Below are 288,358 nucleotides of genomic sequence, written 5' to 3' on the forward strand. Positions count from 1 at the left end.
TTGCAGTGTGCATTGAATTAGAAAGGGTGTAGGCTTAGAAGAAAATCTCAGAAACCACAGTGGGGTACCCTTTAAAAATGCTTGCTCATGTATTTATCTCCAACGTTCACCAAAAATCAACAGGAGTACTCTTGAGAATAGATTGATATGAAATGGAATGGAAAAATTAGGCAACATCCAGAGAACTTAGCTTAAGAAGGATGCTTAGGTGTGATTTGTTGGGAAGGAAAGTTCAAATGTAGAATTTTCTGTCATTTCTTCAGTTCCTCACACTACCATTAGAGGCTCCATTTGCAATAGCCAAAATGTCATCAAGAAAATTGAAAGACTCACAGAAGACTTCATTTTCTAACCCCAGATATTTTTTAAAATGTTATTTATTTATATTGAGAGAGAGGGTGCACACTCCCATGCATGCACAAGCAGGGGAAGGGGCAGAGGGGGAGGGAGAGAAAGAGAATCTCAAGCAGACTCTGTGCTGAGCATGTAGCCCTACTCATGGCTCAAGGCAGGGTTGATCTGATGACCCTGAGATCATGACCTGAGCTGAAACCAAGAGTCAGACACTTACCTGACTGAGCCACCAGGCACCCCTCTAACTCCAGATATTTAAAAGAAGGAAAAGGAAGTTGGGTGGCAAAACGGAGGCAAAAGTATTTTCTTTAAAGAAAACACAAATTGGCTTGGATGGTTATTAACCAAAAGCTTAGCAAGATGTTTGAAATGTGGAAAACAAGATGCAAGCCTTTTTTAAAGAAGGTTCCTAAATCTGAGATTTGCTATCTGATCTCTTGGTAATGAAAAGATCATGGAGACTGTTAACTTGAGACAATAGGACATGATTCCCCATCACCTGGGGAAAAAAGCAAGGAAAAATGCTGAAATAATAAATGGCAAAAAAAAAAAAATGTCTACAAGGATCAGCCCTGTGAAACTCTATACTAATGCATATATGGAAGCTAGAGAAACAAAGTAATACAAGAAGTTCGCCTAATTCATTATTCTTGAGCCAGACAGGTTTGCCAATGAGTCCTATGTCCCTACCCTTCAACCCTGAAAGGCCTAGCTCTTCATCGTCATGAATTCACTAAGGAAAGGCAAAGAGAGGGGGAGACTGCTTAGGCCACCAGTTTTCCGATTACCTGCAAGTTATTAGACATTAATTGAAAAACAATTTAGTTTTGAGCCATGAACAACACTTTGGAAATGACAGACCAAAAATTATTGTGCCTGTTTTTTTTTTTTTAAGATATTATTTATTTATTCATGAGAAACCCACAGAGGGAGGCAGAGACACAGGCAGGGGGAGAAGCAGGCTCCTTGCAGGGAGGAGCCCAATGTGGGACTTGATCCCAGGGACTCCAGGATCACACCCTGAGCCAAAGGCAGATGCTTAACCACTGAGCCACCCAGGCATCCCTTGTGTTTGGTTTATACAAATATCTACAAATGGTGATAATGGCTAAAGGTTCATATTTTTTAAAAAATCACAAAAAAGAAGTGTGGGAGACACGATTATATACTATATGAAAACATTTAGTCGCATATCCTTATAAATTATTTATTTATGCAAGAATCATTGACCATCAATGATTGATGCAGATATTATGCTCAGCAACAGAAGACCAAGGTGAACAATACACTGTCTCATCCTCAAGAAGCTCAGAGTCCAAAAGAGAAGATGGACACATGAGTAAATAATTATAATGAAATGCAGCAAATGAGTGCTGGTAATATGCAGGGGTGTATGAATGTGTGTTTGTGGTCAGGAGGCAGGCGACAAGAAATGGTGGAGGAAGGCCTTTTAAGTTTGCTGATGCACTGGAATGGGAGAAAAAAGCACTGGTGGTGACATTTCCTGCCCACCATCTTTTCCACAGGGGATCCCGTGCCCCATTTTTACAGAACTGTTAATCCCGCTTCTTTCACCCTGTTTGGTTCAGGGATGTTCACATGCCACGCCAGGCCAATCAGAGTCAACTGCGGGTTATTTTTCTGGTATATTCTATTTGTACTCTAAAGTCACCAACTAAGCTGTCATCAGCCCTCTTTGTCACCTGACAAGGAGAACCCGCCTAAGAATGAATCAAGCACAGACAGTGTCAAGCACAGATGAAAACCAGAAAAAGAGACAAGAGCCCTGCTGACATCACATGCACAGCTGGATTCAGACATGCCTGAGGGTACCTGTGCATGAAGTTTTTACCTGAATGAGTCAATAAATTCCTTTTTTTTTTTTTTTCTAAAAGTAGTTGGAGTTGAGCTTCTGTCACCTTTTGCTAGCAGGGCTTCCTTAAACCAACTGCTCTATCTCAAAGAATTATGAGGGTGACTTCAAAGCCCACCAAGAAGGTCTCTTTGGCTTCAACTAAACATTTGAGAATCACAGAATTCTCACAGGCCACACCTGATACCAGTATACTCCGAAGATGGAGGACACAAACCAGAGCCTGCCAACGTCGGCAATTCCTCTTCATACCACATCCCACTCAGCTGTACAGGGGCTGTTGGCTTTGACCCCCCAGGGGACAGCTCAGTGGCAAGGTGACAAATCCACACTGGGCAGGTATTGGAGCCACCCTGGCTCTAAGGCTGGTGCCCCACAGGAACAACTATCTCCTGTGACAACCCCTCAAGTATAGCTTCCAGGTCCTGCAAGGGACAGAACCAGTCAGTTACAAGAGTCACTACCCTCAGAGAAGCCCAAAGTATGGCTTCCCCTTCTGGTGTTTATAGGTCATCTGTAGTTCCTCCAAGTCCACATGCAACTTGCTTAGAAGGGGTCATTTTATCATGAGCAATGCTTATCTTGTTTGTAGTGACACAGTCAGAAAGCTTACCGAAGCTTAAGTTCTCATGTAGAAGGAAAAGAGGTTTTGTTAGCCCTTTACCCACAGAGACCATACCTGAGGGTGGTGGGGCCTAGAGTAGACGTCTGCTGATTTCGTCTCTATGTTTCTTTCTTCTGGCAACAGCAGCTTCGTTTTACTTAAGAGAACTTCCCTAATTACACACGTGTATACTCTACTGTTTATCCATTTAGTGCTGTCAACTGTCACATGCAGTGACCATGCTGGTCAGTGACTGCTTCAGGATTGGACAGATGATTCAGACAGGGCCAAACAGAATTGTTCCTGAGATTTATATATGAATGTTTGATGAGAGGAATTTGCTTTCTTATGAATCAAAATACATAAGAATATCCATAAGAGGGGTGCCTGAGTGGCTCAAGTTAGTTAAGCATCTGACCCTTAGTTTTGGCTCAGGCCATGATCTCAGGGTCTTGAGATCAAACCCGGTGTCTTAAACTTTTTTTTTTTAATTTTTTATTTATTTATGATAGGCACACAGTGAGAGAGAGAGAGGCAGAGACATAGGCAGAGGGAGAAGCAGGCTCCATGCACCGGGAGCCCGATGTGGGATTCAATCCCGGATCTCCAGGATCATGCCCTGGGCCAAAGGCAGGCGCTAAACTGCTGTGCCACCCAGGGATCCCCGGTGTCTTAAACTTAAAAGGCCTAGCTCTTCATCGTCATGAATTCACTAAGGAAGGGCAAAGAGAGGGGGAGACTGCTTAGGCCACCAGTTTTCTGATTACCTGGCAAGTTATCATTCCACAGGGAGTCTGCTTGAGATTCTTTCCCTCTTCCAATGCCCCCCACCCTGCTCACGCACAAGTGCCTGTGCTCTCTCTCAAACAACAAAACAACTCTTTTAAAAAACAAATTTCCATAAGAATATCTTGAAACTACTAGCAGCCAGCTTTCCCACCAAGTGGAGAGTATATCTATCTATACCAATTCAGAGACAAGAGAGAGAAGAAAAATAAAGCTGGATCCAACCATGCCTGAAGCCATTCAGATATACCTTGAAACTCTTTAGTTATCAATAAATAAATTAATTACCTCTATTGTGGGATGCCTGAGTGGCTCAGCAGTTGAGCATCTGCCTTTGGCTCAGGGCGTGATCCGAGTCCTGGATTGAAACCCGCATTGCATCCCCATAGGGAGCCTGCTCCTCCCTCTGCCTGTGTCTTTGCCTCTCTCTGTGTGTCTCTCATGAATAAATAAATAAAATCTTTAAAAGAAATTACCTCTATTGCTTAATCTAGGTTAAACTGGATTTTTATCACTCATAACAGAAAACAATTCTAATAAATACTAGTTAGCAGTTTGGGGACCAAGCGCCAGGGGTCTGTTCAACTTCAAAATGGCTTTACTCTTGGGGCCACTTGGATGGCTCAGTTGGTTAAGCATCTGCTTTTGGCTCAGGTCATGATCCAGGGTCCTGGGATCCAGCCCTGTATCAAGCTACCCACTGAGTGAGGAGTCTGCTTCTCCCTCTGCCCCTCCTCCTGCTCCTGTACTCGCATTCTCTCTCTCTCTCTCTAATAAAAAAATAAAATCTTTAAACAATAATATGGCCTTACTGTTACCATTGGCTGCTACAAAGACTTGCATTTCTGCATGGCTAAACCAAAGTGACAGAGGACCCACCCCCAAAGACAGCCTCGGGTGGTAAGAAATGGGAGGTTATCACAGGTGAAATATCTTTCTTCCTCAACAAGAAAACAGTATTACTTTAAACTTTGGATGGCCTTTAAAAATGTTATCATCAAGAAAAAAAAAAAAAGGTGAAAGCCAAATTACACAAAATAAGAGCATTTAAAGTAACCCATATCTTAGAAACATATCAGAAGGTAGCACAAAGATGAAGTGACAATAAAATGAGACATAAATTTTTTCTCCCATCTTGGTACATGTTATTCGGAAAAATAACAAGAATTTAAAAAATACATGGTTTCTTAAAAAAATATAGTTTCTTATCGTGTCTTTTTTTAAGAGATTTTATTTATTTATTTGAGAGAGCGATTGAGCAGAGCAAGAGAGAGAGCATGAGCAGTGGGGGGAGCAGCAGAGGGAGAGGGAGAAGCTGACTCCCCGCTGAGCAGGGAGCCCAACTCGGGGCTTGATCCCAGGACCCTACGATCATGAACCAAGCTTCAGCTTGGCACTTAATTGACTGAGCTATCCAGGTGCCCTTCTTACCATGTCTCATTTCCTTTTTTAACCACCAAACCCTTGTAAAATGCTATTCAAGTTGGCCTTTGTCCAGTGCAGTCCCCCAGGACTGATTTCCAACATGCAAGGCATAGAAGACTTCCAGGCCGGACAAGGGAACCTAGTGTCAGAGCTCCGGTTTCAGAGAAACCACGTTGCCCTCCCAGCTCAGGATCCCCATTCCCTCTCCTAATTAATGAAAGCAAGGAGGGGCCAGAACTTTTTATCCTTTTTCCTTTATTAACACATTGTCTATTTAACATGTTTTAATTCAATGCATTTCAATTGTTTGCATGTGAATAAGTCTGAAGGGTTACAACTGTTTATGAGAAATTATTTTTCATTTTTAAGTTGACTACCAGGGTTATCAAATTTGACAGGTTAACCTGTCAAATTCAGCAAGTTTCATGAACAGCTATTCAATAGCCACCCAAAGTCCAAACAGACCATCCTTTCCCACAGGGATCCCAGAGATGGTGCGAGGAGGCCAAGGAGAACCCAGCACAAAGCCCTCCAGTGCCCTGTGTACAGGTCTATCACCCAAAACATTTCCTTTTTTTTTTTTTTTTAAGATTTTTATTTATTTATTCACGAGAGACACAGAGAGAGGGAGAGACAGAGACACCAGCAGAGGGAGAAACAGGCTCCATGCAGGGAGCCCGTTGCAGGACTCGATCCTCGGCCCTGGGCTGCAGGTGGTGCTAAACCGCTGAGCTACCCGGGCTGCCCAAGACATTTCCCTTTACCTTCGGACCCTCGAAATAGAACCCCAGCATAAGGGGAAAACCAGCAGGCTCCTTAATAATTAAAAAATTGAGAGGGGAAAAGAACGTTGCCATGAATTAAAGAGTGCTGAAGGAGCAGAGTGTTAAATACGCAGGCATGGAACCAGGGTAGGCGGGGTGAGTTCTCCCCTTGCACACTGGAGCCCTTAAATACTAGCCTCAGGTCCATATAAAAAGGTACATCTTCCTAAATCCCTTCATGCTCATTATTCTCAACCCTCCAAAAAAGGAAGCTTCTTTACATTTTAATCTCTAAAGTCTTCTATAAAGATTCTTTTGAACCTGTGGAAGTTCCCATAAGTCTGCAGCTGAAACCAACCTAACGGTGCACCACCAAACTCTTATAAACATTCGACGAGTACGCACATACTCTACGGCCTTCCCTGTCTCTGCCCCAGCTCCACCCCAAACATTTTACTTTGAGTACTTATTTTTGACCATTAGATGGAAGTTTACATGTAGATTCAAATTATCTACACTATTTTACCCATAACTTCTCCGGGCTGCTCTCATCTTTCTCCTCTGGAGATGCCACAGAGCTGGAAGAAACCTCAAGGTATTTTCCAGTGTCTTCCATCTCTCTCCTCCCCACCATACTCTCCTGGGCCTAGTTAGATCTCTGCTATTAATAAAGACCGCCTCCCCACAAGGCTCTCCTTGCTAGCTTCTAGAGTTCCCTCTGAGCTAGAGAGAAGAATTTTACCGGTGGTGGTCAGGTAAGGAGGCTCTCAGTTACTTTCTCCTATTAAGAGAGTAGGCATGAGGGCCAATGGTAAAGGTGAAGGAATCTTTTCTATCAAATGCATTCAATGAGTTCCTCAACATTTTTAAGCAAACACAGAAGGAAAGATCCAATGATGAATTACTACTTCCTGAGCTCCTGATAGCCAGTTCTTACTGGGTTTTGCCAACATCCTTGGCCCCACTCACAGATCTCAGAAAAAAAGAGTAGACTTTGTCTTTTGCATTGATCTATCTAGGTTTCTTACAGAATTAATTTGGACTCAGAGATTCTTCTCTCCCTAAACAATGTAGGGGACTCATTATTTGCTCATTCTTCATATGTCTCTGAATCTCTCTCAGCAGGACATGTCTGCATGGTTTGCTGCCAGGCCTCTTCAGCCTTTTCCCCAAGGAAGAAGGAAGTGGGAGGAAGAAGAGGAGTGGGACAAGGCAACCCCAGAGCCAGCTAAAGAGAAGGTAGACAAGAAGGCCACTGGCTGGCAAAAACTCCAGAAGTGGGGAAGACTCCCCACAAACCTGCTTTGGTCTTTGAGGCCCCCAACCTACCTGATCCTCCCCACACACTGCTACCTCCTGTGAAATCAGCCAGAGCCCCCTCAAAGGGAAGACTATCATGTTTCTCCTATATAACAAGCGCTCACCAAGTATCTGCTAAATTGAACTGTTTGGAATCCATTCACAGGTTGCATCCCTACTTAGCATCAATCAAATCAGAATGATCTAACTTCCTCGCTATGTCACTAAATGCTATTTGACTATGATTATCAGTTTGAGGTTATCAGACATATTTTATCCTATAATAATTGTTATAATAACTACCATTTAGTGAGCACTGACCATGTATCACGCTCTTTGCTAAGTGCTTTCTAGTCCTCAACTCATTTAAGTATCCCAACATTGGCTGTTTCAATATTGTTGCATAAGACTGGTTTAGGGGTAGTGTCTGATTAGAAAGGGGTGGTGGGATGGCTTACAATAAATTTCAATGGCATAGGCATTTTTATATAAAGTTGAGGAAATATCAATCATCTATATGAAACCATGGAGGTACTGCTGATAAAAATAATTATATGGAAGTCAAGACACTCCTCCTCCCCAATCATCCCTTTTTACACACTAAGGCTTTCAGCAGTTGGAAAGCTTGCTTAAAGCCCATAGCTAATATATGCCCAAATCACAGCCCAAGCCTGTCTGCCTCCAAGCTATAAATGTATAGTTCCTCAGTCATACTCAGAGGAAGTAAAACAAAGTTATAGACTTCATTTGAAGAAATAGTTGTTATTTTCAAGACTGAGCTCAGAAAAGAATGTGAGCTTTCTACAAGGGGTGAAATAAGGTGAATATTACTGATTAATTTCCATAGAGACTTTTATTGAGAATAATGTTCCAGGCACAGTGAAAAGAAGGTCCCATTTGAAATCAAAACATCAATCTCACAAGGTATACTCCCCTATGAGAAAAGCCTAGAAGAAGATATTCCAGGGAAAAGATGACAGGCCCTGGCCCACTATCATCTGAGAAGGGAGACAGGACAGCAGAACAGCATAGTGACTGAGGTCAGCTAGACTTGAATTCAAATCCTGGCTCTTACTTTCCAGTTTTGGGACATTGGATGAGGTACTTAGCTTCTCTAAGCCTCAAATTCATCACCTTTAAAAATAAGCAAAATCCTTCTGTATACGATTATGGGAACTAACAATGATTTGTTAAGCATTCATATAAACCAGGCCCTAGACCTGAGGTAATGTATGTAAATAGCTTTCCTCCGTACCTAGCACACTAATAAATATCGATAGGTGGTAGCTGTTATTAGTATATATCTCCTTATGAAAAGAAAAAGAATGTAGACAAATACAGTAAAACTGCATTATATTTCACGACTCATTACTACATAGTCTTGGGTCAAAGGCATTCATTCCCAAAAGGCCAAGCATAATGTAGTAAAACGCAAGCATACATTCTGAATACAAAACAGAGTGGATACTGTCCACACTCAGCCAGGCTGAGGGAAGAGAGAGGAAAAAAGGAATCTGGATGCTTCTTCAATACTTTCCAACCTTCCCACGTGCAGATATCAGGGCCACCACCAACACCAACACTTCTCATCTGTCCTGTCATCTGCCAGAGGGATGGAGGAGCAGGCTACAGGGTCAAGTCTATCTGAGCTGGCTGCTTTGGCAGCTCCAGCAGAAGTAGGAAGAAAGAGGAATTTGGTGGGGGTATACATAGGACCTGTCCTACTATAGCAAACACACCTTATCAGGCTGATCCAGGTCCTTCAAGTGCAGATCTTGAATGAGGTACTCCACGATGCGTACATTATTGCTTTGAGCTGCAAAGTGGAGGGCATTCATTCCATCCTGAAGAGAGCCAAGGTGGGGACAAAATTACAGAATGACCTTAGGATTTCCTCCTCCTGCACTAGTGCAGTGAGAACCATGTCCAGGTATGACCCACATACCTACTTGATTCTTGGCCCTCTGGTCTGCTCCAGCTCTAATGAGCATGAGCATGATCTCGAGACTTCCAGACCAGGCTGCAAGGTGAATTACTGTCAAGCCGTGCTTCCCGAAGAAGAGAAAAGAAAAGTATCTATCACTGGAATAAGCCACAACACACTATTTCAGTCAACAAAAGCCAAGTTAATACTCAATTGTTGAAAATTAACAAATAGGGGAAAAATTCATACACTGCAAATGTGATATTTCAATTCTATGGGGAAAAAGAATACATTTAATAGATGGTTCTCCACAGTGAAAAAAATAAAATTAAATCCTTTATCATATTTCACACACAAAACACACAAAAAATATTAGAGGAAAATCTAGACTGTAAGGTAAAGCATCTTGAACCACAAGCTATAAAAGGAAAGAATAATGATAAAGTCAAGAAACAAATGATAGATTTTTAAAAATGTATTTTAATAAAGATAGTTACTTTTTCTAGCCTCTTACAAATCAACAAAAAGAAGGCAATTAAACCAATTGAAAAAGTGGACCTCCCAAAAGTGCTCTCTTAAGGGATTAGTGGAAATGAACCATTATAGTTTCAGCAACCTGGCAATATATACTGAAATTTTATTTTATTTTTTTTAAGATTTATTTATTTATTTATGATAGATGGAGAGAGAGAGAGAGAGGCAGAGACACAGGAGGAAGGAGAAGCAGGCTCCGTGCCGGGAGCCTGACGCGGGACTTGATCCCGGGACTCCAGGATCGCGCCTGGGCCAAAGGCAGGCGCCAAACCGCTGAGCCACCCAGGGATCCCCCTATACTGAAATTTTAAATTCAACCAGCAATTCCACAACTAGGAATCTATCCCTCGAAAATGAGTTTTAGGACCTAATGTTATGTAAACAAGATATTAATTTTAATCCTTAAAAATGAGAGCAAGGTAAATGCCATCAATACAAGAATGCTGAACAAATTAAGGAATAGTCCTATCACATCATGCAGTCATTAAAAATAATGAGTTAGAGCTATAACAATGGACTTGGAGAGATTTCCACGAGGTAGCTGTTAAATGTGAAAAATAAGATGCAGAAAAAATATCCCATTTTTTATAAAACAAGCAATGACCAAAACTTGTATGTGTACGTGTAGGTATCTCCATCTGTCTAAGGTGGGTGCACAGGTGGACGGATGCTCAGTGCCATATGGATAGGATTATATGAGCGTGAGCATGTTCACAGAAATAAACACACACACCCCACATCGTTAAATGTAGTTACTGGAGAAAGGGTAGATGCACGAAAAGGCAAAACAGAGAAGACTGAAGCTATAAAAAGAATCCTACTTCCACATAAATCATTTGAAATATTCTCTCTCTCAAATCATATGGGTACATGCGCGTGTGCACGCACACATGCATGAAACGGACAGACTCCACCAGGACCTACTGACCTTGAAGGATGCGGCGGTTAGACTTGCAGACTGAGTGAGCAGGAGAAAAGTGCAAAGGGGAACAGCCAGCAGACAACACTGGCTGTGTCAGGGAGGCGGACTTGGGGGGTGCTCAACTAGGAAACCTGGGACTTGCAGCCTCGCCCCAAGTTAGAGAAGTATTACAGAGCAGACACTATGAACTTGATCTGGAGAGGCGAAAGAGGCTGACCTCCTGTCTGGCTCTCTTACCTGCAAGTGCTATGTTCTGGCCTCAGGTCCCTCCCCTGCAAGTTCATGTGTCTGCTTTTGTTTCCTTTTATTTCTGTCAGAAAATCATCCATTACGCAGTTAAAGCGCCCTCCAAAATGTAAGCCTTCTCAGCACATCCTATTTGCATCTCCTAATTTGACCATGTTTGTAACCCAGTTTGCTAGATGTGTACAATATTATGACTAAATCAACAAGGAAGGGGGGGGGGTCTTCCCTTCCTTGGGGAAATACCAAAAGGTGCATAAACCTTTTGGTATTTATGTTGGCTGCTCTAGAAACTGCATTAATATATTCTCTTCTCAGGAAAGTATAGATACAGAGAAGTGAAAAGGAAGCCCCAGATTGTTGAGGTGTAACTCTAAATCAGTGGTTCTCAATGGGATTTTTTTTTTTTTTTTTTTTGCCTCCAGGGGACATTCGGAGCTGTCTAGGGATACTTTTGATTGCTGTGGCTGAGTGGAGATTTTGGCATTTAGCGGGCAGAAGCCAGAGACACTGCCAAACATCCTATAATCACAGCCCTCCACAACAAAAAAATCATCTGCCCAAAATGTCATAGGGCCACTGTTAACAAACCCTGCTTTAAATGTACATACTCTAAAATTTACGTTTCAGCTGTCACCCTACCCAGTGAGTCAGTCTTGTGACATCTATTTATATATTTACAATTCCGATATGCAGAAAATGCTCACCAGTTTCTACATTCTTTTTCCTAAGGACTAACCATGTACAATACCTAGCTAAGGTTCTTCCAGAAATGTTCCCTAAGCACAATTCCACTCCTTAATTACCCTCCTCTACAAATTTCTGTATTCAGAAATATTAAACCCAGTCTCACATATGGTCAAAAAAGAGGTCAGAAATATTTTCGATAGAAGGTAAATCTCATATGACAGGAGCCCTATTTTTTCCTAAAAGGTCATTCCTAATTTCAAAGCAGGCAACACTTAAAGATTTCAAACACTAATCATAAAATCCAAGAGTCAGAAATTCAAACTGCCAACAACAGAAACCTTTGAAGTCATATATTCCAAGTGGAGCCATCATCCCTCCGAAGCAAAGATTCACTGCTCACAGATGTTAATTCCCCCACAAAAATGTTCATAAAACTATGCCTTGTGACATGAAACTGATGTGCCTAGGGTAGTTTGTGAGCTTGTGCCATGGATTACACTCAGTTGTACAGAATGCTCTGTAGAGTGTAAAAGGCCCATGGTCAAGGACAATCTGGCTCTATCACCTGTGTGGTTATAAGTGAGAAGGTAAGTAACTTCCCCTGAGGAGCACTTGCGCTGGAGTACCTTCCCAGAGAGGAGAAGCTCTGAGAGGCAATGCCTGTCATTATCCTCTAAGTGTTATCTGCTCTCCCCCTGGGATCCTTTACTCACATCTGGAGTAAGAGCTTCCATTTACCTAGAGGGCCTGTTTCCAAGATGCAGGGATGCCACCGACTTTGAACCTGGAGCTCTCAGCACCTGGGCCATGCCTTTGATCCTTAGCTTGTAATGCCTTCAAAGATACTCCTTACGTAGATGGTCTTGGTCCTTGCTCCCTTAATAGACTGTACACCCCTCAAGGCAGGGACTGTATCTCCCGCCAGTGCTTCCCAACACAATCACTTGGGGATCTTGTTAAATCACAGATTCTGATTCAGGAGGTCGGGGGTGGGGAGAGGGGGCGGGGCTGGGATTCTGCATGTCAGGCTTCCAGGAAATGCCAGTATTTCTGGTCCCAGGACTATACTTTGAGTAACAAGAACTTAAATGTTTTAAGTCCCCAGTAGTTGGCATTGAGACTCACCCACAGCAAGCAATGAATAAATACTGATGGTGAAGGAGTTCAACTTTTGGCTCTTTGTAAATAGGTGTTAAAACTTAGAAGGCAGATCTGCCAAGTCAGGGCTCATGACCTAGATAAACAAAGTTTGACCAAACATAGCATTACTTCAATTACAAAAAGCACTTTATTAGTTATGTCCTAATGCCACTATGAATAATTAAGTTAGTTATAGAAATATTAAACTTAGTGAGACTTTCAAGGTGTAGTAATGAGATAGTTAGTGATGAGTATATGTGAATAATACTAAATTTACCACCTGATGGCACTTCAGCCTCACAAGGGCCAAATTACAAAAAGCTGATGCTATCTTCCAAACGTATGTTTGGAAAAGCCTCAAGGCGATTATGTCGGTAGAACATCTCTTCATCACTTTATGAACAACTGACTTACACTCTGATGGAAATCAGTAGGGTACTTAATACATTCGAGACAGGGTGAACCTCAAATATGCCATTTAAAAGAAAAGATGCTATCAACCTGCGCAATGGATGCGTGTTTACGGTACAATTCCTTCCACCGGTTAGTATGTTAAAGATTTGGGATTATGGTCGTGGGTAGGATGGAGTTAAGTACACCCGACCCTGTCTCTCTCACCAGACGCGACTAACATCTCCAGACAATACACGGAGCAGCTCTTCAAGGACTCTGAGAAGTGATAGTAGGTACATTAGGAAGTAAACCGAAACTTGGATTCTGAACAAAGAGGGTTTCCTGATTTGGTTTGTTTTTGTTTTTTTCCTTCCATGCCTTTCAGCTTGAATTCAAGGCAGTGCAAGTCACAGAAGTGCGTTCTGGGCGCAGACAGAAAGCTCCAAGAGAAGCCCTCTTTTTCTGGTCTAAGGAGCAGAAGGAGGAGCCTACAGGACAGAGAAAGTAGGGGAAATGCTGTTTCTTTCTTCTCTTCTGACCCTGCCCCAGGCAAGCTTCACTCCAAAGCTGGAACCCTGTGATAGAAGCGGTAGCAGCTGCATTAACTGGGCAAGCACCTAAAACTGACAGAGAAATCCTCTCTGACGAAAGGAACTGTGGTCTGAAGTGTGGGTGGGGTGGAGACCTATGTTGCTTATTTTCCTCTCTTAGTCCCAGAGACAGGCCTAGTTGTGGGAGGCACACAGCAGAGGTGAGAGACAATATCCTTGACTTTCTAGTCAGAACACCAGGAAAGGGGGAAGAGGAGGCCCTGGAGCTGGGGAATGTGGGGGTGATGATTCTGGAGAGATGGAAGATCGAGAAAGTGAACCCATAACGTTGCATGTGTGGCTTCACCTCGATCTGTATATGAACCAGGCCCTCAACAGCATGACAAAGGCCTAGGATGCTGAATTATGGGGCAGGCCACTGCCCAGGTCTCTGGCTGGGCCCTGGATGGGCATATGCGAGACAGGTCCAAAGAACACTGCAAAAGTGTTGAAGGGACACTGGTGTCAAGTGGTGAAGAAACTGGTCATCTACATGCAAGAGAAAAAGAACCTTGATCTATTTCTCATATTTTATACTTAAAGTAACTCAAAATGGACAAGAGATCTAAATGTAAAACGACAACTCTAAAAATTTTAGAAGAAAAATATGAGAAAATCTCCATGACAGGTTAGGCAAGTCATTCTTAGATATCACACCAACACCCAGATTCACAGTGAACACAAGTGTGTTACTGTCTTCTGACTTCTTCATGGCTGACTCGGTAGTCAGTGGGAACTTGATGGCGGAGTTTCTCCTAGGGGAACTCTTTTGAGGATATTTGGGCTGCCTTCAGGGCTACAGTGCCTTGGGCCATCAAAAGGTAGGTAATGTGCAGATCATTTTTGTGTGTGTGTGCCTGTGGATGCTCTTCACCACCACTTTCAAATTCTTTGCTTTGGCTTCAACTTTGTGAGAGGCAGGGGCTTCCTTCTTAGCTTTTGGTGCCATCTTCATGAAAGCAATAGCAGCTTTATTTGTAAGAGTCAAAAACTGAAAACAATTTTAATGTCTCTCAACAGGTAAATGCATAAATAAAATGTGGCACATCCATATACTTGAATACTACTCAGTAATGAAAAGGGAAGAGTCAGTGATACATACAACATGAATGAATCTCAGAAAGATTTTGCTGAATGAAGAAAGCCAGTGTGAAAGGGTTTTATATACTACATGCATCATTTATACGGCATTCTCAAAAAGGCAAAATTATGGATGTGGAGAAGAGATCAGTGGTTGCCAGAGTATTTGAGGGTTTGACTACAAAGGAGCATGAGGAAATTTTCTGGGTGATGCAACTGTTCTACATTTTTATTATGGTGGTGATTACATGAATCTATACATGCACTAAAATTCACAAAAAATGTACAACAAAAAGAAAGTTAATTTTATGGTCAATTTAAAAATTAAAATAAACAGTTACTGTATCAGGGTTTCAATGTTAAGACAAGAAAAGACTCTTGGCAATCAGATCTATTATCAAAGTATCTTTTGCAGGCTAAGTGACATTGCAAAATAATCAAATAACAATTTCCACACCCAAACAACATGTTCCTTTAAGTACCATAACCACAATATAACTTATTACCCTCACAAAACTGGGGTGCTTTCAGTGCCAATTTTTAATACAGGGGTATTTCTGCATTCTGATTCTAGTACCTATCAATTGACTTGCCCACCAATATCAGAGCAAGAAAATAGACAGAGAAGGAAGTGTCCCGCTGGTAAAACCAAGAAAAACTTCCATGGTTATTAAATCTAGGCCGTGTCTATGCCAACAAATCCAACAAGATGACCTGTTGGTTTGATCTGATTTCATTCATTCATCTTCCAAAGATTTACTAAGCATATACTAATCCTGGACCCTGGGAGAATGAAAGTTAAGGAGTGCTGAGTTTTACCCTACAATGATTCAATCCAGATAGAAAAAAGAATAGCTTTGTGAACATCTTTTGAACAGTTTAAGAACCATAGCTCATTTGATTAATGAAGAATCAAGAACCATAGCCCATGGGATTCTAAAAACCAAGGCCATCATCTTTCTCTGCAACTGCAGATGATAAACATGATGTTGGGTATATCCAGCCCAAGTGGTTCCTTGCCTCATGATAAAGTATTAAGTGACATTGGGAAAAGTAGGTAGAAAATCCTCAGGATGGATTTTGATATCTAGAAAGACAATATAGTTAAGTTGATTTGTGGCTAACAGCATGGTCTCTGGAATCAGGTAAACCAGGTTCAGATCCTGCCTTTCACCCTTCTTAGATGTAATTCTTTGGGGAAGATATTTAACCTCCCTGTCATAGGCTCTTGATATGGAACCTGTGTATTTTAGTAATGCTTTTCCCACAAGTTTGGGGCACAAAATATCAATGTTCTAAGGCCAGTGCCTAGTACATAGTATATACTTAATTAGGTTTATTTATCAGAGTTCATACAACAAAGTCAAGATTTAATGTCCTTGAGGCCAGTTAGCTTCTGTCTTCCATGTCCCAAATTACCCTCTGGGAAACCACCTTATTCTTACAAATGCATGTTACTGGCCATATGGTCAATATGGGAGAATAAGTAAAAGCCTAAGTCCTACAGGTAATGGGTAAACAATTTAGTTACCAAATACAAAGAGCACCCTAAAGAGATCTTTGCAAAGTGAAAACTGTATTTGGAAATATTTTTTGTGTGTGTGTGGAGAAAAGATAACGGAAGTGACCAGATTTTCCCCACACACTGGTCATGCTCCAATCCATTCTACCAAATGAAGATGAACTCACCTTATCAGCAACATCCACTCTGGCTTTGTGAGTATGCAAGAAATCTACTGCAGATAAGTGATTTGCCCCCACTGCATAATGCAGGGCTGTGTGGTTCACCTGCGGAAACATAATTTGTGTTTTTGTTCATGTGATTGCTATTTAGCCCCTTTATGATTCCTGTTTTTTAAATGGCCGTACATTTCTTTCATATCTTTATATTTACATTGTATAACCCATCATTGATTGTAACAGTATAATGGATTTCAACTAAAAAGTAGAATTTGTAGGGGCACCCGAGTGGCTCAGTTGATTAAGCATCTGACTTTGGCTCAGGTCATGATCTTGGGGTCTTGGCCTCAAGCTCTGCTCCAGGCTCCATGCTCAGCTGAGAGTCTGCATGTCTCTCTCCCTCTCCCTCTCCCCCTGAACATGCTTGTTTTCTCTCTCTCTCAAATAAATAATTTAAAAATAAATAAAAATAAAAAGTAAAAATTGTCTTTTCTCCCATATGCAATTATTAATAACAGTAATCTTTTCTGCTTAGAATATATTAATGCAAAACAAAAATTCTCCTAGATGTTTAACCCTAGATGGTCTTCCTTCTGTAATTTTTTGTACTGTATATTTTACTAAAACAAATGGCTTCAGAATCAAAGAGAGAATGGACAAGAAAGGGGCAGACACAGGAAAATAAAGCTTTCTCTATCTGTTGCTTTAAAGGAAAGCCAACAATATGCTTCTGGGATGCCCAGAGACAGTCCGTTGTGTTTCAGACAATAGACGTTTTGCTTGTAAGTAAAATACATGTCATATTTCTTATATTCTAGATACTGTTTTTGCTTCCAAAAAAGGTGCTGTACATAGATTTACTCCTTTGTTTCAAATAAATAATTTATTGCAAAAATGAAATATCTAACATCCTTGGTAGCTGAACTGATGATTAAACTGAAGTTTGACAAAATATGAATTATCCTGCAATTTAGAGCTGTGTTCTAGTATGTCAAGCCAAAACAGCAGCCAAGATAAATACTACTTATATATATCTTTTCATCTCTATCCTCACAAATTTTGTGGATCTCTACAAGTAACCAAGTCAACAATTTGCTGTAAATGGGACATAAAGAGTCATTAGAAAGTATAATGCAATTAATTCATCAAGAGCTGATAATAACTTGCCACAGTGACTGTAGGTTAAAGTACCCCACATTGTGCCCTAAATGATGCCTCATTTAGCATTAAATCTCTCTAAATACTTTAACATAAAAATACAGTTTAAAATATCAGCAAGTCTTCTGTGAAAAATTCTAAAATTATTATAAAAGTACATTAGAGAATCTATTTCCTGCTATTTGGAAAAATGATCATTGCTTCACTTATTCAACAGTTCATCTAGATATTACTTTCAAAGGCCTTTGCTTACGTCTTCTTTTCACTCTTCCTTCCTGACTCCTTTCCTTTTTGTGTTTGTTTTGTTTTGGTTTTTGTTTGGTTCCTAAAATTGTTACAGTGCAAAACTTAGCTATTTTTCTATTCTTTCTAGGGTATCTATGGACAATGGATACCATATACAACTGTAATAAATCAGATATACACATGCACACAATATATACATAGACACATAAATTTCCACATACACACAAGATATATCTCTCACGTATTCACATGTACAACTGGCAAACATGCTTCCACTGCATATGATGCATGACTTCAATTCTTATGACCTCACTGCCTGGGATAGACGTAGGTCTTAGGGAACCTAAAGTTTATACTCTTCAGGAAGCCCTCTTTAAAGCTGGAGTCAGGGGATCCCTGGGTGGCACAGCGGTTTAGCGCCTGCCTTTGGCTCAGGGTGCAATCCTGGAGTCCCGGGATCGAGTCCTGCGTCGGGCTCCCGGCATGGAGCCTGCTTCTCCTTCCGCCTGCTTCTCCTTCCGCCTGTGTCTCTGCCTCTCTATGTCATAATAAATAAATAAATAAATAAAGCTGGAGTCAGAAACAGATGGCAATGAAAACCTCTTACTTTTTTAGATTTTACTAAACCATATAACCATGAAAACACATTGCTAGAGCCCTCCCCAGTGCCCTGGAAGGGGTCTGCACAAGCAGGGACACTAACGCTTATCCTTCATTCAGCATTAAATCCATCTCTGGTATCCCCTCTTTGATCCACTGCACAAATTGTCCTAGGCAATTAACATAACCCTGGACCTGTTCACTTTGATAAACCTTGTCCTGAAAAGCTGTCAGGAAGTTTCTACAAAACCTATCAGTAGGAAATTCACATTTCTGGCAGTAGGCGTCTCTCCTAAACCCAGGCACTTGAAGAAGTAAGAGTCAGGTTTTAGAAAAGGCCCCAAGGCCCGACATGCAAATGAACTATGTTTTAAAAGCAAAAAAATATAAATCCATGCTCCTTCAGATTTTAAATTTGGAGGGTGGAAAAACAAAGGACATCACTGGAGAGAAAACAGTGATGAAACTATGAGCAAAAGATGTCCTGCCTTTGCAGAACATGTGAGGCCAGTGATCCACAGGCTACATTCCAAGACCGAGTCCAGGCCCATAACCTTGAAAAGTGGCTTTCCTGCCCACCCACAGACTTTGCACAGATGTACACAATGACTGTGTATTTCCTCTCTGATAAGATAAATTGAAACATCAGAATTTATTCCACTGCTTGATTCTACCTTTAGCTTACACATTCTGGAATTACTAACAAAGGAGCTCTCCCTCACCTCATCCAGCACAATCATTTGTATTTTTATTATTTCAGTACTCTAAGAGTACTCACTTGTCACATTTGTGACTTCTACTCACATCGTTCACAGCATTAATGTTAACCTTCTTTTCGAACAGCTTCTCCATAAGATCCAAATTATTGCTTTTTGCAGCATTCTGAAAGCTTTTCTCATTTTGGCAGTACTGAAAGAAAGCAAGCAAGTATGACCGAAGGAATTTAAGGAGGATGAAGAGGAAAAAAAAAAAAAGAAGCAAACCTCACGTGGCAAAGCTGGTAACTTTAAAACCTTGACACAACAGCCTTGAGACTTTCACATTCTGCCAATGTGGACATGGGAACTTTGCATCAATATTTTACAGAGCTTGAGATGCCCAGGTGGCTCAGTGGGTGAGCACCTGCCTTTGGCCCAAGGCGTGATCCTGGAGACCTGGGATCGAGTCCCGCATCGGGCTCCCTGCATGGAGCCTGCTTCTCCCTCTGCCTGTGTCTCTGCCTCCCTCTCTCTCTGTGTCTCTCATGAATAAATAAATAAAATCTTAAAAAAAACTCTTAAAAAAAAAGTAAAAACTGAAAAGGAAAATAAACCTAAATAAAGCAAACAGAAGAAAATAGCAAAAGTAAAAGCAGTAATCAGTGAAACTGTAAACAGATAACAGAGAAAATTAATGAAAACAAAAACTGGTTCTTTGAACACATCAATATAATTAGTAAACTTCTAGCAAAACTCACAAAAAAAGAGAGAAAGAAGACACAAATTATCAATATAAGGAATGACAGAGAGCACACCATAGTCCCCATAAACAGCAAAAGGATAAGGGCATATTATTAACAACTTCATGCATGTAAATTCAACAACTCAGATGAAATGAAGTAATTTCTTGAAAACTACGAACTACCCAAATTTACAGATAAACTGAATAATATTATAACTATTAATGGAATGGAATTTAAAATATTCTGAAAAGAAATCCTTGTGCCCTTAAAAAACATTCAGATGCACATTAAAAAGAGAGGGAAATCCTCATGGCCAGATAGTCTCACTAGTGAATCCTACCCAATATTTAAAGAACACCAAATCCATACCATCTCTTCCACAAAACACAAGAGGAAAACCTTTGCAGCTCATAAGATCAACATATCTTTCATTCTAAAACCAAAGACATTGTAAGAATAGAAAACTACAAACAATATCCCTCATCAACATGGATTCAAAACCCCTTGAATAAGCATTACCAAATCAAATCCAGTGATACACAAAAAGTATAATGCGCCAAGTGAGATTTATCCTGAGAATGCAAGACTAGCTCATTATTTGAAAATCACGCAGTGTAATCTACCATACAACTAAAGGACAAAAACTACAAGATCAATTGATAACATTTTAGCATTTAAAAAAAATTCAACATCCATCTATGACTAAAACCAAAACGTTTCTTTTCAGCAAACTGGGAATAGAAAGGAATTTCCTCAACCTGATAAAGAGCATGTACAAAAAACTGACAGCTAATATCATACTTAATCATAAAAGTTTCAATGCTTTCTTTGCTCAGGAACAAACAGAAATGTCCATTCTCACACTTTTAAAAACTGTGCTGGAAGTGTTAGCCAGTACAATACAGCAGTAAAGGTAAACTAAAAGGCATATGGATTGGCAAGAAATCAAAGTGTCTCTAATCCAGCTGCTGATTATCACCATATAAAATCCAAAGGAATGTATAAAGCAGCCCTAGAACTAATAGGTGAGTTGAGCAAAGTCGTAGGATATGGAGTCAACACATAAAAATCAGTCATATTCCTATATACTGGCATCATCAAATGGAAACCAAAATTTAAAAACAGTAAAATAGATTTTAAGAATTATAATAAATAAAATAGATTAAAAAACTTAAATATAAATTCAAGAAAAGTTCTGTAATTTCTCTGTACCAAAAAAATTCAAAACAACTTATGCAATTCGATCAACTGCCAAAAAGATTTTTTGCAGCTACGGACAAGGTGATTTCTAAAATCTGAATGCGCAAGCAAAGGAGCTAGAACAACCAAAACAGTTCTGAAAAATAATGTTAGAGCTGGAGGAGTCACACTACTGATTATAAATCCACGATAATCAATACAGCATGCTGTTGTCAAAGAAACACATCGATGGAATAAAGTACAGAGTCTAGAAGTAAACTCTCACAAATGCAGCCAACTGATTTTTGACAAAAATTGTAAGTCCCTGACAACGGAAAAAGGATAATCACTTCAAGAGTCACCTGAAAGTGGACATCCAAATGAAAAGATTTGAACCTTAATGTAACCTTCATACCTTACAGACATTGATTCAAAATAGATCATAGATGTAAATGTAAAACATAAAACTATAAAACTTTTAGAAGAAACCACAGGAGGAAAACTTCACAAGCCGGGCTTAGGCTATGCGGCCTCCGCATCAACTACCACTGCCTTAAATACCTTCCTCACTTCCTCCCTAACTTGTTTTATCCTCTTTCAACCCTCCATCCAAGCCAGAATGCGGACTATCTACATATTCACATCTGAAATATGTCTACTAAATACTGAGCTCTTAAAAATATTTCTAGGTGGGGCCCCTGGGGGGCTCAGTGGTAGAGCCTGTGCCTTGGGCTCAGGGCGTGACCCTGGGTCGGGGGCGGGGGTCCAGTCCCGTGTCCGGCTCCCCGCAGGGAGCCTGCTGCTTCCCTCTGCCCGTGTCTCTGCCTGCCTGTGTCTCTCATGAATAAATAAATACAATCTTAAAAAAATTTTTTTTTCTGGATGAATAAATGGACGGATGGATGAACTAACTGAACCTTATTAAGGAGATGGTGGGGCTCTGTTGACAGCCTTGAAGTCATTCTCAACTTCTGAAGACTCTTCAACGATGTGCTCAGCTCAGCTATAAACTGATTCTCAAAAACAAAAACAAAACAAAACAAAACAAAAAACCTGATTCTCAAAGAGGCACAGAAGACTCCTCCTATGCTTTGAAAACCCAAGCCCAGAAAGATCAAGTGATTGACAGTCTCACAATAAGTCCCTGCGTGAGTCAGGCTACAGGAGGTAACACCTCAAATGAAACTCTTTTCCTTATTTGCAAGAGGGCTCACTCATTTCTTTTTTTTTTATTTTTTAAAAAAATTTATTTATGATAGTCACAGAAAGAGAGACAGAGAGAGAGAGAGAGGCAGAGACACAGGCAGAGGGAGAAGCAGGCTCCATGACCCGGAGGCCGATGTGGGATTCGACCCCAGGTCTCCAGGATCGCGCCCTGGGCCAAAGGCAGGCGCCAAACCGCTGCGCCACCCAGAGGGCGGGGTCCCGGCGCCCAGCGGCCCTCCCCCTCCTATCCCGCTTCCGGAGGCCGCGCAGCTGCACCTGCCACACGAGCCCCGGAACACCCCCGCCGGCCCCGCCCCATCCAGGCCCCGCCCCATCCAGGCCCCGCCCCCTGTCGCCCTCCGGCACCGCCCGACGCGGTCTGCAGCGCGCCCCCTGGAGGTCACGCCTGTCGTGTGCCGCCGCCGCCGCCGCCGCCGCCTCCTCTCGAGGCGCCCCGCATGTGCTCCCGCACCGGGCTGAGTGCAGGCAGAGGGAGGGCTCGGCCCGGCTCCGCAGGAAGAGCGGGGCGAGCGGGGACGCCTCTCGGGACGGCCAGGACGGCTCAGGCCCCGGCCGCCCCTCGGTGTCTCCTTTTGACGCCCCATCTTGGGCACTTTTCTCTTAGCGGTTTATAAAGACTTGATTAAATACAGTATTCTGGGCAACCATGTGCCTAGCTAAAATTGTAATAATATTAAAAGTAGAATATTGAAGGGCAATCGGGATCTCTGCACTGAATCCGCAGCACCCAAGCACGGGGAGCTCAGTGTGTCACAGAATCAAGTAAAACCAGGGCACGTCTCACAACTGTGCATGGTCTCGGGGTCAGATGGACGCTTAGCACATTCTATGAGTGAAATAAAAATTAAGCCTTCAAAAAACAGAACTAGGTTCGACCCCAGAACTGACCCACCTTCTGTGCGCCACACACAGAGAGGCCTAAGAATATTGGGAGAGCATGGTCCATACAGATGCATAACCTGGTTTAAAGAGATATCCTGGGGTCCCGGGATCGAGTCCCGCCTCGGGCTCCCTGTGTCTCCAGGATCACGCCCTGGGTCAAGAGGTCCTACAAGGGTAGACAGAATTCAATAATAGACCAGGCTTTGGCATAGATCGTGCCTTTTATTTTGTTATTTTATTTTTTAAGATTTTATTTATTTATTCATGAGAGAGAGGGAGAGAGAGGCAGAGACATAGGCAGAGGGAGAAGCAGGCTCCCTGCGGGGAGGCCGGTGTGGGATTCGATCCCAAGATCCGGGATCAGACCTGAGCCAAAGGCAGACACTCAAGGGCTGAGCCAGGCGTCCCTGTATTGAGTTTGAAATTATAATAAATTTAAGATACTGGGGTTAGCAATAAAGTGTAACACTATTTGAAGTTTCTTGTGTCTCTTTAAGCAACAATTACAATATAAGACTATCATTAAAAAGAAACAAAGACTGTCATAAATTACCTCACATTTGTAAGGAGAATAGTTCAATATTAGGTTTGCTTAACAAATGGAATTATACTCAGTACTTACCATAATAACATTTGAGTCTTTTTTTTTTTGAGTTTTTCTTGAACAACTGTTAACCCAACTGTTTTGCTTTGTATTACAAAGCAGAAGTGGTTATCCCTTAATTACACAACAAAAGGACAGTCTTTTTGCTCTAGGGAAATAAACACCATTGAGCTCTGTGAAGTTCACTAAAACCCTACCAGCACCAGGTATGTTCAAATCTAGTGCTACTTTTCAAAATGGAATATTAACTTTTAAAAAGTCAGCACTAGGGGCAGAGTATTTCCAAAATGGAATATTTCCTCAAAAAGTATTTTTTAGCCTTTCATTAAATAGTACTTTTTGGAGCTTTCTTCCAAATACTTCCAAGCCACCCCAAAACGCCTTAGTAATAAAACATTTATAAAGCAAGCCATTGGGCAGCCCGGGTGGCTCAGCGGTTTAGCGCCGCCTTCAGCCCAGGGCCTGATCCTGGAGATCTGGGATCGAGTCCCACATTGGGCTTCCTGCATGGAGCCTGCTTCTCCCTCTGCCTGTGTCTCTGCCTCTTTCTCTCTCTCTGTGTCTCTCATGAATAGATAAATAAAATCTTAAAAAAAAAAAAAAAAAAAAAGCAAGCCATTATCCAAAAAAGGGAAAGAAATGTTCTGGAAGGCCCAACCCTTCAGGGCCCACCCAGTGTGAGAGCAGCCACCTACATCAGCCATCGCCCTTTCTTCCCAGAGGAAGACAGTAAGATAGCAATAGACACCACTCTTTGGTTACATACAATTTATTCATTTATAGGTCATCAGATAATAGTAACACTAAGTGCCAGGCCGTATACTTCACACTTAGAATTCAGAGATCAGTGAAATAGTCCAGGATCATCCTAAAATCTAGTGGGTCAAGACTGCAGCAAAGCCACAGCAAAGAATGTTTTGGTGTCCTCACAAAGAAATAGGAGAACAAGGGAGTGGCCAGTTTTTCTAGAGGGCAGGGACCCTCTCCTGAAGGTGGCTCCTGGGCTGAATTGAAAGATGAATAGTTGTGTTTGGTGGGAGAGCGCGCAAAGGGGCATTCAGGAAGCACATTCTGGAGACAGGGAGCAACCAAGCACCATACCAGAAGGGAGAAATAGCTTGGTCTATTCAGAAAACTATAAGCTATGCAGTGTGACTGGATTGGCCTTGAATGCCAAGCTTGTGTTTGGCATGTATCATGGACAATGATATGTGGGGGCTAGCTTGTATTGGCTTGCAAGTGCAGGTTGTTAAATTTTCAGTAATTTTGTGAACTGGCTTTTATCATGATTTGGGTCACATATGAACAAGAGTATATAAAAGGTACATGTGCAATTTAAAGAATATTTTTAAGGTAAACCTTTATGCAATCAACCATCCAAGAAAGAGAACACTGTCAGAATCCCATCAGCTCTGTGTAGCATTCCTCAATCACATTTCCCTATCTCCCCACAGAAGAAATCATTATTCTAACTTTCAGGACAATAACACACTTGCTTTTCTTAATAATCTTATTTCATATGAATAAATCCTTAAGACAACAGTTTCAAATGCTTTGAACTTTATATAAATGTATTCATGCTTTACTCCAGAGTGTTCGTGATGTTCATCTTTCTTTTCTTTTTTCTTAAAGATTTTATTTCAGAGAGGGAGGGAGAGGGAGAGAGAGCATGAGTGCATGCAAGTAGAGGGAGGGGCAGAGGGAGCAGGATAAGCAGATTCCCCCCTCCTGTACAGGGAGCCCACTGCAGGGCTCAATCCCAGGACCCTGAGATCATGGCCTGAACCTAAGTCAGACACTTAACTGACTGAACCACCCAATGATATTCCTCTACTTTCTGATTAGCTATTTCCTTCATTTTTACCACTGTACAGAATTCTATTCCTCGAATATATATGAATATATAACGGTAGAATTAAATTAATATTTATTTTCCATTTTTTGCTATTATAGTGCTGCTAGGAGCATTCTTGTACATACTTCCTAAAGAACCTATTCAGTAGTTTTCCCGAGACATTGTATCAGGGCTCTGGAAGGAAAAATTATATTTTGAGATGAGTTTTTTTATTATTTTTTAATTTTTTTAAAATTTTTATTTATGATAGTCACACAGAGAGAGAGAGAGAGAGGCAGAGACATAGGCAGAGGGAGAAGCAGGCTCCACGAACCGGGAGCCCGATGTGGGATTTGATCCCGGGTCTCCAGGATCGCGCCATGGGCCAAAGGCAGGCGCTAAACCCCTGCGCCACCCAGGGATCCGAGATGAGTTTTTTTAAAAGGCCATTTACAATGGTGTGAGAAAACCATAAGAGATACTGCAGTACCCCAAAACTAATAAGAGCAATGCTCTGTCGCTACCCCTAAGCTGAAGGGGTGAGGGAAGGAAAGGATTATCAGAACCTGAAGACAGGAGGCACCTGGCTGTGTCGTGTAGAAGAGCGTGTGACTCTTGATCTCAGGGTTGTGAGTTGGAGCCTGACATTGGATGCAAAGATTATTTAAATAAATAAAACTTAAAAAAAAAAAAAAACCCGAGGAGAGAGTAGAGAACAGGTCCCACTCAAGGGACCTAACCAGCTCTAGATGATCATATAAAAAGGTACATGTGGGAATAAAATACCCAACTTCATCTTCTTTTCTCCCTGAAATCTGTAGGTTTCCCATTGTCACAGCCCCTTACTAGCCATAAAGCTGAGTCAAGGGTCAAGAGTAAATCTGGAAAACAAATGGAAGATAACCAGCAAAGGAGTTTATTTAAGAGTGCAATTGTTGGGTTGTTAAATGTACATACCTGTCAAACATACTGAAGAAGAGCAAACTGTTTTCTAAAGTGATTGTTTTCAAAGTTGAGTTCACACTGTTCCATATCATCACCAAAATTTAATAACTTTGGATTTTTTTCATTTTTATGAATCTGGTAGGGATGTAATGATACCTCTTTGTGATTTTATTTTTCGTTTCCCCATGACTAATATAGCTGAGAATGTTTTCATGTTTCCCGGCAGTCTGGATTTCTTTTTACGTAAAGTGACACTTAAAGTCATTTGTCCAAATTTCTACTGGCTGTCTTTTTCTTACTAATATATAGGAGTCATTTATATCTTCTAGGTTATACATTCTGGATACTAGTTTTGGGCAAGTTACTTATGTCACAAATATGTTCTCCCAGGTGGTTTCCTGTATTTTCACCTTTTGAGTAGGTAAGATCATAGATGCTTGTTCTTTGTAGTTTTGCTGTACTTCCTAAAAATACCCCAAAGCAAAATCATAATACAAAGTAGATGAGTTGGGGCAAGCCTGTTGGGACCCCTCTCACTTCTGAGAGCTTTCTCTGTATCCTCACTTAATAAAACTCTATTGGGTTACTCACCAAAAATAACAGTAACAAAAACAAAAGTAGATGAGTTGGATACATTAGATAAAACAGAAAAGAATATGGAGACAATTCTGGGCAAAGAGGATCAAAGAGAAAGAATCAGAAGTAGGAAAAGAGTAGAAAAGTAAGGAAACCATTTTTACTGGTTAAAAGATCAATTAAACACATCCACTTTTATTTTAAATTATTATTAAACATTACTAAATAACATTCAATTAAATGAATCATCTAAATTAAAATAATTTCCCATTTACTCTAAAGTTGAAAATGCAATAAAAATAAACCTGAGGCAAGACAGGAACAACTAAATATGATGCTGTTAACTTTTCAATGCATTAAATCAGTACTTCACTGAACTTGATTTTGTAGACTTTAGATACACAAATCACACAAGACCCACAGCTCTACAACTCTGAATTCACCATAGCATATGATAATATTAGGCCTAAGACTGGGCATGCTAATAAATATTAAACCTAATTTTAAACAATCTAGGAATTTCAAGTCAAGTTACCACTTTGGCCAAAGGCTATATAAGATCCTAATTTAACCTATTCCTAAAATACTATGTCTTCATAAATTTAGATAATGAGCTATAAAATATGAAAAGTAGGAAAAGAAAAAACAAAAATATAAGAGACGAAAAATTCAGTTCCTTAAAGGAGTAAAACAAAACGGCTTCCATCTTCATGTTTCCATTAAATAATTGTTTTTTGAAAAAAAAATTGTATTAATAGCACAAAAGTATTTGGAGTAACTACTGAAGCTACTGTCTTCTTTCATAAATATTAATAAAAATATGATAGAAATATAAGTAAAATAAATGAGATATTCTCAAGAAATGAAATACCACCATTTTAAAGACCTACAAATAAATTTAATTGCTTTGAATCTTAGACTAAATATTTTTTAAAGTGAACCATGTGCTTACTCATAAGCTAAAGGAATTCTAAGTAAAAAAAAAAATCAAATGGATAATCCTATTTTAAACAATTCTTTTAACACAGAAAATAATACTCTGATACTATTTCCTGAAGGTAACAAGACCTTCATCCTTGTTCTGCCAAGCTAATATTCTTCATAGAACTTATGATAAATTTTAATTATGAATGCTCATGAGATATCTGAAGATACTAGGAGCTAAAATATGAATATACAAAGTCGTAGAAGTTACTAAAACAAATATACTGGTCTAGTACCAATAAAGTGGCTCAGTGCTGAAAAATTCTTTTTTTTTAAAAAAGATTTTTAAAAATTTATTTGACACAGAAAAAGAGAGAGATAGAGTGCAAGCATGAGCAGGAGGAGGGGCAGAAGGAGAGAAAGAAAATTCTCAAGCAGACTTCCCACTGAGCACAAAGCTCCATGCAGGGCTTGATCTCAGAACCCCTTATGAATCAGATGCTTAACCTTACCCCACTAAGCCACCCAGGTGGCTCAGTACTGAAAAATTCTTATGCTAAACTAGGTTTGTGTGAACCTGAGAGCTCTTATAAATATATTTTTAAAAATATGTTTTTATATTCACTATAAAACATGATAAAGAAACAAATCACTTTCTGATTCCATTCCTAATTTCTCATTTTAAAATTATCTCTAACAGGACCAATTTCTGATTGATATATAATAGAAGTGAAATTCTCATGGTTATCCCAAAGGTGTTTACAGAAGTTAATTAGTACATATTCCAAATTCATATAAAGGAAATGTCATTTGGGAAGGAATTATTGCACTTGCCTTTCACTACATGAATCCATAAACTTAATGAAGAAGAAGAGATTCATTGATTATAAAATAACAAGTTTCTATCAATAAAACGTTCAGTGAGAAAATGTTCAATGTTCATTTAAAAAATACATCAAGAGTGTGTCTGGAATTGTTTGGTTTTGTTTTCTTTGATGCTGAGTACTTTGTCATCAATCCCGGCCTGAAATAGAAAAGAACACACAGTTAAAATGCAGGAAGGTATTTTTAAAATGTTTTACAAATCACTGATTTTTAAAATTTTACTTGGTTCATAAGAACAAATTTCAACATCTATAAATTAGACCTAAAAATATAACAATTTTATAGCCAGCTTAGTTAAAACTCAAATTAGCCATACCTTTTTGGTTTTGTTGCAGTCTTCTGCACTCTGCCTGAGTTATCTTTAGAGGAAGAAAAGTCAAGAAATTCCATAATGAACAACATGAAATAATTAAAATGCTGTATAAAAAGCTAAAGCTGACTGATTAGAGATAATAAAAACTCCTTTAGTACTATATAATTCATATTGAGACACATCAAAAAATAACTTTATTGCCTAATTTCTTTGTAATTTACTTATATTATTAGTATTTCTCTTAATTTGTTTTTTTTTAATTTTAATTTTGAAGTTGGTCTTCAGTTGGACTACCAAAAAACAAGTTAGAGAGGCTTTCTGGCTGTGTGATTATAGTTATTTACCACTCCTTGGCAAAAGTTCTCTGAAGGACTTTCTTTTTTTTTTTTTAAATTGAAGTATAGTTGAGATATAATGCTGTATTAGTTTTAGGTGCACAACATAGAGATTCAACAAGTTCATACATTATGCTTATCCTCACCACAAATGGAGGAACCGTCTGTCACCATATAGTGCTATTATAATACTGTTGACTATATTCCTTATGCTGTACCATTTACCCCTGTGACTTACTTATTCTATAGGAATTTTGCCTTTGGTTAGATTACTCAGCTCCCTCAACCTCTGAGTTCATTTTGTGCTAAATCAAGCCCAGAATAGTCTTCCCCAATTTAAAATCTAATGGCTTCAGGTAATTCTAACCTATGCTAAGGTAACTAACATTTCCCTAAATGGCACTGTACACAACCTATCCCTTTAACAGTACGTGCTTTAAATTTAACAACAATCTCAATTTTATTTTAATAAAACAGTCTTAGAAAATCACTTTCTTTAAAATGACTGTGAACTGTAATTCTGAAACAAATAATATATTATAGGTTAATTAACTAAGTTTAAATAAAATTGAAAAAAAAAAAAAAAAGACTGCAAACTCACCAGTACTTTTGGTGTTTTCTCTGGGTTGGTTAGCTAGGTTAACTTTATCCTTTCTCAGTTCCTGGATAATGCCCTTATTTAAGCATACATCCACATGCACATTGAACAGGGTAAGATCTGAAGTCTTTTGTTCTAGGTTACAAACAGGACAAACTAGAGCTTGTAAATAAGGCTGGGAGGATTCTTGCCGACTTAATGACGCAATATCTTCCAATGAAACAGTAGAGGAAGAATTCTGACAACATTTTTCAATATTAAATGGTTTACTTGGAAGACTAGCACATTCCTCTTTGCTGTGCTTATCACTTAAAGCATCTACACTTTCTGCTTTAGCTGGGTTATCTTCAGTCTCTGGTAGCTCTATAAAATTGATTTCTGAATTCCTCTGATGGGTTTCATAATCCTGTTTCTCACTCTGTGAGAAAGAAGGATATACATTTTCTTTCTTGTTAACTTCTGTAGAGGAAGCATGTGAATGTGAGAACACGCTAGAGATTCCACTGATTGAAGGTCCATCAAGACATGCATCTACATGTTTATTAAAGGCTTCTAGACTGATGCTTCTTTGCTCTCTAAAGCAAATGGGACAAGTAAATATCTGAGAGTTATTTGAATTCTCTGATGTTTTGAGATTCTCGTTCATCTTCTTCTTTAAAACTTGAAATGAATGTGATGTCTGTAAACTTTGCTTATCCACAGCTTCACATTTAAATGTGTCTTGGTGGCTCCAATTCCTTTCTGATCGCTTTTTATCAAAGAAACTCTTCTTATGAGACATTTCTAAAGATTTTAGAAACTGATCTTTGTCAGTTTTCTCTAGTATACACCCAGGGGCTGACTGAGATTGGTTTCCAGCCTGTAAGAAGCCAATGATGCTCCTTTGTTGGTGTCTCTTGTCTTCTTCATTGGGAAAACTAGATAATCGTACACCTAAAAAATCAACCACAATTAATTTTGTAACAAAGCCAATTCACTCATAATCCATAAAAATATTTTGCATAATACTGTTATGACATATATACAAAAGTATGTTTAGTGAAAAATAAGCAATACTGCATATTTTCTGAATTAAAGTATGCTTTTTCAAAATAAGTACTTTGCATGAAACTTACTTTCCTTTATCAAACTGGATATCACTAAATAGTATCTGTTGGGAGGTAGCATGATTATATGTCTTTCAACTAATATCTGACATAAGATACCATTAAATACCAACTAATTGGAGTCAACTTCACACACTCTAGCTCTTTTTGCCCAGTAGGCTTTGTTTTTTATAGCAATTTTAGGTTTACAGCAAAAGTGAGCAAAGAAGTATAGAGGTCCTACATATCCTCTGCCCACACCATGCAAAGCCTCCTCCAACCAACATCCTGCACCAGAGCGGTATGTTTGTTACAAATGATGAATCTGTGTTGACAACAACATTAACACTCAAAGTCCATAGTTTACATTAGGGTTATTCATGGTGTACATCCTATGGACTTTGACATGTGCTTAATGATATGTAGCCACCATTATAGCATCATACAGAATAGTTTCACAGTTCTAAAAATTCTCTGTGCTACACCTATTCATCCCTTCTCCATCTCCTATCTTTGACATCCACTCATCTTTTCACTATCTCCACAGTTTTGTCTTTTCCAGAATGTCATAGGGTTTGAACCACACAGTATTTAACCTTTTCAAATTGGCTTCTTTCACTTAATAACATACATTTAAGGTTCCTCCATGTGTTTTCATGGCTTGATAGCTTATTTCTTTTACACACTGAAAGATATTCCATTTTCTGTCCCAATTTCCATTCACCTACTACTGAAGGACATTTTGGTTGTTTCCCAATTTTGGCAGTTATGAATGAAGCTATTATAAACATCTGCTGTTTAGCTCTTTTAATCAACATACTTTATTCAACCAATTACAAGCGTGTGCTATGTTTCATATATGAAAGTATAGCTAATGATTCAGTCTTAGCAGTAAAGTTGGCATCTGGAATGCTTATCCATGTACATCCTCTCACCCAGTTCACTTTAGGAAGTTGGTTTGTTTATTTGTTTACATTGTGGCTGTAGGTATGGTTTTGTATTGTGACAATCCCATGTCTATAATTCTGAAATTTAAAAAGCTCTGAAAATCATAAGCAATAAATATAAGATGACTGAATTGATATGAGGCTATTTAGAGTCTTTCCAACTTAGTGTGAATATTCTCTTGTTTTGCTACAAAAGCATTAGTGTGAGGGACGCCTGGGTGGCTCAGTGGTTGAGCGTCTACATTCGGCTCAGGGTGTGATCCCAGGATCTGGGATAAAGTCCCATATCGGGCTCCCTGCATGGAGCCTGCTTCTCCCTCTGCCTGTTTCTCTGCCTCTCTCTCTCTGTCTCTCTGTGTCTCTCATGAATAAATAAAAATCTTAAAAAAAAAAAAAGAAATCTGAAAAGTTTTAAATTTTGAAACATAAGTAGTCCCAAGAATTTCAGTAAGTGGCAAGGAAAAGAATAACTGCAGTTGGTTCTTATGGGAATTAAATTAATGAGCATGGTTTCACATACATCAGGTTCTAAGAATTAAGAAAAATGGAAGTATAGGTACAACCTCCTAAATAGGTTTAAGAAATAAAATGAAGGACAGAATACTTCCCAAGTTGATTTCTTTGGGAAAGTCTAGCAGATTTAAGAAAAAAAAACAAGAAAAGTCATACCCATAAGTCTTAATCTCAAGGGATGTGGAAAATCAGCATCAATTTCTGTTCTTAGCAACTCTTTAGCAATAGCAAATATTTCTTCTGTAGTAGAAACAACAGATGAAACTGTAGATGCACGAGTTTTTACCTCAAAATTTACATTCTTCAGTTTAATGGTAACAGTTCTACCCTGTAACAAACAGAATACGTAATATGCAGTTTTCTAACTTCTAGAAAATAGTTATTTTGTAGTTTAGAAAAAAATCAGAAAGATATCTTATATACATATACTATAGAAGTATAATCAATTATTTATAAAACATGGTAATGAAATCTATCCAAAAGAATTGAGATATATAAGTAATTTAAAAATTCAATTTTAGCCAATAATTATTACTCCCCTACTCAAATGAGTTTTTATAAAAGAAGTTTTTATATAAATGGCAACATGAAGTGATCATTTTTCTTTTTACTAAGTCTCTTTTAGAATTCAGTACCTAAAAAGAGAGGGAAAAAAAGCTTCTTAAAGAGGTCTCCATTGAAAGGGTCTTGCAGATAGCTCACACTTACTGTGTGCCAACTATATGCCAAATACTATGCTAACCCACTTACATGTAAGAACTCCCTTTACAGTTACTGTTTAATGGATACAGAATTTAAGTTTGGGATAATGAAAAAGCTCTGGAGATTCACAGTGGTGATGGTTGCACCATATGCACATAATTGTAACTTAAAAATTGTTAAAATAAAAAATATTTACTACCTTCTGGAAGTTCTGAGAGTGGGCTGACTTACTGACTCACTTCCAAAGAACAGAATACGGAAAGGAAAAAATAGTGACTTCACAGTTCAGAAGCCTAGGAAACACCAACTTAGGTGACAAAGGTTAGTATCACTTGTGATAACTTGTAGTTACCATACACCTTGATAGAATGTAATGAGGACACTTCACCTCTGATATTTTTTCTAAAAATCCTTAACCCTGGTCTAATCATGAGAAAAACATCAGCCAAACCTAGATGGAAAGACACCCTGCAGGATACCTGGTTAATACTCCTTAAGACATCAAGATCATGAAAAACAAGGAAATACTGACAAACTGTTAAAGATTAAAGGGGATTAGGAGACATGACAACTAAATGCAATGTGGTTCCCTGGACTGAACCCTGCAACAGAAAGAGGGCATTAATGGAAAAACAGGTAAAATCCAAATAACATCTGGAGTTTAGTCATAGCGATATGCTAAAGTCAATTTCTGAGCTTTGACAAATGTACTATGACAATATAGCTAAAATAGTATGTTAATAATGAGTGAAACTGGGTATATCAGAACTCTCTATATTATCTTTACTACATTTCTGTAAATCTTAAATGATTCTAAAATTACAGGTTTATTAAAATTTTTTTTAAATCAACTCTTTCTACGTAAGGTATAAGAGAGAAGAGTTATAAGAAATGTATGTAAAAGGGAGGTAGAAAAAAAAGAAATATATAGATGTTCCATTCTTTGTAATAACCTTTACTGGTTTTTTTATTTTTTTGTAATAACTTTTGAATACCTTTGTATCACACTTTGTAGTAACCCCACCTATGGTTTCAGAATTTGGAAAAATATTAAATATGGACTGTTTTGAGTAAAGATTATAAAACAGAAATTTAAAGCCTTTCAGGTTTTGTTCTGAATGTGTTAAACAACATGAAACTAGGGCCTTGAAACCAAGCGCCTATTCTAGAAAGTCATTGTCCACCAGAGAAAAACATTAAAGTATGGTAGGAAAGAAATTTATAATAAGCAAATAGAGTTCTAGAGACATCTTTAACTTTGTCTTATTCTCTAATATCAGTATAACTGATTTTGAACTTATTCAAATGTACTCCTGAAGTAGTAATAACTCTGGAGTTAGTCTGGAGCCAGCCCACCCTTGTACGTCGCTTCTTCACTCAATGATCTTATCACAGGCCTCAATTATGGGTCAGAATTGAATTTGTCTCTACTGAGGATGGGAATATTCCTTTCTAATGTTTCTCAGTTTGTACTCAAATGCAAAACCTAACTCTTCCTTTATGGTCGCATTTTACTATCAAAAATTAAAAAAATCTAAGAATACCACATTAAAATAAAGTACCTTTAGTCCTTCTTTCTGCAGATCTTGAGCAAGTTCACTGCAAAGTTCCTGGCACAAGTTATACTGTTCTTCTGCTTTACTTATCTCACTGAATGTCCTAGAAAGACAAGAATGATTTTGGTGCATAGAGTAAACTGTAATTTAGGAATGATATAGTTTGTTTAAACAGCCTAGCATCAAGTTATATTTTCTGTAGTACAAAATAAAATTTTCAGATGAACTAAGATATAATTAAACATCTAAAAATCTACCTAAATAATTGAAGACCATTTATAGTCTAATTAGCAAAGGTATATTTGCTTTATCTATAATATTTTTTAAGTTGATTAAAGTCTGATATATCACATCACTAAGAGGAAGGATAAAAAACATGATCATCTCATTTTAATGAGATAACAAATCAATAAGACAAAAGATAAAAATATATGATCATCTCAATAGATGCAGAAAAAGCATTTCACGAAATATAACATCCAATCACGATTCAAACTCCCCACAAAGTAGGTTTAGAGGAAACATTTCTCAATATAAGAAAGGCCTTATACGAAAAACCCACAGCTACATCATACTCAATGGGGAAAAACTGAGAGCCTTTTCCTTAAGGTCAGTAACAAGACAAGGATGTCCACTCTCACCACTTTATTCAACATAGTACTGGAAGTCTTAGTCACAGTAATTAGACAACATAAAGAAATTAAAGGCACCCATATTGGTAAGGAAGAAGTAAAACTTTCACTATATGCAAATAACACCATACCATAAAAACCCAAGATTCCACCAAAAAACTACTAGAACTGATGAATGAATTCAGTAAGATTATAGGATACAAAAATCAATGTACAGAAACCCATTGAATTTCTATACACTAATTTTCCAACAGAAAGAGAAATTAAGAAAACAATCCCATTTGTAATTAAACCAAAAATAATAAAATCCCTAGGAAAAAACCTAACCAAAGAGGTGAAAGACCTGTATTCTGAAAACTACACAGCATTTGTAAAAGAAATTAAGAAGACGCAAACAAATGGAAAGACATTCCATTCTCATGGGTAGGAAGAACAATTTTTGATAAAATGTCTATACTACCCAAAGCAATCTAAAGATTAAATGCAATCTCTATCAAAATACCAATAACACACTTAACTATAGGGAACAAACTGAGGGCTGCTGGAGAGAAGGTAGGTGGGGCCTGGGGTAACTGAATGATGGACATTAAGAAGGGCACTTGATGTAATGAGCACTGAGTATTACACGCAACTGATGAATCACTAAATAATACCCCTGAAATTAATAATACACTATATGTTAACTAACTTGAATTTACATAAAATCCAAAAAAATACTAAAAGCATTTTTCACAGAACTATTACAAACAACCCTAAAGTTTGTAATGGAACCACAAAAGGCCCCAAATAGCCAGAGCAATCTACAAAAAGCAAAGCAAAGCTGGAGGTATCCCAATTCCAGATTTCAAGTTACACTACAGAGCTATAGTAATCAAAACAGTATGGTAGTGGCACAAAAATAAATACAAGATCAATGCAAGAGAGGATAAAGTCCAGAAATAAACCCACAATTATATGGTCAATTAATCTTCAACAACAGAGGGAAGAATACACAATGGGAAAAAGTCTCTTCAACAAATGGTGTTGGGAAAACTGGACAGCTAGCTACATGCGAAAGAATGAAAATGGACCATCTTGTTATACCATACACAAAAATAAACTCAAAATGGGTTAAGGACCTAATATGAGACCTGAAGTCATAAAAATCCTAGAAAAGAGCACAGGCAGTAATTTCTCTGACATTGGTCATAACATCTTTCTAGATATGTCTCCCAAGGCAAGGGAAACAAAAGCAAAAATAAACTATTTGGGACTACATCAAAATAAAAAGCTTCTGCACAGCAAAGGAAACAACCAACATAACCAAAAGACATCCTACAGAATGGGAGAAGATATTTGCAAATAACATGTCTGAAAAAGAGTGAGTGTTCAAAATATATAAAGAATGAGACAACTCGATACCAAAATACCAAATAATCCCATTAAAAAATGGGCAGAAGACATAGACAGACCTTTCTTCGAAGAAGACATACAGATAACCAAGACACATGAAAAGATACTCAACATCACTCAGCAGGGAAATGTAAATCAAAACTAAGATGAGATATCACCTCACACCTATCACAATGGCTAAAATCAAAGACTCAGAAACAATAAGTGTTGGCAAGGATGTGGAGAAAAAGGACCCTTTTGCACTGCTGGGGAGAATGCAAACTGGTGCAGCCACTCTGGAAAACAGTATGGAGGCTCCTCAAAAAATTAAAAATAGAAATGCCCTATGATACAGTAATCACACTACTGAGTATTTACCCAAAGAACTTGAAAAGGGGTATATGCACCCTGATGTTTATTGCAATAGCCAAACTATGGAAACAGCCCAAGTGTTCATTGATTGATGAATCGATAAGGCAGATGTGGTATGTAAATACATATAACATTATTCAGCCATTAAAAAAAAAATAAAATCTTGCCATTTACAAAGACGTGAAGGGATCTAGAGAGTATAACGCTAAGCAAAATAAGTCAGAGAAAGGCAGATACTGTATGATTTCACTCATATGTGGAATTTAAGAAACAAAGGGGAAAAAAGGAGAAAAATGAAAAAAGAGACTTTTAATTACAGAGAACAAACAGATGGGTTATCAGAGGGGAGATGGGTAGGGGAATGGGTGAAATAGGTGATGCTGATTTAGAGTGTATACCTATTTGATGAATACTGAGTAATATATGGAACTGTTGTTGATCACATCTGTTGTTTCTTGTGTTGTTGATTTTAGCCATTCTGACAGGTGTGAGGTGGGATCTCACTGTGGTTTTGATTTGTATTTCCCCGATGCCGAGTGATGTTGATCATCTTTTCATGTGTCTGTTGGCGATCTGTATGTCTTCTTTGGAGAAATGTCTATTCATGTCTTCTGTCCATTTTTAATTAGATTATTCATTTTAGGGGTGTTGAGTTGTATCAGATCTTTATATATTTTGGGTACTAACTCTTTATTGGATATGTCATTTGCAAATATCTTTTCCCATTCTGTTGGCCCTTTCTTAAAAATATTAATATAGTTAATATTAATATTATTGTATGCTAAGCAATGTTCTCAATAACAAAAGATAAAATGGAAGAAAAAATTCATTAAATAGGGCAGTACTATCTCACTTTTGGAATCTTCCTCCTCCTCTTTTCCTTTTATGTAAACCACAGCCTAAAACAATGTTTTCAAAGTCATTTACTGATCATGTTGCCTTGTAAAAGTAATTCAACTTTTCTGATTAAAAATAGTGTATGTGAGGGGTTCCTGGCTGGTTCAGTTGGCTCTTGATCTCAGTGTCATGAGTTTGAGCCCCATCCTAGGTAGAGAGGTTACTAAAAATAAATAAATAAGGAGCGACTGGATGGCTCAGTAGGTTAAACATCTGCCTTCAGCTCAGGTCATGATCCCAGGGTCCTGGGATGGAGCCCCACATGGGCTCCCTGCTCAGCAGGGAGAGTGCTTCTCTCTCTCTCTCCCTCTGCTGCTCTCCCTGCTCACCCTCACTCTGTCAAATAAATAACATTTTAAAAAAATTCTTTAAATAAGTAAATAAATAAACTCGAAAAAAATAATGTATGTGAAAAAGGAACACAACCTTGTACTAGATCAGTGGTTCTTAAACATCTATCACAGTGGAACTTTGGTGTTTGGAGGAAATAATTTAGGGACTTCTCAAACAATGACATATTTCAGAAAACAACAGTCTCGTCAAGATTTCATTTATTTTCCAAACAAGATTGTAAACCATTGAACTACAACTCCTGTAAGCTCACTTTCATCAATATCTTACTACTTGACCAACATTTGAAGAGTTTTAGGAAGAATTTATGTGGTCCCTTCTTAAATTTCCCAAATAACACTCAGTAATTTTTCTTATAAACAAAGCTAGAAATTAAGATTTAGAATCCAGAGATGCTTGGTTTTCATTGAATAGGAGGAAACCAACATTAAAAAAAAATTATTACTTCAGTTAAATTTTTTTCCCACGGAGAGCATAGCAAGCAAAGATAATAAAGCATTGTACTGGAATACTTAGGTTAGTAATGTCAACTACTGAAAAATGTCATTTGGTTTGCAAATAGATTTTTCCATCTCAGTGATATTTTACTAAAATTATAAAAACTTAGTTTAAAATAACATGAATTATGAACAATTAATAATAATAAAACATTACCTCTCAATGCTCATGCTTTTCCTTTCTCCATCCCTTGAAATGAAAAAAAAAAAAGTTTTTGTTGCTTTCTCAAAGAAGACTAATTCTCTTTAGTCAAGTAAGAGGGTTTAACATCTCAATTATCACTTAAGGATCTCTTTAATGTTTTTGGTTAAAATTTATATATCAGGAAAAACAATGAGTTTTTAAAATATCAAAATAAAACTATCAACAAAAAAGAGATAGATGCTAATTAATCAAGTCTATATCTATCAAAGAGAACAAATCTGAAAATAGGTTGAGATTATAAACTACTTCTATTAAAAGTGTGAATATAAAAACCACAACTTATAAAAACCAATAAGAGTACTGTAATGGCTTGCAGTTATATGATATAATTAAATATCAATTACTTAGTTTTTGGCTTAGAATATTAACTTTGCTGTCCTACAGCTATTTACTATAGATTTATAGACCCTCAGAATTTGGATACAGTATTAGGATGGGGATTCAGAATCTGAACCATCTAGTTTGGTTGAATTCTAGCAGTTTGGATAGAAGTAGTTGAAACTAAAAAGCTGAAATGACATGTGACATGACATTCTCCACATATTCAACAGACCTACTAGGAATAAAGTACTATTCTAGGCATTGGGTATACGGTTATGACCAAAACAGACGAAGTTCCTATCCGTAAGAAACTTGTATCCTAGTGGAGGGAGATAAATAAACCAAGATAGAAGTAAATATGGAGTATGTCTGAAGGTTAGAAGTATTACAGATTAAAACATAAAGCAGAATATTGGAATAGAGAAGGTACACAGAAGGCAAGGGAGGTTTGTTCTTTTACATTATTATAAATTACCCATGAATTTCACTTCTCAGTGTCACCTGCATCTTTAAATACCAGAGGTTAATACATGCCATGTTGTATCAAGAACCATATTGTTTTCAAGCACTATGGAAATTAAAAAGAGGATAATTCTGGGATTAAAGAAGAAAGTTTTATTTTATTTTATTTTATTTTATTTATTTATTTTTTATAAATTTTTATTTATTTATTTATGATAGTCACAGAGAGAGAGAGAGAGAAGCAGAGACACAGGCAGAGGGAGAAGCAGGCTCCATGCACCGGGAGCCGACGTGGGACTCGATCCCGGGTCTCCAGGATTGCGCCCTGGGCCAAAGGCAGGCGCCAAACCGCTGCGCCACCCAGGGATCCCAAGAAGAAAGTTTTATTCCCCATTACCTCCAAATACTAGATTATTTATACTTGTGTGATTTCCTTCTTTGATCTTTCCATTATAGCCACTCAAGATCAAAGTCAGCTAACTATGAGCTTAAGAATGAGGGGCATAGAGGATGCCTGGGTGGCTCAGTGGTTGAGCATCTGCCTTCAACTCAGGGTGTGAATCTGGGGTTCTGGGATTGAGTCCCACATGGAGCTTCCCATGGGGAGCCTGCTTCTCCCTCTCCCTGTGTCTCTGCGTCTCTGTGTGTGTCATAAATAAATAAATAAATACATACATATATACATACATACATACATACATACAATCTTAAAAAAAAGAATGAGGAGCACAGACAGATGAGAAAAGCAGTACTTGCAACCTCTGTAAGATTTAGCAGGTTTATTTTATCAAACTTATTTTTATGCCTCCTCAGTAATCTTCCTATTTTCTCTTACTTATATAAGAATATAAAGGAATTATTTTGAGGGCAGGCTGACAGGATGATGATAAAATTATAAAAATAGTGCCCAGTGTTAATTCCCATTCTTTTTAAAAATTCCCTTCTTTTCACCCACTCCCAACAGTGTACTCTTCGAGCTGTAGGATCTTCTTTTTAAGACCGAGGTGAAAGAGCAGCAGGGACGAATCACAGGACCTCTCCTACATCTTTGTGTGGTGGCCCCTTCAAGTTCCTGCCCCTGGATCATGGCTGCCAACCCCACTCTTATTCCCCAAGTCATTTTCTGCTCCCTTACTCGGCCTTACTTTCTTCATTGGCTTATTCCGCCACACTATTCTGCAAACTCCATGAAGGCAAGACTTTGTCTTGTTGCCTACTCTTCTTTCCAGTGCCTAGAACAATACCTATTAAGTATTTAGTATTGAATGAATCAGCCAATCATTTACAAGTCTACAAAAGAAAAGAAATGTAGCTAACTCATGAAGGCTTTCAAAGAATCATTAAATCCCCTTGCATACAGGGTAAATTCTGGATATGAGCACCTTTCTTTCCTCAACAATCAGACCACCACTAGCCTTACATTTCGAACAAAACACAAGGCAAGTACAGAAAAGAAAGTACTCATCATTCCTCTTGTCTACCTAACCAATAGCTACAGCCAACAGCCAAACACTGATTCTTTGTTCTTCTTTTCCTTTCCTCCCACCTCCAATCTTTTGATTCTAATTCAAAAATTATATTCTAGAATGAACTAGCCTAAAATTTTTTTTAATATATGTTATTCTATAGGGGCTCCTGAGTAGCATAGTCAGTTGAGCATCTGACTCTTGGTATCAGCTCAGGTCATGATCTTGGGGTCCTGGGATCAAGCCCTGCATTAGGCTCACACACTGGAAGTCTGTTTGAGGATTCTCTCTCCCTCTCTCTCTGCCCCTCCTGCTCTTTCTCTCTCTGGAATAAATAAATAAATCTTTAAAAACGAACAAAAAACATGTTATCCCATAGCCTCCATGTCAATGGTTAAAACTGTTATTTCACCAAATGATCAAGAAAAAACAGAATGAAAAAAAAAAAAAGAAAAGAAAAAACAGAATGACTATACATATAGATACCTTGCCAGGTGTGTTGAACCTAGACCCAGGGAAATATGAAGAAAATGATGCCAAGATGTTTCAGAGAAAAGAAGAGAAAGTAATGCCCTCTGCTGGTAGAGTTCTGTACAAGTAATAATTCCAAGTGCCTTTAACATTTTCTCTGTAACTTTTCCTATTCCAGAAACCTAGAAAAGAGTCAATATTTATCATTAATACAGTTTTACATTAAGGCAAGAACAGATATATAATATCATTATACCTTTTATAACCAATAAGAGGTTATTGGGTTATAAGAGGTTATTGGAATAATGTGATCATCTTCACAAGTCATACTGGAAAACTACTTTATTTCTGGGCACATTTCCTAAACTAGTGTTGCATGGAAATTTTAAATTTTAAATTTCACATAGTTTTAAAAAGCATTAAAGAGACATCTGGGTGGCTCAGTCTGTTAGCTACCTGCTTTCAGCTCAGGTCATGATCCAGGGTCCTGGGATGCAGCCCTTGATCTGACTCCGTGCTCAGCAGCGAGTCTGCTTTTCTCTCTCCCACTGCCTGCTTGCTCTCAAATATAAAATCACTAAGGCTGGTATGTTCCAAAGTTCTTTGAACCCAGAACCTTATTTAATGGATTTACCTATTTCATATCTTGAAAAACACACTGGAAAACATTGCTTTATAGCTATATCATACATATTTTAAACTATTTAGTGATCATACATTATATTCTCTGTTATAGCTTTTCTTCTGAGCACTGAAAACTGTTTATTTAAATTCACTCCTATACATGATATGAGAAAGTCAAGTCCCAGAACATTAAATAGAGTGTAGTGCAATTATTGTTTTTAAAAAAGCGTATGTTTGCAGAAAAAATCTACAAGCTGTAAAAAATAATACAACATACCCTTTCTATAACCCCTCGTTTTACCATTTAAAGATAGTAAAGTATTTTGGGTTTTTTTTTTTGGCCAAAATCAATTAAATTTCTACATCATCTTTTTGAATTATCAAACCTATTAATCTGATAGCAATGTAGACTTTAGAACTCAGTATATTAAGTTATAGCTGAAAGGAGTCTTACAAGTATTCTTTTTTTTTTTTTTTTTTTTTAAAGATTCTATTTATTTATTCATGAGAGACACAGAGAGAGAAGGAGAGAGGCAGAGACACAGGCAGAGGGAGAAGCACGTTCCATGTAAGGAGTCTGATGCAAGACTTGATCCCGGGACTCCAAGATCACGTCCTGGGCGGAAGGCAGGTGCTAAACCACTGAGCCACCCAGGGATCCCCACAAGTATTCTTTTTATTTCTGTTCTTCTTGGCAGAGGTACACTTAAAAGTCTTTCAACTATTCCTTTCTTAAAACTTTTTGGCAGCAAGTTTCCTAAACCTCAATTTTAGGGTTTCATAGAAAGGTTTCTTCAAATCCAAATTCAATCATCCATTACACTTCTTTCTTGTTACCTATTGTTTCAAAACTTTCCAGCAAAGAATTATTACTACCATTCTAAGTAGTATCTCTTCAGTATATGTATATATGCTTATATAGTTTATGTTTAAATATAAATAAAATTATATTTTATATCAATATTATACAAAATCTCACCTTTCTAATGGGTAAGTCCTTGATGAAGTCCATCACAGCTTGTCTGTTGGGGAGAACTTGGTATTGTCCATTTGGTTTATTCTTATCACTGCATACTTTTGCTAACATTGTATTTGGGGCAATGCCTTAAAAGAAGAGAACTCTGATGACTCAAAGAAGTTGACAGGTATCATTTAAAAATATGATATTACAATACAGAAAAAGAAAAGGTGAATGAATGCAAAACGCTTGAAATGATGTGAAATAGTAATTTAAAAATAACATCTGATAACTACCTATCTTCCCAGGGCTCAATATAATTTTAGGAAAAGGAACTGTATAGTTATTGTGGTAGCAGGACTGAAGAATATTTAAATCTCCATGTTATTTTTGAAGTCTAAGAGTAATTTCTAAGTTTAAGTGATATTATTAGTTTACATACTATCTTTAGTAGCAATACAGGGCTGACTAATAGAAAATACCCAGAATATAATTTAGGATGGATGTTTACTCTTTGAAAAGGTCTTTTGTATAGATTATCACATAAAGAAAAAAATTCAAAGATTCTAGGTTCCATTATATTTAAGACAATGATAAAATAGACGTACTCTTTTTATGTTATTCACAAAGCAAATTAGCACTTTTCGGAAAGATGTTTTAAAATTTCTAGGAGACACAATGATTAAGATAATTTAATTCATTGATAATTGGTTCAGTCGGTTAAGCATCTGCCTTCGGCTCAGGTCACGATGCCAGGGTCCTGGGACAGAGCTGAGCGGAGAGCCTGCGTCTCCCTTTCCCTCTGCTTACTGCTCCGCCTGGTTGTGTTTTCTCTCTCTGTCAAATCAATATAATCTTTTTTAAAAAACCCAAATACAATCATTAAATGATTCATTTCCATTTTTATACATATCCTACTAAAATGTATTACTTATTCTCACTCTTTGGTACCGAAAAAAAGGATTAACCTAATCATAATAATTTAGGGTCCTCATGAAGAATGTCAGTTTCTATGCCAAGACACAATGATACCTTCATGGGTTACTGACATTTGTAAACTCTTTTTCCCTTCACTAACTGGTTCTAGATTGCTAGTTAGGACTTCTTCTATCTCTTACTTTGTGGTCACCCGGGGTCTCTCCTGTAATCCTGGACAGGGCTGAACACTTCAAAGGGAAAACTAATAAAGTATTATGTCCTAAATCAATTAAAATATATTTCATGCTTTAAAAAGGATAGCTACATGAGATTTATGATAGTGCTTTTCTTTGGGCTCATAGGCTTTTCTGCTTAATTCCAATTTACCTGTAGGTTCACAGTATTCTGAAGAAAGTCATCAGAAGTTTAATCAAAAAGGATAAGTAAAACTTTACTATATGCTTCATAAGGAGAAACTATTAATATTATACTTGGATTAGTCTGAAAATCTTAACTATGGCAGCCATCAAATCACTTTTAAGTACCTGCACTGGCAGTCAGTGTTGTTTTTTGCTCAATTCTGAAACGAATTTCCTTTACCACTTCCTCAGCTGATGTTCCAAAAACAATCGAATTTTGGAGTGTTTGAGGATTATCCTCTTCCTCAGAGTTCCCTTGTAAAGGATTTCCTTGGGACTGCAAATCAGGAGGACTATCATCAAAAAGTAGTGGAGAGATGGACCGTTCATGCTCCCTCAGTTTATTACTTCTTTTCTTGGTTTATCTAAATTACAAACAGGAACAGTAATTATCTTCATTTTAAGAAGTACATACTTCATAAATGAGGTTTCTCTACATGCTTTCTAAAGACAAAACAAATCTAGTTTATTTTGTTTCTTTTGTTAAAAGTTTTATTTCTAAGAGCCAAGATCAGAAATGTTATTTATATTTCTTTGTTTAACAAAGAAAATACTGATTCTAGAGTTTTCTTTAAAGGAATATTATCTATTTCCAAAGTATACATTTGAAGAGGAAACATCCTATGTAAAAATCACAAATTTGTGTCTCTTACCTAAATTAACTGAAATATAGAATCAGGCCAAGACTCACATTAACTGTTCTTTAAAAAAAAAAAAAAAAAAAAAAAAAAGCTTTTTTTCCTTTACCCATTAAATTAGAATTTAATTAAAATTATATTAGAATGAGGAAAAAGGCATTAAGCAATCAAGAGTAATTATTGCCTGACAAGTTTTGTTTTTAGAGAGAAAAAACCTTAAATTTTCTTCATTCATGGAAGAAGCTATTCAGATGTTAAAATACTCTCACTTTTCTTCTTTTAAATGCTGATTTTGATTTTGATTTGCTTATATATAAATTATCACTTTTACTGAGGGCTCATTTGAAATAAATAGTAATTCTTTCTGCTGGAAGTTATGCTTCTTTAAGTATATAAATTCTTAAGGTCCGATCAGATTAACATATTTCTTTACTATTATCAGTAGACTACAACCTAATATTACTATTAAAAAGTAAAATAAAAATACTAATCCGGTTTTTACCTCATTTTATTTGCATTTTCACAATTAGACTGTAAAATATACTTAAATCTATGCCAAGACTAAAAATGTCCTCATGAATGAATCATTAAAGATTACTTTCTGGGCTTAATGGAAGAGAAATGCAGTTTAAATGTATTTATAAAAATTAAGATTAACAACAGAGCTTTCTGATCTCATGTCATAATTTTATTACATATAAATGTTTTCCAAATTAAGATAAATGCAGAGGCAAAAATTAAATTTCTAGTTTCAAGACACACATAAATGCATATTACTTAAAAAATGAACTAGGTCTTTTAAGGAGGGTTTTCTAAAGATAATACAAATAATATGACAAACACCAGATTAGTTTCACATTTTAAAGCATGTAACATGAATTAAGTTACAGACAGATGTTTTCCAAATCTGAATTCCCAGGCCATACACAAAATAAGCCTTATTTTCAAATTTAGCATTATTTGTTATGTAAGTGCTTCATTACTTTATTTTCCATATTCTAGTTTTAAAATGCAGACCATCTTGGAAGGCGCAGCTGAAATGGTATCTATCTGACCCCCTTCTCCCCATCTGAATGGGTAAAAGTCAAGGTAAAGAGAGCTGCAGAAAACTACAAACCAAGTAAGGTATCTATCTGTCTGTCACATTCATACCCCCTTCTGCAGAGTTCCTTATCCCGTTTTGTACCTTTTGAGTCCATCACAGTCCCTTAGGTGGGTCACTGATGGAACGCTAGAGTAGAAAACAGAGCATGCTGCCGTCACATCCCTTCCTTGTTAGAGCACCTGCTGAATGGTGCAGTTACCTAATATTCAATTTGTCTACTTCTATGATAGGCCTGGCTATAAAACTAAAGCTAAAGTAGTTTCTTATTTGCTTTCTGAAAAAAAAAAAAATCTTTAAAATTCCCATAATGAGGTGATCAGAGTACAAAACTAAGGTTTCTTATCATCCAAACACTAAAATGAAAGCATCCCATAATTATATGGGATACACAGATGCTGAGTGCTAAAAGTGTATGGTATTTCAGTTTCTTACATTGCCTCCCACTCACCATTCAGATTTATTTGGCAGAATAAATATAAAATAATAATTATTATCACTTATTTGTTTGTAGACAAAGTAGCAATACTTTTCCAAAGACTGCACCTTTCAGAAAAGGGGCAAACATTAGAAAAATGTCTTGGACTTCAGAGAAAGATATATCAATCTCCTGCCATGCTCCATCTTCCAATGCCATAATGTGAAATCAGATATGCTAAAAAGTTCAGCCCACAGGGATTTATATATGAGAGAGGACAAAAAGTTAAAAGTACTTAAATGGCTTAAAAATATGAAATACAGCAAGAGTAAAATATGTAAGTAATTAAAAATTCACATCTTCAAAGTGAGTTTGCATGCAGTATAATAAATGAAAAGAACATTTGTAGAGAATAAAAGAACATTTGTAGAGAATAAAAACATTTACCTTAGTCACAATGTATTTTTTTTTTTTTTTTTTTTTTACATATTGTGAGCATAACTGTTATAGGAGGTATTCAAGGAGATGCTCTGATATAACCATTTAATGGTTCCCTCACCTTCTCTTGTGAAGAGTAAGGAAAAAAATTGAGATGTAAAGCAAAGTGACATCAGGCTTTGTGTGCTTCCTCCTCCTAAAACAAATCTTTTGCTCTAAGCCTCTGTGTCCAGGAATTATGCTTGTTTATTGTTTAATGTTTCTATTAAAGAGAGAGACCTGCTCCTGGAGTTCTAAATAAGGTAGTGAGGTTGTGATTTGATGTCCACACTAAACTTCCTCCAAAGATGTGAGCCCCAAACAATATGAGCGATAGAATATTATGCCATAGAAGATCCACCATATTTGTCTCACAGAAAGTTACAAACAGGTTTCCCCACCACTGGCTGTCCTCCTTGAAGAATCAATGAGCTGTGCACATGAAATACAGCCATGGGTTGTGAGTTGTGAGCAAACCCTCTACCATTTCATCCAGGTGAACTTTGCTCAGGGGTGCACGATAGCTAAGATATTTGAAATAATCATACCCCTGACAGAGGGTTGAAAGCCTATGTAGAATGTCTCCATGTTCCCTGACATTAATTTGGGTAAGTAACAAAGGGACCATTTGAAAAAAGCCTTGGCGTCATGAAACTTTTATTTCAGTGTATACAAAAGAATCAAAATAGGGTCTGTATTACCAGATTGTAGACCACTTTGAAAATGAGGGGGAAAAAACCCCACCCAATGTTTTGATATGTTTGAGGCTAATTTTTAAAAAATCTAATTTCTTTTTTAACAACTACACTAAAAGGCCACCTTAAATAGATAACCTCCTCAGACTCAACATGATCCAACCCGTTCTTAGTTAGGTCTTCAGAAAAGAACTGATATGAAATTATTTTGTTCAGAGGCTCTGCACATTCTGAAACTCTAGTGATTTAACAATCTCATTTGATTTAAAAGTGATTTAAGCCAATCTCTTTGGTTTAAAAGTTACAAATTTAACGTAGAAATTCCACAGTATACTTTAAGTTTCTAATCTTTCATTTTAATACTTTTTCATAACAAAGATATATCTAGTCCTACCATACCACCTATGCGGGATAATAAATTAACTGGGTTAATATAAAAGGCTTTTTATTTGTTTTATAGTTTGAGCATTCTAATAAGTTGCTTACCATTTTCTAGAGGGTTCCCTGTTTTGATGAAATACTTCCTTTTGTCCTCAGGCCAATTTTGTCTTTCCTGTAAGTGCTTTGTTATATTCAAGTAGGCTTCATCAAGACTCATGGCCAGAAAATTGGGATCATAATCAGCAAGTATTTCCTTAACCTTCAAAAGGAAAAAAATGGTTTAACTTTTGTTGCCATAGCAAAACCTGTAATATAACAGCTGATAAGAAACATTAATATTCTTATTTTGCAACGATAGTAAAAATCCTGCAATCAAAAGCTCATGGATTTAGGAAATAAATAATTGTTAGCACCAGTTTGTCCAAATTCTTTTTTGCATTAAAATAGATCATGAGGGCAGAAGACTATGAAACAGCTTCAGCTGATATAATCCCTATCCAGTCACTTTTATCTACATATAATAAAGGATTCAAATAAATCTCAGACATCGTTCTGATAAGCCCAGAAAAAATGGTTAAGTAACATAATTTTAAGTAACTGGTCAAAAGTAGAAGTGGAACAATCGGATCTTACTCCCCATCACCTTTTTTGTTTATTTTAAAAAGGGAATAATCTTTTTTTTTTTTTTTTTAAGAAGGGTCCACACCCAGCATACAGCCCAATGTGGTGCTTGAACTCATAACCCTGAGATCAAGACCTGAGTCAAAATCAAGAGTTCAGTGCTTAACCAACTAAGCCACTTAGGTACCCCTAAAAAAGGAATAATCTTACATAAAGGTACTATGTTGCTTTAGAAAGTAGTTCTATTTTAATTAATTATAATATACACATAAAACTCCACTCAAAACATACACTAATGCACACATCCATTCAGAAAACAAAGCTTAATTACCAGAATTTGGAATGGAAAAGATAACAAAATCTTCAGTGGAAGTCTGCGGATTTGTTAAATAATGGGGAAAAGTCTGGAGCTGCATCTTGACACAAACGTGAGATCAGAATTTCCATAGAATTCCAAAAATGTCATTTACCTAAGATAGTTTGATTACATGAAACTATGGATTTTTTTTACCCACTGAAGTATTAGCTGAAAGTAGAGGAAATGGTTGCCAAAATAATAAATACATACTTGGAAAAAGATATTAGTTGAATTATGTTATACTTTCATCTAGTATTTAAAATCTCTCTGCTGTATCATGAGAAAACTTTTTTTCAAAGTTTTATAAAATAAAGCTTTTTAGCTTAATTTAATTATGAACAGCTGAGTCAAAGGTAATTTTAGAAAATGGTGATATAAAACGTGGCCAAGCTTTACTCAGAGAGTACCTTAATTAGCTTTGTTCTTCTGGAAGAAACCAGTTTTATAATGTACTCAAATGGAATCTTTCTAGTGAAAATGAAACTCTGGAAAGTCTGCAGTTGGCAGCCAACTAAGATTATTCTGAATGAGAAGTACTCCCTAGAGAAATGGAGTACTCACTAACTTCCTTTTCATAGGATACTGCTTAAAGAACAAAAATAGACATGTTCCACTAAAATTCAAGCACTTAGGCTTCCAAAAGTTAAAGCTGTTCCCTTCTTTTGGATAAAATAAAAATGGCTTTTCCTTAAACTTTTAAAACAACAGTGTATATATACATTAATATACTTACAGTCAGTGAGTTTGTGCTATAGTTTGTTTACACATATAACCCATTTGCTATCTGCAGATTAACTAGATTCTGCTCCAATTTGAGAAAGATTTCTCCAATTTATGTAAGTAACTAGACTGAAGAGAACTAAAAACAATTTAGCTCTCATTATCATATTGTCAGAAGTTTTACGGAGTTCAAGTAGGACTCAAAAAAAAATTCCTTCTTACAAGGCCTTTGAAGGATTTTCAAACTTATTGAAACCCTGTAATATTTGTGGTTAGTACTATATCTCTTTCTCAGTTAGGAATACTGTAAAAGAGACAAGTAGTAACTGCATGTGAATGGGCTTCCCCTTTGTTCACCACCATTTCAGAGATAGGCAAAAAGCACTTGCTGCCACAGGCTGTTTTTGAAAGAATGAAAAAAAGAATTTTTTAAAAACTTGAGGTGGTGTATTATTCCAGTTTGGAGAGGTTTCATTTCTAGCGTATATGAGGTGGAATACAAATGAGAGGAGTGAATCTAAAGATCATTTACATGACCAAATGGTAGTAAGTGCTAGGCTATGGTTTTTTAAGAGTTTCGATGCAGACAGTAGTCTTTTTTTTTTTTTAAAGATTTATTTATTTATTCAGAGAGAGAGAGAGAGAGAGAGAGAGAGGGGGCAGAGACACAGAGGGAGAAGCAGGCTCCATGCAGGAAGCCTGACGTGGGACTCGATCCTGGGTCTCCAGGATCATGCCCTAGGCTGCAGGCGGCGCTAAACCGCTGTGCCACCGGGGCTGCTGGACAGTAGTCTTTAACACAATGCATTCTACTACCATAGTCTGAGAGTGTTTGATGTAGTATTCTAAAATTTAAATTTATGATTTAAGTCTTAGCACTAGCATGATAATCCAGTTATGAAAAATAGAGAAAATGGCAGTTTTTCATACATGACAGTTTAGGTAATTTTACTGAATAATCAAATCTTTATATTTCAAAGATTCTTTTCAAAGCAAGGTTATTCCCTTTTGGGGCACCTGGGTGGCTCAGTGGTTGAGCATCTGCCTTTGGCTCAGGTCATGATCCCAGGTCCCAGGATAGAGCCCCACATCAGGTTCCCTTGGGGGAACCTGCTTTTCCCTCTGCCTATGTCTCTGCCTGTTTCTCTGTGAATAAAATGAATAAATAAATAAAAACTTAAAAAAAAAAGGATTATTCTTATTTCTTCCTTGATTATCAGTCTCCTGGACATTAAATGCTCATAAGCATATTCACTAGACTGTTAGGCAAGGAAAGCAGTTAATTAAAATATAGGAATCTCATTACTGCTTAAAAACATTTGATAAAAACTTTAGTTACAAAAGAGGCTGAAATTAATGACAACCTAAGTTATAAATAAAAGATGATTCTAGAAAAACTTATGTATTGCACATTAAGAAAAAAACAGCTAAAGTTAATATAAATTATAATTAAGGCAATTCAAAGTTTGTCAGGGAGATTTAGAGTTTCTAAAGAGATGAAAAAATATGTGGAAGAGTAGGGATCTGGGAAATAAATACTCAGCTCAGTTTTCACCATTATGACCTGGAGAAGTGGTAGGAGGTAGGATTTAAAGGGATAAACTAAGGCTGAATTCTGAGGCGCTAAGGCCATTTGGACTTGACTTTGTAGGTGACAAGAATCAGGAAGGCTGTAAGTAAGAGTGCTTTATCAGACTTACCTCTGTACTCACAGCTCGATATTTGTCAAAGTTTGGGGGCACTATAATAAGTTGTGGGCAGAGTCTTTTAGCAATAAATCCTGGCATGGCTGCACGAACACCAAACCTTCTTGCATAGTAATTTGAGGTAGACTGAAAGAAAATGGACCACATGGGAAAAAAATACACAAACCTAAATGGACATACTGATCAATGCATTCATAAAAAACACATTACTGATGTGCATTTTCAAGTCAAGGACATTTGTTTTATAGGCCACTGTCTCAAATCAAGCTTTGAGTTTATCCTATCATGGTATTATGATACCATGACTCTCTCACTGCTCTCTCTATATTTATGTGATCCCAGGTAATAAATAAGACTAATAAAAAGGTTATCTCACATTTCCAATAGCTAAACTTCATTGGTTCTAAGGCATACCTGTAATATAGTACATATCAAAGTTTGAATGATACTGAATGATGTTACATGAAAGTAACAGTATAGAAAGTAATTGCATGGTATAATAATATAGATTTGGAATTTGCTATATTTGGGGTTTTGAAATTTTTCATTTAGAACAAAAATCAAAGGTTCTGATATATAGTCAGCCAAATAAAATGTCCAAAAATGAAGTGATGAAAGCTTAAAAGAGCTTTTAAAATTATGTTTTATTTCTTAAGACTTGAATATCCCTTTTGGTGAAAACATTTTGAGTAGGAGATGGAACTAAAAAACTTTAATTATTTTTTATTTTTTTATTTTTTTAAAACTTTAAAAGTAAAAAAGAGGCCATTACTTTTAAATCCTGTTGATGATACCACAGTACCATTTACAAAAAATTTTATCACAAATGAAATCTTTGAAATCTCAAGTGAAAATTCAAAGAAATGTAAAACAGAATCTATCAGCTGAAGGGATTACTTCAGAATAGTATCAATTTGCCATTAATGGTTTTCAAATGCCATTGAAAAAATCTTGATATTACTCAAAGCTATGTTAATCTTTGGTCAGTATTCTGAAACAGAAATGCAGATAACACTAGAAAGATAAATCATGGTTTAAATATAAATAAGTCTAATGGAATGGATATGAAAGCTATATCTGTGGTAAATCTGGAACAAAACTTATGATACAACTTCCTTTAACCTTTAGGTTTATGGAAGATTGTAAATCACAGCCACAATACTTTATAGTTCTTCTCCAAGGGTGGGTTCTAATCCCTCATGCCAAGTAATTTGCACCGTGACTTGTTTTGACCAAAAGATTCTGAGGGAATGACATTATGTGAGTCTTGAAGCCTAGGCATTATGAAGTCTATAACTTCAGCTTTTACTTTTTGGGGGATCCAGCAACTGTGTAAAGATCTTGAGTTAAATTGCTAAACGATGATGTACCGTGTGGAGAGGAGAAAGCTCAATGGCTGGAAGCCATTCCAACCATGTGGGCTGAAAGGCCAAACTGTGTTAATAAAGCCATTTTGGACCCTCCAGCCCAGCTAAGTAATTGTAGCCAATCCCAGGCAGAGTAAAGTTACCCCTTTGTACTCTGTCCAAATTATAGAATCATGAGCAAATAAATGGTTAACCACTAAGTACTTAAAGTCTGTTTGTTAGGCAGCAATAAATAATTGCTATCAGGTCTGTGTTCTATCTAGGAGTGCAAACTTAGAACATTATGAAGATCCATCAAATTAACCAAAGAAGAATTCTAACTGTAATAGATTGGGATAATCAAACATGTACCATCACTACCATTAATCTGTAAATACACTTTTATGAGTTTAATAGAACAAAAGCAATTATACCTCAAATCTCATTAGAAGTGAAATCTGTTAGTTGAGCATACAAAAGGGGTAATCTTTGTTTAAATATGGCAAATAATTATTTTGAATTTGGAAATAATTTTTAGGAGGATATAATTCATAGGAAGGAAAATATTTTGCAGATCTAGCAGTGGATTTAGCTTTAAATATATATATATATACATATATATGCACACAGATAATTTCAGATAAATATATGGTGATACATATTCTTAATAAAATTAAATACATGTTTTCAAAATATCAGCTGATGATTTGTAGGAAAGGAGAGTAGTCTCTTTCAATAAACATTGTTTTAGAACCTGGATTGTTAGTTGCCTGTATACTTAGGGAAGCAGAGATAATGAACAAATAGATGATAGTTTTATAATACAAATAGTAACTCCAGGAATTAGGTTTATAGCTATCTAAGCATTGTAAGGAGTTCAGAACAGAAGAACTCTCCTTGTTTCTCTTATATGTTTTTTAATAGCAAAATCTATGTATTCCAGGTGCTATTTTTAGCCACATATAGCAATCCTGGTCATCTTTAACTTCTATGGTTAGAGTGGTGATATGGAAGAGGCAACGTGGTATTCAGAAGTTCCAAGTCATGGAAAAACTAATTAAAGTACTATTTTAATGAAACATATTACCTTAGAACTAAGGTTGGGAAACCTTTTCTGTAAAGGTCCAGATAGTAATTACTTTAAGCTTTGTAGATCATATGGTCTCTGTTGCAGGTACTCAACTCTGCTCTTTTAATACAACAAATAAATGGGTGTGATTATGTTCCAATAAAATTTATTAACAAATTGCTTGCAAACCTGCTTTAGAGTAACATTTCCTTTTCTTTCTTCTCCAATTCTGACTGGAACAGTTACTTATGAAAAATACAATTTGCAACAGAAAGATATAATGCCATTACCATTCACTAGGTTTGTAACTTTGGGGAAGTTTTTAAACACCTCTCCAAGTTGAGTTTGCTCTTTGTAAAATGGAAATAAAAATTTGTACCTCAAGACATGTTGAACACATATAAAGCACGCAGAAAAACTCCCAGCAAAATGGTAGAATTTACTAAAAGCTTCTCCCTTCATGAACCAGTAAGGCTTACGTGAATATGTTATGAAATTTCCTTTTTGTCTTTGATTTTTACCTACTTACCAACATACTCATTGATCCTACAGCAATGGGTTTATCCTTCAATTCTGGATTGTCCCTCATTTCTACAGCCGCATAGAAAGCATCCATGTCAATGTGCACTATAGTATTGTTCAGATCCCGGCTCTGTTCTAATTCCATTGCATATCTGTCAACCTTAATTTTTAAAAAGTTAACATATTTTGAGTCAACACGCTATCGAAACATTACCAATCATAATACTAATATCTCATTTTTAGTAGGTATCTGTCTCTGTCCATCTACTCTTTCATCTACCCATCCTTCCACCCATTCATCCACCTACCTAACTATATATACTTGATTATTGTTTATTAAGGCTGGTAACTGGTTTTATTTTCATGAAGATGAGCAGTTAAATCTCAAATATCATACCCTATGAACACTTTAATCTCTCAATAACTACAATCACATGATAGGTACTTAATAGATATTTAGTGAATAGATGAACTACTCCAACTGATTGTATCAAACGATTCTTCTGCTTTATAAATCTGGAGACCAATTTACTGTAAATAAAAGCTTCAGTTTAGGTAAGATAAACAACTCTCATTTGACTCATAACATTAATGTCTTAAAATAGCAACAAAGGAAATGTACAACGAAAGATTATATACTTCTTTGGCATATTATGTTTATGCTGAATAGTACTGTACAAGTGAATGTACCAACCATAATGTAAACATACCCTCTGCAGAACTGCTTTTATAAGGCTAAAATTTGGTAACCATTAGTCAATACAAATCAAAACTGAAAATTTAAGCTATAATTTATTCTTTCATGAAACTTCAATATATATGTCAAATGTAACAGTGAAGAACCTTAATCTTTGAAGCATTTTTAAAATTTCTCTAGTGAGAAAGAATTGGGTAAGAAAGAAGAATGGGAAACGAAAGGAGGTAAAAATAACCAAAGTAGGTCAGTAAGAAAAGCGTTTATGTAACAGGCATACACATTTTCAAGTGTTACTTTTTTGTGGTCTCTACTATAGAGGCTGAAGAAGCTAAATATGTCTCCCAGCTTTCCCTGCAGCCAAGGGTGACTGGCTGTGTGATCATTTTGATCTATGATCACTTTGAATAAGCTGGAATACAGAAAGAACATGGAACAGTGACTGGCACATGGTACAAGTTTAAGGATGTAATCTATTACTAAAGGATCAATGGATAGTTGCATAGTAAAACAATCAAAAACTGAGGGGAAAATAGCCAGATATAAGCAAGTATGGTGAGCTCTGGAATACAAACAATTTCCATCATGTAGAGATCCCTATGGCAAGTATGGTGAGCTCTGGAATACAAACAATTTCCATCATGTAGAGATCCCTATAGCAGGTTTTCTCAAAAGTGGAAAGTTACAGGGGCATAAATCAGCTTTTTCTCCATGTTGGACTTCAACCTTGCTTCCATTCTGCAAAATTCTTTTTCATGGCCTTCCTTCTTAGCATTATAGGGACACTAGCTTCCCACTAGCTGCAGGTGAAGCCTGGAACTTCTCTTTTCGAAATAATCACCTTGAATCCTATTTGTTTCCAGTAGCCACAGTGAGCCTCAAGAGGGTCTGCTCCTGTCTAGGCAGCAACTCACTGAATGACCTGGGGTGCTCTGTGCTTTCTTCATTCTTTGTCTAGAATGCCCTTCCCAGTCTGTCCTAAAGCCCTGAGGAGTCAGCTCAGATATCTCTCTGTAGTTTAAATATATCTATCCTCTATGTCATGGAATTTAATGTTCCCTTAGTTATTTTCCTGCTCTTACTATGCATTTACTGTATCAGATACTAAATTAGGAGTTCCACCCGGAGAAGGACCTTATTTGACTTTAAATTCTTTCCTTATCGGACGGAAAGAGGAGAAACTCATAGCAGAAAAGGAATAAATTTTATCTAATACATATATATCTTTTTTTTTCAAGATTTATTTATTTATGATAGACATAGAGAGAGAGAGGCAGAGACACAGGAGGAGGGAGAAGCAGGCTCCATGCTGGGAGCCTGACATGGGACTTGATCCTGGGACTCCAGGATTGCGCCCTGGGCCAAAGGCAGGCGCTAAACCGCCAAGCCACCCAGGGATTCCTCATATATATGTATAGCTTATCTAGTGCGCGCACACACACACACACACACATATATCTGCTTAAAAAAGATAAAGTCGTATGTGTAGAAAACTTTTGGAGAACGCTGATCTCATGCAGTGAGACACCACACCTAATAAATGGAACTTTTCGACATTATTCTATCATCCAGATTTATTTTATTATTATTTTTTAAAGATTTTATTTCTTTATTCCTGAGAGACACACACAGAGAGGCAGAGACACAGGCAGAGGGAGAAGCAGGCTTCATGCAGGAAGCCTGATGTGGGACTTGATCCCTGGACTCCAGGATCATGCCCTGAGCAGAGGCTCAACCTCTAAGACAGAGACTCAACCGCAGAGGCTCAACTGCTAAGACACCCAGGCACCTCCCTATCCTTCAGATTTAAAACAAGTATTTCTTCCAGTACCTCAATTGTAAATTAGAGAATAGCGTCCTGCCATTGAAAAAAAAAATAGTAAACAAATCATGGAGACTAATAAAAACTAGGGTGGATTAAAAACTACCATCTGTTAATCCAACAAATACATGTAAGATAGGGTTCAACAGAGAATAAGAGAGCAGCATTTGAAGGATCCTAACCCAGAAAAACTGAAAGGAAAAAGATCATAAACAGAAAGCAAACCAAATGGGAAAAAGTTCTCCTTAGCCTCATACAATAATAATTCTATGACAGTTTCTTCTGCAGTCTATTATCTTTTCTGTGCTTAAAGCAAAAGTACAGCTGCCAAGAGGAAACCTCCCCACTGAGTGACTCACACATTCCCTTCTCTACAGTCATTAGTCAGCCTTGTCGAAACAGTTTTTTCTCTGCATCTACCAAATGTACACCACTCTGCTTTTTTCAAATTTCTTCTGCTGAAATCCTCACTCATGTTTTCCTTTTTTTCCATTTTCCTTTCCAAATGACTTTCAAGTTCTGATCTGAGCCTCTAATATGTATGTTATCCCTTCTGCCACAGTTCAGAACTAGTGTGCCACCATGGTGAAGGAGTGAGAGCTCCTTCTGGGTCTCAGCTCTGCCACTTACTGGTTACATGATAACGGGCAAGTTAACCTTCATTCTTATTTTATTTGTAAAGTGGAACTGAACCAACCCCCAAAGGCTGAAAGAATTAAGAGATACTCATGTCATGTTCCTATCCAGAGATATGAAAAGGGCTTAATGATATTACCTATAATTTTGAAAATAAAAGTGACACCGAGTATACCAAATGTGTTATGTAACATGCTAAGTACTTCTTATATGAACTCATTTGATGGTCAAAATAATTCTGAGATGATAATTATTATTCCTATTTTATAGAGGAGGAAACTAAACCTTGTTAAGATGCAGTAATCTGCCCTAATTCAAACAGCTGGAAAATGTTAGCAGTAGACCTGTAAACCAAGTTACTCCCAAGACTATGCTCTTTCCATTATTTTATGATGCTTCCCTAAAATGGATCTTAAAATGTCTTTAATATTGAAATAACTTCAAACCAAGCTATAATAGTGTGTTTTGTATCAGTATTATGTTTTATGTACTTTTAAAAACTCTCCATTTTTGATTACATTGAGGAGATTATTTCAGAAATACTGTTTTTCAGGCAGCCCAGATGGCTCAGTGGTTTAACACCGCGTTTGGGGGATCCCTGGGTGGCTCAGTGGTTGAGCGTCCCCCTTCGACCCAGGGCGTGATCCCCGAGTCCCGGGATCGAGTCCCACGTCGGGCTCCTGGCATGGAGCCTGCTTCTCTCTCTGCCTGTGTCTCTGCCTCTCTCTCTCTCTCTCTGTGTCTCCCATGAATAAATAAATAAAATCTTTAAAAAACCCAAATGTTATCTTAAAAAAAAAAGAATATTGTTTTTTATTTTCTTGACTTATAATAACCCTAAAAATTGTTCAGTAAACCTGAGTTCATAAAATCAGTTGTTAAAAATGGTCAAAATGCACTGATTTGCTTGTAGTTGTCATTTTACAACATAGATGTTTATCTATTTATTTTATGAACCTATTCTATAAGATGTTTTGGCAGCTGCAAAAATGACTGTACTTTTAAGAAGTCTACTGAGGGTAGGACAGAGAGAACACGGAGGTTCTGAATAAACACTATGGGAGTTCATGACTACAGAGGTTAGTTACCACAGTTTTACTAGCAGTAATAATTCTTACCATCATAGCACACATAATAAAATCTATTATCTGGAAATTTTATGACTCTAAAATAGAATTGCATTTCCCATGAAAATCTCTTTCTCTCAGATCTTTCAGATTCCTTAGGATTTCCTTAATCCCCTCCCATTTGTACAATTTCTTTTAAAGGAAGCTCAACAAATGAAACATTTTAACAATCAACATAAAACATATTTCCTGCCACTCCCCTTGCAAAAGATGTCAGAGAGTCTCCCAAAAAGTCAAAACTTTTATAAAATATGAAGCGTGTTATACAATATAAAGTGTTTTCTAATCCTTCAGATTATTAGCATATTTAAGGATATGAGGTTTAAAAAGAGTCAACAGCAAAAAGTTGTTTTATCGCATGACTCATACGTATTATTATATCTTTAAAATTTTATGAGATGTTTGTATAGATCAATAAAACTTACCAAAAAGAAGTTCTGAAAATAAACTGCCTAGGGGTTAATATCAATTTATAAACAATGTTATTACAGACAAAATGGAATTTTTTTCATTTGATGAAATGATGCTCAAAGTTATTTGAAAGAATGAATGAGAAAAAAATTTTAAAACATAGTCAGGGAGAATATTAAAGTATATTATTACAATTGAATAACTAAAATTACATGGTACTGATAGAGAAAAAGATTCAGTTGGATAGAAGAGAGAATCCAGAAACAAATCCAAGTACAATGAGAATTTAGTATATGGAAGTGCCTCATTCAATTCGGTGGAGAAAGGACCCATGATTAAATAAACGGTGTTTAGAAAAATGAATCACCATTTAGAAAAAAATAATACTATTTAAGGAAAACATAATACTTACTATTTAAGAAAAGCATACTTATTAAGACCTTACATTAAAACAAATTCCAGGGGCACCTGGGTGGCTCAGTTGGTTAAGCGTCTGAGTCTTGATTTCAGCTCAGGTCATGATCTTAGTGTCATGAGACTGAAACCTTGTCTCAGCCTCTATGCTGGACATGGAACCTGCTTAAAATTCTCTCTCTCTCTCTTTCTCTCTCCCCTTCTATCCCTCACCCCTCTCTGCTCTTTCTTTCCTAAAAAACAAAACAAAACAAAAAAACACCAAAACAACAAATTCCAAATGGACTAAAGATAAATACTACAAAAATACTAAAAGAACCTACAGGTTTGGTTGTAAGGAATAACTTTCTATGCACAATACCAAAGCCAAAAAAAAAAAAAATTTGTTTTTTAATACTGTTGTGTTTGATTACATAAACATTTAAAAATGTATAGGGGAAAAAATCCTGCATAATTAAAAGAAAAACATACTGAAAAAAACAAATATTTAAAACAAATGGAAGAGGTAAAGAATCCTTAATATATGATAAGATGTATTCATCAAGAGAAAAACATACAAACTCCTCTAGAAAAGTAGGCAAAAGGCATTGCTTTGGACAGCTAGTTGAACCCCCAAATCCATTCTCTCTTCCTTTCATAGTAATAGATCTTTATATGGGCATATGGCCACCCAGCTGGAAAATATTCTGTACAGCCTCTCCTACAGTTACGTGTGGTCATGAAACCTAAATTCTCATCAAAAGAATGTGAGCTGACATAATATGTACAATTCTCTTTCACTTGCTGAGTAGCAAATTACTCGCCTTTGATTTTTTTCATTCTTTTTTCCTTTCTAGGGGCTGAAATAGAGACTAAAGATAATCCCATTTGGTCAATCCAGGTAAGGATAACAGTTCGGAGATGATAGAACAACACAATGTAGAACCAGGGTCCCTAAATTACGATTGTGAGCAGAACAACCCAATCAGTTGGGACTACTTACTATTATGGGATAAAGAAACTCTTAACTGATTTGAACCGCTGTATTTTGGGGTCTCTTGTGCTAGCTACTTAGCCTATATACAAACAGAATAACAAAGGAAATTCCCACAAGAATGAAATAATAATGGCTAATATGAAAGAAGACATTCTTTCACTGTTATTATCAAATAAGGCAATTAAAATAACCATGAAACAATATTTGGACACTACCAGCAAAAACTACAAGATCGATAAAATTAATAATATAGAGTTTTAAAGTATGTGAGGAAACTAGCATTCTGGTGTTGAAAATGTAAAACTAGTCTTTGATGAAAATAACAGGACAAGAGTGTAAACATATATAGATAAAAATGATCATCACAAGGTTATATATAAAACAAAAAACTGAAACCCTGGTGGGATAATGTAAATAAATTATGGTACCTCTATAGAGTACAACACTATGAAGCATTAAAAATGAGGATTTGAAAGACAAAGGCAAGTGATCTTTTGTCATGATAGCAGAACCACTTAACACATAATATAAAAATTTAGCTTGTGCTCTAGGAAACCATATATGAAAGAAAATGACACATTATAGATTGATAAAGAAGAAATAAAATTCATCATTTCTGAACTCTATCGTGAGAAGAATTTTGTGGCATAGATTAATATAATTTTTTTTCATTATTTATAGCCTAAAGTGCTTTGTCAAATTGAATCAGATTTTGATAGGGTAAAAACTCTTTCAGAGTAATTATATATAAAAAAAAAAAAGTAAACTTCAGTTTTACTAGCAGAGCCTTAACTACTTTGAGTTCTCGATCTACTACACAAAGCCCTGCAACTTTGCTCTACTCTAACTTTCCTCCTAAATAGCTTTTAAATACCAGAGGAAACTCTTGAGTATTTATTCCCTGAGGATGGTGGAGAAGCCAAAAGCCTCCAAATTTTCAGAAGCTTGGTGTTTTATCTTAAAAATACATTGGACATTTGGCAGTCTACCCTAGTTTGAGTACAACATAATTATGCTTTAAATTTCTAATTTAATTAGTTAACATGTTACCCCAAATCATTTTTGCAAAATCGGCATTTGAAGAAAACATGCCACATTTATCCTGCGGCCTTTTTCTAGTTGCAAAATGTGTATATAATAAAAAGAACATAAACTCTGGATTAAATCCTAGTCTGAAGCTAGGCAAGTTATTTACCCTAATTCAAGCTCCATTTACTTTTCTGTATAATGGAGGTGACAATGTCTAGGTATGGGGTCTTGATATAAAAGAGTAGGGTGATATTTAACCATATATGCATCTCTGTTAAATTTTACATGGTAAAAAAAAAAAAAAATTTTTACATGGTAATGAACATGTACAGTTTACCTTGTTTTCATTACGACATGATCACGATACATTTTACTATCAATTACTATTCTACTACCTTCCACTTTATTTAACAATTAAATTAATACCTGTAATTGTGCTTTCCTTAGCTGTTGGCTGGTAATTTGAGCTTTTTGTTGCATCATATTTTCAATTCGTTGGTTGACTTGCTTTTCTTTCTTGAGCTCATTTCCATAAAATCTGGACCCCTATGTAAGAAAATAAAGCATAAGTAAAGGGGCAGAAGGAAAGCATCACTGTAGTATCACCATGGTGGCTAAGCATACAGGCTAGAATCAGAATAACTGAATTCAGAACTTAGCTCCACTACTTACAAGCTGGGAACTCTAAAGCTACTTAATCTTTCTGTGTGTCAATGTCTTTCCCTATAAAATGAATTATAGTTACCTACATCATAGGATTGCTGAAGCAGTGCTTACACAGGACAAACTCTCTGGGATGAGTACAGATATACACTCAAAAAATAACAATGTGTTCTAGTCAGGATCCACGAGGCATATCCATATCAGTCATTTAGGTCATCAGTTATCACTTTCGTTTTTACTTAAAAAGCATTTAAGGGGTGTCTGGGTAGCTTAATTGGTAAAGCATTCGACTCTTGATTTTGGCTTAGGTCATGATCTCAGGATCCTGAAATCAAGCCACAGGTCTGGTTCCAACCTGGGCATGGAGACTTCTTAAGATCCTCTCTACACTCCTTCCACCCCCCACCCCCACAACCTTCTCTAAAAAAATTTTAAAAATAAAGCACTTAAAAATTTTTAATGTTAGTCATTAAATAAAATGTAGAAAATCACTTTTAGAAAATTACTTATCATCTTATTACTAAACATAACATCTACATCTATCTACTCATTGGATTGATGGAAATTTACATTATCTTTATTTTATGGCTTTTATGAAAAATGCTGCAATGAACATTCATTTATACATTTTTACATGGACATATGTTTTTACTTTATTTACGTACCCAGGAGTGGAATCTCTGTGTCATATGGTAACTCAATGTTAAACCTTTTGAGGAACTGCCAGACTGTTTTCCAAAGTGGCTGAACCATTTTACAATCCCACTAGCAAGGCATAAGGGTTCCAACTTTTCCACATTGTTATCAGCATTTGTTATTGTCTGTCTCATAGTCATTCTAGACTGTAATAGTGTGAATGGCACCTCATTGTGGTTTTAATTTGCATTTCCCTGATAACTAATGATGTTGAACATCTTTCATGTGCTTAAGAGCCATTCTTACATCTTTAGTGAGATGACTAGTTATATCTTTTGCCCATTTTTGATTAGGTTGTCTTAATAATTTGTAAGAATTCTCTGTATAATCTGGATGTAAATCATTTATCAAATAAGTATTTTGCAAATATTTTATACTAGTATGTGGCTTATCATTTTCTTTTTAAAGATTGTATTATTTTATTTATTTATTCATGAGATACACACAGAGAGGCAGAGACACAGGCAGAGGGAGAAGCAGGCTTCCTGTGGGGAGCCCAAAGCAGGACTCGATCCCAGGACCAGATCATGACCTAAGCTGAAGGTAGATGCTCAACTGCTGAGCCACCCAGGCGTCCCATATCATTTTCTTTTTTAACTGTATCTTTTAAAAGTGCAAAAGTTTTGAAATTTGATGAGGTCTGACTTGTCAACTTTTTCTTTTATTAATTGTGTTTTTGGTGGTGTATCTAAGAAATGCTTCCTAACCAAATGTTTCAGATTTTTTCCTATCTTCTAGAAGTTTTTACTGTATCAGCTCTTACATTTCACCCGATTTTGAGTTATATTTGTGTATGGCGTGAACTGAGGGTCTCAGTTCATCTTTTTTGCGTGTAGATATTCAGCTGTCCCAGGACCATTTGCTGAACAGATCATATATTCTTCTGCCTTAGTACTTTTATCAAAAACTAATAAAGTGTCAATACAAGATTTACTTCTGGACTCTTAATTCTGCTCCATTGTTCAATACATCTAGTCTTATAGCAGCACCACACTTCTTAATAACTGTAGCTTTATAATAAGTTCTAAAACAGGAAAGTTGGGACGCCTCAGGTGGCTCAGTGGTTAAGCATCTGTCTTTGGCTCAGGTCGTGACATCAGGGTCCTGGGATCGAGTCCCACATTGGGCTCCTTGCGGGGAGCCTGCTTCTCCCTCTGCCTATGTCTCTGCTTCTCTCTCTGTATCTCTCATGAATAAATAAATAAAATCTTAAAAACAACAACAACAACAAAAAAAACCCCAGGAAAGTCAAAGAACTCCATGTTTGTCCTTTTCAAAACTGTTCTGGCTGTTTTAGATGTTTTTGCATTTCCACATAAATTTTAGTCTGTTTATCAATTTCTGCAGAAAAATTCCCCTGGAATTTGGATGGGGAAGTACATTGAATCTGCAGATAAATTTGAGGAGAAATACCCTCTTAACAATATTGAGTCTTCTCATCCTTGAACATGTAATCTTTCTTCATTTTTTATTTTTAAATTTTTTTAAAGATTTATTTACTTATTTGAGAGAGAGAGAGCGCATGCACGCACGAGCTCACACAAGCTGGGGGAGGGGCAGAGGGAGAAAGAGAAATGGACTCCCCTGAGCAGGGAGCCCAACAAGGGGCTCAATCCCAGGACCCCGGGATCATGACCTGAGTGGAAGGCAGATGTTTAACCAACTGAGTCACCCATGCACCCCTATCCATTTTTTAAATCTTTACTTTCCCCCAACACATTTTTGTGATTTTCGTGGTATAACTGTTGCATTCCTTTTGAAATTCCTGAAGAGTTTCTACATGTAACATCACGTTATTTGTGAAGAGATAGTTTTAGTTCTTCCTTCCCGATCTAAATGCCTTTTATTTCTTTTTATTGCCTGACTGAATTAGCTAGAACTTTCTGGACTATGTTGCATAGACAGGAGAATGGGCATCTTTGCCTTGTTCCTGATTTTTAGAAGAAAAATGCATTCCTGGAATAAATTCCACTTGGTCATGATACATAATCTTTATATATATAGTTACACATATAGTTTTATATATACATATAGTTGGATTCAGTTTGCTAACGTTTTGTTGAGGACTTTTATATTGACAATGATCTAAAATCTTCTGCTTGTCTGGCTATGGTGTCAAGGTGATACTGGTCTCACAGAATGAGTTTCTAAATGTCACATCCTTTTTATTTTTTGGAAGAGCTTGTGGAATATTGATATTTCTCCTTTACTTACTTATTTTTAAAAAGATTTTATTTATTTATTCATGAGAGACAGAGACAGAGAGAGAGAGAGAGAGAGAGAGGCACAGAGACACAGACAGAGGGAGAAGCAGGCTCCCTGAGCCAGAGGCAGATGCTCAACTACTGAGTCACCTAGGTGTCTCTTATTTCTCCTTTAAATGTCAGATAAAATTCACCACTGAAGCCATTGTTACCTGTTTTTTTTACAGGGTGGGGGAGATGTTAATTATTAATTTCTTTCCTTGTTAAAGGTCTATTTGGATTTTCCATATTTTCTTGAGTCAGTTTTGGAAACTGGAAACTTTTTGAAATTTGTCCAACTTATTAGGAATTGTTTGAAAATACTCCAGTCTCTACCTTTAAAATTCACTAGGCAGGGTAACATAGATGAAACAATATTTACAAACATGTTGATAACTGTTGACACTGGGTGATGATTACCCAGGAATTCACTTTAGTATTCTAATTTTGTACATGTTTAAAATTTTCTTTTATAAAAGTTTTATTTTATTTTATTTTATTTTTAATTTATTTATTTATTCATAGAGACACACACAGAGAGAGAGAGAGAGAGGCAGAGACACAGGCAGAGGGAGAAGCAGGCTCCATGCAGAGAGCCTGACGTGGGACTCGATCCAGGGTCTCCAGGATCAAGCCCTGGGCTGCAGGCGGCGCTAAACCGCTGCGCCACCAGGGCTGCCCTATAAAAGTTTTAAAGAAGTAAACTGCATTGGCTGTGAAGCAGTAACAACTAGAAAATTTCAATTTAAAAAAGATATTTATGATGAACTTCCCATTCCCCCCATACTAGAGAAATATCATACAAAATATATAAATATTTTAATATATATTAATATATAAAATACATGTAAGGTATATATTTCCTATGATTGATACATGTCAATCAGATGATATGCATATACAGTTTTATGACTGATATGTGTGTACAGTTGACCCCTGAACATCACAGGTTTGAACTGTGCAGGTCCACTTATACATGGATTTTTTTCAATAAATATAGACAATACTGTAAATAGGTATTTTTCTCTTCCTTAAGAATTTCTTAATAATATTTTCTTTTCTCTAGCTTACTTTATTGTAAGAATGCAATATATAATACACACAATATACAAATTTGTGCTAATCAACTGTTTATGTTATTGGTTAAGCTATCAGCAGTTTATTTTGGAAGAGTCAAAAGTTGTACATGGATTTTCAACTGTGTGTGTGTGTGGGGATAAGTGCTTCTAACCCTCGTGTTGTCCTATGGTTTATATGGTACAGCAAAGTTTCAAGAATATCTAAGATACTCTTCAAAAAGAATAAAGAGTAAAAAAGGAACCTGTCCTAGCTGTTATCAAGATTTATTATAAAGTACTGTAATTAAGGTCATATTGTAAAGATATAACAAAAAATAATCCAATAGAATAGAAGAAAGCACTGCAGATCACTAAGGAAAGGATCCATATTCAAATTCCCTTAAATGCTCCAAAAATATTTGTTCAAACCAAGATCCAACTAGGGTCCATATATTATGCTTGCTTTACTTCATCTAAATTCTTTTGCTTTTATTTATTTATCTATCTATCTATTTATTTATTTTTAAAGATTTTATTTATTTCATGAGAGACAGGGGTGGGGGTGGGATCGGGGGAGAGACAGGCAGAGAGAGAAGCAGGCTCCATGCAGGGAGCCCGATGTGGGACTTGATCTGAACCCCAGGATCACGCCCTGAGCCAAAGGCAGACACTCAACCGCTGAGCCATCCAAGCGTCCCAATTCTTTTACTTTTAAAATGTATTTCTGTTTTATACAGTTAAAAAATTATTTTTCCCTCAATTTTTTATTTTGGAATTTCCACATCTTCCAACAGTTCAAAGAATAATACAATAAACACTCACATGTCTTATTTAAGATACTTGCTACATTTAGTTTCTCCCACAACTCCTATGTATATGCATATACACACACTCCAGCTCCACTTGCACAGACATGTGTACACACACAAATGCATGCTCCTCTTCCTCTTTTTGGCTAAATCATTTAAAAGTAAGTTGCTGTGGATTTCAGCATGCATTTCTTAAGAAAAAAGATATTCTAATTTTACACCTTTCTACACGGATATTTCATAATATACACATGAGACCAGAGATGTTAGAAGAAAACATTTAGGACCTTGGATAAAAGCATATGTCATTGACTAATTCAAGTTCATATAAAAAAGCAAACAAAAAACTTCTGCACAGGATAAAGTACACCATAAGCAAAGTAAAAAGATGTATAATAAATGGAAAACTATACAAAGGACAAGAAGAGACAGTTTGCAAAAAAGTAAAATACAAGTGGCTTTAAAAAGAACTTTTTTTTTTTTTTTTAAGATTTTATGTATCTATTCATGAGAGACACAGATAGAGGCAGAGACACAGGCAGAGGGAGAAGCAGGCTCCCCACGGAGAGCCTGATGCAGGATTCGATCCCATGACTCGGGGATCACAACCTGAGCCAAAGGCAGATGTTCAACCACTGAGCCATCCAGGTGTCCCACAAGTGGCTTTTTAAACATATGAAAAGATGCACTATCTGATTTTTCTTTTTTTCTCCTAGATGATGTTTATTTCATAAACTCTGTGTTTCTTGACTTCATTTCAGGAAAATCATGAATATATTTTTACCATCAAGATTTTCACATCATTTGTATGTTACCAATAGCAGTGACCTAATGCTTAAATAATCAAAATATAATAATACTCAACACATACCAAATTGGAAGAAATTTTCATTAAAAATGTCAGTTAAGAGAAAATTTTAGGGGCGCCTGGGATGAAGCCCCATTTCAGGCTCTCTGTTCAGTGGGGAGCCTGCTTCTCCCTCTGCCCTTCCTCTTGCTTATGCTCTCTTGGTCCCTCTCTCTCTCTCTCAAACAAATAAATAAAATCTTTTTTCTTAAAAGAAAACTTAGAATACCACCTCACACCAGTGAGAATGAGGAAAATTAACAAGGCAGGAAACCACAAATGTTGGAGAGGATGCGGAGAAAAGGGAACCCTCTTACACTGTTGGTGGGAATGTGAACTGGTACAGCCACTCTGGAAAACTGTGTGGAGGTTCCTCAAAGAGTCAAAAATAGACCTGCGCTATGACCCAGCAACTGCACTGCTGGGGATCTACCCCAAAGATGCAGATGCAATGAAACGCCGGGACACCTGCACCCCGATGTTTATAGCAGCAATGTCCATAATTTATAGCAGCAATGTCCACAATATCTGACTTTTCATAAGAGAAATGCAAATTAATGCTACACTATATCACTGTAGATTAGCAAATCCAAAAGTTTAGTTACACACTATACTAGCACAGTTGTACCATGGTAATATACTCTCATATACTGGCAGTGATAATTTAAATTGATATATCTACTATGGAGGGAAATTGGGTAATTCATAAAAACTGCACATGCATATATCCCTTTTTGCTATCTGTATTTGGTAGAATAATTCCACTTGTAGAATCTCTCCTATAATTTTATCTGCACGTGTGTGATAAAATACTAGGTCATTCACTGTAGTATTGCTGGTAAAAAACAAAAGACTAGAAATGACTTAAATGTTTATAAATAAACATTCTGATTGGTTCAAAAAATTTTATTATATCCACACATGAAGGCATAAAAAAGAATGAAGATCTTTACTTATACAGAAAGACCTCCAAATTACATTAATGGAAACAAAAACAAAAACCACAATTACAGTATTCTTCTACTTAGAAAAAGGGTGAAAAAAGAGCATGTATGTTATTTTGCTTTAACATGCATATTATGTGTATGTGAAGCAGAAAACTGGATGGCAAGAGTAACAGAACAGAAGAGAGTTTATTCCATACCTGTTTGTCTTAACAACAGGATACTTTAAAATATTAAAAACTACAATAAAAGATATTTAAAGCTTATTGATTTTATTTTAAACAGAAAGTTAAAAAGCTACTAATTAGAGAGGCAGACAAATCATTAGACTCCTAACTATGGGAAACAAAGGGTTACAGAAGGGGAGGTGGGTGGAGGAATGGAGTAGTGGGTGATAGGCACCGAGGGCACTTGACGGGATATGAGCACTGGGTGTTATACTATACGTTGGCAAATTGAATTAATTAATTAATTAAAAATTAAAATAAAAAGCTACTAAATTAATGATAGCAAAAGAAATAAGAAACGTACTTTCGTGGCTTCCATTATAATTTTGTTAATCTTGTCTTTATCTAATCCTTCCATTCCGGCTTTATTATCATTAAGTCCCATCCTAAGCAGAAGATCATCTTTGTAACTGCCATTCTTCTCCTTGGTGCTATCCATGGTGTAAACTTAAAGCTTTTTTTATTATCTGAAAAAACAAAATAAACACTACTTTTAAAGTATTCATGGTGAGGAGGTGGATACTTCAAAGTTAAAGTGATAAAGAACCAGTCAAACAAGTAAAACATTTAAGAATTTTTAGCCATTGAGAAGTTATCATTACTTAGACTCTTAAATTACTCTTCCTAGATTATTGTACTTTCAGAGAGAAAAAAAGGAATTAACATTTCCCATAAGTTTTGTGCCAGGTACTATGCTTGGCACTTTACACTGGAACCTCACACAGTAGCCCTGCTGTGAAAGATAAATTTTATTATCCCTAATATAAAGAGAAAAGAAATCTAAGACTAAGAACATGTCTACTGACACAAAGTTGCTAATAAGTGACAAGATCCATGTTGAAATCCAGGCCTGAGTCCAAAGTTCATGTTTTTCACATATTAATACACTGTATAGGAAATAAATACAAAAAAACACTTCGCGTACTAAACATGGTAAGTTCAATAGCTTTCATTACCTACTGTATACAGAGCTCCATTTCTTAAAGCAGTGAAAAAATACACAAAATATAATAATCTATTCACTTCTACGAAATTATTACATTTTACAATGTCATGTCATTTCTAAGGTTAAGAAAAATCCTTTCAAATAATAATTCTTTAAAGTCTTTAAATAATACTTTATTATTTACTTTTACATATATTAGCTTTTTAAAGTATTTATAGTAACCATGCAAGACAGATTTGATTATTCTCATGCCAGGAAGACAGAAACTGGAGTTTCAGCAAGGTTAAGTGAATTGGCCATCTTAAGTTTGCTAATGAGCAAAAGAACTGGTGTGAATCCAAGTCTTCTCACTTCCAAGCTAATACAGCTGCCATAACATCACAGCTTTTTCCAATTTGAGTTCACTTACACTATAAAGAAATGACCAGGTGAACACTGCCATGATGCTCAACAAATTATGCCAGTGATTTCTTATTTGCATGATTTAGAGATTAATCTATTTATTCTATGCTGCCTTAAGGACCTCTTCTTTTCCTTTTTTTTTTTTTTAAATATTTATTTATTTATGATAGGCACACACAGAGAGAGAGAGAGAGAGAGGCAGAGACATAGGCAGAGGGAGAAGCAGGCTCCACGCACCGGGAGCCCGACGTGGGATTCGATCCCGGGTCTCCAGGATCGCGCCCTGGGCCAAAGGCAGGCGCTAAACCGCTGCGCCACCCAGGGATCCCCCCCCTTTTTTTTTTTAAAGTTGACATCCATCACCACACATAGTTACATAATTTCTTTTGCTGAAAACTTTTAAGTTCTAATCTCTTACCAACTTTCAAATATATGATACCATATTAACTATAGTCACCATTCTATCTATACTTTATATCCCCATGATTTATTTTATAGCTGGAAGTTTGTTACCTTTTGACCACCTTTACTCATTTCACCTATCCACCACTCACCTCTAGCAACCACTAATCTGTTCTCTGCATCTATGACATCAGGTTGTTTTTGTTGTTGTTGTTGTTTGACTCTACATATGAGATAAAAAATCAGAAGGTCTGGAGGTAGAACCAGATATCAGTATTTTTAAGACACGCCCGGGTTATTCCAATGTGCCCCCAAAGTATAGGAACCACTGGTGCTGTTGTTTCCAGTGCCCAAGAGAATACTGGCTATTTTTCTGTTTTTATTGTTTGACTTTTCAACTAACATATTCAGCCTAATATCACCCTATATTTTGTGTTATGCTTTAGTAGCCCTCTTAACGTTTTCTAATAAAACTAGTGAATGTAATTGGTTTATATTTTCCCCAAACCAAGACGCCTGAAGAGTGAAGAGGCTGAATGCAGATTCACTACATTTATGCTGCCTTATTCTTTATTTCTTTCAAAACCGTATTTATTTGAGAAAGAGAGACCATGAGCAGGAGGGGCAGAGGGAGAGGAAATCTCAAACAGACTCCATGTTCTGCACAGATCCTGTCTCGGGGCTCGATTTCACAACCCTGAGATCATGACCTGAGTTGAAACCAAGAGTCAGACACTCAACCAACTGTGACACCCACGTGCGCCAAGCTGCCTTGTCCTTTAAATGATGAAATATATGAAAGGAAAAGAAACACTTGTTGAATGCCTACTATTTCATAACAAATATATTAGCCCCAAAACTCTAAGAGTTGATTTTGGTCCCTAATTGGGTCAGAAGAACTGGGTTATTATCAGTAGTGTCGGCACCAGGCAAAGTTGTGAGATAGGTAAAGTTAGTATTCAGCTACCTTCCTGTCTTGTTGATGCCCAATTACCAGACCATTTATGTCTACTTTCATGAGGATGTTTACTATCCTCTACATGTTAATGACTTCCAAGTTTATAGCTGCGATCCAAATGCCCGTCTGGCATCCTACATTTAACATGTCCAAAACTGATCTTGTCATCTGCCTCCATCCCTCAAAGCAGTTCTATTTGCATGCAATCTTGAGCCTCATCTCATTGAGGCAACTCCATTCCCTTCCAGTTGCTCATACAAATAACCTTGTAGTCACTCTTGAGCTCCCTCTTTCTCATACTCTCCACACCAAATTGTCAGCAAATCCTGTGGACTCTATTTTCAAAATGTACCCTGAATTTAACCACTTCTCACTACTGTCATTGCTTCCACCCTAGTATGAACCACCCTTATCTCTTGCCTAGATTAATGCAACCACCTCTTAAATAGTCTCTTTCTGCCCTCCATGTAGTCATTTATCAACACAGTAGCCCAACTGATTCTTCTAAATCACAAGTGAGGTCACAATTACTCTTCTGAAAATTGTACAACGGCACCCATTCTTACTCCAGAATAAAAGCCAAAGTCCCAACAGAATCTGGATTCAAACTACCTGTTACCTGTCTACCCTTTTACCTAATATTCTCCCCCTTGCTCACTACTCTCCAGCCACACTGGTCTCTGCTGTCCCTCAAATCTGGTAAGCACATTCTAATCCTGAATCCTCTCCTTTAGGGTTCTTCAGCTGATACTCTCTTGACTAACTTCCCTTCAAGTCTTTGCTTAAACGTTACGTTCTCTTTTTAAGATTTCATTTATTCATGGGAGACACACAGAGAGGCAGAGACACAGGCAGAGGGAGAAACAGGCTCCCTGCAGGGAGCCTGATGCAGGATTTGATTCTGTAACTCCCAAGACCACAACCTGAGCCAAGGGCAGACGCTCAACCACTGAGCCACCCATGCACCCCAAAAGTTACCTTCTCAATGAGGCTTTACCCTGATCTTCCTATTTAAATTGCAACCTGATTAATACCTCCCACCCCATCTTCCCAACATCCCCATGTTTTTCATAGCCCTTATCATTTTCTAACATAATAATAAACATAGGTTTACTTATTATGCTTATTGTCTATCTCTCCTGTATATATGGAAGCTCCAAGAGGGCAAGGAACTTTCTTTTTTGTTTGTTTTAACTGATGTATATCCCAGATGACTCAAGCGTGCTTGGCAACAGAGAAGGTGCTCAATAAATAATTTGTTGAATGAAGTTGTAGTATACCTGATTATTATGAGTTCCTTCTAGTAAATCATCTATGTCCCTGTAGTGAGCCTGTCTTTTGTTTTCATTGGTTAGTATTTCTGTTATTTTCAAATTTCTGGAATCTCTCATTAGTCCTGGTTTATGCTGTTCTCCCCATTAGTTCTTACTGAATTTCTTCAGAAATCCATACATTGAAAGGGAGAGCTAGCTCCCAGCAGAGATGATCATATAAGTATCAGAAAAGATTGTTACTTTGTATTTTGTACTTTGTATTTTTCTGGTAAGTGAGATTTAATACTACTTTAAATGGCTTTGTGAGAGAAGTATATAAGAGCCTAGTATGGCTAGGATATAATAAACTCTCTGGGCTATAATAAACTCTCAATCAATATTATCATTGAAGTTAAGCCAAGGGGTGCCTGGGTGGCTCGGCTGGTTAACTGCCTGCCTTGGGCTCAGGTCATGATCTCAGGGTCCTGGGATCAAGCCCTGCAATTGGCTCCCTGCTCAGCAGGGCGTCTGCTTCTTCCTCCCCTGCTGCCTTTTCCCCTGGCTCATGCTCTCTTTCTCTCTCAAATGAATAGATAAAATCTTCTGAACAAAAAAATAGTTAAGCCAAATTTCCAGAGCTGTGAAATAGCTTCAAGATAGACTGTAGAGGGGCAGCCTGGGTGGCTCAGCGGTTTAGCGCCGCCTTCAGCCCAGGGCGTGATCCTGGAGACCCGAGATCGAGCCCTACGTCAGGCTCCCTGCATGGGGCCTGCTTCTCCCTCTGCCTGCGTCTCTGCCTCTCTCTGTCTCTGTCTCTCATGAATAAATAAATAAAATCTTTAAAAAATAAAAAAGATGGACTGTAGATTCACTGTAAGCATCCTAAAGAAAAAGCCAAAGTTCATGGATCTTACAGATGAATATTGCTTGTTTTGTTCCCAAAAAACTACTTGTCCTATGATTATGAAAAAAACAGTCAAACATTTTTATAGCTCGATACTACAAATATAGTCTGTTTCACTTCAACTTAGAAGCACAAATAGTTACATACAACGCAAAGGAAAGAACTTGGGTTCTTGTGGTTTAGTATATTGGTTTAAAAGTATATTTTCTCTGAAAATATTAAAGTTCTTCCCAGTCTGATTCTACCACTAACTATTCAGGTTACCACTTAAAAAAATATAGGGCCAACCTTTGTTTTTGGTGTTAGTAAGCATGGAAAATTAGATTTTTTCAGCATTTCTAAGGAAGAAGTTTTAGAGTGGTAAGGATTTCTCCTACCTATAAAAAGCTCACAAAACTATTAGTTTTCTCCTACCTATAAAAAGCTCACAAAACTAAACAATATCACAAGTGATTAGCATATTGACCAGTCATCTGGAATTAATCTACCAGAAAACATGCAAAAATACTAAGGATATTAAGAAAGATAAAGTGAAGGAGAGAAGATGGAGAGGAAGGGAGAGAGGAAAGAGGATAAGGATAGAAAACTAGAACTACATTAAGTTCCTAGGTGTAGCTTGCTTCCTATTTCTAATACACTATTATAAATAACCAAACCCAAAAATCTTTCCAGAAAAACCTGTGCATGTCTGAAGAACAAATATTATTTTTAATCCTCTAAATGTTCAAACATTCAACAGGTTTGTTTGAACAGATTAAATGGATTAAACTAAATTTCAGGCTGTGATTAAATTGTCTTTTTACTATCTACATTTAAATACTATGAATTTTTTTTAAAAGATTTTATTTATTCATGAGAGACAGAGAGAGAGGCACAGACACAGGCAGAGGATGAACCAGGCTCCATCCAGGGAGCCCAATGTGGGACTCGACCGCGGGACTCCAGGATCAGGCCCTGAGCCAAAGGCAGGCGCCAAACCTCTGAGCCACACAGGGATCCTCCAAATACTATGAATTAGTAATATTACCCTAGTTTAAAAAAAAATTTTTTTTAAGATTTTATTTATTTATTTATGAGAGACACAGAGAGAGAGAGGCAGAGGTAGAAGCAGGGTCCAGGCAGGAAGCCCAATGCAAGACTTGATCCTAGGTCTTCAGGATCATGCCCTGGGCGGAAGGCAGACGCCCAACCATGAGCCACCCAGGCATCCCTATTACCCTAGTTTTAAAGCAACTTCCCAATTAATGCCTGACTAAAAATTTCCTTTTCATTTTATTATAAAAATCTTTAAAAAAATTTTTTAAAGATTTTATTTATTTATTCATGAGAGGCAGAGATAGAGGCAGAGGGAGAAGCAGGCTCCATGTAGGGAGCCCGACGTGGGACTTGATCCCGGGTCTCCAGGATCACGCTCTGGGCTGAATGAAGACAGCGCTAAACCACTGCCCTTTTTTAAATTTTCAAGAAAATAAAAATCACAACCCCAAAATTTCGACAGGTTATTTTCTACGTTCCACTCCAATTATTTTACACACACATACATGAACACATGTACTCAAACTACATGCATACAACTTTAAATGATAGCAATGAGAGCACAGATGCAACTTTGTATTTGACTTCACTTCTTAATATCTTTGCATAATAGGATGTACAAAAAATTCAAAATTATTTCAGAATGAACCATTTAAAAAGATTTTAAATTTATATGTATCACTGACAGAAAAAAAAAAAACCCAGAAATAACTCTACAGATCCCAAACCATGAGAATATATGCTAAAAGAAAATGCAAGTTTTCACCAACAACATAAAATCTTTGAGAGAACTATGCATATATATTTTCTTTGACTGTCTTTTTCCTTCATGAGCTTCCTATTCATTTAACTTATGCTACTGAAGAAGAATGGGACAAAAGGCTGTTAAAAAGCCTGCACTCTATCTAATCCTACAGACATGTAACAGTTCAGGTCATGATCCCAGGATGATGGGATCCAGTCCCACATCAGGCTCCCTGCGAGGGGCCTACTTCTCCCTCTGCCCGTGTCTCTGCCTCTCTCTCTGTGTGTCTCTCATGAATAAGTAAATAAAATATTTTAAAAAGAAGTGCACTTGTATTATATAACTTTCACAGGTAAGCAAAATCCATCTCTGCCTCTGGAGGACACCATAATTTTATTTTAAAAAAGGGAAATGAATTGCATGTCTTGGTTTCGTTGTGGAATTTTTTCTTTTTTCTTTCTAATATACTAGTTATTGGAAATGTTTTTCTTTTCCCGACCAGGGCTCAAAGAGTTAGTAGTCAAAAGTAGATGCTAAAATCCATTTATTTCAGCAGAGATTAGAACCAAAAAGTTTGTTACCTCCTTCACTCAAAAGCTTGAAGCTAGAATAAGACCAACCTAGTTTTAGGATTTAAAGTCTGGCTTCTCATTGTGTGACTACAATTTTTAAAAGGTTAAAGTATTCATCATTATTAAAGTTAAGAGCTTAAATTTCTCAGATTTCAGAATTTTAAACCGTAATAGCTTAAACATACTTGCAAAAATTCCTAAATTCATATTTTTGCCAAAACCACTTGCCTAATGCCAATAAATTATTAAAGTTTATTCTGACTCTCTTATTAAATGCACATAGTATATAGTATTATGAAAACTGGTCAGATGTTGACAGTAGCTTCTAGCATAAGAATTATCCATTTCTACACTACCAAATATACTAAGAAACAAAATTTAACCTACAAATGAAATATGCAATTCTTAATACCACTAAACTAGTTATTTAAAAATACTTCATAGATGCTAGGAAAATGAAAAAAAAAGTACAACAAATGAATACAATATGTAATTACATGACTTTCTTTTCACAAATAGAATACAACAGAAGCAGGAGTGATGGGATGTCACACATAAAAGTGGGTCACAAAAGGATGTGACTTCCATCTTGGATGTTCTCAACTTAGATATTCACTCTGGGGAAGCCAGCTGCTCTGTGACACAGCCCTGTCAGAAGGTCCGTGTGAGTGAGTCTGGAAGCGGACGCTCTTCCAGTTCAGTCTTCAGATAAGACTGCAGCGCCAGGAAAGAACTTGACTGCAACCTCATGACCCAGAGACACCCAACAAGCCATGTTGGGATCCTTGTTTCATCAAAACTGTGAGACAATAATTTTATAGCTTACCTTCAAATTCTGTGATTATCTCATTATGGATCAGCACTGTACACAGACCAAAGTTTGTGTTATAGCAGTAACATGGTTATAAAACAGCTGTATCCTAAAGATTAGTAATGTTTTCATTTGAATAAAGGTGCAAATTCAAAATATGTGCTAAAAGTACATACAGATAAATAATAATTAACATTTTCAAACAATTTACCATATGCCAAGCAGGTACTTTGTATTTAAAAAGCATTCTCTCATCTGTTTCTCATGATTGCTCACTACTTTAGATATTATCTCACTAAAGTATGTAAAATACATATGGAAATTGAACCCTAGGGAATTTATGTAATTCATCCAGGATCACCAGAGGTGTCCAAGCTGAAATTCAAACCTAAGATTCTGTCCCTAGAGCCCACATTTTTAGTCAGTATGCTAAATATATAACGAAAATGCCAGGAGGTTTATTATTTTATCTTTTTATTCTTGAAAGATACTTTCATCAGATACAAAGTTGACAGGTCTTTCTTTCAGTAGTTGAGAGATGTTGCTCCACTGTTTTCTAACCTCTATTACTTGTTAAGATCATGACAGTTCATATTGTGTTCCCTGTATGTAACGTGTCATTTCTTTGTGACTGCTCTCAAGTTTTTAACTCTTAATTTTTGGTTTTCATCAGTTTGGCTACAACATGCCCAGACCCACTCCCTCCTTTGAAAGACAGAGCTAATCCAGGTTCCCATACTTTCTGTGAACACTTTCCCTTACTCCTCCTTCTTCTTCATCTGTCCCTTTAAAGATATGAAGGTTTTCTCTGTCCCTGGACATATAGCAGCAATGCTTTCCTCATCTCCCACCCCTTTATTACATATATTTACATTTTCCCCCTCAAAATCCCCAAGTGAGGAAAGGAAACAACACTCTAAAAAGGCTAAAAAATTCCTCAATACTTTTTTCTTTTTTAAGATTTTATTTATTTATTCATGAGAGACAGATAGAGAGGCAGAGACACAGGCAGAGAGAGAAGCAGAATCCATGCAGGGAACCTGACGTGGGACTCGATCCTAGGACTCCAGGATCACGCCCTGGGTCGAAGGCGGCACTAAACCGCTGAGCAACCCGGGCTGCCCAATCCTCAATACTTTTCTCAAGAATATGACCAACAAAACCTGTTTAAATGATGTACCTGTTTGACTTTTGTTTACAGTATCATATACTAATTCTTAAGATTTTATCTATTCGACAGAGAAAGAGAGATCCAGAGAGCACAAGTGGGAATGGCAGAGGGAGAGGGTGATGCAGGCTCCCCGCTGAGCTTGGGATCATGACCTGAGCCAAAGACAGTTAACTGACTGAGCCACCCAGACAACTCTCATTTACTAATCTTAATCACAAAATAGTTTGGGTTTCATTCTATTAAAAAATAATAATCACTAGAAAGCAGCAAAGGGTTTTTTTTTTTTAGAAAAGGCCTTCATCTCTGGAATTTACTAGCAGTTCTTTGTAGATTTTCACATGTCTGCCTGAAGGCAAAAATAAATATTTCTACATGTAGAACACTGATCCCCTTGACTTCACTTTGGTTCCTGATAATTCTCTCAGCTCATGATTTATAAAGTGTGGTTGACTATGAAATGCTTGCGATGGTGGGATCCCATAGGTATTACTAACTATTCTCAATGGGCAAATATAATATACTTTACAAATGATTTTGATACATCTATTTTTATACTTTATATATCTATTTTTTTAAGACTTTATTCATGAGAGAGAGAGACAGAGAGAGAAAGAGAGAGGCAAAGACACAGGCAGAGGGAGAAGCAGGCTCCATGCAGGGAGCCCGACGTGGGACTCAATCCCGGGTCTCCAGGATCAGGCCCTGGACTGAAGGTGGCGCTAAACTGCTGAGCCACCCGGGCTGCCACTATACATCTATTTTTTAATGCTAAAATTTCACTGGATTGGATAAAGATAAATGAACTAGTAGTATATTAATATGTGCTTTGATCTTTAGAAAGAATGCCTTATTTGGTCAAATTATAATTTTGGAATTATAATGGCTAACCCTTTTATTTGAGATAGAAGGAAATACAAACTAGTTTGTGTTTGGTTATAAAAGAAGATTAAGAAACAAAGTTATATTAACCTTTGACATATAAGGATATATCAGACCCGGTTTGTTTTTGAGTTTCTTCTTTGAATGAATTTATTGTAAGCACAGATCTTTCATATCTTATTTAATCTTAGAAATCTTCCAAAGAGGGACATCTGAGTGGCTCAGTGATTGAGCATCTGCCTTTAGCCCAGAGCATGATCCTGGAGTCCCGGGATCAAGTCCCACATCGTGCTCCCCGAGGGGAGCCTGCTTCTGCCTCTACCTGTGTCTCTGCCTCTCTCTGTGTCTATCATGAATAAATAATCTTAAAAATAAATAAATAAACTTCCAAAGAATAAAATATTCATTTTAGGGATCCCTGGGTGGCTCAGGGGTTTAGTGCCTGCCTTCAGCCCAGGGTGTGATCCTGGAGTTCCAGGATTGAGTCCCACGTCGGGCTCCCTGCATGGAGCCTGCTTCTCCTTCTGCCTGTGTCTCTGCCTCTTTTCTCTCTCTCTTTCTGTGTCTCTCATGGATAAATAAATAAAATCTTTAAAATATATATATATATTCATTTTAAATAGAATAAAATTCACTCTATCTTGCAATTTCTGTATAGATTTATTTGACCCTTTAATAAATTGAAGATACATTATAGTGATTATCTTAGGGATCTTATTTTCCTATATATTGCATATTTTGCTATTTCATTATCCTAGGAATTAATAATCATTTTTCATCATTTATGCTAAAAGATAAAATCATAAGAAAATGAAATAGTAGAATCACCAGAATGATGATCTGGTACTGAAATCAACCATCACTATTATATTATCTTTCAGTTTTCTAATGGTATTACCCACAGTATTTTATCTTTGAAGGAAAGTATAAAAGAAGTATAGAGACACCACTTTTGCAGGGGGTGTGTTTTGGTAGCTTTCACTGATGAAAGCTTTTAATAAAAGCTAAACATAGTTTGAAACAATGAAACTTTCAACATAGTTGAAAGTTCTGAATTTTTCATTTTCTGCCCATACTGGCAAAGAGAAGAAAACTGACTGGAGAGTTTCAAAATTATTAGACAAATCAGAAGTGAATGCAAAGAAACTAACAGCACTCTAGACTATAATGATGGTGAAATTGATCTTAGAAGCAAAATCTCAGCATATGAATTTGTAGATGACTCAAATAGGTATATTCTCAAACTTAAGAATCAATGAATAAACAATGAATTTTTAAGTATAGCAAATATGGCATTCCTATCTAGTCACTCAACAGGAAGGACTTCATCATAGAGTATTTTGCAACAAGAACTTGGAATATCCCATTTTGCTAACAGGACATATGATACTGTTCTTTCATCCTTTATATTTATGCACTAAAAATTATTTAATGTGTTTTGTATATCAACAAATGTCTAAGGCAGATGTGTATACAAAGGGGACAGAAAGGAAATAGATGATGTAGAAATGAAAACCTTATTGGACTTGTACTTCTACGTGGTGTTTTATAAATAAAAAATGAAAATATTTTACAATAGAGGAAAGAAAATGGATGTCTTCTCTTTAACAAGATTATGAGATGTCAAAGTTTTCAATGTTAATGTTTTGATGTTACAAGTGCAAGATAAAGAACCAGACATAATGATAAGCTAAAATCTATTAAACATGAGTATAATATCTGGAATCTTTATTTATAGGATGGATAGTTCAGGATCATGCATAAAAAATTGATGAGCAGCTACTTGCTTTCAAAGGACATCCATTACTCATTTCAGGAAAATATGGGATAAAAATTTGTTTACTAAGTTACAATTTTTATTACAATTTCTAATAAAGTTATTGTTCACCATCCCTTGTTACTTCTCAAGATTATTCATAAAAAATACTCAAAGATATAAAAAATAAAAAGATAGATACCAATGACTATTTTTCATGAGAAATACTCTTATACTGAGTTAAATCAATACATAATTCCTTTAACATTAAAGAATGATTGCAAAAGAGACCACTTAAATTATTTATGCATAATTAAAACATAGACTTGCTAGTAGATCCCTTTAGTTATAGAAAAACACTGTAAGCTGCCTCATAATATGCCATTGCAGCTTTAAAATGTATGTGGATGAATTTTTTTCAAAAAAAAATTTCAAACTAAAGAAAAACTATGCAACATGCCCAGAATGTAACTGGGCTCTAACAAGATTCTCAAATGTTCAATCATTTCAGGGTAATCGTTGTCTTTTTTTTGTTGTTGGTTTTGGAGTTAAAAACAATCATATATATTGATAGTAAATATTATATGTCTCTGAGTTTCAAAGTCTGGCTAGACTATTAATTAGCTATGACTTTGGGTAACTTACATAACTTCTTTGAACAATAATTTCTTTGTATGTAAAATAAGGATGTCTCCTTTGCAGAATTTTGGGGGAGTGAATACTAAATATAATAAACCTGGGCAGCCCCGGTGGCGCAGCGGTTTTGTGCCACCTGCAGCCCGGGGCGTGATCTTGGAGACCCTGGATCGAGTCCCACGTCGGGCTCTCTGCATGGAGCCTGCTTCTCCCTCTGCTTGTGTCTCTGCCTCTCTCTCTCTCTCTGTGTCTCTATGAATAAATAAATAAAATCTTAAAAATAAATAAATAAATATAATAAACCTAAAACAATGCCTAACATTGAGTAGGTTCTTAACAAATAATACTTATTCCTTACAAAAAGTTATGCTGGAATTTGGTTGTTTCTCACTAATTTTAACCTGTTTGTGATTTTTCTCCTGAGCCTTGTTAATTGCAGTTTTTACAACTTCCCTTTAATCATCAACTAACTAAACTTACTCCATTCGTCCTTAAATATTTACTGAATATGTATCTTGTGACAATTTAAATCTTTACTTGTTCTTTAATAATAATACTGACACTATTAAAACATACAATATCTTTATACACTTAATTATTGTCTGTATTCCTAGACAGTAAAATGCTAAAAAGCAATGAATCTGTGGGACATGTGGTATATATCTCTTATTTTTATAGCACCCCAGTCAGGACCATCATATAGCAAGTCTTTTTTTTTTTTTTTTTTCATATAGCAAGTCTTAATAAATACTTTAAATGCGAAGATGAAGGGCAGCCCGGGTGGCTCAGCGGTTTAGCGCCGCCTTTGGCCCAGGGCCTGATCCTGGAGACCCGGAATAGAGTCCCACATTGGGCTCCCTGCATGGAGCCTGCTTCTCCCTCTGCCTGGGTCTCTGCGTCTCTCTTTGTGTCTCTCATGAATAAATGAATAAAAACTCTTTAAAAAAAATAAATGCAAGGATGAAGATAAACTATATTCATAAACTGTATTACCATAACAATATGTATAGTTCTGTAACAGTATTTTTCAGCTTACTTGAGTAAGGAGAAGAAGATCTGAAATTACAGTAAAAGTGAAACAAATGAAAGGGCTGGGGAGAAAAACAGGAAGCAAACACATTTACAAAATAGCCATTATGAGGATCCTACCAATATTTAAAAATACCATACTTCTTATATAGTAGTACTGTAAGATACTAATGAATTTCTCAAAATAACAGTTAAAGAGCTTAAAATTTAGAGACTCAAAAGCTTGAGGGTAAAAAAACAAAGAAAATGTGTACATGCAGAGAGTAGGTATTAATAGCACTGTTCATCTATTATAGATGTGTACTGTGTACTTTTTAGACTAAAGGATTTTTTACTGTTACAGTGAAATCTATAAAATACCAACTACCCGACAAGTTTTTATCCCACAAAACCAACAGATGTAAATAAAAGATAATGGAATAAAATTTCAATTTTATCCAACAACAACAAAGAATATTTCTGCTTGGAACATGCCTGGCTTGCCTCTCTTCTATACAACAGAAAACCAGATAAAACATGCCCTTTGAAATTCTGTTTCTGAAATCACTGTCTGACTGCCAAATGTTAGAACTTTCCATCGGATGCATGGGATGCACCCTGTGGTGCTCACAGGCCGGGGTGGGGGTGGGGGTGGGGGTGGGAGAGCCCTCACTGTGGCTTGCTTTGAACATCTGGGGCCTTCCTGGTGACCAGAAAGCACCATGGTTTCCCCTACAGAGCACGACTTTGCCTCAGGCGTGGATAGAGCCAGCCTGGGGTGCTCTCCACCAAGGGTGTTGTGGCACCTCTGGACTTCTTTTTCACCTGGTTCAGAGCAAACCCAGAGCCAATTTTACCCCACCCTTATAGCACATTCACTTCTGCCCATACTGTCCCGTCAGGCGAAGGCTGATGGAGGCCGCTGGGTTGGCCTTGATCACACACACAGGGAGCCTGTGCTGGATCCAGCTCCGTCAGGGGGACTGGTTCTCATTTTCATCACTCCTTCCTAGTTCTACTGTTTATGCTTCTAAAATGAACAAGACTTGGGGGATCCCTGGGTGGCTCAGCGGTTGAGTGCCTGTCTTCGGCCCAGGGCGTGATCCTGGAGACCCCGGTTTGAGTCCCGCACCGGGCTCCCTGAATGGAGCCTGCTTCTCCCTCTGCCTGTGTCTCTGCCTCTCTCTCTCATGAATAAATAAAATCTTAAAAAAATAATAAAATAATAAACAAGACTTGATCACACACAGACAAAAGTAACTGCACGCAGTGCATTAAGGTATCAATGAATCCCTCTCCCCACCCCATCCAGTTGTCCTTGAGTTAAAAATGTTAAAAATCAATACACAAGGGAATCCAAGACATATATGCAAAGTCACCTTAGGAATCAGAGTAACAGAATAAGACCTAGTGGTATAAGCACACTATAATAAAAATTGATGTTAATAAAAATGTTTTGATACAAATGGGAGTGTGGGTGGTTAGAAAAAAGAAGAAGGAAAAAAGAAAGAAAAATAATTATTGGCAGTGCTTACTTAAATATCCATCTCTGTAAGAGGATTAACCTAACAATGTCACTCATCATTTAGAATCATAATTACTCCCCTTGGCAGAAAACAAAAATATGAGATTAAGATGTAGGAAGAAGACATCAAGCCTAGATTTGAGACCAGAAAACAAAGAGCAATCACAGGGCCTGAAAAAATGTGAAAGAATTAGAGGCTTTTGGGATACTGAGGCAGGAAACAGAGCTGAAGTAAGAATTAAGAATAGGAATAGCAGAAGCTTCCCTTCTTTGCACCTATGAGTCAATTAAAACAGGATGGGAGGTTCCATTCCAAATTATTATTCTCCCAGCTTCTCACTATTTCTCATCTACTCCTTCCTCTGCTTCTCCCATCACTGCTGTAAATGACTGCCATGGCAGACAAGGAATAGAAAAGGCAAAATATTAACAGACAATAGTAATACACAAAGTAATGCAGGAGAAGGGGAGAAATGAGAAAGAACATAGTACCAGCATATGCAAAAAGGAGAGAGAAATTTTGCAGCTGTCTGGCTGTGGGATCATTCATATGTAAAGAATGTACATAATCTCATCAGATTAACTACAAAGTTTTTATTTAACTAGATTTTATGACTGTTTTTGGTCTTTTTTTCTAAGTGCAAAAGTTTGTCCTATTATTCAAAAAATCTGGTAAGTCCTGTGAAAATGTGTTAAGGAAGCCTAATTCAAACTTGGGAAGCCATGAAGGGAGGACTATCATACACATACTACTTGTCAAAGCTTGCATAGTCCAGTTGGAAGAAAGATTTCCCCTTTGTCCAGCAATAGCAAATTGTCCTCACCAAAAATACAATTCAAAAAATTTGTTGACACTGCTCCTGGGCACTTTAAATTGCCCAAAGGACCATTTGAGGTCTCCTAAATGGTCTCTATTCAGCTCCCCATCTCATGAACACAAGTATGTCTTGGTAATATTTTCCCACTGGTTTGAAGCCTTTTTACATAGACAAGCTACTGCTTCTTCAATAGCTAAAATCCTATTGAAAAAAAAAATCCCTATCTGGAGAATCCACCCTGAGCTCCATAGTGTCTGGGGAACCCATTTTGCTGGTTAAATATTACAGCAAGTCTGTCCTGTTTGGGCAGTTCTACAGCATTTCCACTGCCATCCTCAGTGTTTAGAACTAGTCAAACCAGCAAACAGCATCATCAAAACTCAACTGGCAAATCTGTGGAAACTCTTGGCCAAAAGTATCGCTGACAGTCCTAAATCTCAGATCCACCCCTTTAGAATTCATATACTGTCACCTTTGAGATAATTTTATTTTTTTATTTTTAAAGATTTTACTTATTTATTCATGAGAGACACACACAGAGAGGCAGAGACACAGGCAGAGGGAGAAGCAGGCTCCTTGAAGGGAGCCCGATCCCAGAACTCCAGGATCACACCCTGAACCAAAGGCAGATGCTCAACGGCTGAGCTACCCAGGGATCCCCAAGATAATTTTATTTATTTTTTTTCCTTTGAGATAATTTTAAACTTTCTTTTTAAAAAGATTTTACTTATTTATTCATGAGAGAGACACACACACACAGAGGCAGAAACAGAGGCAGAGGGAGAAGCAGGCTCTATGCAGGGAGCCAGACACGGGACTCGATCTGGGGCTCCAGGATCATGCCCAGAGCCAAAGGCAGACGCTCAACCACTGAGCCACCCAGGTGTCCCTCACCTTTGAGAGAATGACTGGATGTTCTATACCTCTAGCTTCCACTTCTTTTGACCGGCACCTAATAAAGAGATATACTCCAGTATTGCAAAGGCCTAATTACATCCCTCAAAAATAATCATGCTCTAGTAGGCCAATCTTTTTTTTTTTTTTTTTTTTTAAAGATTTATTTATTTATTTATGATAGACATAGAGAGAAAGAGAGGCAGAGATACAGGAGGAGGGAGAAGCAGGCTCCATGCTGGGAGCCTGACGCGGGACTCGATCCCGGGACTCCAGGATCGCGCCCTGGGCCAAAGGTAGGTGCCAAACTGCTGAGCCACCCAGGGATCCCCTAGTAGGCCAATCTTTTCACAGCACACTCCTGGGAGATGAAGCCCTCAAACTACACACTGCAACCTAGGGATTTCATTTCTTCGAAAAGATATCTCCAAAAAGACTCTCTTCAACCACATTGGAGAGGCCCTCATCAAGTGTTATGGAACAATCCTTGGGTCACTAAAGTCCAAAAGTTGACTCCTTGGATTCATGTGTCTCATCTAAAGAAAGCTCCAAAACCCTGAATGGAACTGCCTATCAACTACTGACCTCAAATTAAAGATTTCCAGGAAATAGAGCACAGGACATTGAAGCAGACAGCTTCCCTAAGATGACAGGATCAGGCCTGTATATTTTCTTCTTTCTGCTTTTTCTTATTTTTCTCCTTGTCTATCCTCATTTGAATTTCCCAATCCTTTGACAAAACCTTATTGATTGTTGGATCGGTCTACAGGAGTTGCAACCCTTTAGTCTTCCCATAGCAAACCTTTTCATCATCTCCAATGTGACCACTAACTATACCCATATCCCTCCAGATATTTCTTACATTCAAACTTCTATAACCAGGTTTTCCTATACTTTGAGCTCTCTCCTACCATAACTCTCAATGCAACCAACCATATTTATTCTACCTATATGGTTCCCTTTTTGCTCTACTACTTTAGGTCACTGTAACAAAACAAGCCCCCTCTATACACTCTTCAAGAATAAAGTCCACAGAACAGAATAAATTCTCCCTAATTATTCCCCAAACACCACAGTCACTTGGTTCAAAGGGTCAATTGAATAATCCCAACTAATAGCACCATTAATAATCAAACCCTTGCAGGAGTCTTATGTGCACCACCTGGTTTTATCTGTGCAGCAAGTGCGCTATTCAATGGGCCAATGAGTGTTTATACAGCTGGCAGGCTGGACGCCAACACATACTATGATTTCTAATTTGGCCCGTGGATCCACAATAAATCTGAAGCCTTTCATTAGTCCTCCCATTGGTCTTCCCCATCAAATCTTTATTGCCAACTTAAATGGGAACTCCCAGGAGGTATACATTACTCTGGATTTGTCTCCATCATAAGGGCACTTATTCCATTGGTGGGTGTTCATGCCAGGGGATGATTAGGAAACACTCTCTGGAACTGGGAAAACTCGCTGATTCCAGCACCGAGGCAATAGCAGTCCAACAATGATCACTTGTCTCACTGGCTAAAGTAGTTTTGGATAGTCATACAGCCCTTAATTACCTATGTGCTGAACAAGATGTTTATGCAATAGCAAACACCACCTGTTGCATATAGATAACTGCTTCCTCTGAAGCAGTAGAAAACCCCAAATTTATAAAATTAGGGAACAATTATATTGACTACAACAAATTCCACCTGCAGATTGTCCACCTGACAATCTATGGTCTTCTGATCTCTTAGGCTGGTTATCTTTGGGCTTGGGCTCCTGGTTTAGCAGTACTACACAAACAGGGTCAATATCCTTCTCCACTTATTTCGTATACTAATTTTTAGGGTTTGTATCTGTTGCCTATCAAACCTTTGTAGAAATGGTGTACTCCAAAGGGTAATACTGGCACAATATTTCAAGATGATCTCCAACACTTGAAATCGTAAGATAAACTTTTGATGGGAAATGCCTAAAGAGTCCTCTATCCTATCCTCTCAACGGTTTCCAACCTGTGCATTTCCGTCCAACGTGGGACACGGCACCCAGAAAAGGTCCTGGCTGGCACCAAGGGACAAAAATGATTCTAATAAGGAACAGATGACCTCACTCTTGATCAGTACCGCTTTAAAGAAAGATCTTTATCAAAGCAAGTTAATGTGAAAATATATTAGGGAAACCTGAAGTAAAACTGGAGTGGGAGAGCCATGAAAGTAGGGCTCTCACAAACTTATCACTCATCTTAGCTTGCACAGTCCAGCAGGAAGAAAGAAGATGGCTTTTTGGTGCCAATAGCCAGCTGCCCTTGCTTACAACCAATGAGAAGCCACCACCACTTCAGCTGTCATTTACCTCCAATGAACTTTTGTCCAAAATAACCTCTCCCAACTTCCTCTTTTCCTCTATAAACGGAAGCTCTCTTCTGTTCTCTGGACTTGCCTATGGTTCACCATGGTTGGTTTGTCCCGAATTGCCGTTCTTGAACAAACTCGAGTTCGTTAGCTGAATTGCTAACCTTTTTCTTTCAGAAAAATGACAATCCTATAAAGTTTATTCATAGACTAGTATGCTTGGGTTGCTTATACTACATATGAATATATGTGTTAAGACCTAAGTGTAACTGAAAACCATTAATTTGGAAGATACACATGCCCGATGTTGATCTAGATAGGTAAAATACAATCTTTTTTTGTACCAACATAAAAGATTAACAGACTAAAGGGAGCAATCATCTCAATATTCCTATATTCTTTTTTTTTTAAAGGTTTTATTTATTTATTCATAGACACAGAGAGAGAGAGGCAGAGACACAGGCAGAGGGAGAAGCAGGCTTCATGGAGGGAGCCCGATGTGGGACTCGATCCCGGGTCTCCAGGATCACACCCCAGGCTGCAGGCGGCGCCAAACCGCTGCGCCACCGGGGCTGCCTAATATTCCTATATTCACTTTACACACTTAGTATATCCACTTTTGTGAATACACCTGCAAGGATATTTTATAATAATTATGTAATGTCACAAAAGATGAAAACATGCAAGTTTCTTGTAGCCTTTTACATTTCTGAAACTACTGTTTACATGTTCAGACATGGACATAGATGCACTCACCACTATACAAACGAATATCCATTTTTATATACTTATGCAAATATCCATTCACAAATATCCATTTGGCAGCACAATAGTTGGGATATATATAATAAAAAGTGACTAAACTAATAATGCTATTTATTAAATTAGTATTTATTAAACACACATCCAAATTCATAGGATTATTAAGGATGAAGCCAGCTATGATTTACACCCAGGGATTATCTGCTTGCTCACTCTGAACTCACATGAATCCCCATAGTAGCAATTCTTGAACAGGCCTCACAGGAATATTGAGAGAAGATAATATGATTGATTAGTATTCAAAACGGGGGTGGGGGGTGGGGGTGGGAGTGGAAAATGCATCCAAAGGGGGAAGCAGTACCAGTTAAATCGGAAAAGACAAAGAGACTGAAGAGTAGCTTTTACGTTTTTTTCCGAACTTCATTTTCATGACATGCTGAACGTCACAAACACAGTGATAAGTCATATAAAACGATCATTTTATATTATTTTGAATAGTTTATATGATAACTTGGTGGAAAGAGATCAGCAAACAAGGACAGTCCTCTTTTTAAAAAAATCCCCAAAGCCATTGTTTTAACTAAGAAGACCTGGGGTGGGGATCCCTGGGTGGCTCAGCGGTTTGGCGCCTGCCTTTGGCCCAGGGCGCCATCCTGGAGTCCCGCATCGGGCTCCCAGCGTGGAGCCTGCTTCTCCCTCTGCCTGTGTCTCTACCTCTCTCTCTGTGTCTATCATGAATGAATGAATAAATAAATAATCTTAAAAAAAAAAAAAAAAGACCTGGGGCAAGTGGCCTACAAAGATCCAGGATTAGATAACAGAGTAAAGAGAAAAGGCTTTGTCACTTTCAGGTGGTAGGAATAAAGGTTACCTTCTTTCAAACCCTAGTTCAGCTATTAAAGTTACATGTGTACCTTCCTTACATTGTTTTCTATTATAATCTCCTCCAAGGCAGAGCTCCCCTGCACCCCCTTTTTACTGTCTTAAAATTACCCAGTAATTGGCATAGTAACCTGCATAGAGTATATTTGTTAAATTATTAACTGAAAGACTATAGTACATGAATGATACCGAATGCTTCCTATGCACTGAGCACATAGGGACTAAAGATAGAAAAAAGCAATGGAAAAAATGGATGAAAAAAACTTAAAATTCTTGCCCCTATGGAACTCACATTGTAGTGGAACAAAATAATGCATCCATTTAAACATTTATCATGGGATTTTCATATATATTAAATGATTTCTTTCTCAGAATGCCTCCTCCCTCAACCCTAGTTAAAAACAGACCACTACAAGTAAGCAATTTCCTACAAAGTGGAAACCTCGGAGATAGAAGTGCTGGTGACTGCACCCACACACAACTTAGAAATGCAGAGAAGGTAACAGAAAGTCCGTTTTCGATATAAACATATACTATGCTCCCCGGATGCTAAATCGCATTATTAGGTGGATTTCTCAACAATTCACAATCATTTCCTTAAGGTTAATGTCCTTTAAAACCTAGAGCTCAAAGAATCAAACATTAAATTTAACCATATAAGGTAATCAAAGGGAAAATAAAACTTGTTACAGTATTGAAAATTCTAAAGACATAATTTAGTAATTCAATAAGGAAAATATCCTAAGTGGATTTTTTTCTTTTATCTCTTTTGAATGACAACCTTGGGGTTAGGTGTTAACATGCTGTCAAAGTATTTTCAAAAGCATTATTTCAAGGTTTTATTCACCTGAATGACTTTCAATTATGAATTACTACTTGATTTCACAACGGGAAAGTGATCTGTAACTTATTGACGGCGGATTCAGCATCTCTAAGCCTCGATCTAGGGGAACGAAAGGACATCAATCACAGGCACTTCTCATTCCTGTTTTTCCTGGATCCCAGTTAGGGCGGCCTCTGTCGCTAGGAGTCACACTTCTGGCCACTTTGCCTTCTCCATTCTCAAAAATTTCAGTCGTTTTCCAGCCACTGCAGGATGCGGGTACTGCTTCTCACGTTTAATAACGAATTTTGTGGTTGGCGATTATTAGGAAATCGACAATAGGTGAAAGAAGCAAACAAAAACTGAAGTCACAAAATTACAGGCCTCACAATAAAAATCGTCCCTATCGTTTACGCACCGACTACTGGGCCTTGCACCCATCGCCTCATCTCTTCTCGGGTCGCTCGGCACCTCAGGCTCGCCCCGCGGCCCGGCCGCCCTCAGAGCGACGACGTCCGGTGGAGTTGGCGACCGGGCTTCGGGGGCGTTTTGGCCCACAACGTGAAGCAAACCCCAGACTACCATTTCACATTCTCACTTTACTTTAAAAACTCTTCAAACGTCGTTTATTCTCTGATATCTTCAAAATTACTCTCCACAAAATGAACGCTCGGAATCTAACAAATGCAAAGCGCTTGCCCCGGTGAAGCGCGGCACGCACCGAGTGTGAGGCGCGAGATAGGAGACCTTCGGCGGGGGGCGGCCGGGTCACCAGCGAGGTCGCAGATCCGCCCGGCGCGGCGGAGCCCGCCCGCACCCCCGGAAGCCGCGCGGCGTTCCCGGGCCTTAGCAGGCGGCCGCGGAGGGCGAGCCCGGGTCCCCCCCCAGCCGGCGCAGCTTCGTCATAAACACGCCAGGAAGAGACAAGAAGCGCGGCCGCGGGGAAGGATCACACAACCGGTAGACGAAGCCCACCCGCCACTGGACCGGTCCCCCAGGCGACAGCCTTCGGGGCGCCAACACTCACCGGTGGCCTCAGGATCGCGACTACAACTCCCAGAAGGCCGCGCGCCCGACGCAGCAGCGCCCTTCCCAGAATGCAGCGGGGCGGGGGCCCCGTCCCTCCTCCCTTGTCCGCTCCGCCCGCCGCTCCGCCCGCCTCTCCGCCCTGCGTACCCGGGGGGGACCCGAGGTAGGGTGCGGGAGGGGACCGCCGGCCCTCGGCGTGCTCCGTCAGACGTCGGAGGGGGCGGGGGAGGGGGACGGGGACGGGGCGGGGGAGCAGGGGAGGACGGAGGGGAGGGGACAGGGGAGGGGTGGGTAAATAGTGGGCCAGGCAGGAAGATGGCGGCCGCAGCGGAGGTGTGAGTGGAGCGGGGCTCTGGCTGGGCTTTCTCTTCCCGTCTTTCCTGTTCCTTTTCTGTTGGAGGCCGGCACCGAAGGGGCTGCGTTCGGGTGGTGGCGCCGGGCGCAGCGCAGGGGCCACGGCGGCGGCCGACGGCTGGAAGGGCAGGCTTCCCTCGCCGCTCGTCCTCCTTCCCCGGTCCGCTCGGTGTCAGGCGCGGCGGCGGCGGCGCGGCGGCCGGACTTCGTGCCCCCTGCGGCCCCCCCCCGCGCCGGAGCGGGCACTCCTCCCTTCCCCGCCCCCCGGGCCCTCACCCCGGCTCCTGGGCGCTTCCTCCGGCGCGGCTCGGGGAGCGGGGGCTGGTCTCCCGCTCGGCTGTCGCGCCTCCATGTCGGATAACCAGAGCTGGAACTCGTCGGGCTCGGAGGAGGATCCGGAGACGGAGTCCGGGCCGCCCGTGGAGCGCTGCGGAGTCCTCAGCAAGGTGAGCCGCCCGTGAGGACCGGGGGCCAGCGGCTCAGCCCTCACCTGCCGCGAGGCGAGGCGAGGCGAGGCGAGGCGCGGCGCCGCGCCGAGGGCGTGGGGTGGGGTGGGGCCGGGCTGCCCCGGGGTGCGGGGGTGCGGGTGCGCGGAGGAGGGGCTCGGTGGCGGCGGCGAGCGCTAGGGAGGCTTCGGCTCAGGAGCTGGACTCGGCACGTCCGTCGGGCGCGGGAACCGGGCTGGGCGGCAGAGCTGTGGGAGCTTGCCCGCCGGCGGTGGGGAGGGGTCTCAGGGACACTTCGGTGCTGCTCTCCGCAGTCTTTCCCCCAGTTCAAAAGAGAGCTGTTGGCTTGTCACGTGACGGGTGCAAGAAACACACGGTAACAGGAACAGATCGGAGCAGAGGCTGACCTTTAGTCCAGGAAGAAGAGCGCTGTTAATAATAAAATATTCTTGCTGTCATAGGGCCAGAGTGAGGAAAACCCTTCTTACCTTTCCTGAAGGTTTAAAGAAAACACCCTTTTTCAAAATTTTAGCAAAGCACATAGTTGTAGGACTGGCTGTGAAGGCTAATTAGTTAAAATGGATGAGGCCCTTTTTTAAGAGAAGATGGGTGATTTATTTCTTTTGATAGTACATGGTTTGGGGCTTGTTTGTTCGTTTAGAGTTTTAGCTAAGAGAGGATTCCACATTCTCCTTTTTTACTTCCTTGTTCCTTTCTGTTAAAATTTTAGAAATGGCCAGTCCTTCAGCAAGCTGGTCATAAGATTCGAGATCATGTGCAGCCACTGGCTATTAAGAAACCACCCTGCTTCCAGTACATGTACTTTGGCTAAGCATTTGGATCTTTATTGTGGAGTTGTTTCATATTAGGTTTTCCTGTTATCTATTCAAGGCTGGTGAGAAAGGCGTTAGGTAAAACATAAGTGCCACAACCAAGACCTGCGAGTGTTAACGTTTATTTACACAGAAGAATCATGATGTGTGTTGATACTGGGATCATTGGAATTTCAGTGAAAGGCTTTCCGTAAAGCGAAGGTCGAAGCTCCCTCGGGTTCCTTTAGATTAAATGTGTCTTGTAGTTTTGGAGTCTGTGTTGAACACTTTGTGTCGTAGGTATACGTTTTCAGGTGGAATTTCAAGTGTGTTCTTCTTAATTCTGATAGACTGATCACTTTTCTCATTAAATGAGAAGTAAACATACAAATTAGTATTCTGGTGGTGCTGAGTATTTTACAAAATAGGCTGACCTTTTGACCTACTTGATATTACTATTTTGGAGGGTTGAGGAGTGACTAGTGGAAAGAGTCCTCAGTGCCCTGAGTATTCATGGTTTGCAGAGCAGTATAGTAGAGACAATGTTCTATGACAAAGTATGGAAAATCATCTCCTTGATATTTAAATGTCAAGAAATGTACTTTTTGATCGATTCTATGATGGTTGAATAACTTTTATGTTGCTGCATACATAGAATTAACAGGAATAGTTTTTGGTATTTTGTTAACAGCAATGAAGGAAATTCCCCTGAAATATAACAGTGCATTGTTATACATAATGATTTCTGGAAGCTTTTTAATCAAGAATATTTTATATTGAATCCATGTTTTAAAATTTAAAGTACATATATATTTTGATCTGTTTGTATTCACCTGGTAATTTATACAAGAGTTAAAACTCAGCCTCTGTTCTTTTTCTTCAATTGAGTAATGTAGATAAGTCTCAGTACTAATGTGTTTTGTTTCTGCCCGTCCAAAACGGACTGAATTTGGAATGGGGGGAGGTGATAAACTTACTAGAAATATACCGGTCCAAAAAAAGGAAAGTTGTTTTTTCCTATATGGTAATTTAAAATACATGGAAATACCTATGAAGCATATTTTCTGTGGAATCACTTCTTAAGCATGGAAGTTCCACAAATTCTGGATAGACAATAATTCTAGGTGATTGATAACAAATATCAGGATGGATATTGATGGGAAGAGAGTCATGCCTTGGTGGGACTTGAGAACAACTAAATCTGGATAAAATAAATCTCAACAAGTTTCTTGTGGATTCTCTCCATCCTTCAAGGTTTACCTTATCTTGTATTTCTCTGCACACCTGTTAGCTGAAATTCTGTCTTTAGAGTTCTTTTTTTTTTTTTTTAAGGTATTATATATTTATTTGAGAGAGCGAGAGAGACCGCATGAGCAGGGGGAGTGGCAGAGGGAGAGGGAGAAGCAAACTCCCCACTGAGCAGGGAGCCTGACATGATGTTCCATCCCAGGATCCTGGAATCATGACCTGAGCCTAAGGCAGCTGCTTAACAAACTGAGCCACCCAGGTGCCCCCATCTTTAAAGCTTGTTTAAAACACTATTCTTACTGTGAAGCCTTTTCTTATTTTGCCAATCATTCCATAGTGCCTTCCTTTAAGTTCCCATAGTATTTTATTCGTAACTTGTTCTGAATCTTACTCTAAATGTATTGTTTTCCTTTTGAAATTATGCTTGCTGGACTATTGGGAACAGAAATCTTTGATTCTGCTTCTGTGTTTAGCATATTGCTTTATCTCTGTTAGATAGAGGGAATAGAGGGAATGTTATGAGAAAGGCAAAAATCTGCCTTCTAGGAGAAGCTAACATTTACTGAATAAAGGTCTGGAAGTTTATGTAACTTATTGGGTCCTCTATAAGAAAAAAATATGGGAACGCCTGGGTGGCTCAGCAGTTGAGTGCCTGCCTCCCTTTCGGCTCAGGGAGTGATCCTGGGGTCCCGGGATCAGGTCTCGCATCGGGCTCCCTACATGGAGCCTGCTTCTCCCTCTACCTGTGTCTCTGCCTCTATCTCTCTTTCTCTCTCTCTCTGTCTCTCATGAATAAATAAAATCTTTAAAAATATATATAAAATTATAGACACAATTGTCGGTACCCATTCTATCACTTTGCAAGAGGTCTGTTCTAGTGAACTGCAACTGAAGGTTAAACTTCATTGGTTCTGCATAACTCTGTCCTCAACTGAGAAAATACTATGTGCCTGGCAGTCTTCTAAATCTATCCTTTTTTAATCTTGACAACTTTAAAAGTTGGAGTTTGACAGAGAAACAGAGAATAAGTCACTTGACCACAGTCACACAGTTACTAGTCCTCTGAGGGGCAGTAATTGGAAATGAGATAGGATTAAGATCTGGAGATCCGAGAAGTTTGTGTTACAGGCAATGAGGAATTGTCCGTGTAAATTTTGGAGCTAGAGATTCAGTGAGATTACTATGTAAGATAAGTAAGCCAATGTGCTTAATAAGTAAATAAGATTATGTAAATTATGAAAGAAAATGCAGAAGATACTAGAGGTAAGGTGGTTAAGCCTTCTCAGTAGTCTAGTAACCTGATAATTTGATTGGATTAATTGAAAATAGAGAACAGTCAAATTTAAGGGCTTAATATGAAGGAAAGATGAATAGGAGTTGATGACAGGCTATAAAGATTGAAAGGAACAGTATCTTTTATAAATATAGTAGAAGTATTCATGATTGTTTTTCAGCCATTCAAATGACAAGCAAAGAAAGTAAAGCTTGGAAAAGTTAACTTGTCAAAACTCGTTACACAACTAATGGCGTTTTCTCGTGTGAAGGATGGTTTGATGTTTTTGAGAGACTTACCTGATTTTGTATGCACTAACTACTCTGTCCATACAATACAGGAACACTCAGCCAGGTCTGAATCTGAATGACTGCAGAAATACCAGTATAGCAAAAGAAATAGGAACATAGGGAGCCAAGTACACCTTAGAGGAGGAGATGAATTCAGTTTTGTATGTAACCATCATTGTTTGAGTCAAGGTGTAAGTGGTGGTAAGTTAAGGGAGTTAGAAATAAGGAAATGGGGGCGCCTGGGTGCTCAGTCGAGCCTCTGCCTTCGGCTCCGGTCATGAACCCCGGTGTCCTGGGATGGAGCCCCGGTCCTGGGGTGGAGCCCCACATTGGCCTCCCTGCCCAGTGGGGAGCCTGTTTCTCCCTCTCCCCTACTCTTGTGCTCTCTCAGTCAATATCTCTGTATCTTTCTCTCAAATAAATAAATAAAATCTTGTGAAAGAAAGAAAGAAAGGAAGGAAGGAAGAAAAGAAAGAAGAAAATGGTGATTAGTGAGCTCTTAGAAAAGAAAGTTAAATTGCCAGCATGGATGAGCTCTCAGGGAGGGGTTATAATGATGGGTCTTTGAAGATTTAAGAGCTGAACTGTCTTAAACGTGCTGAGTAGGGAATAGAAAAGTAAAGATTTCTCAATGGGTACAGAGCATGAGCCAGTGCAGTATATTTTTGAAAATCCATTTTGAATTAGTTTTTGGCAGATAATGTTGGAATTAGATAGTTTTTGGAATTGTCTATACATACATAAAACCCCAAGAGCATAAAAATATGCGAAATCAAAAATTCCAATAGAGGTTACATTTCTGCCTTTGCAAGTTAATTGATTGTGATCTGCAACGTGTAACAAGACTTCAGCAACACAGAAACCATTTATAGGCACTGGAAACTGATAATCCAAGTATGTTTTTGAAAACCATTTTTTTTTATAGTTATGTAGTTACTGTTGGATTTAAAAAATAGATCTTAAAAGAAACTTGGAAAATGAATTAACTTTTAAATATGTAGTATTGAGTTCTTTTTTGTTTTTGTTTTTTTTGTTTGTTTGTTTTTGTAGTATTGAGTTCTGAGGAGTAAAAAGTAAAGTTGATGTAGACTTATTAAACATTAAGGGTCTAGTACTTTTGCTTGGATGTAGTTAAAAATACGTGTTCATATAGGAACAACTTAAAAGTAAAATTTTGCCATGATTAGCTTCATACTTCTTATGTTTTCAAAGCTTTATGCAATACCTGCCTTAGAGAATGAGAGGCTATATAAGCAAACTTACTTTCCTATTGAATATGTTAATTATGGCAGGGACCAAAACAATCTAAGGGTCATGAAGTTGGTGAGAAAAGAGTGAACACACACACAAAAAAAGCAGAATTTTTAACTGAAATCTGCTCCTGTTTTATTCCTCAATTGTTAAAGGGAAGAAAATGTATTATTTTGTAAAAACTGAAAATTATACAATCTAGAAAATCTCAGCTTCTCATTTTTTATAATCATTTTTACTGTTTATAATTAAGTCAGAACTTTCCACATTTTGGTTTTAAAATTAGATTGATAGCTGTTTCAGAAAGTTTGGATTTCTAAAATACTGACTTTTATATTTTGTTTTCCTTTTCCCTCCCCGCCCCCCCCCCCCCCCCTTACCTCCAGTGGACAAACTACATTCATGGGTGGCAGGACCGTTGGGTAGTTTTAAAAAATAATACTCTGAGTTACTACAAATCTGAAGACGAGACAGAGTATGGCTGCAGAGGATCCATCTGTCTTAGCAAGGCTGTCATCACAGTAAGTTCCTCTTCTTCCTTCAACAAGTATTTATTGAGCATCAGCTATGTACTAGGAACTTGGGATAGATCTGTGAATAAGAGAGATAAAGATCTTTGCCTTTGTGCAGTATAGAGTCCAGTATTTCTTTCCCTAAAGCTATTTTAGAGTGTTTATTGCTAGATATTATTTTATAAAGACAGTATTTATCTAGTTATAGTAAGTAAGCTCTTAATAGATTCAGAGAAAAAAGGTATTTGAAGACTTCATATCTGATGAGATCAGGACAGTTATTTGGCAGGTTACTGAAAAAGCAGAAAACTAAAAAAACATGTATCTTAACATTTAAAAACTTTAACTTAAAATATATAAATCTGTATTCATTGCCAACTTTTTGATGTAATGCTAACACCATCTCTTTGAACGTGCAATTGAGAGAAGTTGTTCTTGTAAACTATGTCCATGATGCATGATTTGCAGTTTCCAGTTTTGATTTCTCTAAAGTGGAATAAAAGCTAAAGATAGTTTTGAAAAACCCTAAGTATAGGTTTTTCTGACTTTTTTATGTTTTCCTTAATATTTTACAGATGTTTCACCTTTGTCTAATTCAATACCTTTTTAAAGAATGACTCACTTTTATTGAGTCATTCTACTTAGTTTGCATTCAGTTTAGTTTACATAGAAACAATCCTTTTTGCACTTGTATTCTGTAGATGTACGTAATATTAATTATGTAAAGACCGCCACGGGTAAACTGGCATAAACAGGGTTGGGAACCACCAACTGATTTGTTAAACATAACCTGTGGGATCAGAAGTGGCTAAATATACTAAAAATAGCATGCAAGTTGAGAGTACTCAGTGTGCCATGGCATATTTAATGAAAGAACAAAAAAGGTGTTGGCTAAAGCAGGTCAGTTAAATGGAGGTCAATTAAGGGTGCTCTTGTACTGAAAATCTGGAAATGGGTATGTTAAAACCTAATCATAGATTTTACTGATGCAGTCATAGAGAATTCACATTACGAAAGAAATTATATTGCTTGTAAAAGTAAAAAGTATACTTTAAATCTGTGTTGATTTCTTAATCTGAGTTACATAGGTTTATGTTACACATTTGAGGAAAATCTTACCGTATTTTCCTTTTTTTTTTTTTCGTACATTCTGCCCCTTATGTATATTCAGAGTTTGGAAAAACACATAGTTGAATATTGAGTTGGAAAAACTTGCAGAGGAATTGTTTGTAAGTGTTAAGAATGAAACTTCTACTCTCTATTTTTGAGATCAGTTTTAAATAAATATTAATTTAAAAAAATTTTAAAGAAAGTTTGAACATAAAAGCTCAGTATTTTTTTTGACTTGTATATTGTACATTATGGTGCATCTTGAATTTGTGTATAGTTTTGTATTTGGGGGTTTTATTTCCCTTGAGATAGATCATTATGCTAGAGGACAGAATAGTGAATAGGAACATGTTTTATAATCTTGAAGTGTCTGTCTTTGATTCTTCATTTCCTTCCTTTTGCATATCGTCAGATGCTTTTTAGTTACTATGTTTGACTCTTGAAAATATGTTGTTGGTTGATGTGAAAATGGGGTGAATGAAATTTTTATTGTTTACTAAATAGTATTCCTAGAGTACTGTTATGTTATTTTCATTTATTTATTTATTTATTCATTCATGAGAGAGAGAGAGAGGCAGAGGCAGAGACACAGGTAGAGGGAGAAGCAGGCTCCATGCAGGGAGCCTGATGCGGGACTCAGTCCGGGGTCCCCAGGATCACGCCCTGGGCCAAAGGCAGGCCCCAAACCGCTGAGCCACCCAGGGATCTCCAAATTTTTGTATACTCTTATTGACCTTTTCCTTTCTGGCTTCTGCATTTAGTTATGTTTAGATACTATTTCCCACTTCAAAAACTATAATAGCTATGTTTTCATCTAAAATTTACATGTGAATTCTTATTCCTGTAGGAGTTAGTCTAAGAAGTGATGTGGGAATTTAGCTTTTTATTGTTTATCAAATGACTGTATATTCTGTAGCCATTAATTAAATAATTTAGCTTTTCTCTATTGGCTTCAAATGCCATCTTCATTATATATTGCTTTCCTGCATGTATTTGAGATTGTTTTTGCCCGGTCTTCTGTTAACTTGGTTTGTGTATTCCTTTTCTTTGTAGCATGTTTAAAATTATATTACTAATATTTCATCAACGAACATTTCATGATCTTTTCATGAAGATAAAAGAAGTGGTTTCTTTGCATTTACTGAGCTAAGATGTTTTGGGAATTAGGTAGGTAGAGGTATTTGGTACAATGAAAGTAGTAATGTCTTTTGAATTGGTTTGCCAAGTGTCTGTAGTCCTAGCTCACCTTAGGTATCTGGCTTTGTGTACCTGAAACTGTAGGACTTCTTTAATTACCAAATGAATGGAATTCCTATTATTCTTGTAGGTTGGCTATTTGGAGATATATCCACCAGTTTCATGATTTAATATTTTCAGAAGGAAAACTGCAAGGTAATGAAAATGTTGTTAGATTTTTAAAAATTAAAAATTACTCTTAGGTAAGTAGGGGTTGAAGGAGAAGTTGGAAGATCCTGGCAAAATTAAAGAAGCTAATAGAGATCGTAAAAGCAAAGGAGAGAAGTGTTCAAAACTAAAGAAAACTATAAAACCAAACAAAAAATTTTTAAAGTGCCAAATAAAGACTAATCAGATCCAAAAGGTTTTTAAGGTGGAATTATAGTAAGAAATTATGGTACAGAATAATGTTCAGCAAATTGGATATCTCCCAAATGAGTAGTGTGCCATAAATAATCATTATACAAGGAACTCTAATGAGAAATTTAAGGAGTTGTCCTTTTATCAAGTACATGATTTTGCTATATTGAACTGGCAGAAAGAGGAAGGTATATGCAACAAGTAAAAAAGCATTAGATAGGTACTAGTTGATAATTCTCATTTGAGGAGCATTTGCCAATGAATTTCTGAAGAAATTAGAATCTTAGACTACTAAGATTTATGCTTTGAAAAACTAGTATCTGTTAGTTCTTTTGTAAATACTATCTTCTATCTTTAGATACCTTGAATGTAACTCGAATAATATAACTTAAATAATTCAAATATAATAAGTATTTAAAATATTTGGTAAAAGTTTCTATAAGTGGAAAAATATAAAAAAGGATACTTGTTGAAATGTAGGACCCAGAATGTTGAAATAATTTACTCAAAACTCTACAATTACAGAATATAATTAGTTTGCTAGGCTTACCATAACAAAGTACCATATACTGGGTGGCTTAAACAAAAATTTATTGTCTCAGATCTGGAGACTAAAAGTCAGATCACGGTGTAATCAGGGTTAGTTCCTTCTGTTGCTTTTGGTGGTCTGCCAGCAATCTGACATTCTGGTGCTTATAGATGGATTACTCCGATGTTTGCATTCTTGTTCACATAACGTTCTCTCCATGGGCATATTCATATCCGAATTTCCCGAATTTTTCGTAAGGACACCAGTCATATTGAATTAGGGGTCTGTTCTATTCCAGTGTGACCTCATCCTAACTAATTACGTCTCTGTTTCCCTGTTTCCAAATAAAGTCACAATCTGAGGTATGCAGGATTAAGTCTTCAGCATATATACGTTTTGAGCACATAATTCAACCCATAACACTAAATATCTGAGTTAGGACTACAACCCAAGTCTCCTGATTCTCATCTGGTGTTATCACACGTCACTGAGCATAGGAAAAAAAAAATAATACATTTTATTTTGTGTAAGACTTGCAAGAACATGCCTGTTAAATATTTATGAAGCCATTCTTTAAGATTTGTAATTTACTATTATTGCCTTCTGTTAAGTCTCCAATAAATATAGTCTGCATTTTAGCATTGAAGTTTTCATAAAGTAAGAAATATACATAATTTTCTAGATTTGCCTGCTTAAAACAGTTAGCAAGAGGCTTATTTTCTTAGTTTTCCTGAAGGTCTTTTAAGCTTCACATACACTAGTTTTTATTTAGTATTTTTATTTAGCATTATATCTTAATTTCCAAAATGCTTAACATTTCATACATGGGCTCTGAAGTCAACCCTGGGCATCTAGACTCTACCACCAGAGGTACCTTTGGCTAGATTACTAACTTTCTCTGAGTTTCACCTTCCTTAACTGGTTAACAATGGGGGATGTCTTGAAGTATGAATTACTTATGTGTGTTAAACAGAATAACTTATGGGATGCCCTGGTGGCTCAGTGGATGAGCATCTGTCTTCGGCTCAGGGCGTGATCCCAGAGTCCCGGGATCGAGTCCCCTATCGGGCTCCTTGCATGGAGCCTGCTTCTCCCTTTGCCTAATGTCTCTGCCTCTATCTCTTTGTGTCTCTCATGAATAAATAAATATAATCTATTTTTTTAAAAGTCATGTCATACCTTCTTAAAACTCAGATTTATATAGATATAATTTACGTCCAGTAAAATTCACCCCTTTTAAGTGTATAGTTATAGCTTTCATAAATGTATACAATGATGTAATTGCTACCACAATCAGGATATAGACAGTTTATATTACCCCAGAAGGTTCTCTCCTGCCTCTTTGTAGTCAATTACCTCTTCATCCTTGACCTGTGGAAACTGTTCTTGTAGTTTTGCGTTTCCCAGAATGTTATATAAATGGAGTCATACAGTGTGAAGCTTTTTGTGTTTGGCTTTTCATGCAGCATAATGTTATTTAGAGCCATCCATGTTGCATTTATCCCTAACTTGTTCCTTTGATTACTGAGTTTAATTCCCTTGTATAGATGCACACAGTTGTTTATCCTTCACCATTGAGAGGTATGTGTTTGTATCCAGATTTAGGCTACCATTAGTAAGGTTGCTGTAAATATTCATGTGCAGCTGTTTGTGTAAACTTGTGCTTTTATTTCTCCTGGGTAGATAACTAGGAATGAGATTGCTGGGTCATACAGTAAATTGTATGTTTAACTTTATAGGAAACTGCCAAATTCTTTTCCAAAGTGGCAATACCATTTTATTTTCCTACCAATAATGTATGAGAATTCCAGTTCATCATTTTTGTCAGGACTTTTTTTTTTTTTTTTACCACTCTAGTAGCTTTGTAGTGATCTTTGTTGTTTCAGCTTACATTTCCATAATGACTAATAATGTTTTGCATCTTTTTCTCTGCTTTTTATTTGTATCTCTTTGGTGATATGTCAGTTCAAATCTTTGTTTCTGTTTGTCTTCTTAATGTTGAGTTATGAAAGGTCTTTGTTTTTGGCAAATACTTTCTCCTAACAGGCTGATTTTTGTCACTATCATCAGAAAATCAATTACCATTTAAAACATATCTAAATGTATATTTTGCAGACTTTTTGCTCTGAATTCCTAGGGACCCTTGAAGGCTATTTATTTCCCAGTATAGTTTACAAGGATACCAGCACTCTTATTAAGTTTTTAAAATTATTTGTACATTATTTGTACAGAGGTAACATTTCTCACATTTTTTTAAATTCTTATTTTTTCGTTTGGCTGTACAGTGGTACCCTCTCTCTTAAGTAAAGCAACAAAGCTTTAGATTTAAAATTACCTGCTTAAAACTTATCATGTAGTGAATTCACTGGTATTGCTGTTGAGCTTCTTTGGAGTAAGTGGTGTGTATGCTGACCTTTGTTGTTTCTCCACTAAAGGAAGGAAACCATGGCTGATAAAGAATGCTATGTTCTCTTGGTCCCCCAAGAATATATATTATCCAACAGTTATTTCTTTTAAAAATGTATTTCTTTTAAAAATGTAGTGTGGATTAAAGAGGATTAAAGTGACTTAAAAAAGAGAAAGATCAAGTATAAACTGATCATAAGGAACCAAGAGGCCAAGAAGCCATTATTAGTTGAAGTTCATCCAGAAATTAAGGTGGTCTTTAAAATAATAATATATTGAGGGCAGGAGACAGGGTTGGGTGATGATTCTTGAAACTTAAAAATAAACCCATTTTCGTGAAGTGAAGTTTTCTCCTTTTGTGAAAGTTGTCAGTTAGTTTCATTTGACTTAAAACATTAGGAAATCTATCCTAGGAAAGATGCATATATACCTTTATCTCCTTGCCCATAGTCAGTGGGTTAAACTAAAAAGGGAGAACTGGGGATCCCTGGGTGGCGCAGCGGTTTGGCGCCTGCCTTTGGCCCAGGGCGTGATCCTGGAGACCCGGGATCGAGTCCCACGTCGGGCTCCCGGTGCATGGAGCCTGCTTCTCCCTCTGCCTATGTCTCTGCCTCTCTCTCTCTCTCTCTCTCTCTCTCTCTCTCTCTCTCTGACTATCATAAATAAATAAAAATAAAAAAAATAAAAAGGGAGAACTGGAGAGGAGACAATAGAAGAGAATATTTTAGAAGCTGGAAAACAGATGAACAAGTGCTAAGTGAGTTAATACATCATGGAAACCCAAATCCTAAGTTATCAGTTGGGAAACAGAACTAGATTTATATTGCAATCATATAATACTTTTGCAGTACCCGATACCTCTTGAAATAAGAATTTGGATGTGAAAGTTGTGAAAAATAAGGAGGATACACAGGGTATCAGTTTAAGAAGCAGTCACATCCCCAGATTCTTCTCTCCCAAATCTGTGCAGTTGGGTCGTTGACCAAACCCTGCACTAACCTGGTGTAGATGAGAGATTTATTATATAGAGACAATAAAATAGTGGTTTCTGACCTGGAGAGTGGGGAAGTAAGCATTAGAAACAATTGAAAGCAAGGAGTGATACGAAATACAGGTAGTTTAGGGGAAGTGTGCGAAGTGAATGGCTCCCCATACACTAGGTGACATACTTTCGTACTGAGGGCAGGAGATTGCTGGGGACTTCTAGAGAATCTGATCAGTCCAAGAAGAAAGACCTAAAGATAACATCAGAGCTTCTTCAGCAAAGTAGCCCAACTGGATTAGCCAGCAGTGAAGCTCCTCATCCTTGATAAACTGCTCATACATAACATTACAGGTTCCAGTCAGTTTTGTGGTCCCCCAGCTCTTAAAAATGGACAGTCAAGGACCAGTTTGAAGATTTGCAGTATGAAAGAGAGCAAGAAAAAAAAATCTCTTCTGCAAAAAAGAGATTTGCAGATAAAAGAGAGCAAGACAAGGCAACAAATTATTCAAATGTTCCACAAAAATAAAGAAGAAAATTTTTCTCTGTATTCTCAGAGATAAGAGCATTTGGAAACATAAAACAAAAATGGAAATGATAAGTATGGTAGCATTGATGAAAAAATCAGAAGGGTTAGAAGATAGAATTTGAAAGGGTTTGAAGATAAAAAAGATAGTGAATGAGAGAAAAGATAAAATTAATGGAATGATTCAAGAATTTTAATATTTGAGCAGTAGAAACTTCAGGAAGAGAGAACAAAGAAGAAAGGAAGCATCAATAAAAGATACAGGAGTATAAAAAATTTTGATTTCAAAAATGTAATGAGTTTACTGAAATGAATGCAAGAAAAAATTTATAGAAAACATTAAAAAATACAAGAAAAATTCATAGTAATAAAAGGACATGAGTTTTGGGTGCCTGGCTAGTGCAGTTGGTTCAGCGTCTAACTCTTGGTCTCCACTCAAGTTGTAAACTCAGGGTCCTAGAATTGTGCCCCACTTGGGGCTCAGCACTCAGCACTGAGTTCTTGGGTTTCTTTCTCTTTCTCTGACTCTCTGCTGCAATCTCTCTTTCTAAAATAAATCTTAAAATGGAAGGGAGGGATGGAGAGAGGACGAGGACAGATGGACACGTGCTTTCACATTGAAAGGATCAAGGAAGGTCAGCGTGAAAAATGAAAAAAAAAAAAAGACCCATTGTTAAAGACAAATCATCATACTGAGTAGACCACTGGGAGAAATGAAGATCCTGGATGCTTCCATTGGGGGAAAAAATCACAATGAAGGATAAGGATTCAAAAGGACTATGGACTTCTCAGAATGCTGGAGGCTAAAATGCAATGAGCTGTGCCTTTATTTTTCTGAAGAATTATTTTCAACACTGAATTCTATATCCAGCTAAACCATTAAAGCATAGGGGCAGATAAAAGCATTTAAAAATGTCTCAAAAAATTTCCTTCTTGTGGCTTTTAGAATGTCTTTTTTAGGGACACCTAGGTGGCTCAGTGGTTGAGCACCTGCCTTCAGCCCAGGGACGTGATCCTCGAGTCCTAGGATCCAGTCTCACATTGGTCTTCCTGCATGGAGCCTGCCTCTATCTGACTGTGTCTCTGCCTGTCTCTCTCTCTCTGTCTCATGAATAAATAAATTCTGAAGATAAAATAAATAAAATGTCTTATTTTATATATATATATACATATATATATATATAAAAATACTGATGAAATGATATGTTTAGAATTTGCGTCAGAATAATCCATCTGGAAGGGCTTGAATTAGTGGGAAGTAATAGATGAAATAAGAACGATCAAAAATGTTAATTGTCAGAGCTGGATAGTGGAATATGGGATTTATTATCCTATTTTTTATTTTGTATATGTTTGAAAATTCCAATAATAAGAAGTAAAAAATACTCAAATACACATTCTGCAAAGCTTTTTTTAGAAAATGTGCCCCATCGAAACAAACAAGTATTAAATAAGAAAGAGGAAGATAATAAGGCAGAGGACATAGTTCTCAAAGTGTGATGTCCAGGCCATTAGCATCAAAATCAGCTGTGAACTTGAGAGAAATACAAATTCTCAGGCCCAACCTCAGACCTAATGAGTCAGAAACTCTGGCTATGGGCTTCAGCATTCTGTCTTCAAGTGATTCTGATGCATGCTGAAGTTTGAGAGCTACTTTCCTAAAGCAAGAAAAATAGCTATGCTCAAGTAAAGAATGGAGAGCTCATTCTCTTAACTGCTTGCTCTCTGCACTTGGGTATTTGATCTGACATTTAAATGAATGGAGTCATTATACATGAAAGCGAGGAATTGCTATTAGTTGTGTTGTTGGTGCTAGCCATCTGAATGGACAATGGATGTAAAAGGTTCAGACTTTGGTAATTGTTAAGTGATTGTCTCAGAAACAGAATAGTAATGAATTGAACAGATGAACATGGGTTATATCAACCTGACTGCTGGTCTAACTGGCACTTTGACATTCTCTGCTAACATTGCTCATTGAATTTTCCATTATCTAGAATGTCTTTTCCCTCCTCCATTATCAAAACCCTCTATTTATTCTGGGTCCAAACCAAGCCACAACTTTTCAACAAACCATTCCTCATCTTTTTTTTTCCCCCTCTCTTCTAGTAAAGAATATGGGGTGTATTTTTTTAAAATTTTTATTTATTTATGATAGAGAGAGAGAGAGAGAGAGAGAGAGAGAGAGAGGCAGAGACACAGGCAGAGAGAGAAGCAGGCTCCATGCACTGGGAGCCCGACATGGGATTTGATCCCGGGTCTCCAGGATCGCGCCCTGGGCCAAAGGCAGGCGCCAAACCGCTGCGCCACCCAGGGATCCCTATTTTTTTTTTTTTTAATTTAAATTCAATTTGCCAACATAGAGTATAACACTCAGTGCTCATCCCATCAAGTACCCTCCTTAACTCCCATCACCCAGTTACTTCATCCCCCCATCTTCCTCTCCTTCAGCAACTCTTTGTTTCCCAGACTTAGGAGTCTCTCATGGTTTGTCCTTCTCTCTGATTTTTCCTCCCTCAGTTTCCCTCCTTTCCCTTATTGTCCCTTTCACTATTTCTTATATTCCCCATGTAAGTGAAACCATATGATGATTGTCCTTCTCTGATTGAGCCATTCCTCATCTTTTTGTCCTAACTGTAAGATTTTTTAAAAAAGAAACATGAACTACACAATTGTTAGGCGCTAACAAGAAGGTGTTAGGTAAGGGAATCCCTGGGTGGTTCAGCGGTTTAGCAACTGCCTTCAGCCCAGGGCATAATCTTGGAGTCTGGGGATTGAGTCCTGCATCAGGCTCCTTGTATGGAGTCTGCTTCTCCCTCTGCCTGTGTCTCTGCCCCTCTCTCTGTCTCTCTCTCTCTCTCTCTCTGTGTCGCCCATGAGTAAATGAATAAAATATATTTTTAAAAAAGGTGTTAGGTATTTTGCATGTTATCTCCTTTAGTCATCATAATTTTCTTCTTCTAGCCTATTACTCTAAATATTTAATCTTTCCATATATGTGCCTTTCTCTTGGTTTTGTGCTTTTGATTTTTATTTCAAGAAGAATAGTAATTGCCCACTTCTATTTCAATGGTGGAAGGATATCCATTGGCCCAGTGGTTCCCAAACTTCAGTGTGCATCTAGAGGCTTATTAAAACAGATTCTTGTTGTATTTGCAAGTTCTATGTAAAAGTGAAACTTTTGAAAGACATGAATATTTTCAAGTTATTAAATTGTTTTTTGCTATTTAGAAGACTTGGAAAGAATCCATTTTAAAAGGTCATCTAAATATGCCTTGATCATAAAGTAATTATAATCATTTAAGTTCTAACACAGTTTTATAACAAGTAATGTTATCATTATACAAATGTATATTCATGGCTCAGCCATCACATAATTTGAATGGAAAGTCCCTTATTGGGTTGTGATTCCCAGTGCCTAGTAAAAGCCTTTCAGTTGAACTATAGCAAATCTTTTTTTTTTTTTTTTTTTTTTTTTTAAGATTTATTTATCTTAGGAAAGGGGAGGGCAGAAGGAGAGGGAGGAAGAGTCTTAAACAAAGTCCCTGTTGAATGCAGAGCCTGACACAGGGCTTGATCCCACAACCCTGAGATCATGACCTAAGCGGAAACCAAGAATCAGATGGTTAACTGACTACACCACCCAGGCACCCCAATATACCAAAGTTTTATATTTCTCATGTGGATTTGATTTTCACAAATCACCAGAAAGTATTCAGAATTGTTGAACCAGGTAATTGAAGCTTAATAAAGTTTTGTGGGCCACAATATATTTTAGGCAGAGTATAGCATATAGAAGATTTATATTAATTTACTTACCAGAAGTCCTTTCTTTCAGTCTGAAATATTATGGTTTTATTGTACTAGAGAATGTGCTTAGATGCAGAAGTTTGCTTTTTAAGATTCTTGGGACAGGTAGGTGATCTTTTTTTTTTTTTATGGCAAACCATTACCAGTCAGATTCCATTATAACAATTCCACAAGGGATTTATAGACATCATGAGAAAAGATTACAACTTTGGGATCCCTGGGTGGTGCGGTGGGGGATCCCTGGGTGGCGCAGCCGTTTGGCGCCTGCCTTTGGCCCAGGGCGCCATCCTGGAGACCCGGGATCGAATCCCATGTCGGGCTCCTGGTGCATGGAGCCTGCTTCTCCCTCTGCCTGTATCTCTGCCTCTCTCTCTCTGTGTGACTATAAATTTAAATTAAAAAAATTAAAAAAAAAGATTACAACTTTATTTTCACTAACTTTTAACCAAAATTTTGCATTTTCTTTATTAATGTAGGGAAAAATTACAGTAATATTGTCAGTATTTGTGACTTTTTCACTCAACAAAAATTACAGATACTATCCCATGACATTATTGACATATTGTAGATCTCTCCAAATACTACTATCTGCTACTAGATACTAATTTGTTAGTATAAAGTAACACATATATTTTAGGATACCTGAACTTAAATGTTTTAATCATAAATTTTATGTAATTGGTTTCTTCTAAAATCATATGTATTTTGCTTTACATTTTTAAAAGCATTGTTCCGAGGATTCCGAAGTTTCACCAGTTTTGCACAGGAGTACATGAACCCTTGCACCACGGGGCTACACAGAGCATTTTTGTAGGATTAGAATTTTGTTTTGAGTCTATTAATTGATGCCTTCAAATAATTTAAGATGACAGAATTAATATCTAAATTTCTAAAATGAAATGAAGTATTTCAGGCCCAGTGAAAAAAAGAAAATGCATTATGCTATCCTTCTCTGCTGGGCTTCCGACTCTCTTGAATTATAAGGTTTTGTATGATCTGCCTTCTTAAACATTCAGTTCTTTTTCTTTTTCTTTTTTTAAAGATTTTTATTTATTTATTCATGAGAGACATACAGAGAGAGGCAGAGACACAGGCAGAGGGAGAAGCAGGCTCCATGCAGGGAGCCCGACATGGTCTCCAGGATCAGGCCCTAGGCTGAAGGCGGTACTAAACCACTGAGCCACCCGGGCTGCCCGCTAAACTTCATTTCTTACCAGACTCCCTCCTCTCATGATGTCCTCTCCAGTCATACTTTCCTTCCAGTGTCTTATCTAGGCTTACTCTTTCCTGCCACATCTCTTTATATGTGCTTTTCTTGCTGTCTGAACTCTTTCTTTCCTCCTTTGTTCATTCCATTTTATCCTCCTTTTCTTGGCTCAGGTATTACTTCCTTGGAAACCTTCCCTGACCCTATGATTAGATTACGTCCTTTTATTATAGGCTTTCTCATCATGTTGAGATGTATTTCTTCTTCTTCTAATTTATGGCTTGTTAAAGTTTTACATTTCTTGTGTGATGATTTGGTTAGTGTGAGCTCTGCAAAGTTGAGGACCATGCCTGTTCATCCTTACCATTGTATCCTCGGTGCCCCAAATAGTGCTTGTTAAATCATAGGTGTTCATAAATATTTCATTGGTTAGTTGGTTACATGGATAAATAAATGAGTTTTAAATCATGGCTGTCCAATAGAAATATGTGAGTCACAAATACAAGCCACATATGTAACTGAAAAAGGAGAAACAAATGAAGTTGATTTATTATGTCCAAAATATTGTCATCCTAACACACAGTCATAAGAAATTATTACTAGGGTGCCTGGATGGTTCAGTTGGTTAAGCGTCCAACTCTTGATCTTAGCTCAGGTCTTGATTTAAGGGTCATGAGTTTAAGCCTCATGTTGGGTTCCATGCCCAGTGTGGATCCTACTTAAAAATAATTTTAAAAATTTATTACTAAGATATTTTACGTTCTTTGTTTTCTACCAAGTCTTCAAAACCCAGTGTGTATTCTACACTTCTAGCTCATCTTAGTTCAAACTAGCCACATATGACTAATGACTGCTCTGTTGTACAGCACAGGTTTAGATGTCAAAGCATATTGAAAATTAAGAAATTTGGTACTGGTTGCATCATGGTTCACCCTTTACCTAAGGGTTAATATTAAAAGCAGGATTTTGTTTATTCAGAAATTCCCAAAATTGAGGTAAAAATATGAGAGAAAATACCCAGAGAGTGTATCAAGTCAATACTTTAAGTGAAAAAAAATTGCAGCAAATACTGAATACTTATAATTTGCTTTCGTATATATTTTCCTCAATATTTGCATGTTAGGTTTATAAACAGAAAAGGAAAATAGAGTCTTTGGAAAGATGTTATGCAATTGGGGACAGTGAGATTATGCAAACTAACCTTGTCTGGGAACCTTTTCTTAGGTTCTGCTCTCTTAAAGTAAATAACATTTTTATTAAGTGGTTCTTGTTATCTGAGCATCTTTTATTGCAGGATGAGTCTGGAAAGGCTTCTATGGTAAAGTATTACTGTATTTTAATGAGTCTGACCACCAAATTTAAGATGCACCATTATTTTGTATGTTACATTGCCAATTCTAGTTGATACCATTGTAAGACACATCCTTATTTCAAAAATGTAAAATTTGCATGTGTGGCAGGGGGTTTTATAATGGGTGATAATGAAGTATTTGAGTAGAAATCTCACGGAGGAAAATGAATGTGGGAAGACGTGACTTGGTAAGAAGGAGCAGCAGTTGTCAAGTTCCTCCAGGGTAGTTGAAGGAACTATAAGGAGGCCTGTCTGGCTGGAGGCCTGTATGGTTTATAGACAAAGGGAAAGTGGTAGGAAAAGTAGGCACAGAGGTGGTGCTCCTGGTTGTGTAGAGCCTTGTGGGTCATCGAAGGACGCTGACTTTTTTTTTTTTAGGACATTGACTTTTTATGTTAAGTAAGAAGAGAAGTTACTGGAAGCTTGAACAGTGGAGTGATTTAATTCTTGTACTGGGATCACTTCTCGCTGCTTTGTTAAGAATAGATTTTAGGAGGCAAGAATGAAAGCAGGGAACCAAAATTAGGCAGCCCTAGGTGACTATGCAAATATTTGAGATGGGAGATATCAATGGTTTGGATCAGAGTAGTATTGGTGGAGATTATGAGAACTGATTGGATTCCAGATTTAATTTGAAAGTACAGTTGACAAGGTTTGCAGATTTGCTGATGGAAGCCTCATACGATGTGAGAAAAATGAAGGGTCAGATGATTTCAGGTCTAAGCATTTGGTAGGTATCATTTATGGAAATGTAGAAGCCTGCAAGAGAAGTTGGGTGAAGCAATCAGTTGACCAGTTTTGAATGTTGAGATTAATCCTCTTAAACATTCAGAAGATAGGAGGCAATTAGAGGTTGAAGGGAAAAGGCCTGGTTGAAATTATAAATTGTGTATATTTGTGTGCATATATGAATGTACATGTGTCACATAGTATGTGTCCATGTATTTTTATTTTTTGATCCTTATGTCATTGACTGTTTCTTCAGAATTCCTTTTTTTTCTCTTGTGTATTTAATCTTTGGTTTTAATATTAGTGATTTTGTTAACTATTTGATGACATTGTCTCCCTTTAACAGTGGGATATAAAGAGAGATTAAGTAGCTGACTTTCAAGGTACTGTTGTAAGGAAAGAGACTACTCCTGTTTTTTTAAGGTATCGTTTTTAACTTTTCATTTTGGAATAAATTTATACAAAAAGTTGCAAGATAATGTGATAACTTCTGTGAACACTTAGATTCACCAATATTTTAACATTTCTTGTATCATTCTCTCTAGGCACATGTGTATACATGCCTTATATTTTTCCCTGGGTCATTTGAGAGTCGGTTCCCTTTACTTGTTTTCCACTTAATGCTTAAGTGTGTAATTTCTATAAGCAAAGACACTCTCTGTAGATATAACCATAATATAGCTAGCAAAGTCTGGAAATTTCATATAGTAATAATTTTTTTCTAATTGATAGTTCATATTCCAGTTTTATCCATTGTTCCAACAGTGCTCCATATAGTATATTTTCTCCCTTTAGTAAAAATTCAGTCTAGGGACGCCTGAGTGGCGCATGGAGCCTGCTTCTCCCTCTGCCTGTGTTTCTGCCCCCCCCCCCCACTGTGTCTCTCATGAATAAATAAATAAAATATTTAAAAAATAAAAAATAAAAAAAATGCCGTCTAGAACATGTATTACATTTAGGTGTCCTGTCTCTTTAGTTTCACTTAATCTAGAGCAATTATTTCCTTACCCTTACTTTGTGTAGTGTAGATATTTTTGAAAACTACAGGCCAGTTATTTTCTAGAATGTTCTTCACTTGGGGTTTGATGTTTCTTTGTGATTTGATTCAGGTTCTGCATCCTTGGCAAAATACACTAAAATGATGTGATATCCTTCCCTGGGTATCACATCAGAGGCAAGATGTCTGTACTTCTTTCCTTCAAACCTCTGTCCTATCATTTTGTGTTTTTGTTTTTGTTTTTAATGTGTAAATGTTACAGTTAAGATTTATTAGGCAGGGAGGAGAACAAAGATTCTGTGACTTAAAAAGGAAAGTTGGAAAAAACATTGCATTAATTTTGGTATGCTACTCGCCACTAAAAATCTTTCAACTAAGGCGGGGCAGGGATTGGGGAAGGGAGGAGGGAAGGGAAGGGACAGGGAACGTGAAGGGAGGGAAGGGAAGGGAAGGGAAGGCAGGGAAGGAAGGCAGGCAGGGAATGCGGAAGGGCAGGGAGTGAAGTGTGCCGTGTTCCTTTCCTTGCTGGCCGGCTTGGATTCGTTTCCTTTCCTTTCCTTTCCTTCTCTTTCTCTTTCTCTTTCTCTTTCTCTTCTCTTTCTCTCTTCTCTTCTCCTTCTCTTTCTTTCTTTCTTTCTTTCTTTCTTTCTTTCTTTCTTTCTTTCTTTCTTTCTGATTTATTTATTTATTTATTCATTCAGATTGAGAGAGAGACAGGCAGAGACACAGGCAGAGGGAGAAGCGGGCTCCATGCAGGGAGCCCAACATGGGACTCGATCCCTGGTCTTCAGGATCACGCCCTGGGCTGCAGGCAGCGCTAAACCGCTGTGCCACTGGGGCTGCCCCTTATTTTGTTTCTATGCCAGACTTTCAGATTATCATATATTTCTGAGTGGAATATTTACAGAGAATGCATTTACCAGAAAATTGAAATGTCTGCTTACCAGAGCATTTATTCCTCCCTGTAAATCACATGATATGTATACTGACACATGCCTAAATGTCTTGGGGTGCTGACAGAATCTAGTTTCTACAGCTACATAGCAATATTTTCATTATCCAGACTGTGGGGACGTTGCCAAGATCACACCATCTATGTTAGATTCTGAATATAGCCAGTTAGCCTCTCTTTAATGCCTCTGTCATCAGCCTGCACAAGTGATGTTAATCTTATGTAGTCCACTTTGAACATTTTGTTGAATATTTTTTATTTTTCAAAACTTAAAAAGAACTTTTAATTTTGAAATAAATGTACTTTCACAGAAACTTGCAAAAATAGAACACAGGGGTTTTATTTATCCTTCATCCACTTCCCTGCATGGTAAAATCTTACATAGTACAATTCAAAACCCAAAAGTTGATACTGGTACAACCCACAGACCTTATTCACATTTTACCAGTTTTACATGTACTCATTTGTGTGTGTGTGTGTGTGTGTATATGTGTGCATGCATGCATATGTATGTATGTAACTCTGTGCAATTTTATAACTGGCGTAGATTCTTGTAACCACCATTACAATAGAAATACAAAACTGTTTCATCAGCACAAAGATCCCTCATTCTTCCCTTTATAGTCACTCTTCTCTCGTCTCTCTCCAGCCTACTATCTCATGTCTAACCCCTGCAACCATTAATCTTTTCATCATTTCTATAATTTTATCATTTTAAAAATTTTATATAAATGAAATCATACAATGTTACCTTTTGAGATTTGCTTTTTTCTTCAGCATGATTTCCTCAAGATCCACTAGGCTATTGAGTATATCAATAACTTGTTCCTTTTTATTGCTGAGTAGTATATATATCTCAGTTTCTGTACCATTCACCAATTGAAGAATGTTTGGGTTGCTTTCGGTTGGGGAGCTGTTACAAATAAAGCTGTTGTGAACACTGGTGTGCATGTTTTTGTGTGGACGATAGTTGCCTGAATTTCAGTCTCCACCTTCAATAAATAAATGTTTGTTCAGTGTAAGTCACTGTGGCCTGAATTATATGGGTGTGCCAAACAGGGCCTCTGTTGTACAGTCTTTAATCACGTGGTTGTACTAAAGTGCTATTGAGGCAACAGCATGATTAGGATCACATTGTACATATGCTTTTGTAACCTCTTTTATCTTCTTCTCACATACTAAGTTGTCAAATTTCCAACCTTTGAAAATACTGTTTTTGAATGGATATCTATTACTCCATTATGAAGTGAACATTTACTATTTTTGGACTGTTTATTACATCATTCAGAGGTCCTCTCATGGAACCAGAAACCACTGTAGGTATTTCAGCAGAAAATGTTTAGAACTAAAAGAACAAAAGAAAAACACTGTGGATAGTACATAGGTATTAATTGCAGTGACCAGCTTTTATAAATCGTAGGGCCAGAGGAATGAAGGGATGAAATTGGGATTAACAGAACCTATAAGTTGGAGATAGGGCTGGGAGTTGGACCTCGGAAGAGAAAGTGTTGCCCACTGGTGCTGGTACTGGTATCATAAGAGCCTTTTGGGACTGAGGCTCAAACATCTGAGTTGAAAGGACTCCCTGATAAGTGAGTCCTTTCAACTGGACTCAAATATCAGTGGAGAGGATATTTGGCAATGAGTAGAATAAGGGTAACTTTTCTGTTGTGGTGGTACTGGGTGGCTAAAACTTTAACAGAAAAATCAACCAGTTATCTTTTTGACCAGCAGAACCTAAGAAAGGTTTTGGTACTACCAGGGCTAATGGAAAATGAGAAAATACACAAAAGAGAAACCAGAGAAGGGGAACTCAAAATTGTGTAAAAACTCTCCCCAAATCTCTGGTTGACTTCTGAGCTACGTATGTGTGAGGCAGATGGAAAGTGGTCTGAAATGTGATCAGAATTACTGCCACCATGGCAGAGATGCAGGGAGCTAAAACTCTTAAAGAACACTTGCCATTTTTTTTAGCTGTAGGTACCAGGAGAAGGAATGCAGTTAGTGAGGAGGTAATGCAGAAAAAAGGGGCTAAAGAAAGGGAACCTCAAATTCTAAATATAAAACTCTGTCCAAGTTTGTACCTGGCCCCTCATTTGTGTGTATTGCAGACGAGAATGAAAGTACTCTAAACTGAGATCCTAGCTGCTGCCCATTAACACATGATGGAATTAGTAATTTGGGTCTGAGCATGTTAATTGCCTGCTAAAAGAAAAACAGTATTTTTCAGAACAATATAACAGAATCCAGAGTTTACAGCACAACATTCACAATTTTCAAGGTCAACTCGAAACTACTCAACATGAAGAGCTAGAAAATAACAACACATTCTCAAGGCAAAAGACACAAATGCCAAATGCAAAATGAACAGGATGTTACAATTATTGGACAAGGATTTTTAAAGAAGGTTTTATAATTATGTGAAGTAAAAGAAAAATAGGCTTGTAGTGAATGAAAAGGAAGGCCATTTCAGCAAAGAAAAAGGAAACATATAAAAAGAACCAGTGGGATATCCAAAATAAAAAACATGTATTCTCTGGGATTTATAGTAGTAGATAAAGATGACAGAGAAAATAATCCGGTTTTTGAATATAGATCAAAAGAAGTCATTCTTAACCTAATTTGGTTTTTTTGTTTCTTTGTTTTAAATAAGCAGAATTAAATGGGTTTTTTGGAGTCTTGAGAGGAGAAAAGAAATTGAAAAAATATTTGAAGAAATTATAGTAAAACCTTCAAAATTTGGTGAAGAATGTAAATTTATAGATTCAAGAAGCTATACAGCAACAGGATAAATAGAAACCTAACATATCAAACTGCTGTGAAAACCAAAGATAAAAAAATCTTGAACATAGCTAAAGTGACACATAAATGGGGAGATTCAAATTACCATACACTTCTTAAGATCGTGGAAGCCAGAAGATGTCTTTTAATGGAATGAACGAAAAAAATTATCTTTCCAAAATTCTGTATTCAGTGAAGATATTCTTCAAAAATGAAGTAAAAAAGATATTTTTAGGTAAAGGAAAACTAAGAGAACTTATGGGCAGACCTGTACTACAAGAAATGTTAATGGAACTTTTTCAGGCTGGAGAGAAATACCCCCAGTGGCAAACTGAGGTCTTTAGGAATTGGTGAAGAGTATCAGAAAAAGTGAATATGGGGATCCCTGAGTGGCTCAGCAGTTTGGCGCCTGCCTTTGGCCCAGGGCTTGATCCTGGAGTCCTGGGATTGAGTCCCACGTTGGGCCCCTTGCATGGAGCCTGCTTCTCCCTCTCTGCCTGTGTCTCTGCCTCTCTCTCTCTCTCTCTCTGTCTCTCATGAATAAATGAATAAAATCTTTTTTTTAAAGTGAATATATATCATTAATTATAGGATTATTTTTTCCCTTTTAATGCTTTTAAGATACAGAAAATCTGAATAAGCCAAAGTCAAAAAAACTGATGTTGTTAATACCTCCTCCATCAAGAAAACATTTCCACCACGATTTCACTGGTATGTTCTTTAATACATCCAAGAAGTAGTCCCAATTTTATGCAGAGTCTTTCTAGTTAGGTTGCCAGCATAACTGTGAAACCTAAACCTGATAAGACATCACAAGAAAATTATAGCTGTGTGATGGACATAGATATTGTCCATATTTCTTTACAAAATATTAGCAAATCAATAGTATATAAAAAGATTTATGTATCACTTCTGAGCCTTTTGGCTAAGATAGTATATAGTATCTGTCCTTACCATTTTAATATCTGATATATTCTCTATCCAAGGACAATATAGTAACTGGGTTTTTGGATCAGGAAAATGGCTGATCCATTCCATGCATCAGCCTTGTATTATAGTACCTCTAAGAATGGTGCACCCCCTTGGGACAAAAAAAAAAAAAAAAAATTGTATGTCACGACCAAATGGACCTTATCTCAGGAATTCAAGGTTAATTCAATGTGTTAAATCAGTCATTGTAATTTGCCATTTTAGCAAACTACAGAAATTCATAACAAATTTCAGTAGATACAGACCAAAAAAAGGTTTGGACAAAATCCAACATTCATTTAAATTTAAAAAAGAAATTCTTAGGTAACTAGAAGTAGAAAGGAAAATCAGTCTAATGAAGGACATGAACAAAATTCATAGTTTAACATCGTGCTTAATGGCAAAATATTTTATGTGTTTCTCCTAAGATTAAGGTCGGGGCAAGATGTCTGCCCTTAGCACTTCAATTTTAACATTGTTTTGAACATCCTAGTCATTTCAGTGTGGCAAGAGAAAAAGATACAAAAAAGCATAAAGATCAGAAAGGCAGAAGGAAAACTGCAGGTGGCATGAATGTTTTTGTTTTGTAGGTTACTTTAGGTGTATTATTTAAACAGGTAGCAGATGTACTAAGTGAATTTTGCACAATCATGGAATATAAGGTTAATATTACAATTATGAAATGTATTATATACTGTAAGCAGTGAAATTTAAAAACAATTTTATGTATAGTAACCTAAAAAAGACATTACTTAGGAATCAGTCATTGTGCATCGTACCTGTACAGTACAGACTAAATGAGATTGTGAAGATAAAGAAGACATGAGTAATTGGAGAAATGTCCATGGATTGGAAGGGTCAATATTGTTAAGAGATCACACATTCCCATATTAATCTATAGAAAACCTATGGAATCACTGCAACCTGGTACTAAATGTATCTAGAAATACATAGGTATATGCAAACTACCGAGATTAGCCAAAGCAGTTTTTAAAAGGTGAGTAAAGTTTGAAGACAACACTACATGATTTCAAGACTGTTACGCAGCAATAATTTAGTGTTTTTGGAGTTAGACATAAAACCCCCAGATTAAGAGTTTTGCATGCTTTACTGACTGAGCCAGCCAGGCACCCCAAGAATAGACATTTAGATCAGTGGAACAGTGTAGAGTCCAAAAGTAAGCCCAAACAAGGATGTGAAATAACTGGATTTTGTTAGACTACTGGTAAGAATGTAAAATGGTACAACTATTTTTGGCAGTTCCTTAAATGTATACCTACGTTTTTGAGTTAGGCATTCCAATCCTAGGTCAGAAGTAAAAATAGGGGCGCCTGGGTGGCTCAGCAGTTGAGCATCTGCTTTGGCTCAGGTCGTGATAACAGGGTCCCGGGATTGAGTCCCACATCAGGCTCCCTGCATGGAGCCTGTTTCTTCCTCTGCCTCTGTTTCTGCCTCTCTCTGTGTCTCTCATGAATAAATAAATAAAATCTTAAAAAAAAGTAAAAATATATATCCATATAACATAGGAATTTTCACATCATTTATTCAAAATAAAAAAGTGGAAGCAATTTTTCAACAGGTGAATAAACAAAATGTTATATTCATTATAAATCAACTCAGCAATAAAAAGAATCAATTACTGTAAGACACAACAAAATGAATACAAAAATTGTTATACTGAGTAAAACCACTGAGGCATAAGAGTACATACTGATTTCATTTACATAAATTTCTTTAAAAATGCAAACTAATAAATAGATGAAAGCAAATTCTTGGTTTTTGGAAGGTGTTGGCAGAGGGAGGGATATTATATAGAGAACATGAGGAATCTTTAGAAGGGATTATGTAAATGAAAACATTTCCATCTTAATTGTGGCAGTGATTAAAATCGATAAAGTTTACTATATAGTAATGATAAAGTTCATTAAAAATTTGGTTGACTTTCTTTGAATTTCTAAGTCTTCTTACATTCTGTCCCCTGAGTTTAACCTTTTAGATAGTCTTTTCATTTCCACTTTTGCCCCTACCAGAGAAATCTCTTCTAAAGCATCCTGTCATACTGTTCTAATCTAGACTTTGGAGTCTCTTCCATAACTCTGCTTCTTGCATTTTCCTTGTCTTCCTGGGAAGTCCCTTTGCTGCTTCTTTTCCTGGATCTCAAATGCTGCTGACTTCTCTTGGTTACTCTCTCATTTTGGTGACACATACCTACCAGATTTGAAAGGTAAATGTTTCTTTATGTTCATGGTTTAGAACTATCATACTGATTAAGTGCCTGGGTGTGAAACCCTTAAATATCATTACTTTATGCCTTTTTTCTTGGACTACTTAATTTTCTCATAGAAGAATCTTCCAATGGTCAGAAGGGGATAGAAGGAACTTGTGTGGGTGCTAGCTCTCTGGAAGTCAGGTAGGGGAAAAAAATAAATATGAATATTTCCGTATCTGCTTTTTTTTTTTTCCTTTCCCCACACCCACTGCTGTGTAGGACTGTCCCTACTTCTAAAACTGATATAATCTCTCTCAGAGGTAGGGGTGGTGCCTCTAATATTGCACCGTGGTAGGTGAGTAGTAACCAATGCTTGGAATTCCTGGGGTTTAATTGCACCTTTAAATGACTCTTGATCTTATTTTTTTCCAGCTACACCCTTGCTTTTACTTTTATGGCTCCCTGTTATCTCCAGTTCCCTTGCGTTTCTGTCATTGCATACAAATTGGCTTGATTTCTTTTCTCTTCTTTTTTCTTGTAGATGCTTAATTTTCAGCTTTCTCAAGCCAAATAACTCAGTTACCACATTCTACTTTTAAATTTTGTCGAGAGGTGCCTAGGTGGCTCAGTTGGTTAAGCATCTAACTTCATCTCAGGTCCTGATCTCAGGATCCTGGGATGGACCTCCACGGCCGGCTCCCTGAGAGTCTGAGTGTCCCTCTGCCCCTCCCTCCCACTTGTGCCCCTGTGCTCGCTCACTCTATCAAACAAATAAATAAAACTTTAATTAATTTTGTAGAAAATTTTTCTTTCTTTTTCTTTGTGGATTTATACCTCTTGTTCCTATAACATTATTTTTAATAGCTAGTGAAGACTTTAGACTGAATGCATGTGTCCTCCCAAAATTCTTGTGTTGAATATTTAATTTCTCATTGTGATCACATTCAGAGGTGAGGCCATTGGGAGGTAATTGGGTTTAGATGATATGAGAGTGAAGACCACATGATGAAATTGGCACCCTTCTGAGGGGATGAAGAGACCACAGAGTTCTCTGTCATCCATCTGAGGACAGAGTTAGAAAGCAGCCATCTGTAAACCAGAGAGAGGACCCTCAAACACTACTATGCTGGCACTGTGATCTGGACTTGTAGCCTCCAGTACTGTGAGAAATTTGTGTTTAAGCTCCCTGTAACACTTACTGGTATTTTTGTTATAGAAACTGAAAGAACTGACTTAGACACACCAAGACAGTAGATATAAGTGTCATTTCACGTTTTGATAAATTTTTTTTGATCCCTTGCGATAAATTTTAACAGGGTAAAGTGTGAGGCTCACCTACGTTTTCCTTGATATTTTCCTTTTTTGTTGTTGGCTTTCTCATTGGGGACACAATTTGGTTTTGGGGAGAGTAAAGTAATCTCATTTGTGTTCATTGCAGTTGTGTTTGAATCAAGTAGTTCTCTATTTTATGTTGGAGTGTTGTATGTACGTTGACATGCGATATAAGCTCAGTTGTCTAGATTTCAATATTTTCTAAAACATGTCCTCTTAAGAAGTCTGTCATTTGCCCTGTAGGCATCGCTTCCCTCACTTTTACACATTTTGGGAAATCAAGGCTTCTATGTTCACAGACTCTATCACCTGATAATTGATATATCCCTCTTTTATGCCACCTACCTGTCAAATTGTTGATGGTGGAACTGGCTACCTTGTATACATTTTCTGTTAACTACCATCTCTGTGTATGGGTATGAAGATACTGCATTCATCACAATGGTGACATTCAGTTGAAGCTACCAAATTCTTTAATTCCAGCTTTCTAGACTACCATTTTATTTCTATTTCTATGCAGCTCTATCTAAAGCTTGACATTTTCCACATTTTTAAACTTTGAGCAGGGAGAAGAGATCATAATTTATACTTGGCAGATTTAGAAATTTGGCAAATTTTACATACTGATTTTAGATTTTATTAAGTCACTCATATCCACAGGAAGCCTGTGGTGGGTTTCTGTTTTCAGGAATATTTTAAATGTGGCATTGTACTACTCACTGGAAGATTGTGAGGAAGTTTTGAAGATGTCAACTGTAAGACATTTTCAGGAATGGTAGCTAGAAATAGACTGATTATGAAGTGAAAGTTTAAAAATCTCTGGGCCATTCAGAATAGTAGACTGATCAGTTAAATTATTTACTTGGTTCTTCAGATAGTATATATTCTTTCCCTCCTCCAAGAAACCTTTTTTGGTAACTGGATTCCATTCTTAAGGCTTGACTATCCATAGTCCAAACTGTGATGTCGAGCACATTGATTCAGAAAATGCTTAACTTACATCCTTTAGCCAGTCAGATCTATGATTTGTTGTCTTAATTTTAAAAGAGAAATCTGTTTTGTAATCTAAAGAATATTATGTATGGCAGTAGCACCTGGGTGGCTCAGTCAGTTAAGTGTCTGCTTTTGGTTCAGGTCATGATCCCCAGGTCCTAGGATCAAGCCCCTCATCAGGCTCCTCTGCCTCTACCTGCCTCTCCCCCTGCTTGTGCTCTCATGCTCTCCCTCTGTCAAATAAATAAAATCTTTTTTTTTTTTAATTGTGGAGTTACAGTATTTTTGCTAAACAGATGAGATAAAAGATTGATGCTGTTTAAAAGGAGGAAAGAATAAATGATAAATCTTGGAAATACAAAATGTAGATTCTGTTCATCAAATAAGTTTATTATTACATTGACCAGAGAGGACTTTCTCTTTTCTAAGATTATTCACAGGAGAAGAAATTGATTCACTCTCTATACTATGTCTAGTAGAAGAGGTGCTATATGTGATGGGTCCAATCATATTTGAATTAATTTACTGAACAAAAATTAAAGATATAAAATACTCATTTTACATATTCTCACAAAGAATGGAAAAGACTGAACCAAGTAATTAATATTTTCACTAAATGTTTACTTTCTGTTATAGGCAGTGTCCTCTAACGTAGGTCTTTTTTTTTTTTTTTTTTTTATCTAACGTAGGTCTAATGGTAATGTTACTTTATTTTTCTTCTCATTGGAAGCTCTCCTGGTGTTCTCAAAGACATTTAAAAAGTTAGAAGTTAATTTGAGATACTTAGAAGGAAATGTTAACATTATTTTGTGACAGAATGTATTTTGTTTATCACATTTAATGAAATACAACTATTTGCGATGAGTTGTTGTTTTTTTTTTTTTTTTTTTTTTTGAGTAATGGAGGCATGGAAAAAAGTAGTAAACATCTTCCCTAAAGCTTATTTTGGTGGGTTTGTTGTGTGTGTGCTTATGGTGATGTTCCCCCTAGTTAAGCTAATTCAAAGCATTTGATGAAAGTATTAGCTCTGTTTTTTGAAATATATTTATGTACCAACTCGTTTGTAGGAGTAGTGAATAAAACTTAGTTTTTGGTAACTGTGTCTTGTGCTTTTTATCTGAGAGATCTTCAAAAAACAGTTATTTGAGTAGAAAAATAAATAGAAAAATAACAGGAGTCACCCACCAGCCAGAATGGATATGTTCATGTTTTTGCTCTTGGGTATAACATTTCTGAGAATATAATTAGCTTTGCTTTTCATTTTCTACTTTTTTCTCCACAGCCTCATGATTTTGATGAATGTCGATTTGATATTAGCGTAAATGATAGCGTTTGGTATCTTCGTGCTCAAGATCCGGATCACAGACAACAGTGGATAGATGCCATCGAACAGCACAAGGTAGAGGCTCTAGTGTTTACCTGTCAGTGGAGGATTAGGCAAGATACTGGTAGTAGTAACTCCTTTTAAAAGTTTTACTTTTTTTCTTTAAGAAGTTTTGAGATGTAACGTGTTTTTAAAAAGTCGAACATTATTTGGATAGTAAAGATCAAAGTAGTACAGATATAAATTTTTGAAATAATTTTATTCCTAACATTTGAGTTGCTCTAAGGGAATTTGTTATGACAAATGTTTTTAATTTTTTTTTTAAGATTTAATTTGCTTTATTAAATGATCATGAGTTAGGCAGGACCCAGTGTAGCAAATTGAGGGGCACACCAACAAATGGTTTTCATTGTTAATTAAAACAAAATGTGCCCTTTTTTTTTTTTTTTAAAGTAAAACAAATCTTGATTTTTATACTTAGGATTTGTTCCATAGTAAATGCCTTTGTATGATCTGGATAAAAGGTTTTTGAAATAATATTGAATGTATAACCATAATATTTAGAAGCTTCACTGTTTTTATAGTCATCTGTAGCCTTTTGGGTAAATTCATAGTGTAAACATTTGTCATTTAATTTTTGTAAATAGGAAGCTAATAGTAAACCTTTAGAATGTATTTCTTATATAGATGTATAATCCGCATTCTTGTTATTTAATAAGGGGCACGTGGGTGGCTCAGTAAGTTAAGCGTCTGCCTTCAGCTCAGGTCATGATCTCGAGGTCCTCAAAGAATCAAGCTCTGCATGGGCTCCCTGGTCATCAGAGAGTCCGTTTCTCCCTTACCCTGTGCCTCCCTCACCACCACCTTCCCCCATCCTCTCTCTCTCAAATAAAAAATGTTTAAAAACAAAAACATGAATAAGTGGTAAGTAGACTAAAGAAATGTGTGATATTAAATCTGCATTATTAGCTAACTCAGTTTATTATGATAAAACAAGGAATAGGGAAAGGTATAAATTCATGATGCTATTCCTGAGTGTGACTTAAGAGAACTTTGTACTTATTCACATACTTGTCTGTACTTGTTTGTTTGGGTTTCATAGAGTTGTAGTTGAAACACCTGTTTTGGTCATTTGACAGGTGCAAAACATGTACCCACACAACATGCATACACACTCTAAAACAAGAAAAACCTGTCTGATTTGAGGTAGCACAGGCAAATTCTTATTGATATTGATTATGAATTTTTCTTGGCGTAAAGAAAGCTGGCTGTGATACCCATTTTCCCCCCTCTGTTTTAGCTTTAGTGTTATACTGGTTTAAAATCTTGTGAATGTTGGTGTGTCTGGCTGACTCGGTCAGGAGAGCATGCGACTCTTGATTTCAAGGTTATGAGTTCAAACCTTATGTTAGATGAAGAGATTACTTAAAATCTTAAAATTTTATATTAGTTATCTTGATTTTATTACTTCAGAAAGGAGTCTAAAAATGGAGAAAACGGGAAAAAGATTTCTAGTATTTAAAAGAGAGGAGCTAAAACAATAAAAAAAAAATAAAATAAAAAAAAATAAAACAGAGGAGCTAGAATTCCAAAATCTGAATGCTTTGAATCTAGGCCGACCTGGATTCACACTACATCTTCTGCTGTGTACCAGATATGACTGGGCGTGATAATTTACCTCTTCTTAGTGTATATAAGGAATATATGAGATAACATATGTACGGTTACTTACCAGAGTGGCTGATATATTTTCTCATTTATGACAGTGGAAAAAGAAAGGGCTTTGGAGTGACAACTAAATTTATTAAATTATACATTTTGTTTTTGGACGAAGAATTCTGCATTCAGTGAGAGTTGCTAAATGTGCCTGTAAAGAGATGGTATTGTGTATTTATTAATCAGGTCCAGGGCTCTTACTAATGATTAAAGATGTTATTAAGTAGAACTAATTTTTAACTTGTGACTTAAAGCCTTAATCAGCTAACATAGATTACAGGGCTGGTTTTTTCTGTATTTTTAATTAGGCATATTTTATTTTGCTTGTTTTTCTTAGTAAAGCCAAACCAGAATTCTCTGCAAGTTTCCATTTTGTATTTTCTCCTTGAGTGAAGAAATATGCAAAAAGCATATATTTCTTCCATATCATTGATTTCTTTGCATCTTTGAACAATGGATAAGCATAATCTTTGAGTCTCGGGGGCATCTGGGTGGCTCAGTCAGTTAAGCAGCTGACTTTTGGTTTCAGCTCAAGTCATGATCCTCCCTCAGGGTCCTGGGATCAAGCCCTGCTCAGTGGGGAGTCTGCTTGAGAATTTTCTGTCTCCCTCTTACCCCTCCCACTTGCTCGCATGCACTCTCTCAAATAATTCTTTAAAAAATAATAATAGTAATAATCTTTGTGTCTGAGAGCAGTGTGACTTCAGCTGAGACATCAGGTTTTTGGTGAATTTAAGTTCTTAGGAAAAGATTTTTAAAAAGATTCAACATCAGGATTTCATTTTTTTTTTTAACAGGATTTCAGATACATTGCACAGACTTTTCTGATTTCTAAAAGTAGTTGATTCATAGACAAGGAAGGAGAAATCATTGTTAATTTTTATTAATAGTTAATTGTAATGTAAATTATGTGATGTGCTAACATATCAGTGAAAATTTATAAATTGAATATGAATTTGAATTGAATATGAATTTCAAAAATAAATTGTTTGAGTTACTAAATTAATATTTAAGAGGGAGAACATTCAAATGCTATCACCACACATAATCAACAAAGTTTTCTTCCCCATAGGCCAGAAACAGTGAGGTAGTGAGGAAATGTTTCTTAATTTGTTCTTCAGTATCCCTAAAGGATATTGAATGTGGAACCTCAATTTAGTAATTTTACTATTTAAGTATGCATTTGTTATATTGATACTCAAAATTAATACCAAATCGTTAAAGCATGGTGATGATTATGATAGAGCTCCTATTTACTGAGGATCACTCAAGTACTAATTAGTGCATTATGTACTTCATGTGCTTTATTTTTTCCTTATTGTCCTGAGAGGTGAGGGAAGTGCTATTTTGGAGTCGATGAAACAAGGTTTAGATTAAATTTAAGAAAGTTGACTGAGACTCTACTACCTTTTAGTTTATGGATTCTTTGGATTCAATTTTATGTTGATTCTGCTTTCTTTTAGTTACTGGTAGACACTGAATATTTGGAGGGGTGATTGAGTAGCTCAGTTTGTTAAGCATCCAGCTCTTGATCTCAGGGTCATGAGTTCAAACCCTGGTTTGGACTCCATGCTGAGTGTGGAGCCTACTTAAAAAAAAAAAAAAAAAAAAGAGGTGAATATTTGAAAATAATTCCCATAAGCTTACCTCCTGCAGATTAGATTGTATCATTTGAGCTCTGCCATATATGTGCAAGACAAACAGGAACTCATCTTTCCACCCATGGACTGTCAAAAAGAACATTTTACTGTTTAGTGTTTGAATGGTGGATTTTGAAGTCTGATAAATACAGGATTGAATCCTGGCACTGCTGCTTATACTACTTACTAGCTGCATGACCTTGATACATTACTTAGAGAAGGAAAGATGACTGTATCCTGTTTGTGTGCCTTCACCCTCACACCACCCTCCCTACTCCCACAAAAACAGAACAAAAACAAAGCAAGCAAAGTAAGCCAGTCATGATAAACCCAAAGTGTTATACTTCAAAGTTGATGAGTTCCCATCCTTCCAGCTCACTCAATTCCATTTACACTTCCTCATTATACCACCTGCCCTTAAAATGACACAAAACTTGGAACAGTGGGCCTTTTTTCTTCTGATGTCATCAGATGGGCCTTCATTCCTTTTCTTGCTGTTGAGCCTTTGTTAGGGCTTCTCTGACAGGTTTTGGTAATTTATAATATCTGGGAGAAGTTGGAGGTTTCTGTTCTTTCCTTCCCAGGTGGCCTGTATTTACTCATTCTACTATCAGTCTATTTAACACACACACACACACACACACACGCACACTCAAATACACCAAAAGTTCTACCTTACAAGACAATAATAATGTGGTGGTGGTGATGGTGATAGTAATAGCTGACATTTTTGAGGATTAACATATATTAGATATGGTAATAAACATATACCTTATCTCCTTTTACTCTCACAGTCTTACAAGGTTTACATTACTATACTATTTCTATGGATGAAGAAACTGAAACAGAGGTTAAATAACTTGTCCAAGGTCAAATTGCTAATTAATAAAGGAGCCGGCTTTCAGACTCAGGTCTGTGTGACCTGAGAACCAGAGCTTTTGACTGACAAGCACTTCTCCCATGTATTCATGTGAAATATATTTTGTTTACTTAAACTGTCAGACTTCTTAAATCACAGTATTCCTATAGTTTTGTGGGTTTTTTTTAAAAGATTGTATTTATTTATTTGACAGAGCACAAGCGGGGGAGCTACAGGCAGAGGGAGAGGGAGAAGCAGCCTCTACATTGAGCAGGGAGCCCAATGTGGGGCTCGATCCTAGGACCCTGAGATCATGACCTGAGCCGAAGGCAGACACTTAACCGACTGAACCACCCAAGCACCCCTCCCATAGTTTTTATATGTTCTTCATATCACTACTGTTTATTTTAGACCATAAGCTCCTTAAAGACTCAGATGCACCACTTTTTAGGAATTAACGACACATTGGACACTAAATTTTCCCGTTGACATAATTTACAGTATTTTGTAAAACAAATTTTATGAGGGAAATTTATAATTTTTGAAATTTTTGTTTTTCCTTCAGTCTTCATGGTTGGTGTTAGATTACTGACAGAAATACAGTAGGTTCTATATTCTCTGTCTGCTGTTGTTTTTTCTCCTTGGTATTCATTGCAAAATAACTTGCTCACTAGAAATAAAGTTTTTAAAAGATAATTTTGTGATTTAAATGTTGTCATCATATTAGAAGTTTCATAATTTGGGGTGACATTAGACAGTAGTCCCTGTGAAAGAAAGAAATTCTTGAGGTCATTCTTAAATGCAAGATTCTGTTTTGACTTAAAATATACCAAGGGGCATATATATACCTGACCAGTAATTTTATTTTGAAATAGTGTGCTTGCTTTATTGTGTGGAGCGCATTTGTATCCTGATTCTCCTTAAAATTTGAGACACTACTAAATAAAAGATTTTTATTTTATTTTTAGAGAGCGTGAAAGAGCAAGAGAGTGAGTAGAGGGGAGGGACAGAGGGAGAGAGAGAGAATCTCAGGAGTCTCCAAGCCCAGAGCGAGTTCGACATGGAACTTGGATCCCATCACCCTGAGATAAACTGAGCCAAAATCGAGTCAGACCCTTAACCAACTGAATCACTCAGGTGCCCCTAAGTAAATGATTTTTAAAGACAAGTTGTTGTTGTTGTTTTAATCTTTTGGCCATCTCTCATGTTGTCTTGAGGCCAAATGAAAGATGTTTGTGAAAATTATTTGAAAACTAAAAGCTACATGAATGTCAAGATTAAGATGATGGTTTTATTTGGATTAAACATTTTTCTAGTAGATGGATCTGTATATTATCCAAGGGCCTCTGTGAGCATTTTTTTTGCATGATTAGCTTATCAAGGAAATGTGATAAGCTATCTATTGATGCTATTATTTAAAAGAATCATAGGATTATTCTAGGATCTTTAATTGCAATAAATGTGATTTTGAATAAACATAGTTTCTTCTTACCATGAAAGAAATCTACTTCCCTAACCCTCAAAAAACTAGCAGGAAGGCTCTCCTTCTGGCAGATTTAAGAATCATGTTGAAAAAATTAACTCTTTTTGGCTGTGACAGAGTTTGTTTGTGGTAATCATGACATTACATTATTTTCATAAGGGACAACCTTAGTAGATCTGAAATTTTGGTGATCATGAGCCACGCAGACTTTCCCCACATTTTGGAAATTATCCAAGACATGAGGAGTCATAGGAAGATACACAGTTAGGGAGGAAGAATCCAAATGGTAATTATTATAAATGCTTATTTTCTGTAGTGAGAATCTGAAGGCAGTTGTTTTGTAATTTAATATGAATGGATTTACCTCATATCCTTATGTGAAGGACCACTAATTCCTATCTGATGCTCCATTGAATACTTTCAGAAGAAAGTTTTATTCTCAGCTTGAGAAGTTAAGGGATTTCTGAGGGAATTAGGTGGAAAACAATTTTTGAAAAGAACTTACACATTTTGCTTGAAATGAGATGGAGTACGAAAGAAGTTTCTTACCAAAATAAGGTCATGGTTGAGCCACCTAAATGATGCCCAGGACTCACTTTAAAGACCTCTTAAGAACTGTGTTGTTCTTTGCCATAATGAAATAATTTTCCCTCCTATCTCAGAATCAACTTAATTTTGATGCTTTGTCTCAATTTTTAAGAGCAGTTTCTGCTTATTTGACATGTTAATCTCTTTTGTCTTAAATTTGACATAAGTTTGGGATGCCTGGGTGGCTTGGTTGAGAGCCTCGATTGAGCATCTGCCTTTGGCTCAGGGCGTGATCCCGCGTCCCGAGATGGAGTCCCACTTTGGGCTCCCCACAGGGAGCCTGCTTCTCCCTCTGCCTGTGTCTCTGCCTCTCTCTCTGTCTCTCTGTCTCTCTCATGAGTAAATAAATAAAATCTTTAAAAAAATAATTTGACATAAGCGTATTAGGAAACTATTTTAAAATAGCTAGATGGCAAAATATACCTCTTTTTAGCACTCTTTAAATATCAAGGTCATATGAAGTCATTATTTCTGCCATATTTAATAAACTATAATACTGGAAAATTTTCTTAACAGATAGGTACTAGACATTCATTCTACACTTCTCTGCTTTATAAATTATTATATAAATTTAGTTTTGCATTTTAAATCTGATTTACTTGGTAAAGACTTAAGGATGCAAATATAACTTTTTAACTACTATTTTTAGTTTAATTTAGTTTTTATTTATTTAGGTAATCTCTATACCCAGTGTGGGGCTCGAACTCATGACCCCAAGATCAAGAATGTACTCTTCTGACTGAGCCAGCCAGGCACCCCCAGTGCATTCTTTGTGTAAATAATTTCACAGGATTGGTGGATTACAACCAGTTCTCCATTTACCTGTTTGCATCCTACCATGGTGATAGAAGATAGAATCAAATTTTACTTTTCCTTTATATTCATGTGTTTTAATTTTTGAGAGAAGTGCAAATCTAGCAGCTTCCAGAGTAGTCAAGGATGTGTCATTTGCTCATAGAAGTTGTAAAAAAAATCCCACATAGTTGAGATCACAACTGGGCTACATTAATTAGCAAAAAAACTTTTTGTCTCTGGATATTTCAATCATTATGGTCAAGAATTTGGTCAGTTCCTACCAGTGAGAGTTAGTTATTAAATTGCTTGCAGTAGTAATCCATACATTAGTAGTAAAAAAAATTTTAACACCTTAACGTAGATACTGTCACACTGCCAGTCAGCACTTTCGAGGTTTGGAATGAAATCAAGGAAAACAAAATACCAACCTCCTTTAATATTCTTAGTATTCTGGAATAAAAATAATTTAACTCTCAAGGGCTTTTAAAATAATTTTGTAAGTTTTTGTTACCTAAAATTTTGAAAGCTGAATTTGCCAGAGGTGACATCTGCATTTTGTACTTCATATGATGTGTAAATACTCAATAAAGTATATCATATAGAAAAGAGGGAATGTCATTAGTTTATAATTTTCAGCCATCCCTTTTTTTTTTTTTAATCTGTGGAAGGTGTTTATCCTTTACCAAGATGGTAAAAGAGGAATTCAAGGATTTTACATCAGTGAAAGAAAGAAGATACTGAGGTAGCTAATCATATTAACCATGTAGCCAGTTGAGATACAGCTTGACAACATTTTGTCAAAAGGAGCAGAGAGAGCCCCACAGATGGGTAAGAAAACTTTTCACAGCTCAAATAAAAACAAAAATAGCCAAAAGACTTGAATTGGCACTTCATAAAACAGGATATTCAATACGAAAAGGTACTCTATGTCATTAGTCATCAAGAAAATGCAAATTTATACCACAGTGAGATACCATTTGCCACCAAGCAGTGTCACTTTAAAATGATAATAATAATAAAGAAAAAGAAAAAATAGACTTAAAACCACATGATGGTGAGGATGTGGAGCAACGGATGTAAATTAGGTGCAGATACTTTAAAAACCACTTTTGTGATATCTGCTAATGCTGAACATGGTTGTGCAGATCAAATGAATATTGAAAATATGAAAAGATTACATGGGTATTGATGTCATAGGTCCATTTATTTTAATTATGCTTTTTAGGTTACAGGGACTACAGGCCAACCTATATAAACCTTGATAAATGAGAATATTTCCATAAACCAAGAAAAATTAGGGTGCACTACTTGCAAAGAAAACTGGATCTGGGGGACCCCTGGGTGGCGCAGCGGTTTGGCGCCTGCCTTTGGCCCAGGGCGCGATCCTGGAGACCTGGGATCGAATCCCACATCGGGCTCCCGGTGCATGGAGCCTGCTTCTCCCTCTGCTTATGTCTCTGCCTCTCTCTCTCTCTCTCTCTCTCTGTGTGACTATCATAAATAAATAAAAATTAAAAAAATTAAAAATTAAAAAATTAAAAAAGAAAACTGGATCTGTATACTTAACTCTTGCAGTGCTCTTACTGTAGGGAAAACTCACTATCCTATCACCTGCCACCCCACCTATGGTTAATGTAACTTAGTTTCATTCTGTTCTTCTCCCTCTTTCATAGTCCCTATTGATTGATAACTTTTGTTCTCCCATCCCACTCTTAGTTCCTTTTTCTTGGTTTGTCATGACCTTTTCCTCTTTGGCTTCTTTTCAGCTTTAGCTCCTACTCCTAACTGCTCGAATCTCTTGGCATTTTCAAAGTAAATGTCTTACGAAAATCTAATTGCCTGTTCACTCCAGGTTACTATGAATTGGCCACTCTTGGTCCATTTATAATTAATTGCATATTTACTTGTGCTTAAAGGGTAGGGTGGAATTGGCTATATAAATAGTAATGTTCTGAAGATGTAATCTGTAATTTTGTATAACGTTTACCATACTTGCAGATTTGTATAATACCATATATTTGCTGATGTGGGAAACAAAAGCAAAAGAAAAAATTTCCTTACTGCCTACAGCCTTTTGACAAGTCCTTGAAAACAGGCAGAGTGACATTCCTCTAGGAACTCAGCTGCCTCAATATTAATACTTTGCTGAGGGCAAAAGGTAATCTTAGTTTAACATAATCCCAATCCCCCAGAGTCCTGTAAGTCTACTTTTGACATTTAAAAATTCCTTTGGAAACTTCCTTTATCTCTACCTCAAAGTCACATGGTAACAATTGTCCTCCAAGCATATGCTCCACTGATACACATCTGAAGGGGGGGTCTCATGACTAGGGTGTTTTTTTTTTAAGATTTTATTTATTTATTTATGAGAGACAGAGAGAGAGAGAGAGAGAGAGAGAGGCCAGAGACACAGGCAGAGAGAGGGAGAAGCAGGCTCCATTGCAGGGAGCTCCACCTGGGACTCGACCCCTGGTCTCCAGGATCACACCCTGGGCTGAAGGTGGCGCTAAACCGCAGAGCCACCTTGGCTGCCCATGACAGGGTTTTAATAGAAATAGATGACCGTTTCCTAACCTTTTCCCCCTCAACATCCTGGAAACCTTGTTTCCAAAATACCTTGGAGGTTTGTGCTGTCTGTAACTCTCTTCCAACTTGAAAATACGTAATCAGTCCCCCATCAAACCCCAGTGCAGCTCTTGCTGCCCACCAGGTCCTGTCCCCATGCTTTTTGCACTGAAAACGTCTCAAGGATTCTCTCTTAGCTATTGGCTCTGAACCCTAGCATTTTCTACATCATTTGCTACTAACAATTTAGATGAATTTTACTAGATTTTCAGCTTATTTTTCCATGCTTTATTAGTCTATAATTAGCTTATAAAATATTTCTTTAGATAAGATTTAAAAAATGATACTTAATCTAGAGTTCAATAACTGTCCTTGCTGTAGAAAGTATTAAAATCAGGCTTTATGCTTTAAAAGTTTGGTGGGGTTTTTTTTGTTTTTGTTTTTACAGTATTTGTATTTGAACTTTTAATCAGAGAATATTTCTGATACTCACCAAAACAGATGGGATTCTGTTTTTTCTAATGAACTATAAAAGTAATGGTGGATGGGAGTGGCTTACACATATTGACATCGTCAAACTGTTCTTTAATTTTACTTGCTGAGTATACTGGACATGATCTGAGAGAAATGTCTCTTAAATCAGAGAACACAAAACTGCTCTTTTTCATCAAATCTTTTTAACTAATAGCCTAAGAAATAACTTTGCTCATATGGTCTTTATTGTCCAGTAAATATTCTGGATTGGTTTGGAATTGAAGGTGAAAGCTTTGGGTTAGAAACAATAAAAATAGGTAGCAAAATAAATGAATATCCTGCAGGTTAAAATGTTATCCTAGCTGAAAACAGTTCTTACCATTTTTCATGACCTTGAGAGACAAGATATGATTGTTGATAGGAAAGCTTATATCACTGCTCATTTCCTAGTTCCTTTTTCTTTTCAGAAATAACCTTTTGGTCTGTAGAGGGATAAAGGAGTAATTAGATACTGTCATCATTTAATTCCCTTTTTCTATTTTCCCACTGCCATTCTTTAGTTCTGGTCACTAAGTGATTCATTTGGATAAATTCTCCAGTTTTCTAACTACTTTTAAGTCTTTTTGCTCTTAAAAATCCTTTCTAGCCAGAATAATCCTTTAAAAACAGATATCTGAGGGCACCTGGGTGGCTTAGTGGGTTAGGTATATGCCTTCAGCTCGGGTCATTATCCTAGGGTCCTGGGATTGAGTCCGTGTCAGGCTCCCTGCCCCGTGGTGAGCCTCCTTTTCCCTTTCCCTGTTCCTGCCACTCACTCCCCCTGCTTGTGAATGCCTGCTCTCTCTCTCTCTGTCTCTTTGTCAAATAAAGAAACAAAGAAAATCTTTTAAAAGAAAAAGAAAAGAAAAATAAATATCAGGTTATTTACTTCCAGTTTTAAATCCTGTTTGGATTCCTATTTCCTATAGGATCAAGTCCGTACTTTGCATATAAGGCACTGTTAAAGGGAGAAATATAATTACACTAAACTAGTGTCAACATCCATATTCATTTACAGTCAATTACTAGAAATGTATTACATTGATGTTGCTGTAAAGGGTGTCTTTGTTCTAGCCCATCTCTGTTGTAAGGAAATATTACCTGTTTCAAAATAGTGGAACTTGAAATAAACAAGGAAATAAGAAGTTTGCTTCAGAGTGAAGAAATCTTTAACAGTACTTTGTAGTATTTATATTATATATCATATGTGCTAGGTAAATGTTAGCTACCATATTCCTCCTTCACCCGCAAAACAGGCAGGCTATTCCTTTATATTGCTACTCTAGGAACACTTAATAGGGGAAAATAAATCTTAAAAGAGCTAGTAGCAGATTTAACAAAGGATCAGTGCTACTCTCTTAACTTTTTTTATTTTATGATTTGCCCTAGGAAAAAAGGACCAGTGCATATTTTCTTTTAGAAGTTCCAAAAGCACATCGCAAAAAAAAGGGCATCATTCTATTCTTTTCATCTAATTGCAAAACAGTTATTGTTACTTTTGAAGCTCCCTTAAATGTCCCAGTAAGAGAAAATACAGGTTTTACATTGTTTAAGGAATATTTGCAGTTTTATTGAAATGTAAGATTATAATTTGCCAAGGAAACTGAACCCTAAATTCTCCAAAGAGACCCTAAAAGAAATATATACACATAGAACAAAGGTCAGCAAATGAACATTCTTTATTATTCTGGGACTTTGGCCCCAAACTTAAAATTACCAAAAAAGATATGCATTCCTTTCTTAAGAGTAGGGGAGGAATCGAGATTTATATCAAATATGAAATAAATACCTGGAACATATTACTGAGTGGAAGAAAAAAATACAAAACAGGATAGTATCATTTATGTACAAATGTAAGGCTGTACATGCAAGGAAGTATCTAGAAGAAGCAACAGTGGTCATTTCTAAATAGCCTAAATTTTCATTCTCTTTTGTAATTTTCAGTATTGTCTATATTGTTTGAAATAGTTACAGGAAATGTATATCACTTCTACAAAAATAGAAACAAAAAGTAAAGTCATAGAGCACATTTTTAATCGATCCCACTTAAAAGGAGGTCAAAAAACTAATAATACTGGTAAAGTTGCAGTGAAACAAAGACCTGCATATTCTGCTTATGGAATGTACATGAGTGCGGTCTTTTTGGAAAGCACTTGACAAGGGATATCAAAAGTGGTCATATCCTTAAACCTAGCAATCAGTGGGATGCCTGGTTGGCTCAGTGGTTGAGCATCTATCTGCCTTCAGCTCAGGACATGATCCTGGAGTCCCGGGATAGAGTCCCACATCAGGCTCCCTGCATGGAGCCTGCTTCTCCCTCTGCCTGTGTCTCTGCCTCTCTCTCTCTCTGTCTCTCTCATGAATAAATAAAATAAAATAATAAAATAAAATAAAACCTCTAGCAATCTGCTTCTGAGAAATGGTCATAAAAATACAATTAACCTGCAGAAAAATGCTTTATGTAGGAAGTCGATAAATACTAAATGCAAAAACCAAAAATATCTTCAGGCCTACTAATATGCAAACAATACCAAAATTATGGTACAGTAAAACACTAACAAAGCTATACTGTAAGGAGAAAATTTTATTAGATAAAAAGGAAAAGAGGATATAAACTTTATCTCAGTAAGGTTTTGAGCAAGAGATGTACAGGGAATAAGAAGGAAATATACCATGGGGATCCTTGGGTGGCTCAGCAGTTTAGCGTCGGCCTTCGGCCCAGCGCAGGGTCCTGGGGTCCTGGGGTTGAGTCCCACATTGGGTTCCCTGCGTGGAGCCTGCTTCTCCCTCTGCTGTGTTTCTGCCTCTCTCTCTCTCTCTCTCTCTCTCTCATAAATAAAGTCTTAAAAAAAAAAAAAGGAAATATACCAGAGTGAATAGTAACTCTCAGTTACAAGATTGAAGATAATTTTGTATCTTTTTCCTTATAACAAGCTAATACTACTTTTAAAAACTAGAGTGGAAGTGGGGCAGTAAAATCTTATCAATAGAACTATTCTCAGGAATGGTTTTACATTGATATTTTAAAATTTAAATTCAGTTAATGAACATATAATGTATCAATTGGTTTCAAAGCTGGAGGTCAGTGATTCCTCAGTCTTATATAATATCCATAGTTCATTACATCATGTGTCCTCCTTAATGTCCATCACCCAGTTACCCCATCCCTCTTACCCTGCAGCAACCCTGTTATCTATGATTTAAAATTTCTTATGGTTTGTTTACCTCTTTCATTTCATCTTTATTTTTTCCTCTCTTTCCCTATGATCTTCTGTTTCTTAAATTCCACATATGAGTAAGATCATATGATAATTGTCTTTCTCTGATTGACTCATTTCACTTAGCATAATATCTTCTAGTTCCATCTACATCATTGCAAATGGCAAGATTTCATTTTTTGATGGCTGAGTAGTATTCCATTGTGTGTTTGTGTGTGTGTGTGTGTGTGTGTGTGTGTGTATATATACAGACACACATACATACCACATCTTTATCCATTCATCTGTTGATGGACATTTGGGCTTTTTCAGGAATTTTTAAAATATTTCATTTATTCATGAGAGAAACAGAGAGAGAGAGAGGCAGAGACATAGGCAGAGGAAGAAGCAGGCTCCATGCAGGGAGCCCGATGTGGGACTCCATCCTGGGGCTCCGGGATCATGCCCTGAGCTAAAGGCAGACGCTTAACCCTTGAACCACCCAGGCATCCCTCAGGAAGGATTTTAGAAAGAGATTTGAAACAATTAAAATCAAAGTCTCTAGATGTTGAAACAGTATAGCATTATGATTAACATCCTGGGCACTTGAATTTGTTTTTTAATACATTTTTTTAAAGATTTTATTTATTCATGCCAGACACAGAGAGGGAGGAGAGAGAGAGAGGCAGAGACACAGGCAGAGGGAGAAGCAGGCTTATGCAGGGAGCCCGACGCAGGACTCGATCCCAGGTCTCCAGGATCACACCCTGGGCTGAAGGCAGTGCTAAACCACTGGGCCACCGGGGATGCCCTGGGTACTTGAATTTGGAATTAAATCCTGGCTCCCTTACTAGTGGTGTGACTCTGAAGACATTAAATAAAATCACCTGTAAAATGGGTATCATAACAGTATCTATTTCATATAGGATATTAAAGAATTCAATGAGGGATGCCTGGGTGGCTCAGTTGGGTAAGCCTCTGCTTTTGGCTCAAGTCTGTCCTGGGATCAAGCCCCATGCTGGGCTTCCCACTCAGGGGGAAGTCAGTTTCTCCCTCTGCCTCTACCTCCTCCTGTTCATACTCTCTCTCTGTCTCTATCTCTCAAATAAATAAATATTTTTTTAAAAAAATAAAAGAATTAAATGAGATAATGGCTTTAAAGGGTTGACATCATGCCAGTACAAAGTAAATATCCCGAATTTAGCTTTTACCGTTGTTATAATTTATTCAGGGTGGTTCTCTGGAATTAATATCTAACACATCTATTTCTTTAGAAAGTTAGCCCTTATCAGCTGTCCTCTGAAAACAAAACAGAAAAGATCTCTCTAACCCTTAGTATTTGTTTTCTAAAACGAGGATGGGAAAATTGTTTAACAGACTGCCCTTATACCACTTCATTTGTTAGTTATTTGGTTATTTCTCACCTCCATTTTAATGTCACAAAAAAGACAGTTGGACCTCCAGATTCCTTTAAAGGAAGGAGGAATTTTTTTAAAAAGGTAAGTCTGAATTTCACAGTGTCAGAGTTCTTAAAATTATCTTTTGTGTCATTGGTTGTGTCAAATAGCTTTTGGTACAGAGGAAGTACTTGGTAGCTTACTAATTTCCCCGTTAGCTACAAGGATGTATTATGGAATTCAAAGCTCTAAGTTATAAGAGCAAGAAAGGAAGTTCTGAAGTCAAGAAAGTGGAGGTAGCTGTTGTTACTATCTGCTTCTACAATACCATATTGTATTTGGGCATTTTTGTAGTATTTTGGATTAAAATAGGCAGTGTCTCATTTCCTTATTTAACATTCTTTTAACATTTAACTGGGGTATTTGACAAGAACTTGCTTTTACTCTTCCAGCCTCATCTCACTATAGCACTTGGCCTGTTTAGATATTTCTGTGAAGGAAAGCTCATCTCATGTTCCAGGAGAAGAAAATGCTAATAAATGACCTTCAAATGGTCTATTTGATATTGGGTTTTAAATTATGATACAAGAATGACTAGGATCTGAGAAGAAAAAAAATCGGGGACTAATCTGAGCAAATGTTCTATTTTCTAGTATTGTTTGAGAAAAATATCTTGAGAGTAAGCAAATACTATACTCGCTGGAGTGCTGCTGGGATTTAGGCAGTTAGAATATGATAAAATCCTCTCTAATACAATTTTCTTAAATCTATTTTAAAATTTCTTTAATTCATGAGGTGCTGCAATTCCTGGAAATCACTGTAGGTTGTTGACCTTCTCCTAATCTGGTACATTGTATCAAAGAGTTCTGTTATATCTTTCCATCTGGTTCAGCAAAGGGCTGCCTTACATTTGGCCCCCATTGCATATGTACATTTTTAGCCTAAGTTTTGGTATTTAGATTTGTTCAGAGAATTACAGTCCTAGACTACACATAGCATTTTAAAGGTAAGAAAATTAACCCCATGAAGGTAGTGACTGACTTGTAAAGTTGTCTGGTGGTTAAAGTAATACTAGAACCTTCTCTTTATCTTGTGTTCTTGCTACCTTGGAGGCTACTGCTCTTGGTGGGGGGATGGTTCATAAGTATTTATAAAGCTAAATAGATAAGATTTTAATGTTTATGGGCATGAATTATTACACCAAATTTTCATATTTCAAATAATATGTTTGTGTTGACTCAGACAAAAATAAAATTGTTGCCCCTGCAATTTAGAAGGTATTTTAAATCACAGTTCTATTGATTAAATAGTATCTTGTGGTTTGCTCATGTGGTTTGCTTTGAAATAATATTGAAGGTAAGATGTATGGATGTTCACAACATAGCAAGTTTATTTGGTTTTATTATAGGTTTCAGAATTTTAATTTCTGGAAAATGCTCCATTAATTTCTATTGTTGGCCTTTAATCTTGTATAATTGTCTCTTTCCATAATTAAAATAGAAAGAGACAGTGTAGTTGAGGGTAGAGGGAACTATGCCACTAATAACTAGATGATTTAAAATAAGTCAGCCTTTTTGCTGTATTTTTTTAACTACTACCTTTGGATCGGTTGATGAACAGCTTGTATAAAATGATAATATATGAGCTTATCTCTTACTTGATTAAGCCAAAATACAGAATTTAATTGTGACTTTGAGGAAGTTTTCTTTTTAAATCAGTTCTTAGGCATTTCTGTTGTCTTACGAAATTCGTAAGTTTGAATAGTATGATTTAATTTATCATGCTTTTAATTTTCGTTAAAAGTCAAGGTACAAAAAAAAAGTCAAGGTACAGAAGGTAAAGGTACACATTAAGGAATCTAGAAGTTACTATTGTTCTTTGACCAATAGTAACCTTCGTATCAATTTTCCACGTATACTGCTACTTTCCAGTGGTACTGATCCCCTCTAGTGGCCAAAAGATTGTGCGTTTTTTTGTTGTTGTTAGAGGTTTCTTTTTTTTGGTTTTAAACAAAAGGAATATTATAATAAAGATGTGGTCTCATTGCAGTATTTAAAAGCAGTAAACTACAGCCCGGGTGGCTCAGCGGTTTAGCACTGCCTTCAGCCCAGGGCCTGATCCTGGAGTCTCGGGATTGAGTCCCACGTCGGGCTCCCTGCATGGAGCTTGCTTCTCCCTCTGCCTGTGTGTCTCTGCCTCTCTCTCTGTGTCTCTCATGAATAAAGAAACAAAATCTTAAAAAAAAAAAAAAAAAGAGCCTATTCTACATAGGACGTGTACAGTTAAATGTTTGAGCAAAAAAAGAGCATCCTATGTTTATGCAAACATGTTCAGGAATATGATTTACAAACACGCAAATTGGGAAAAGATATTTTTACAAAGCATTCTATTAGGATGTTTAAGCAGATATATTGAAATGGAAAAAATATTCCTGCAGTAACTATTTGGAATTACTAATTTTAGATGTAATTTTGTGTTTTCAAAATATTATGTTTTAGTAATTAGAGGTTTTAAGTAAGCTCAGCTTCTTTTTCTTGTGGAACAGTGAGTGGGATTAAGAAAAATCCAGCATACCTTTGAAACATTAGTCCCAAAATCATACCAATGAGATTTTGAAAGTGTGTTATAAATTTAAGATTTTATTTATTCATTCATTCATTCATTCATGAGAGAGACAGAGAGAGAGGCAGAGACACAGGCAGAGGGAGAAGCAGGCCCCACGCAGGAAGTCTGATGCAGGACTCCATCCAGGACTCCAGAACCACACCCTGGGCTGAAGGCAGGCGCCAAACCGCTGAGCAACCCAGGGATCCCACATGTTATAAGTTTTAAGAACATTTAACACAATATCATTTGTGACAATAAAGTAATTTTTTCACATTTCCATCCTGCTTCCCTCACCCCATTTTACTTTCAAAAAAGCTATCTTACAAATTCAGGATGAATATTGTTGCCTTCAAAGTAAACATCTTGTAAAGCCAAAGGAGATGTTGGGAACACTACCCTTTTCAGGATAGTTTTATAACTTTTCTTTTAGAAATATTTTTAGCATCTATGACCAGATGTTTTTAAAATATTAATATCTTTTATGATAGATTAGATTTTTTTTAGAGAAATCAGAAACTAAATCATGCCCGTGTCATGTGAACACAAAAGGAAATCAAGCTTAATTATACAGCTTGAAGATACTCCTTTAAAGTAATGAGAGTGTTCTTTTATTTTTATTCTGTGACTCCCAAAAATGATTTGATCCATTTTGTGACTGTCATAAAATTACTCTAAATGTTGTGGTAATACCATCAGGAATATTTTATGCAATGTCAGTACTACTGGCACAATAATAGACATTTCCAGAATGACTAGATTTTTAGCAGTGAGGATTCATCTGTGAATATATGTATATTTGTTACGCATTTATTTGTATTTAAAGTTATCTTAGTGCATTGACTGAAATAGAGTGAGAAATGAGTCTCCATTATTTAGATTGCATAACAGCACAATTGCGTATAGTTTATTTCTTTTTCCTTGGAATGATTTTTATACTTCATAATGGAATTTATTTAAGTGAAACTTTATTAGAGGTAGAAATACAATTACACTAAAATATCAGCCTTCACATACATTTATTATTTATTTTTTTTAAATGTACAACACTATCAATATTGCTATAGTGGAGTCTTTGTTCTCTTAGCTGTGAGGAAATGTTACTTGTTTTGAAATAGTGGAACATGAAAAAAATAGACGAGATAAGTATGTTATGGTGAAGAAACCTTTAGAAAAACTTTGTTGTATTTCTGTTCTGTTCTAAGATCTTGAAAGAAAAGATCTTTAAAAAATAAGCAGTTTTTGCTACCTCTAAGACTCATTGATTAAAAGTAACTAGATGGAGAGGGTATTTATATGCATTTAAGTTTTAAATTGTTTGGTTTTGAATATTTTGCAAATAGATATCCAAAATCTATTTTTAATACCATAAAATTTTTATTGTAAATCATAGTATGTTTTTGTATTTAAATAAAGTCAATTCAGATTAATTTCTTTTTAGAAATGAATGACCATATGTGTCAGATAAGTGACTTAAGTACCTTATGTTTTTCGCCTGTTACAGATAAATTCTTATTTTTAATTCCAGTCTTCAATATTTAATCTACTGAGAAAGTTTACCAAACCAATATGGTTAAAGTGTAGAAGCACTACACTTAGAAAGTTAGTGTTACTGTCAAGAGAGAGAAGAAACTACAGCCATTTTAGGTGAAGAATCTTAGTAGCTTAAGGACATTATTTTAAAAATCTGATTTTTTTGTGAAATATATGATTGTTGTAATTAGAATTCTCTTTTGTTGGGGTTCTGTTATATTGAAATAAGCTTATCTTTTTAAAATTTTATTGAGGTACAGCTTATATTCTTAAAATGGATCCATTTTAATTGGACAGTTGAGTTTAGACAACTGTAATCTGTACCCCCAAATTTTCTTGTACCTCTTTGTAACCACTGCCCCCAGGCCTACTTTCTTTTGTCACAGATTAGTTTTATCTTCTAAAAAAAGTCAATTTTTTGAGGTATAGTTTACATAAAGTGCGTGCTTTATTTACCCTTCCATTAATTTTTCCTGGTACAAAAATACTTTGCTTCATCACTGCTTTGCTTTGAGATGTGGATGTGGAATGGTGTAGGGTAAGGTAAGTCTTGGAGAAGAACTTTGATTCCATACAGTCTTAAGTTTATATATAATTTGTTAGTAAATTGATACTTAAAAACATCTTGCAGTGTCTTTCTTAGAGTATTTCATATAAACAAGCAGTATTGAAGTATGACAATTTCACTTTGAATGTTTGGCAACTGGTATATACTAGAAGTGTGAATTTTAAGAGACTGCTGGTTTTCATGTGAATAAATTTCTAGTCTTTTTGCCAAAGATATTTACTTCTTTTCCATAAGCTATTGTGTACTTTTTCAGTTGTGGATCCCTGTTCCCCTTTCTCATTTTTTCTTCCTCCTTTGAATAAAGTGATACTGACCTGGAAAAATGTTTTGAATTGGTATTAAGATCTTTTTACATAAAAATGGCAGCACATTTTATTTATTAATTAAACCAGTATGAAAATTTAATGTTCTTAAACCTAAAAGAACATTTTTCAATTAGAATGATGTCTTGGGCTGGTGAATGGATAAAGATGTGTGTGTGTGTGTGTGTGTGTGTGTGTGTACTCAGCCATCAAAAAGAATAAAATCTTGCCATTTGCAGTGATAGGGATGGAGCTAGAGTGTATTATGCTAAATGAAATAAGAGAAAGACATACCGTATGATTTCACTCATGTGGAATTTAAGAAACAAAACAAGTGAACATATAAGGGGGGGAGAAAAAAAAGAGAGGGAAACAAACCATCAGACTCTTAACAATAGAAAACAAACTGAGGGTTGATGGAGAGAGGTGAGTCAGGGATAGGAAGGCAGTTGTTATGATGAGCACTGGGTGTCCTATGTGAGTAATGAATCACTAAGTTCTATTCCTGAAACCAATTTTCACTATATGTTAACTAACTAGAATTTAAAAATTTGAAAAGTGAAAAAAAAAAAAAAAAAAGAATGATATCTGGGTAAACCAATAGCTGTATAGGAAATGTAATGGATTTTCAGGAGCCAAACACAGAGGATGTAAGATGTTAGCAGAGATAGTTCTTAAAATACAATGTACTTAATTTTAATGATTCCTAGTCTTAATCTTGAAAGGTAATCTAAAAAAGTTCCAATTGTTGCCACCAAGTGTGATACCAATGTCAGATATTATTTTACCTCTTATATTTAGTGACTACAACTGAATTTATTCATAGTTCTTTTTAAAAGTAATAGGAGAAAATAAGCTGAGATCGAAAATACTTGAGTGTCTCAGGTACTTGGAAGTTATTTTTTTCAAATATTCAGTTCTTTTGTCTATATCATAGTACTGCTTTTGTCTTAAGGGTGGGCTATAAAATGTCAACCCCAAGTATTATTTACAGTGTGGAGTCTAACTCTATCCCAATATCCAGGAGTTCAATTAGTTATCTTCCATACTGTGATTACTTAACAGACTGACAAAATTGAAAACTTTGTTTTTTAAAAAAAAATTTTAAGGAATTTATTTATATGAGAGAGAGCCACATGTACAAGTCAGGAGGGGCAGAGGGAGAGAGACAAGCAGATTCAGACAATTTGGGGATCAAGGATCAGGGATCAATCCTAGGACCCTGAGATCATGGCGTGAGCTGAAGTCAGACACTTAACTGATTGAGCCATGCAGGTACCCCAAAATTGGAAACTTTTTTTCTGCAATGAACTGTTGAAGTGAATACAGAAATTTTAAAAAGATATAGTCGTCTTCTAGAAGAACCATCTGAGGTCTTAATTACAGGATGTAAACTATAATAGTTGAGTGGTAAATGCCATAATCATGATATAGAATGGTTGAGAATACAAAAACAAACTGCCTGGTGTGAAAAGAAAGGCTTCACTGAGACGGTTCTATTTAAGCTGTGTTAGGATAAGTGATTAACCTATAAAGAAGTAATACTGAATGTTTTCTTATTATTTTTTTAGCCTTGTTCTGTCCATTTTTTTAACTTATGGTAAAATATACAGTTTGTCACTTTAGCCATGTTTAAGTGTACAGTTCTGTGACATGAAGTACATTCATGTTGAACATCATCATCCATCTCCAGAACTTTTTCATCTTCTGCAACAAAAATCCTGTGCCTGTTAAATTCCATCTCATTTCTCCCTCCCTCTAATCCCTGGTAACCACTCTTCTACTTTGTCCTTGTGAATTTGCCTATACTAGGTAGTTTTTTGGTTGTGAAACACTCTCAGCCCAGTAGCTTAATATGTGGTTGTTATTCAGTGAAAAAAAAAAATTTTTTTTTATTCAGTGAATTTTTGAAGTAAATGGCAATTAGGAACGGAAAGGCATTACTTATGTCAGTAGATTGCTTATATTTCTTGAATGGACTCAGACTGCTAATTATTGTTATTAATAATCCTATTGATTTGTAGGAAACCTTTTGCTTTTTTCTAGTTTTATTGATACATAATTGACATAAAATTGTATTAAAGTATATAAAATAGTGATTTGATATTGTGTATATTGTGAAATGATTGTAAGTTTAGTTAACATCTATCACCTCATATAGACAACTTTTTTTTTTATTGTGATGATTAAGTACTTTTTGCTTAATTTTTTTTTTCACCTAGTTTGCTTTCCTTTTTAGACTGAATCTGGATATGGATCTGAATCCAGCTTGCGTCGACACGGCTCTATGGTGTCACTGGTGTCTGGAGCAAGTGGCTATTCTGCAACATCCACCTCTTCATTCAAGGTTTGTGGTTGTGTATGCTTTAAGGCATAATCAAGTTTAGTAATGAGTATTGTGAAAAGAAATTATTTGATAGTTTGTGAAGAAATTTTCTATGATGTAATTTATTTGATACTATTATAGAGTAGTTTTTAAGGGGCAGAATCAAGACTCTTACAAATATAAAATGAACACATCAAATTTTATTCATTAATGAGAGAAGATGTAAAGAAAAATTGATTCAAAGGAGAATAATATAATTTAAGGAATATTGAAATGATTTTGCTAATATATGCAAAGCTGGTCAGTATTCAGAAAATAGTAACCAAGTGTGTCCACTGGACAAAGATCATTTGTACCTCTGTAAACCGAAATCATTTACATTGCTCTCAGTTTTCTCCTACTTAAAGGATATAAAGTAACTCCAATGCAGCAATATCAACATTTCCATATGATGAAACAACACCGTCTCTTAAGGGTTCTGTACTGTAGATGACAGTATTCCTTTGAAAGGGCACCCAGTAACATATTTGCCCAAAGTCTTCTACAGTTTTTCCTCACAGAGTTTAATTTGAAAGTATTAAATGTTATATTAGCAAATTATCAGACTTAATGCTTTCTTATTTCCTTCAGGCTTATCACTGTCAAGCCACTAATTAGTCGTGTTCGAGTCTCTTCCTGAGTTTTGTTTTTTTTATTCCTGAGTATTAAATTGAACCTGACAGTTGTGGCTACCCGCATGACTTCAGTAATAAGGTGATGAAATATCATAGGAGTATATAAATTCTAGTTTTATTAACTTGGACTACATCCCCTCCCCCCTTTGTGTGTTTTGCAGAAAGGCCACAGTTTACGTGAAAAATTGGCGGAAATGGAAACCTTTAGGGATATCCTATGTAGACAAGTTGATACTTTACAGAAGTACTTTGATGCCTGTGCTGATGCTGTCTCCAAGGATGAACTTCAAAGGGATAAAGGTTAATTAGGCTATTACCACTATTTTTACTTGGAGAATGAATGGATTTAAAGCCCCTTGATCTTAAAAAGGGTAATATCTTTAAGTGATAAAGGTTAATTATAGTCACTTTTGCTAAAAACTCCCAATGTAACAGATTTCAGTGTCCATATAACTCATACACTTTAATAATACATTCTAAGTAATCTGATCCCCCATCCCAGATATGACTGACAATTTTTAAATGATTTTTAAACTCTTTATTCCATTAAAGAATATATCCATCATCTTGGTAAACTTGGGGCATTTCACATGATCATGTTTAATAAATTTACCCCATGGGGCATCTGGCTCAGTCAGTAGAGCATGCAACTCTGAGTTTAAGCCCCATGTTGGACCTAGAGCTTACTTTAAAAAAAAGAAAGAAAGAAATTTACCCCATCATGTGTCTTAGAAGCATGTGTATGTTAAATCCTCCAAATCTGAAATCATTCGATCTCTTTATTCCTCTGTCTTCCTTCTCTTCTTCTCCTTTTCTTTTTCTCTTCACTTCTTTCTCTCCCCATCCCTTCCTCTGGCTTTTTTCTCACAGAAGAAGAAACCAATAATGGAGCTACTAGAGATTTAAAAATAATAGTGAATTTTTTTATTTAAGAGAGATGATCTTCATTTAACTTACTCATAATGTGAGTTTTTAAGTTATTCTCTTTGTTACTGCTAAAGATATTACTGATGTTAACATCTGTTCTTCAGTTTTTCTTTTATTTGCTATGAACACAGAAATGAACTGTTCATAGCAGTATTACTAGCTAGCACTAAATTCATTCTTAGTATAATAACTAGGTTATTTGATGTGATTTCATTTCTTGGTTTTGTTAAATGTGTTTAATCTGAGCTCAGATTCTTTTTGACTTCTTATTTTCCCTCCTGCCTTTTTTTGGATTGAAATTATTTTAAAAATAAATTTTTTATGTCCTTTGTTGGCTTTTTTAGTAATAACTGTTATTTCAGTGGTTACCTTAGGGTTTATAGTATGTTCATTTAACTTACCACAGTCTACCTTTAGGTATCATACCACTTCCAGCATAGTTTAAGAACCTTACAATTATGTATTTTAATTTCTCCCCACTACTGAGGTAAGAGTCTTCAAAGTTTTCTAACCAGTACCCTGTGAATTACAAGGTTTTCCAGTGTTGTGGAAACAGGTACTTTTCCCTGTACCATGTAGGTTTTGGATACTGTCCCTGGAGTTTTTTTCATGTGATTCTTTCCCTGACCTCTGTCATTTCCTCACTTGTATGTGGTAACAGTACTTTATTGAATTCTTAAAGAAACCTTCTACTAATCTCTGGAATTCTGTCTCTGTACAGGTTTCTCCTTTGCAGTCCTCTGCCTTGTGAACCCTGGTTACCTTTGTCTTTCTATACTGTCAGCTATTCCTCACCTTAGAGAGTTGGTCAGACTCCTTTTGGTTTCCTCCTTACTGGACCACTTCGAAACTCTCAATCATAGGACTCATGTTATTTGTTTTCTGACTCTCAGGAATCACTGTTCTTTGTTGCCTACTGTCCAGTGTTTTGAAAACCATTGTATATGGTTTTTCCAGTTTTTTAGTTTCATGCTAAAGGGTAGTCTATTTATTACACTTTGGTCAGAAACAGAAGCCCATATTCCTCTTAAGGTACTTAATTTTGTCTAAGTTAAGTAGCCTTGAAGTTCTTTATATTTGATAGACTTTAAGTTTTAGGTTCTTTAACATTTGATATTTATTTCTCCAAAAATAAAGACAGTTGAATTTCTTTCTCCCTCATTAAGAAAAATGTATGTATTCCTTTTTAATCAAACACTACAAATCATCTTTCATTTGCAGATAGCCTTTTAAACAAAAGCAGGGTATATAATGGAATTGATTTCTTCATTTTTAAACGATCATATCAATGGTATATATAACATGTCAAGGACAAAGTGATAGTGGAAGGATTAGAAGTTGGGATGCAATGATAACCAGGTTGTATAGAAGTTTTGAAAAATAATTTTAAACAATTTGCAGTTCAATAGCAACAGTAGTAGACCAAGGTATTAGTTTGCTAGGGCTGGTATCACCAAGTAGTACAGATTAGGGGGCTTAAACAACAGAAATTTATTTTCTCACAGTTCTGGAGGCTAGAAGTCTGAGATGAATTGTTACCAACGTTGGCTTCTGAGGGCCACGAGGGAAGGATCTGGTTTAGGTCTCTCTCTCCTCAGCTTATATATGGCTGTCTTTTCCCTTTGTGTTCATATCATCTTCCATCTGAAAGTGCTTGTGTTTAAATTTCCTTCTCTTCCAAGGGCACTGGTCGTATTGGATTAGGACCCACCTCATTTTAATTTGATTATTATTTTAACAGGCAGAGTCACATTCGGAGGTATGGAAGGTTAGGATTTAAACATATGAGTGTTGTAGCAACACAATTCAACCCATAACAACTGATATCCCTATAAATGCTATTTTAGGAAATATTGATGTGTTTAAGAGTACATGTTGGGTAAAAGTGAAATAAGGACATGGACCATAATTTCCTACTTTGTAGGAATTATTCCTCCGATTGTAAATCAGAGTTGAACCGAATGAGTCTAAGGATCTTTCAGTAAATTATCAATATTAAGTCTATGACAGTAGTTGATTATAGGTAGTGAATTAATCTACTTTCGTCTCTTTGGCCTTCATTCTAACTTTGTAAGTGATTAATCCACTACTTTTGCTCTATATTTACCTTTTCAGTGAGATTTATTCTTTTATATTTTTTTGTAAATAGTACTTACAGACTTCCTTAATCTACAGACGTCCCTTTAACATTGTCCTATAACGCTGATTTAGTGGTGATGAACTCCTTTAGCAAAAAAGCTTTTGCGTATGTGGAAAACTCAATCTCCTTCAGTTCTGAATAATAAATTTGGTGGGTACAGTGTTCTTGTTTTGAAGTCTTTTTCATGACTTAAGGAATTTTAAGAATCAGTGTTCTTTTTTAAGTGTGTCATTAAAATGATAGTAGCAAATTCTCATTTTATTTTAGGTGTTCAGTGTTTTTACATAAAATGCTTTATCAGAGTTGTTAGTAAGGGACTTTTCAGCCCAAACTCTTCCTCCGCAATTCCCACATATACTTCAGTAGGATTTAATTAACCCTTAAAGTCTTAGTTAGATATATTAGGTTTCCAGGAGTAGAAGACATTATATCTAACCTAAACATACTGTTTAATTTTAAAAGAAGGTATGTATCATATTAATGGAAGTTTCTATTAATCTCGTTCTTTATTACTGTTAGTTTAATAACTTGAAGTAGACTACCTAACATTTTTCTACATCTGTTTTCTCAGCTGTAAAGTGGATACTATATCCAGCACGTATGACTGTGAGAATTGAGAGTATATACATTAGCACTGTGCCTAACAGCCATACTTTAGTAAATAATAGCTGCTGTTTTTAATGTGGTTCATTTGGATTATTACAAGGATAAGGAAAACAGGAATGATTGAGTTGGGGGACTTGTATTAGGCAAATCATGTCAGACATCCCTTAAAGGTGCCTCAGGGATGGGTAAGGAGTGCTTAGGTTGGAAGGGGAAGGGGAAGGCCACTCTTAGCCAGAGCAGCTCTTGTTTTCATCAGTTTTATATATTAAGTGTTGGGCTAGCAAAAGAAAACTGAAAATCCCTGTTTGTTGGTACTGGGCTATTAGATGGTTAGAGATACAAAGCCCAAAGTAAATATGAATGGGATAAGTGAGGTACAAACCTTTCAGTAATATTTAAGAACAGTTCAGGGTAGTTACTGAGTCAAGATCAGGATCTTGTCTGATGGTGATAAATACTGATTTAAAAGTAGAGCAGTATGCTATGTTAATGAATTTCTTAGAATTGACCGTATTTGCAAATGATTGATAAGAAGATGAAGATCCATAGAATCTGGGAATCTGATGAATCCTGGGACTTAGGTGTCTGCAGAGGCTTCAGTATGAATACTGAAATCTATAGAAGTGATGAACATAGAAAAGAAAATGTTAGTCATATATAGATATTACTTAGCTGAGTAGAAATGAATAGTAGATTTAGTAGATAATAGCAGCTGATGATTTGAAAAAGTTGTTATAGATGAGTAGCCAAATGTTTAAGTGGTGAAAAAATGAAATAGCCTAGTAACAAAAAAAATGGCAACACAGAACAAAAGTATTTTCTGTGGTGATTACTACCCTTTAGGGGAGAGTTAAGGAACAGGAGTGGGTTTTACATCCATTGGAGAGAGAGAGAGCAAGCTAAAGTAGATCAAATATTTATTTGATGTAGAGATATAGGCAAGAAGTAAGATATTAATTTAGAATGAAGACTTCTTATGTAGAAAGGGAATGCCTTAAAAAAAAAGAATCCATTAAAAAGTGTGATAGTAGAGAATAGGTTGGAAGGCTGAGGTTTATAAATTTGCATTAAGAGTGGAATACATAATACAGATGATTAAAGTATGTTAGGCAGTACAAAAAGGAATAGTACATAGAACAAAAAGGTATTCAGAAGGAGATTATCGGGGATTCTGTTTTTTTCTGGAATTGCGTAAGTTTTAAAGGGATATCCAAGCACAGACACATTAGGATGAATGAAAACTGATATCACATCTGTAAGTCATTCTGTTTTCCCTACATATCCAGAAATAGTAAATTTAAGAACTCACAGAGGCAAGTTAAGGTATCTTCTCCATGTAAGTTAATCTTTTACATTTTTGCTCAGCCTTTGCAGGCCTTTGGTAGAATTATGAAATCGCCTCAAGCTAGGTAGGAAGGGGATAGGAAGACTAAAGGACAAAAAAAATTCATATCTCAGTCCTGTCCCTTACACAAATGAGAATGGGTATAGTTTTTTTTTTTTATAATAATGTATTTAAAGACATTCCACAGCATGTTTATTGAGCATACCTTGACAACCACTGAAAATACAAAGATAAGATCTTGTACTCGCAGAATCTAAAATATATTGACTCATTCGAACATAAGAATAAACTGGTTAGGGATGCCTAGGTGGCTCTCTGGTTGAGTGTCTGCTTTCTGCTCAGGTCGTGAGCCCAGGGTCCTGGGATCGAGTTCCACATCGAACTCCCCACAGGAGCCTGCTTCTCCCTCTGCCTGTGTCTCTGCCTCTCTCTCTGTGGCTCTCATGAATAAGTAAATAAAATTAGAAAACAAAAATAATTAACTGGTTAATTCCTATTTCCTTTCATCCTGATACCCTTAAATATGTTTTATTTAGTGGTAGAAGATGATGAAGACGATTTTCCTACAACACGTTCTGATGGAGACTTCTTGCATAACACTAATGGCAATAAGGAAAAGTGTAAGTAGTACATTTTGTTCCTCTCAGCTAGATAAAGTGTTCTTTCTAAAATTATATAATAACTAAGTATGTAACAAGAATAATTATCTAATTGAGTAATTTTTTAAAAGCAGTGTAATTACCGGAAAGTGAAAAGTTCCTCCTAGGAAAAGACATGTAAGTGGAATATACATTCTGACATTAAATAATAATAGCCACTCATTACCTAACAAAGACTCATTCTAAATTCTAGACATTGTCCTACTTATTTCAGCAGTATTTGTTAAAATCAGTTTCTCGTACTGCAAGTTTATTTCTTGGGGGATGCATTATAATGGAGTTTGAATGTTTGAGTATATTTCTCTCTGTTTAACATTCTTTCCTGTCTCCACTCAATAAGCTGGTGTTGAAAAGTATGTAATCAGTATTATTAAAGGAAAATTATTAAAAATATCTCTGATTTCATGGTGCAGTTGTTTACAGAGCTAGGAACAAGGTGGTCTGTTTCATATACCCATTTATTGTTACTCTCTGTATAATGGCTAACTTATTAGATGGAATTCTGAATTGTTCATTAGAAGCCTGTGATTTGTGACAACATGGATGAACCTCCAGGGTCTTACAGTAAGAGAAACCAAAGACAGATACTGCATGGTATCTCTTACACGAGGAATCTTAAACAAACAAAACCAGAAATCTGTGATTCATAGTCAGTATTCTTCTTTTGGCATATCCTAAGAAAAAACTAGGTTTGTTTAAAAAAAAAAAAAATTTTTTTTTTTGGTAAAAATTTTTTTAATTACAAAAATAAAACTTGGTGAAAAAATGAGTTAATTGTGCTTATTTTTGCTAAAGTTATGAAGAATGTGAAATATAATTTATACTTTGGCATATTTTCAAAATAACTTTCAAACTGTTGTCTGCATGGCATTAATTTTCTATTTCAGAGATCACAGTGGACTATTGCATTATTGATACTAAAATCTGTGCTTCTCTCTGCCCACTTTATCCTTCTTTCCCTCTTCCTGTTTATTTTCATCATGACTCTTTTCTTCCTTATGACCTGCCCCCTCTCAGACTTGCAAAATACTAACTTACTACAAAGTTGTCCTTACAAGTTGGGACTGAAATGTTGAATTTTATTGAGTAATCTAAATTTACCTTTGTGAAATTAGAGTATTATTTTGGGAAGATTCTTTCAAGTTACATTTTAAATTCACAATGTATAATCTGTTTTCATAGGAAAAAGATTTTGGTTGGTATTGGAAAAATTAATGAAAAAATTATAAGACTTGCACATCAAAACTTCTATTCTGGTCAGTTCCCCCACCTGCATTCCCCAGAATAGAAAGGAAACTTATTTTAAACTTATTTTTAATTTAATAAAATTAAACTTATTTTAATTTCTTATTTTCAACTAGAAATTGAACTGGAGAGTTCTAGATTCAGGAATACATGGCATAGCAAAAGATAGATGTATTGGCCTATCTGTAAAGTGATTTTGTGGAAATTTACATACTGATGGTTGAAATTTCACAGCCTCATTGTTCTGTTTATCACCAAGGATTCTGGTAGCCAGGCACTAAATGAAAGTCTGCATCGTGAACCTCCTTTTACCATGTTTCCAGAATATCCATCAACCAAACATATATTTTCTGATAGAAAATTAAAACATAACTCTGTAGATGCTGAATGACCACAGATAAAGGACCTATAAATAGAGATTTTCTACCTCTTCCCTGAAAAAGCTGCCTCACTACCAGATCAGCCTTTAAGTCCACTAATTAAAAAACCCTGCCAATGCTTACAGACCTTCTAGAAACTGAACTCTGAGATGTGAACAGATAGCCTGATTTCCAGATATTTGAGGAAAACCTCCAGTCTCTTTTTTTGAAGAGAGAAATGAAGCAACAGAAGACAGGGTTACTAAAGTCATTTAGAGAAATATCCTAGAAGATATTTGTATAATTTTTTAAATCAATTGTGTTTTAAGTATATTTGTGGGATTCACTGTTTAAAATAATTCCTTTCTTAGTGGTTGATAGAAATTATGTCTTGTTAATCACCATAGATGGAAAGTATCTTTCTGTGGTTAACCTCTAGAAATAAGTTGGAAGCTTTGTATATAAAGTGAACAGAACATGTAGTCTTTAAATCTGGTACTACTTGATCATAGCCTAGGATTAGATAAAATTCTTAAAAATAGAGAGAGAGAGAGAGAGAGAGAGAGAGAGAGAGAGAGAGAAAGACAATTAAGGTAATTGAACTTTAGACCAGAGGAGGAATTTTTGGATACGAAAACATTTTCCTTAGTTAAAGACCCTCAGGATTCATGGTGGAAGGAGTGTTTCCTAAATCTTTTGTGAACGAATTTTGTATTTACCTCTAATGTAAATTTTCATCTGTTTTATTCTATGTCATCTTTTCTTTCTTTCTTTTTTTTTTTAATTAAAGATTTTATCTGTTTATCCCTGAAAGAAACAAAGAGAGGCAGAGACACAGGCAGGGAGAAGCAGGCTCCATGCAGGGAGCTGGATGTGGGACACTCGATCCTGGGACTCCAGGATCATGCCCTGGGTCGAAAGGCAGATGCTTAACTGCTGAGCCACCCAGGCATCCCTCTATGTCATCTTTTATTAATTTACATTTCTAGGGTCAAAAGGTAGTCTTTATGATGAAAACGTCAATTCATCAAAAATATATAACAATTACACATGTAGTTGCATGTAATAACATAACCCCAAAATATATGGAACAAAAACTGACCAAATTGAAGAGGAAAAAAAGACAATTAAGTAGTAATAGTTTGAGACTTAAATATCTAGCTTTCAACAGTTGATGACAAGTAGGAAGAAGGCCAACAAAGAAATAAAATAAACAGACCTGGTAGACATATACAGAACACTCCACTTAACAATAGGAGAATATATGTTCTTCTTGATAATACATGTAGTGTTTTTCAGGAAAGACCTTGTTCTTAGCCATAAAACAAGCTTCGATTAATTTAAAAGGATTTAAATCATAGAAAATATGTCCTCTGACCACAAAGAAATAAAATTAGAAATCAGTGACAAAGATTAGGAAATTCATGAATATGTAGAAATTAACGTACTCCTACATAATCAGTGGATTAAAGATAAAAATCACAAAGGAAATCAGAAAATACTATGAGATGAATGAAAGCAAAAATATAAGATACCAAGACAGATGAGCTGAAGCTAAAGCTGTGCTTAGAGAGAAATTTTTACCTGAAACACCTTTATTATAAAAAAGAAAGAAAGAAGGATGCCTGGGTGGCTCAGCCTTCAAGTCAGGTTGTGGTCTAGCCCAGCATCAGGCTCCCTGCTCATTGGGGAGTCTGCTGCTTCCTCTGCCCCTCCCTCTGCTCATTCTCTCTCTCTCTCTCTCTCTCTAATAAAAATCTTTTTTTAAAAAAGAATAGAAACTATAAATTGGTTCTTTGAGAAGATCAAAATGGACAAATCTTTAGCTCAAAATAAGAGATTACTAAAATCAGAAATGAAAGGAAGACTATCACTGCTGACCTTATAGAAATAAAAAGAATTAAGAAGGAGGGATGCTATAAATAAATGTATGCCAACAAATTTGATAACTTAGATGAAATAGATAGAAGTCTTAAAAAGGCACAAACTATAGAATGTTACTCAAGTAGACATAGAAAATGCAAATAGACCAATAATAAAGAGATACAATTAGTCATAAACTTCCCCACAAAGAAAAGCCCTGGCTCAAATGGCTTCACTGCTGAATTCTACTAAACATTTAAAGAAGAATTAATACTATCTCTTCACATGTTCTTCCAAACTTTAGGAGGAATATTTCTTAACCTGTTGAGACAGTTTTGTGAGACAAAGAGATCTCAAAACTATAGACCAATATCTCTTATGAAACTATAGACCAATATATCTTATGAATATAGATATAAATACTTAATAGTACTGGCAAACCAAATCCAGCAACATCTAAGAAGGATTATACACTATGACCAGAAGGGAATTATCCCAGAATGCAGAGTTGACTTAACTTAGGAAAATCAGTTGATAAAATAATTATATCAGTAGAATAAGGCCAAAACCGGTAGTCATCTCAACAGATGTAAAAAAAAAAAACAAAAAAAAAAAAAAACAAAAACAAAACAAAACACAAAAAAACATCTGACAGGGCAGCCCAGGTGGCTCAGCGGTTTAGCACTGCCTTCAGTCCAGGGCATGCATGATTCTGGAGACCTGGGATCAAGTCCCACATCGAGCTCCCCACTAGGAGCCTGCTTCTCCCTCTGCCTGTGTTTCTGCCTCTCTCTGTGTGTCTCTCATGGATAAATAAATAAAATCTTAAAAAAAAAAAACAACAACAAAACAAAAAACATTTGACAAAATCTAATACTAATACTCTTTCATGATAAAAACACTAAAAAACATAGGAATAACTACTCTGATTAAAAAAAAAATCTGTGAAAAATCTACATTTAACATCTCATTTAGTGGTAAAAGACTGCTTTCCCCCTGATATCAGGAACATGTCCATTCTTGCTATTTCTGTTCAATACTGCATTAAAGATTCCAGCCAGAACAACTGGACAAGAAAGTTAAATAAAAGGCATCCCGATTCTAAAGGAAGAATTAAGACTATTTCTATTTGAAGGTGCCATTATCTTAGGAGAAAATCCTAAGACATCCACTAAAAAACTTTTTGAACTAATAAATGAGTTCAGCAAGATTGCAGGGTATAAAATCAATATGTAAAAATCAGTTTTGGGGTGCCTGGCTGGCTCATTTGGTGTAGTATGTGCCGCTGGATTTGAGGTCATGAGTTAAAGCCCACGTTGGGTATAGGGCTTACTTTAAAAAAAGTCTACCATATTTTTATTGCTAATGGTGAACAATGTGAAGATTAAAATAACAGCTTTATTTATAATAGTATCTTTATGGCAATTTATAAAATGAATTAAATAATTAGGAACAAATTTAACAAGAGAAACAAAAATCTTATACTCTGAGATTAATAAAACATTGAAAAAAATGAAGACCTAAAAGTAGAAAGATATCCCATATTCATGGATTAGAAGAGATGATGATATTAAGAATTCAGTATTCCTGAAATTGCCCCACAGAATCAATGTAATTCTTACCAAAATCCTAAGTTTTTTTGCAGAAATGGACAAACTGACCCTAAAATTTATGTCAAAAATTACGCAGAATAGATACTATAGTCTTGAAGAACAAAATAGGAAGAGTCACGCTTCCAATTTTACCACTTACAAAACCACCAGTAAAGTGTGGCACTGGAATGTGTTTTATATTTTCCAGTTGTTGCTATTCAGCAATATTTTCTGACCAATTTCCTATATTACATCTATTCTTATTTTGTAAATATTATACAAGAGCATTTTGTCATGTTATCAGCTATATAAAAGAATGAGTATAGATACTAACTGATCTGTCAAATCAAGGTATACTCTTGATGCAACTCACAAAGAAGAAATTTACTGTTAATGGAGCATGAATAATACTCTGTTCTTTCTCTCCACCCAGTCTGTGTGCATGTGCATTAATTGTCCAGACAGAGAATTTCTACCACCAGTCACTTTTCACCCTCTTTTAGCTCGGAGACTATTTTCATGTGAAAATATTTTAGATTTTGTTTTTTAGCCAACTATATCTTGGACTATAGGCCAGTAGTCCGAAACTGATCATAGACCCTGGCTTGATTGATATCAGTGTCATATCACAGTCTTCAACTGTGTTTCTTCTTTATCATAGTAGGCAGGTGAGAGATTTTTTTTTTTTTTTTTTTTTTTTTTTTTTTGGCAGGTGAGAGATTTAAACAAGTTGCCATCCTGTATGTTCAGAAGAACTTATCTGCCAATTTTTTCTGTCCCTTGTATGTGGTAACATACGCTCATACAGACACAATCTTTTTGATGTGAGAAAATGAAAAAACTCCTCACTACAAAAACTGTGGGGATTCCCCTTTAGGTTGCCTGCTATTCAAAAATAGTGTGTGTGAGTCTGTGTTTCGGGGATCCCTGGGTGGCTCAGCGGTTTGGCACCTGCCTTTGGCCCAGGGCGCGATCCTGGAGTCCCGATAGCGAGTCCCGCATCGGGCTCCCTGCATGGAGCCTACTTCTCCCTCTGCCTGTGTCTCTGGCTCTCTCTCTCTATGTCTATCATGAATAAATAAAAAAAAAAAATCTTAAAAAAAAAAAAAAAAGGATTCTCTGTCTCCCTCTCCCCTTCCCTGCTTGCTCATGCTTTCTCTCTTCCTTCCCTTCTCTAAAAAAGAAGAAAAGATTACCTTGTTTTTAGCTGAGATATTTAGATGAGTATGCTCATCAGAAATTACCCAAGTACTTCAGAGTTTTACACAACTTTTCCCATCAAGATTAATATAGTTCTACAGTATAAGGTATTAAGAGACTTGGAGCAAAAATCAAAGTAACCAGTACTTAGAGGAGCTGAGTGGATAACAGATTAAGGTGAGTTTTTTGTCATCATGACTTATGTGTGAGACACTAAAATGAAGTGTTGAAAATATCAACTATTTTTTTTAATATCAACTATTTAAAAGCTTAAAGTCTATGACATAATCCCTGTATCATTCTGAAAAGGATTTCAGGTAGCTGCTTCTGAAAGTAGTAAGTAGAGCTGAAGAGGTACATTTCTATATTTCTAGAATTTTTTCAAAAACATTTCATGTCACACTTTTCATCTAAATTAAAGTTTTTACAAAAATATATAAATTAACATTAAGCAGAGAGGACAGATTATTTTAGTTAATACACATCCTTTTATGCAGAACATAGGTGACCTTTCATTTCCTTCCATTAATGAAAGTAGTTTATAATTAAACTGTGATCTTGGTAAGAGTGTTAGAAAATAAAGAAGTTAAAATGATAGGGTTTTCAGAAAATATAAGAAAAATATATTTTTTAACAGTTTTATTGAGTTATAATTAACCTACAATAAACTGCACATATTTAAAGTGCATGATTTAGAAATGTCTGGGTGGCTCAGCGGTTGAGTGTCCATAAATTTGGCTCAGAGTGTGATCCTGGGGTCCCAGGATCTAGTCCCACATCAGGCTCCCTACCTGGAGCCTGTTTCTCCCTCTATGTTCTGCCTCTCGCTCTGTGTCTCTCATGAATAAATAAATAAAATCTTTAAAAATTAAAGTGCATGGTTTGGTAAGTTTTGATGTTATCATTATAATCAAGATTATTGTATCTATCACCCTCAAAAGTTTCCTTCATCTCTTTTGTCAACCCTCCTCTCCCTATTCCCAAACAACCATTCTGATCTCTTTTTTTTGTCAGTGTAGATTAGTTTTCATATTCTTGAGTATAATATAAATGGACTCATGCAGTATGTGGGAGTTTTTTGTCCAGGCTTCTTTTTTAGAAATTCATCATATTATTTTTTGTATTAGTATTTGATTTCTTTTCATTGCTAAGTAGGATTTCCTTGTGTTGATACGCTACAATTTGCTTATCCATTCATCTCCTTATGGACATTTGGATTATTTTAAGTTTTTGGCTGTTACAATAATACTGCTATGAGTATTCATGTGTGGTGTTTTTATAGACATATATTTTATTTGAAGTCAGTACTCAGGAATGGAATGGTTGAATCATATGGTAGGTGTATATTTAACTTAAAAAAAAACACCAATTTGGGCAGCCCTAGTGGCTCAGTGGTGTAGTGCCACCTTCAGCCTGGAGTGTGATCCTGGAGACTCAGGATTAAGTCCCACGTCGGGCTCCCTGCATGGAGCCTGCTTCTCCCTCTGCCTGTGTCTCTGCCTCTCTCTCTCTTTTTGTGTCTGTCATGAATAAATAAATAAAATCTTAAAAAAAAATAAAACACCAATTTATTTTACCAGCCATATAGGATAGTCTTGATTCCTCCAAATCCCCACTAATACTTGGCACAGTCAGTCTTGGGACACTTGGATGCTCAGTTGGTTAAGTGGCCTAACTCTTGGTTTTGCTTAAATGATGGTGTCGGGATCATGGGATCAAGCCCTACCTAAAGTACAAGCTCTGCGGGGAATCTGCTCAAGGATTCTCTCTCCCTCTCCTTTTACCCCTCCCCATCCTTTTGCTCCCCCTCCCCATGCATCCTCTCTCTGTCTCCCTCTAAAATAAATACATCTTTCAAAACACAAATTTTAGTCTTCTGATAGCTGTTTAGTGATGTCTTGTTGTGGTTATTTGTATTTCCCTAGTAATTAATGGTATTGAGCATCTTTTCATGTGCTTATTTGCTATCCATATCTCTGTGTTGAAGAGTGTTTAAATATTTTGCCCAATATTTTAGTTGGGTTACATATTTTCTTATTAAGTTTTGAGATTACAGGGGGATCCCTGGGTGGCTCAGCGGTTTGGCGCCTGCCTTTGGCCCAGGGTGCAATCCTGGAGTCCCAGGATCAAGTCCCACGTCAGGCTCCTGGCATGGAGCCTGCTTCTCCTTCCTCCTGTATCTCTGCCTCTCTCTCTCTCTCTGTCTATCATAAATAAATAAGTAAGTCTTTTAAAAAAAAGTTTTGAGATTACAGTATGTATTCTGTATTGAATGTCAGTATTCTATATTAATATATATAACGTATATATTGATAAAGGATACAAGTCCTTTATTAGATATATGCTCTGCAATGATTTTCTTGTAGCCTGTGGCTTGTCTCCTCATTATCTTTCTATAAAGTTTTTAAAATGGAAATTAAATGAATTTTAACTATATAACATGATTTGATATTCATAATGAACTGTAGTCAAGCTAATTAACATATCATTTCCTCATGTAGATAGCATTTTTGTTTGTCATGAGAGCACCTGAAACCTGTCTCAGCAAATTTCCAGTATTCAGCCCAGTATTATTAAATATAGTCACTGTGTCATACATCAGACCTGTAGACTTATTCATTCTACATAACTTTCATTCTTTTAACAATACTTTTAAGAGCAGAGATTTTAAATTTTGATGAAGTTCATTTTATCAATTTGTTTTGTGGCTTATACCTTTGCTATCATATCTACATGAGTTTTTAAAGTTGAAAGTATCATTTCACTTATAAGCATTCTATTGGAATGGTTTCTTATTAGTTAATAGTGTAAGTTATGCTCTCTTGCATAACTTGTAAGTTGTAGGATTTTTCATTTAATTCATTTAATATAAACATAAGAGCCATGTGATACGTGCATTGGTCTCAGACTTAATTTGGGGCATTTATTTAAAAGTTTTACATTACCTTATTCAATTCTATAGTTTATTGTTAGGTATTTTTTAAATTTCAGGCCTCTTAGAACGTGAAGTAGTTCTTGGTGTAATTTAGTCCCACTTTAACCTGTCAGGGTATTATTGTTAAAGTATTTTTCCTCCTACCACTTTGTTCATTGGGTGCAGTACAGCAAATAGATTTCAGGAAACAGAATCCAGAAAAAAGAGATAAGAAAGTACATATGCTGCCACAAACTTCTTTGCTTATGGAGTATGTAATGGAAATGTTTACATGTTGGCCAACAAAAGGGAAATTATAATCCAAAAGCCTGCTCTGACTTGCTGGGTTTTAAACATTTTCTAGTTTTAAGTTTTGATGAACAGTTAATTCTTCATTAGAAAGATTTTCAGTGAATAACTTTTTTTTTTCTTCAGTATTTCCACATGTAACACCAAGAGGAATTAATGGTATAGACTTTAAAGGGGAGGCAATAACTTTTAAAGCAACTACTGCTGGAATCCTTGCTACACTTTCTCATTGTATTGAACTAATGGTAAAACGTGAGGACAGCTGGCAAAAGAGACTGGATAAGGTAAGTCTAGTTTTTCTTCCATTTTATTTAAATATAATAATTTAAAAAAATAATCCCCATTTTATCTCAGTTTTATATATTGATTGAACAGTTTAACTTCTTTGGGAAAAATCTATTGGGATTGATAGAAGTACAGGGAGCACTACTCTGAAACTTTGTAGGCATCTGAAACTCATTTTCCTAGTGAGGTTCACCAGTTACATATTCAGTTACTACACAACACAAATTTGTAGTAGGATTTTATTTTATTTTATATTTTATTTCATAGATTTTACTTATTTATTTATGAGAGACAGAGAGAAAGAGGCAGAGACATAGGCACAGGGAGCCTGATGTAGGACTTAGTCCCAGGACCCTGGGATCACAACCTGAGCCAAAGGCAGGTGCCCCAGTGGTAGGATTTTAATCTAAAAATGTTTGTAGTAGTAATAGTAATGCCTTGGAATAGAAATGATGAGCCACTTAACATTACCTAGTTTTATTGTGGAATATGTGAAGCTGCATTTAAATTATATGAACTGAAATGCCAATTTATAAAGTCAAACATATATACACACATACTCTCCAGGGTCATTGTGCTATTATTTAACATATGTTGTTCATTCAACATTTGCCTCATGTTCACCTACTTCCACCTTTGTTTAAACTTTAGCACTGATAGTAAGTAACATTACAATATGAATCTTTTAGTTCCTAGTGTCAATTATGGCTCAGTGAATTTGTTTAGTAGGAAAACTTCTTATTTAGAATTCAACATCAGCAAAATAATAAAGTGTTAGAACTGAAACATATCTCAGAAAATTTAGTTCTGGTCTAATGCCATCATTTTATATAGAAGGAACTGAGGTCTCAAGACTGGTCCAGTGATGCTATGTACCAGTTGGAAGAATTTTACTCTATTTTTTATATATATGTGTGTATATATATGTGTATAATATTTATATATATAGAATAGAATATTTTATTCTATTATATATAAATATATATATATGTATATATGTATATTTTAAGATTTTTATTTATTCATGAGAGGCAGAGACACAGGCAGAGGGAGAAGCAGGCTCCATGCAGGGAGCCTGATGTGGGAATCAATCCTGGGTCTCCAGGATCAGGCCCTGGGCTGAAGGCAGCGCTAAACTGCTAAGCCACCTGAGCTGCCCTCTATTTTATATTTCAACTCTGAATACTAGGCCAAACTTTAGTCAGAATGTTGCCATAAGTAAGTGAGTCTTATTGCTTGTAATATTTCAAGATCTTAACATTTTGAGCAGGAAACTAGGTAAAGGCACTGATGTAAGGGCAGGATATATTCTTTAAAACAAGCAGCAAGAATGTGTATTCAAAGTACAGACATTTCATTATTATTATTCTAGAGTCAAACTCTTGTATCTTCAGAGATTTCAGCTCTATACCAATGTGGATCAGATTGAATTTTTAGAAGTTTCCATGTAAACACACAAAAAACTGTGTTGAGAAAACAAGACAACCCTTTAACTCCTACTTGTCCAGACTAGCTTATTTCAAACTTTTTGGCAACTTTATCTTAACAGTTCAGTCTCTTGACTTTTTATCCTTCACTAAGGGATCATCATCTTCATTCATATATTCAACCACACTACCTAAAAAATATTCATTAGAAATGAAATGTGACTTTCCCATCCTTTAAGGGATCAAGTGTCTTACTTGCAGTGCTGAAAAAGAAAGTGGCTTTTGCTTACCTTCATTGTTGTCAGTCTTATTCATTCTTTTTCTCTATTGGAGAGCAATAAAGGATCTGGGAAAAAATAATTTTGTTGATTTTCTAGGCACCATGTAAGCAAAGAAAAGCCACAAAAGACAATACTAATTGAAACTGGGAAATTACTGCATTTTATAGTCTTTACAGGTCTGATGTCAAATCTTATTCCTCTCTTCACTATAATTCTTCCTCCACGCTGAAATAGAATCCCAGTTATGTTTTACATGAAATTTAGGAGTGTGGGTATGTTTGATACTCCGTATGTGTGTGTGTGTGTGTGTATACCTATATGTATATGTGTGGTGTACACAAATGTATGTATGTATGTACGTATACACATTATAAGGAATAGGAAGTTCTTAGAAAGTGTTCACCAACAGATATGTCTTTTTTTTTTAAGATTTTATTTATTTATTCATGAGAGACAGAGAGAGAGAGAGAGGCAGAGACACAGGTAGAGGGAGAAGCAGGTTCCCTGCAGGGAGCCTGACGTGGGACTCGATTTTGGGTCTCCAGGATCACGCCCTGGGCCGAAGTCGGCGCTAAACCACTGAGCTACCCAGGCTGCCTGACAGGTATGTCTTTTAAGTAATTCATATAACTTGGAAGGAAAGTACGATGATAATTTAATATTATTTAACTGAAATTTGTTTCATTCAAAAAGTATTTGTATGTTTCTAATCTGCTAAGCTCTAAGCTAAAAATGGGGAAGCACCAATGAAAAGGAAATCATCCTTCAAGGAGCTTAATCTAATGAGAGCCATGAAATAGGTAATACGTATATAATAACAGCTGTTTGGGGGCACCTGTAAGTGGCTCAGTCAGTTAAGCATCTGCTTTCAGCTCAGGTCATGATCCCAGGGTCCTGGAATCAAGCCATGGATCAGGCTCCCTGCTTAGCAAGGAATCTGCTTCTCCCTCTCCCTCTGCTGCTCCCCTTGCTTGTGCACACTCTCTCCAATAAATAAATAAAATCTTAAAAAAAAGCTATTCGATAGCAGAATTGTTTAACTTTGATTTCTAATGTCAGTTCCATTATTTCAGCTGAATAATAGAAAATTAATATTTAGTTGTGATGATTTTTCTTGGTTACCTGTAATAATCCCTTCTATTATAGAAGTGTACTTAATTGTTAGTTGGTCATGTCTAAGAGGATCAGAAATTGTAAGATTAAACAATTTTAGTTACTAACAATGTTAAATCTATTCATTGAAGATGTTTGCTTACGTTAATAGGCTCTTGTGTGTAATTTCACATGCTTTTTCATTTTCCCTTAAATTCTTTGAATATAATTCTGTGCTGTATATTTTGGTTGTGTTCAGTTTTTAAAATTAGGTTATAGCATAAATATGATGTGCACCAATCCTAAGTGTACTGCTTGATGATTTTTGTGCGTATATGTACACCCCTTTAATCACTACTTAGATTAAGGTAAAGAATTTTTATAATGCCCCGGAAGGTTCCTACATGCCTCTTCCTGGTCCATACCATACCACCGTCTAGATGTGACCATATACATGCCTGTGTTTGTTTTCCCTCAGCATTGACTATGAGATTCATTCATGTTGTTACATTTACTGGTAGTTTATTCTTTTTTTATTGTTTTATTTCATTGTATGACTTCAATTTGTTTATCAGTTTTTCTTGTTGGTAGATACTTATGTTTTTATATTTTGGCTACTGCGAATAAAGCTGTGTATTCCTGTTCATAGCTTTTGGTGGATACGCACTTATTTCTCTTGGGCATGTATCTAGTAGTAGAATTGTTGGTTCATGGGGTATATGCTAGCTGTAGTGTAGCTACACTAGTGTAGCTAGTGTAGTGCCAATATCCATATTGGCAGTTTTCCCAAGTGATTATCCATTTATACTTCCACCAGAATTGATGAGAATTCATTTGCTCTTCACTCTTGGCAGCACTTGGTATTATCAAGTTTTTGCAGGTTTTCTTTGTTTTTTAATTTTAGCTATCCTGGTAGATCTGTAGACCCTCTTTCCCTTGAGTACGCAGAAATTAGCCATTGGGTCTAATGAAATAATTCACTGATTTGCATGAGCTTAATTCAGATAGGATATTTGGAAGTAGTTAGCTTTGTGTGAATTCATGTAGACTTTAATTTAACCTTTAAGTATTTGAGGTAAGGAAATAAAGGCATTTAGATTCCTTACAAGCTTGTTAGAGTTCAGTTATCAGATTTGACCAGTATAGTCCATTGTTGTAGAAATAAGTTTGAGACTGGTGCCAAGGCCAACCTTTTTCTTTTAAGTGTTGACCTTGGGTCTTTTACCCTCTTAAAGTTCTGTATTAAAGGAAAAGATTAAAGTAAAAATCTAAGCCCTTTTTCAGCTCTGAAATAATTTTAGCCAGCAGTGGGAAAGTACCAGAAATTTATCTTTCTTAGAATATATTTTAGCATTCATTGATTTCACCTATTGATTGAGTTGCTTTCTTTCTTTAAAGCAAAATAGAATTTTTTATAGGGGAAAACAAACATGAATACATTGTGTTTCTGTGGTCTTTTCTTTGTTTCTACCTATATGGTAGATTTTAGTGATGATTTAAATGATAACTTGTGTGTAATATGTAGCTCAGAGAAAAGTCTTTTCTTGGGCAGAATACTCATTCGTCACAGGAATGGGGAGGGGTTGTTATTGTTGTTTGGCCACTTCAAATGATAATTTTTCACTTTCTTTTTTTTTAATAGGAAGTTGAGAAGAGAAGAAGAATAGAGGAAGCATACAAAAATGCCATGACAGAACTGAAGAAAAAATCCCACTTTGGAGGGCCAGATTATGAGGTATGAAGTTATATTTTTAGTTCAGAAGAAGGAAAATATAGGCCATATCTGTCACAAAAGTGATTAATTTTTAAATAATGCTTTTATCACCTTTAAGTATTCTAGATATGTAATATATTCTTCAGTGTTTATTTTGATTAAATATGTATTTCATGATAAATGTTAGGCTTACTCTGAAATAGATTTTTTTTTTATTGACTACAAAATTTAGTGTAGGTTTGTCAAAAACTCATTTATTAGGCCTGTCTGCATTATAGGACAAGTTTTTATCTATCCTATGAGGACAATAATTTTAATGTTATCTTCTTTTTTTAATAAAAGCAACTTATGGAGGAAAACCCTGAGTACTATACAGACAAAAAGATTTTAGCTGTATGTATTGGGAGGTCCTGTCCATAGCAGAACTTGAACTGTCCTCATTGCCTTGTCCTTATTGTTTGAAAATATCTAAAACTAACTTTTTTCTTCTTTTGTTTCTTTATTAGGCAATTAGTAAATTCTCCTCCGTATGCACACACAGACGTTAATATTTTATAAGCTGTTTTTCCATGGTATTTCTTTAGAGGGAAAAAGATATAAGAAATGTATTTGGTAATAGTCCCTAACATTGTTGGTATTTCTGAAATGCTTATTTTAAAAATGGAGTGTTAAAGAAGAATCATTGAGATAGAAGTAGAACGTTAAAATAATTATGGTTAGTTTATATTTAAGAAAATAGAAGAGGGGTGCCTGGGTGGCTCAGTCATTTAAGCGTCCAACTCTTGGTCTCCACTCAGGTCAGAATCTCATGGATCTCATGGATCTTGAGATCAAGCCCCAAGTTGGGCTCCATTCTCAGCAGAGTCAGCTTGAAGATTGTCTACCTCTGCCACTTGCCTACTCTCTTGCACACACACAGTCTGTCTCAAATAAATGGATAAATCTTAAAAAAAAAAAAAAAAAAAAGAAAGAAAAATTTCTCACCGTTTTTATCTTAGAAAGGAAAAAAAAATAGAGTTGCTATTGACTATGTTTTATGTTGGAATTGATTTCCACGTGTGGAAATTCATAATGATGAGACTTGAGCTGTAATACTTCAGAATTATTAAGCTGTCAATTATTCCTCCTAGAATGTGTAAAAATCATATAATTAGATACCCTCAGGGTTTTAAAAAGGAAGGTAACTAGAATACAAGCTATTACAATTTTAAATTTTATCCTGAAGCTAAGCAGATTGTTTTTGCTATTTTTGGTTTATTTCGTGGGTGGACTTTTTAAATTACCTATTTTTTTTCATATTATAAGTAAAACCAGATGTTCATATAGGAAGATTATAGAAAATACAAAAAAAAAAGCCTTTGTGTTTAACAATATATGGTACCAGTTTATCTCCTCCCAGCCATATATATACACATGTAATTGTATGCTTGTTTATGTTTACTTCTGTCCACAAGGGTTTTGGGCAGGGAAGAGGGATGGGAAAGAGCAGAATGGAAGAAGGAGGGGCATTGTACTAATAAGTACATTTGTTAGCTAGTTTCAGATATTAAATTGCGTATTTATTTATATGATTTAGGTAGACTTTCTTAAAAAAACTGTTTATTGATCATTTGTATTTCTTCTTTAATGACTCACCTATATTCCTTAACATTTTTATTTGGTTTGGGGATTTTTTTTTTCTCTAATTGATTTAGAAGATGTGAGGATTAACTTTTCATTCTTCAACAAATTTTTTCCCTTTTTAGTTTTTTAAACTTTTGATTGTGGGTTTTGCCATATAAAAGCTTTATACTTTCATGTAATTAATCACCTAGTCATTTGATGGACTTGTTTCTACATTTGGTTATCATGCTTAAAAAAATTTCCCTACTTTAAATAATTGTATTTCCTGGGTTTTTAATTTTTTAATGATATCTTCTAAATATAAATATATGGCTAGTACATCTGGGTTTTTAAGATTATGGTATAATGTAAGAATCTGTATTTTATTTTAGTGGCATTTGTTGAATAAATGATTGTTTTTCCATCCATCTGAAATTTACCTCTCTCTTTCTCTTTTAATGAAGAAAATGGTTAAGGGTACTTCTTTTTTTTTTTCTCATTGACATCCTGTGGTATCAAGTTTAAATATACAGTGGCTTTTTTTTTTTTTTAAGGTTTTATTTATTTATTCATGAGAGCCACAGAGAGAGAGGCAGAGCTAGAGGCAGAGCTACAGGCAGAGGGAGAAGCAGGCTCCATGTGGTGAGCCTGATGTGGGACTCGATCCCGGGACCCCAGGAACCTAAGATCACACCCTGAGCCGAAGGCAGGCACTCAACCACTGAGCCACCCAGACATCCCTAAATATATAGTTCTTAAATGAAGTAGGGCTTTAGGGCCTCTGTTTTTTATATTTTTTTCCCCTTCCTTTTGATGTTTTGAGCTATCTATATTTTCTTGTGTGAGTACTACATTTGCATGGGTTTTAGACACTGATTCAGTTCTTATCAAACATTTATGATGTTCTAATTATTGAACAAAACTTAAATGTTTCATTTGTAGCTTCAGAAATTACTTTTTAATATTAAATTCATTCCTTAAGTTTTACTATAAATGTAAGACATTGTACAAGGCATGAGGATCTCACTTGAGGGCCCTTACCTGAGTATATAATGGGAAGACAGACTAATTACCAAACAGTTACAGAGCACTGTTAGCACTGAGAGGTTTTTGAGTCAGGGATAGATAGCCTCACAGAGAAAACAACATTTTAGCTGAAACCTTAAGAATGAGTAGACTGAGTAGCTATTAGCCAGGTGAATAGCAGAGTGTTGACTTGTAGGGGCTGAAAAGGAAAACATTTGGAAGCCAGAAGCACAAAAATAAATAAATAAATAAACAAACAAACAAATAAATAATAAATCCCCCCCCCCACAAAAATCAATCAATCAATCAATCAACCCCCTACTGAAAGACTTTATCTGTGGAGGGTGGAGCTGACTGAGAGGAGGGGGGTGGTAGGCTGGCTAGCTAGGCGTGTAAGGATCCCTTCATATCCTCAAGCAATAGGTTTTAAGCACGTGAAGTTTTCAGGTTTACAGTTTAGAAAAATCATTCTTGCTCCCTGCAGTGAGGACAATGGATTGAAGTTGACAGTGGTGAACTAGGGGCTTCCAAGACTTTTTCAGTCTTGTAGGTGAGAATTAAAGATAGCCTAAATTAAAAAAGAACAGTAGGAATAGACACTGATAAACTTAGATATTTAGAAAGTAGGATTATAGGGTATGGTGATTGAATGAGGGGAGTGGGAGGAATCCAGGAAGGCCTAGCCTTCTGCTGTTGTTAAGATTGGTGTAGAAGTAGAAGAAACAGGCTTTAGACATGTTGAATATGAACTGCAGCATTCACCTGAGGAGGTCTTAAGTATTACGGGATGCAAAGGGTCTAATAAAGAGGTAGATAGGCTGTGAATTTGGGAATCATCGCATGATGACTGAGGCCTTAGAAACAAGTAAGTGCTGTAGGGAGAGCAAGTGTGGAACCCTGAGGTACCCCCATATTTAAGGGGATTTAAAGAAGAGGCTTGGATAGAGAAGAATTGGGAAATTAGGAATCCAAGGTGGGAGAGAACTCTTTAGAGAGTCATTCACATAAGAAATACTGCACATGGGGAAGTCAGATGAAGACTGGTGTGTCCCATAGATCTAGCAATGATTTAGCAATCTTTTCCTAGGGAGGCATGATGAGACAAAAAGGGTTTTGTTTTGTTTTGTTTTGTTTTGTTTGTTGTTGTTGTTGTTGTTGTTGCTTTTTAATTTAAGGGAAATTTTTTTCTGTTTTCTTAACTAATTCTTTCTCCCATGTGTTTGAATAGGAAGGGCCAAACAGTCTGATTAATGAAGAAGAGTTCTTTGATGCTGTTGAAGCTGCTCTTGACAGACAAGATAAAATAGAAGAACAGGTAATATCTTATTTAAAACTCTAACAGTAGGCATTCCTTGATGTATGTTGTTTTATATAAATAGAATTTGGAAACTGTGACCATAATAGAAATGAACCTAGAAAATGAACTGTGTCTACATTGAGTCACAAATGTAGAAGAATCTTTACACTCAGTTCCTTCACTGACGAATTTCTAAGCAATAGGAGACCACTGATTGCTTAAAGGAATCTTACATGATTAACAGGAGACTAAATGAAAATAGTCTTCCTAATAACCCCGTAAAGTATCCAACTTTATTGTCTTTGTATAAAAACAAGCATATGTTTAATATGAGTGAAGCAGTCTCTGAATTTCTCCGTATCACAAGTACTGACCATATGAATTCACAAGGAAGAGGACCAAGAATTTAATTAACTCCTTTATTGCTTTCCCTACCTTACCCTTTTTTTTTAAGTTAGTTAGTTAGTTATCACACACACACACACACAGGCAGAGAGAGAAGCAGGCTCCATGCAGGGATCCCTACACGGGACTCAATTCCGGGACAGTGGGATCATGAAGGCAGATGCTCAGCCACTGAGCCACCCAGGCACCCCCCCTACCTTACCCTTGATATCTTCCTCACTTTTAACTTCCCTCAGTATTTTATCATTACCAAATTCACAACAGTTATACCCAGCTCTTTCTGTGGAGATTGAAGGAAAACATTTCTTAAATCCTTCAACTGTAGTCTCAGGATTAATATTCTATTCTTTGCCTCCTTTTAATTCTGCAACAATGCAGTTACCATATATTACCACTAGATGGTACTTGCAGGTGAATTTTAATTACTCTTCTCAGGGCTTTAAGCAACTTGCAAATAAATTCCTGGGTGTATCAATAACACTACAAATGAACTTGCATAGAAAAGTTGGTTTTTTCGTTCCTTGTCATTGCTAAGGTAGTCCTGTCCATTATGCATATTTACTGCTCTGTTTCTATTTCACCTGCAATAGTGACTTTTGCTTTTCATGTTTATTTTTCATTATTTTTTTCTGAATGAGTGATAAAAAGTTTTTGTTACATTAATTCATAAAGCTTGTTACTTATTTTTTTATGCCACAAAAATATGCTATTCAATGTCTAATAAGAATGGAAACTTTCAGTTCTTAAATGAGCTCCAGTTTTGGATGCCTAAAGTATCATCTGAGGGAGTATCTTTGTGTTTGGCTTTTAAAATGTTTTGTTTTGTTTTTCTTCACTGTGGTGTTTTTTGTTTAGTTTTTGTTTTAATCTATTATTTATTGTGCTATTTGAGGGGAGAGTAGTGTACTGTTTTGGGAAGAGTAGGTCAAGACAACTTCAATCTTAGTCTTGTCAGTGACTAACTATGTAGCTATAAACTTATTGCTTCAATTCTCTGGGTCTTGGTTTTCTAATATGTAAAACAAGGAGTTACACAAGATGATTCAAATGGTCTCTTCTGGCTCTAAAATGCTACTCTACGGAATATCAATACAGTGGTTGAGTCAGATTTCTGGAATTTAAGAGGATTGATGAAAACTTTTGTAAACTTAAGAAAAAAGGAGTATTTGTGGGACTGCTTAATTTCAGTCTCTTCTTGATGCTGTGGTAGATACTCTACAAAGCAGGTCATTAAACAGACCCTGATTTTCCTTGCCTAATGGGCATGTTGATATCACAGAGATAATTATAATGTGGTAATGCTCTGGAGTAGTAAGTTTCAGTAACCCATGAAATTAGTTCCTAAGATTCAGATCATTTCCCTTGTTGTATGCAGTAGATTTTGCACAGGCCTCCTGTCAGCACAGCCATTACTTAGGAACTCTTCAGTGAGACATTTTTGAGTTTACATTGTTCTACATTATTTACCAACACAAAGAAAGATATTTTTAGTAAAGTGGTGAGTGAGAAAGGAGATCTTAGTAGTTCTGTTCAGATACCATTGAACAGAAATTACCACTTGTCTTCTGCATAGTTAGTAGATGAGCACACACACAACACAGCACAACTTCTGGTATGTTATATTTAGTAGATACTGAATAATTCAAGTGAGAAGGAACAGGAGGAGGAAGGTTAAAAGGTTAAAGGGCAGCTTGACACGAGTGACACAGCCGGTTGAAGACCGAATTCTTTCATGGAAAGGAGATAAAGATATCCATGCTATATGTTCTTTGTAACATAACTGAAGCAGACAATGACAATGGTTCAAATGGTATGGCTCTGTACAACCCTGATGAAGTGGAGTGATTGGAATAATCTGACCAGAGTTTGGATAAAAAATTATTTCAAGAGCAGGGTTAATAAAGATTCTTGGTAAAAGTACTAAAGCATTAATTGTTGGTAGGTTATATTACCCATCCTTAAGCTGCAAAGTACACTTTTAAAATCTTCCCACCTAACATTATATATTTTCTTAGTCACAGAGTGAAAAGGTCAGATTGCACTGGCCTACATCCATGCCATCTGGAGATGCCTTTTCTTCTGTGGGGACTCATAGATTTGTCCAAAAGGTAAGCTAATGTCAGAATTTACTGAAAATCCATATTATTCTTCACGGTTGATGGAACTATATTGTTGTATAAGTTTTCCCTTTTCTTGAATTTGGGAATGAGTTTTTTTTATATATTATATGCTTTCTTTCATTATACATCTTCCAAAAGAGTTAGAAATCTTATGAATATAATGTTCTTTCTTTTTTGTTTAACGGGAAAGGGGGCTGGGGATAGGGAATGGCTAGTCCAAAATAGTTAACTAGAAGTGTAGCCAGTTATATTAAATCACTTTTTTCTCTGGAGTTAAGTGATATTATTTTGAATTATTGGAAGCACTGCATTCTTTTTAGAAAGAATTTGGAGCATAAACCATAATAGGTGCATGAAGTCAGCACTTGCTGTTGAGCTTGTTTCATATAGTGCTTTGTTCTCTCTTTATCTTGTGTTTGGAAGTTGGTACTGAATGCTCTGTTGTGCCTTTGTTCTGATTACTTGGTTTTTTCTTTGTCTGTCTCTGGTAGCCCTATAGTCGCTCTTCCTCCATGTCTTCCATTGATCTAGTCAGTGCCTCTGACGATGTTCACAGATTCAGCTCCCAGGTACCGTATGACTGTATGGAGTGGACTTAAGTCTTTCTGTGCTATATTTCAGCCTGCTTTCCCAGTTCCGAGATATCTTTTGGTTAGGCCACGTGTTTTGATTTTGAATTTTAAATAGTAACAATAAGCATTAAAAAGACCTTCCGTATCTACTAAATAGTTCCTCTGTCAGGCTTGCATGTGCCCTTTATAGTCTCTGCTGTGAATAGCTTGGAATTTTGCCATATAGGAGGTACTCCTAAAAGATTTCAAATTGAATTGAAACAAGCAGAAGATACCTGGTAGTATCTGTTTAAATATCATGTAGTATCTGTTTCCTCAAATAGGATTCAACAACTTTGATGAACATGGTTTACAGGATATGTTTGTTAAAGCATAAAAGCAGATTTCAGCAGTCTCACTTCTAATTTAATTTAAAGTATCTCATAATTCAACAAGAAAATAGCTTTATTAAATATTTGTCTCATTACTTTTGTCATACTAAGCTCCATTGAGCTGATTTGTATTTTCGTTATGCAAATTACCTTTGGATATTATAAATTAATATTCCTGTTCCTATGCATCATTAAGTATTTAGGAATTTAAGACAGGAAGCTAGATGCTTGTAGTCTCTGCCCTTAGATGCTTGTAGTCTCTGCCCTTATCATAAAGTCAAAGTATTATTGAAGGAATGCTTTTTAGTATCAGAATTAGTTTTTAAAGTTTTTGAATCCTTGTATCTTTGCCAGTCAGCTTTGTATCTTTATGGTGAATGTGTTTTATTGGATTGCATTATGCTATCTTATGTTGAGAAGCTGAGCTCTCTAGTTAGAATGACTGAGTTTAATCCTGGTTAGTTGCATGATCTTGAACAACTTTTCTAAGTCTTCTGTGCTTCACTTCTGTGATCTAGCTAGGACTGTGATGTGACTAGAGCCCGGCATGTTGTAAATGCTATATAAGTGTGAGCTTTATTAGCTATTATATAGCTATTTATTAGCTATTTATATAACAACATAATTTACTTGAATTCAAAATTTTCTACCTTATTTTTTCTATCAGAGTACTCTTGACTCTCAAACAAAGGTGGGGGTTGGAGCGCCAGCCCTCCCCTCTCCATTCAGTCAAAAATCCACATAAAACTTTTGGCTTCCCAAAAACCTAACTCTTAATAGTTAATAATAGTTTACAATAATATAAACAGTTGGTTAACATATATTTTATATGCTGTAATATCATATACTGTATTCTTACAATAAGGTAACTTAGAGAAAAGAAAATGTTATTAAGAAAATTGTAAGGAAGGGAAAATACATTTAGAGTATTGTACTATATTTATTGAAATAAATAACCTGTACATTTCAAACTGGTGCAAAATAGATTTTTTGACTTTTGCAGAACATTTTTTCTTCTTGAGCATTTTTGAAAAAGAGATGTATTAGTTCTGCTTCAGAAATCACCCAGAACCAAACTTATTCCAATATTTCTTAATTTTGTTCATTTATGCAGGCTTTTTAAAAAGCATCTCATATTCATAATAAATCAGTGACAAAACTAGATAATATAAGGAGACTTTGGTTTATTCTGCTAAACTCCACCTTGTATTAAAATAATAAAGTGGGATCCCTGGGTGGCGCAGCGGTTTGGCGCCTGCCTTTGGCCCAGGGCACGATCCTGGAGACCCGGGATCGAATCCCACGTCAGGCTCCCGGTGCATGGAGCCTGCTTCTCCCTCTGCCTGTGTCTCTGCCTCTCTCTCCCTCTCTCTGTGTGACTATCATAAATAAATAAAAATTAAAAAAAAATAAATAAAATAATAAAGTGACACACTAAGGCTCATCAGTACTTGTCACCATTTTCCTTTAAATTATAGGAATACACATGCTATAAATGAAAATGTAATGAGAGCGGTAAAAAAGTATAAGTCGCTACAGGTGCTTAAGAGTTAAGGCTTCAGAATGCAGACCTTCGACCTAAGCTACAGAGCTTTAGAACAACTAAAATTCTTCAAGTATACATAAATATATTACAGAGAGGCAGATGCTCAGATTTTTGTAAGACTGCCAAATTAGGGGGCAGCCCAGGTGGCTCAGCCGTTTAGCACCGCCTTCAGCCCAGGGCGTGATCCTGGAGACCTGGGGTCGAGTCCCACGTGGGATCCCTGCATGGAGCCTGCTTCTCCCTCTGCCTGGGTCTCTGCCTCTCTCTCTCTCTCTCTCTCTGTATTTCTCATGAATAAATAAATAAAATCTTAAAAAAAAAAAAAAAAAAAAAAAGACTGGGCAGCCCGGGTGGCTCAGCGGTTTAGCGCCATGTTCAGCCCAGGGCCTGATCCTGGAGTCCTGGGATCGAGTCCCACGTCGGGCTCCCTGCATGGGGCCTGCTTCTCTCTCTGCCTGTGTCTCTGCCCCCGCTCCTGTGTCTCATGAATAAATAAAATCTTAAAAAAAAAAAAGACTGCTAAATTATAGCATACTTTTTAATATTTTACGTAACTTGTGTATAAGTTGAGAAAGATCTTTCATGGTGGGAATTTTTTCTAATATAAAGCTCGGGATTATTTACATTCTGTTTTTAGCTTTTAATTATTGTACTGTTTTATATGCCAAAAGAGGCAAAATTGAAGAAAAATGACATTGAGTTCTTCAAGTATTTATTGTCCTTGCTAAAGTATTTGTTGTCATTAGCAGACGTGGGCTCTGGCTGTTAAGCTCTCTCCACCCTTTATGTCCACAGTGACACCTTATTATTGTGGTAATCATTTAACCCCTCCCCTATTTGTTGTACAATAATACATTCGAATTTTAGCAGAACTAGAAAGTAAATAAAGTAATAGATCGCTATTAGTATTCTCATGCATAGCCTTTTCCCATGTGTATATAAAATCAGTCACATACTAATAAACACACATACTTTAATAGTTGCCTTTTTCTACCAAGAAATGTAATTTCATATACACTATTTTATAACCAGCTTTTTAAAAATAATTAAGCCCATTTCCCATCGGTAAATGTGAGTCTTTATCTCTTTGTCTTTTAATATGGATGTGCATGCAGGATTTACCTACTCACCTAATATTAAACATTTAGTGTATTTTCAGTTTGTCTATTTATTTATTTATAATAAATAAATAATATATTATAAGTAGTGCTACAGGAGCATCCTGACATATATACCATCCATGTCATGTGTGTGTGCATCTTTGTACACTAATCCACTTATTTCCTTAGAATACATTTCTAGAAGTAGAATTATTAAGACAAAAACTGTGCGTACTTCTGAGGACTTTTTTGTATTCTCATTGCCAAACTATTTCATTTAAAAAGTTGAACCAGCTACACTCCCAGTTCAGTTTTCTTTTGTTATGTTGACAGTGAATGTTGTAATTCAGTTAATTCTCGCTAGTCTTAGACTAAAAGTGGTATTTTTGCCTCTTGGCCTTCTGCATTTCTTCAGTGAATTGACTATTCATGTTCTGTCCATTTTTCTTTTGGGTTAACAGTGCACTGTTAATTTGTTACTAATAAATTGATCCATCCAACAAATCCCTCTGACTCTGTAACAATAAGTATAGTTGTATTCCTTTCACATGAGTAAGAGAAAAGAGATCTGACAAGTCTTTGAACCCTTCTAGACTTCTGTTCATTAGAATTTTGTTCATTACATTTTTGTTACATCATCAATAAAAATTTCTTTATTGATAATGTTAGAAAAATCCAGTTAGCCTCCTAAATTGGCACACTGCGTGACTCAAATGGGAGGTGGAAGAAAAGGCTAGACTTGGCATCCATCATCTCTTATTTTAAATATGTTCATTTTTCATAGTTCATTTACTGTGAAGATGCTGTATATGTCAGCTTATCATTTTCAACACTAGGTCCATAAAAAATCAAGGGCATGATTCCTGAAATTATGCTTCATCTAATTAAAACTAGTGAACACTACTAAATCAGATGAAACCTGCCTCAATGATTTTGACTCAGTCTGTTTTTTATAATGATAGCAGAAGTTACTATTAATATTTTGTAGTGTATCAAATTTTGAACCTAATAAAATGTTAAATTTGGCTTTTGTTGTTGTCATCCATCTTAATGGCCCCTTCCAGTTATTTTTGATATGCTGTCATAACTGAAAACAATAAACAAAGCAGATCATTGGGGTAAATTTAAAGTGTCAGTGTGATCACAAATGCCTGAGTCACTGCCCCAATAGTAACACTTAATACTTCAGATTTTATTGTAGTGAACATGAAATAAGTTATAGTGAGATTTTACCTGTTATCACCTCTCTCCTTAATCTCCATGTTATTACATCAGGGAAGATGCCCTAATGGATAAAGATTCCATGATAAAAACTTTGCAGGGATGGTTACTCCAGTATTCCTCTTGTTTATTTATTGAACTTTTTCAAGCCCTCTTAACTCAGGAAAGTACATAAGAACAAAAGACTAAACACTTTTCCTAGATGCAGTGGTAACTAGGGTAGGAATGCCATTTTTCACCTATCTAGAAAGACAAAAAATTTTATTTATTTATTTATTTATTTATTTATTTATTTATTTATTTATTTATTTATTTATACATACTTATTTATTTATCTATTTATTTTTTAAAGATTTTATTTATTCATTCATGACGGACACAGAGAAAGAGGCAGAGACACTGGCAGAGGGAGAAGCAGTCCCCCTGCAGGGAGCCTCTGGTGGGACTTGATTCTGGAACCCCGAGGTCATGCCCTGAGCCAAAGGCAGGCACTAAACCACTGGGCCACACAGGGATCATCCCCAGAAGGATCATTTTAAATATGCTTACTGTACTTTGTTTTAACCTATGTGAACAGCTATCACTTTATATTTGTGGAATCTAGTGTCTTTGGGACCAGAACACAAAAATATCTTCTCATTATTCAAACATTTGAAATAACTAATCAGGAGTAAGCCCCCAAACAAAAACAAAATTACCTGCATACTCTCCAACAAAAGAGCTTACGTGGCAGTGTTTTTTTGAAACAGAACTCTTTGTTTTTAAAGATTTTGTTTTTGTTTTTAAAGATTTTATTTATTTACTAGAGATGCACAGAGAGAGGCAGAGGGAGGAGCAGGCTCCCTGTGGGGAGCCCGATGTGGGACTCGATCCCAGGACCCCAGGATCACGACCTGAGCCAAAGGCAGATGCTCAACCACTGAGCCACCCAGGCACCTAGAACTCTTTGTTTCTTAACAGAGTAAAATCCTGCATTCTTTCACAAGTAGTCTAGTTAAAGTAGGTCTTACTCCTGGGAAGCATTTCTTTCTGCTTTTAATCTCATAATGTAGGTGTTCTTAACTCCTAGTGCCCCATCTATAAAGTACATATTAAGATCTTTGGATCTAAAAAGGGTAAAATTTTTTCCCAATCACCATATGGCACAGACAAATGAATCAAGCCAGTGCTACAGCGGTGGTTTTATTTATGCATACTAACTGGAGCTTCTTTATTCCTTTCTCTTTGGGAATTCAGGTACGTTTTGTATGTCTTTATAATTTGGAAATCTTGCATTAGTCCTCCTTACTCAGAGCAGATTTCAAAATCAGAGGTACACACATTTTTCCAGGCAGACCCCTAGAGTCATATTTTGTAGCAAAGTGTAGAATATGGGGCACTTGGCTGGCTCAGCTAGAAGAGCAAGGGACTCTTGATCTGGGGATCATGAGTTCGAGCTCTATGTTGGGTGTAGAAATTACTTAAATAAATGCTTTAAAACAAAAAAAAATTTTAAGGGCAGCCCGGGTGGCTCAGCGGTTTAGCGCCACCTTCAGCCCAGGGCGTGATCCTGGAGAGCCAGGATTGAGTCCCATGTCAGGCTCCCAGCATGGAGCCTGCTTCTCCCTCTGCCTGTGCCCGCCCCCCCGTGTCTCATGAATAAATAAAATTAAAAAAATAATAATAGAATTTTTTAAATTACAGAACGTACTATTAGTCACATTTTTAAATTTCTTTCAAGTCTGTAGCCCAACACCATTCACATTGTTTTGAGGACTATGAATAAGAGTATAAAATGTTATGTTAGTGTTTTATTTAGTAGAAAAATAGATTGTAGAACCTCAATATAAAATTTTTCTCAAAAACATTTTTATAATTTTTACAAATTAGGGAGACATTAAAGCCATACCTACAAACAAAAATGCACTCTGAAATCTGGAAAACTTTATGTAGTAGAAGTACATGATGCTACTGTAATATATTGATAACATCCTTTTGCGTGGAAAAATTTTACCCCAGAGTTAATAATTTTAGCATTTTTTTGTCTCAAAACCATTAATATATTTATTTCAAAATATTTGTACACTATTCTTATTCTATTCTGTATTCCTAATAAACATAGTAAATTTTATCTAAGATAAGTAAACTTAGGAATAAATCAAGTGGAAGTATAATATACTATTTCCAACTCTTTCCTGCCTTCTCTAATGTACTTATTATATAAAATGAAATTATAAGTAAAAGATTAGAAAATGGAGCTTAGAAAAAGTGTCTTTGAATAGATGATAAAGAAGCAACTCCTTCAGAAACCATCTTTTTATCACTTCACTTCTTTTTAAAAACATTTCAGGGCAAAAAAAAACAAAAAAAACAAAAACAAAAAAAAAACAAACAAAAAAAAACAAAAAAAAAAAACATTTCAGGGCAGCCCTGGTGGCGCAGCGGTTTAGTGCTGTCTGCAGCCCAGGGTGTGATCCTGGAGACCCAAGATCAAGTCCCACGTTGGGCTCCCTGCATGGAGCCTGCATCTCCCTCTGCCTGTGTCTCTGCCTCTCTCTCTCTCTCTCTCTCTCTCTCTCTCTCTCTGTGTTGCTCATGAATAAATGAATAAAAATCTATTAAAAAAATAAAAATATTTAAAACTAAGAGTTTGCAAATAGCACTCACATGAAATCTTACCAATAAATGTGATTGTGGATTCTCAGAGTGTGAAATACTTAGTTTTGTTTATATAAGATGTATAGGAGTAATTTATGATAGTTAAAAGCACAGATTTTACTTAAATTTCAGTAAAAAGACTAATTTAGTTAATTTAAAAGAAGATACTAAAAGATGATTATTTGCAAATGTTTGTATATATAAATATTTCATTTTCCCTAAAAGAATGTAAAACAGTGAAATTGGAGTCAAATAAATGGGGGATTGTTTTGTTTTTTTTTTTTAACTTGGTTTATAATCATGGTAGAAGTGAAGTTTGTTAGTGAAGTAATGAAAGTTATCTTGTCATATAACAAACTTTCTATTAATCTTTATAGTCTTAAACATAGAACTACTGGACTAGATCCATTTCTTTGTGTCCCTTTTACCCTTAGTGTCACATGATTTTATGTTTTAAGACATTATCTCTATAAGGAAACATTTTATGGTAAAGAAAGGAATTTTTTTTTTCCAGAAAATGCTTATTTTGCTCACTTGATGAACTTTAGGCCAATATATGTTTTTTTTTTTTTCAATATGTTATTTGAGTGAAGCATCTTCCTTCTCTGCGTGTCCCCCACCCCTTACCCCGCCCCTGTCATTAACCTGTAATATGATATCTGGAATGTGGACTAAACTCTTCAACACTATTTAAAATCTACTAACCTTTGTGCATTTGGTTGCTCAGCTTTCTAAGAACATTTCTGAGCTTAAATAAACTCAATACCATTCTGTTTTAGAGATTATGTCATGGCTATTCATTGGATATGAATTCTTTTTTTTTTTTTTTTTGGATATGAATTCTTATGGCTTTATTTTTCTTTCCAAGGTTGAAGAGATGGTGCAAAACCATATGACTTATTCATTACAGGATGTAGGTGGAGATGCTAATTGGCAGTTGGTTGTAGAAGAAGGAGAAATGAAGGTAATTTACAGTAAGATATTATAGGTTGCTAATTGCAGGTGTTATAGCATATTATCATCACTAACCATTGATGTGAATGACGGCAGCATTTTAAATTTTCTTTTGAACAGATTATTACATATGATCAAAAAACCACTAGATACTAGGAAGTAAAATGTACTTTGGCTTTTACACAGTTTCTTTATGATCTCAATAAAAACCTTTGTACAAACCATTCTGTTTTGCCTGGGCCATGGAGAAAATACAATTTGAGTGTTTAGATGTTAGGAAGTCATAATTAGTTGATGGTTTTCTATTTGGATATTTCTATTTGGTCTATATATCACTTCTTATCCTTTCTCTCACTGCATCTTCTATCAATATTTGGAGGTGAGTCTGCTAATTTTGTTCACATCTGTAAGCACAAGAGACAGAGAATAAGATCAAGGAATAAGATTTAGAGATGGATTCAAAACAGCAGCTGCACTGAATTTTGATTTTTGAATTTGGTATACTTATGCCCAAGGCGCTGTGCTAAAGATAAAGTGATGTTTAATAAGACTTTCTCCAAGCTGAAACTCGTTGGGGAAGAAGGATATTGACATTTAAAGATACTGTTACTTGTGTCTATCTGATAACATATTGAATGATGCGCACAGATTAGTGGAGAAAATTGGAAAAGAAAGAGCTCTTATATGAAACAGATTGTTTTTTACTGGATAAGCATTTGAACTATGTCTGGAAATCGAAGCAACATTGTGACAAAGGTGAAGCCAAGGGTATTTTAGACAAAAAATATAACACAAGTGAAAACATGAAAGCAAATTTCTTACTCAGGAATTCTTTTCATAGACTGTGTTTACCACAATTATTCTAGCAATAGAGATACAATATCAGATGTTGGAATTTCCTTTCCTCCTGAATAGGGAACTAATTAAGAAATCAGAAGAGATGGGGTGGCTCAATCAATTAAGCGTCTGCCATCAGCTCAGGTCGTGATCCCAGGCTCCTGGGATCAAGCCCCTCATAGTGCTCCCTGCTCAGTGGGGAGTCTGCTTCTCGCTTTCCCGCTGCCCCGTATCCTCACTGGTGCTCTGTCTCTTGCTCTGTTCTCTTTCTCAAATAAATAAAATCATTAAAAAAGAAGTAAGAGACAAGCAAATGAGATACCAGAATGCTAACTATAAATTTAATAAGCTAATTGAAGAATATGGCTTTAGATCAGCAGCCACAAGGTCTTGCTAATATATTAACTCAAAATTAAACAATGTTTCTGACATAGCTAGATAATCAATCACAGGCCTTCTCCACAAGTGTAAGCCCAAAAAGAAAACCAAGACGCATGCTCTCTGTAGAAAAAGAAGTGAGCCAAGACTTCCAGTCCTATTTTATACTCAACAGTTGGTTAATTCATTGTTGTACCCCGAGGAAGGGAGAAGTGAAAGGGTGAAGAAAAACCAGGAGTGATCATCTGGATGAAGTCCCTCCATGTGGAATGAAAAATAGAGAATAAATGTTCCTACAGCCCACAACACTAGAGAGAGAGAGAGCTTGGATTATGGAGAGTATAAAATAGCCTACCAAGGAGAATAGTCTCTTGTCTGTAGCAGTAGGCTAGCCACTATATAAGGAAGAAACTAAAAACCAAGCATACCATTTAAGAGAATCAGGTACATGGGGATGAAAGCTTACCTAAGTAAGAGAAGTAACCAGTAATAGAGAAGTCAAGCTGTTGGATGTCTTATAGAAGGTTAGTAACAAGCTTAAGAGCCATATGAAGTATGAGGAGAGGATTTAAAAGTCTGAAGTTTCCAATTTGTGTAACTGGTTTTCCATTTTTTAGCCATCTCAATAATGTGAATAAATAAACATGTAGGGAAAAGTAGTTTGATGAGAAAGATTTTAAGAGAGAAACTGTATGTGAAATGCCAAAGATTTTAAGAGAGAAACTGTATGTGAAATGCCTAACAGTTTCTGGACCCATAAAGCACTCCATAGAGAGCTGGTTCTTCCTACAGTAACATGATTATTCATTTCTCGAAAGAACTTACTGCAAAATTTCCTAAAGTAGCAAACCCTATAATTTTGAGGTAATTAATTTTAGAACTTTAGGTACACAACATCAGTATTTAAAGCAAGATAGTATGGGGCGCCTGGGTGGTTCAGTCAGTTAAGCCTCCAACTCTTGATTTCGGTTCAGGTTATGATCTCAGGGTTCTGAGATCAAGCTCTGTGTTGGGCTCTATCCTGGATGTGGAGAGCCTGCTTAAGATTCTCTCTCTCTCTCTCTCTCTCCACCCCCCTTCCTCAGACCCTCCCTCCTACTCACATGCAAAATGCTCTAAGGAAATAAATAGCCAAGATAGCATAGATCTTCATGCCATTTTAGCTTTGAGTCATTGATTCAACAAATAATTGAGAGCCTACTGTGTTTGAGATACTATTTTAGATGCTGGGTATGTAGAATTGAACAACATTGCTTTAAATCAATATCCTTAGGGGATCCCTGGGTGGCGCAGCGGTTTGGTGCCTGCCTTTGGTCCGGGGCACAATCCTGGAGGCCTGGGATCAAGTCCTGCTGCGTCGGGCTCCCTGCATGGAGCCTGCTTCTCCCTCTGCCTGTGTCTCTGCCTCTCTCTCTCTTTCTCTGTGTGACTATCATGAATAAATAAATAAAATCTTTTAAAAAAAATCAGTATCATTAAGGAGATGATTTTTTTATGTGTTGCCTGTTAATTTTAAGAATATCTTCTTTAGGTATATAGAAGGGAAGTAGAAGAAAATGGAATTGTTCTGGATCCTTTGAAAGCTACTCATGCAGTGAAAGGTGTTACAGGACATGAGGTCTGCAATTACTTCTGGAATGTTGATGTTCGCAATGATTGGGAAAGTAAGCTGCCACTATTAATATATCGTAATATAATTATTATTTTGAATGTAATGTCAAATCCAACCCCATGTTTTGCATCTCATTTACAGTTTACAAAGTCAATGTAGAAAATATCTGGAAAATCTGATAATAGCTTGCATTTACTTTTTGTTTTTACTTACATTTAAATAGAGCTTTACAGTGAAGTAATGCTTGTACAGTGAAACACTGTACAAAATGTTTCTGTGTTACAGCATTTGATCCAGTACTTCAATAATCCTGCATGATAAGTAGGTAAAAAAGTAAAAATCAGGATAAGTGACTTGTCAGAAGCCACAGAGCCTAGTTAGTAGAAAGGCCAATACTAAAACTAAAGGTTTCTGTCTTATCACCTACTTTCCCAAACTGTTTTGTTTCTCTAGTAATCCCAAGACAAATCCTGCTGTGGTCTGCTTAGAGTTATTCTTGGGGTATGTTTGTTGTTTGTATGTATTTGTTCCTCTTAGGCACCAAATTTCATAAATATAGATAATTTCGAACATCGTAAGATGTGTATTAGTGACAGTTTGATATTCTTTTTCCACAAATATAGTCACCTAAGCCTAGACAGAAGAGTTTATTCAACTTCAGTAAATTAGAGATTACAGGAAATGGTCATAGTGTTAGATAGGAATTTGTGTCTGAGTAATGCAGTGTGATTAGAATTGCTTTCTAGATAATTGGTCCAGAGGAAATGAGATTTCCTGGTGATCAATCCTCATGGCCACTGTCTGTAGCCCTAGTAGGAAGTATTAACTACCTTCCATTTGAACTTGGTCCTGCTCATGTTATCACAGGGTCCAGCAATATAACTGAGTTAATCACATTCTAGGAAGAGGTAATGTATATTTTTGGCTACTAATATTTTTTTCTTCATTTCAGCAACTATAGAAAACTTTCATGTGGTGGAAACATTAGCTGATAATGCAATCATCGTTTATCAAACGCACAAGGTAAAAATCTCTTCATCCCAAAAGGATTTCACTGTAGTTCAAAGTGAGACGTGTATAAATTCTCTAAAAGTAAAATTTGGCAGGAAATCAAATGCCGTAAAAGATCCAAAGACTTTGTTAATGATGCATGAACGTCACATATTTGAAAGGATATCAGTTCATTCAAAGCTGAACCTAAGACAAGAACCTGAGAAATATCCAGGAACAGTGTGTTTGATAAAGATCTCCAGTTAGTTATGTCCACTTAAAATTTAGAAAATACTGAAATCCTGTTAAATATTTTTGTAGCGTCTAGTCTTTATAGGCGGTAAATGATCATTACCAAATACAAAAGTGAATCAGCATTTCCTGTGACCATGGTAATGAAGGGAATGGAAAGTATGTATGTTAAGTCATGTAAGTGGATTATCTGAAAGCATGGGGAAATTGCTAAGCATAACTATTAAGAAGTTGGTCATATACCAGAGCACACAGAAACGTCATTTAAATTAGTTCACTTTCTTCCTTTTCTTTTTTCTTTTTTAAATGGTTTTATTTATTTATTTATTTGAAAGATACAGAGATAGAGAATATGAGCAGGAAGGAAAAGGAAAAGCAGACTCCTTATGGAGCAACTTGCTCAGTGCAGGGCTTCATCCCAGGACCCCCGGGATTGTGATCTGAGCTGTAGGCAGATGCTTAACCAACTAAGCTACCCAGGTGCCCCTGAATTAGTTCACTTTCATTTCACTTTTCCTTCATCTCTTTCTCTGCTATTCTTAGATATTTAAAATTAAAGAATTAATATTTCTCTTACCTTATTCTTCTCTGTTTCCTGAAAATTGCCGAGTAATATATTGTGTAAAAAACAATAAATGGGGATAGTATGTGGGAGGAAGGGGAAAATAAATGAAGGGAATTAAGAGGTGCAAACTTCCAGTTATAAAAAGTAGAGCATAGGAAAGGTAGTAATATTTGTAATAAGGTTACAATAACAGATGGTGACTACACCTTTTGTGGTGAGCCCTGAGTAATATATAAAATGGTCAAATCAGCATGTTGTATACCTGAAAATAATATAACCTTCAATTTTTAAAAAGGAAAATAATAAAAAGGACCTATAATTTTAGAAAGATCCATTCAATGTAATATTTTATGTTATGTAAGAAATACAATAATTCAATAGGTGCTTCCTTTTTCTCTTCTTTAAATGACTTTTTAGGGGCACCTGGGTGGCTCAGTAGTTTGAGCATCTGCCTTTGGCTCATGATCCTGGGGTCCTGGGATCGAGTCCCACATCATGCTCCCTACAGGGAGCCTGCTTCTCCCTCTGCCTTTGTCGCTGCCTCTTTCTGTGTGTCTCATGAATAAATTTTTTTAAATCTTAAAAAAAATAAAAAAATAAATGACTTTTTAATTGGGTTGAATATATGAAAATATTGTGGGTTTGTTAGGTATTTCCTGAACTCAGTTTTGTCATGTGGGGCATCTTAAATGTAATGATTATGAGGTAGGCCTGATTTTACATGGTAGCTGCTTAAGAAATGTGTAAAAAATACATTATAGGTCAACTTTGCTTCAATTAAAAAGGAAGTGTATAACAACAAAGATTCTGCTTTAGCATACAGATTTGGGGAGTCCAAGGGAAGCTTAAAGTTGAGTAAATGTTAAAAATACCGATTAACGGCCTTTAATTTGGAATCAATAGAAATGACATAGAAGAATCTTATAATCTGAGGACAATTGATCTTGGGAAACAGTCTGCTGAAAATATTTCACTTCGTAAATAGTAGATGGAGGGAAGGATTTATTTATTTATTTATTTATTTATTTTATTTTTTTTTTTTTGAGGGAAGGATTTAAATAAGCTGTATTACAATCACTTTTTGAAAAATAAAGCTAAAAACTATTAATGTCTCTTCAATGTAACAAAATTTAAGTTAGAATTATAAATGTTTAAATAAACAAATTATCCTGGTATAATTTTTTTTCCAAAAATTCAGTAATGCTATACAACTTTTCCTTTAAATGTGGCTTATTTTATAATTTGATCTTAAAGAGGGCTACTTCTCTCCTGATATTTAAGTCATTCTCACTCTTTAATTTTTCATCTTCTCATTCTTGTGGACTTGCATTCATTAATTCTAACACAAATTTTCCTTTATTACTAGCTTCACATAGCAGTGCTCAGCACTGCTTTCACGTATTTTGTGAAATTTATTATCTTTAATATATGAACCATTTCACTTTCCAAATGATTCGTGTTGTATTGACATTGAGTTGTTGGTTATTATACTCAACAATTAGGAAAGGCACAGTGTATATTTTCTGTCATTTAAAAGTACACAGTCTGGGGATCCCTGGGTGGCGCAGCGGTTTGGTGCCTGCCTTTGGCCCAGGGCGCGATCCTGGAGACCCGGGATCGAATCCCACATCGGGCTCCCGGTGCATGGAGCCTGCTTCTCCCTCTGCCTGTGTCGCTGCCTCTCTCTCTCTCTCTCTCTCTCTGTGACTATCATGAATAAATAAATAAAATCTTTAAAAAAAAAAAAAATAAAAGTACACAGTCTGTTTTCACAAATCTCATTTCCATTATCATCCCAACATGATGTGTCTCCCTGCATACCATAAAGTTGAAAGATTCAGTCTAATTGATTTGGTATTCTTCAGATGTGATTACGATGTCAAAGGAGCAGTCTTCTTACACTGAAATCTTAGTGTTTAAGTCTCTGAACACTTTAAACAGAGGTTGAATACTGAAAAGCAGAATGTTAGGGGCGCCTCAGTGCCTCAGTTGGTTAAGCATCTCCCTCTGCCTTTGGTTCCAGTCGTGATTCCAACCAGAGTCCTGGGGATAGAGCCCCTGTGGCTGACTCTCTGTTCTGCGGAGAGCCTGCTTAACACTCTCCTCCCCGCTGGTGCTCTTTCTCTCAAGTAAATTAAAAATCTAAAATAAATAAATAAATAGAAATAGAACATTACCAGGGTCTTTGGGAGGGAATAATGGGGAATTAATTACTTATTGAGTACAGAATTTCTGTTCAGGTTGATAAAAAATTTTGGAAATGATGATGTTTATGTAATATTATGAATGTAATGTCACTGAATTATACTCTTAAAAATGCTTTAAGTGGTAAAAATTTTTGTTACATATAACCACAATTAAAAAAAAAGATTATCCCTTTGATGCTATTATTATTCTGCAAAGCCATTAATTCAGTATTCATAATTTACTTTGCTGGGTACTTTCAGATACTGTCCATTTAAAATTTGACAGATTTTTACCTTTGCCTAAGTTATTTATTGGTTTTACATTTGTTTCTCTGTCAGTTTCATATTACATAGGAATTTAAAAGTAGTTCACATTTTTGAAAGATTTTTACTTCTTCCACAGAGAGTGTGGCCTGCTTCTCAGCGAGATGTATTATATCTTTCTGCCATTCGAAAAATACCAGCCTTGACTGAAAATGACCCTGAAACTTGGATAGTGTGTAATTTTTCTGTGGATCATGACAGTGCTCCTGTAAGTGCATTTATATAATGCATTTATATAAATGTGTATAGTTGTACAGTATGAAGCTAAATATACAGTGCAGAACGAAAGTGATAAACACATAGGACACACACAAATACTTGATAACATTTCTTAGATTTTGTTTTCTGTTGAATTGGCTTCTTGGGACATGATAGCCCATGTGTTACCCAAGTACAGCAGTCATGGCTGTGAACACCCACCCAGCAGGGGCTGTTTTCTTTTCCTCCTGAAGTTAGAGGAAACAGAACTGAATGGGTAAATAATGGAAGGCTGCTTTCCACAGTTCCCTCTCCAGCCATGATCAACTGCTAGCAAAACCTCTGTGGTTTCTATCTCAGTTTAGCTCCATCTACTGCTTAAGAGGAGAGAAAAAACATTCCTGATGTCATAACAGCTTGTTTTATTTATTGGTGCTTATAAGATTTGTTGGAGATGTTGATGAGCTTTAGTTTTAGATAACCTAATGTATTAGAGCATTAGGGATTATAAAATGCTAAGCATCTACTGCACTGATGTTTCGTTTCTGTTATTTGTTTTGGCAGCTAAACAATCGATGTGTCCGTGCCAAAATAAATATTGCTATGATTTGTCAAACCTTGGTAAGCCCACCAGAGGGAAACCAGGAGATCAGCAGGGACAACATTCTATGCAAGATTACATATGTAGCTAATGGTATGTATTTTGGGGTTTCTTTTGCTACTTGGGCATGTAGATTTTCATTCAGTCGTTCACTATTATTTTAGTGATCTCTACACCCAACATGTGGCAACAACTCCTGACCCCCGAGATCAAGAGACACATGCTCTTCCAACAGAGCCAGCTAGGCACCCCAGATTTTCTTCTTATAATCTAAAAGCCTTTTTAGTTTTTATCATTTAGATTAGTAATTTTTAATTTGAGGAGATGTGTATTGAAATTATCAGGAAACTTTGAAAATAGTCACGTCTAAATTTGATCCCAGAACTACTCTATCAGAATTTTTTAGGCTGGGGCTAGGTAGATACATTTTAATACTTCCATCTCTAGATGACTTTCACATATGCTTGGCTTTACGAACCATCTTACTATAGGGGCACCTGTGGTTTGGTCAGTTGAGCATCTGCCTTTGGCTTGCATCATGATCCCGGAATCCAAAGATTGAGTCCCTCTTCGGGCTCCCTGCTTGGTGGGGAGTCTGTCTGCTTCTCCTTCTCTGTCTCTCCCTCCCCCTGCTCATCCTCTCTCTCTCACTCTGTCTCTCAAATAAATAAAATCTTAAAAAAAAAAATCTTGTTACATATTTGTCTAATAAAATACATGTATAGTTAGGAATATAAGCAATACTAGTAAAGGAAATGAACAGTTCTGTTTCTCATTGTCAGGCTTTTTTTGTTTCCTGGATAATTGCCTGCTTAGGATTCTTCTAACCTACTTCCCACCTGCAGTAGTCATTGGAGTCCCTCTAATCAAATCCTCATGCCTTCTTTTTACGGGGACACAACTGCTACGGTGTTTTAAGAGACAGTTGTGCCTGAGTGATGTATTATTTGATTATAGTAAGAGTGACAAATCTATCTTACATAACCTAAAATGTTACTATATTAAGATTTGCTTATAATTTAGGGAGCCAAGAACATCTCAGATAGGTAATAGGTGCCTTCTTATTTGCTATGTGTTCTTGTGTGGTGGTTAGCATGAAGGAATTAATGGTCAGAATTTTAAGAGATGTTAACTGTTCCATTGTGAGAAATTTTTTAAAAGCAAAGGAACAAAATGAGTGTTTTACATACAAATGGAGAATTGTATCCCAACAGGTTTTAATTTCCCTTTATCTTGCAGTGAACCCTGGAGGATGGGCACCAGCCTCAGTATTAAGGGCAGTGGCAAAGCGAGAGTATCCGAAGTTTCTAAAACGTTTTACGTCTTATGTCCAAGAAAAAACTGCAGGAAAACCCATTCTGTTCTAGTGTTAACAGGTACTGGAAGATATATGTTATTCTTTTTTAAAAACTTTGACTAAGGGCAACCCCGGTGGCGCAGCGGTTTAACGCTGCCTCGCTGCCTGCAGCCCAGGGCGTGATCCTGGAGACCCTGGATCGAGTCCCACGTCAGGCTCTCTGCATGGAGCTGCTTCTCCCTCTGCCTATGTCTCTGCCTCTCTGTCTCTGTGTCTCTATGAATAAATAAATAAAATATTTAAAAAAAAAAAAAAACTTTGACTAATACGACTCTGCAGAAACTAAAATCTAGTTAATTGTTAGAAGTAGTTTCTGTGTTTTGAGATGTTCCCAGACAGAGTTGTAATTGTAGTTTTTAGCCTTTAAAACATGTTTTTTTTCTGCGTATATTAGATGTATTTGCTTATGCAAAGAGATTTTAACATTATGGAGCCATGGAATTCCAGTATAAATTCCCTATTTTTTTCCCTTCCCAGAAATTAGGTTCGTTGTCTTTTCTTCCATACTTTTTTATGTATGTTGTGAGTGACATATATTCTTAATTATTTTTTAAAAATGTGTTTATTCTCTACTTACTGTTGTACAACTTGCTTTTTCTCCCTAACAATATATCTTGACTGTTATTGGATATAAAGATGTGAGACATATAAAACTGTCTCATTCCTTTAGTATTGGTTATATGAATGTTGCAGAATTTATTACCCAGTCCCACAGTAATGTGGTCCCATATTTTGACTGTTGGTGCCATGCTGAACGTCTTTGCACAAAGAGCTGGAATCTTTAGGTTTTTTAAAGAAATGATGTTAACATGGTTCATAAGTCAAAAAGTGTGAAAAGATAAATAGTGAAATTGATCCCTTGCCCCCTACTCACGCAGTTTTGCCCTCCCTCCAGCCCCAAATGAAAGAGTATAACTCCTGTTAGTAGTTTGTTGTGTATCTTTCCAGAGAATTTTTTAAGCCTGAATAAGCAAATACAGGTGTATTCCTCCCACCCATACACTTTTGTTGTTGTTCAAAAGACGCTGTTCTGCATCTTGTTTTTCCACTTACTTTACTTTAAAGGTCTCTGCTTAACAGCATGGACCACCTCCTTATTTTTTTGTGGCTATACAGTATTCATCATATAGATGTACATAATTTAACCAGTCCTCCACTGCTAGGTATTGAAGTCGTTTTCAGTTTTTGCTAGAACAATGTTAATAGTTATATCCACTTGCAAGTTTTATGTGGAATAAGTTACTAGATATGACACTGCCAGCACCTCTGGGAAGGTTGTGCATTTGTAATGTAGGTATTGCTCCACCCCCCCCCCCCCCCCCCGGAGAGGTCTTATTAACTTACCGTCTCGCCAGCAATAAGACATTTGAGTGCCTGTTTCCCTGTACCCTCTCACACAGTGTATGAAACAATGTGGATTGTTCCCACCTTGATAGGCAAAACCACTCTCAGTGTAGTTTTTATTGTATTTCTCTTATTATAAATAGTTTGAACATTTCTTGGTCCATTTGAGAACAATTTGTATAGTTCTGTTTCTATGAACTCTCAGTATGTGTCAACATTTAAATTTTTAATAGAGATTACCAAAGTAGAATTCATAAGCCACAAGTATATATGAATGTCCTCTCATTCTTACCTACATGGAATATTAAGTCATTGGCTGAGACATGTATATTTGTGAGTCACTTTCTTTAGATAAAAGAATATGTTCAATAAGTATATAGTGACATATTATTAACTAATTCTGGTTTCTGATGCTGATTCTGGTTTATAGAATGCCTTTCTTAATAAATTTAGCCTTTGAGGTTTTTTTAATCAGATGGTAACATAAGAGTTGTTGCAGTGACATGGTAGATATTTAGCTTTTTCCAGGAAAAAGCTCACCTGAAAATGTCAGACAGGCTCTGGTCTTATCTGAATGGTTAGTGTTCTAGGATGCAGCCTGACTTCTGAGAGACTCTCTGCAAGCATAAATGTGTTGGTGATTTCTAGAATACCGTGTACTTTAGAATTGTTATGGCTAGATCTGGACATGAAGTTTGCTGGTCTATCTCTGCGCTGTTACCTCAAATAAACTAGAAACCTGATGCCACTTGATGGTAGCAGTCTTGTCACCCGACTTAACTGGGTATCTCTCCCCACAGCCTTAAGATTTCTGAAGAATGCTATTTACTCTAATCAAGACCAAGTGTGCAGCTATAATCTGCTTTCTCTCTTCTTCACCTCTACCTTGAGCCTTGCTAACAAGCAGGGCAGAAAATATAACTATGTATTAAGTAAAAGAAATCAAAATGCAGTTATATGTAGAACATGCTCTGAACTATGTTCGAAAAGAAGATTAATTTTCTTAAGCATTTCAGGACGCTGGGTGGCTCAGCAATTGGGTGTCTACCTTTGGCTCAGGTTGTGATCCCGGGGTCCTGGGATCGAGTCCCACGTCCGGTTCCCTGCATGGAGTCTGCCTCTCTCTCTCTGTGTGTCTCTCATGAATAAATAAATAAAATCTTTAAGGAAAACTTTTCGGGCTGCCCGGGTGGCGCAGCGGTTTAGCGCCGCCTTCAGCCCAGGGCGTGATCCTGGAGACCTAGGATCGAGCCTGCTTCTCCCTCTGTGTCTCTGCCTTTCTCTCTCTCTCTGTCTCTCATGAATAAATAAATAAAATCTTTAAAAAAAATTTTAAAAATAAAACTTAAGCATTTGAAAAATACATACTAATATTATTAACACTTGCCTCAGGAGCTCTTGGATTTGGGGGCTTGTTTTTATTGACCTGTTTGTGTGTATGTCTGTATGTGCATCTGTGTACATGTGCACACAGTACCTGGAGGGCTGGGATTGAAATTCATCTCAGAGGAAAGAGGAAGCATTGTTTTTAGGCGTCTGTGTATGTATGTAGAGACAGACCTGAAAAGATTCCCTGGCCAAAACTCAGCTCTGGCCTTCAGTCCAGTTGAGCTGCTTTCTGACAAAGAACCAGATTCAAACCCTAATACATGGTGAAAAAAATCATTGTTTACCTGATGTAATACTTGTTTCATAATGTTTGGAAAGAGGTATGTATGAAGTGGATCCTAGCATTAAAAGCTTAGGAAAGCTATCCTTTCTAATTTTGGTGATGAAAAAATAGTAACTTTCAATAGTGTTTATCATCCTCAGCGAAATTCCATGATTAGTGAATGAGGTCTAAAGATACTTAAAACTTACAGTCAGAACTCTCTCTCTCTCTCTCTCTCTCTTTTTGTTTTTTTTTTAAAGAGAGAGCTGGGTGGGGAAGGAGAGAGAGAATCATAACTGAGCAGGCTCCACGCTCAGTGCAGAGACCGATACAGGGCTTGACCTGATGACAAAATTAAAAGTCAGACACGTAACCAACTGAGCCACCAAAGCGCCCCTCGTAGTCAGAACTCTTAAATTCATGTGGCAATGTCTGAGTATGTTTGTTCCTAGAGCTTACATACAACTTGTGAATTCTTGATAAATGGTATTGAATAATTTTTATTGAAGACCAAGAAGAAAGAGATTTTGGCTTTAGGGGTATAAATCCAGAGACCTCTAGTTTATTCCCTCCTTGCTTATCTATGACGTATTTCCCTTTTTTTCTAGCTTTCAAAACATTCCTTATGTCTTCTATTCCTTGCTAAATTTCAAGTATGTGAGGTTTATAATTTTCTGTTTTTGAAAGTGAAACTCTTGAAAGCATACAGTTTTAAGAGAGATTTTTGCATTCTATGAATTCAGAGGGTAGGAGGAACCTGTTTGGGTAGTCTTACAGCTGTTAGTAATAATATATTGCTTAATTTTTTACTTATTTTCTTTCCTGCAGTGACTGAAGCAAGGCTGTGTGACATTCCGTGTTGGAAGAAAAAATAAAAAACAAAATTGAATGCTCTAAGCTGGAACATAGGATCTATATAGCCTTGTCTGTGGCCCAACACCCTGGCCTTGTGTACAAAAATGAAGAAATATTGCAATAGCAAAGGTGAACATCTAACACTAGCTGTCTCCTGCTAGATCTCCTCGCTCAGCATTTAACTATAAATACATGTAAAAATTACATGTATATGGCTATATTTTTATTTGCTTGCTCCTAGAAGAGAAAAAAAATCAACTTTGAATCACAACTAGGAATTGATGCTTTAATTTTTGGGAACTTTTTCAGAATTTTTAATTTACTATGGTCCAGCCTAAGATCCTCATTTGTATCAGGTTTTGTGCACAAAAGAAAAGCACAGAAGTTGAATGCATATGGGGCATGTGCTTTCTGTGCACCAAATATCTGGATGGGGCTCTTTTTTCAGGCCTATGGTTAAATATGTGTTCAGAATTTTTTGACTTTTTTGCTTTGTATAATCCTAGAATTCATTGCTGCTGATTTCTATAATGATTCATGTTGTCACGTGTCTTAATAACTGAGGGCTGTCAATAACCTGTGATTTTGCCTTTTCTATAGTCTTACTCCTATGAAGAACCTTGGTTCTGACGGGGAAAGAATGAAAAGCTTTATTTTTTCCCCCAGGTATCTTTGTTTCTATTGTATTTTTAGTTGTATACTGTGTGCTACAGATTTTTTTTCAGTTTGTTTCCAAACAGTTTGGTAATTCCTAAATTGGTTCTGCTTGCCTCCAAACAGAAACATAAAAATCTTGTGGGTATAAATTACTTTCTGGTACAGTGATAAGGATAAAACGAGCTCATGTTTTCTTGAAATTTATAAGAGGATATATGGTATTGTTACAGCAAATCAGGCTGTTTTGGTTTGACATTTGATTCAGTGTGTCTGGTATTCGTAACAGGCATGTTTGTTGCTTCTTCTGATTTGGGTTCCTTTCAAGGCTATGTTGCAAGATACGCTTAGAAAACGTGAGCAGTGCTCCTGTTTGCCTCTTTGCTCAGAATTTTCAGCGGAGCAGTAAAGGATTCCATGTGATTCAAACTGAAATTCTTTCCTTAGTTGCTATAAGAACTTAAATGTAAAATACCTTCTTTAGTTTTAGGCCTCTGTGAAAAACCTTGAAGCATGGAGTTGAGGCAAGGAATGGTACTCACTGAAGTAGAAATGACTGCCCACTTCACAGTCTTCATTCTGTTTATGCACAAATGTGCTTACATCAGTCAGAGGCATTTTGTAGATGCTTTGCTGACTTGTTCATCTCTGTAGAAACACAGAAATGAGACCCATTTTGTAAAGCAGAAAGTCGTATCACTTGGAACGTGTCCTGTATATATTTCGTACATGGTAATGGAGTCTTAATGATGAATGCAAGGTGATAATTTAATGATGGGATTAGTCTGGTCACTTAATATGCACAATCCTGGAAGTGAATTACTTGCATCAGATATAGTGGTATTTATTATTCTGTACAGAGAGAAAAATACATATAAAACATAGGCTTATATTACATGCACGCAGATTTCATGCTCCATAAATCTTTTCTATTTTTTAATTTACCTTTCTCTAAATGATGTGTATGGAATATGCCTTATTACAGAAAAACGCTGTTCATAATTTGACTGTGTGGAAAAGTGCCTATATGGTGGTAATGCTAGTAAGGCAAATAAGACAAATTATCATATGAGTTTACGACATCACCAGTTAGCATTTTATATTGTGATGTTTAAAAAAGAAAAGTTTATACCTCAAATGTGTATTTTATTTTACAATCAGCTGTGGGGTTGGGATGGGAGTGTGGGAGGGTTGGGGGGCGGGAAGGTTTATTCACCATAGCCGCTGATGGGAATCTTCAAAAAAATTCTCTACGCCCAGTATAAATGTTTCTCTGTTTGCCATGTCTGGTAACTATCATGAACAGGAACAAGTAACTCTCTCATAACTAAATTGGAGAGCTAGCTTCATGTTCAAGGTATGGAAGGCTCACAAAGCAGTGTCTAAATCTAATTACCATTAGTTGCATTTGCACTAAATGTTAATGATACACTTTTGCAATTCTGTAAATGAAATGATCACACTAAAAATATTTGTATTAAAAAAAGAATAAAAAGATACATTTACCTTTAGATAATTGTACAGGTACTTCACTAGAGTTAATCCCATCGGATCAGATTTAGAAATAGGGAATACAAAAAAAGTTCTAAGAGGTCAAAAGTTGGAGAGGTACTAGCCATTTTAAACAATATTCGGCCCCTCTAGAATTATTTCTCTATGACTAATTGTTAGTGTCTGAATAGACATGATGTTTTCCCAAACACCCTAATTTCTTACTTCCCTTCCCAAAAGCAAAAAATTACCTTTTTATTCTCTTTTCTACTCACTCTTTTGTACTGTGATAGAAACTTGAAAAATATTGGTAATGATGGGTTTTGTCCCTGAATGCCCGCTGTCCAAGGACAAGGGAGCACAGTGATTCACTTGGAATTCAGGACTGCTGATTCTGAGGCGGAGGGTGGTCGCAGCAGCTCTTGGTTTGGGATTGCCACAAAGACCTCCAGACCAAGGAGGGGATGGCTGGGAGAAGGCGTAAGAACACAGGATAAGGGAGACGAGCAGCAGGTTTTCCACTCGTTCAGTGTCATAGGCTGATTTGTACACCTACACAGCATCAGTGTCAGCTGCTATTAAGAAAATTTTAGTTGGGCTGAGCTGGTTCTCTTGTGAAAATGTGCCCGTTATCTTTAAGCTTATCAATTGTTTGTCCAGTTAAACACTTTTACCAGTATTTAGTCCGAGTTGTACAGACAATGTATTTGGATTACCGTCATTGTTCATCTACAAACTCAAAACATAATCATTTTAAAGTACCTTGGGAGTGTGTAGAGTGTAACTATTCTATAATAGCTTTATGATCCTGATGTTTTTAAAAAATAATAAAGTTGGATCTTCCATGTTACAATCACAAAATTAAAACCAGTATTTAAAAGTGGAAAAGTATTAAAATATTATGGACAAATATACTTGTTTGATTGTTTTCCTTAACCCCAAAATGCTGCCTGATAATTCTGGGTAAGTTAAGAACTTACCTCGACTTCAATAGTTATTAAACTGGGTTATTTATAATCCAGTTAGGGATCAAGAAATCCATGTAAAAAAAATTTTTTTAGTCAATATAGAAGAGAGTGGAATAGATTGTGTATATTTTTGTATTTTGTGAATCCTTCGTGTGTGTGTGTGTGTGTGTGTGTGTGTGTGTGTGTGTGGTGGGTCACGGTGTGAAATAAAATTCTTACTGCGGAAGCCGGTCCAGAGTTTTTTGAAATTGCTAGAAAGTAAAGGCCTATGCAGTTGGGTATTTCTAGTGAAAGTACAGTGGGAGTCATGCGCTTACAACTCAACTACCCGTACTTCCCCTTAAATAAATCCCCACTTATTTATTTAAATGATGCAGCTCCACTTATTACACCCGGGGAGTGTGTGCTCTGGAGCGGCCGCAAGCCGGGCTCTGGGGCTTTGCGGGGCGCTGGGCCCCGGGGCAGGCCCTGAGGCTGCTGCGGCTTCGGGACACGCTGGGCTCGGCCGCGGGGCTGGACGCGAGGCCTCGCCGCCCGTCGTCCCCCGGGAGCCCTTGGAGCCCTGGGCCCTGCGCTGTTGCCTCCGGCTTGGCCTGAGCTACAACCCGCAACGACGTGTCCTTCGAACCAGCCTATTTCGAGCCGAGTTGGCTTCGTGGCATCTTCTAGACTTTAGACTTGGCCGCCGACGACGGGACCTGTCGGCCTGGGCGCTGTTACCATTTAAAAGCGCCCTTTCCGCGAGCCTGCCTCGGGGACGGGGAGCGGGGGCGGGCCTGGTCCCAACGGGGACGCTTCCCGGGCCGTCACCAGAACCCCCCGCGCCCCGGCCCGCCCGCCCGTGGCCAGCAGGTGCGCCGCCCGGCCGCCCACGAACCCCCTGCCCCACGCGGGACCGTCCGCGCCGCAGGCCCGCGCCCCTCGGGGACCGTCGGCAGCTCCGCGGGGCCACTACGAGCACGGGGCGGGGGACGCGGACCCGCACAGGCGGCCCCGAGCTGCCCACGGACACAGCGCGGGGCTCCGGCCACGCCGCCCGCCGGGCCCGGGGTCCGCAGTGCCCTGGGCGCTCCTGCGTCGGGCAACGAGGCCGCACAGCAGGTGCACGCGGGCCGCTCGCCGGGACATGGGGGACCGAGCCCCAAGGGGACGCAGCTGGGGCCCGGGGCTGAGCCGGCGCGTCCGGGCCGCTCCTCGGGGCCCCACGACCCCCCCGACCCCGGTCCCCGGCCGCCCTCCTCGTCCTCGGGCCCCCCATTACCGTGCGGCCCCCAGGCCCCCGAAGTCGTCGGGGGAGGCGCTCCCAGGGGCCCGCGGATCCCGTCCAACCCCGAGGACGCTGCGGGCGACACGCACCAGGACACGAGGACCCGCAGCCTTTGACCTGAGGATTTCCATCACCTCCGCCCACCCGGGGCCCACCCGCCCCGCCGCCCGGAGGCTTCGGGCCTGGACCCGGGCGCACGCCGGGCGCGGGGGCTGCGAGGGGCGCCCCGCTGGGACCCGCGCTCCTAACACGAAGCCGGGTGGAGGCAGAGCAGAGGGCCGGCGGCCGGGCCCCCCGCGGCTCCCCCACCAGGACCCAGGACCCAGGGCCCTCGCCTGAGCGCTCCTGCTCCTGCTCCGGGGCTGCAACCCCAAACCCCAAACCCCGAGAAGTCCTGCTACAAAGTCACACTTTGGGGCGACAAGGTCACAGAGGGGAGACGAGTGAGTGGTAACAGGTTTGCCTACCCCTCTCCCTCCCCCTTTACTGGCCCTTTGGGAGGGGGAAGGAGCAAGCGGGAGGGCAGGACAGGACCAGGGGGGCAGGAGAGGGAGGGGACCAGAAGGCTACAGATGCGGAGCCTTTACTTGGGGGATGGGGGTGTCACCCACTCCAAACGTGCTTTCTAGTCGGTTAGTTACACTAACTAGTTCACAATCTCTACGATGAGTTCTAGTTCCATCTTATTAGGGGCAGCGGGCCAACCCAAGGGGCCTTCCAGGGCTGTGCAGTGAAGAGACCCCCGCTCATACCCTTGCAGGAATGCCAGGCACCTCCCCCTGAAACCCTTAGAGCAGGTGCAGCAGCAAGACAATCGCTCAAGTCCTGGCCCAACGCAGAGCAAGGGAATCAAAAGCCTGGGGCCCACCCAGCAATCCACCTTCTGACCAGTCCTCCAGGTGCCCCTGCGGTGCACTCCAGTGGGAGAACCACCGGCCTGGAGCACTCTGGTCAGCCTCCTGAATCCTGCGGGTACAGCCCAAGGCTCTTCCATTGGCCTCAGGGAGCAGCTGCTTGAAAATTTCTATCCTGACACAGGAGTACCCAGGCCTCTGTCAGTAGCTCTCAAAGTTCCTCAGGAGGAAAAGAAAAGACGGTGCAGAAAGTTCCATGTACATCAGCATGAAAAAGTAATCCGTTAAAATCTAACTGTAGGCTAAATCATTTGTGATCCTCTCGGCTTCCAGTGTAGAGGTTATTCATTATTTTTGCTAAGCGAGTAAAGTTAATTTTTAATAAATTCAAGTCTTATCCGTAGCAGAACGTTTTTGAAAAACATTAGTCTTTCAAAAGAACAATTCTATAATGAATTAACTGCTCTTATTTCAGACTTATGTACACAGTGCACTTGTATTGATGTGTCTTGCTGTTGTGTCGTTTGAACTCAGACCCTCAACAGGAGATGACGTACCTTTTAATTTAATTCCCTATCCTTTCCCAAGATGAAGAAAAATCCTGTCCCTCCATATGCATTCCACTGCTCATCCGATCACCGGAGCAGAAAAGGGCACGAAAACTCTCCGCGGTCACCTGTCCGGCCTGCTCCGCTCTGGCAGGGGCGGACCATACACGTGTTCAGGAGAAAAATTCAAACTTTTTCCAGTATCTGGGTCTTGGTTCTGGGGTGGCTCCTACACACCTTTCACTCTAACGACAGCAGAGGGCACTCAGCCTCTCAAGCGGCCAGCTGCGCCTATGCTAGAACGTCCTCCCCAAGAAGCAGCTTCAGTGTACACGGGCCGTCTGGCTTTGTGCCCGGTCTCCATGCCCTCTTCCTCTCAACTAACCCTCCTGCCCCAACACCCAAAAGCAGTCCAGCTGAGAGAAGTCTGGACTAATCAAATTCTCCTAAGTATAAAGAAAGTTATTTTAATACTCATAAAACACTGGCCTGCCATTAGTGTTGTAGAAACTGGAGCATATAATGGAAAATGATAAATGGTCACAGGACACCTCGCAGGAATTGGGTTACCACCCTGGACGGACTTTCAAGCTTCCAGGCTCTCGGCCAAGGGCTAATCCAAACAAAAAGGTTACTGTTTATACTGATCAGCATTACACTTCCTTTTCAAAATTTACTAGAACTGGGCAAAAAGTATAACAAATTTATACAACTTAGTAATTGTACAAACCATTAATTTAGCAAGATGATATTGGTTACAGTCACCAGAATGAAGACTCACACTGTTCACTGCCACTTCCATGAAAAGATCAGATAAATAAGAAGTCACTGGCTCAAAGTCACAACAGAAGCTATTTAAACTTTACATACAACAGCAAAGGTCAATCTTCCACAACAGTACTGCAGACACAACCACTCAGAGGCTCTCCACGCTGCCACGGCATTACTGGAATGTTCTTCAGGGTCCATCTTCTCTCTCCAAGACCAACACTTGAACCATTAGATGTAATATAAAATAAGGAGTTCTTTATTATTTATATAAAACTTGTACATTAAAAACAATTAAGATTCAACAATTCCACGGACCCCGAGGAAGCTAAGAGCTTCTGTGGGTCTACCGAGGAGCCCTGTGTGAACGTTTCAGTCACCAACCTCCTGGCCACAGGAATGAAGCAGACTCCTCTGGGGCCATTCACGTGGCCACCTCGTGGGCTCTGAAAGCTATTCCCCTTTCATTGGGCTCCACAAGCACGCCAGGGTTTCCTGGTGACATTAAAGGGGACTACCTTCTCTGGTCCAAGTTTAAAATGTTTGATCAGTGCACAAGTTGATTTTTATTTATGTCTTAAACACTTTCAATAAACTCCTAGGATAAGAAGCTTTTATTACAACATATACAGATCTGATACAGTTCTTTACAAAAAACCACCTAGATTTTTCTGCTCAATAAATTTAAGTGTCTTTTAAGAATTAAAGTTGGCTTAGAGAAATGCTGTTTTTCTTTCAAACTTGTTTTCCACCCTCTGAGCTCTGAGAGGTCAGACTTTTGAGTTCTTGATAAAGAGAGCCACCTGTGTCTAAGCAGTATTTATTAAGAGCCCTGGTATCTGTAACGAAGAAGGCAAAACTCTGTTTCTTAAAGCCTTAGGCTAGCAAATATGTTCTAGCAATCTAGACCAACATCTATACTTAGACAAGCAGCCTCTCTGAACAAATAGCCTGCTGAAATTAATGCGGTGATTTGTTTTCTTGACAGAGAAGGATTTAGCACTGCTTAGCACATAATTCAGTAGTTTGGGAAAAAAAGTAATTCTTCCCTTGAAGAAAGCAGGTCCTTTTCTGAAGAATCACAACGGCTACCCCATAAAGAAATCAAAATAGACCAGCACCAAATGAAGTATTAGTTTACAAAAAAATAAACTTAGCTCTTATTTCTTACAGTTCTATAACCCAGACTTAATAAATTAACTATGAAATCAGCTTGTCAGCTACAGTGTAATTTAAAAATCCATTTTCAACCATGGGGGGAAGGGAGGATGAAGAGGAGGGTCAATCTCACACTGATCATCATGAACTCCATGGATGTCAACACTTTTGGCCAGCTTGTATTCTCTTTCAGAAGTGAGCTGTAGATTACCATCTGTGAGGATTTAAAGCACGGTATCCATGTTCAGATCTTTCCAGAGAGCACGGCATGTAAAACACTACACTATTTTCAGATCTGAGAAATCTGCATAGAAAGAAGGATCCCAGACCTTTCTGAAAGAGCCAAAAACCAAGTAGTCGTCTCACAGATCATGTCTATTCATCCTCAACACAACACCGCATTGAGCTTTTTAATTCACAGATTTTATGTTAGTCCTTTAGAACCCAATGCCCACGTTTCAGTTCAGAGCTGTCGGGCTATTCAAGCAGCCTTCTTAGCGCAAGTTCCTTGGAGGTCTTGTAAATTTATCTTTGACCTATGACAGAAAAAGACAGGAGATATACAAAATATCAAGGGTATAGAATTTTTTTTTTTAAGGGTATAGAATTTTAAGTTAGAACTATTCTATCTGTATAGTAGGGTTTTGTATGTGTATCTTAAGTATAGAGGAAACACATTAAATAAATCTTTTAAGTTTTACCTGTTGTGAATCATGTGACTTTTGACGAGATGTCCGGCTGCCAACGCTGCCATCAGTGACAACTCCCCAGCCATCACTGTACCGCACACGATCCTGGCAAGCTGCCGGGCATTCTCCCCAGGATTGTCCTTGCACGCTCCTTGAACACCTAGCATCTGCAGCCAGGGAGAGACACAGCAGGACTCAAAGTTATGGCAACAACTTCCTTTTCTACCAACTGAAATAAGAACTACGACTGCATCAGAACAGAACCTGACTCCATTGGAAGGACTCAATTTCCAAGATTTGATAGCCGGTACTGGCAATAACATACACTGCAGTGAACATAACATCCACAGCCTGGTTTGCAGGGGCACGTATTCAGAGGACATGAACATTTATTTGCTCTCTTAATCTGCTTTCTCAATGTACTAAACATATGCCTCAACATGCTTACTTGGACACACCAGGTTCGGCTGGTGAGAAGCAAAAGAATGAAAAGACCAGCTAAAATACAGATGAGTGAGAAGTGCTGTTAGGCAGAAATAAAGAACCCCAGCGAGTCAGAACTAGGCTGGAAGTCCCCAGACTGTGGGGCTGAGGTGTCATACCTGTAAACAGGCTTGCTGAGGGAGCAGGTTGGTGCCACCGCCCACGGTTCCTATTTCTATAGACGGCATGGTGCAACTGATATACAAATCTTCATTTGTGGGACCACTTGCTTCCATTAAAGTAATACAGTTTGAACTGCCAACATTCTGTGCTGCATCCTGAAAAAAATAAAAATGAAGAGTATAAAACTTCTCTCACTTAGAAGTACAAGAGAGAAGTCGAGACGGGAGCCCTCACCTGTCCACAGGCAATGTAGATGGCAGTCACGATGTTTGCCGCGTGGGCATTGTAGCCTCCGATACTCCCGGCCATTGCAGAGCCTACCAGATTCTTATTAATGTTGACCTCAATCATAGCTTCTGTGGTAGTCTTTAATACCTAGCAGACAGAGTTGTGCACATTTTACATGTTCTCCTGGAAGATTCAGGGCATGTTACCCAGATCTGTCTTTTTCAGTAAAGCAAGAGAGTTTAGATATGGCCCTGTTGATGCCTTGTCCTCAATACACTACCAGCCCAGCGTGCTCATGTGAATGCCCCACACGCATGGGCAAGATACAACAGCCATCTTTAACATCAAGCATATGCCCATATATTCAACTTTACTTAGAACTTTAGAATCCTTTCCCCGATTTTTAACCCAATGAAAGACTGACAAAATAAATCATCCAGTCACTCACTTCTCTGACAACCTTGGCTGGAATGACAGCTTCACAAACCACAGACTTTCCTCTTCCCTCTATCCAATTTATAGCAGCAGGTTTCTTGTCAGTACAGTAGTTACCACTAACTGCTAGAATCTGCATTTCAGGAAAATGCTCATGAAGTTTTGAAAGTGCCTTCTCTGTGCCCTGTCAACAGCACAACAAAATTAAAATGCACAAAGTTATTATAGATCAGAGGCTTTATTTGCATCTAATAACACTAATGAAGTACAGTAACTATAATATTTCTAAATACAATAAATATACTTCAAAAAAAGTGAGCATAAAACAACAGCAGCTTTATTAGCCATCACAGTGATGAATTTCTTAGGTATAGACTTCTAAGGTTTCTAGGAATAAAAACAAAGTTCTTTGTAGTTCCTGATGAACGAGGACGTAAATGAAAACATAATGAGAATATGAGAATGGGAGAAGATATCTACAAAGGATTTATCAGATAAAGGGCTAGTATAAAAAATCTATAAAGAACTTACCAAACTCAACACCCAAAAAACAAATAATCTTATCAATAAATGGGCAGAGGACATGAACAGACATTTCTCCACAGACGACATAGACATGGCCAACAAACACATGAGAAAACGCTCCTCATCACTTGGTTTCAGGGAAATACAAATCAAAACCACGATGAGATCCCACCTCACACCAGTGAGAATGGCTAAAATGAACTCAGGAAACAACAGATGTCGGGCGAGGATGAGAAAAGGGGAACCCTCTTGCACTGTTGGTGGGAATGCTAACTGGTGCAGTCACTCTGGAGAACAGTATGGAGCTTCCTCAAAAAGTTGAAAATAGAGCTACCCTATGACCCAGCAATTGAACTAAGCATTGATCCAAAGGATACAAACAGGGATTCAAAGGAGCAGCTACACCCCAATGTTTACCACAACAATGTCCACAACAGGCAAAGTATGGAAAGAGCCCAGATGTCCGACAGATGAATGGATAAACAAGTGGTATTACTCAGCCATCAGAAAGCATGAAATCTTGCCATTTGCAACAATGTAGATGGAACTAGAGGGTATTATGCTAATCGAGATAAACCAGAGAAAAACAAATACTGTATGATTTCGCTCATATATGGAATTTAAGAAACAAAACTGCTGAACATAGGGGAAGGGAGGGAAAAATAAATGAGATGAAAACAGGGAGGCAAACCATAAGAGAACACTGAACTCTAGGAAACAGAGGGTTGCTGGAGGGAAGGTGCAGGGGGAGGGGTAAGGGGTGATGGGCATTAACGAGGGCACCTGATGTAGTGAGCACTGGATGTTATATGCAACTGATGAATCACTAAATTCTACCCCTGAAGCTAATAATATACTCTATGTTAAATAAATTGATTATAAATTTAAAAGTTTTTAATTTAACTAAATTTAAAAATGAATTTAAAAATACTCAGTGAGGATATAATACTCATAATCATGTCACTGGGAGTAACTCAACCCATGATCAACATGTAATAAATTCCTTCTTCTAGTTATTCACATGTTACCTAAAAGCCCAAGTTACCAAGTCAATAAAGAGGAGTCAGACATAAAAGCAAATCCTGTTGTAAATGAAAGTCATTGGAAAAATGACTTACAAAAATGTAAACAAGACTTCCAATTAAATGACGTTAATTCAATCAATAACTCGTACCTCAATAACCAAAATACTTACTGGCGATTTTTAAAAAATGTGTTTTGTGGTAAAATACATGTGACCTGGAACTTACCCTCTTAACTATCTTCAAGTGTACAGGTAAGTAGTGTAAAGTACATTCACACTGTAGTGCACCCCATCTCCAGAACTCTTTTCATCTTAAAAAACAAACTCCAAACCCATTAAACAGCAACTCCCTATTTCCTTTTCTCTTCCCCACTTCTTTCTGTCTCTATGAATTGAACTAATCTAGGTGCCTCATTAGTATGAATTTACTTAGCGTTTGGTCTTTTTTGTTAACCAGATTATTTAACTTAGCAAGTGATCCTCAAAAGTTCATTTAGCATATATCAGATTTTCCTATTTTAATAATGGGGTTTAAAAACATCCCATTATATGTACATACTACATTTTATTTATCCATTCATCTGTCCATGAACACTTGGGTTGCTTCTACCTTTAGGCTATTGTGAATAATGCTGCCATGAACATGGGTGTGCAAATAAGTCTCTGAAACTCTCCATTCTTCTGGGTAAATACCCAGAAGTGGATTTGCTGGATCATAATTCTATTTTTAATTTTTTAAGGAACCACTCTACTGCTTTTTGGCAACTTTTAAAACCTATGTATTTAGTCATTCTTTCTCTTTCAGAACAGTCCTTATATACAGGTAAACCACAAAATAAATCTTGCTAACCTAATGGACTTTAACACTTCACATTTGTGAATATTTGTAAATAACAAATATCAGTAGAATAAAATGTAAACCATACAGTCTTCTTATGGGGAGATAATTAAAATAAATGGACTATACACATGAACTTGGCCTCTGACATACACGTCTTGAGGTCTCTCAAAGAGGTGAGCTTTCAAGGTTTATAGGACCACGTTAAGAAGCACTAACCCCAAGATTCTTCTCAGCCTTCTGAATAGACCCAGAGCATATATAATGCCAAGTTTAAACATATCAAATACAAACACTGGTCAAGAAATGCCTGATGAGTTATATGAATCAGTATTTAGCTTTCAATAAAAATCTTTCAATCAAGTAATCATTTGAGTAAGTAGTACAGGTACATGACACAAAATTTAAAAATATAGGAGGACATAAACTGTAAGTCTGCTCCCCACTCTTATCTCCCTGACACCAGTTCCCCTCCCCTGGGTCAATCGTCTTGCAAGTTCTACTTTAGTCTATCCAGGCTCACCTTTGAAATCATGTTCATCCCCATTGCATCACCTGACCTGGACTGGAAACGGATATAAAGATTGCGACCAGCCATACTCATATGAAGTTTCTGCAGACGTGCAAATCTGTAACCAAAACCAAATATTTTTTTGATTTGTTGAGAAGATGGAAGTTACCTTAAAAATCTAGTTCCATTGATTTATTTTACACATAAGAGAATGCTCATGGAGATTACTTATTTTCTTCTTTAACTAACATTATGTTAGAACACTAATTCAACTGTCTCATACGCCCACCACACGAAGGGAAAGCTGCTGCACTCAGCCATCAGCATACACAAACTTTAAAAGTCAAAAAATAAATAAACAAACAAACAAACATATAAACTTGAACTAAATGGAGCTATCAATGGGGTGCCTGGGCGGCTCAGTTGGTTAAGCGTCCAACTCTTGACTTTCGCTCAGGTCATGACTGGGGGATCTCAGCCTCACACATCAGGCTCCATGAACTGTGAAGCCTGCTTGAGATTCTCTCTCTCCTCCTTCTGCCCCTCCCCTCACTCATACACGCACCCTCTCTCTAAAAAAAAATAATAATAAAATGAAGCTAACATTTGTACTGATTATGTTACTTTATAAATTAATTTTCTGTATTCAAAGTAAATCTACTATCCAGATATTTACTTCTATCCTGCTTGGAAAATCTTTTTTTTTCAGGCAATTCCTCCCTATGGCAATTCTAAGTCAAAACTCATCTAGGACAAAGTAACAGTCTAATCAAAGTGAGCTTTGTAACACCAACACACAAAGAGACTAGCTCATGCTATTTTTTTCTATCTACTCGTATGGATTCATTTGAATCAACATTATGCTCCCCACCGACATCCCCGTAAACCAACCACAAATATTACTCATTTTGTTTTTTTTGTTTTTTTTTTTTTACTCATTTTGAATAAACGGTCTTAAAGGTAATATTTTGTTATGTGACCTGAAGCAGGCAGTATGTTAACAGGCTAACAGTTAGGTTTAGCAATCACAGAGGAGAACACTGACTCTGAAATAAACATAAATGCATATATAAACCCACACACATACCTGCTGGTACTGTCAAAAGCCTCCTTTATCACTGTGAACCCTTCAGGTGTCTCAAGCCAGGCCTTCACTTCTGCAGAGTCACAAGCACGGGGAAGACGTACCACCGGGCCACGAGTCATCCCATCTGCAAGGATTCGACTGCTGGCACCTCCACCAAGCTACACAGAGGATGTTACAGAAGGACATGTTAATCCTGCAAACACTTCTGCTTGTCCCAAAAGGTGTCCTTGATTGTCCCCAATCTTTTCTCATTGCCTAGCTTAAGGGCATATCATAAAAGAGGCAAATATATAAATGCCAACTTACACCTATTGCTCTGCAGCCTCTATTAGTGCTGGCCACGAGACAACCTTCTGTTGTGGCCATTGGAACCTGAAATTCTTTTCCATCCAAGCACAGAGGCCCTGCCACTCCAACAGGGATGGGCATATATCCAATAACATTTTCACAACAAGCTCCCATCACCTAAAAGGTAAAATTTGGCACCAAGTGAAAATCTGTTATTGCAAACAGCTCGTTATCAATAACTGTCTTCAAACTTAAACCTTTAGCATATTTGTCTTTTATTTACTCTTTTTTTAAAAAGATTTTATTTATTTATTTTGAGGGGTTGGTGCAAGAGAATCTCAAGCAGACTCCCTGCTGAGCTTGGAGCCAACTCAGGGCTTTACCTCATGACCTTGAGATCACCACCAGAGCTGAAACCAAGAGTTGGATGCTCAAACAAGTGAGCCACCCAGGCGCCCCTTTTATTATTCTTTAAAAGTATTTAAAAGTACTAAAATCGCAGAGTAATAACTACAAATAACAGGAAAAGTATTTTTAGTTTCTAGAATCCATAATCATTAGCAGAATACAAAACTATAGTAAAATGATTTTTTAAAAAGTTTTATAAAATGATGTACATGGGGGCACCTGGGTGGCTCAGCCAGTTAAGCGTCCACCTTTGGCTCAGATCATGATCCCAGAGTCCAGGGATCCAGTTCCATGCATCCCACGCATTTGGGCTCTCTGCTCAGCAGGGAGCATACTTCTCCTTCTCCCTCTGCCTGCTGCCCCCGCTGCTTGTGCTGTCAAATAAATAAATAAAATCTTAAAAAAAAAAAAACGATGTACATATAAAAGACTAATCAAGAAAAACTAAAAAAAGCTGAAGAAGAAAGCTGAAGAGTAAAGCTAAAAGACTAAAAAGCTACAAAGCAAACTTTCTCAAAACAAGAAAACAACATACCAAGGAGTAATTATAGTCCCTGTACGGTAGATACTGGAGAGAAGAAGGCTCTGGAAGTTTTCTGGAAAGCAACTGTCGGCGAATAGATACACCTCGTTCATGGGTTTCCATCAGAGTTTCCAACTTATAAGCTGGGATATGCTTAGCATTGACTAATTGGATGATCTCTGCATCACTAAGGAATTTTGCACCTTTCTAAAGAAATGCAAAAAAAGGGGAGGGGAGGAGTTGGTGTGAGGAGGACAAAAACCTTGAAGTGCATTTCATATTCTTCATAATAAAGGCATTTAATACAAACAACACTCTCAGTAGAGGAGAACCCAAAAAACATTTCTGAAGGAGATGATTTGAATAGAAATAATATCAAAATGAAAGCAAATTCTTTCTAAAAATGACACTAAACAAATGTAAAACCAAAGCAATAAATTTTGCAAAAGTTCGTAAAAAAATAAATTCAAACTTAAGATTTCAATGCTCCCCCCCCAGTTGTGTTAACTCTGTATATAGCAAGACAATTCAAGTATCACTACGCACATCAATAGGAATGAGGGAAAGTGAAAGAAAAACAAACCTGATGCTACTCTCACTCACGTGCACATAAATTAAGAATGAACCACATTAAGCAGATACGACAAAAACAATATTCACATTAAAGCCTGATTGGACTCATACGGTCATGGAGACAGAACACTCACTCACACGTCACAAAGGAAAACAAGCTTTTTCGTGGGCATCAAGCTTACTTTAAAAGCAAATTAAAAACAAAAAAAAACTTTCTTCAGTTTTTGAAGCTTGTTTTTGAGTTAAACCTTTTCTAGGTCCCAAAACACTCAAGAATAGTGTAGTGGCTTGTCTCTCTGGCAAACAGTAATAAAGTACAAAGAGCATTGACCTCGAGCCAGTAAATCTTGGGACTCTTGATCTTAGCTTTCCATTTCCTAAGTGTATTACTTTGGGAAAGTAAGCTTCCTGGAGCCTCAGCTTTCTCTTTCTCATCTGAAAAATGGAGATAATTCCAACTATCTCACAAGGTTGTGGGAAATAAATAAATAATTTACTACCTGTAAACCACACAACACAATGCCCGGAACTTAACAGGTACTCGATAGCTATAATTTCTTTCCTTCCTCTAATAAATAAATAAATAAATAAATAAAACTCCTTTTCTTAGGAAAGATATAAAGCTTGAGTTAATTTTATTTTCCTCACCTCTGCATTCCCAAGTATCTGTAGACATTCTTCATTAGGCCGAGGCTCCATGGGAAGTTCAATTTCAGGTTCCTGTGTCTCTAGTTCCACCGAAGTATCAAGTAAGGAGGAGTTACCAACCACAAATGTAGCTCTGCTTGAGGTGTCAGTTTCTGCCACAAAGGGTTTTATGACCTCAACTGTTCAAGAGATCGAAAGAAATCTCACAACATGGAACATAGGTTTTGTTTTGTTTTTCCTTTCCCCCACCACACGTTGGAGACCTTGAGCCTTGTCCCAGGAGACCGTAGGAAGGATCTGAACATAAGTTTTAAAATGAACTCAACTTCTTGACAAATCAAGTGAAATAAAACAAACGAGAAATCACCTTTTCTTTCTCTGTTTATCCTTGTCTCCTCCTCTGCTGCATGGACTTTGTGGCTATTCCTGACCAGCACAGGTTCACGTCTACAACAATCATCTGGGACTTTTTTTGGGGTCACTACAGGCGATGTGATAGGGTTTTTTAATGAGAGTGTAGATTCGGTCTCAGCTTGTTCAAAGAAGATATACTTGACAGCCAGAAGGAGAGCTAAACCTAGGGTAACAACTTGTTCAATATCCATGCTGATCATTCTAAATTAAGAAAAGCAAATTAAAATGTTATTACTCAGAAATAAGAAAGGCTCAGCCTAAACTTTTAGTAACACAGAGTGCTATGATTAATACACAACAAAGCAGGTCTCGGGGAACTTACTTGGAGAGATAAAACTGCCAAAGGGAAACACTTGGTTCAATTCTCTTGGACACATTTTCATCCAGTCCTAAAGAAACCCTGGAGTTTTCTGATGTACTGTTTTGAGGAGAAGGATCTGCTATCCAGCGACTATGGGCATGAACAAGAACCAAGCCTAGAGACTGAAATAAAAGGTCATGAATTATGTATCCTCTGCATGTCAACTTCTCATCCTTAGCATCTGGATAAGCAGACACTGTCTCCCATGGCTTCCCCTCAGCGTGAAAACCAAACCCTATACATACTTGCCCCATGACTAAGGCAATGGCCCCCTGAACTACTGAAAACATTGCAAACAATGGGTTTTCAAAGAGACGTCAAGTAGAGGAACTTGAAAAATCTGTTCAGAGGAGAGAGAGGAGGACCCTCAAATAAATGAGGCACAAGGAAAGAAAAAAGGTAGAGGAGCATCAATGAAAGAGACAAAAATTGCAGAAAGCTAATAGGAAGAAGAAAAAAAAGTCGAAAAGCAGAATATGACACTGGAACTAAAGATACTAAAGGAAGAAGAAAACTATATAGTTACCATAATCATCTTAACTCTCTGAGTAACAGGATTTGGTTTATTTTCTTCTTCTTCTAAAACTCGAGCAAAATGGCTCAGTTGCCAAATTGGACGACCCTCGCGGCTTTCCCGAGAAAGCTACAAAATAAACAAGTGTTATATTAGAAGGTATGGATTTTATTTATGTGAATGGATGTGATGAGAAACATTACTCTTCTGTTAATACCATAAGTAAGAACTGCTCTTACCTCTAAAACCAAGGAAACGCAAGCTGGGAAGAAAGTCATAAACACGAAGTAGTTGGCAAGAACTGACATACAGCCAAAGCAGCACATAATTTCAAGTTGACGCACCCCTGGTTAGAGAAAAATTAAATGTATAATTAGTACAGTACATGTATTTTTGATGCTGCATACATCACAGGGACTTTTCCTCTCAGTAGACAAATATGAGAAAATATTAGTATAATACGAAGCTCTTTGCTATCTCCTGGAAGAAGAATGAGGAACTCTGAGGTGATGCCAAGCCTTAGAGCACTGAAGGAATAGCTAGCTCCCTTAAGAAAGGAGAGCTGGTCTTCTCCATCATCTCCAACCCGCACATTGCCAGGCATGGCTGCTGTACTTCACATACATCTGATAATCCCCTTTCCCCACATGGTAGCACTCTGTTTTGAAAGAATAACAAGGCCAGGCTACACTAATGAGCAAACCTCCCATTGCTGGACCCAATTCCACTCTTTACCAGAAAAGCAATGCACCTGTGGACCAAAGACTCTTTATTAAACTTACTACCAGCTATGCCATTCCTGATACAGTACCGTAATATACTGTAGAGTACTACTCAACTCAAATTTCAATGTAACCTCTACTGTATCTATTTATGCTCTTATAATTTTAGTTAATTTCACTGACCTGTTAAAAAAATTAAATAAATGCAAAGGCAACTCAAGATCCAAAATTAACAAACATCCCACTACAAAATGTTTAAGTTACCTCTTGGTAAACTTCCCAAATAGAAGGTTAACAGATTACAGAGCTGAAAAAGACCTTCGACTACCAAAGCTTATTCCCTCAACATTACAAATAAACTTGAATATAAAACATATTTCTGATGCCACTCATATTAAAAATAAAAATATTTTGAAACGTAAATAAAAAGCTATTCCCTCTTATAAAACCAATGAGAATATAAAAAACTCAACAGAGTATTTTATTTTTGAATTATAATAGATCATTTGGCTAAATAACAGAAAACATATATTGTATTTTTCTTAAAATCCTACAGCATTGTATCAACTACAAAAAAAAATCTATGGCAATTACTCTCAAAAGTGGAAATTCAAGAGAAAGCACAACTATAACAACAAAAGCATTATTACCAGTACTTTAGAGAGTAGCCAAATGTAATCTTTTCAAACTTGAGACCACAGAAACAATACTTGACAGATGCTTTTACAACCTGGTTATCCAGTTTCCCTCTGCACAACAGCAACTACTGTTGTTGCCATATGCTCCCCTGTCATTCTTCCCCACTCCATCCCAGAACAGTCTCTCTGTGCCACTTTGCTACTACACAAAGAAACAGCATCAATCTATATACTTCCAAGTTAAGACTTCTTTCTTTTTAGTGGCTTTCCAAAGGGTTACTTCCTTGTTAATATGTTATACCTGTCTTTTTCTACCCTAAGCCAAATCCCTAATTATACCATTTCTGTATAGCTGTATATGCCTCCTAACTGGCTTCTCCAACTATAAATCTGTCTACTTCTCTGACTCAGCATGCTAAAATTCATCACCCTACTCTCCACATCAGTTTCAAATGAATAATCCTTGGTTTCATGGCCTACTACCAGTTTCTGACTAATCTTCTTCACCTTCCTATATACTCCTTTGTTTGAATAAAATCACATAGGTATGCTTTCACCCAATCAAAAACATTTTTCTTGATGGTGGTGGTGGTTATATAACTACCTTTGTCAAATCCAAGACTATACCTCAGAAGTAGATTTTAAGGAATGTTCATTTTGAAAAATATTTAAAATGCCTTCTTTGCTAAATGTTGAGAGATTTAAAAAAATAATAATAAATTTATGTTTCTCAGAAAGAAATATATTTAATATACTACCTAGTGAAGAGACCTCAACTAATAATGACAACTAACTACTTTCATCAAAACTAGATAATTTACTTTGAAAGAATGAAGCCCTTTAATGAGGACACTCAGATACCAGGAAACAGACTAGAATGGTAATTATAAAGAGTAGCTACCTGAGAAAGCCATAAAGTCTAGTCTTAATGATTAGGAAACCTTAACAACAGCATGATATATTCATTCTGGAAAATTTCCAAACCAGGCCACAATTTTTGTCCTACATAACAGAGTCCTATGTCTGATATTTAACATCTCTCAACTCTCCAATTAAAGATTAAGAAACATGTGTTGAGACTAATGCTAGGTACTCAGTAATACTGCATACCGTCTGATTAAATCTTCCAGAACAGCCTATTAGGTGGATCTAACATAGATCCGGCCCACTCCTGACTCTTGCACTATCTCCTACATGACAATTAAAACACAAGCAACCAAGTCACTAATTTAGTCTGGGCAATAGCAGGAGCTGGAAGGTGCTTTCCAGATGAGACCTAGAACACAATTTTGATTAAAACTAAACAAAAACCAAAAACAAACACTACAAAGTCATCAAAGCAATGGTGCATAGAAAGAGAAGGTAACAATAGTGAAAAATAAATTAGTAACCTGCTACTAAATTTTCACAAAAGCAGACAGACATAAGGTCAGATAAACCCACATACTCATTCAATTAAAACCTTTTAAGAATAACATCAGACTTTAAGAATTTAAGAATTAAGAATAATCAATGCAGTCTAAGATATTTTTCTTTCCCTTCATCTACAAACTTATTTCAAAATATATTAAAAGGGACTCCTGGGTGGCTTAGCGGTTTAGCGCCTGCCTTCAGCCCAGGGTGTGATCTCAGAGTCCCAGGATTGGACTGATGAGTCCCACATCAGGCTCCCTCCATGGGGCCTGCTTTTCCCTTTGCCTATGTCTCTACCTCTTTCTCTCTTTCTGTGTCTCTCATGAATAAATAAATAAAATCTTTAAAATATATATATATTAAAAATCGCTTACAAACCTGACATGGTACCAACTCCAATCACCAGACACTCTACAAGAGCATCAAGGGTGAACGTGGGACCTAAAATTGCCATTCCACGAGCAATATTTTCCCGTACTTCATCCTAAAAATACAGACGAAACATAGCAATGAGGGTAAGGTACAAAACAACTTTTACAAACGTTAGAGAGCATCCTAGGGCCTCCACTAAAATCTAATTTGCTATACGATGAGTAAAATAGACAATGTAAAACCACTAACAGGCATTCCAGATGTAAAGAATTAAGAAAAAGGTCATATACAGTGCCCTGCTTTTCCTTTCCACTGAGTGAGATGCGTCCTGGGAAGACTGCTTTGAGGCAGTGCATCATTCCTGCCAGTTAAGTACCTCATAATGAAATACTACAACATTTTATATTTGGCTACCACTGACAGTTCTTAGTTGCAAATTTTGTGAGACCTTCTTAATACTATGAAACCTAAACCATATTTTTGTCAACATGCTCAAGTGGTCAAGATATTCATCAAATACATCATCAAGGCAGAATTACACTCTGTTTTATTCTCAGGTACTTTGATGCAAGATTATTAAAAACTTTAGTTTATTAAACTTTAGTGACTCATGAACACTAAGATAAAACTTCAGATGGAAAATGTTGGTGTTAATACTAAAGTTTTAGAAATAAATCTACCAATGGAGACTCTCTTCCATTACATCCTGTCCTGTTCTGATAGTTTCAGTAGGTAGATGCTCTTACTTATCCAAAAGTCTTACTACTTTAATTTCTAAAGTCTTAGAGTAGGAAAATGGGGGAAGATTCCAAATTCCAGAAGCTATAGAATTATAATTAAGTTGTTAGGTTAATGGGACAGTTCTTAGGGCACCTAAAAAGACCATCTTAAGACTTGACAAACTAACTTAAAACTGTGGACAACTCCTGAATCTTGAACTAGGAAGAAACTACTAATGCTTCCTATTACTGTGAATAAACTGAAAAAAAAGGAGTATTATTAAATTCATATCTTAAAAATAATACTTACCTGTGAGTTGGAACTGAGAGCAAATTTTGCTAGAGCACTTGCTCTGGAAAGGTCAATCAGAAGTAGGAAGAAGGGTAAAGCTTCACTGGAAAAAAAATAAATAAATAAAGATGACCAGGTACATTTAATAGGAAAAAAATGTGGCTTAAAAATGCTTTCTAAAATAAAACAACCGCCTCATACTTTAGCATGTGTACCTTTTCTGCAGCCCAAAAGATACACCTTCTCCTGACTCCCCTTTGACATCCTCAAAGCTAAACATATGCATTGCTCAAAATATTTATGTTAAAAATGTAATATATACATATATATTTTTTAAGATTTTATTTACTTATTCATAAGAGACAGAGAGAGAGAGGCAGAGACACAGGCAGAAGGAGAAGCAGGCTCCCCACTAGGAGCATGATGGAGGACTCAATCCCGGAATTCCTGGATCACACCCTGAGCCTAAGGCAAACGCCCAACCGCTGAGGCACCCAGGCATCCCAAAATTGTAAATATATTTACACAGAAACACCTTTTGATAATCTGATAGCAAAATATCATCCTAAGTAAAAAATATATCTTTGAATTAGCATGGGGAAAAGAAGTGAAATATATTTAATTTTTTTCTTTAATCACTATTTATGGAAGGATAAACTGAACAAGCTTTCTGGAGACAGTTGGCAATAACAGCACTCTGAAAACTTACACAGCCATGGTCTCACTCCTAGAATATATCCTAAGATTGAATATGAACACAAGTTTAGCCACAGAGACATTCATCAGTGTTATTAATAGAGGAACTTAAATAACCTAACAATCTAATCCTAAAGCATTAATGAACTATAAGATATTATACAAGGGAATACTAGACAACCATTACAAATAATTAATTTAGCATTAAGAACATGCAAAGATGGTGAGAACTATTACTAGGCATAAAGAAGTTATAAAGGCATAAAGAAGTCATACGATCTCAGAATTTTTAAGCATAAAAAACATGAGAAAGGATATATACCAAAATGTTAAAAATTATTAGCATTAGCTAAATGAATGAATGAAAAATTTCCCCATATTTCTTATAAACTTTTGAAAACGTATATATTATAATACTGTATAGCTTGAGGAAGAACAGTTCTTAATAATATATATTCTGAAAAAAAAATATTTATCTTTTAAATACTTACTTCAAGCCTGTCAATTCTTTATCTAAGAAATGAATGACAACTGTACTGAACACAAAACTTGAAAAAATTGTGAAGAGGCCAGCAATACCTAAAATGACAAAATTCAAACTGAAAAAAATCATCCTTTGTTACAAAAATAACAACATACAGTCCTATAAAATATTCTGAAAGAAAGTATTATTTTCTCCAGATTCTTATGATCTCAAATATTAGGATGTTTACTTCCATAAGGAATCCACTGAATGCATGCAGTGCACAGTAAGCAATATCCATGTTTCCATATGTAGGATTTGAACAAAGAAAAATATGTACTTCCATAGCAAATTAAAAATTTGACGGAACAAAGAAGTTAAATGTATAAAATGATTACCCAAAATATATTTTGATCCAAGTTGACGTAAATTCTGGAACTGGAAGTAAATATACAGGATTGCTATGCATCGTGTTATTGTCAGAATTATAATATCACTGCTTAAAACATCCTATTGGAAGAGACAGAAAAAAGCAGCTTTACCTTTTAAAATAAGTAAGAATTTTTATTTTGTATGCATCACTAGTTTATAATATCACGATAATACAAATATAGGCACAAGTCAAATAAAAATATTAAATACGCAAATAAAAAATTAAACCCAATTTTTAGAAAATCCACTGTTTAAAGCCAATCATTTTTCTGTTAATCACTTTTAAAGCTATTATTTTCTCAAGTAAAGTCAATTACACTCATTTTATGCAGAAAAGGCAAAAAGCGTATTTCCAAACAAAAAGTAAATGGAAACTTGAGGTAAGTTCATGAATACTAAAGATAAAGATTTTATTTGTAATTTTTTTTTTTTTTAATTATTTATGATAGTCACAGAGAGAGAGAGGCAGAGACACAGACAGAGGGAGAAGCAGGCTCCATGCACCGGGAGCCTGATGTGGGATTCGATCCCGGGTCTCTAGGATCGCGCCCTGGGCCAAAGGCAGGCGCTAAACCGCTGCGCCACCCAGGGATCCCTGTAATTTTTTTTTTTATTATAGGGTCACCAAGAGGAAGATACTCTTCAGAAACTGAAAATGTGATTTAATTAATTTCACAAACCTCTTCAAACTTTGGACACTCATAATTCCAACCACAGATCTTATCGTTACCAGTAAACATGTTCATGGACATCATACAGATGGTCAGTGTCACTGTCCCCACTATTACTTCCCAAGGATGGGAGGCCACAAAAAGGCCGTGCATTCGGAAAAGTCTTGACAACATTGTAGCTACAGAATCCTTGGATCCTGGAAGGAATAAAGTGTGAATATTTAGTACAAAGCTCACTGTATTTTTAGGAAAAGATTTTAAGATTTTGCATTGTAAACCCTGCTTTTGTAGGCACAGTATCTTATATATATGAATAATACTCTTTGATAGTGTTCCTTATTAGTTATGGAAAATAATTACAAAATTAAAATAAGAGGACTCTGATATTACTTTTTTACTCACAAAACTTAAATCCTCTATTAGTCACTAGCAACCAACTTAAAAACTAGCTATTTCTTACAAGTTGTATGAATTTAAGCATTTATGATGAAACCAAATAAATTTCTCAGCCCACAACATTATCTGAGCCAAGGAGGACAGCAATAAAGCAGAAAAAAGAAGTGAGAAACAAATACTCGCATTTGTTTTCTAATTACCATTATCCTGGTATAAAATGCCCACGAGCACCCTCTATATTCTCCACATTCTGGTTACCCAAAAGGCAAATACCAATCTACATGTTAAGTATCCTCCTCAAAAGCAGGGGTCCATTACACTTTTCCATACCAGCTAATATATGGCATAATGTTAGTAGCAAAAGGTTGTTTAATAAAACTTCCTACTGCTGTTTTCACCAGAGAAAGTCTTTCTCCAAATTTTACAGCTAATAAAATGCCACAACAGTACTGGAAGAAGAGGATGGCTGGCCAAAATGGGTATCTATTACATTCAAAAATTCCCCACAGACCATACAGGTAATTTTTTTTTAAATTTATTTGAAAGAAAGAGAGAGAGCGCACACACAGGAGGAGGGGCAGAGAGAGAGAAAAATCCCAAGCAGACTCCCTGCTGGGCACAGGAGCCTGGCATTGGGCTTGATCCCAGGACCCTGAGATCACACCACCTGAGCTGAAATCAAGAACTGGATGTTTAACCAACTGAGCCACCTAGGCGCCCTTGGAGAATAATTCTGATCTAACGACCACCAGAACTAAACTTTCCCGTGTCTGTTGGCTAAATTACAATAATTTCGATATTCTGATTTAAAAAAAAAAAAACCTGATATAGCCACTGGTCGCTAATACAGGAACATGTAAGCCTTCTTATACTAAATTTAATGCTTACAATAAGCATATTTAACTACCCATAGAAATCTATTTCAAATTAAGGTTTAGGGGATCCCTGGGTGGCTCAGCGGTTTAGCACCGCCTTCAGATCAGGGCGTGATACCGGAGACCCGGGATCGAGTCACCCGTCAGGCTCCCTGCATGGAGCCTGCTTCTCCCTCTGCCTGTGTCTCTGCCTCTCTCTCTCTCTCTGTCTCTCATGAATAAAAAAATAAAATCTTTAAAAAAAAAAAAAAAGGTTTAAAAAGTAAGGCTACTGATTTGACACACTAGCAGGAATTCTGATGAATCTTATGTTTGTGGTAATAACTATGAAAATGACTCACTTAACTGAAAACAGAAAATTAAAGGCAACAAATGAAGAAAAGAAAGTTAATTATTCTATCTAAAGGGTTAAGGGAAAGAAAATAAGAGTAGCTTTTAGGAACCAAAGCAATTCCTGAGCATCATCCCCCCACTGTGTCACCTGATATGCTCCCCATTTCAGCTGCACCAGGCCAGGGACAGCTGGCTTTCCCATTGCAGGTGACAATCTTTCATTGGATCAATTGAATCATGAAATCAATTTTGTAAGAACATTGTTTAATAAAATAAAATAGAAAAAAATAGCTGTAGGTAAGACTTTAGTATGGGTAGATATCATTTCTTGAAACTTGATGTTCAACTATACATACATAGTTGAGTGTATATAGTTCCAATATAACATATACTACTTACTGTGTGTCTCAATTTTAAAAGGCTGGCAGTCACTAATATCTATAAATGTGGCATGCATCTGCCTGTGCTTATTCGTGCTTTTCAACCCTCCTCCCTGAGTCTTGTTCCTCATTTTATCCTCCAGAACCTTGCACCCACATACAGCAGTTGCTCAACAAATACCTGCTTAATTAAAAATAAACTCATAAACTACAGTAACATGTATTTTATTGACCCATCTTAAAATACACCTAAAAATGACTTTAAGTCAACAAAAGATAAATATAACTGCCCACCTGCTAACACACACCTCCCCCCCACCCCACCCCCACCCCGTTTAAAGGCTGAATGCAGACCATTCAGGGAACATATTAAAGGAGAATGGGGTAGGGAAGAGAGGCTACAGTCTAAACACTGTTTTTGAAAGTGAATAACAAAAATAGTTTCTATTAAATGAGTAGAGACTCGGACTTAAAATAATGTAGAGTATGAGTCACATCTTAGATTTGAATCCTACTTCATTACAACCAAAAGCCTCATAATAGCCTAGATTTTCAGGATAGTTTTCTATCACATAATATCCTTCTTATATTTAAAAAACAAAAACTGTGCTCGCTTTAGCAGCACATATACTAAAATTAAAAACCAAAAACCAAAACCAAACTGGTCTAAAGGATCAACTAGTACTGATGTTCCAGAAAATGAATCAACTAAAAATACATATCAACACTAGATCAAAATGAGTCTCTAACATCCTCTCCCCGCCAAAAAAACTCTCAAAACTCTGAACTTAGAGTATTGCCTATTAAGTCAATGTATTCTTCAGTATTAAAAAGCTAATTCAATTGAATTAAAATCTGAGCTTGCTACCAGGAAGGCACCCCAATTTGATCACAAATTGGTTATCATGAACCCATAATTATATATTAGGCACATAATGTTGTCCCTTTAAATGATATCATGGTAGCATTGTCCATTCTGGTATCTGGTAGCACTGTCACTTCTTTCCTAGATATGAACTCATCTTTGCAACATTCAGAAAAAAAATTGCGTATGATCCTGTGAACCAGTCCCAAAAGCAGAGAAGCTCAACTATTTGGAATTACAAACTCAGTAAGAGGATGTATGAGGTGTGTCTAAAGCAACCATAATTGTACACCATCTCATCTTTCAGGAGCACCCTCCCCATTTCCCTGTGGTTATGCAAAGTATTTAAATGCCAAAGAATCTAGTCTTCCACCTTCATCAGCAGTTGCAAGTGGCATAAGCAGGCTACAGGACAGCACCTGCAAATTCAATGGACACTATTTAGGCCACGCTGAAGTAAAAACATTTTACTTTAAAAAAAAAAAAAATCAAACTCAATAGGCAATGTATGCCCGGCTTACGCACACTGAAATAGGCCACAAACCTTTCACAGATCCTTCAAAAGTAAAGATGATTTAAATCCAATGGAATCCTCAAACTCCAATCCCGGATGTTACAGAAACCACCTACCATGGCCAAATGCAGAAAAGAATGCTTTGGCATCCACCTCCATCTCTCTCCTCCCACCTCGCACTCCTTTTGTGCCACACGTTCTAGTATTTGATTACACATCTTTCAAATTAATTGCTGTGTACATTTTCTCTGAAGCCAAGAACCATGTCTTACATTGAGTCATTTTTAGTTCCAACAGGATCTAGCATTCTGATGCTCAACCTAGTATCCTAGGGGGGAAAATCTTGCACTGGAAATCAGGAAACCTGGATTCTACACCCAATTCTATTACATGCTTGTGAGTAAGTCCTATCTTCATTTCTGTGAGTCACATCTCTATTCACTTACTAAGCTACAGCTCCAAAGTTATTTGACAAAGTATTAAGTGTAAAACCTTGGGAAACTGCTACTTCTGTGAGATTTTTTTTTTTTTTTTAAGGTCAAATTTCAAATACCTGCAATTGCATATGGGTCAACCTAAATAGTTACCGATGTGCAGGTAGTTAACCAAACGTGGCTTAAAAAGCACATCACACAAGAATAAAAAAGAGCGTGCGGCCTCCCATCACACGCTGCGTCCTGAAAGGCTCACGCCACGCGCGGCACTCGGTATGTTAACGATTCATCTTTGCACATTTTTTTTTTTAACCTTCACGTTACAAAATCCCATTTGTCCTCACTACCAAGTTTACCACAAATCCTGGAAAGCCACAACAAATCGGGTGGATCCCACCGTGCGTCAGGCCTTTGCCGGATCACCCCTAAACCAGAAAACGTCTTTCGCTGCGCGGGGAGCGGCAAACGCCGCATCCTCCGCCTTAGGAGGCTGAAGGCGCGACTACGGGGCCCGGCGGGAGCTGCCCGCGACCCTCCCCACGCGCCTGCACCCGCGCCCGGGACGCGGAAGCCCTCAGGCGGGGGGGCGGAGGGCGAGCGGGGCCCCGAAGTCCCCGGGCCAGCCTCCCCCGCGGACCCCGCCGGGGCGCCCACGTCCACGCCCTCGGGCCCCGACGGCGACCGCGGCCCGGCAGGAGGCCGCGCCTCAAGGACGCCTCCCGCCTGGCTCAGCGGGGCCGCCGCCCGGGGCCGGGGGAGAGCTGACCCCGCCGTCCCCGGCCCTGACCCCGCCGCCCCGGCCCCGGCCCCGGCCCGACCCCGGCCCTCCGGCCCCCCGGCCCTGACCCCGCCGCCGCCGCCGCCGCCGCCGCCTCACCTCCGGGTCCCACTGGAGGCTCCGGCCGTCTCAGCGACCGCGACGCGAGGCGGAAGGAACCTCCGCACACGCAGCCTCGGGCCGGCGCGGCCCGCGACCAATGAGCGAGGATCGTCCGATCGCCCCGCCAATGGCCGCGGCGCCGCTCGGCCTCCCGGCGCCGCGTCACGAGCCGTCGCCCTAACAACGCCCCGCGCTCCGCGGCGGCCGGGCAGCACCGCACCACCTCTCACCACGGGCCCGCCAGCCAATAGCCGGCCGCGCCCCGGGGCCGCCGCCTGCCGATTGGCCCGCGGGCCGCGGGGGCGCGAGCGTGCAAGCCGCGGCGAAGGCGATAGGGGGTCTGGCGGGTGGGGCGCCCGCGGCGGGGCCGGGGCGCTCGGGGGCGCTCGGGGGCGGGGGCGGGGCGGGGCGGCCCCGCGGACCGACGGCGACACACGGAGGGGCGACGAGGCGGAGCCGAAAAGCGACGGGGCGGCCGCGAGGTGCAGCCCCCCGAGGAGCGCCGGCCGCGCCGCTCCCCCCGCGCCCTCAGCCCCCCCCAGCGCCCTTCGTCTTCCCTCTGCCCCCCCGTGCCTCCCCGTACCCTACGTGCCCTCCATGCCCTCTGCCCCCCTCGTGCCCCCTGCGCCCTCCGCCCTTTCCGTGCCCCCCCGTGCCCTCAGTGCCCCCCGTGCCCTCAGCCCCCCCGTATCCCCCACGCGCCCTCCGCCTTCCCTCTGCCCCCTCCGCCCCCCCTCGTGCCTTCCGCGCCCTGAGCCCCCCCCGCGCCCTCCGCCCCCCCGTGCCCCCGTGCGCCCTCCGCCCCCTCCGTGACCCCCGTGCCCTCAGCCCCCCCGTACCCCCCCCGTGCCCTCTGCCTTCCCTCTGACCCCTCCGCCACCCCGTGCCCTCCATGCCCTCCACCCCCCTCATGCCTTCCGCGCCCTCAGCCCCCCCCCGCGCCCTCCGCCCCCCCCGTGCCTCCCGCCCCCTCCGTGCCCCCCCTGCCCCCCCCGCGCCCTCCTCCTTCCCTCTGCCCCCTCCGACCCCCGTGCCCTCCCTGCCCTCCGCCCCCTCCGCCCCCCCGTGCCCTCCACCCCCTCCGTGCCCCCCGTGCCCTCAGCCCCCCCGTACCCCCCCCCCGCGCCCTCCGCCTTCCCTCTGCCCCCTCCGCCCCCCGTGTCCCCGTGCCCCCCCTGCCCTCTGCCTTCCCTCTGCCCCCTCCGCCACTCCGTGCCCTCAGTGCCCTCCCCCCCCCCCCCCCCCCGTGCCCTCCGCCTTCCCTCTGCCCCCTCCGCGGCCCGCCCGCCTCCTGTCTTGGAACAGATCGTGCCTGGGGCCTCCCGACAGTCCCCCGCCCTGAGGCTCTTCCCGCCATCCTGCCCCCTGGACCTGCCGCTGCAGCTGGGTCAAAGAACGTGACACCGCCAACGGGTCCCCACCCTCCATCTCCTGTGTTGGTCTCACCTCTCACCTGTATCAACCCTCCATTTCAGCTAAGAGAAACTGGCCTTTTTTTCAGTCACACTCAGGACCTTTTCACCCGTCTGCTAATGTTCTCTCTGTTTAATCTGGGCGCGCCTACCCATTTTAATTGTTGAAATTCTAACTTTCCTTTAAGGACCAATTCATTTGCCACCTCCTTTCCTTTATTTATTTATTTTTATAATAAATTTATTTTTTATTGGTGTTCAATTTGCCAACATACAGAATAACACCCAGTGCTCATCTCGTCAAGTGCCCCCCTCAGTGCCCCTCACCCAGTCACCCCCACCCCCCACCCACCTCCCCTTCCATCACCCCTAGTTCATTTCCCAGAGTTAGGAGTCTTTATGTTCTGTCTCCCTCTCTTGATATTTCCCACACATTTCTTCTCCCTTCTCTTCTATTCCCTTTCACTATTTTTTATATTCCCCAAATGAATGAGACCATATAATGTTTGTCCTTCTCCGATTGACTTATTTCACTCAGCATAATACCCTCCAGTTCCATCCACGTCGAAGCAAATGGTGGGTATTCGTCGTTTCTAATGGCTGAGGAATATTCCATTGTATACAGAAACCACATCTTTATCCATTCATCTTTCCATGGACACCGAGGCTCCTTCCACAGTTTGGCTATTGTGGACATTGATGCAATGAAACGCTGGGACACGTGCACTCCGATGTTTATAGCAGCAATGTCCTGATTCCCTTCAAACACATGTCGTTCCTCCCTGCTTTGAACGCTCATGTTTCCATAGTATTCTGTGCCTTGTCTTATATTATTATGTGGAAATTTCCTAAGAACGGGAATTATAATCCACTGAATTTTTAAAGCCCTATACTTTCTATAGTACTTAGAAGGTACTATATGCTCAGTAGGAGTTTTAATAAACTGTCATCTTGCTAAACTTTCATAATCCTTATAAAATAGATATCATTAACACCTAAAAAAAGTTAAGCAACTTGCTATATAGATCACATAGATAATAATTAGGAAAACTGGAATTTGAGCCCACATCTAAAGCTTAGGCTGATTCTTCTATATTTCACTGTTTCAGTATAGGACCTTTATTCACATCTCTTTACCTAATACTTTTGGGTGGCTCATTATATGCAATGCACCGTGGTTGGCATTGGAGATACAGTGACGAACATGACAGACATGGAAACTACCTTTATGAACCTTACATCCCTTCACAGAATACATGGTCATTATATATTTGTTGAAATAGCGGAAGGAAACAGTTTTCATGGTGAAGAAGACTGTCTCGAACTAGCCAATGGTGGCAATATTTTGAGTCTTACAAAAGGAAGAGGAAGAAGGAGAAAAGAATAAGAAAAAGTGGAAGAAGTGAAAGAGGAAGAAAAGAAAAGGAAGAGTAGCAAGAGGAAGAGGAGAGGGAGAAGAGAAGTAGGAAAAGAAGGAAGGAGAGAAAGAAGTATTGACAGCCCAGAAACTTTGTCACACTTTTAATGTCCCTAGAAGCCTAAAGGGCCAGATATTTCAGAATTAGAAGTTGTAGCTTATACAAATACTTATATAAATCCAAAAAAGATTATGAAGGTGTTTCCACAAAAGGCTTGAGACCAAGACTTGGAAACCTTCATTCCCAAACTCTGCAACTCTGGTTAATTGAGAATTCTAATGAGTGTATGAGTTCAAAAGCAAACAATAAGGAAACTTTAATAGTCTGGTTTTATGTATTTAAAATAACTTCTATATAGGTCCCAAAATGTATTTCAAAAGAATCTTTATTCACCTAACTAGTAACTTGTACTTGATAAATCACAAAATTTGGCATGGACACAAGATAGAAAGGGAAAATGGGGGATAGGGTCAAGGGAATCTATGTGTCTTCTTGTGGATTCACTCACAGAGCCACAGAGCAAGGAATTTATAAAAGTATAATTTTAAGAGCCTCTTTTAAAGTAATGTATGGCCCATATTGCCATCTTAATCCACATTATCCTAAGCATTTATTTATGTAAATGTGCATACATATACATATGTATACATAATTTCACTTTTCCCTCTTTTTATGATTATGGTCATGCTTTAAGACAGGGAATTATAACAACAAAAATAATAATAAATACTGAAGTACCTCTTTCTCTGTATGATCCAGTTTCCTAAGTGCTTTATTTTATATTATTTTTAATATTAATGTTTATGTTAATTCTCATAACACTCCTATGGAGGAAGACATGGTGAATCTGCATTTTACAAATGATGAAGCTACAGAAACAACTGGCGTAAGTTCATACAGTTTGGAAGTGGCAAAACTGGAGTATGAACTTTGAATCTGATCCCCAGGTACATGCTCTAAACAATTCCTGTACTATCTTTGCATTAACATAATGTGTACTGCTTTGTGTTAGCACATGTGATTGTTTAAGCTTCTGACACTCCATTGCAAAAGACCTTTTGTAATATCAACATAGAGTTGTATGTATTTATTTACTTCCCATTCACAGTTCCCAACTGTATTGAAATTAGTGTCTTCCAACCTTGGGCAGTTTTCTCTGTGTCTTACACAACTTTTTTTTTTTTTTTTAATTTCAGGAATAATTTTTTAACTAGTACATTGCAAATGATAATTAGCCACTTAGCTTTTGGCAGATACTATGATTGATTACCTTTCCTGCCCAAGGTCAAGAAATGTTCACTGAGGGCCTACTCTATGCTAGGCAAAGCACTGAGCAACCGAGAAAGCATGGGCACCTGGTTGGCTTAGTCGGTTGAGCATCTGACTCTTGGTTTCAGCTTGGGTCATGGTTTTGGGATTATGGGTCAGCTACATTGGGCTCCACACTCAGTGGAGAGTCTGCTTGGGATTCTCTCTCTCTCTGTCTCTCTACCTCTCTCCCTGCCCCCACAGTTCCCTCTCTGTGTCAAAGGAAGGGGTAAATCTGAAGAAGAAGAAGAAGAAGAAGAAGAAGAAGAAGAAAGAAGAAAGAAGAAAGAAGAAAGAAGAAAGAAGAAGGGATCCCTGGGTGGCGCAGCGGTTTGGCGCCTGCCTTTGGCCCAGGGCGCGTCCTGGAGACCCAGGATCGAATCGCACATCGGGCTCCCGGTGCATGGAGCCTGCTTCTCCCTCTGCCTGTGTCTCTGCCTCTCTCTCTCTCTGTGTGTGACTATCATAAATAAAAAAAATAAAAATAAATAAAAATTAAAAAAAAAAGAAAGAAGAAGAAGGAGGAGGAGGAGAGAAGAAGAAGAAAAGAAGAAGAAGGAGGAGGAGGAGGAGAAGAGAAGGAGTAGTAGGCGAGGCGAAGAGGAAGGCCACGAATACGCATCCAGACGAGACTCCTCCGCCTCCGACGGACGTCGGATGCGGTAGTCGCGGTGTAGGAGAAAGAAAGCACCAACAAAAGCAGACACAAAAAGAACCCTTCCAGATAACATAGTCTGAGTAAGGTCTGTTGAGGATCCACAGGGAAAAGTGGTAGGGCATGGAGTTTGGGTGCCATATATTCTGAACAAGGGAAGGAAGTGGTTTGAAGAAAGGCTATTCCAGCTAATAGGGCCAAGATTGTGAGACTAAGAATGGTGGTGAGATGAACCCGGAGTAGAGGGTTTAATTTAACAGAAATCTTAAAGTATTGTAGAGTATGAGAGATTTAAAAGGCTGAGAAGTCATGAGCAGTTTGGCAGGAAATCCCAAGTTTCTACTGTCACCCAAGGAGACATCGCACAGGGACTAACAGTCTCTGCTACTCATCTTCTGCTGCTTTAGTTCAGTAGGGAAACTTAAAATTCTGCTTCTTATTTGTTCCTAAAACTTCCTAGAACTGCCATCAACAGCTGGGGCTTCTCTTGCAGTAAGGAGAAAAGGTCTCCACAGGAAATGGTGCACACAATACAAGATGTCTTCTGCCCACAGAGCCGGCTTTCACTGTTTAACCCCATATTTTCTTTGTTTTCTTCCTCACAGTTCCCCATTCCTCTACAAAGCCTTTCCCCAGCTTTGTAGAACCCGTTGGGAATAGATGCGAGCTTTGGAATAAATTGTTTTCCTTTTAAAGGAATTGACTTTCCTTGGGAGAAAAGAATGTTCACACAATGTAGAAACAGCCTATCTACAATTAGCAGTAAGCGTGCTCTATTCCTGGGATTCTTTGGGATTCTTGGTTGAGGTGGCTGGTTCACAAAGGAGTCAATGAAAGACTAAGAAAGGAGAAGAAAGGAAAGAGGGAAGAACGAATTTTACCCAAACATGAGCATTATTTTTTCTCCCCAATAACAAACATGGTCCTGGTCTCAGTTGTTAAGTGTAGAGTGAACTGTTTATGACAAAGGCTGTATTCAGCTCACTTATCATGTTGGGACATATCTCCCTCCTGTTTACCTTCATCCTCCCAATGCCATCTTCTCCTTTCAGCTCTGAAAGGAGAGCAGAAGAAAATTATGGTGGTGAGAAAGGAGAAAAGAGCTTGGAAGGAGATAGATAAAATCACACAAGGCAAGTGTGAAAGAAGGATAATGGCCCAAGGAGACCCTCCTCAGCTTTCCTGAGCAACCCCATTGAAAGAGAAGCCAAACAGCAATTGCCCAGGGCTGCACATAGTAGGTAATATTTTAATACATAATTATTGTCACTCGTAGGTAAAAGTGGCCCAACAGTGTACAGGACCCTAACTATATCTTATATAATTGCAATAAATTTGGTTGTAGGTAACAGAGAACCTAAACTAAAAGTGGCTTAAACAAAGTAAGCTTTTCTTTCTTGGGTAAAGAAAATTGGAGATGAGTAGTCTAGGATTAGCATGGCAGCCCGGGATGCTTCCAAGGACCCTTCTATTTGTCTGCTTCACCATCCTTAGCATGTCTTCCATTCCCATGGTTGCCTTGAGGTCCAAGATGGCAACTAGAGCTCCGGCCTTCTTTTTTTTTTTTAAGATTTTATTTATTTATTCATGAGAAGAGACACAGAGAGAGAGGCACAGACACAGGCAGAGGGAGAAGCAGGCTCCATGCAGGGAGCCCGACGCAGGACTCGATCCCGGGTCTCCAGGATCACACCCTGGGCTGAAGGACGCACCAAACCACTGAGCCACCCGGGCTGCCCGAGTTCTGGCCTTCATATCTTCATTTCCATCCTCTGGAAGGAGCAGAATAAAAACAAGAGGGGAAAAGGGGCCATTCCCAGCTGAGTCAGCTCCCATTTCACAGTTTTTATCTCAATGACCAGAAGTACAAGGCCATATCTAGCAACAGGGGAGCTAGGAATGTAATCTTTATTTTCAGCAGCAATGTGCCCAGCTAAAACCTGAAGAAAGGCTCCCATTTCTTTAGCTTCTGTGTTGTCCCTATACGGGATGAGCACACAACGAGGACCCAATTCAGTTGCTGACTTATTAACTCAAAAACAGGAAACAATTTTACTTTCAAGAGTATGGGGTTTATAGCAGCAATGTCCACAACAGCCAAACTGTGGAAGGAGCCTCGGTGTCCATTGACAGATGATGGATAAAGTAAATGTGGTCTATGTATACAATGGAATATTACTCAGGCATCAGAAATGACAAATACCCACCATTTGCTTCAAAGTGGCGGGAACTGGAGGGTATTATGCTGAGTGAAATAAGTCAATCGGAGAAGGACAAACATTATATGGTCTCATTCATTTGGGAAATATAAAAAATAGTGAAAGGGAATAAAGGGGAAAGGAGAAAAAATGAGTGGGAAATATCAGAGAGGGAGACAGAACATGAGAGACTCCTAACTCTGGGAAACAAACTAGGGGTGGTGGAAAGGGAGGTGGGCGGGGGGTGGGGGTGACTGGGTGACAGGCACTGAGGGGGGGCACTTGATGGGATGAGCACTGGGTGTTATGCTATATGTTGGTAAATTGAACTCCAATAAAAAAAAAAAAAGAGTATGGGGGCATAGGAAAGGACATAAGCCTAAGATCAAAGACATGTTATTTTAAAAACATGAGCTTAAAATGTCAATGGAACTCTCACTAATGCCTAGATTTGACTTAGCTAAATCCACCAAAAATGTATACTGTTAGAAATGGTCTAATGTAAGGAAGCAATCTGGTAAACTAGTCAAGTGGACTCTCTTTTTAGAGTAAAGGACCTCAATGGTCCTATTCATTGCTCTGTCTTCAGCACCTATAACACTAAATGAATGAATGAGCTACAACAACTTTCTAAACAGTTTATTGTCTTGATTTTCTCATTATCCAGACTCTGCTTTTTCCTGTGTATTTTAAATGCCTACCATGGGCTCCATGCTGTTTTAACTCTGTACCACGATGGGTTCCCACTCTGAAATTTCCTCTGCCTGTGACTCCTGCCTCCCTGAGAAGTTTTCCAGCTCTTTCCACATGATGTTTCAGCTGGACTAAACTAAAGGTACAGTTAATGATGCTTCTAAAGGCCATTCCTTTGGAGATCCAGTAAACACTGAAAAATCAGTCTTGGTCATCCCTAAAATCTGACTTTTTTCCCTTCCATTTTGCACTTGTTTAGACTTTGGGTAATTTGTGCTACTTCAATGACAGTATGTTATGAGATGTTCTTGGTACTCTCCCTAGTTGGGTCTGAACAGGTCTGAGGCTAATTTTTCCCTTCTCATAGGAAGTGAATAGCATTAGCAAACTATTCACTGTTCTCAAGAAAGACACTGTCAAGGGCTCTGTGACTCTTTCAGAAAGATAGGCTGCTCTTCTTTCCCAAGGGAAAACATAAAACATTTGCAAATATTCTGCTCAATGCCCCTTTCAGAGCTACCACTTGCTTGTTCTTCTGAAATACATGCCACTATAAATAATTTAGGAAGAAATCTGACCGATATACACCAAAAAAAGTTAAGAAAATTGTAATTGATGTCATCGTGGGCTAATAATTTTGCCCTCAAAAAGATAATGCAAGCAGCCAGGACACCTCTCCTTCCTCAGTAACTCTTATTGAAAGAATTGTTCTGGAAACTCTAGTTGCTTGGCTCCAGGTTGTAGACAAATGTCCTATGTCTCTACCCCACTCCTCATCAAGAGAAACACCTTTCTTTTGGAGTATAGGACTGGATGGACCATCAGATAATCCCAATTTTGGTAAAGAGCTCAAAGCATGGATGGCAATACCTGACTATTGTGTGACATCATGTTCAATAAGAAATAAAATGAGTGTAAAGCTGTTTGCCTGGCCTCTATCTTGAGGTGTCCTCTTCACTGCAACAATGACAACAAAAGAGAGAGTGAAGTATAGTGTGATACGGAGAAGGAAGGCACTCCAGTTCTGACAGGCCTTAAGTACAGTGGATGTGTTCCTCTCCACTCTTCCTGTATAAGTGTGACAGATCCACTTCCCTCTGGTCCACTCTTCTCAAGCAGGCCCAATTGAGTCTAAAATTTCAACCTGCCTCTTTACTTGATACTTTTCCTCCTTTACCATAGGAAAGGAGTAGGACCACCTTTGTTTGGGTTCTCCAAAGATAGAGACTGAGTCAAAAACTGGGTTACAATGGCTTATTTGGGGGATGACCCTGGAAAGTCAGAATAAGAATGCACAGTGTAGAAGGGAAGAAAGAAAGGCCGGGCCGGGGCCAGATGGCGGAGGAGTAGGGTCCGCCACCTACTCCTGGCCCCACCAACTTACCTAGAAAACTTTCAAACCATCCTGAAAACCTACCAATTCGACCTGAGATTTAAAGAGAGAACAGCTGGAGTGCTACAGAGAGAAGAGCTTGTGCTTCTAACAAGGTAGGAAGACGGAAAAAAATAAAATAAAGAATCAAGTCGGGGAGGGACCGCGGGGAGCTGGGCTAAGGGGGGCAGGGGAGCCTCCGGACAGGAAAGCCCCACCCCGGAGAAGCGGGAACTTTAAGAATCTGCCCTGGATTCTTCCTGGATTGAAAGGCGCTCGCAGGGAACTGGGGGGAGGAGGGAACGCAGGGGTGCAGTGGAGCCTCCAGTCTCCCAGGGTCACTAACAAGGAGGTGCACCCGGAGAGAGTGCACCCACCCCGAGGCTGAGCTCCGTAAGGGCTGGAGCGCCCAGCAGGGCCTCGGGGAGAAGCCGGTCGGTCAGGGGGCGCTGGGGGGGCTGCGCCCTGCTGCTTGGGGAGCCGCGGCCCGGGAGCGATTCCAGCAGCACAGGCCCCGGAGCCCAGGGCGCTGGGGGACACAGTCGGGATCCTGCGCTCCCCCGGGACGGGCGGAGGCCGGGAGGGCCCAGGACAGCGGGGACACTCCCCTGCCGGCGCCCCGAGCTGTGCACGTCAGCGGCCCCCGCCCTGGAGCACCCAGGCCCCTGCGGACCCAGAGCTGCGGTGGTTACAGCAGGAGCTGACTCCAGGGCTGGGGAGCTAGCGGCGGCCAGTGGTGGTGTTCCTCCTGGTGTCACCCTGTGCTTGGGAGCCGGGGGGGGCCACCAGGGGACAGAGGCCTCAGGGCACCGGTAGGGGGCGAGGCGGTGCCCCCAGGTGCACACACCTGAGCATCAGCACAGCAGCCCCTCCCCCAGACCAGCTGGAAGGACAGGGGAAGAGCAAGTTCTCCACGGAGCAGCGCTGGAGAGCTCCAGGGGAGGTCGAGGGATTGATAGTATATAGAACTAGAGGATACCCCTCCTTGTTTTTTTTCTTCCTTTTTCCAGTACAACTCGTTTTTATATCAGACTGTAAATTTCCAATTTTTTTTTCTTTTCCCACCTTAACTACAATATTTTACCACCTCTTCATTTTTAAGATTCTTCCTTTTTCACTTTCATATTTCTACAATTACAGGTACTAGATATATTTCCACTTCTAGATTCCCTTCAATGTTCTCAACTTAATTTTGGGAGGGTTTTGTTTTGTGTTGTTTTCTCTGCCTCTTTTTGTTTTACAATGGCGGAAGTTAATACCTTCTAAATCATGACCAGCATGCACCCCAAACCAAGTGGAACACCCTGCGGGTCCATTCTGTGAGATTATATTCTCCCTTCATTCCCATTTTGCCCCCCTCTTTTATTTAGTTTGTGTTTTCGTGGTCACCGTTGGGGCTCTCTACAAGTATTTCTGGTTTATATAGAGTTGGGACTAAGCATCTTCTAACATACAGAACTTAATAACTCAAACCAAGAGAATCACCCTCTTGGACCCCTCAGGTAGACTACATTCTCCCTCCAATACAATTTCATCACCACCACCACCTCCCAGTCCTCTCCCTCTTCTTCTTTTTTTTTTTTTTTTCTCTTTACTTTTGCTTTTTTCTCTCCTTTTTTCCCTATTCTTTTTTTTTTTTCTCTTCTTTGGGATTCTTGGCCTTTTATTTTTTACTACTTTGTTTTAAAATTTGTTTTTCACTTTAGTGGTCCTTTTGTTTTATTTTGTTCTGATCTTTGTTTTCAATTTCTGGTCTCTTACCTCGGCAGAATAATCTAGGGTGATATTTACTGAGGTCATGGTTGATATTCTTGACTCAGCCCACTCACAGATCCACTCTGCATTGAGCAAAATGACTAGAAGGAAGAATTCACCACAAAAGAAAAAGTCAGAAACAGTACTCTCTGCCATGGAGTTACAGAATTTGGATTACAATTTGCTGTCAGAAAGCCAATTTAGAAGCACAATTATAAAGCTACTGGTGGCTCTGGAAAAAAGCATAAAGGATTCAAGAGACTTCATGACTGCAGAATTTAGATCTAATCGGGCCAAAACTAAAAATCAATTAAATGAGATGCAATCCAAACTAGAGTTCTAACGATGAGGGTTAATGAGGTGGAAGAAAGAGTGAGTGACACAGAAGACAAGTTGATGGCAATGAAGGAAGCTGAGGAAAAAAGAGAAAAACAATTAAAAGACCATGAGGAGGGATCCCTGGGTGGCGCAGCGGTTTGGCGCCTGCCTTTGGCCCAGGGCCCGATCCTGGAGACCCAGGATCAAATCCCACATCCGGCTCCCGGTGCATGAAGCCTGCTTCTCCCTCTGCCTGTGTCTCTGCCTCTCTCTCTCTCTGTGTGTGTGACTATCATAAATAAATAAATTTTTAAAAATTTAAAAAAAAAGACCATGAGGAAAGGTTAAGGGAAATAAATGACAGCCTCAGGAGGAAAAAGGTACATTTAATTGGGGTTCCAGAAGGCGCCAAGAGGGACAGAGGACCAGAAAGCATATTTGAATAAATCATACCTGAGAACTTCCCTAATTTGGGGAGGGAAATAGGCATTCAGATCCAGTAGATAGAGAGGTGCCCCTTCAAAAATCAATAAAAACCATCAACACCTTGACATTTAATAGTGAAACTTGCAAATTCCAAAGATAAAGAGAAAATCCTTAAAGCAGCAAGAGACAAGAGGTCCCGAACTTATATGGGGAGAACTATTAGATTAACAGCAGCCCTCTCCACAGAGACCTGGCAGGCCAGAAAGGGCTGGCAGGATATATTCCGGGTCCTAAATGAGAAGAACATGCAGCCAAGAATACTTTATCCAGCAAGGCTCTCATTCAGAATAGAAGGAGAGATAAAGAGCTTCCAAGATGGGCAGAAACTGAAAGAATATGTGACCACCAAACCAGCTTTGCAAGAAATATTAAGGGGGACTCTGTAAAAGAAAGAGGAACCCCAAAGAAATAATCCACAAAAACAGGGATTTAATAGGTAATATGGTGACACAAACTTCCTATCTTTCAATACTAACTCTAAATGTGAATGGGCTTAATGATGCCATCAAAAGATGCAGGGTATCAGATTGGATAAAAAAAAAAACAAGACCCATCTATTTGCTGTCTACAAGAGACTCATTTTATTTTTTATCATTTTTTTAAAGATTTTATTTATTTATCCATGAGAGGCACAGAGAGAGGTGGAGACACAGGCAGAGGGAGAAGCAGGCTCCTCAAGCGGAGCCCGATGTGGGACTTGATCCCAGGGCCCCAGGATCACACCCCAGGCTGAAGGCAGGTGCTCAACCACTGAGCCACCCAGGGATCCCCTGAGACTCATTTTAGACCTAAGGACACCTCCAGCCTGAAAATGAAAGGTTGGAGAACCATGTACCACTCAAAAGGTCCTCAAAAGAAAGCAGAGGTAGCAATCCTCATATGAGATAAATTAAAGTTTATCCCAAAGAGATGAAGAGACACATGATATCATACTTAAAGGACCTATCCATTAAGAAGACCTAACAGTCATGAATATTTATGCCCCTAATGTGGGAGCTGCCAAGTATATCAATCAATTAATAACCAAAGTAAAGACATACTTAGGTAATAATACACTAATACTGAGAGACTGCAACATGGCACTTTCTGCAAATGACAGATCTTCTAAGCACAACATCTCCAAGAAACAAGAGATTTAAATGATACATTGGACCAGATGGATTTCACAAATATATACAAGAACTTTACATCCAAATGCAACTGAATACACATTCTTCTCAAGTGCACATGGAACTTTCTTCAGAATAGACCACATACTGGGTCACAAATCAGATCTCTAACCAATTCCAAAAGACTGGGATTGTCCCCTGCATATTTTCAGACCATAATGCTTTGAAACTAGAACCCAATCATAAGAAGAAATTTGGAAGAAACTCAAACACGTGGAGGTTAAAGAGCATCCTGCTAAAAGATGAAAGGGTCAACCAGGAAGTTAGAGAAGAATTAAAAAGATCCATGGAAACTATTGAAAATGAAGATACAACTGTTCTAAATCTTTGGGTTACAGCCAAAGCAGTCCTATGAGGGAAATACATCATAATGCCAGCCTCCCTCAAAAAATCAGAAAAACTCAATACACAGGCTAACCTCTCACTTAAAGGAACTGGAGAAAGAACAGCAAAGAAAACCTACACCAACCAGAAGAAGAGAAATAATAAAGATTCGAGCAGAACTCAATGAAATAGAGATCAGAAGAACTGTAGAACAGATCAGCAAAACCAGGAGTTGGTTCTTTGAAAGAATTAGTAAGATAGATAAGCCATTAGCCAGCCTTATTAAAAACAAAAGAGAAAAGGCTCTAATTAATAAAATCATGAATGAAAGAGGACAGATCACAACCAATACCAAGGAAATACAAACGATTTTAAAAACATATTATGAGCAGCTATACACCAATAAATTAGGCAATCTAGAAGAAGTGGATGCATTTCTGAAAAACCACAAACTACCAAAACTGGAACAGGAAAAAAATAGAAAACCTGAACAGGCCAATAACCATGGAGGAAATTGAAGCAGTCATCAGAAACCTCCAAAGACACAAAAAGTCCAGGGCCAGATGGGGAATTCTATCAAGGGTTTAAAGAAGAAACAATGCTTATTCTACTAAAGCTGTTCTGAGAGATAGAAAGGGATGGAATACTTCCAAACTCGTTCTATGAGGCCAGCATCACCTTCATTCCAAAACCAGACAAAGACCCCACCGAAAAGGAGAATTCTGACCAATATCCTTGATGAACACAGATGCAAAAATTCTCAGCAAAATACTAGCCAATAGGATCCAACAGTACATTAAGAAGATTATTCACCATGACCAAGTGGGATTTATCCCTGGGATGGAAGGTTGGTTCAACACTTGTAAAGCAATCAGCGTGATAGAGCACATCGAGAGAGAAAACAAGAACCATATGATCCTCTCAATAGATGCAGAGAAAGCATTTGACAAAATACAGCATCCATGCCTGATCAAAACTCTTCAGGAGAGTAGGGATAGAGGGAACATTCCTCAACATCTTAAAAGCCATCTACAAAAAGCCCACAGCAATATCATTCTCAATGGGGAAGCACTGGGAGCCTTTCCCCTAAGATCAGGAACAAGACAGGGATGTCCACTCTCACCACTGCTATTCAACATAGTATTAGAAGTCCTAGCCTCAGCAGTCAGACAACAAAAACACATTAAAGGCATTCAAATTGGCAAAGAAGAAGTCAAACTCTCCCTCTTCACAGATGACATGATACTCTATATAGAAAACCCAAAAGCCTCCACCCCAAGATTGCTAGAACTCATACAGCAATTCGGCAGCGTGGCAGGATACAAAATCAATGCCTAGAAATTAGTGACATTTCTATACACTAACAATGAGACTGAAGAAAGAGAAATTAAGGAGTCAATCCCATTGACAATTTCACCCAAAAGCATAAGATACCTAGGAATAAACCTAACCAAAGAGGTAAAGGATCTATACCCTAAAAACTACAGAACACTTCTGAAAGAAATTGAGGAAGATGGGCAGCCTGGGTTGCTCAGTGGTTTAGTGCCACCTTCAGCCCAGGATGTGATCCTGGAGACCCAGAATAAGTCCCACGTGAGGCTCCCTGCTTGGAGCCGGCCTTTATCTCTGCCTGTGTCTCTGCCTCTCTCTCTCTCTTTCTCTGTGTGTGTGTGTCTCTCATGAATAAATAAATAAATAGTAATTAAAAAAAAGAAATTGAGGAAGACACAAAAAGATGGAAAAATATTCCATGCTCATGGATTGGAAGAATTAATATTCTTGTGAAAATGTCTATACTACCCAGGGCAATGTACACATTCAATGCAATCCCTATCAAAATACCATAGACTTTTTTCAGGGAGTTGGAACAAATCATCTTAAGATTTGTGTGGAATCAGAAAAGACCCCGAATAGTCAGGGGAATATTGAAAAAGAAAACCATAGCTGGGGGCATCACAATGCCAGATTTCAGGTTGTACTACAAAGCTGTGGTCATCAAGACAGTGTGGTACTGGCACAAAGACAGACACATTGATCAATGGGACAGAATAGAGAACCCAGAAGTGGGCCCTTAACTCTTTGGCCAACTAATATTCAACAAAGCAGGAAAGACTAAAGACTATCCACTGGAAAAAGGACAGTCTTTTCAATAAATGGTGCTGGGAAAATTGGACAGCCATGTGCAGAAGAATGAAACTAGACCATTCTCTTGCACCATACACAAAGATAAACTCAAAATGGATGAAAGATCTAAATGTGAGATAAGAATCCATCAAAATCCTAGAGGAGAACACAGGAAACAGCCTTTTTGAACTTGGCCACAGCAACTTCTTGCAAGATACATCTATGAAGGCAAGAGAAACAAAAGCAAAAATGAATTATTGGGACTTCATGAAGATAAAAAGCTGCACAGCAAAAGAAACAGTCAACAAACCTAAAAGACAACCTACAGAATGAGAGTTCTTTGCAAATGACCTATCAGCTAAAGGGCTAGTATCCAAGATCTATGAAGAACTTATTAAACTCAACACCCAGGAAACAAACAATCCAATCTGAAATGGGCAGAACAGATGAACAAAAATTTCACCAAAGAAGACCTACACAGGGCCAACAAGGACATGAGAAAATGCTCCGCATCACTTGCCATCAGGGAAATACAAATAGAAACCACAATGAGATCCCACCCTACACCAGTGAGAAGGGTGAAAATTAACAAGGCAGGAAACCACAAGTGTTGGAGAGGATGTAGAGAAAGGGGAACCCTCCTGCACTGTTGGTGGGAATGGGAACTGGTGCAGCCACTCTGGAAAACTGTGTGGAGGTTAAAAGAGTTAAAAATAGAGCTACCCTGTGACCCCGCTATTGCACTGCTGGGGATTTACCCCAAAGATACAGATGCAGTGAAACAACGGGACACCTGCACCCCAATGTTTATAGCAGCAATGTCCACAATAGCCAAACTGTGGAAGGAGCCTTGGTGTCCATCAAAAGATGAATGGATAAAGAAGCTGTGGTCTATGTATACAATGGAATATTCCTCAGCCATCAGAAAGGACGGGCACTCACCATTTGCTTCGACGTGGATGGAACTGAAGGGTATTATGCTGAATGAAGTAAGTCAGTTGGAGAAGGACAATCATCATGTGGTTTCACTCATATATAAGAATATATATATAGGAATATAAGAAATAGGGCAGCCTCGGTGGCGCAGTGGTTTAGTGCTGCCTGCAGCCCGGGGTGTGATCCTAGGGACCTGGATCGAGTCCCACGTCAGGATTCCTGCATGGAGCCTGCTTCTCCCTCTGCCTGTGTCTCTGCCTCTCTTTCGCTCTCTCTGAATGAATAAATAAATAAATCTTAAAAAAAAAAGGAATATAAGAAATAGTGAAAGGGATTATGGGAGAAAGGAGAGAAAATGAGTGGGGAAAATTATAGAGGGTGAAAAAACAAGAGGGACACCTAATTCTGGGAAACGAACAAGGTATAGTGGAAGGTGAGGTGAGTGGGGGGATGGGGTGACTGGGTGTGGGCACTGAGGGGGGCACTTGATGGGATGAGCACTGGGTGTTATGCTATATGTTGGCAAATCAAACTCCAATAAAAAAATATACAAAAAATTTTTTTAAAAAAAGGAAAGGCCAATATCCAGCTGGTTACCACTGTTGGTAAGTGGGGCCCAATCCTGCTGGGGCCCCTCTCAAGAGCCCAGTAGAATGAAGGATGGCCAGGTAAGATGAGACCATTTATTCACCAACTCCAGTCCCTCTTTAGCTGAGTAATGTATGTATGTGCAAGGACTGAGATACTGAAACTTTGGAAAAGACTTGAGGCAAAAAGTTGAAAGACTTGATGGTGGGTAGTTGAAGAGAGAAGCTTTCAGCCTGCCAGGAATTGTCTACCACACTTGCAGCTGAAGGTCCCGCATGAGTAAGAGATGTGGTGACGAGTAACTTGTCTGCCATGAAGACCGCATATGGGCTACCATATCCTTCTTTTCATTCGTTTACTTTTCCATTGGGCTTCTTTTGATTGCATCGCTAAGGTACATTAGAACTTGGCCTGAGACTGTTCGCCCTGAAACTGTCATGATTCCCTCCTCATGGCTATGCAATAGTATTCCATTCACCAATCGCCTTCTAAGGGTGTCTTATTTTCTCACTCTGGTTATCCCTGGCCTCTGAGTTGGCTTGGACCCTGTAACTGGTAACAGTCAATGTTTGTAAGCTTCCAAGTACTCTAGCTTACAAATAGAAAGTGATCAATATATATAATAAGTGAACTTATATATATATAAGTGAACAAATATATATTTGTTGATGATTCTAACAGTGAAACTCTAACTCAGAAACTCTCCTAAGCAGGAACTTGTTTAGTCATGTGAAATCAACAAACATTTCTTACAGTAAGTATTTCAAAGAGAGCAGATGGGTAGTTAAATAGAAATTCATGGAGCTCCTATGGACAGATAGAGTTACTATGTTTCCAGTATCTAAAATTTCATCTTTGCCAGACAGAGGAGTCATATTATTTGTGGGAGTTAGGCTTTAAAATCAACGTAAAATGGAATTCCAGTAAGATCTCGGGGTTTTTCATTAAAACAGCATGGGGAGGGTAAATGTCAGAGTCAAAAAATATTCTTAAAATCTTTTATATTTCCTAAATAAAGGGTGCGTATTTAACTATAAAATCCTAAAATGAATGGGAGGTAAGTAGTCAATGCTACTAATGCTACTATGTTCCTGCTTGCCCTGGGGGCGGGGGGGTTGCTCTAATCTTTGTCAACTCCACTCTATGCTATTAGATTTGAGATGTACTTGTTGTTAGTATTTATCCATTATTGGAGATATATTCTGCAAATATATTCTTCCAGTTGGTCATGTGTCCTTTGACTTGGCTTATGGTGATTTTTGCCCTACTAAAGGATCTTTAAAAAAAATTTTTTTTAAAGGTTCATTCATTTATTCATTCAGAGAGAGCGAGAGAGAGGCAGAGACACAGGCAGAGGGAGAAGCAGGCTCCATGCAGGAAGCCCGATGTGGGACTCGATCCGGGGTCTCCAGGATCACACCCCGGGCTGCAGGCGGTGCCAAACTGCTGCGCCACCAGGGCTACCCTTTAAAAATGTTTTAATGCGATCTTTTCTTTCATTGAATCTGGACTTTGAATTACAGGTTAAAAGCCTTTTCCCACACTCTTGTTATAAAGGAATCCATCTGCATTTTCTTTAAGTACTTAGTTGACTTTATTCTTTACATCAAGATCTCTGCTCCCTTTGGAGTCTATTCTTGTATGTAGTGTGAGGTGTAGATATAATTTTATCTTTTGTTGAGTGGTTATATTCTGGTTTTCTTATACACAAAACACTGTATTCTCTGCAGCCACACCTCTGTAAGCTCTCTCATAGGGTGACTCACTTCTGCCAATAATGAATTACATTCACTTTTTTGTTTGGTTTCAAAGGGTACTATTCTTTGAAACTGTTTACAGATTCTAGGAGCGTACCATATCTGGAGTCCTATAGCCTCATGAACAGAACATTGTATTTGGAAAGCACTTTTCTGATTGTCCAGCCCTGTCCAGTGATTGTAGAAATTTTAAACAAGGTGGATGATATGGTTCCCATGATTAAAAAGTTCAACTGGTGGAAGTACATGTGGAATGATTAGAACACAATTGAAAGTAGCATAGAATTAGTGAAACATACATTTTGGTGACTGCCCACTACCAGGAAGGATTTCTCTGCACTGAGACCATCAGTGTTTATGGAGGAGTTGCTTCTGAATAATTCATTTCAGCTGCAGGAAATGGAGAACCTAACTCATAGAGACTTGAACATATTTTACCCCTCATATATCAAGAGATCTGGAGGTAGGTGGTTACTAGCATTGGTTTACCAGCTGAACAATGTCAGGGATAGCACCTCTACAACTCTGTTGGCCTTTGGCACTTGGTTCCAAGACGGTTGCTAAAGCCCAGGTATTACATCCAGGTTCTGAAAAGTACCAGAATATGCTACCTCCAAATGTGCCACTTTGGCATAAAATTATTTTGAGTTAGAGACACTTGGAAAATAGCAGATCATAGAAAGACATTCTGACTTTCCCTTTTCTTCTTGGAAGTAAGAGATAAAACTCCCCTGTGAAAGATACTCTCCTTATGCCAGGAGGAAAAGAACATTCTTATCACCAGAGATGAGTAGTTGAGGCCAAAGAAAATCTGTACAAACAGATCTTGTTAAAATAACCCTTATCTTCCTTTAGCCTTCCTGTATATTTTAGTTACCTTTTCACCATTACTACTCTTTATTCAACCTGATACATAAACACTGGGACCCAACCACATTTTGGGGCTTCCATTTGCCTATGAAGTCTCCCATGTAGATGTAAAAATAAAATTTGCATGCCTCTGTCCTCTTAATCTATTTTATGCCATCAGCAGAGATTAGTCAGAGACCCTAAAAGGGTAGAGGACAAGTCTCACCTCTCCTACAGTTCAGAGGAAAAGTAAGGGGAAGGGGTATACCAGTTGCATCTACCTCTTTAATAAGAAAAAAAAAACTTAACCTAAACTTTTTCAGAAGATCTCTACTTATGTCTCCTTGGTCAGGATTCTATCACGTGGCCATGCTTAGGTGCAAGAGAAGCAGGCAAAAAGAATATTTAAGTTTTGTAAACTCTATCAGGAGAAACTACAAGGGAGAGGGGTTTAATAATGGCTACTCGAGCCAGCCAATCCGTGGAGCCAGCCCATCCGTGGAGCCAGCCACAATGGAAGCTCCCTTTTCTGCTTGCTGAAAGCAAGTGCGTGGTATGAAACAAACCTGAAAATTTATGGCCGGATTTTATAAAATCTAAGAAAAAGTATAAATAAGTGGGCTTCAGGGAGGGTAAGAACTTCGACAGCATAAGTTCAGGGATTTTCTGATTAAAGCTCTGCTATGACAGTAGCCCCCCCTAATCTGCAGGGAATATGTCCCAAGACCTCAGCAGATGCCTGAAACTGCAGGTAGTACCGAACCCTATATATGCGAGGTTTTTTCCTATATGTACATATGTACCTATGATAAAGTTTAATTTATTAACTAGGCACAGTGGGGATTAATGATAACTAATAATAAAATAGAACAATTACAACAATATCCAGTAATAAAAGTTATGTGAATGTGGTTTTTCTCTCTCTCAAAATGTCTTAAACTACACTCACCTTTCATCTTCTTGTGATGATAGGAGATGAAAAATGCCAACATGGTGAAATGCTGTGAGGTGAATGACATGGCATCTGATGATTCACGAGAAGGAGGCTCATCTGCTTCCAGATCTTTTTTTTTTTAAAGATTTTTTTATTATTTATTCATGAGAGACACAGAGAGAGAGAGAGAGAGAGAGAGAGAGAGAGAGAGAGGCAGAGACACAGGCAGAAGGAGAAGCAGGCTCCATGCAGGGAGCCCGATATGGGACTCGATCCCGGGTCTCCAGGATCACGCCCTGGGCTGAAGGCAGGTGCTAAACCACTGAGCCACCCAGGGATCCCTGCTTCCAGATCTTGATCCAGTTGACCATGGAGGGAGACTGAAACCACAGAAACCAAAAATTGCAGATGACAGAGAAGTACCATGATGGTGGGCAGCTCCCAACTCCCAGCCTCTATGCCCCACAATTCAAATGCATGTGGGATAGGCTAGCTGGACCAGCTTGGGTTAGCTGCCCACTCCTGGTGAGGTCACAGGCAGAGGACGGGCCTCTGAGCGCAAGCCCAACCGCTCTGGGATTATCCCTGGAGACACTGAGGCAAAAGGACAGCATATTTTAGTATATAGAAGTAGAAGTAACATAAATATGTAAACAATGCGGTATGCTCTTATGTGATCATTGATGGTGTGTTGTCACATCCAGAAATACAAGGACAACTGCCCTTTAAATTGGGGCGCTTTTTTTTTCCTGTTTGGTAGGAATATCTTGATTCCCAGTTTCAGAAATGTAGCAACTGATGAGTTGAGTTGGTTAGTTTTTGTTTTGCTTGGGATACTGTGATATAATTTAAAAATACATATTTGATCTCGTACTGGTTCCTGGCATATAGCTGCTAAAATCCTCAACATCTGTTGAGCAATAAGTCTTTGGTATGCTAATGAGATGACTAGTGGCTGGGGGTCTCTAGATAGCATCAGGATGGAGGCTGGTCACCAGGAAAACCAAGGCATGATTAGAAGGTTAGAATTCTCAGCACCTGCCCCAATTCCCAACCTCCAGGGAGGGAAGAGGGGCTAGAGATAGAGTTTAATCACCAATGGCTAATTATTTAATTGATCATATCTATGTAATGAAATCTCCATAAAAATTCCTAAATAATGAGGTTCAGAGAGCTGGAGTGCTGAACACATCAAGATGCTCAGAGTGGGGCAGCCTGGGTGCCTCAGCAGTTTAGCGCCACCTTCAGCCCAGGGCGTCATCCTGGAGACCTGGGATTGAGTCCCACGTCGGGCTCCCTACATGGAGCCTACTTCTCTCTCTGCTTGTGTCTCTGCCTCTCTCTCTCTGTGTGTCTCTCATGAATAAATAAATAAAATCTTAAAAAAAAAAAAAAAAAGAAAGATGCTCAGAGGGTTATGTGCCCAGAGAGGTCATGGAAGCTTCCTCATACCTTGCCCCAAGTATCTCTTCCATCTGACTGTTCCTGAGTTGTAGCCTTTATAAAACAAAACAAAACAAAACAAAAACTGGTAATATAAAGTTCTATGAGTCATTCTAGTAAATTATCAAACATGAGAAGGGGTTTACAATAATCCCTGAGTTAATAGCTGGTTGGTCAGAAGCACATGCAACTGGTATCTGAAATGAGAGCAATCCTGTGGGACTGAGCCCTTAACTTATAGAGATCTGACTCTACTCTAATGCCCAGTATATAGTATCAGAATTGAATTGAATTGAATTATAGGTTACCCAGCTGGTGTCAGTGAGTCAGAGAAGCATTGTCAGAAGAGACACCACACGTTTGGTGTCGGAAATGTTAGGAGTAAAAACAGCTTGGAGATACCAACAAAGCAAAAAAATGTAGGGGATGAGTTAGAACCACTCCCCCCTATAATACAGGAGGACCAGCCTATCCAAGGGAGGGTAGCAGCCTTGACCTATAATAGGGAGTTCAAAAGACAGATGATGGTGAAATTAAGAGCAGTGAGCTTTAACACAAAAAGAGACAGTGCTTTAGAAAGATCAAGGATGAGAACTATGGAAAAAAGGAGTTTAGAAGGACTTCAGGCATGACAGGCAAGTTGATCAATGGCTCTGTGGTAGATATTTGTGACCACTATGGGGCTGAGGTCCAAGACCTGAGTAGTAGACTAGGAGCTGGAGCAAGGTTGGCAGTGGCAGAGCTCAGAATGGGTGTCATACTAAGGGCTGGAGTAGGTGGTAAAGGACCAGTGTCAAAGAGACAGGTTGGCTCCAGGTCATGTTCCTGAAAATAATTTCTTCAAAAGCCAATTTACCAAGTGACCAATATGCTAAAAGCTGTCAAACACCTTAAATGAGTCTGCAACAGGGATCCCTGGGTGGCGCAGCGGTTTAGCGCCTGCCTTTGGCTCAGGGCGCGATCCTAGAGACCCGCGATCGAATCCCACGTTGGGCTCCCGGTGCATGGAGCCTGCTTCTCCCTCTGCCTATGTCTCTGCCCCTCTCTCTCTCTTTCTCTGTGTGTGCGACTATCGTAAATAAATAAAAATTAAAAAAAATACCCTCCAGTTCCATCCACGTTGAAGCAAATGGTGGGTATTAAAAAAAAATGAGTCTGCAACAATGCCAGTTTCCTAACTTTCAAAAACCAGAGGTAACTCTAGGACTATTGGTGGTCTGATTTGGTTAGATCTTCTTTGCTAACCTCAAGTGGGTTAGCCACTGATGGAACTCCAAGAAATGCATAATTACAAAATTATTTTCTCACCATTTTATGGGAGTTTATATAGCTAAAAATTAAACACATGGAGATAATCACAGAATTTTTTAAAAAATTTTACAGCCTTCTGAGGCCATCAGTGCTTGGCAGGCAGCTAAGGAGAAGAGTGCTAACGCATTTCCTGCCTTTTTATTTTCTGGTCCTTTCTGGCCCACACCTCCAGAAGTGTCTTCTACCTGCATTAGGCCAGATTTACATTCTCTCATGAACTATAGCTGTGGAAGGGAAACCAGTAAGCCAAAGACAGATATAGATGGCACTTGTAGAGTTGGCCCTTTTCTGGATGTGAGAAATGGATATTTATGTCTAGCTGCTTGCTCTGGGTTTACCTAGACTAGCAAATTGCAGTGAAGTTCCAAATGCAGCACTTACAGAGTATAGCGTTTTTGCAGCTCCTTCCTGCTGTGATATTTTGGGTCTTGACTGGGCTGTCCATGTGGAAACATATCTCTCTTCGAGCTGCTTCCCTGAGGCATTATGAAGATGGGAAGACTGTATTGACAAATGATGCCCCACATTCTGCAATTCCCAGTTAAATGATTATTAGTGAGTTTAGGTGTTTTGAAGGCACAAAGCTCTCACTGTTGAAGGAGGTTGCAGCACTAAGGAAATGAATTGAGTCCAAAAATAATGCCATTATAGAACTAATACATTTTAAATAGCAACAAACTAACTAGACAGGATTAAAATATACAATTATGCTAAAGAGAAAGGTTTGGATGCCACAGAAAATGAAAAGTGAAAAAAAATATCAATTGAAGCAATGAGATAATAAAATATAAATACGTAGGGCATAAAAAGACCGCTAACATAAGAATAAGTTGCTATCCCTGAGGTAAAGAACTCTCCAAATGAAACAAAACAAATTTTAAGAAATAAGATGGGGGCCGCCTAGGTGGCTCAGCAGTTTAGCGCTGCCTTCGGCCCAGGGCCTGATCCTGGAGACCTGGGATCGAGTCCCACGTTGGGCTCCCTGCATGGAGCCTGCTTCACCCTCTGCCTGTGTCTCTGCCTCTCTCTCTCTCTCTCTCTCTCTCTGTGTGTGTCTCTCAGGAATGAATGAATAAAATCTTAAAAAAAAAAAAAAAGAAACCAAAGACATAATAGAAAAACATTTATGAATACAATATAGTGACATGCCTGGTGAAAGGACGTGCAATGGATTAGAAAAAAATGGAAAGAATGTCGTAATTAATTAAGACATTGTCTGGTACAGTTGCTAAACTTCATTTATAAAGAAAGAAGTCTTTAGATTCCAGGTACAAAAACTATAAGGGAAAAAATGTTTACCTTAGATTTCTCTATAGCAACATTTAATGCCAGAAGACAGTGGAATTATGTCTATAAACTCTTAAAAAAAAAAAAAAAGCATGACCCAAGAATATTACACCCAGCCAGGTTGAACTTAATTGTAAATCGAGCAAACAGAAATTCCTAAACATGAAAGTACTTAAGGAATGTGGCATTCAGTCACTCATTGAAGATGTATGGAAGATGAATCCAGCTAATGAAGAGAGGATTTGGAAATCAATATTCAAAGTACAAAAGGCAATCCAGTGCTGCAAGGAAATGGAGGAATATTTACACATCGTTGGAAGGAAAATATTCATTCCATTGTTGGAAGGACCAAAATCTCCTGAAACCAAGCAAGTTGTCCTTCAAGTATGAGGTAAAAGGCAGACCTTTATCAGGATGAAGGTACTCATAGTATACTCATAGTATAACACTTATGAGTGCTCTTGGATATGTTACTTGTTAAAGAAATTCAGTGACCCAAGAAATAAATGAAAATAGAAAGCTCAAGTATAGAGAAAATGCAGTAATGAGACTAGTAAATTTATATCAATTTAAATATAGAATTAGGGCTAAGATTGGCAAAAATTATGATTATAAAACTATAAAAATATACATTTAACTATAAATATAACCTCCAATAATGTAAAAATAAATAAGAAAAATTAGGTGATGGGTATATAGTACAAAAAAATATAAAATCAACACAATAGGACAGATAATTTTGTCCTATTTCCTAGCAAGCTGGAAGTCAATCCATGTTTGATTAGTCAGAGTATTCTATGACCACAGCGGAATTAAGCTGGAAATCACAAAAAATTCCCTATAACCTGAAAATTAAATAATATACTTCACATATCCATATGTCAAAGAAGAAATCACAAAGCACATTTTAAAAAATTGTTTGAGCTGAATGATAATAAGATTCAACATACCCAAACCTATGAAATGTGGCTAAAGTGGCACCTGGAGGAAAATTTGTCATCTTAAATGTATATATATATAGAAGAGATAAAAAACTAAAATATCATTTACTTGAGTTTTCTTGTCAAGAGACTAGGAAAAGTATGTTAAATTAAACCTAAAGGAAATAGAAAGAAGGAAATAATAAAGATGTGAGTATAAATCCATAAAATAAAAACCTACAACAGAGACAGAAAGCTAAAAATTAGATGTTTAAAAAGATAAAGAAAGTAGATAAACCTCACAAGACTGATTTAACAAAAGAGAGGGAGAACAAACTGAAATTGACAATATTCAGGCAAAAGGAGATCACTAGGTGTTCATATTTAAAAAACATGGGATAATATCATAAACAGCTTTATGCCAATATATTTGACAATTTACACAAATGAGAAATTCTTTGAGAAACACAATGAAAGTATAATAGAAAATCTGAGTAATCTAACATCTGTAAAGGAAATTGAGTCTATCATTAAACACTTTCCCACAAAGAAAATCCCAAGCCCAGGGGTACCTGGGTGGCTCAGTCAGTTATGTGTCAGCCTTTTGCTCAGGTAGGGATTGTGGTGTCCTGCGATCTTCGTGTTGGGCTCCCCCTTTAGTGGGGAGTGTGCTTTTCCCTTTGCTCCTCTCATCCCCTCTCTCTCTCACTCGCTCTCTCTCATATAAATAAATAAAATTAAAAAAAAAGAGAAAATCCTAAGCCCAGAATACTTCACCAATGAGTTCTCCAAATATTTAGTGAAGAAATAACACCAATCTCACATAAAATATTCAAGAAAATTAAAACAAAACAATTTTTCCGACTTTTTAAAAAAAGATTTTACTTATTTATTCATGAGAGACACAGAGAGAGAGGCAGAGACACAGGCAGAGGGAGAAGCAGGCTCCATGCTGGGAGCCCGACGTGGGACTCGATTCTGTGACTCCAGGATCACGTTCCAGGCTGAAGGCAGGCGCCAAATGCTGGGCCACCGGCGCTGCCCCCGACATTTTTTTTAATGAGCATAATCACAATACTAAAACTTGAAAGGACATTATAAGGAATGAAAATTACAGCCTAATTTCTCTCAAAAACATAAATGCAAAAATATTAAAAATTAAATGTTATGAAATAGGAAAAGGATAGTATACCACATTCAAGTGATATTTAATCCAAGAATGCAACAGTGGTTTAACATTTGAAAAGCAAGCATTTTAATTCACTATACTAAGATAAAAATTGTATTATTATCTCAATGGAACAAATATTTTATAAAATTCAGTACTCACCTGTAATTCAAGTCTCTTAACAAATAACAGATGGGAATTTCCTATCCTGGTGAAAAGTATCCACAAAACCCTACAACAAACATACAATGGAGTGATGAACCTCTGATCCTCCTGGGATCGGGAATGTTACAAGAAAGTCTACTATTTAACAATTCTATTCAACATTTTGCCAGAGGGCCTAGCCAATAAAATAAAACAAGAAAAAAACAATTAAAAGGCAGTATTGGAAAGAAAGAAATATCATTGTTATTTGCAGATAATATAATTATGTATTTAGATAATCAAAAAGGATCTATAGACAAACTATGAGAATTAATAAATTTATCAAGATCACTGATACAAGGATAATACTTTAAAAATCAATTGCATTTCTCCTATATGCAAGCTTCAAATAAATAAGAATTGGGCTTAAAAAACAAGTGTTGTTTACTATAGCATCAAAACCATAAAGGAGCCAGCAATAAATCTAATGAAAGACATACAAAAGCTCTAGATTAAACTATAAAACATTGAGATAAATTGAAGAAAACATAGATAAATGAGGGTTATATCATGTTCCTGGATTATAAGAGACAATATTTTAAAGATACCAACTCTATCCACACTGACCTATGGTTTCGGTGCAATCCTAATTTTTAAAAAAGTCACATTTTTCTTGTGGAAATTGACAAGCTTATTCTAAAATTTACGTGAAAATCTACAAGATAATCTTGAAGAACAAATAAGGAGTAGTTACACTGCTAGGTGTATTTATAATAGGTAAAAATCTATTATAAATTATAGTAATTGTGACAATATAATGCTAGCACTAGATAAGACATATAGACCACTGTAAAAATATAGTTCAGAGACAGAGTTAAACTTAACTGGTCACCTGGTTTTTGACAAAGCTGACACTTCAGTGCAGTACAGAAAGACTGGTCTTTTCAATGAATAGTTCTAGACCATTTCACAGTCCATCTAGAATATATGTAAATAAATATAAATATAAATATGTATATGATAAGCAGATAAGTAAATAGGACATAAAATATACTAACCAAAGTGGAAAATATTGACATATTAGACTTCGTTAAGATTAAGAACTTCTGTTCATTAAAAGACACCATTGAGAGAATGCAAAGCAATCCACAGAGTAGCAGATAACTGTAATACATTTCACAAAGGAATCTCATCAAGGGTGTATAAAGGACTCTTACAAGTCAATACAAAAGGACAGAAAAATATAATGAAAAAATAGGCAAAATTACTGAACAGATATTTCACAAAAAGTGATATCCCAATGGGTAATAAACATTGAGAAAAGGTGCACAGTGTCATTAGTTATCAGAGAAATACAAATACCCACATAGCCAATAAAATGATTAAAATAGAAAAAAAGACTAACAATAACAAGTGTTGGTTGGCAGAGAAGTAGAACAACTGGAACTCTCATATGCTGCTGGTGGGAAAATAACTTGATTAAACCATTTTGAGAAACTTTTTGGTGGTATCTAACAAAGCTCAATGTATGCATATTCTATGACCAAGCAATCACACCCTAGATATATATCCAGCAGAAGGATAGACATTTATTCAAAAAGTGTAAGTATGAGAATATTTTTAATAACTCTGAATTGGAAACCACCTAAATTTCCATAAAATGGGAGATAGACAAATAGGACAAGTAGGATAAACAAATAATTTTTTTTCTTGGACATCATGTAATTTTATTCTAGTGTCAGGAAAAAGAAGAAAATCATCTTAACAAATTTGTGTACACATTAAAAATACTTTGCTATAACAAATTTCAAACATAAAAATTGGTCAGGAAACATATTTGACTGTTGTTGATAATGCTGCTATAAACATGTGAACATCCAGGTGCATGTATGCCTTTGAATCTGTATTTTTGGGGATGTCGGGGTGGCTCAGCGGTTGAACACCTGCCTTTGGCCCAGGGCGTGATCCTGGAGACCAGGGATCGAGTCCCGCATCGGGCTCCCAGCATGGAGCCTGCTTCTCCCTCTGCCTGTGTCTCTGCCTCTCTCTCTGTGTCTCTCATGAATAAATAAATAAAACCTTAAAAAAAAAAGAAAAGAATCTGTATTTTTGTATCCCTTAGGTAAATACCCAGTAGTGCGATTGCTGGGTCGTAGGATAGCTCTAAGTTACAAATAGTGAACCTCCACACTGTTTTCCAGAGTGGCTGTACCAGTTCACATTCCCACCAACAACATCAGAGGGTTCCCCTTTCTCTACATGCTCTCCAACATCTGTTTCCTGTGTTGTTAATATTAGCCATTCTGACAGATGTAAGGTGGTATCTCACTATGGTTTTGATTTATATTTCCCTGATGATGGGTGATGTGGAGCATCTTTTCACGTGTCTGTCGGCTGTCTGAATGTTTTCTTTTTTTAAAATTTATTTATGAGAGAGAGAGAGAGAGAGAGAGAGAAGCAGGCTCCATGCACGGAGTCTGATGTGGGACTCGATCCTGGGACTTCAGGATCATGCCCTGGGCCGAAGGCAGGCACTAAACCACTGAGCCACCCAGGGATCCCTGTTTTCTTTGGAAAAACATCTATTCATGTCTTCTGCCCATTTATTAACTACATTATTTGTTTTTAGGGTGTTGAGTTTGATAAGTTCTTTATAGATTTTGGATACTAACTTTATCAGATATGTCATTTGCAAATATCTTCTCCCATTCTATAGGTTGCTTTTTATTTCTGTTGATTATTTCCTTTGCTGTTAAGAAGTGTGATTTTGTTTTGTTTTGTTTTGTTTTGTTTTGGTGAAGAAGCTTTTTATCTTGAGGTCCTATAGTTCACTTTTGCTTTTGTTTCCCTTCTTTCAGTGACATATCTAGCAAGAAGGTGCCAAGGACAAAGAAGTTGCTGCCTGTGTTCTCCTCTAGGATTTTGATAGTTTCCTCTCTCCCATGTAGGTCTTTCATCCATTTTGAATTTATTTCTGTGTATGGTATAAGAAAGTGGTCCAGTTTCATTCTTTTACATTTGGCTGTCCAGTTTCCCCAACACCATTTATTGAAGAGACTATCTTTTTGCCAGTAGATATTCTTTCCTGTTTTGTCAAAGAGTAGTTGACCATAGAGTTGTGGGTCCTTTTCTGGGTTTTCTATTCTATAATAGACAAATAATTTGTGATATATTTCCACAATGAAATACTATATATAGCAATGAGAACAAATGAGCTGCAGCTATATGCAACAATATGGATAAATTTCACAAACATAATTTTGAGGAAAAAAGCTAAGACAAAATAGTAAATACTATGTGACTCAACTTACATGAAGTTTGAAACAGGCAAAAAAAAATCTATGCTGTTAGAAGTCAGTGCAGTAATTATATGTAGGTAGGAGAGGGATTGGAAGGATACAAGAAGGGACTTCTAGGTGATAGTAAAGTGTTTTTCTTTTTTCTTAAGATTTCTTTTTTTTTGGATCCCTGGGTGGCGCAGCGGTTTAGCGCCTGCCTTTGGCCCAGGGCACGATCCCGGAGACCCGGGATCGAGTCCCACGTCGGGCTCCCGGTGCCTGGAGCCTGCTTCTCCCTCTGCCTGTGTCTCTGCCTCTCTCTCTCTCACTGTGTGCCTATCATAAATAAATAAAAATTAAAAAAAAAAAGATTTCTTTTTTTTTTGAGAGAGAGAGAGAGATGGAGAGAAAGAGAGAGAGTGCATGAGTGGGGAGAGAGACAGAGGGAGAGGGAAAGAGAGAATCCCAAGCGGACTCCACGCTGAGCAGGGAGCCTGATATGGGGCTTGATCCCAGGACTCTGTGATCATGATCATGACTGAAGGCAGGCACTTAACACAGGTGCCCAAGTATATGCTAATTTTTTTAAAAAGTTTTGAACACAGTGTATGATATCCTCTTTTGTGTAAGAAAGGGAATATGTAAAACTACATATTCAGGAGAGATAAAGAAGAAACCCTCCATGGGGAGCAGGGTGCCAGGAACAGGGCAGATGGGGGACATTGTTAGCCTTTTCATGTTTATGAGTTTCAAATCATGTGATTATGTGAAATTTTCAAGTAATTTACAGAAAGAGAGTGCACACATTAGCTATGGATTCATAAGATTGATGTGTCATCCATCTCTATCATATAACAGTATTCCAGTTCACAAGTTCCTAAGCTTTTCTGAGGCTCAAATTCTAAGAGTTGCTAAGAATCAGTGATTATTGTGAAAACAAATTGATAAAGTATATATCTGCTGGGACCCTTTGGTTGTTAAATGACAGGAAATCCAATGTGAACTGACTTGCCCACAAATGGGAATTTATTGGCTCACAGTACTGAAAAGTCCAGGAGGTAGACCTGACTTCTACACAGCTAGATTCAGGCCTCCAGCTATCACCAGGTTTTATTACTGTCTAGGTATCTGCTCTGTCTTCTGTCATGTTGCCTTCTTTTTCTGGCTTTAAGTGCAGCCCCAGCGAATCTAGGCTCTCCCCAAACAGTTACAAGTTGATTGTGGGTACTCCAGCCTCTAAAGCTCTCAAGTTCAAAGTCTAGCCAGAACAGTAAGAATAGTTCATGGGAGTTTCCATCAATGTCTTGAGTTTCACTCTAGCTGGCCCCATTGGAGTCATCCTTCTATGATGGATGCAGGGCTCTGATTTACTGGGCTTGGAATTGAAGGGGATCTGGGAAGCTCTCTAGGAAAATAATCTCATCAACAATATGTATTAGAGAGACTGAAGTCAAAACTTGAGTGAGGAGGTAATTGCAATTATACAAGTGAAAGACAATGAGTTGGGCTAGGTTTTGTTTTTTGAGAGAGAGGAAGGAAGGCCAAGTGTGAGTAGAATCAGGGGAGAGGGACAAAGGGAGAGAGAAAGAGAGAATCTTAAGCTTAAGCAAGTTCCATGCCTAGCATGGAGCCTGATATGAGGCTCGATCCCACAGCCCACGGTCATGACCTAAGCCAAAATCAAGAGTCAACACTAACCAACCAAGCCACGCAGGTGCCCCACGTTGTGCTAGTTCTGAGGCAGGGAATAAGTTTAAAGGATGGTTGTAAAACATGGCCTGACCTCAAAAACAAAGCTCAGGACAGCCCGGGTGGCTCAGCAGTTTAGCGCCGCCTTCCGCCCAGGGCGTGATCCTGGAGACCCAGATAGAGTTCCACATCGGGCTCCCTGCATGAAGCCTGCTTCTCCCTCTGCCTGTCTCTGCCTCTCTCTCTGTGTCTCTCATTAATAAATAAATAAACAAACAAAAAACAAAGCTCACTTAAATAATAAAGGAGGAGAGACTGTTTTAGATTAAACGATACTGAAGAGATAACTAAATATAATACAAAAGTCTCTCCTTATTTGTGGCTTCGCTTTCCACAGTAATTCCGTTTACCCACCGGTAACTACAGTACAGAAGCAGATGAGCCTCCTTCTGATAAATCATCAGGGGGTTCATAGTAGCCTAACTCTATATCACAGCACCCACATCACTTACCCCACATCATCTCATTACATAAGCATTTTATTCTCTCACATCGTCTTAAGGATGAGTACTGTATAATAAGATATTTTGAGAGAGTGAGACCACTTATAAAACAATATTGTTCTATTTTATTATTAGCTATTGTTGTTCATCTGTTACTGTGCCTAATATGTAAATTAAACTTTATCATAGATACATATAGGGAAAAAATAACATATATAGTTTGGTAGTACTATTTGCAGTGTCAGGCACCCACTGAGGGTCTTGGAACGTATTCTCTAAAGATAAGGGGAACTACTGTCTGCAAATACTAGACTGAATCTTTTTTTTTTTTTTTTAGACTGAATCTTTGTTCCAAAGAAAGCAACAAAATATGTTCTTGAGATAATGGGGGAAATTTGCATATGAACTGAATACTAGGTGATATTGTGAAACTATTCTTACTAATGCAAGGGCAGTAATGGCATCATAGTTGTCTAAAAAAATGTCTTATTCTTAGAAGATAAAGGCTGAAGTGTTTAGAAATGAGATACCATGATATCTGCCTGTTACATTCAAATGGTTCAGATAAAAAAAGTATATGTAGATTATAGAAAAAACAAAATTATAGTATGTTAAAAATTATTGAATTTCGATGGTTAGCATTCAGGTTTTCATCTTTTTTTTTCTTTAGGATTTATTTATTTTTTGAGGGGGGATGGGCCAAGGAAGAGGAAGAGTGAGAATCTCAAGCAGCCTCCCAGTTGAGCTCAGAGCCCTAGCTGGGGATCAATTCCACCCTGAGGTCATGACCTGAGCTGAAGTCACAAGTCAGATACCTAATAGACTGAACCACCCAAGTGCCTCCAGATTTTCATTTTATCTCACTTTGTGTGTGAAAATATTCGTAATTATTTTATTTTATTTTATTTTATTTTATTTTATTTTATTTTATTTTTTGGCCTGAAAATGTTCGTAATTTTAAAAATTGGGAAGGTGCCATGGTCTGAAAAAGAGGAGACTGTTCTGCATATTCCAGAACTCAATTTCCTTTTCAAGTTTTTGGATCTTTTAGGCTGGTGGTTTGGGTAGACTGAGAATTCTCAGACTCCAAAGGCATACAGGGGAAGACAAGTGAGTGGATAAAATGAGAAATCACAATAGAGAAGAAGAAAAAAAAAAAAAAAACTAAAAGAAACCGTCACAATGGGATCAGTGGCTCTCTTTGTTTTTTTTGTTTTTTTTTTTCCAGTGGCTCTCTTTGGATAATTTTAAAAATTTGGATACATTTTAAAAATCTGCTTCTTTGTAATTTTCTGTAACTTCCTAATTTTCTACAGTGATGGCTGGTTATTTTTATAATGGAACAAAAGAAAAGAATTTAATTAAATGGAACAGGAGGAATAGAGGAAAAACTGGTAAGAAAAAATTTTTAAGTTGATTGGGGTTTGGAACAAACCTACCATTTGGGGCATGGAAGGGAGCTGACATCTTCTTCATTTCTTAGAAGTAGAAAATATAGGACACCTGGGCTGCTCAGCAGTTGAGCATCTGCCTTCAGCCCAGGATGTGATCCCTGGGTCCCGGGATCGAGTCCCACATTGGGCTTCCCTCTTAGGGAGCCTGCTTCTCCCTCTGCCTGTGTCTGTGCCTCCTTCTGTGTATCTCTCATCAATAAATAAATAAGATGTTAAAAAAAGAAAAAGAATTGTTCTTAGAGATTTCCTACCTGACTTTTCTCAATAGATACTCCAGAGAGGTTAAATGATTTACCCAAGATCAGCCAGATTAATGACAGAAACCAGCTTGAAAAAAATTTCACATAAGATATGGTTAGGTTAGAATATAATTAGTGGATATATTACAAAAGTGAGCATGGTATATAATCTGGGCATCTAATTTGTGACTTCTCTTAAATATTTTAGGCCTCTAAAAATTCCCTCTGAATGGACTTGGGAACTATAGAGTGAATCCTATAGTTATCAGGAAATAAAATCTTTCACAAAGAGAGACAGCCACTAGATAAAACAGAGCTCTAGACTTTAGGTGCTAAACCAAAGGTAATAACTTGTGGACTTCCTGGATTCTTACATCTTCTTCATTCAAAGGCAGTGACGTCTACACAGCCTATCATGAACACCACTCCTTTTTAAAAAATATTTTATTTATTTATTTGAGAGAGAGCAAGAGAGCATGCCCAGAGGGAGAGAGAGAGGGAGAAGCAGCTGAGCAGGAAGCCTGATGTTGGGTTTGATCCTAGGACCCTGAGATCATGACCTAAGCCAAAGACAGACACTTAACCGACCGGGCCACCCAGGCGCCCCTTGACCACCACTCATTTTACCAATCAAAAATTGTGTCTAAAAAATTGTATCTAATTTTCTTTAATTATTAAATCCTTGGTAGATTTCAGTAAGATATTTGGAATGCTTGTGTAGCTATCTAGGGAGTGTGTACTCCTGATTGGAGGATGTTAGACATTAGCTACCTCTATTGTGAGATTAAAGTTCATTTATACATATATACCAGTATTATGCTAATGAGCACTGTAATATCTCCCAACATCTAACAACTGGGACATTGTTGAGTACACTGATATATCAAAATAATGGAAGTTCATAAAAATATCTAGTATGTAGGTACATTAATATTTGGAAATCCACGTACAAATGAATGCTAAATGGAAAGAAGGATACGATATGAAAGATGATGTAAGTTTAGACATTTGTTGGACTAAAATTATATAAATCATGGATATGTACTAAAATGTCAAAATATAAAATGTTTCCTTTTCCTTCTAGTATTTTTCAAGTACAAAATAGGGAAAATACCATGATACTATGGCCATATTATCAATTTACTATGAAACATTCTTAATGTTCAGGTTCCAAACCAACCACTCATTCATTCAACAAATAATTATTAAGCATTTACTATGTATTGGGCACTGAAGATACAAAGATAAAAAAGACCAAATTCTTGGCTTCAAGGAACCAACAGTCTGGTGTTTTGAAACAAATTAAGTAATACTATATAGGTACTATAAGAGTGACCTGAAAAATGCTGCGGAAGCTCCCAAACTTCAGGCCAGAATTTCCCACAGCCTACAGGGCCTATCTAGGGAAATATACTACAGGCAGCTCTAATGAAACATGACTGAAACCCAACTTGTGACTCTCCTTCCCCTCTCACTTCCCAAGCCCATTCTTCCGTCTGTAGTGTTGTACCAGAGAGAATAAGCCATAACCTGTGGCTATATGCACAGGCCCCTTCTATATTGGTGATGGTAAGCCCCTTCCCCCGAAGATCTTGCTGACTATAGAAGCCCTAGGTGTTTCCCTTGTCCATAGGTTGCCTTGGCCAACTGGATGAAGAGTGAACACCTGCCTCAAGGCAGCCATTCCAGAAACTGATCATCTACTGTTAAATGCCCTGATAGGAAAACTCAATTATAATAGTGGCTATGTTTGGTTAGGCCAATTATCTTCCTAGAAAATTTGAACTGTAGGTCTGAGGAAGGAGCCAAGCAGATGGTAGCAGGAGCAGAATCCAAAAGACACTCAGAATACAGTACACGGAAGCCATGAGTGAGCAGCAACTATGACTTAAGTAGTAGACTTGTGGCAGAGGGTGAGATAGTTGGTAGTAATAACATAGGGCAGAGAGAAGCTGTCACCATAAATGCAAGGGCCCATCAAGCTTCTGTAAAAACAAAGACACTTGGCTTAACTGACTTACTATCCTCAAAGTAGGTCCCAGACTCCTTTGCCCAGGTATCCTGGTATCCTTATTTTACTCATGAACACACAATGAGCAGCTACAATTAAGTTCCCTTGATTGTAACCAGGGAAACTATTCTTTTCCACAGAAATTGTCTATTAATTCTGTTTCTTTTTTTTTTAATCCTGTTTCTATAGTCAGTCAAAGCTGAAGTCTAAAATTTATCCTCCTACTCCCTTACCACACCAATCACTGAGTACTGCACTTTACCTTTTAAATTTCTCTTATCCATCCTCTCCATTCAACCCTTACTAATCTGCTTCAGTTCTTGATCACTGTAATTTCTCATCTGATTTCCATGCCTTCAGTCCCACTTTTCCATCTTTCATGCTGCCTCTGCAGTGATCAGTTTGAAAACAACTTAATGAAAGGAGCTTAAATAGTCTTTATTTAAAAATGATTTGTTTATGTAGGATCCTAAAAAGAATTCACGGGTAAAGTTTTAGGAAAATAAAAAGGAATAACAGGACATGGTAAAATGGCTGAATAAAAACATTTTTAAAGAAATATCTTTCCTCTATAAGGAAATACACAGCAAAAGTAATCCTATTCATGATAGCAACCAAATTATCTAAAATATCATGGATAACTTAAAAAAAATAAATGTACCATGACGAGGAAAACAGCAAACTTCAGAAATATCTACAGAATATAAATAAAAGTCTCCATTACTTATTCTTATGATAAACTCCTGATTTTCTAAGATAATATGCATAAATCTTTGCTCCCTATTAAAAAAAAATGAAAAGACTGAAGAGTAGAGGGATCCCTGGGTGGCGCAGCGGTTTGGCGCCTGCCTTTGGCCCAGGGCGCGATCCTGGAGACCCGGGATCGAATCCCATGTCGGGCTCCCGGTGCATGGAGCCTGCTTCTCCCTCTGCCTATGTCTCTGCCTCTCTCTCTCTCTCTGTGACTATCATAAATAAAAAGAAAAAAAAAAAAAAGACTGAAGAGTAGAGAAACATGTCAATCCAGCCCACATTAATATGTGGATTTAATATAACCCCTATCCAGTTCCCCACAGGAATTGTTTAGGGAAGAGAGTGCTTGACAAAAGAATCTTAAAATTCATATGAAAGAACTGGTAAGAATGGCAAGGAAAAAAATTTTTTTTTTTTGGCAAGGAAAATTTTATAAAGAACATTTAGGGGGACTAGGCCTACTAGATATCAAAACATAATAAAACTGTGATAATTAAAAGTTTAGGGGCACCTGGGTGGCTCAGTCACTTGAGTGTCTGTCTTTGGCTGGGGTCATGATCTCAGGGTCATGGGATTGAGCCCCACATTGGGATCCCTGCCCAGTCAGGCAGTCTGCTTCTCCCTCTGCCCCTCCCCCTGCTCTCACTCTGTTAGGCTCAAATAAATAAATAAAATCTTAAAAAAAAAAAGTTTAGGCACAGCTGAAGAATGCAAAAATGAATGGACCTGAAAGGGAAACTCCCATTTGTGTAAATAAACATTATAATATAATTCGATTGAGAAGAAATGAATTAGTCAATCAACGATTAGGGAGCAAGGGTTAGATATTGAGAAAAAAAAATCCATCAGGTAAGACTTTAATACTATATTTATCTATCTATCTAATCTCTCCCAGACCATAAAAACTGAAAGCATTCCTTAATACTTCCCACCTCAGGCCCCAGACCCCTGTCTAAGTGAAGTGCCTCCAATTTAGCATACTGTATTACAATAATTGGCTTACTTGTGTGTCACAGAACTCAGACAAGAACTATTATCTGTATCATCCCTGTTTAGTTCATACTAAATGCTCAATAAATATAGTATTAATAACAGGGGAGAGAGAACACTATGTGCCCAGGATTGCAAGCAAAGACTCCATATAATAGCTTTTATTACTCAACCAAAAATTGATGGTTGGATTACTCAAGATTTCCTTTTAGTTGTACAAGTTGAAGCAATAGCAATTTCAAAACCAAGATATTAAGGCAACATACACACACATACTTTTTATTCTGATTTTAAAAAAATAGTAAAATGAAGATAAACCATAATACCCTAAAGTGATAGAGAGCTTCCAGCTAAATCCAATCTGTCTCTCCTTTATTCTGCTTCTCCCTCTGCCGTATCTTCTTAGGTAATTTTGAACTCCATGCAGGTTCTCATGCATCTCATCTACAGATTTCAAGAGGAAACTACAAGACTCTTTGGTGTCGCATATTTTTCCCATGGTGGGCTATTAATGTAAGTTGTCATTACTTAGCTTATTATAAACATCCATAAAGGTTATGACTTTCCCTGCTATGTTGGAGGGGACAGCTACAATGCATTCCAAAGAACCATGCATCCCCATGATGATACAGCACAGCAACCATTCATAGCTGTGTAGTGTAGAGGTTAAGAGAACATGACATTTTAGCAGATTTCCAAACAATTTATTTATTTTATTTTTTAAAGATTTTTTTAAAAGATTTTATTTACTTTTTCATGAGAGGCACAGAGAGGGAGTGAGGCAGAGACACAGGCAGAGGGAGAAGCAGGCTCCATGCAGGGAGCCCGACGTGGGACTTGATCCTGAGTCTTCAGGATCATACCTTGGGCTGAAGGTGGAGCTAGACCGCTGGGCCACCAGGGCTGCCCTCCAAACAATTTAATAGCAACAACAGTAAGATTTGTATATGTGGTAATAGTGGTAGTAGTGGTTTTGGCAAGATCTGTTTATGAAATCTGACAGGCAGACTACTCCTTGATGACCCTACTGTTTTGTCAAAGAAAGTGTTGTTTGTATTTAGTAATCAGGCCACCAAAAGTAATTCAGAAAGAAAAAAAAGAAAGAAAATCAGTGTAGCAGAACATATATGTATATATATTTTTGTATGCATAATCCCTCATTGCCTTCTAGGTCTATGGCTTCTTATTCTCCTCAATATGATGACCCCTCTCAAACTGAAGACAGCACTAGTATTCATGAGCAAATGGAATATGTAGACTAGAGTGAAAAGCTGAATAAGAAGGAGAGCTAGTGGCTACTAGTTGAGAAAAAAAAAAAGATTAAGGACAAGCCTCATGAGGAATTTTCTAGAAAATTCTGTGAGCTATGCAATATAAATCCCTTCATCTATCTCTCCTATGAAATAATCAGTAAAATTTACATTGCTAACTATTGCTGTAGTGAGTGGACTGTTCTCTTTATGAAAAGATGAGGACAGCTTAATATGGGATATCCAAACAATAACACTCTAGATTTTGCCCCTATCTGCTTTCCTGAAGCTGTTAAATAGACAATTATCTGATGATTCCTATGGCTAAAATTTAGGGGATGGGCTGATGGATAACAAATTAAGGAGAAAAAGAGCGATTAGTTATTGAGAAGAAAGAACAAAGATAAGTCTGAAAAGGTATTTTCAAGTTACACATTGGATGGAACAGTATAAACTTAAATTTGTTACTTGTCTTTAAAATTTCATGGAAAGAATTGCACAATATAGTGCCCATTTTGTACCCATAAGGATGTTTACAATTAAAAAGATGGAGCAAATCTTGGCATGGAACAACATGACTCTCATACATTGCTGCTGTTAGCATAAATGGTAAAACTACTTTGGAAATCAGTTTGGCAGTTTCTTATAAATTAAGCAATACCTCTATACTTTCCATCCCTCAAACGTGGTGTTTACATTCCTAGGTGATTTTTCAAGAAAAACAAAAAACTTAACGTCTACAAAAAGACTTTTACAAAAACTTTCATAGCAGTTTTACGCATGGTACCCTAAAACTAGAAACAACCCAAATGTCCATTTATAGGAGAGCACATTCTGCTTATTATGAAATGAAGCAATAAAAAAGAGTGAAATACTAATGCACACAATAATATGGATGGATCATAATATAAAAATATTTTGTTGATGAAGGAAATGATATATAAAAGACTATATATTACATTACAATATATGCATTACATTACAATAAAGTGTAATATAATCACAAACTATGATTATATTTATATAAAGCTCAAGAATATGGTAATAGAAATCAGAAGAGTGGTTGCCTTTGGGCATGGGGACCAACAGGAAGGAAGCACAAGAAAACTTTCTGAGGTAATAGAAATATTCTATATCTTGATAGGGGGATGGTGACACAGTGTGTACACATAGATGACTTCTATACTAGACACAGTGCCTAGGACACACAAGATTTTTAGGGACCAGGAAAATAGTTTCATTTTAATTTCTTTTAAAATTAGAAATATAAAATGAATATAGCAATAATGCATGTATCTTGGATCATATTAGTTGTTCCTCCAACACAATCATAAAATATAATCTTTAACATTTTTTATAAAGAAAGGGGCACATGAATGCAAAAGTATCCAGGGCCCAGAAAATACATTTAGGAACATCCATCAAATCATACATTTAAGATGTATGGACTTCACCATATTTATATTTTACCTTAATAACAAGAATGTTTTTTAAAAAGTACATTGCTTTCAAGTTCTCTGGTCAAAGCAAATTCTTTGTGATACAAAAGAAGACATAGTAAAACTTTCCTCAGGGAATTAAAAGAAATAGACTTACTATAAGGAAAGTGAGCATATTGTGAAGGAAGAAAATACAGTCTAAAGAAGGAAGGCAGAAGACAAGAGTTATGAAAATAAAAGGAAAGTCTTGGATTTCTGCCATTGTATCAGTGGCTGGGTGGCATATCAGAAAATCCTTTTTAAGAGAGAGCACATATTTATTTTACATTTATAAATAAGTAAATAAATAAACTAAAATGTTCCAGTAACTTGAACTATAAATATAAGATCTGGTCCCTACTTCAATGCACTTATAGATAGCAGTACATGTACCCGTCTTTGAAGTTCTACCTTCAAAATATGTTGACATGTGTGTGTTCTCATGTGTTGAGAACATTATTGTAGCTACTAGCACGTTTTTTTTTCAGTTTTGTATTCTGCTTGAATAATACTAAGATAAAATCTAAAATATGATGGTACTTCATAAATAGAACACCAGTGGTATAGGATGCACCATAATGGCAGCATTATCCTTTGACTTGGTGTGAGTTTCACTTGCGATGTGACCCTTTGAAGCAATGGACCTTACTATATCATTAAGGAAATACCACCAACCCAGCAAGAATGGGTAAAGAATATGAATAAAGAGTTTATAGGAAAGGAAATGCAAATGGTTCTTAAATATCTTAAAAGAGTCTAAATGTCACTTACAGTAAGATAAATATATATTAAAACTACTGTAAGGTACCATTTTCACCCATAACATTCTGTCTTGTGTCTGGCAAGTGAACACAGGCACTTAAGAGCTGCTGCTAGTTGGAGTAGAAATTGGTACAGCCTGGGACACCTGGGTGGCTCAGTGGTTGAGCACCTGCCTTCGGCCCAGGGCATGATCCTGGAGACCTGGGATCGAGTCCCACATCCGGCTCCCTGCATGGAGCCCGGTTCTCTCTCTGCCTGTGTCTCTTCAGATCTCTCTCTGTGTCTCTCATGAATAAATAAATAAAATCTTAAAAAAAAAAGAAATTAGTACAGCCTGCATGGAAGTATTTATTAAGATTAGAAATGCATCCCATTTCTGGGCAAGAAGGAGTAATTGGTACTGTAATTACCTTCATACCTTAGATAACTGTAAATTCAGACCAAATGTATGAAATAATGATTTGGAAGAGATTGGCCACCAACAAGTAGCAAAGAACAGTTGTCTGGGAGAGATAGGAACTAAGCAAGTCAAACCTTCTGAGTGTCTAAGCTCAACACCTGGAGAGATTTCAGGCCAGAGAAACCCAGGCAGAGCCCAGAGGTCTCCCTGAGTTGGGGAATAGAGTTTGGAACATGAAAGGCCCAGGGCAGATAGAATTTGTGAGCAAAGTATCAGGAAGGAAGAAGTACAGAAAGAGCGGCCCAGGATTGGCAGTGGAGTCCCCTCAAGTCTAGCTAAGTATTTATCACTGCAAACATGTGAGGAAACTAAGTCAGGGAAAGAACCTTGATTATACCTCTGACTCATTCTGAGGAACATATCCTCTTGACACACGTGTACCCCGGAGCACACTGTACTATTGTGCATGTTGTTCACGTTTGAGTATCTTTAGGTCAAGCTGCTGAAATCGAGTCTGTCTTCTCCTCGTTAACTGAACACCTTGGCACTGGGGCATAGGTAAGAAGAGCTTAGAGAAAGGAGCCTTTTCATTTTTAAAAAAAAAAATATTTAAAAAAATATTTTATTTATTTATTCATGAGAGACAGAGAGGGAGAGAGAGAAGCAGAGACACCGGCAGAGGTAGACACAGGTTCCATGCAGGGAGCCGGGTGTTGGATTCGATCCTGGGACTCCAGGATCACGCCCTGAGCCAAAGGCAGACGCTCAACAACTGAGCCACCCAGGTGTCCCAAAAAGGAGCCTTTTCAACATTAGCACGGAGATGCTATGAGAATGCAAGATTGCCTCAGCCTGGATGGAGCACCTTTTTCTAATTTTCACAAAAGCAAATATAATTGATGTTTCTAGTAACCACATCACATACTTCAGCCACATCTCAGCCACATTGCAGTGGACAGTTTTATGACCTAGCCTCATCTCTGTTGACTGTAGACTTATTTGAGCTTTCTTTCCTTAGGGTAAAATTAGTCCTTAAAGTGTGAGAGAAGGGGCAACCTTGATCCAATGGGGCATGGAAGGCAATGCATGAAAGTACTGGCCTTCTGTCCTTCTATGAACAATTCTGCGGTGCTCTGTACACTTCTTAGGAGGTCCTAGGAACTTCTAAAATACACCCTAGTCTACGGCCATACTACCCTGAACGTGCCCAATCTCGTCTAAAATACACCCTAATATTGACTTATTCTTCTCCTCTATCTTGCTGTCTCTGTTCTCTTACTCCTGTGTCCTGCGATTACATTTCATTAAACTAACTGCACCCAAGTCCTTGTCTCAGTGTCTCTGAAGTAGAGAATAATGCAAGGTTAACTAAGCACTGATACGCCAGCAGTGGCCTTGCTTTCATATGGGCAAAGTGATATACACTGTAGTATTATTCACAATAGTAAAATATGTCCATCAATAGGGGATTAGTTAAGGAAATTTGGTGCATCCATACGATGGAATACTCTCCATCTTTTAAAATTTATAAGGCCTCTCAATGTACTGTTATGAAAAGAGTTCCAAGAGATATTTGAAAAAAGAAAATGCAGAAAACTCTATAGAGTATGTATGCTGTATTTTGTGTAAAATAAGGAGAAATACAATGAATCTTCTCTAATATGTGCATAAAAAGCTTTGAAAGGATACATAAACCAGTGACAGTTATTGATCATATTTTTGGGGAGATTGGGTACTAGGCAGATTGGGGCAGTGATGGAAAAAAGACAATTGCTTATACAGATACATACATACACATAAATATACAGATGTAACATATACAAGTATAAAACATGTTACCATTGTAAAACACATATATATCTCTTCCCTTAACCCCACATTTTCTTCCCACACACTCTCCTTATGAGAGGGAGTTCCCATAAACAAATTTCATGGATGGGCTCCATTTCTGCACCTCAGATAATTTATTGTTCAATCATTGCTACCCAGTCTTTGTCCCCTACTACTACCCTGAGATTGCTCTCACTTCCTTGTTAAAAAGCCCCACAAACACTTGTTAGTGCTTTTCTTATTCTATGTCCTGGGAGCGTTTGATCTTGTTAACTCAGTTTTCTTCTTCAGCCTCAATTCTTACCCCATCTACCCTCCCACATTGTAGCCCAATCCAACTATTTTCTTTCCTCTCTCACACTTCCTTGTCTTCAATATTCTGTCATTTCTACCTACAGAGTACCTCCCACCTCCTACCCCCACTATCTCCTTTTCATATGATGAGGACTAATTTATCCTTCAGGTGTCACCTGAAGATGTCACCTCTACTAGGTAAGCTGCTCTTACCTAGTTAGACTGGATTAACCCCCACAGCACCCTGTGCTTCCTTTATCATAGCACCATCGCTTTTCTAATTTCCTGCTCTTCTACTAAACTCCATGTTCCTCAAGGACAGGGGCCTTGTCTGCTTTGTCTACCATTTATAATCTATTTTATAATAGGACTTAGTAGTGTCTTCCACAATCTAAACTCTCAAAACTGCATGCTAAATGAACGAATAAGCCAAGCATGTCTCACAACGGGAGTCTAGAATTCCCCAGAGATTTTGGGAAGGCCAGATATGTGGGATAGAGCACTGAATATCCTAACAAGTGATACATATATACAGAGACCAAAAGACAATCTTAATGTCTTGAGACATGTGCTCTAATTTTGTAGTTGACAAATGTTATAGAGGACTTGGGAAAATCTACTACATGGAGCCTACAACCCTCTGACATCAACTGGTCATCATTTTATAGTCTCCTGAAGAGCAAATAGATTAGCGTCATCTATTGTTCTTAAGCAAAGCATGTCAAAGTCTATGTCACTTATCTACACTGATGGCTAGGTAGTAATGCTGGCAAATTCCCTGATAAATACTCCTTTGTTGAAAGGTTATGCTTCATGTTAAAAAGAAGTAGGGAAGAGCTTGAACCTCTGTGTCCTGAATATGACCAAAAAAAAAAAAAAAAAAAAAAGAAAAAGGATTATGTTTGAATATCACATGGGCCCATAGTTTGTGCCTGCAGTTAAACTTTGTCATTGCATACCTCTTTGCTCTTAGTATATATGGTTGCCAGATTATGCTTACAGGAGTCAATTATATCACCACTAGCTTTAAGGTCTAAGACAATTCAAAAATTGAAGAATTACATCTTCAGTCAGAGGGCAACAACAATGTGAGGAATATCTGGGTATTGCTTGGCATTGCACTTCTTGGAAATAAGAGAGTGGAACTCTATGACAGATCTCTGTCATTTAGTCATACAATTTCTATCTTATTGTGGTCAAAAGACTCAGAATATGTTTTTGCTGATACAGGAAAGGCATTTTTATTTTGGCAAGTTATAAAGAAGATTTCATAAGGAAAGCATGGAGCAACAGAGAAAAATAATAGGCATGAGTACACAGATGCTGTACTTCTAATGTAACTTAGAAGATTCTTTGACTTTGGGTTTGGGTTTGGAAGGAAAAAGCCTTATGTGATTCCCATTGATTGTCAGTTCAACATATCCTGTGACCTGAGCAGAGATACGTCTGTGAAATCCTATAAACATTTAATATACACCCATTCTGTGTGGCACTCTGTAGAGTGGCTTGGGGATGCCAAGAAACAATAACTTAGCATTACTTAATTTATAATTCAGTGAGAATATTAAGCATAGATTTAAACAAGATAAGTGCTATAATTGAAGTACCATGTGTTTACTACTAAAGGCAATATTGCCATGTTGGTTAATTCAGAGAGCATGGGCACATGCATTGGTTCTTCAGCTTTCCAACTGTCTGTCCTTGAACAAGTTATTTAACTTCAGATTAACATTGTTCTAAAATGGGATAATAATAAACTGCTCCCAAATGCTGAGAGTATGAGCTTACAATAGGCTTCATATATACATGCCTTACACACTTGGAGTATCATTGGTCTTTAGTAGTTTGGTCATAATACCTAAATGGAACAGCACACTGCACTGCAGCCTGCACTTGCTACCCAGTCAAAACTGTCAGTTAAAATAAAACAAATGAAAAATGAGATGAGCTTAGTAACACAAGAGCAGAAGAACGTTCCCTCCTTCCTATTTCTGTTTCTATAAGCAATTTAAGATGAAATTAAGAAAGCTTGAGTCAATAAGTTTAAGTTTTCTACTCTCAGCTAAAATGGGGCCTTGACACTTAAGTCAACTTAAATCACAGAGAAGTAAAGTAAAACAACAACAACAATTGGTAATCTTTCCAGTTACTTGCTAAATGACCCTATGTAAAAGTCAGTGTGATGATGTTGCCTCTGCCATAAAAAAGGCCCACCAAGCATTCTGCCTCCTTTAGGAACAGGCAGGGTAAGGGGCAGCAACTTGTAGTCTACCTTCGAAAGAATATGTTGACATGTTCAAGACCATCGGATTCCCAGGAAATTTACTGAGGTAGCAGGCCCCTATAAAGTAATTGGGTCCAAGTATCCCTTATTAAAATCAAACAATTATGCCTTTGGTCAGAAGGCAAGAATAATGTGAGGAATAGCCCAGTATTGCTTGGCATCGCACTTGATGGGAATAGGAGAGTGGAATCCTCTGCCCCTATACCCCTTATTAAAACAACTAAGAACTTGCTACTTCTGATCATTAGACCAATAAATGTAATTAGTGTGGTGCGACCAGTGTAATGTTTTATAGAATCCAAGACAATCAAGATTTCTGCTAATCTGGGCAAAAAGCAGATGGTCTGTCATTTCCCGGAGGCAGGGCTGTGAAGCTGCTAATCCTGACAGATAAAAATAAAAGTGTATTATTGTCAACTCATTAAATCTAAAACCACTGGTAAGTACATCTTTATCAATACATTTGGCCTGTCTAGAGCTAAATTTTATCCCCTTTATTCAAATATCCTTAGAACCCATTCATATGCATATTCACCAGGTTTCTGCCAATATAAATTAGCAAAATTTTGCAATTATTTTATTTTTAATTCTTTTTAAAAGATTTTATTTATCTATTCGTGAGAGACACACAGAGAGAGGCAGAGACACAGGCAGAGGGAGAAGCAGGCTCCATTCAGGGAGCCCGAGGTGGGACTCGATCCCGGGACCCCAGGATCATGCCCTGGGCTGAAGGCAGATGCTCACTGAGCCACTCAGGTGCCCCTGCAAGTATTTTAGAGTGTAGTCTGTTTCTTCCTGTGTCAAACTTTGTACTTATCTCCTTGAAGCAATCTGATTACTCTAGTTATGGGTCTTGTGGCAACACGGATCAGTGGTCAGATCTTGAAGAGATGGGCATCCCCTTACTGGGCAACTGCTTCAGGTAAAATTGTTACAGATGATTGGAGCAGGGAGGTACTAGCCTACTCAGACAAAGAAGAGCAACCTACCCATTCTGCAAGGTGGGACTTAAGAATTAAATAATATTGGGATGCCAAATGTCCCAACTGTCTCTGCCTCTCTCTGTGTGTCTCTCATGAATAAATAAATAAAATGTTTTTTAAAAATTAAAGAACATTACCTTCATTTTAATCCAAAAAGATGTGCCCATTCCAAGTTTTGGGATCTCACTCTTTCTCAGTCAATGTCCTAACTTTTACTTGAGAGATTTTGTAGCTATAAGAAATAAAAAATTTAGGGCTACCACAGAAACTCTCTGGTTCTATGACTATGATGTGAGTTGAATGCTTAAAGGCTTGAGTTCATTTTCCATCTGTAATTATCCCTATGCACTCAAAAAAATCCATTCATCACCATGTCCTTATAGTCATCATTACTGCTGTAACAGTATCGATTATAGTTGATAATATGTGGCCTGTGGTGTCACTGCATACACTGTAGTAGACACACTCTCAGATGATCTTCCCTGCCATGAGTCACACCATTGTATAATTCCTTACCCTATGTAGGAGTGAAACCCACCACTTGCTTCTAATCAATAGAATGTGCCAAAGGTGATGTGATGTTATCTCTATGATCAATTATATAAGACTCCATCTTAACAGACTAGAGAGACTCTCCCTCATTGGCTTTGAAGACATTAAGAGGGCCAATTAGAGCGTCGGGTGGCAAGGAGTTTTGGGTGACCTCTAGAAGCTGAGAGTGTCCCCCAGCTGATAGCTAGCAAAAAAAAATGTGGGTTGCAGTCCTACAATCGACTTAATTCTGCTAATAACCACATGACGGACCCACCTGTGCAGTGCTCAAACTCCTTATACACAAAAACTGTGAGGTAATAAATATATGTTGTTGAAGTTAGATTATGGTACTGGATGTGGGATAATTCCATGACACATACTTGAAGATGCAGGAGTGGTTGTAGACTCAGATGGTGGGCACATACTGGAAGAATTTTGAGGAGAATAATATGGAAAGCCTAGATCACCAACTATCTGTTAGTTTGTTACAAAGCAATAGAAAACTAAAGTACTATGGCTTACTGACATTCCACTTCCCATTTGTAAATAGGGAGCTCAGCAATGCATTTCAGTTCAAGGACATGACTCAACCAATCCTCAAATCCTCTTTGAGGATCCATTTTCTAGGACCATTCCTGAGACAAATTTCTATATTTATCAGGCCCCAGTCAGGAGAAAGAAACCACATCAGTTACTTTTAAAAAAATAACTCAATATAAGGATTGGTAACTAGGCATAAAGTTGTTAAATAAGCAACATAAAAGGCAAAACCAGAACACTTAAGTATCATAGAAACAGTCATTCTTCCTCAGACCGTGGAAGCAGAATAAAAGAATTATTTAAACGTAGAAGTTTGGAGGAAGATCCCATGGAGGTGAAACTCAGACCTCTGAGGAAGGGATATTGTTTGGTTGGCAATGCTGTCTCTGAATTCAGAGAGTAATTCATTTGGACCTAGAATCCACTTCTCTGAGGAGGAGGCATGAGCTGGCCATTGCAAAAATGTGATTTGTTGAGTTCCAGACATGCATCACAAAGTAGGATATTGAAGGGTAGTTTGGAGCAGAGAGACAATAACTTAGTAACTAGCACAGTCACATAGCTTTATGCATCAGATCTGCAAAAGTCAGGAATGAATGAAGTTATTTTGATAGTGAGTAACTTACAGGAAAGTCTCAGGCTTCAAGATCTAGACAGGGTATCCCCATTTGTCTGTCCGTTTGTTTGTTTTAGTTTATTCTCAGGCACAAAATTTTCCCCTAACTGTTAAGACATGATGTACACACTTATCCATAATGGAAGCAGGGGAAGGTGTCAGTGTTCCTGCCAAAATTAAAAATTATTAACATTTCATTGTTAGCCTGTGGCTAAGGATAACCTAGTGTTCTTTAGTTCTTTTCCACCTCCTTCCCCATCAAAACAAAACAAACAGACAAAAAAGGATTCTTACTTATTGGGAAAGAACACAGGTGCAGTGGGGAGAGGGAAAATAAAAGTTATTCAGAACTAGGCTTAAAAACAGTGTTTGGAAGTTACGTGTACAAGAAGTTCTGGGACTTTCTCAGGATACAAGAAGTTGCAGAGTGGAGGAGATTGCGACGTTAGTGTGGATTGTGTACTAGGTCCTATTAGTGTTCCTCAGCATTTGGAGGGAAGAACGGAACCTCTTATTATGTTTGGCTGCTTCAGCGTGCACCTTTAAATGTGACTGTACCTGTTTGATAAACGCCAATGGATTTGCTACAGTTGCACAACTTTTTTTTTGTTCACAGGTACATTGGCTCTAAGCTTAGTTCTCACTTCAGCTGTTTATAACTTCCCTGTACTTTTCCAAGGTGGATTATTATACCTCCTCCTGTTCCTACTAATTCTCCTATGATTTATATGACCCTTTGGAGATGAACAGAATTGCTTTTGCAAACAATGCCTCGGGTGATATAGGCAGGGCAGGTGTTACCTCCTCTGATGAAGCCAGTGCCACATTTCTGACCTCTGCCTCAGTTTGTTTCACAGTGTTGCAATCAAGGTGTCAGCCAGGAGGCAGTCATTAGCTTTATCACTAATAAATGTGGTATTGTAGTTTTCTATAGGACATATTCATCTGTCTTATTTCTCAATTATTCATAGCATGACTAAGGGATGTCTTTAATTGGGCTCCCTCAAGTCCCAAAGTAAACTTATCTTCTTTTTAGTCTCACAACCATTTTGGGAGGTGGTCAGGCATGCATTTTTCACACCTAATTTATAGATGAGGAAACTGAGACCCAAAGGAGTAAAGCCCATGTTTTTTTTTTTTAATTTTTTAAAATTTTTATTTATTTATGATAGTCAGAGAGAGAGAGAGAGAGAGAGAGGCAGAGACATAGGCAGAGGGAGAAGCAGGCTCCATGCACCGGGAGCCCGACGTGGGATTCGATCCTGGGTCTCCAGGATCGCGCCCTGGGCCAAAGGCAGGCGCTAAACCGCTGCGCCACCCAGGGATCCCAAGCCCATGTTATAATAGAACACTTTCTCCTCAGAACCAGAGTGAGATCAGGCAGCCAGAGAAGCAAATACAGGCCTAAATAAACGCCAAAGAACCTTACTCTGGAGGAGTAAGTAAACAATCTAGGGCAGGAAGTATCCCCATTGGACAGCATGATTATTTGTGTTATGCTTTCCCCCTTTTCTTGTCTATTGCTTACTGTGCTGAATATCGCATTTCAAAAAAGTCAACAAAAATACTAAGATTAGACAGATTCCTGAAGTGACCTTTGGTCCTACCAAAAACAGGCCCATTCCAGGTTTTCAGATGCTATGCTGTACTGCTGACTATGTTTCAAGCCAAAAATCGGGGGGAAATTGAGAGGAAGCTTGGGCAAATAGTATCAGAGCTTCTTGTCAACTAGAGCTTTCAAAACAATAGGAGGGCTGAGAAGGAAATAATGACAGTGTCTCATCACTCCCCCATGACTTCCGTGAGACCACCCATTTCTAGCAGGGGCAGTGGGTCAAGTCATCCTTTATTCTCTTAAGCTTTTGCTTCTTGATCTGCTCAGTATTCTCTCTGACTTCAGGTGAGACATAATTGGTCTCAGAAACTCTGTTGGTTCTTTGTTTCTTAGGTAATTTTTTTTTTTTTTGCATTTGGAGTAAAGGAGCAGTTACTTGGTCTTTAACAGTTTCAACTACATGCTTGTTTGTGTTACGACTTTCTTTCTCTTGCTTTTTGTTGTTTTACCTAGATTAGAGAAAGTCTTGACATTTTCTCCTCCTTTTTGAGACATTTCAGTTGAATGCATAGTTTTTTTTCCCCCATGACAGTGCTTCTGCTCTGGGTTCCTGTCTCTGGGATAACCTTGATGACTCATGTTGAACAACTTGGAGGAAAATATGATGGCCTAGCTCTTTTTGCCTTTTTCCTTTGAAGATATTGTCAACTTTAGGCACCTAGATCCCTGTATCCTCTCCATTACCCTGCACCCTAGCCATTTAAACTCCATTACTATATTATTTCAATAGTGAACTACATAATTATGTATCATAAAATTTTCTTAATGATAAAGATGATAAAAATATGATGTGTGGGATTTTTTCATAATATAAAGGAGTAAGGAAGAGAAAAAATCTAATTAGTATAAGTGATCAATGAACACCTCAGTTACCACTTCAATGGTAGTTATTGATCAATTTTGAGCATATCATGATAATATTAATGTTAAATCATATTATTAATATAACCCTAGCTTAGTGGATTTCAGGATCTTTCAGCGCATTCTTCTCTGACAAGTATAGGTGTATATAAGAAATTCCCACTCATCTGGGTTTCTAGCCACACACACTCTGCGCCTTTTCTTTGGTTTCCATATGTTCTGGGGAATGTAATGTTGGGGTTTGGATATTGTTGTTAGGGGTTCAGGAACAGGGAGGTTGCCAACTTACCGTGTTATCAGAGACCAAACAAGCCTCATAGTGGGACTTGAGACATATGCCATAACCATGTGGTGACTATTGTTCTTTTTTTATAATTATTGCTATTGAAGTATGACTGACATGCAAGAAGCTATACATTTTTAATGTATACAATTTGATGAGTTTAAAGATAAGTATATAGCCATAAAACCATTGCTTCAATCTATGCATTAAACATATACATTGCCTCTAAGTTTCCTTCTGTTCTCTTTATTATTATTATTATTATTAATTATTTTACTTAATTATTTTTAAGGAGGAATACAAACATTTTATCGTATATATTCAGAATCCCACACAAATTATCTTTACAGTTTATTTTACTATATAGAATCATTTGGGTTTTATATTTTCAGTTAAATTCTGAACTGAGATTACAATATTGTAAAAAAAAAAGATTTGTTACATTAATTCAGTACTTTTTAGCATACCAAATTGAACTACATCAAGTTCAAATTTCAGATTTATAGCGAACAGTCTTCGAATACAATACAGACATTTCTCAAAGTTACCGTCTCATTCACATGTGATATTTGCAACTCTGAGCTGTCATACATAGAAAAACTGTCCTATGACTATGGCATATCAAATTGACATGCTATGAAGCTCAGAGCTGTAGAGTCAAGCCAAAGACTCAAAGTTGTACCATTTTCTAAAAGGTCGGTCATTTCTGGACCACAAAGCACAACATGTAAAGGAGGCTGAGAATAATTCCTCCTCTTTATTATGGTTTAGAAAAGTTGTATGTAGCTTGGAACTTTGCATAAAACCCTGTATTACACCTTGGTAAAGTCCAAGGGTAATTACAGATGACAATGGACTGGGGCCTTAAATTTAATTATTAGAACCCATGAAGTTCAAATGGGCATCAATCAAATAAAAAAATATTAAGCATCTACTGGTTTAGATTGAAATTTATTAGAGATTCATGATCAATTTCTTTCCACCTTGAAATCAAGGTGTAAAAACCAGCTGTTAAGTGCATCCTAAACTTCTCTTACGCAGCACAGCCAGAATTTTCTGTCCCTTGGTGTCAAAGTGAAGTCACATTTCCTTTTGGGAGAAGAAATTCCACATCTGAACATAGAGTAAGTTAGGAAAAAATGACCCCTGTTGTTTATGTTATTTGATCACTATTGTAATTCTGATGTCTAGGATTACTAATATACTAGCAATGAACAACAATAAGAAATGGCAAACTCCTGGCAACAACTGTCAGGTTAGTAACGCTAACTCCCTTCCCCCAGTCACAAAATTTTAGTATGAGAGAAATTAAAATTACTAAGCTGAACAAATGGGAAATAATAAACTAAGCATAACTAAAACAAGAACTCCTAGAGTTTGAAATCATTGCAATTAAGAAATTGAGAACAGGGGTATCCCTGGGTGGCTCAGCGGTTTAGCACCTGCCTTTGGCCCAGGGCGCAATCCTGGAGTTCCAGGATCGAGTCCGGCGTTGGGCTCCCGGCATGGAGCCTGCCTCTCCCTCTGCCTGTGACTCTGCCTCTCTCTCTCTCTCTACGTCTTTCATAAATAAATAAATAAATAAATAAATAAATAAATCTTATTTTTTTAATTTATTTTTTATTGGTGTTCAATTTACTAACATACAGAATAACCCCCAGTGCCCGTCACACAATCACTCCCACCCCCCGCCCTCCTCCCCTTCTACCACCCCTAGTTCATTTCCCAGAGTTAGCAGTCTTTACGTTCTGTCTCCCTTTCTGATATTTCCCACACATTTCTTCTCCCTTCCCTTATATTCCCTTTCACTATTATTTATATTCCCCAAATGAATGAGAACATATAATGTTTGTCCTTCTCCGACTGACTTACTTCACTCAGCATAATACCCTCCAGTTCCATCCACGTTGAAGCAAATGGTGGGTATTTGTCATTTCTAATAGCTGAGTAATATTCCATTGTATACATAAACCACATCTTCTTTATCCATTCATCTTTCGTTGGACACCGAGGCTCCTTCCACAGTTTGGCTATCGTGGCCATTGCTGCTATAAACATCGGGGTGCAGGTGTCCCGGCGTTTCATTGCATTTGTATCTTTGGGGTAAATCCCCAACAGTGCAATTGCTGGGTCGTAGGGCAGGTCTATTTTTAACTCTTTGAGGAACCTCCACACAGTTTTCCAGAGTGGCTGCACCAGTTCACATTCCCACCAACAGTGTAAGAGGGTTCCCTTTTCTCCGCATCCTCTCCAACATTTGTTGTTTCCTGCCTTGTTAATTTTCCCCATTCTCACTGGTGTGAGGTGGTATCTCATTGTGGTTTTGATTTGTATTTCCCTGATGGCAAGTGATGCAGAGCATTTTCTCATGTGCATGTTGGCCATGTCTATGTCTTCCTCTGTGAGATTTCTGTTCATGTCTTTTGCCCATTTCATGATTGGATTGTTTGTTTCTTTGGTGTTGAGTTTAATAAGTTCTTTATAGATCTTGGAAAGTAGCCCTTTATCTGACATGTCATTTGCAAATATCTTCTCCCATTCTGTAGGTTGTCTTTGAGTTTTGTTGACTGTAGCATATCCAGTTCTAAGAGCTGCCAAAATCCCAAGTACAGCTGGAGAGGAGTTGCACTTTACTGTGTAGAATGGTTTTATCTGAGCCATTATGTTTTGCCACTGACCACTGACTGACTGTTTTTTCATAATCTTTCCAAGGTCTCCCACCAAAAAAATGCAGTTTTCCCTGTCAGGGTATGTTCATAAACATAGTTATAAAGGATGAGAAGAGGCAGAGAAGGTGGGCAAAAAGGAAACACTGCAGCTGAGCAAAAAGCCAGAGAGTGTGGGAATTAATTGATTTTTTTTTATCTTAACATAAGATCTACCCTCTTAGCAAATTTTAATGAAGACTGTTTTGAAGCAAGGCATGCCAAGATTGCCCTTGTAAATAAAACCACATATCTATACTCATGGAGCATCCTACCTCATTTTGCTGCTTTTCCTTATTAGGCTTAAGGAAATTTTCTCCTTTTATTTTTTGTTTCCCTCAGGTTCTGTCTTTTAAACTGTTGACTCTCTCTAAGTAGTCCCTGAAACCTAGAACCCTCATCATCAGTAACTGAAAAATGAATCTCTTTCCTTGAGAACTGGGAAAGTAAGTGTGGCTATTGGCATAATCTTCAAATCTCTGCAGGATGTGAAGCATTAATATTTGAATTTCATTTTTCTTGTGCATAAAGGGGGAAATATAAAAATTGCATTCTCATATTTAAAACAGTCTAAATCTTATACTGATGAGAGAAAACCTGTCTAACGGCCTGAATATAAGGGAAGCCATTTTGGATTTCTTTCTAAGTCAGCTGACTGTACATAAACTTTGTTTAAACCAAAAGCCTGGTCTATGGCCTGCCAAGCTTTGTAAATGAGTAGTCTAAAGGAAAATCATCTTGTCCTTAAGGTATTGCTTAATGCTTCTACTCTTTGAGTTCCTTGATGTTAAAACTTGTGATTCCTACCTATATGTTAATCTATAATTTTTTAACTTTTATGAGATGTAAAAAAGTATATACTTCTCAAAAACTGTTCATTCTCTGGAACACTTTATTCCCTGTTAAGACCATGTTTCCTGGGGAGTTATTCTAACTTGAGCTCAAATAAAACTCTCTTTCTTTCTTTTAGAGATTCTAAAAGGCTTGTTCAGTTTGTATTGACAATATTGTAGGAGAGGAAACAAAATTTTTTCCCTCTACTCTTCTAGGTTCTTTAACTGAGGCTCTGCAAATTAGACTGATAAAAGATTATCAAGAGAAAAACAGAATTTCACGGACATTGTGGGAGAACTCAGTGATGAGTAACTCAAAGGGCTGGTTAGACCTTTGAGTTTATGTAGCATCTTAACAAAAGAACAGTAAATTGTTAGAGAAACGACAAGACAAAAGAAAAAAATTGAGTTTCTAGGATGGCAAATTGTGGGAAGGTAAATATTGAGGGAGCCAATGGAAGAGAAGAACTAATTAGTAAAATTTATTATGTAGATACCTGTGCAGACTCTGGGCTGATAAGGGTCTAAAGTTGTCTCTGATTATTAACTTGTGTCCTTCTTGGTAAAGAGGAGTGACAATGTGACATAATAAAAAAATATATAGTTTGGTCTTTGACCACCATTCTTGGCCCACAGCTCCCCAAATCCTTGTAATTTCCTAAGTTACTAGAGCAATAGAAACATCATTTGTCATAATATTTGGTCTTTTGTCCTCAAATAGCTCCAGAGTGATTAAGGTGAAAGTGTATTTTGTTATTCATAATAAGGCTCATCAACTACACCTGAGCTTATGTTAATCAGGTGACTTTTGGAAAGTCCCTAGATACCAATAGGATGGTGACTAATTGCCCACAGGAATCAACCTTGTGACTAGAGGGTTGGAACATTTAGCCCCATCTCTTGACCTAAAGAGAGTAGAGAGGGCTGGAGGTTCAATCAATTACAAACAGCCAATGATTCACTCAATGATGCCTGTGTAATTAAACCTCCATAAAGATCCTAAATGATGAGGTTCAGAGAGCTTCCAGGGTTGCTAAATACATGGAGGTGCTAGAAGGGTGGCTCCCTTAGACAGCGCATGAAAGTTGAGCCCCTTCCCACGTACCTTGCCCTATGACTCTCTTCCACTTGGTTAATCCTGAGTTCCAATCTTTTATAATAAAGCAGTAATCTAGCAAGTAAACTGTCTTCCTGAGTTCTGTGAGCCATACTAGTGAAAGATTTAAACTGAAGAGGGGTTTGTGAGAACCTTCAATTTGTAGCCTGTTGGACAGAAGTATAGGTAACAACCTGGACTTGTGACTGACGTTTGAAGAATGTGTTGCAGGACTAAGCCCTTAACCTATGGGATCTGAAGCTACCTCCAGGTAATTTCAGAATTGAGTTAAATTGTAGGACACCCAGCTGGTGTCTGAGAATTTCTTGGTGAGAAAGCCTCCCACACATCTGGTGTCAGAATGTTCTGAAATTAGAGTGTAAAAATAAAAAAGACACATAAGAGTTTTAGAAGAAGGGGAGGGGACACCTTTATAAATTTATGTCCTGCTTTTAGGTAAATGAGGGAGAACAGAGAGCTTTTCTTGTATTTACTTCTCATTTGCCTTCAGCTCAAAAGAATCTTTATGCCAATGTGGAATATTTTGGGGTGGCCTGTCTTTCTACCCTTTTAGTACCTTGCTACATGATATTTCAAGGTTCATCAGAACCTATGGATTATATTAATTCAGAGCTCTTTTCAGTTGTGATATACCCAAGTCTCAGTATCATAAATGTTTTTTAAAAGTGTATTCCAGCTTTTAGATTAACAGTTTTATAGAAGAGAATGTTTTTCATTGTTAGATGAATCCAAACATTACCTTGTGTTTGACTGAAGCTTGCTAGGCCCTCGAATTTTAAGATAGTTTTACTAATTATATACTAATATTCATTGTTCGAGGAAAGCTATGCCTTCTCACTTAACACAATTTGGTTTCAGATCAGTTTAAACTTATTGGAAAAGTTGCACTCCACTTACAGAAACTTAAAGCATGATTCATATTCACAACATCTGAATTCTAGGTTTTCAAAAGTGGTGACTTAATTATGATGCGTAAATGGGGTTATCTCTCCATCTATTGACGGCCCCCAAATGTGGGCAACGATGGGGTGGAAGCCAGTGGTGCAGGCAGTGAGAGTTCACCTGAGGCAGAACAAAGGAGATAGAATTTTATTGAATACAGGGCAAGGAGCTGTGAGCAGGACAGCAGAGGAGAGGCAGTGAGTGGGGGCCATTTTTTAAAGGGGGAGGAAGATGAGGAGATATGGTGACATATGGAATCTTCCCTTTTTTGGGAACTGTGTCTAGTTGTAAGTAACCTGTTGGTCAGTTAGGGCCTATGGATATTTTGAAGTGGATCACCTGATGGGCCTGACTGTATTCAGCCAGATGGTCACCTTGGCCCTTCTGCCTTGCACTGCACAAGCCTGTTTGCCTCAAAGCAGACTCTACATTAATTTCCACCAAATAGTGCTGCAGTATATCAAGACCCGTGATTTCATTGAACTGATAGCAATTAAGCAGTGGGAAATACCTGAGTCGGAAATTTCTTTTTGATTAATCCACCTGTCTGATTTGGTTTAATTACTCCATTTCCTTAAACACCACAGTGAAATACAATCTTGATCCACTAGGATCTCAACTGATTTGGTTTCTTAAAGCCCTTCTACTTCAAAAGGTCTTGAATTTAGGAGAATATAGACTGTGGAGTTGGGTCTGGGAGCACACCTAGTCTCCTTCCAATCTCCCTTTCCCCCACTATCTCTGTGACTTGGGGCAAGTTGCTTGATTGTTTTGAGCTCCTTTCTTCATCTGTAAAATCAGATTATCTACCTTGCAGTAGATTGAATTGTATGTATAGTAATTGGCATGTTCTCACTCGATAAATTGAGATGGATATAACTGTATCTTAGAAGATTTCAAAAAAATATCTTCTGGAGTTTCTAAAATCTAGCCCTCTGACAGCTTGCAGACAAACTATACCTATATTCTTGGCTGCAACTTCTTCAGAACATGCCATGCAGTGGTAGCCCTGGAATGGGAGCATAAGCTATTTATCCTGCAGGTTCAAGTAAGTCTTAGTGTGGTAGAGCAGAGGGCCATGAGAATTGCAGAAGTTCCTGGGAAAAAAAACTCATCCTCAACCTAAGGAGTTAGGGCACCAGAGCTTGGTCTGGAAGTATAAGGGCCTCTTGGGAAGAGGTAGTTCCAAAATCAGTAGAATATGCACTGACCTTACCTTTTCCAAGGATTTGAAGAAAAGTAGAGAAGGAAAAAAAGAATCAGTGCCACTGTAACCTCAGTGTTACTCTGGAATGTCTGAAATATAAATAGGGGAAGTGTTGAAGACAAAAGACATGCCATCTGTAGTTGAGGGATTCGTACAACCAATACGTGGGGCCTAAGAAGGCCTTAGAAACCTGGAGTGGAACCACACAGTTGCAGGCAATGTCATGTAATGGCCTAGAATCCTTCAGTCAGTAGCACAGGCAGATAAATAGAATAGCGAGGCATCCCAGATGACTCCCTGTATAATTTTTGAAAGGGATTTGGACTGATGCATGAGTGTCATTCACCCAGTTTACCGGGGACTGCTGAGCAGAGGGCTTCTACTTGAAATTATTTTAGTGTTGCTCTTTTCTGGTGTGACTTGGATAAGGTGGGTTTCATCATCAGCTGGAACCAGGTAAAAATACAAATACAGATAATACTGCCAGAGCCAATTCCTTTATGATGCAATAATTTGACTCTCAAATGTTACAAACTGTACAAATGAGTGGTGCAATGGCAGCTTGGACACCTGACTTCACTGTGACCTGAATAAATGTTGAAATTTAAAACCCATATATTGCTTATTCTCTTCCACAGCTTCTCTATTTAGTTTAGTTTCCTACAAAATCATAGGGGATGCTTACTAAAAATACAAGTTAATGAACCCTTCTCTTGGGTGATTAGGCCTTACTAGTTGACATATGAAAACAAATTCTACATTTTAAGCACTTTACTAAAAACTAACGTGTGTGTCGTTAAGTGAGGTAGGTCATACAAGCTGCACTGATACAAGGTACCAGGAACCCAGTGAAAGGACTCCAGAAAAACACCATCATCCACCTTCACCCTCCGCTCAAAGACTTAAAATTACATTCAGTCAATATGATGTCTTAACATGGGAAGAGTGGGGAGAGACCATGTCTCTTCCCCCTCTTTGTCGCAGGGTAGAATGGCTCATCGTTCTCTGCATCTTTTCTTGACTGACATATCAAAAAGCTACTTGGCATCTCTGCATTGGTTCATTAAATCTATTTAGTCCAGACTTAGGACACTTGATTATCACAGGACCTCTCCTTGAGGTGGCCAAATAGAGGGGTATATGTTTTCATGTCTCCCAGTAGATCTAAGCCAGAACAAGTAGAAATCCAATCTCCATTGCAATCAGGACCTATTGCTTGAAACAAAGAGGCTCCTAATATGTTCATCTTGACCAAGATTCAGTTTAAATCTGTAGTATCCCAAACTAGGTTTAGGAGGCCGGAAAATAACACCCCTTCGCTTCTTCCAATCTGCGCCCTCACTGTTTTCTATCTGCACCAGTCACCTGCCATAAAAATATCCTTATCCTGTATCTGATAGTGCCTTCTTCTCTCGTGGATGTGTGGGCCTATTTGGGTCATATCTAAGCTTTCAGGGTTTAAAGCTTCTCAAACTGTAGTGTGCCAACACCATGCTTGGAGAGAGTTGTGTGATATGCACATTCCTGAGCCTCCCCACCAGATATTGATTTCCTAGGCATAGGAAGGGGCCTTTTTATAAAGTACCCCAGGTGATTTGGGTTTACACTATCAATGGATCTCACTTAGAGAAATACAGGCCTGAATGTTCATAGGTAAGTCTAAGTAGAAACATTACATGAGAGATTTAGGAACATAATTCAGAGGGGAGAGTAAGAAAGATTAGAAACTCAACACCAAAGAAACAAACAATCCAATCATGAAATGGGCAAAAGACATGAACAGAAATCTCACAGAGGAAGACATAGACATGGCCAACATGCACATGAGAAAATGCTCTGCATCACTTGCCATCAGGGAAATACAAATCAAAACCACAATGAGATACCACCTCACACCAGTGAGAATGGGGCAAATTAACAAGGCAGGAAACAACAAATGTTGGAGAGGATGCGGAGAAAAGGGAACCCTCTTATACTGTTGGTGGGAATGTGAACTGGTGCAGCCACTCTGGAAAACTGTGTGGAGGTTCCTCAAAGAGTTAAAAATAGACCTGCCCTATGATCCAGCAATTGCACTGTTGGGGATTTACCCCAAAGATACAGATGCAATGAAACGCTGGGACACCTGCACCCCGATGTTTATAGCAGCAATGGCCACGATAGCCAAACTGTAGAAGGAGCCTCGGTGTCCATCGAAAGATGAGTGGATAAAGAAGATGTGGTTTATGTATACAATGGAATATTACTCAGCTATTAGAAATGACAAATACCCACCATTTGCTTCAATGTGGATGAACTGGAGGGTATTATGCTGAGTGAAGTAAGTCAGTCGGAGAAGGACAAACATTATATGTTCTCATTCATGTGGGGAGTATAAATAATAGTGAAAGGGAATATAAGGGAAGGGAGAAGAAATGTGTGGGAAATATCAGAAAGGGAGACAGAACATAAAGACTGCTAACTCTGGGAAACGAACTAGGGGTGGTAGAAGGGGAGGAGGGCGGGGGGGGGGGTGGGAGTGATTGTGTGACGGGCACTGGGGGTTATTCTGTATGTTGGTAAATTTAACATCAATAAAAAAAAAAAAGAATTCCAAAGATTTTTGGAAAGCAACTACAGTATGGTTTTCAAACTTTTTATTTGGAACCAACTGTAAGAGACAAAAAATACACTTTTCCCATCATCATAATGTATACATAAAAAAACATGCATTGCATTCTTATGAGATACACACTGCATCTCCATTCTTTCCTATTCTATTTTCAGCAATTGCCCCCAGTATGGAATTTTGTTTAAAAAGACAGCTTTGTCTGGTTGTTTTTACAACTTCACATGGCCTGGCTGTTTGAGTCGTTTCTGGAATTTACCAAGGACTCTTATACTCACCCCTTGTTGCATTGGACAACACCTTCACCATTTCAGTGGATGTTCTGAAAGCCCTTCATGCTTTCCAGTGAGTATCCATTGGCTGTTGGTGGCTCTCCTGTTCTCAGGTCTGTCAGACATTCCGTTTTCCCTTGGCTTTCTCCTGTACAGATCTTGCTACCACACAGCTCTTGCAACTGTGGGTGTTTATCTCCATTCATTTGTGTTTTCAGGTCCGTGGAGACACTTTGCCATTTGGTTGACTGGTAAATGTTATCTATGAGTTTTGGGGTTTGGCATCTAGTTTCCGTTTTTATGTGGGAATTTGAAGGATTAAAAGAATTAATTTGGATTAAGAAACTGTGCTACTACCCCTGCCACTTCATCTTGTGTGTCTTTAAGCAATGTATTTTGATTAGTTTTGGCTTTTACTTTGGAAATTATATAAGTGGGAATGAATGTTCTTACCATACCTTTCTTTTTATCCACACTTTATATTTTTGAAATTTACCTTATAACTGTATTCATTCATTTTTGTTACTATAGTTATTATATGAATATCTCACAATTTATTTATCCACTCTTCTGGTAATAACGTTTCTCACTTTTTGCTAATTATGGATGAGGCTTTGGTGTATTTTCTATACTTGTCTCCTAATACACATTTGTAAGATTTTCCAAGAGAACATACCTAGATAGATATTAACTGATGTTACTTTTCTTGAATAACAGATGAAGTTGAACATCTTTTCATGTGTTACCCACTGGCCAGTTTCCTCTTGTGTGAAATGATGGTTCATGGCCTTTGCACTTTTCTATGAGAATGCTTGATTTTTTTTCTTATTGCTATAGAAGAGTTCTTTATATAGTATGGATATTATAACATATTATAATATTATAACATGTGTAATGAATGTATAATAACATAATATTATATTATAACATATACTTTCCAGATTACATATTCTCCAAATATTCTTTTTCCGATTTGCGCATTGCCATTTTTACTGTCTCCTTGTCTTTTCAAAAAAGACAATTCTTAATCTTCTGTGTAATAAATTTTATCAATCTTTTATGAATTTTGTTTTTAATGTCTTGTTTATAAAATCCTTCCCTACCTTTAGATTATAAAGATGTTCTATATTTTCTTCTAAATATTTTGACACTTGCAGCCAAGAATACTTTATCCAGCAAGGCTCTCATTCAGAAGAGAAGGAGAGATAAAGAGCTTCCGAGACAGGCAGAAACTGAAAGAATATGTGACCACCAAACCAGCTCTGCAAGAAATTTTAAGAGGGACTCTTAAAATTCCCCTTTAAGAAGAAGTCCAATGGAACAATCCACAAAAACAGGGACTGAATAGGTATCATGATGACACTAAACTCATATCTTTCAATAGTAACTATGAACGAGAATGGGCTTAATAACCCCATCAAAAGACGCAGGGTTTCAGACTGGATAAAAAAGCAGGACTATTTGCTGTCTACAAGAGACGCATTTTAGATCTAAGGACACCTACAGACTGAAAATAAAAGGTTGGAGAACCATTTACCATTCAAATGGTCCTCAAAAGAAAGCAGGGGTAGCCATCCTTATATCAGATAAACTAAAATTTACCCCAAAGACTGTAGTGAGAGATGAAGAGGGACACTATATCATACTTAAAGGATCTATCCAACAAGAGGACTTAACAATCATCAATATATATGCCCCGAATGTGGGAGCTGCCAAATATTTAAATCAATTAATAACCAAAGTGAAGAAATACTGAGATAATAATACACTTACACTTAGTGACTTCAATCTAGCTCTTTCGACACTCAATAGGTCTTCTAAGCACAACATTTCCAAAGAAACAAGAGCTTTAAATGATACACTGGACCAGATGGATTTCACAGATACCTACAGAGCTTTACATCCAAACGCAACTGAATACACATTTTTCTCAAGTGCACACGGAACTTTCTCCAGAATAGACCACATACTGGGTCACAAATCGGGTCTGAACCGATACCAAAAGATTGGGATCGTCCCCTGCATATTCTCGGACCATAATGCCTTGAAATTAGAACTAAATCACAACAAGAAGTTTGGAAGGACTTCAAACACGTGGAGGTTAAGGACCATCCTGCTAAAAGATGAAAGGGTCAACCAGAAAATTAAGGAATAATTTAAAAGATTCATGGAAACTAATGAGAATGAAGATACAACCGTTCAGAATCTTTGGGATGCAGCAAAAGCAGTCCTGAGGGGGAAATACATCGCAATACAAGCATCCATTCAAAAACTGGAAAGAGCTCAAATACAAAAGCTAACCTTACACATAAAGGAGCTAGAGAAAAAAACAGCAAATAGATGCTACACCCAGCAGAAGAAGAGAGTTAATTAAGATTCTAGCAGAACTCAACGAAATTGAGCAGAAGAACTGTGGAACAGATCAATAGAACCAGGAGTTGGTTCTTTGAAAGAATTAATAAGATAGATAAACCATTAGCCAGCCTTATTAAAAAGAAGAGAGAGAAGACTCAAATTAATAAAATCATGAATGAGAAAGGAGAGATCACTACCAACACCAAGGAAATACAAACAATTTTAAAAACATATTATGAGCAGCTATACGCCAATAAATTAGGCAATCTAGAAGAATGGACGCATTTCTGGAAAACCACAAAGTACCTGAACCTGAACAGGCCAATAACCTGGGAGAAATAGAGAACCTGAACAGGCCAATAACCAGGGAGGAAATTGAAGCAGTCATCAAAAACCTCCCAAGACACAAAAGTCTAGGGCCAGATGGCTTCCCTGGGGGAATTCTATCAAACGTTTAAAGAAGAAACCATACCTATTCTACTAAAGCTGGTTGGAAAGAAAGAGATGGAGTACTTCCAAATTCGTTCTATGAGGCCAGCATCACCTTAATTCCAAAACCAGACAAAGACCCCACCAAAAAGGAGAATTACACACCAATATCCCTGATGAACATGGATGCAAAAATTCTCAACAAGATACTAGCCAATAGGATCCAACAGTATATTAAGAAAATTATTCACCATGACCAAGTAGGATTTATCCCCGGGACACAAGGCTGGTTCAACACTCGTAAAACAATCAATGTGATTAATCATATCAGCAAGAGAAAAACCAAGAACCATATGATCCTCTCATTAGATGCAGAGAAAGCATTTGACAAAATACAGCATCCATTCCTGATCAAAACTCTTCAGAGTGTAGGGATAGAGGGAACATTCCTCAACATCTTAAAAGCCATCTACGAAAAGCCCACAGCAAATATCATTCTCAATGGGGAAGCACTGGGAGACTTTCCCCTAAGATCAGGAACAAGGCAGGGATGTCCACTCTCACCACTGCTATTCAACATAGTACTGGAAGTCCTAGTCTCAGCAATCAGACAACAAAAAGACATTAAAGGCATTCAAATTGGCAAAGAAGAAGTCAAACTCTCCCTCTTCGCTGACGACATGATACTCTACATAGAAAACCCAAAAGCCTCCACCCCAAGATTGCTAGAACTCATACAGCAATTTGGCAGTGTGGCAGGATACAAAATCAATGCCGAGAAGTCAGTAGCATTTCTATACACTAACAATGAGACTGAAGAAAGAGAAATTAAGGAGTCAATCCCATTGACAATTGCACCCAAAAGCATAAGATACCTAGGAATAAACCTAACCAAAGAGGTAAAGGATCTATACCCTCAAAACTATAGAACACTTCTGAAAGAAATTGAGGAAGACACAAAGAGATGGAAAACTATTCCATGCTCATGGATTAGCAGAATTAATGTTGTGAAAATGTCAATGTTACCCAGGGCAACTTACACGTTTAATGCAATCCCTGTCAAAATACCATGGACTTCTTCAGAGAGTTAGAACAAATTATTTTAAAATTTGTGTGGAATCAGAAAAGACCCCGAATAGCCAGGGGAATTTTAAAGAAGAAAACCATAGCTGAGGGCATCACAATGCCAGATTTCAGGTTGTACTATAAAGCTGTGGTCATCAAGACAGTGTGGTACTGGCACAAAAACAGACACATAGATCAATGGAACAGAATAGAGAATTCAGAAGTGGACCCTCAACTTTATGGTCAACTAATATTCGACAAAGGAGGAAAGACTATCCACTGGAAAAAAGACAGTCTCTTCAATAAATGGTGCTGGGAAAATTGGACATCCACATGCAGAAGAATGAAACTAGACCACTCTCTTGCACCATACACAAAGATAAACTCAAAATGGATGAAAGATCTAAATGTGAGA

The 288,358-nt window shown here is 37.6% G+C and overlaps 3 protein-coding genes, 2 long non-coding RNA genes and 1 pseudogene across 18 annotated transcripts; 3 read left to right on the forward strand and 3 right to left on the reverse strand.

Annotated features, from left to right (window-relative positions):
* Positions 1–26,365: 26,365 nt before the first annotated feature.
* On the reverse strand, positions 26,366–92,875 carry POLK (DNA polymerase kappa). 8 transcript variants are annotated; one of them, XM_038532530.1, is made up of 14 exons: positions 92,642–92,875; positions 69,769–69,931; positions 62,404–62,523; positions 54,876–55,028; positions 51,926–52,057; positions 48,632–48,785; positions 43,500–43,624; positions 41,912–42,078; positions 39,129–39,161; positions 34,858–34,954; positions 32,750–32,921; positions 30,052–30,981; positions 29,119–29,161; positions 26,366–28,941 (listed from the first exon to the last, which is right to left on the reverse strand). In XM_038532530.1, the coding sequence occupies exons 2-14, from the start codon at positions 69,901–69,903 to the stop codon at positions 28,857–28,859; spliced, it is 2,346 nt and encodes a 781-aa protein (XP_038388458.1). In that variant the 5' UTR covers positions 69,904–69,931; positions 92,642–92,875; the 3' UTR covers positions 26,366–28,856. The 8 variants fall into 8 exon arrangements, with proteins under 8 accessions (XP_038388458.1, XP_038388459.1, XP_038388460.1 ...); XM_038532531.1 differs by lacking the exon at positions 92,642–92,875 and adding an exon at positions 92,010–92,138; XM_038532532.1 differs by lacking the exon at positions 92,642–92,875 and adding an exon at positions 91,704–91,986.
* On the forward strand, positions 92,598–197,776 carry CERT1 (ceramide transporter 1). Of its 4 annotated transcripts, none has more exons than XM_038532539.1 (18): positions 92,598–92,811; positions 98,072–98,206; positions 123,959–124,075; positions 146,000–146,107; positions 146,922–147,060; positions 152,315–152,398; positions 162,046–162,203; positions 166,647–166,739; positions 170,575–170,661; positions 173,064–173,156; positions 173,660–173,737; positions 181,484–181,579; positions 184,316–184,448; positions 185,349–185,419; positions 188,793–188,921; positions 189,476–189,605; positions 190,752–190,888; positions 194,693–197,776. In XM_038532539.1, the coding sequence occupies exons 1-17, from the start codon at positions 92,716–92,718 to the stop codon at positions 190,877–190,879; spliced, it is 1,875 nt and encodes a 624-aa protein (XP_038388467.1). In that variant the 5' UTR covers positions 92,598–92,715; the 3' UTR covers positions 190,880–190,888; positions 194,693–197,776. The 4 variants fall into 4 exon arrangements, with proteins under 4 accessions (XP_038388467.1, XP_038388464.1, XP_038388466.1 ...); XM_038532536.1 differs by having other exon boundaries at positions 92,608–92,811; positions 173,070–173,156; XM_038532538.1 differs by lacking the exon at positions 173,660–173,737 and having other exon boundaries at positions 92,609–92,811; positions 173,070–173,156.
* LOC119871371 lies at positions 118,079–118,256 on the forward strand (annotated as a pseudogene).
* LOC111095175 lies at positions 147,326–152,572 on the reverse strand. The gene is made up of 3 exons (XR_005356880.1): positions 152,521–152,572; positions 150,816–151,048; positions 147,326–147,654 (listed from the first exon to the last, which is right to left on the reverse strand). It is a non-coding gene; the product is annotated as an uncharacterized LOC111095175 (long non-coding RNA).
* A 1,557-nt stretch (positions 197,777–199,333) lies between the features above and the next one.
* Positions 199,334–200,344, forward strand: LOC119871179. Of its 2 annotated transcripts, none has more exons than XR_005356881.1 (2): positions 199,334–199,556; positions 199,860–200,344. It is a non-coding gene; the product is annotated as an uncharacterized LOC119871179 (long non-coding RNA). The 2 variants fall into 2 exon arrangements; XR_005356882.1 differs by having other exon boundaries at positions 199,334–199,542.
* An 810-nt stretch (positions 200,345–201,154) lies between these two features.
* On the reverse strand, positions 201,155–223,338 carry HMGCR (3-hydroxy-3-methylglutaryl-CoA reductase). Of its 3 annotated transcripts, XM_038532541.1 has the most exons (21): positions 223,192–223,292; positions 221,740–221,785; positions 218,527–218,714; positions 217,813–217,924; positions 217,443–217,530; positions 216,274–216,358; positions 215,251–215,356; positions 212,339–212,445; positions 212,112–212,228; positions 211,547–211,707; positions 211,178–211,425; positions 210,811–210,989; positions 209,602–209,796; positions 208,677–208,835; positions 208,371–208,528; positions 207,296–207,401; positions 204,399–204,569; positions 203,957–204,097; positions 203,719–203,877; positions 203,129–203,283; positions 202,824–202,963 (listed from the first exon to the last, which is right to left on the reverse strand). In XM_038532541.1, the coding sequence occupies exons 2-21, from the start codon at positions 221,762–221,764 to the stop codon at positions 202,909–202,911; spliced, it is 2,715 nt and encodes a 904-aa protein (XP_038388469.1). In that variant the 5' UTR covers positions 221,765–221,785; positions 223,192–223,292; the 3' UTR covers positions 202,824–202,908. The 3 variants fall into 3 exon arrangements, with proteins under 3 accessions (XP_038388468.1, XP_038388469.1, XP_038388470.1); XM_038532540.1 differs by lacking the exons at positions 221,740–221,785; positions 223,192–223,292 and adding an exon at positions 220,521–220,656 and having other exon boundaries at positions 201,155–202,963; XM_038532542.1 differs by lacking the exon at positions 221,740–221,785 and having other exon boundaries at positions 223,192–223,338.
* Between the last annotated feature and the right edge of the window lie 65,020 nt (positions 223,339–288,358).

This window comes from Canis lupus, chromosome 3, assembly GCF_011100685.1.
Source record: "Canis lupus familiaris isolate Mischka breed German Shepherd chromosome 3, alternate assembly UU_Cfam_GSD_1.0, whole genome shotgun sequence".
Classification (NCBI taxonomy): Eukaryota; Metazoa; Chordata; class Mammalia; order Carnivora; family Canidae; genus Canis; species Canis lupus.

What these genes read in the sequence shown, in the direction of transcription:
- POLK (XM_038532530.1), bottom strand. Translation starts at nt 69,903, where the DNA reads ATGGATAGCACCAAGGAGAAGAATGGCAGTTACAAAGATGATCTTCTG. An exon ending in ATCGAGCTGTGAGTACAGAG is followed by an intron (nt 48,786 to 51,925) that starts GTAAGTCTGATA and finishes TTCCTTTTGAAG; the next exon opens with GTTAAGGAAATACTTGCTGA. An exon ending in CTTGAGATTAAGACTTATGG is followed by an intron (nt 30,982 to 32,749) that starts GTATGACTTTTC and finishes TTGATTTTTTAG; the next exon opens with GTGTACGATTATCTAGTTTT.
- CERT1 (XM_038532539.1), top strand. Translation starts at nt 92,716, where the DNA reads ATGTCGGATAACCAGAGCTGGAACTCGTCGGGCTCGGAGGAGGATCCG. An exon ending in TGAACTTCAAAGGGATAAAG is followed by an intron (nt 147,061 to 152,314) that starts GTTAATTAGGCT and finishes TGTTTTATTTAG; the next exon opens with TGGTAGAAGATGATGAAGAC. An exon ending in TTGGAGGGCCAGATTATGAG is followed by an intron (nt 166,740 to 170,574) that starts GTATGAAGTTAT and finishes GTGTTTGAATAG; the next exon opens with GAAGGGCCAAACAGTCTGAT.
- HMGCR (XM_038532540.1), bottom strand. Translation starts at nt 220,632, where the DNA reads ATGAGGAACAAGACTCAGGGAGGAGGGTTGAAAAGCACGAATAAGCAC. An exon ending in GCTTTTGACAGTACCAGCAG is followed by an intron (nt 207,402 to 208,370) that starts GTATGTGTGTGG and finishes TTTTGGTTACAG; the next exon opens with ATTTGCACGTCTGCAGAAAC. An exon ending in AGTCACATGATTCACAACAG is followed by an intron (nt 202,964 to 203,128) that starts GTAAAACTTAAA and finishes TTTCTGTCATAG; the next exon opens with GTCAAAGATAAATTTACAAG.